A 244,109-nucleotide genomic window follows, 5' to 3' on the forward strand; every position below is an offset into this window, starting at 1 on the left:
CCCCATAGTCCTAAGACATGCCGAGGCTACTTGGAGTTGCTAAATTGCCCGTAGGAGTGCCTGTGAGAGTGAATGGTATGCGAGTGTGCCCTGCGATGGGCTGGCCCCCCATCCTGGGTTGTTCCCTGCCTCGTGCCCATAGTTTCCGGGATAGGCTCTGGGCCCCCCGCGACCCAGTAGGATAAGCGGTTTGGAAAATGGATGGAGTATATATATATATAAGCGCATAGGTGCTGATCCAGTACAGAGTTGCAGTGAACATGGGGCTTATCCCTTATATATAATTTCCCGTAGTATTATGGCCTTGTGTAAAAAGGATGTGGAATATTTTCAGTTCACCTCACTAGAACAAATGTTGTATTGGTTACATTAGTCCAAATGCAAAATACCTGGGTGGTTCCAGACTTTTGAGTCACCTGGTAAAATTTCACAATTTTTATTTTTACTTTTTTAATTTTAGAAAGACATTTCTGATGTCAACATTCCTGCCCTTTGCACCAAAATACAGCCTAGAAAGTAACTTCCAAAACACAGACCAAGATCAATTTTTTTTTAATTCCATAGTAAAAAATAATTCCATTAATTCTGTAAACCATTTTATAAGTGCTATAATATGTAAATTGTAACATGTTAATTTAAAACACAGTAAAAGTACTGATTATGCATCATAAATACCATATCTGAAGAATGCCATTTGTGTTTAAATATTAGACACACAGCAATGCAAAGGTTTCCATAAATTTCCATATGTAATTAGATGTAAAATATAAAATGTACTAACAGTAATATTTCTAAGAATTTAACATCTTCAGACACTTAAAACACTACAACATGGCTGTGATATTTTTAACGCAATACATACCAAAAAACATAAGTGATAAGTTTGCTGTCGGGATGCTTGCGCTATCATAAAATATCTAGCCTAATAATATTCTTAGCAAAAATTGTAATAAACTGAACCTTTTGTGTAAGAACAAAATTCATTCTTTATTCTACTTTTAAACCCTGAGAAATTACTTTACTTCCTTACTTTATTGTCCTTTCTGGCTTTAGATTAACAAATATGCAATCTTTAAAAACTGCCAAATGCATAAACAAGGAAATCTTAAACATTCACACTTGATTTGGAACCCGTAATCTGATAACATTATTTGAAGCCATATCACATGTCGTCTCATTCTCCAACATTTTCCTGCCATAAGAATGAAATTTAGGTTAGCGCATTTAATATCAGGGTTTCCACAGTAAATGAATAATACACTTGCATAAACATCATCAGAGCCAACGGTTACAACATAATTACAAAAAACCAACACATTTCACTTTGATGCAAAAATATTGTTCACACCAAAATATCATCATCATCATCATCATCATCTTTGCCATCATAATTATCATCAAAACTAGCTAATCAGTGCTTTTTTTTAAGCTGCAGCTGCCCTTTTCCCCGGACTAATCCCTGTCACTGAATCTTTCATAAACACGACAAAATGTACAAAAACAAGAAGAGAAGAAATGATGCTAAAATTCTGGCTGATACAGACAGGTGATAGCGGTGCACATGTGTTTGACTCAAAAGCTGCATTTTCACAACCATTTTACAGAACTATGGGACAGTAAAAGTTCCAGTTCAGTTAATAAAAAAAAAAAACAATACAACAAGGACAATGAGTTAACCTTGAAAAGAAACTGCTAGCCTATAGTCAGACACAAATTAAATTAAGTGAAATTTAAACGCTACCTGGGTGTTATGGGAAAAACATCAGAAAAATAACTGCCAACACCTGCTTCATTGTTATACACCTGCCTTTATGGCAGCTATAAGATTTAGATTCAATAAAAATTAATCTAATTTTAAATATTACATTTTATCATATTGTACACTGAAACGCTATCAAATGCAACAGCAATACTCAAAACAGTTAAATAATCTTTTAGCAATTCAGGTAAACATAAAGTATTTTTCTTGACAGTTATAGCCTGACCTATTTCTGTGCCAGTGGACCTCAAATACGTTTCAAATGGCACAATAAACTTATAGTCTGACCATAAAAAGAGAGTTAGGCTGAAGAGCAGGTTCTACACGCCATAGGTGGACACTAATACTTTATCAGCCACAGATGAGATACAGATAAGGTGCACACAACTACTGGATATCTTGCAGTACCATTGCTAGAATAGTAGCATCCATTTCACAGGTACAGTAGAGAGACAAGCCAATCAGGTGGGTAGCTGTAATAAGGCCCGAGAGACAAGCCAATCAGGTGAGTAGCTGGAATAAGGCCCGACCAATGGGAGCTGCCATCAAGAGAGTGAATGATTGAATTATCACACCTGCCTGTATCAACCAATGTGAAGGACACTGTATCAACACACAAGCTGTACATGGTCTCGGTAAAATGCTGATGATTAGATGGGGGAAGAGGAAGCACAAGAGAGTTTGAACATACATGACCATGACAAACTGTAGTGTACAATCATTACTACATGTAATGAGAATGCAGTCCACCAGAAAGGCATTTATACATTGTAAACACCAAATACAAGTGTCATTCACCTTCTGCAGCATTTTACTATGAACGGTTCAAATTGTAGAGTGACGTTCAACATTCATATAGAAAACACTTAAAAAAAAAAAAAAAAAATGACATCATTCCAATTTGTCTAGGATTTTTTATTTGGTCATTAGATCTGAATGTCAGAAATAAAGTATTTTTAAATGTAATATATCAAAAAATATTGTTAAATAGTTAATGTCTTTGGCAGAGCACAGAAGATGGCAAAAACCATTATTCTTGTATGCAAATGCAGAGTGAATCACACCCTCTGCTGATTAAAGTTAAAACTGCACGGTAATTTTTACATTCCTCCATTATTTCAACTGAAATTACAGCACTATCATTATTAAATCATCTTAATCATACTCTGTTATTAAGTTTAACATACAATTGGGTTACATTGTGCCCTATATGTGAATGATTTTGGAAACACTTGAATGTCAGCATTTATGGGGAAAAAAATACTACAGAAGAAAACAGTCTAAAATTCGAATTATTCTATGTAGCAAAAATTAATTAAGCTCCTAAGAGAACATAAAGATGTGGTGAATTACTTTGCTAATTAAACACAAGGACTACATGTGGTAGTGCACTTTACAGGAAAAACTGTGCAACCTAATATTGAATTAAACAAGTTGGAGTGCTATCTTTTCACTCCTTTAAACTAAATATGCTTCATTCATGCCCTCAATGAACTTTTCAAATTGCACAAGGAGGTACGAAGCTCCTTAACAACTACATGGCTGTCACCGTTTTACTCTCATAAGTAATTAAGGAAGTGAGTGTTAAAACACAACAGGCACCGACAGGGAGATGATGAGAGTCTCGACACAGTTGGAGGTCATTTCAATCAGTTTACGCTTTACGGGCCGTGACATTTGGGAAAATGCATACAAACTTGTAAAACCACGTCTCAAATGTACACTTTAAAAAAAGGAAATACTTGTTTCTGCAATGAAAATATAACAGCAGTAGTTTTTCGGGACTACTGGTTAATCTTGCAAATGGCACAGTTTAAGTGATTTTAAACCAATTAGAAACCAATCAGGGAATCCAAACCATTGTCAGCAGTTTGTGCTGGACACAAAGCAATGCTAGAGTGCACCACCCATTCCTACACATACATGTCAGTTTAATATATTTTATAAAATTGAGCCAATATGTAACTAGTATCAGTTCTTGAAATTTATCAGGAGATTTTAAAATGATTAATTAAGCTTTTCTCTGCCGGTAGAGACAAGGCACTCCTATAGTGCAGTTGTAGCCTAAACAGCCATGTTGCTTGGCTACAACAAAAATACCTACAGCAGCCAATTAAATCGATTAAAGACAAGAAATGAGTCCAACAGCTTAGTGTACAAAAACATCAGAAAAATAACAACCGACCCATTACATGCTAGCTAGTGGCTCTATTGTACTGCTGGTTATGTTTCCATTTTTAAATCAGAAAATTTTACACTAGTTATAGTAACTGTAACACTTAATACATTCTTGAATTTAATACATATTGATTCTGAAATATCTTCTATTAAAAACTACAAACGAGTTCAACTATAGCAAGTTGTGAAAAACATAATCTAAAAGCAGCCTAAGGCAATTCTGTAAATCTAAAAAAAACTTTTAACAAAGTGCTTTTATATTAAACATATAATCTTCACATATTTGGTAACAATAACAGTGCAAGGCTGATACTTTTAAAGTCGTTACTTAGAATTAAGGGCATCGTCGGACATTGAACTCAGAGCCATCTGAAAATCGCACTGGGTTTTTCATGTTAAACATCTCCCATCTGAAAAAACCGTCAATGTATCAGTCAAACACTGTTACCTTTATATGTACTACATGAAATTCTAAATAACACAGAAAATCTAAATCCAGACTGTTAGCATCACTGATTAATACATAATCTTTCGAAGGTATAGATCTACAACCTTGGATAGATCAGCATCACCAGCTCAGTATCTTAGTCTCGCAATAAGGACATTCCATTTTGCTTGGTGCGCAGCTCTCACAGAGTACATAATGCTGGCAGGGCTGAAGAACTATAGAACGGTCACGTTTTTGGCAAACCATGCATTTCTTTGACTGAAGCTGATATATTACCTGTGTATTGGGGGGGGAAAAATTATGATGCAATTAGTACATCGTCGCAAAGTAAATAAATCCAGAATCTTAGCTAAGCTTTAGCTGCAAATACTGCACTTGATATCTTAGCAGGTTTCCCTGTCTGGTTCTGCTTACCGTGTCTATAACGTCAAGGTCTGTGCAGAGCTGGTTTTGGATGGAGAGAAGTTTGGGGAGGGTGAGCTGCTCCAACTCGCCATAGCCGCGGAGCAGCAGCGTGTTCGACGAGCGGCACACCATGTCGAAGCTCTCCTGCAGTTCCCTCAGCTTGCGCTCGGCGCCCTCGCGCTTCTGCGCCGCCCGCTGCCGCTTGCCCTCGGCGACCTTCGCCCGCTCTTTGGCTTCCTGGGCGTCCTTCTGGCAAGCTTTGCAAGCCTGAAATGGGCGCAGCCGTCAGGCAGTGCCAGGTCGTATGCCCGAGTATCCCAGTGGTGACCAAAATGCCTGAGCACACGTCAAAGCGGAGGCCCCTGACCTGCTTAGCCTGCTGCCATGCCATCTCCCACTGCGTGATCTTCCCTCTGGCCTCCTCCAGCTCCCTCCGCAGGCGGCACAGGTCCACACCGGTACTGCTGGCCACTGGAGACGAGCTGGGAGGGTAGATTCCACTCACAAAGTCCCACCCGCCACCTCCTGCAGCCCCATTTAACCCTATGGAAAGGAGCACATGTCCCTCAACTCCCAATCACAGCATAGTATTATTTACAAGTTCTTCAGAGTGGCTTCCTTGAGGCCACCTGATCAAATGATCTTAAGGATGATGCTTTATTTGCTATTTGTATGAGTCCTGCTACACTGGAAACGTTCTGTTTTCATATCACCCCCCCCCCCATCTTGCTATCCTATACACATATACAGGCGAGAATAAAGCTCCAGATCGACTGTTTATCCAGCTCCCCAGGATAGATTTTCAGGGGTTAAGGACCCAGTGGTGATACTATTATTATTATTATTATTCTGCTGAGTACGAGATTAGAACCAGCAACATTCTGGTCACATGCACCTACCGAGGGTGCTGGGGGAGCTGACGGAGGTCCCCATGAGTATGTGCTCTGCGCCAGCATGAGCGGTCTGGCGCTGGCCCTGAGGGGCCGTCATGCCGGAGAGCAGCGACTGGGACAAGGGGTCGAGAGGGGAAGCCGGCAGCGAGGAGCATCGCAGGGAGGCAGGGCGGTTCAGCGAGCCGGGAATGCTGACAGGGGCCGAGCCACACAGGAGCTGCTCACCTGGTGGGGGGGAGATGGGGGCCGGACATGCTAGCGGGCCTCACAAACAACACAAACATGTCTGACTGAGGACACAAGAATTTCATATGAAAGACAAACAAAAACAACCAAAACACTAACTTGTTAAATTAAGGTCGCCATTTTCATGTTGTTCCAGTTCCTTATCCAGCAAGACGACTTCAATGTCGTTGAAATTCAGGTCAAGAGCGGAGCCTAGAGGACAAAAACGTAACTTTACAAAGACGTTTAAATGGCATCTATGGGGTTTCACTATCATTTCTATGGTTTCCTTTTAAATAAACAAATCACCAAACCGAAATGTCTATTATGCCATACTCACTGTGGATCATTTATTAATAAGAACACAAGCCATCCAAGTTCAGACTATTATTTGATTGGCAAACTGATGGCATTAATTGCGCAATTTTTTTTCTGGATGCTATTATTTTATTTCAAGTATCCTGCAGTCTTACCACATCAAGCATGAGGTTTCTCTTTTGAAAACTACAATACTGAAAAATTTAGGAAACATGCATCACAGGCAAGTCCCTGCCTCCATGATAAATACATACCCCCAGATATTTGTTCATTTAAAAAATTTAATTCTGAGATTAATTTTAGAACACGCAGACCCCTTAAAATTACCCAGTTCTTCAGGGGCCCATAATATTCTGAATCATAAATCAACTGAAGTAACAAAGACTGATTAATTTTAAATGAAAAGGAAAAAATTAAATATTAGCATGAATTTGCATTCAAAACTGAAAACACCGGCGAGACCACAATTAGTCAGCTTAGAGCTTAGTGTGATTAATCCACAGGGGGGCATGGGCAGCTCTAATGGTGGGGAGCCGGCGTTGAATAACAAACAGACTATTAACAGTGTGCTACGAGGAGGGCCAAACACCTATCATCTCGGAGGAACAGCTCGATCAGACCCCAGTCAGCCGTGACAAAGCCCAGGAGACTCCGGGGTCTCCTGGCACTGCGTTAACAAACCACCAGACAGGAAGGACATCTGTGTATCCGGAAGTGACATCAGAGACCCTGCTGAACCATGGGCTACTTTCAAATACATTGTATCATTACTTTAATATACGGGAGTAGTTTCAATAGTTGTATCACCTATTTACTGCTTATTCATGGTTCACTAATTCTATATTGCAGGGTTATTCAAATCACAGTTCTACCTGGGAGAACTGAAAACGCGGCCTGGATTTGGAATCGAGAGCAAAATTTGAGGAGCCCTGAACTATGGTCTCTGATTGCATGGCTGCTGTCCTGCCCCCGTCCTGCACCTGTTCCCTCCCCCTGCAACCAACCACGGCACAAGAATTTCACTGTTCATTTGAACAAGTGACAATAAAAAACGTGAAACAAGTTTGTAAGTCCTAATGAACATTCCTTGCAGCTGTTGTTTGCTGATGGCCAAACACTCTGTGATGCTGAACTACTTAACCAGGTTAGACTCTGACATACCCACAACTGACTCTACGGTGTTGCTGGCTGGGTAGAACGGCAGCGCTTTGGCATTCATGGTGGACAAGGCGGTGGGCGAGCAGCCGTTGGAGCCGACGCTGGAGGCCAGACTGGACGTGATGCTGGACGTGATGCCGCTCGCCAGTGGGTTGAACAGGTTCACAAGGTTCTGCGGGTGAGAGCTCGCTTTAGGCACTCATTATGTGCTCAAAAAAGCTGAAGCCGCTTCAACGGAAAGATCCTGATTCAGAAACACAATGCTACAGGACACAGGGGAGGTCGTTAGAGTTCATGAGGGACACGGCAGTATATATGAACACTGAAAATAATAGATTATTAGCTAAAATCACAACTGATACTCAGCCAAAGACACAAGGAACAAAATAATGTCAAATCAACTTTAACTTTTGACTGTGTCAACAAAAACCGTTTTATTCAACAATAAATGCTTCAGATTTCTGCAACAAAGGGAATCCGTAACAAGTTCAGTGTTGCCGACTGCCGCTAAAATGGGCTGCATCAGGATGCAGACTCTGAGAGATGAGATGAGACTAATGGAGTCTTTAGTGTAGTCCCCTTGGCCTCGTTAAAAGGCTAACGTAGGCTCTCGCCACCCACACCCCCGCCCCCCCAGGGCAAACGCAGGGTGGCAAGTCTATCCTCACCTGCTTGTCTGGGTTCAGCTTGTGATCGCAGTCTATGGTGGAACTCTTGAGGATTTTTCCCTGAAACACAGACTGAAATATAATTAAAATGTTGTACAACAAGAAGACAATTTATCAAACGAATATCAGTTTCGTACCTCCTGTTACTGGTACACTTCTACAATTGATTTAAAGACTGCATCCAGACCCAGTTTTCAAAAGGAATTAGAAGCAGATGTGTCCATATTAAACAAACACAGAATGGTCATTTCAGCGCTACATGTGCATCTGTGCCTAGGGCTGAAAGGGTATTAAAGCCTACAATGAACAGTGCAGCTACAATGCAGCTACAATGCAGCTACAATGCAGCTACAGTGCAGCTACAGTGCAGCCTCATACACCTCAACAGGGGGCTTCAGAATGCGGAATGATTCCTATGCATTTGTGCTCATTCACACATGCCTGATGCAATAAATTTCTGGAAACATTTGGACATTAAGAGGCAATACTCAGAGGCAAATGTAAATTTAAGGAATAAATGGGATCACAGCAACATAAAAGCAAACACACAGACCAAACACACCGCACCACAGAACGTTCACGGAAGTTCCAGATCTCACTCCAGCTCACTGAGAGAAGGCATCTGTGGTTCCACACCACACGGAATAAATAATAATGCTGAACTGCATGCAAATCGAATGCGCCAGGGCCTCATTAAATTGTCAGCATAGAAACATCCAAAAAACATTTAAAAATAAGAGAGCTGAAACAAAACAAAAAAAAAACAAAATTGGATACGAATTTATGGTAAAGAAAGGAAAATAATGCTTAGAATTTTTGTAATTTTCTCTGGTCTGCGAATGACCTCCGATCGGGCAAAGGGAACATTCATCGGTACCTGGTCTTCACGCTCAAAACCAGGCGCTTTGCGGTAATCAGATGTCGGGGACAAGAGGGTAGACAGGCTGGGCCTGCGATTGGAGCCCCCGTTAGCGGGGCACCAGGGCCGGCCGATGGGTCCGACCGCAGATGGGGGGCTGTCGCTTCCACAGCTTGAAGCTACAGGGCTATCAGAGCAGGAGACCTGGGGGGGGGGATAGAATACCTAAATGAGGCTACATTATCCAGCCAATGCTGAGACTCTTATGGCTTCTAATGGATCACAGATAAACACGGCTAACAGCATGGGAGCAGGACGAATCCCATACAGTGAGCTGTGCACAACTGGAAGCCAACAGTGCCAAGCAGTACACTCCTGCTATTACTTCAGGCTGCCAATCAACACCTCACATTCGAGGAAAAACTACACCACCGACCAATGAATGCCATCTTCAAAACCACACTGAGCTACATGCAATGACTTCATTAACTGCACAATAGCGAAATTATGGTGAGGAGATCCTCATTTTCTCCTTTTGATATCAGCGCGCACACCAAGGGACATTCAGAACAGCCTGGAGGGGTCACTTACAACATCGTGGCCCCCAGGGCCAGCTGCGGTGGTGCCTCCCCAGTCGCTGACCAAAGCTTCAGAAAACTGGGAACAGGACTTCAACTGGGAGCCGGCGTTTATCGAAGAGAGAAGTGAATTCAGTGTCTCTTCCGTGGAGGGGATTCCTAGATAAAGGAAGGCAGAGAATGTTCTGGGGCCTTTGTTCAAAAGAGAAATACAATGGAAAGGCAGAGGCTTGCAGAACGTACGCTCCACATGTGCAAAGGCGCAGAAGGGTCCCCTGGGGCAGTAAGCGGTCTGTCGCATGTCATTGCATTTTGTGGATTTATAGATCTGTGTATAAAGGGGATACAACACAAAGGTTACAACACAAGCAAACTGCAATACCAAAACTAAAACAGAGACCCATTACAAACCACAAGTACAGACGCTCCTCTACTTACGAACTTTCAACTTACGAACTTTCAGACATAGGAACAAAGAGGACTGTAAGTCCAAATTGTGTTCCTTGGGCGTCCGTTTCCTGTCCGCAACATCAATTTTTTTTTTCTGCATGCCAATTCCGACTTCTGGCCGCTACTCCTGCTGCAGATTAGCGTAGCATGCGTACTCCCAGCATCATAGTTCTTTGTACTTGCGTATACCCTTAAAATGATGTTGAATAACGACTTGTGAATATTTCAAGTTGTGAACGGCCGTTCGGAACGTATCTCGTTCGTAAGTAGAAGAGCATCTGTACATGCACAAAACCTTATTAATCTTTCTCCAAACAGTTTCTTACAGTAAAAATTCACGACAGGCTAATGATGAATGTTACTGCCTTGGTATGTCTGTCACTGCAGTTTATTCTCTGGCAAATGCTTTATAAAGTGTATTTTTCATTATATTTGCCATTTCATAGTTTCGAAAAGGCGGCATGAAACTTCTATACTCAAACCATACTTGCATGTTCTTGGGGTGATGTCTGGCTCTGAGGAATAGGAATGCCTGTGATCGGAAGGTCACCAGTTCAAGTCCCAGTATTGGCACTGTTCAGCCCTCGATCAAGGCCCTTAACCCTTTAACTTCCAATTGCTCCATGGACAGTCTGACCCTGCTCTCTCAAATGTATGTCGCTTTGGATAAAAGCATCCGCTAAATAAAATATGTAACCGTCTGACTTATGCCTAGTGCTGCCTGCAATCCTAGCATATATCAACTATCTAAAAGTACAGAAAGAAACAGAGAAAATCCAAAAACAATGCCCCGCTAGCTCTGACTCCATGTGGGAGAGAGCAGCGCTGACCCACCCACCTCCGGATGGAACTGCTGCTCAGTGCGTGAATGACAGTACTGGCAACTTTCCCCACTGTCACACTTCGTGGGCTCTCCCCACTCATCCCCATGCTTCACGTTGGGGCACGGGGTTGACCTGCCATCGCAATCGAGCTGGGGGTTAGACATCACCATGGCAATCCTTGACTGTGACATCATAGTTGGGCCAGGCTCCGCCACATACCTGTACTTGAATTTCCGCGGGTTTCTCCTTCGGTCTCGGCTGTTGTGGTAATGTGGGCACGCATAGCCCTGCCGACACAGTCGCGGTGGTTTGGTGCATTGCTCCGTTTTGTAGTTCGCCGAGACGAAGGTCGAATCTGAACCAGGGTACAGAGAAACATTGAACCCTCGTATACGTTGCCACTGACAAAACCATCGGAAAACAGTAATAGCGCTTAATGCTTGTACACCCTGCTGTTCCTTACCTTGCCAACGGGGGTCCTCAGTGAGGATCTTCTCAATCATAGCCTGACTAGCGAGTACTCCAGGTTGAAGATCAAGGATTCCCTCACCTGTGCCCAGCTGTCCATTCTGGAGGGCCTCCTGTGCTTGCATCTCTCTACAAAAACAAAACATTCACTTTTCAGGTAATTTGTACGCATGTCACTTTAAACTGGTCCAATACTGACAGCAAGATTGTGCGAGATAAAATGGCAGAAAAAGACCCCAGCCAGGAGTGAGCAGCGATAAGTTACTATGTCTTAAACTGAAACCTGGATTTTCAGGACCCCAAGCAAACCTTTCGCTTTCATTTTCTGAAACAGAACACATGCACAATCGAACGTTAAATGTCAGCTAATATTTGAAAATATTTCCCATTATAAGTAATAAGTGCTGGAACGTCGCTAAACAAGATTAGCTGTTACTATTATCATTGTCCTCAGCATTTCTAAATTCTTTATTATCTATATACAAATATGTAAATCCTCAAACAGAGACTACTTATTTGCAATGCATATTTATACAAAATTGCAACCGTTACTTGTACGTCCTTCAGCTGCGATTCTACAGATGTTTTGCTCAATCACCTTATTTTCATTATTGTTTATTATTACATCAATCACAGTGAAGTACTTTGAGCCTAATCTCCCTTACACAATATAATATATAATTTATCTTTATTTGAAAACCCATATTCACCAAATTCCTCTCAGGCAAAAGTTAAAGACGGCAGATAATTTTAAAACAATACCCAAGAAAGATGCTGATACCTACGGAAATTACAGATTGATTCCTTCATCACAAAGAAAAGCGTCACACTAATTCCTCGAGGGCCAGAGTGTGGGTGCCTGGCGGAATGGCAAATATTCGGAGAACAACAACGCAGCTGATTCTTAGCCACAACTACGTACAAGCCTGCTATCACAATGGGATGATGCACGGTTAGCATTTGCGTTAGCGCTGTGCGTTAGCCCCCTGAAGCATTTTCATGTCACCTCAGGCAAGAAAGTGAAGTAGAGAAATGGACCACCAGGAGCAGAACAGCACCTCCTGCTGTGCCCACTGCTTAATACTCTTCTGCAGATACAAATACGTACGGTTCTGGAATTATGAGGGCTGTGAATTTCAATCATCATTTAACAGTAGCTAATTTGCTTACAATAAAATGCTCTTGTTTAGCATTGTAACACCTGTTCACGCATTCCCTTGGGTTTCATTCATACCTATAGTATACACTGCATAGTTTCACCCGGAGTGAAATCCGAAGCACATAGGCAACAGGTCAATGGCTGCTCCATTGTAATCAATACGAACATTTTCAATGCATTACATAATGTGCCAGATAATGTTACAGTACATTATTTTGTAAACATATAATGTAATTACAGTTGCTTTATGACTCACTGATAAAATATTCACTGGCTCCTAGGCAGGCATGATAACATACAGCTGTCATTTTCTTCCTGACATATTATGTAGATTAAGACATAAACATATTGTGTCTCTAGCTGGCTTAATGAGAACCATGGGAGAACTAACCGATTTACATTTCAAAATACTACCTGGTACCTTAGAAAGGTATGGTTTTGAACAGGTTTTCGGCTATCTAAAATTAAATTATGATAGAATTACTTATGTTATGTCTTACATGGGGCTTACAAGCTAGTTTTACTTCTACAGATGTGAGACTCTAGAACACTGCAGATTAGTTTATGTACAATGCAGACTTAGCTGGGGCATTTTTTAAATCCCCAAACTAATAAAAGGCAGGGTGACTATGAACAACTTTGGGGAAAACCGGTGCACAAACAATTGTTACAGTTGATTTAAACTCTACATAAGGGTCACTTACGTCCCAGCATAAACCCTGCATGACAATGGTGAGCACTGATTGTACATCAGGTGTAAAGACAAATCAGGGTCTGCTGCTCTAGGCGTTATAAAAAGCAGAATTCTGTCTTGATAAATCTGTAGACTTACCCTCCAGTACAAGGTAAGAATCATCAGATTAACCCTTACTCAGCTGTTACATTACACCAGGATCTGTAGTATTCACACCTGATGTCACAGACGGGGGGGCGCACGTCATGCGGCCCATGTGCGAAGGCACAGTGCTGCCCATTCTTCACGCAGTGGCCTCGTGCGTCCGTCTCGTGAATACAGGAGCCAGTCTTATAATAGCGCAAGTGGTATTTTCTCTCCGTGTCACCAGTGGTCCGGTGCAGGTAAGGGCACCTAGATATAAACGGAAACAAATAAAGCGTATATAATGAAATATGGGGGGTTGTATTTAATTACACATTCACACATTTATACAGCCATGTCCTTAAAGCTGCAATCTAATCACCAACTCAGTTTATAGAATTGCAAATATGAAAATCTGTGTACTCAACAGCCTAAACTGAGAATCAGATTAGTCATTTTACTTCTGACATGGTCAAACTACAAAACTATTAACTTTTTTCTTTCTTGAGATGCAAGTTCCCCAATCTTATTATCAAAGTGATAACCTATAGATTATTTAAAAAAATTATTTTAGGGTTTATATTATAGGGTTTAGGGTCGATAGCAACACATTTTCAAAACTAGTTTTTATGAAGATCGTTTAACTTTCTAAACACAAACGTCGTTTAGCGGCATACTCTCCTTTTCATCTTAAAACACACAATAAAAAGAACAGAAATAACAATAAAGGCTTTTAGAACCAGTAAACCAAACAATGAGGACAGCCCTGCTTGAGGCGAGGAGGGGGTGTGTACTTCTGCGCTTAAATAATCCGCTGACATTACTTTACTTTCCTACTATACATAGGTTTTAATCAACTCTCACACTAACAAGCTCTGCTTGAATCATTACATAGCATTTTACCTAAACGTAATCCTGAAAAGTAAGACGAAAAAAACAGCTTCGTTAACACGATTTCACAGAAAACAAATAAATAAAATGAAACTGACAAGCGACACCCTAAACTTCCGTATTACGAAGCGGCGTAAAAGCCATTGTGTTTACACAGCGCAGGGGGAATGAATTGTGTCGTTAAAAAGAAATGATCGTAAAGGCAGATAGCACAGATATTTTAACTACTCGTGTTAGCATAGGAGCCATTTGGAAATGTATGAAATGAGTAAACTATATAACTATTTAACACTTCGATAAAAACAAAATCTACCAATAAAAACTATTACGTTTAAAGTGCTCAGATAAATACCCTTATATTTTAATAAATTAGCATGCATTAGGACGTAATACTTACTCGTCTCCATCTGGGCACAAGCCCGTAGTTTCGTCATATTTTGTACAATAAACATCGGGACTGTAGTTAAATGTCCCATCTCTTCTCCTAATGGGGCGTCTTCTACGCTGGTTTAGGAAATGCCAGTGAAAACATGTGAAGGGTCGATGCTGGGTGCACTTATGTTGCAAGAAGAGTGGACACTGCTCGGTCCTAAACTCCTTTAAATAGCTGCAAAGTATTGAATGCGATTATTAGAACTTGGTCTTGAAATAACACCGTCCTTCTTATCTATGTCAGTGCAAATAATGCAGATTTGACACAATGCAGCCGTCGGAGCGCAGCTACGTTTGTCGTCTAGCTGAATCCTTCAGACAAAAGCTACCTAGTAACATATTTCTGAGTATGCAAGCAAAGATAAGCGCGCAAATAAACAATCTGACGACGTAAACGGCATGATTGCATCCACTTCCCCAGACTAATGGAAATGATCACATACCGATTTCTTATTTAATAGTAAACATGCATTAAATTTCACACGTACTTCACGATCGATGCGTCCCTAACAGCCGAGTAGTATTATTGTGCACAGGAAAGTTGCGTCCACACTTCAAATCAGGCCGAGACGTTTCATGGAAAATAAACGAAAGTGGTACTTCGCTGCCTTGGGCGCAAACAAATTATATCGTTTTCTGCTCTGCAGCGCATTAAACAACAGGACAATGAAAAGCAGCCGATTTTTTAAAAATGCGCAACTAAATGCATTTGTTTATCAATCTTTTACTTGTCTTGCCACTATCGTTATGTACATTAAGAGCAGCTATCTTCCTCCATATGGGAAAAGCACCTATTCTAAATTACATTTCGCAGTTACAGGCCATGCGTATATAAGACTGCAGAGGACATGTAGTATATATTTATGTTCTCCTTTTACTTTCTCGCTTTACTTACGTATAGTGGGTTGGTTTCTCTGTTTGAGGAGAGGCGCTCACTGCAGTTTTCGAAACCGACGGCATTTTCAGTCAAAACAATGAAAAGCGCATGCGCGCGGTCTGCTTCCACTCCTGTACGTCGGGCGCCGCTGCGGAGCAATATGGACAACAGGCGGGTGGGGGGCGGACGGGCGAACAAAACGGGCTGCATGTAAATGCAAAAAAGGAAAGAAAAACAACAAACCTGGAAGAATGGGTGCCCTGAGCATTTAGGAAGCGGCGAAAGTTCCTTTAGAATATCCCTATGAAGTAGGCTACTTAGCAAAATATAAAGTACATGACGCATAAGTTTAACGTCAACTTTTAAAACATGGAGCAAACAAAACGTCATAATATTTATGGAACCTGGATTAAAACGCATTTATGAATCGTACCAGGTACTTGCACATATGTAATGCATTTTAACTGCAATTTTAACATTAGACTTCCATTCGTTACAAATTGAAATTCATATTTGAAATATAAATCATTTTTACAGAAGTTTTTCAAAACACGGAAAATTAACGAGAACCTATGGTGATACATGTGACATGTTACATGTAACGTAAAAGCAATGGCGTAAGCCTACGCAAAATACGCAGTTAGTCCATATTAAATTTTCTTGAGCGACACGGGCGTAGTAAAACAGGAAATGTGATCACCTTACCGCTGCGTGGCGGTGTTCAATGTTTACCCTCCAAAACGCCTATTTGAGTGTGGAGTATACGCATGGCACTGAGTTTTTTTTTAGGATGATGGTTACTTAATTCGTTAAAATCTTGCGCACGATCCAGCTTAAACGATAACTATTTTTCTCAAACAAAATTAATGTAAATTAGGATAGAATGGCCTTTAACGTGTATGGTAATTGGAATGATACCGCACATGAATTTCAGAATTGGAGGGCTGAACGTATGCATTTATTGCACACATGTTGATGACGTGTTTACACATTTCGTTATAATATATCCGTAGTATAATGGAGGCAGATTGTCAAAAGTATTGCGACCTACTCAGCATTGGATCGGTGTGCGCCTGAAGCTTATTCCGGGTATCAAACGGAATGAGGTACACGACACTATAAACGCAATACCAGTTCATTATTAAAGACACACTTACACACCAGTTCACCCAAACCACAGCACTTTGAACTCAGGAATCCCGCGCCCACACATACAAACGCCACGCACACGCGAAGCCGGGGGCGGGATTCAAACCCACAACCCCGGAGGTGTGCTGCCACTGCTATACCCACTGAGAAAATAAACCACATAGGATTACGTAAGGTATTTATTATATCTTAAAAAATGAAAAGAAATATAACAAGTATATGTCAGTATATGTTTTTTTCTGGTACTTTTATGGGAAAAAAAACAAATTGCTGTGACTTTCACGACAGGCCTTTTCAATTTAACTGCATGGTTGGTAAATTAAAAAGAAAATCAATCATAGTGGCTGATTGACATAGTTAGATTAGTATAGAGCTCGAAACATACACAGGTCGCATATATAACATAAATCTATCATATTTATGCTTGCAAAATAACAAATGCGTACAGTTTCTATAATATTTATATGTTCCGGTTTAAAGCGACGGGTCCCCACGGCGGTTCCTTTTCTGGGGGCGGTACCCTGTCCTCTGTGACGTATTAAGCAACGTCATAAAGGCTATAAAGAAGGCCACGCGCCTCCTATTTGGTTGCTTCGGAGTGTTGTGTTGAAGTTTGCGAAGAAATAGAGAGGAAGTGGAAGCTTACGAATATTAGGTACGTATTTAATATTCTTTGTGATTATTTTCCCCGCTTGTCGAATGACATCGGAACCCTATGATAAATTATCTGTGCCTGTTACGGTTGCTGGGTGTCATTTTTACTTCGGATGCTCCACCGTATTTGAAATGAAGCATAGGGAGTGATGCGGAAAATTGTTTTTCCCCTTGTTGGCTACCCGATGCTAGTGTCCTAGCGAGTTGTCTTCGATTTAATTGTTGGGACTTCTCATCGATCTTGTTTTTGCCGGAATTGTGACTGAAGTGTAGTGTGTGGTCCGCTCTTTCGGCAGCGTGTCGTACCGGGTCGCATCTCGCAGCCCGGCTGCTTCATGGATCGTAGAAGGCGACTCAGACAAAGCATCTGCGCTCGTTGATTTTTGTTCACTTGAAAGAGACGCCATGTTGTAGCAGATTTTGCACAGAAGAAAGGAACGAAACGTGTCTGGCCGACATCGTGTAATGGTGGCTAGAAAGAAGGAGAAAAAAAAAACACTTTAACGCGGTTTCTTCAAAAAAAAAAAGGAAATGTTTAACTGGGCAATCCGTTTTCCTTGTCTTTGATATTAACCTCGTCAAATAAGTTTAACATATATCATTTTGATCTCCCGCCTAAGCAGTTTAAATTTGCTGGCTGGCATAGTTACAATGGTCGACTGCAAAACTCTACAGTCAGTGTAATTTTATGTGAAAGATGCTTGGCAGTAATAAAACCTCTTTTGAATGATTTTAAAAGCAATGTTATTAATATAATATCGCGATTTTTTAAAAAAAACGTATTACATAGAATTGTGCATTTTCCCCCTTAATTCGTAGTTTTCTATGAGCTATGGAGGCTTTCCGCTTAAGCGAGTTGCGGATATTAGATCCAAAAAATGACAAATGGAACCATATTTCATGTCACGCATGGGTCTCTCTGCCATCTGCCCGTCGTTCGCTGCCCACGCCGATACGCGTACAAAGACACTGTCGACACTTGGCGGGTAAGATTTGGCATTTATTAGCTAGATTCTTTTTATTTAAACGTAAGTGTTCGAACTCTTACAATTGGTGACCCACTGACTACCAAGCCTTATTTTTTGTTCTAGGAAACAACTGCAACTATATAGTTTGAGATGGGGTTGCGAAGCTCTTGGGTATTGAAATCCGTGTCGTGATTCGGCGTATTTAGTAGGTCTGGTATTTTTAAGGAGGTAGTTAAGAATTGCTATGGTTATGTGCCCCCGCGCTGATTGTGTGTCGATTGTGTGTTTAATGTAGGGAAAGTGAGATTTAAGACGTCATGGCACGTACAAAGCAGACTGCCCGTAAATCCACTGGTGGGAAGGCACCGAGGAAGCAGCTGGCCACGAAAGCGGCCCGGAAAAGTGCCCCTTCCACCGGCGGCGTGAAAAAGCCCCACCGATACAGGTATGAGCGGCACAGTAGGTCAACACGGAGCCCTTCGCTATGAGCTGTCTCTCGGGGGATCTTTAAGTACATTAATCGTTGATCTGGGGAATGCATAGGTACGGCCGGTGTTCTGTGGTTAGGCTACCACAGTGCTAATCCATAACTTTAACCCCCCTAAGACCCTAACCCCTAAAACCTACCCCTAATCCCAGAACTGTGAAACTGCACATGCGCAGAAGGGCTTGATAGCCCGTCTAGATGGGTAGCTCAGCTCGACAGAACTCCGGCTCATTTGACTGTTTGGCGTACTTTGTCTTGGTAATGTTTCGCAAGTGCAAGACTGCAAGATTTGAGATTTTTTATTTTATACAAGTTAAGCAGTTTGTCTTGCAGATTGGTATAGTGGCATATATTTTAATGTATGGTACTTGTCCGCATTTTGTGCATTGCGTAGTCTTTACTTGCTTTTTTTTAGTTGCTATGGAGTTTGCATAATAGTTGATCTCATGTAATATTTGGAGTTGTGCCATATTCTGCAATACTTCAAGCACACCCAGTTTTCTCTGCTCACCTACATTTTTTTCCATGTACAGGCTTCTCCTTGAAAAGTGCCGTGAGGAATTAACTACTGTATTGTCTGCCTCCCTATGTGCTGACAAACCCTAAATGATTCCTGGTTTGTAATGCTGGCGACTCGTTTGTTGGCGCAGACCAGGAACCGTGGCTCTGAGGGAGATCCGTCGGTACCAGAAGTCTACCGAGCTGCTGATACGCAAGCTGCCCTTTCAGCGCCTGGTTCGAGAGATTGCGCAGGACTTCAAGACCGACCTGCGATTCCAGAGTGCAGCCATCGGTGCCCTGCAGGTACGACGCGTCACTGTTGCCTGTGGAATGCTTTTCATAGAAATCACATTTGGATGTCACCAGAGTTTCATTTTGATGCAGTTCAGTCTCACCCATTCAAGGGGCAGCAAGGTTACTAGGATCAAATCTGGGTCTGTTCAAAAGTAATCTGTTTATTTCTGTATGTTGGCCAAGTACTGTATAGTATGACTGCTGTTTAAGACCTGATAATGTTTCCTTTAAGACCCAGTAACTTAAAACTGGGTTATGATCAAAATCAGGTGTAAGGTTATCTTATGGAATCTTGGTTTGACGGTGCTTGGCTTTGATGGTGTGACTTTCCCCACCTTGCGAACAGGAGGCCAGTGAGGCGTACCTCGTGGGTCTCTTTGAGGACACCAACCTCTGTGCCATCCATGCCAAACGTGTAACCATCATGCCCAAGGACATACAGCTGGCGCGGCGAATCCGTGGCGAACGGGCTTAATTCCGCTGCCCGCTTTTTAAACTTTTTGGGAATACGCATTTTTTTTGATTATCGAACTGCATATATCTACATGTGGAGGTTGAGGTTAATTTTGTATTTTTGTTAGATATTGGTAGAAAAAAAGCTAGTGGTTTACAGTACAGAAGTAGCAAGCGTTTTGGTAAAACATTCCCTCAAACTCCCTCTCAGGTTTTTACCAAGTAAATTTGTATCAGGCATTGTTATACCTCTAGCTTGTTGTGCGGTAGGTTGTTGTATGCATGCTTCATAATGGGTAAATTATTTGTAGACTCGTAACCTCCATTTCTTTGCTTTTTTTTGCATTGTGATTATTGGGTTGTAAATAAAATTTCCACTACCTCACCTTGCTTCCAGTGTTGCAGTTCTGTCCATAATCTTCCAGTACAGTTTAAGGGGAACTGTTGAGATGGGGATGATAAAGGGTAATGGCCGCTAGTTGTTGAAGCAACAATGAATTTCCTTGTTGGTATGCACAGCTGCTTAGACTGGCTTCACTCCAGAGTGCCTTAGGAGGAAAGGCATGTGCACTGATGCAGAAAATGCGGCGTTTTTTATATATTTTTTTTTTTTGTGTGGATGATTCTGTGACAGTGCTGTTCCACTTCATCGACTCAAGCCCTATGTCTGCTGGCTTGTCTGCTAAATGGTTTTCAAACATGCTCAGAAATTGAAGTCAATGGTTTGATATGGGGCACCCCATTCCTGACATTTTTTATTTTTGTGTGTGTGTGTGTGTGTGTATGTGTATATATGTGTGTGTATATATATACACACACACACTGCTGCTAAAGGACACATACCTTAACTGCATTTATAGCATAAGCTACCCATCACCCTGCACTGGACACTCAACTGGAGTGGTTGACTTCCTATACAGGCAGTCCTCCGGTTGTGCATGAAAGCTATTCCTGAAGTTTGTCAACTCGAATTTGTAGGTACGGGGCAGTACAAAGTTGTAGTGTAGCTGAAGGTGTGCAATGTTTTTATTACTGTCAAAGTATTGTGTGTATTTGTTATTCTAGATTTTGACATGCACTTTATGGCAGTCCAAACACTCTTAACCTGGGCCCTGTACTGTGAACCTTTGGTTACCTTTGAAGGACAACCCTACATGATACTCGTTCCCCTACATGCAGTTGCCCCCAGGGGTGAATCAACCTTTTTGAAAGTGGGGGAGTTCTACAAGAGGAAGCCGAGTAATTTCCCCTTAGGTGTGTATGATCGACAAAAAATGGGGTGACAGAATTGTGTTTCAGCAAAGGTGGTGGTAGTGGTGGGGGGGGGGGGGTTTACAACAATCCCCCCCAACACCCCTTGGTTGCCATGATTTTCACAAAACACTGCAGGTGGAAATAAGATGAGGTTTAGGGTGGATTTCAAGTTCACCGTTGTAAAGTTAAAGTTCTGGGCAAGACATAAATACAAGTGTATGTAATTATGTAGAGAAAAGCAGACATGGTATTCTGAATTATTATAGTATACAGGAGTGACTCTTGGAATAAATAACATTTGCACCTACAGATGGTTTATGATGGGAAAAACGAGCCTTTAAACCCCGACGAGGACCTGATTTAACAGAAGTGGAACCAATACATGCTGTGAAATCTGAAGGCTCAACACCTTTGCTCTAGCCTAGACTACATCACATAACTATTCAAGCCATTCCTATGAACATTCTCTTTTTTGTAATATATAATCAACCCATACACAGTATTTCACTCCCCTTGTTCTCAACATTGTATTATAAACTGGAGAGAGTATATTAATCTAGACTGTAACAGTTAAGGCTGCTGACTTTTATACACTAAGTGGCCACTTCAGTAGGTACACCTAACTAGTACCGGGAAGGACCCATTTTTTCCTCCCTGTACTGAGCTGTTATTTTTGTCTGCTCATTTTCCGTTCTTCCCCCCCACTTTTTTTCTGACCTGGATGTCGATTAGGGTGATCCCTACAGTCAGAGTTCACAGTGTTCAGCAGCCAGCTGTTTACATTAGTGAGTAGCTATACCTAATAAACTGAACATATGTGTGTGTGCTGACATTTCTAGAGCTGTACTTAACTAGAACCAATTCCCTTTCTCTAAATCCTCTGGCTAGATTATCTAATTGAAATATGCTAGTTTACGGAATAAAAGACACCTCACCCATAATATGTGACCTACTACGCCCACTTTCCCTCACTGGCTGACCCAGCAAATGAAATAGCCAAACTCCCTCCTCTCCACCCATCCATGTGCACACATGACTCAATTGACTTTCATATAAGCAGAAGGCTCTGTACTCCCTCTATGTAACGTACATCAGGCTAGCTCCGTGGAAGCACTGTTGCATAACATCTCCAGGGTAGAGAGCTGGAATCATGCCTCTGTGGTGTACAGGTAGAGTTTGCACACTTTCTCTGTGTTACATACTGCCTATAGTGTATGATATGATCTGCAACAGACTGGGCTCTCACCCTGGCTGTACAGCAAGCCTTGTACCCTGAGCCAGGTCCCAGCTCTCTCTGTAATCCTGACAGGGATGTGTGACACTAAGCTGATAGATCATGTTCAATAAAGAACTGTCTTAAATGGTTGTCATACAAACATAGATTAGCAATAGTAATGGTCAATAATCTCGAGCAAAGGAAATAAATGGAAATAAAATTCAAATAGAAATTGAGAGGCATTTCAAAACAGGTTTAACTTTTCGTTATAAGTTTTAAGTGATTCAGAACCATGTTTCCAGGAGCAGATTATTGTTGGGCTCTGATTTAAGCATGGTCAAATACTTTTTTCACAAAAGGGTGGTCGGTGATTACAATATACTCACAAGTAGTGAATCAAGAGCAGCTTGTAGAGTCACTAAAAACTGAATGTGATTAAATCAATCACAGCACAATTCAATCACCTTGAACAGTACAAAAAAACTGGGCCGTCTACTGCCATATGCTATATTTGATTCCCTAACGTAGAGTATTTCATCAGTATAAATTTTCCAGAAACAAAACGGTCATAAAAATGTAACAATATCATTCGTAATTAAAGTTAAAAAATATGTGTAAAGGGCTTCTGTTTACTAGGTGTTAATGATAAAGCACCTTTTATCTGCCTCCGAATTGTCTGCTTGTGTAAACCTGAATGGTGCTTCTTCCAACCATTCCTAGATGGCATCTTTTTAGGGAATCAATTCCAAAGACAAATGGTCAGATTCCATTTATAAACCAGACTCAGTGTCTGTACTGTAAGCTTAACATGCATATAGCTCGTCATTTATGCTTCACTTTTTGGCAACAGGACAGACAACCACAAAAACTTCTTCCCTATTCGGTATTCCCTCTAACTTCCAAGTCAGACTGAATTAAAATGACCAAAGAATCTTCCAAAGGATAACCTTCAGTTTCAGCAACATGCATTGTCCTATAATATCCTTTCACACCAATGCAGTTAGCTCAAGTGTTTCCATTTCCAACTATGAATCTCTTTTATTTGTGTCATCTTCTTTGTCTTCGTCTAGCGACAACCCAGACAGGTGTTCATAAAGTTGCTTTTCAAGTTTTTGGTCTATTTCAGATTCTTCTCGGAAAGCACACCACAGCAAGAAGCAAACTATAGCCAGGCTGACCGGAAGAACTTTCCACCACGGCCGCTGGTGTTGGCTCCCAAGGGAACGGTCCACCCTCCACGTGCGGTGGCTGGCTTTGCTGGTGGAGAATTTAATAGGCTTCCCCATGTCCTCTGTGTTTTCAGGGCTCTGTGACTTGCTGCATCTCTCACAAGTGAGGAACATACTCCGCCACAGGCCATGACTCCTGATGGAAAGACGGCAAATGGCAATCAGAAAACAATTTTTTTTTTCTTTTGCATTAAAAACAAGGATACCTTAATACTTTAAGGTTAAGGTTTAGTTTTTGTAATCATAACAAAAAGATTCATAATTTAGAATGTTATCCTCAACTGATATAGAATACTTTCTAAAATTCTGATGAAAAAAAAAAACTAAATTATTTTTTTCTGCATTCAGCAAATAACGTTTTTCCTGCCGTTAGATGATGAACACCAGATCCGGTGATACTGGCCGTACCCAAGGTCACGGGTTTTACCTCCATCTTTGCCTCCATTTGTGGAGTGTACCGAAATAAAGGACACACTGCCCTAGCTGCACAGAAACAGTCACAATAATGACAGAAACTCAGGTAGAAGGAACCCTAACCGGGTTGGGTAAGTTACCGACTTAGAGACAGTTTCTACATCTCGTCATGACTCTTCCTCCGCAACGGGTATACGAACTATAAAACCAGAATATTCAGATATACACTTGAATTCAGCACACACTTACATTAGCTTTGTTTTCGATCCACCAAACAGTGCTTCATAACAGAATCCCGCAGGTTTAAAGACGTGTATTCCCTTCAGACTCAATGTCGACATCATGAAAAACGCTGTCACACATGTAACACTGCCCAATGCGACCCTTAACATCAACCGGCGGAAACTGAGGCACTATGTGCGGTCATTCCGACAGGACGATTTTAACCAGAATGCAACACCATCTTATGTAACAACAGCCATATACGGTAGTCCTATTTATTCATTAAATGTACTTCACCATTTATTTTCAATATTGTTCATTTGAACAAACAAAATTGGTTTGGGCATGTCAAACACGGAATGATTTGTTCCGAACACACGTGGCAACCGTACTACATACCCCATAATGCAGTACGAGAGACCGACAGCCTATCAGTGATGAGAATGAGTTAGCGCCTCGTGCGTACCTATCCATGCTGCGCGGCACGCGGGGAAATTGATAACTTTAAATTGAGATTTTCCCGAGTAACCCACGTTGCGTGAGACACACGTCTAACCAGCTAGTTCTTTATGCTTTTTCGTGCTTCGTCGTGAAACGTGGTAATATGCCGCTGATACAATATGTATTTGAAAACATTTCAGTTGACGTTCTTTGGCTAACAGTATTAGCAGGCTATCGACTTATTCGGTCTCTGGATTAGAAGTAGATGGTATTTGAAACAATATAACGTTAACTAATCCTCTTCAAGCTAGATGGAAATGAAGAGTGAGTTGAATTGCACAGCACGTTGCTGCTGTCGTGACAAGGTTTAGTCGATACTGACATGGGTTAAGTCTATGTGCAAAATTGCTAACATTTTACTTTTTTCCCTCTGTTTTTGCACTTTGTTTCCATTCTATTTTAGGTGTCACCAAACCCCAGACTATGGGAAAACGTAAACAGTACGAGGCTGGCACAAAAACAGACGTGAGTATATATGTTCGTAACATTTCGTGCATCCATGTATGAAGTGTTTATGTGGCAAATAACCCGGTGTCTGCTGGCCCAATTAAGCTGTTATTTATATAGGCAATGTTTATGTGCCCCGTTGTGATTTCCCAAAGGCGAGCCCAGTACCAAAAAGGCTAAAAGAATCCAAAACGTCCAAAAAGAAACCAGTGAAGGGCAAGAAGGAACCAGTACGGCGTAAAGAGAAAGATGCAAAGCCGGAAAGCGAGAAGAAGCCCCAGAAAAAAATCAAGTCAAAAGTAAGTGAAATGTCTTTTTTCCGGTAGGACATATTACATTTTTACGATTGAATTGTAATAAACTTAATTATTGCATTTCGGGATACCAAGCCTTTACCCTCGGGTACATAGTATTCTTATGAACATCAAATAACATACATGCTTTTTTTAAAAACTGACTTTTGTTATGGAAGCCGTTTTTATTGGGTATTCAGACTATCATGTGAAATGTTGACATGTGTAATACAAGTTCGTTTAGTACTTGAGGACTTGAGGAAGAACATATTTTAATTTCGATAATTTTTCAGCTCTGACTTTATTGGGCCCACTAGGGGGAGCTGTACATTATGCAGTTCATGAATTATACTGCAGTTAAATATTATTAGTTTAGAATAACGATATGGATGTTTACTTGATGCAGCGTTTCTGTCCTGAATTTTTTTTCATTTGTCTTAAAAATTTGTAAATGGGCCAGAAGGCTTTACCAGGAACATAACCAGTACACAGATAAGATGCTTACTTTACTTTGGCTAACATATGGGTACCAGGAGTCACTGTTGATGCAGTATTAATGGATTCATGGCAATTAATCATGTCTAAATGCAAATTATCTAAGTGTATTTTGTGTTATGTAAGCAAATTAAATTCCAGACCTGTCATGTTGTAGTTGGTGCAGTTCCAATCATTTTTTCAGTTTTTAAATGAATTTTCTGCTGATTCCAGGAGAAAGATGTGTGTAGTGGTCTCCAAGTTGTGTGTCATTTATATGCTAAATCTGACCAAAGGGAATCAGTTTAACATTAGAACTGCCAGGACTCTCTTTAACTGCCAGCAGCACGTACTTCGACATAAGACACGTTTAGTTTTTGATGATGGGCCATGGCATTAGCATACAGTTCGCCCCTCAAGAAAACAATGGGACAGTCCATAATTCTCATAGCAGCAGAATCACTGTCAAGTATTGGTTTCGATAATCCTACATTGGTGTTAAAATAAAAGCACAATCACTTTATGATGTTACACTTGGGTAAGGTGGGGTCTAATTATTTCGAAAAGTGATAAAACGTGACATGTAATGTTTTTCTCTATTTGTTGTATGTTTGTTGGAGTAACAATGCAGACCGAGTGACAAGCCGCTAAAACCAGTTCATTTTACTTTTCATTTTAACTAAAATGCAGGGTTGTCAACTTTGATCTGCTGGCTAGAGTGAGATTTTCAGACAAGTCTATACGCACATGCACACGCATTTGCATATATGTAACATTTTTATTACCTTACAAATAGCTTGCAAACTGTTCAGACTATCCCAGTGCTTTTGACATAGCTAATTTTTGGTTTATAATGGAATAATATAGATTTGCCGTAGCACTGGGTGATATCATATCGATATTATGTTGCGCATGTGCAGTCGTCAGGGTTTCAGAAGGCTGGTGAAACATTTGGCCGGACGCCAGTTTTATGGTATGTGTATGGACATTTTTTACACCTACAGTTTAAGCCTTCTTGATCCACAAGATCTCTCCTCTTTTAAAAGACCATAGTATAACAGAACAGCATTATGTGGTAATGACTGGGGCTGCACACGTGGTTAATAAGGGGGCCTTTCGCACAAGAGGATCCTACAGGCAGGTCATGACAATTACACTACTATTACGCAATATATTAGCCAAAATAAGACACATTAGACGTTACAAATATTATGTTATTATTATTGTATATTTAATTACGAAGAGCAAAGATGCTTCCAATGTGTAGCGATGTATCATTTTCACTGTCTCAATCAACTTTTTAATGGATATACAAAAAAACCGCGCTAGAGTGAAGCCACGAAAGTTGAAGTGTGAAGTGGCAAGGGACAACTGTACTATGGTTTGGTATACTTCAGTACCACATGCACTGTAGCGGGGCACAGCACATAATGCTGTTCTGGTATACTATGGTTTGGTACACTTCAGCACCATATGCACTGTAGCGGGGCACAGCACATAATGCTGTTCTGTTATACTACGGTCTTTTAAAAGAGGAGAGATCTTGTGGATCAAGAAGGCTTAAACTGTAGGTGTAAAAAATGTCCATACACATACCAATATCGATAAGATATCGCCCAACCCTAATTTGCCGTAAGATGATGATAATAAAATGTATATGGCGTAACTTCTCAGCTTTACGGTATCAGGAGAGAGCAGCTGCTCTGTTAGGAACATTACAGCTTTTTGGTTGAGGGTGTTATGCTGCGTTCCGTTTGAACTTGTAACTCGGAAATTCCATGTTCCTAGTCGGAAATTTCAACTGGAGTGTCCCCTGAAGTCGGAGGAATCCCCGAGCTCAGAATTAAAGATGGCTGCACCCTTTATCAGCAGAAGTGAAAGCTGTAGTTTTATATTGTTTATTAGCACTTGTGTTTTATTTGTGGCTCATTAAAATCGGTGGTGCACACTGTACTGTCCAAACGCTATCTGTGGACATGTCGCTACAGTGTTTTTATGTGCAAAATACAGTGTAATGTGTCGTTATTAGCTGATTTTGCTAAGTGGGGCCCATTTCAGAAAGCAGGATTTCCTGCTTAGCCAGGTAACTTGTCAGATTTAAGTTAACCTGGGCATGTACGTTAATGAAGGTAAAGGCCATTTAAACTGGAGTAAATCAAATCCGAGCAGTTGCCCTGCTAAGCAAGACATCCAGATTTTTTTTATTTTTTTTTTTAAAAACGTTTTTTTTCTGACTTGCTATATTGGAATGTGCTTAAACCACGGTTCTAGTGATAAGCTTCTTTGGTTTCTAAAATAATTCATTAGACATATTTCCTGTATTTCTAATTTTACTGAAATACTTTGGTGTATGATGGTTTAACAGGACATAGTGATGACACAGTTTAGTAGTTTCAGCTTTGAGATAAGTAGGATGGTTTGGATGTAGCACATGGTTGTGGGTTCAGTTTCTGTCCCAGGCTCAGTGTGACCCTGTACTGGATTGGTAGTTATACATGGGTTAATGGATTGATGGATATGTAAACAATGAAACGTAAAATGGCTTGCTCTGGATGAATTGCATACTAATGTATCATTGGATAGCAAACAGGTCCAAAATCATTTGAGAACAGCTTCAACATACATTATTGAATTTGTGAAGCCTAGTCAGGGATCATGGAATTTTGAAACAATAATATTTCATTTCAGTATCTAAAGTAACCTTCAAAGTAATTAACTTTACTCGTTAATGATTCAATAAAGAAACCAAATCTCTCCATTCATGATAAAAATTGTCTAATAAGGCTGTGTTCTGCCCCAGCCCTACCTTTTCTTCTTGAAATGTTACCATTTACTAGTGATGGAGATCAGAATGTCTATCAAGGCTGATTCAAGACCAAGACCTTAAACTGTTGATTCTGGGTCAAGATCACGACCTTTGGAGTGGTCAAGACTGTGTCAAGATCAAGATCAGAAACTATAAAGTCCGTTTTCGAGTTAGGAAATTTCCTATCTACTATTTTCATCATCACCCGTGATATTTTAAATCAGACTTGTATTTTTTATGACAATCATTAGATCTCAGACATTAGTAATTAATCACAAACATCCGACACTATGCCACTGCTGTACTGATCAGATTTTCATGTGAGCCAATCACCCGGATGAGTGTGATGTACCCGGATGATGTGTAAAAAGTTGTAAGAGTTCTAGACAAAAGCAAATTTTCGTTGGTTATGCTGACTGTTTATGGAAAATGTAAAACAACATACCTAGCACACGCTAATTAGGGTGCCATGCACACACCCTGTCCTTTTGCTTGACATGAAATATTTGAAACAAAATTGAAGCCTATTACAATCTGCTAAACGAGGAATGGGTGGGTTCAATCGCGCGGTTCTAAAGGGTGGGGTGGATCATGTCCAATGTTGGTTCAAGGTGGGACACAGCATTTTATTTTTCACCCTAATATAGGTGCGTGGCAACTAAACTAGAGATTAGTTGATGTAATCGATGACGTCGATGCTGAAAACATGGCAACATCAGAATTTTAAATCGACGCATCGTTTTTTTTCCAAATTATTTTAATGAAATTACCTTTGTGATTTCTAAAATGCTTCAGTTCATTATAACTGATGTTTTTTCTTAAATATCACTGTAATTATGGAAGTAGTTCAAATTATCACAAAACATAAAGATGGTTTGTACCCTGTGCAAAGTTTAATGGCATACCACAGTAGCACTAGCATCGTGCACGAGCACCTGAAAAGAAAACACAGGTGCAGACTGCCAGGGTAGCAAAGCCACCATAAGCGCTATCTGTTTGTTTATTACATTTCCATTTCTATGTAGAGCATTTTTATATCTTTTGTTCTTTTATGTACAAAAAAACATGTCTAACTAATCTGCAAAAAGTACATTTCTACCTAGTTTAACAACAACATCTCCTTTTTTAAGTGATGATGTGACTACTGAGCGACTTCAGTGCTCATCGCTTTCATGACTTACCCACACAGTCGCATGTGCTGTGCTCCACTAACCGAATTTACTAAGCATAAGGATACACCGAATTTATACAGATTACTAACTTTTGGGCATCACAATACGCATCCATTAATATTTTAGCCAAGCTACTAGTTTACTTATCAAATTGTGGGTGAAAATAAATGTCCGTATAATTTTTTATTTTATTAATTGTATTTTATTGATGTGTGTTATTTAAAGAAGAGGAGGAGAAATGAGAGTTTATCCCTGTGGTAGGGCTGGGCAATATGGCAAAATATTTCTATTGCAATCATTTATGCATATCAATTGATAATTATCATGATATGATCGAAGAACTCATTATTTTTCTCCTTCAGAGCACCATTGTTGCTTTAAATTCCCTTGACATTCCCCAAATTCAGAACATGAAAACAATGACATTCAGTGCACTGCTAACTGAAATCTAATTTTAATAAGTAAATCCTACATGTCATAGGGTGTAAAGAGCTAGTGATACACTAACCGGGTGGTTTATTTCAGGGTTTTTTTCTGACTGCCTCTCTGCTTGTTCCAAGGGGTGGGTTTGACATTACTGGTACAGTTGGCACCTATCTGGTATTGAAGGTTTAGGTACTGCATTCCATTTTCAACCAGTGTGGGACAGTGTTTGTCCCATATTTTTTTAGGTTGAAAGTGGAAGCACTATTTTTTGGTATCTGTGATTGCATTCTCTATATTCTACTTGACGGCAATGCTTTGAGTGGTAAAATAAATTCATACTATTTCCAGTTTTAGTTGGCACAAATTTTCAATGGAATTGATCGCACACAGCACCAATCGGTTGCATGCCATTCGGTGATGTGGCAGTATCTTGTTTATCCACGATATCTCCTTTTAAAAAATGTTATTGCTGCTGACCTGTTGTTTGCTTCACCAAAAACATCATTGTGTGACATACTTTGCCAGTTCAATCAACTGTGATTATGTATGTTGTCCATTCTTAAAAGATTATGGAAGTCAATGCAATTCCAAGCAATGTTCCTTGTTGCAGGTTCATCAAAGTTTCTCTTTTTTTTATAGCTTAAATTTTAGACGGCCTTACATGTTGTGGAAACGATCGGTCATGTATCTCCCTGTACGGGCGTCTTCACACAAATAATTTGTTTGTTTGCTCTGGTCCAAATCAGTGTGATCCAAGTGAACCTAAATTTAGCACCACTACAAACCACGTGAAAACATTCACTCTGCTAATTAGTCAGATGTCTGTGATGGGAGCAAGAAAGTGAATATGGGAAGAAGGTCCTATGTTCCAGACTACTGCATATTTCTATGCAGTTTTATATGTGCATGTCTCATTATAAATAGCTGTCTGTGTTTAGTATAAATACGTGTGCTTCTGATTGTTGCATTTGTTCATAGTTGGCAATTATCTGGACAATATACCAGGCTACACTACTGTTCTGCATCCCAGAATGCAAAGCACAGCTGGCTGTGGGAGCAGTTTAGTTCAGACTCATGGAATACACCTGGTAGTTGGGGCAGATCATGGTCTGACAGGAAACAAACCATTCCAGAGTTAGTTTGGGACTGGACTGAGACCACAACCTCTCTAGGGTCTTACCGTGGTGATGTTGGTGCACACCTAAGTGCAATGCTCACACCTGCTCGAAGGAATCACACCAAGGGGGAAAATGAGTCAGATTTAACCAGACTAAGAAGTGCAGGTGTGAAAACAGCCTAAAATGACGAGTCTGAACCATAAACACTATAGAGACTGATTCAAGACTCTGTAGAAATGCCTCCAATTCTGGGACAAGACCTAGTAAGCGGAGAAGTGGTCTCAAGATCACGACCGGACTCAAGTTACTTTACATTTACTGCAGTTTATGGTTTCAGAATGTAAATCCGTCAAAGTCATATGACTTTCCCAGTCATTTCATGAGCATATTCAAATGCACCATAAAGTTAATATTGCACAGGGTCAGGATTAGAAATGCTATGAAAGTGACTTGAACGTTTTTGAACAGCAGGGAAGTTTTCAATTAGAACAGGTGCGAGTGTGTTCCTCCCGATTTATTTCTTTATTACCAAGTGCTGCTTTATGTCAATTAACCGTTGCTTGGAGACGCATGGTGGGCTTCCACACACTGTGTTCCATGTAACCTCCCATTATGGTCCATCAGGGAAGGTATTCTGTAGGAAGTCACTTTTCACTGTGAACTCACTGCCGCCTTTACCCCCTTTGCAATGACATCTGTCTTGAATGACTCTTGTTTATGTAACTGTATAGGAAGAAAGTCTCCCTGCATTACAGTGGCAGGAGCTTAATTAATGACTACAGGAAGGGCATGTGTGTGCGTTTGAGGACCATTCCGGGGAAGATAACTATACTGATGTCCAGCTGAACTCCATGTCTGTGTTGTTCCTTAAAACATATCTCTATGGTTTCTACACCAACCTAGAAAGGTTTTATATCATAGTTTTTTCTGTATTTCAATATTGTATTAGAAGGATGATTATCCTTTTATTTTATATATGCACTGCAATGATATTTTATCAACGGGCCATTTATTCACATATTTCCAAATATCTGCCAGGGGCCGGGTCAACCTAAAGCTGCTTCTGCAGGCTGTTTGAGCCATCCATTAACAGGGAGGTGACTCTCTCCCTCAGGATTTTAATTTGCAGATGCAATCATGCTTTCATTGCATTATTCAGCACTGCTCCCAAGCTTGCCATCACTCCCCCTGCCTTTCATTACTGTCAGCAGTGGAAAATGAATGTGGATCATCTGCTGTTTACTCCGTGAAAAATACGCCCCCCCCTCCTTCTCTGATGGTGGGGATGTGCATTATTTTGGATGTGTGTGATTTTTTGTATTTTATTTTTTTTAATGTTGTCTTCTCACCCAGCATTTAATAAGCGCAATGTGTGAAATTTCGTAGCATGATGACAAAGTAGCATTTCTTTCTTTCTTTCTTTCTTGATTTATGCAATGAAATCACACAGGGTAAAGTGTCTATGATATTTATCCTGGGCATTGATTGGTCCTCTCTCTTTCTTGTCATGTTTGCACTAGTAGAGTGTTGTGAAATACTGATGGGTGCAATCGGCCAAGGAAAGCAAAAAAAATTAAAAATCATGGGGGGGGGGCGACGACATATGGGTCTGTTTGGCGGCGTGTTTGGATTGTACTGTTGATACTGCTTGCCCACACTTCTTTGTCACCTGTCAAGTTGTGCACTAATTGGTAAAGGTAGCCATGTGCCCTGTGGCTAATGGAGACCAGTTGTTCTCTGCCACCGGCCTTTCTGTTTCGCATCACCAAGCTGTCTTGCATTTTCCCATTATTTTTCAATTCTGATCCTATCAGTGTGTCTTTACATAGCATTGTTTGCCTATTAATATCCTTCAAAGGCGTACTTATAATTTACAGCCGCTGATGCACCTTCTAATGGTTTATTATTATTATTATTATTATTATTGTTATTATTTATTATCATTTATTGATTAGAAACCGTCATAATGCAATAAAAGCTTATTTGTTAACTGTATCTAAAATTAGACTTACCATGCAGCTTGGAGCCCTGAAACTGTCCTCAGCTGACCTGCTGTCATTAAGCTGTATCTTTTTCATAGCCAGTTATCTTCCACTTTAAGCTGTGCAACACACCTATGCAGTTCAATAAAAATAATAGTCATTAGTTTAATTTTTTCTGGATGCACTGCTGTTGAACATGTGTTTAACTGCACGTCACCGTTAATGTGCATGGAACCGAACTGTCAGAAATAATAAATAGGCTTCTGAACGGTAACAGAACATAAAGCTCTAATGGGTTTGGCTGGATTAAAAAAAAAGAGAAATCAAAGTGGTGAAGAGCTTAAGGCTGCTTTTTGTCCACTTTGTATCCGGGGGTGGGGAGGGGGACCTCTGTTGGCAGTTTGACACTCCGGCCACTCATGCTGAATCATGCTACGTGACATCTCATGCAAGAGCAGTGAGGTGCGAGGCCCGGGGCCTAATGTGTTGTCAAGTACCGTGATCATCGTCTAGGCACCTCCGAGACTGCAGGTTTCACAACAGCCAGAACCCCCATGTATAGCTGTGCATGTAACAGATGTATTTCTTGAATCTTGTGGGAACCCAGGCTCAGCCTGTTCACTAATTTGATCACTTAGTTATAACAGCCAGAGAGAGAGTCGCTGCCTTTAATGTACTCATGCTGTAAGGTAAAGACCTGGCAAGTAGGTGTCCTTTTATTTCATGTACTGTTTTCAAAAACGTTGGCAAGCTTTCCAAGTTCAAAAAATATATGTTCACGGTAGTTGCATAGGCCGATGCCTGCCGACCTGTATGGTTAGCTTTTCTTCCCGCCCATCACGGCCTTCCCACCAGGGTCAGCCAGATCCTTTCTGCGCCATTTCCATAGGCCTACAGAAGGTTTTTTCTTATCCCAGGAGGGCCTCCTACCTCTGAAACCACAGTCTTTTCTGTTTTAAGAAGCTTTCATTTTTTCGGAAAGTCTCCATGCATGTGTAGGTGATGGAACATTTCGACAACAAATACGTTGGTTCATTATTTTCATTAAAGGCCACGGTGTGCTTAGACTTCCTAAGAGAGTGTTATGTAGGTGGATGCAAGGTGGAGATTTGTTAATTGTTATTGAACCTCTTCCACTTAGATGTTCATGAGGTTATACTTAAGAATGACCTCTTGCATCAGCCAGGTTGTAAAAATTGTTGCTCTCTTAAACAAAGGTTTAGTGCCACTTATCCAAAAGCTTTCTAAGATTCTGTCATTACCCTTTTTTATGCACAAGCTGCCTCTGGGGGCTTATTTTCAGGAAAATGCAGCGATTGAGGTTGGCAGAATGTGCTATTACGAGTTTGACATTTTCACCGGTTCCCCTCTGCCAGTTATTTAAATAATGCTTTTGCTTATTTCCCAGGCTGGGACATCACAGCTGGAAAAACAGTCGTGGGTTTTTGCTTGCGGTTTTCCCAGACTGCACAGGCCCTGTGGTCTACTGCTGTGTCCACTACTGTCACCGGCATTTACTGTCACAGCAGTGCATCTCTGAAGTCTGTCTGCAGGGGTGTGTGTGTGTGTGTGTGACAGAGAGAGTGATGGTTTGCATAGATCACATTTGGGGACTACAATGTCCCCAAAGTGCGGTAAAACCTGAAACTTCCTTACTTTTAGGGGACACTTCTTCAGGTCCCCATCTGGATAACATCAATTTAATAAAAATCTATGAATGCAATCAAAAAAGTAAAAGTAACAAAAGTCTTGTATTTTGGTTGGTTGGTTACAGTTAAGGTTAGGGCTGGGTAGGGGTTAAGGGTGTCGTGATTGGGATTAGGGTTTGTCCCATAGAAATGAATGGATGGTCTCTATTTACATAGAAAAACCAACTTTGGAGCATATAACTATAAGCATATAACTATAAGCATTGGAAAGGCGAGGGAATAAGTCAAATAAAACAAGTTTCCATTATAACAGGGAAAGATTATGTAATAGTGTATGTTTGACATCCTATTAAATGGTTGTGTGGTAACAGCTTAGTCAAATTCTAAGCTGTCCTTTTAACTCCAAATGCAGTAGTTAACGGTTTCTTCCCATGAGACAGTATTTAATGTCCCTTGTAGTTTTCTCTGCTGTTATAACTGCTAGAGGAGGTTACTTTGATGAATCGAAGATATGACATTTTCTTGCTAGTGAAGGTACACAAATGGCAAACATATTGTAAATTTATTTGTTGGCAAAGAATATTGAGTGTATTTTTAGTTAATGCTAAGAAAAATGACACTAGAAAATCTGTGTGTGCAAAACTTTTGACTGGTAGTGTACACACACACACACACACACACACACACACACACCCCTAATATAAAAACTCTATATTGTATATTAGTATGTGACTGACACCACTTTGCAGCATTTTTGCAAATAAGATGAACGTGTTGCATAAAATTGGTAACACGTTATGATAATTAAATGCATATTATAGAAATATAGATTTAATGTAATCTCCAAGGAATCAAACCAGTGTGTGCTGTGCTGCAGATTACGCCAATGTAGTGCCTCCAATTCATTGCTTTTGAAGCAACATATGAATTAATTAAAAAGCTAAATGCTTGTAGACAGCTGGGAAAGAAGCAGATATCCCAGAACTAGGTTTGACAAGATATGAATATTGTTAAGAGCACTTGACACTTATCAAATAAGTCTGTGCTTCATCCATTTTTATTATCATTCAGAATGTTTAATGTTTACTTTTGTTTCAGTTCATATGCTGAGGGTTGCCAGAAGACAGTCCTGTGTCCCCCATTCTGGTGGCTTATACCCTTTACTCATGTTGTCCCTTATTTTCTGTTGCCATGGTGATAAGCAGTTACCATCTTCTCTTTAGAGAATGGAGCAAAGGAACGTCCATCTTAGCATGTAACTGCTTTTCTTATCGTTCTCAGGAGAGAAAGAACAAGGTGGCCAAAATGCTGTTTTGTTACGGTTTTCTGCAAGTATAAATTTAAAACGTACAAGTAAAAAGAATGTCTTTAAACACAACAATGGAAATATTTTTGTATGTGTGTGTGTGTATATGTGTGTGTGTTTATATTAAAAATATATGCATAGAATATGGATTTATAAATCCATCTTTAGTGCTTTAACAGCTGAATAAATGCTTAAGTCCTGAACTCAAGGAAGTGAAATGATCGCAGTTTGTTTGAGAAATGGAGTGGAACATTGTCTTTACAGCAAGACTAAGGTACATGTACTGATGTATGTACTTTGCCAAATGACAATGATCCTTCTGAGAACAGAATCTTAACATAAACGTTCTTATCGCATAGAATTTTTAACAGAATGTAACAATCAGCAGGTTAATGTTCAACTTCTTTACATAATCTATAAATGCTGAGTTCTGTTCGTGATGTACTAGTCTTACACTGTTACTCTGTGGGTATGAATTTTATTTATATATATATATATATATATATATATATATATATATATATATATATATATAATCTTAGATTTGCCCATAAAAGTTTGGAATCAATATTATGTTTTGGATTCAAAATGCTTAGTGTTAGATTTTGCTCAAACAGATTGAAATGCTTTGGGAACGTTAAGAAGGAATGGAGACTATTTGGCTTCTCCTGTTTCACAGGAAGGAGGGGAAACAGTCAGGGAACGCAGAACTGATTTTAGACTCGTGGAAGGTGTTGAATTTTGTTTCAGCCTTAAGCAGTGAACCAGACCAGAGACACTCCCTTTGGGAGGAAGGAGTTTATTTCTAGGTGGTGTTTTCTGGTGCAGTAGATGTTACGCACAACCTTCTTCTCCTAACTTGTGTGTGATACCAGCTGTTTTGCAGAGTCTAAGACAATGGACCATGTTTGATCACAGCCAGGCAGGAACCAGAAGATCGTGATGAACGGCTCAGTTCCTCGATCATCCTACCTTGTGGCAGCCTGATTGCTCAGCCTTTGCAAGTTGATTTGCATTGCATAGCACCTTGCATTTTGGTCCCAATAGGGAGTGAGGGCAGGGTGGTGTTCTAATTACTATTATTATTACTATTAAAGGAGGCCACACAAGCTAGGATTTCTGTGTTACAAACCAAGAGAACAACCAGTAATATATCAAAGTAATAGCAAAATCTTACAATTTCTCCCCCGTGATCATTTATAATCATAATATAAAGGGACTTTAAGAAGTTTAGAAATACACATAATACATAAAAGAAAATAAAAGTTTGGGTTAATAATAATAATTGATATTTTATTCTTCCCTGTGGGGAAATTGATTTCACGCTTCCCCCAACTTGGTCCATGTAGAGTGAGCTGGCCGCGAAGGGCAGCCACCTGTTGCGGTGCCCAGGGAGCTGGAGGTTAAGGGCCTTGCATAAGGACCAGCAGATGTGCCGAGGCTGAGTTCGAGGTCTGTTATACTGAGCTACTTGGGCCTGCCCGTGATCTCTTCATAGGGGTTCTGTCCAATTTCCTTATGTGTTGCATGGATGCTACTGAACACAATAGGCAGATCCTCTGGCCAGGGGAGTCCCTCCTGATGTAATTTTGATAAGCATTCCTTGATCACTTAATTCATGCTTTCTATTTGTCCTAATGCTTGTGGTCTGTAGGCATAGTGTAGTGACCATTGTTTAATTTGCACACACACAGCGTCCATCTGCTTTTTGAGGTACCACCTCTAGCAGATGCTAATTTCCCTGTGGCTCAGCAACATTGAGCAGTGCTTCTTTCTTCTCTGTGCTGAGCTGTTAATCTGTTGTCCAAGTCATCATCACTGCTTTGATCTGAGTTTTTGCCTGCACTCGTGAACCCATTGTCCGGGTTTATGGCAATACCGACACTTTCCCACGCATGGTTTATATCGGGCATGTTTCCAACTTTCATCCCTGGAATTTTTAATTTCTTTTGGAAATTTCTGAGTATACAAAACTCCGAGTTTTGCATCTTGATTACATTCATGTAAGAGGTAATTTTGGCCCAGTTTACTTCTGCAGGTTTTACTCCATACAGAAATGCCCTCATATCATCCCATCCTGCTTCAGTCTCAATGCTGTTAGTGAGTTTCCATTGGTCTGTGTGCTGAAAAAGCTGTGTGCAGCAACATCTATTGCATCACAGAATATTGTCTGGAAACCAAGTCCTTCCTCCCAAAGAGAGTGCCTCTGGTCTGGTTCATTGCTTAAGGGTGAGACCACGGAATCTAACCAAGGGTAAAAATATTCGCGGTGGTGGGACATAAACACCGAATATGGGGTCAGGGTCTGGTGAGTGAGCTTATCTACAATTTACAGAATGATTTGGTCCAAAGTTTTGTATTTTGAAAGATCACTCATGATACGATATCAAAGCCAGGCAAAAAGGCTCAGAGAGCCACTTCTGGAGTGTCTGCATTCTCTGTATAGGGAAGAACTGTATAAAATCTTTGAGGCATGCTTCTCTTTCCAATGGCCGTTGGGATGGACCACTTGCACGCTACTCATCTTCCATTGTATCATCACGGGCCAGGCAGGATTTCCCATGCATTTTGTAATTGAGTGAGACTCCCTCAGTGTGACATGCACACCATTTGCAGGCACATCCTTCCCTGTGATTTAACCCGTACCCCTGGCATGTCTACCTGCACACTCCAGACAGAATCTGTTGACTGTCCTTTAACACGGGGAAGATGAGGACAAAACATGCGGCTAGGACAGTGAGGACTACTATGACCTCTAAATTTCCCCAAAAAGTAGCTATTATACCTATTCAGTGGAATAATATTGGTCAGTTTTACTGTCTTTCCCTCACTATTCTAATTGCAATGATCAGTCTGCAGTCGATGCCTGTTTTTAAAGGCAAATTATGTATCCTCACCACTTCAAATGAAGTCCTCTATAACCTTGGCATCTAGCAGTTAAGGTCTTGCTGCATTTAATGTCCTTCATCACAGAAAGCGTTCCCTTTTGTCTGCAGCTCTGAAGTCTGTATCACCAACACAGTGTGCGGTTACACTCTACAGTCTAGCCATGCGTGGACTTTGCGTAAAATGTGACCTTTTATTGAAATGTTAAATAGGCAGCCTAACGTTTGGATTATTTGTGGTTTTATGGAAATAAGCTGAATCCTTTTCCCATCTTAATCTCAATGGGGTTGACCTCTGCCACAGCCCACATACTTTGGGGTCTGGGATTTTTTTAAACATAAAAGCAGCAACAAACCATTTTAATTTTTGATTGAGCAGCTGTTTAAATAAAAGTATAGTTACTTAAATAAAAGGAAGTAACTGTGGCTGAATTATTAATACCTATGATGGACTTGCATCCTTTCCAGGAGGTTCCCCAGCCTTGTGCCCTGTGGTACCTGGGTTAGACTCCAGGCTTCAAACGCCTTGACCTAGATCAGCGATTAGAAGATGGGTGAATGGTTGTTGGAGATCTGTGTTATGTTACCTTACATTTTAAAATGTGTCCTCTTCATTTTACCTTACAATGTGTGTGAATTGTTTATTGTGGACTCGAAAAGGGGAAAAAAAAAACTCTATTGTGATGGTGACTCTGTAGCCCTGCTCTCCTGAGCACTTCTGTATGTCCGTGCGAATCGTGAGTCCTGTCCTTTGTGACAGTGTTTTTTTGTTGCTAAGTGACCTCCAGTCGAGCAGGTGAGCTATTGGGATTTTCTGCATGCTGTGAATAAGTCTTGACATTTCTGTAAACCCAGAGTGCTGAAAAAAAAGTAAAGCTTTTTCACTCTCTCCTTGTCTAAGTTAAATATTGGATGCCCATCCATCTTTCCAGTTGGCACCGATATTTTATTATTTCTTTCTTTTTTGTCAAATTGTGCTGATTTTGCTCCCCATTCCTCCTCTTTGTGTTTATATGGACGTGAAGCGGGGCTTCACAAAAGACTGATTGCTCGGCCGCAGTCTTGTGTTAGATTGGACATCGCTGTGTAGTACATTTTAAAAGCTTGCGCTCAAAGCAAAGTGCCAGGTGTGTATGATGTTTATGCTCTGTTTGAAGTGTGCTGTACTTTTAGTAATTCTTAGAGCTGTGAAAAATATGGTTTGCTAACTGTTAAATTTCTGACCCTTTTTAAGCTCTGGCAGTTTTTGACAAAAAAAGGCGGAGGGTTAAAGATGTTTAATAGTTTTTGAAAGTTGAGGGCCACTTACACATTTTTCTCCCCAAAAAACTCCAGTCTCCACCTCTGGTGCAAACATATGTGGTCATTTAATTGTCAGGCTCTGTATATAGTTATGTTATTTGGGAACAGGTTAAAAAAGATTTAATTTTCTTTTTAATTTGCATCATAGGTACAAACTATTAGACCACTCAAAGAAGCGCTGATCATCATTTTAGAAGTATCATCATTATTTTTTTAAATTTTACTGACTACATAGAGTACAGTATGAGTCTTAAAAATATAAAAGGGATGCCTGTCTAAGACAGGAGCTTTGAACACTCATGTTTCATATTTTTAAACCAGAATATTGGCGTTTAGTTCCATTATACACAAAAACTGTTCATGTTTATGGCTTCATTAAAGGTAACGTCTGTGATAAATGTATAGTTTCTCTCCCTCATTTTTATTGCCTTTGACTTTTTGTTAATTAACGCTTTCATCGCAGCAAGAATTTGGGACACTAATGAATAGAAATCTGGAAGTGACTGGGGGTTCCCGCTTTTATTGTAAATGTCACAAATGTAGGAAGGTTGTCTCAATAAGTTAAGCATATGAATTTACAGGAAACGACAGGTATTCATACTGACATCATAAAAATACTGACAGTTTGCAGAGCGCGTACATTCCACTTTTCATAGACGTCTAAAACGAACTGAAGACATCTTAAACTGTACACATTTTATTTGGGACACAAAGTGTGGAGTTCTTTGTTCAAAGTGCATTTCTGTTAAATGTGTTTTAATTTTCCTAATGATGAATACAACAAACATGACGCTGTTTTTGGGTGTAATTCCCCTACAATTATTACCCTCTGTCCACACAGAATCTGCATGTGTTAATTTAACACATCTGAAGTTCAGACGATTGTCCGGTACTCATGCTAACCTACATGATTCGTTTCCATGGCGACTGTGATCGGCATGCTTCTCGGCAAAGATGCTTTCCACACTGGCTGCTCAAGTTAAACCTCCGAGGCCCCGCTCCGGATGGGAAGCTGCAGGTCTTGGGTGTGGTCGCAGAGCCGGTAGAGAATTGACCAGCTGGCCTTCCGCTTGACAAACAGCCGCAGCTTGTCCCTGAAGGTCTCCCCCAGAAAGCTGTAGATGATGGGGTTTAGGCAGCTGTTGGAGAAAGCGGCCAGGTTGACAATGTGGCCCGTCAGCGGGTAGTCATGCCACAGCGTGGTGCCGCTGCGTTGAAGGGGGTTTGCTGTGCCCTGCAGCAGCTGGATACTGATGAAGACATTCTCAGGTAACCAGCAGATGAAGAACACCAAGACCACCACCACGATCATGCGCAGAGCCTTTTGTCTCCGGGGCCAGAGGCCTCGGTGCTTCTGTGCACGCATGAGGATGCGGACGATAAGTGAGTAGCATAGGCCAATGACAGAGAACGGCACCAGGAAGCCGATGGTGACCTCCAGCCACTGGATCTCAAAGACGTTCGCGAAGCAGAAATTCACCTCGCCCCGGTGCTGGGTCTGCACGATGGTGAAAGGCAAGAGTGTGGCCAGAATGGAGGCCCCCCAGATGAGGCTGCAGCTGAGCTTCGCATGCTCCATGGTCCGTAGCGGGCTGCTGCTCACTGTGCTAGCCAGGGCCACGTAGCGGTCAAAGCTCATCCACGTAAGGAAGAAGATGCTGCTGTACATGTTGACCTGCAGGAAGAGGGACATGAAAGTGCAAAGGATGGCGATGTCGTAGTAGCTCTCATTCAGGTTGAAGACCTCGATCAGGGAGTCGGCCACCAGGATGAGGTCCGCTATAGCCAGGTTGACGAAATACAGATCTGGAATGGTCATCTTGTCTCGGTGGTTGAGATTGACTACCAGGATGAGGATGTTCCCAATGAAGCCGATGGGGAACAGGAAGATGGTGTAGAGGCAGGACAGAAAGAGGCTTATGATATAGAACTGGTAGGTGTCTTTGTCACCTGTCAAGATTGCTGTGCTGCAGTTGGATGAAATGTTTAGCTGCTTGGTGTCATTTTCATAAAATATCATTAAAGGTGGTGTGCGTGTTTCCATATTGGGTTTTTTTTTTCTTGACAACATAGGTCATTTAGTCGGAAGCTTCCATGATTATTTCTTGAATTTTTATAAATCCTCAGTTGTTTTTGTCGATGGGCCCCTCATGCCGGTAACGCTGGCATATTGGCCGCAGTCTTTCATTTCATGTACTGCATAGGTCCCATTTGAATAATATGGCTTAACTGTTAGTACTTGGACAGGCCACTTTGTAGAGAAGCAGTTCCATAGTTCGATCACTCTTGGTTATTCTTGCTATCGCTTAAGACCCTCTCAGCCTGCTGGACTGACTTGATCCATGGTGCAAAGCTTCAGGTGGTGTCCTCAGAGCTTGTGCTGTACATTTGCATCCTGGGTGTGAGGTAGCCAAATTCCAAACGTTGCTTAATCCCTCGAGTACATTTCTCTGTTGGTGCATCACATGAGGGCCTTTTGACCAAAATACAACACTTGATCTGGTGAAAAGGGGAGAAAATACGGGTAGATTTATTGGACCATTTCCTGCCTGTTCACCTTCATTTATTTATTTTGAGCTGAACGATCATGAACTGAAGTCTGACCAGCAATGAATGTGTTTTTGTTTTTGTTTTTAATGGCTCATCATTCCAAATCTTTATAGCACATTAGAAAAGAGCATCCCTCAGACTACTGGATGATCGATAACCAACTGATGTTGAGCTTGTCTTAAATTATAATTGCAATATACGCTACATAAAACAGCGGTTATATGATTGCAGTGGCTTTTGCCCTAGATTCTGTGCCAAGCTCTAATTATTAGTGAACATTTACTGTGGTGAAGTTAATCGCGTTTTTAAGGGTAGATCCATTTTTACGTTGGCTTTGATTTAGCCTCCCAGTCAGACACCTTTTAAAATTCAAGCTAGACGCATTAAGTAGATGCATTGAAGCAGCTTAAACAATTCTAATGTGCCTCTTGTGTAAGATGTTCTGGTGTAAGTATTGTTGTTAATGATAATGGAAATAATTAGAAAACATTGACTGTCTAATGGGCAAAATTTTCCTTCATGGGCAGCATAAACAGACCCAAAAACTTTCGATTGGACCCGGCTGTTTTTTTTATTTACAAGCACCAATATCCTCTTACAATATCTGACTAACATAAACATGTCAAGTAGTATTGAAAATCCTCTTTGGATATAGTTTTTGCTAGTTGCATTTCATTTGATTCAATTAAACCAGATATTTGCTATCGATATTTGCAGATATTTGCTATTTGTATGTGGTAATACATTTCAGCTGATATATGAAAGTTTTTTTTTTCGTATCAAACCATTTCTTTGGCTATTTTTTGGTGAAGAAAATTGAAACTCCTAGGCTGTATTAATGTTTTTGCCAAGATCCTTTTGGGGACTTTTTGGGGGTTCTGAAATATTGCGTGGTATTCCATTAAAATCATTAGTACCACATGAAGTGATCGACCTATAATTAATACAGAATTATCACCATGAAATTTAAAGATCAAAATTTTACTAAAAGAATTATTGATTGAAAGACTGATGTCTTTTCATAGCATGAAAATATGGTATGTTACTTATGGAATAGGGTTAGGGTTTTTGATGAATGTTTTTTTGCTTTATCGGGCATCATTAACTACTTGCATACTTGCATTAATACGAACATGTCGTCGCAGTGGTAATCTCAGTCTTGGATTGCTTTGATCCGGCTGCACATTTCAACCTCCAATGATGTTTTTCAAGAGCACTAATTAGGTAAATATATAAACAATTACCATGTATTGTATAATAATTCCAAAGAGTCTAAATAAGAAGGAGAATCAAGTATGAGCAAACGAACCACAATAATTTCCCACGAATGTAGAATTTCACTTTATCCAAATATACGGAGGGTGCTGGCTGGGACCAGGCCATGAGATTTCATTTATTATACATATTTCTATAAAGTTATACATAGTTCTATACTCTGGCCCTGATTGCTTTAAGGATATAGACAACTTTGCTTCTCCCGAATCTGATGGAACAGATGTTTATACACCTGACATTTCGGTTTACACAGACTCATTTTATCAGCATTAATCTTCTTTGATAGTTTCCCCCTGTTGCACTCTTACTCTCCTTGAACTGTCAGATCTTGGAGCTCCGATATAGTGCTATGAGTATGATTTCCCCCGTGAATAAGAGAATAAAGTATAGTCTTACTCTTAACTTCATCGTGAAAATGCGAAGGGAAGCCTTACTTTTCTGTCACGAAGCTCAGGTTGATCCGGTCAGGTTCTCTGGTACGGGAGTTGGGGAAGAGCTACGGGTTTTGCGCTTCCCATGGTCAGAGTGCTGTTACCGAGCCACTGGAGCTGGTCATGGCCCTGCACTGTCTGCCACCTGCTGCTCCGCCCAGCCCAGCCCAGCCCAGCCCTGCCCGGCCCAGAGAGGAGGGACATGTATCCAGCCACTCCCAGCCACAGAGCCTCACTGCCTCCCAAGGGCTGCTGGTTGTTTTGACCCACAGACGCAGCCCCCGGCTCCCTCCTGCCCCTCCTCTCCTCATCCCTTCCTCTCTCTGTGTTCCCAAGAACTTAAAAGGAACAGGGCTGGACACGGATCCTGAATAAGGAACACGCGCATGCTGGGGAGCTTATTGGGAGTGTCGGTACACCTTGGCTGATGGCAGGGTGCCGACCACTGACAGTCTGCTGCGGCAAAGTGTGAAAATGAGTGCTGCGCGTTGACCTCTGTTAATTCAATTCAGGCAAAAAAAAAACTATTAACAATTCAGCATGGCCTAATGCTTTCTAGTTTTTAATTACAAGTTTCTCACTCTGGCCTGGGTTAAACTTAGGGGTTGCATCATTAGCATTAGCAAAATGTACTATCAGCACAATTATTGCATTATTATCTGTTTAGCAGACACTTTTCTCCAAAGCAACAGAATCTAGCAGATATCCCCTGGAGCAGTTGGGGATTAAGGGCCCAACACTAAGGGCCTTGCTCACTCTGCCAACCCTGGGGTTTAAACCAGCGACTTTCCTAATAACAGCCTACTATATTTGACAAAGCTGCACAAAAAAACAAGAAAATAATACTTCTGCACACTGTTTTTTTTATTATTTTTTTTATTTTTTTAAAAAGTCACGAAGTAATTGATTTAGTGTACATAGGTGGTTGTCCCACGAAGATTCCCTGGACTTAAACAAAATTAATGATTAATTTGATTAATTTGATTTCTTGTGTGTCCTGAATATAATTTACCACCATCCCCATGTCTGTTGGACTAGTGATTTAACAATGGATGGTTGAATGTTCAGGTGGGATTTTATTTGAATAAATTAAGTACACAAAGGCTTTGTGTTATTCATTAGCCTGGCAGGTTCTGTAAGCACATTAGTAATATGTCTATTAAAGCAATTTGCATCACATTAATTATCTATCCATACTTTGAGCTCCGTTGTATACTCTGTTAATACTGCACAGCTTTAAAAGCTGAACAGAACCTTTCAATATTGTGGTTGCAGTTTCTTGCAGTCTTATGCTTTCTGACATCTTTCTCCACATTACTTAATTGCCCATTGCTTAACAATATTAAGCTATATCTCCGAATAATTTAGATGAATACTCCCCTTTATGTCTACTTCCTTTCCCAAAGATAAACAGTTAATGTTGTCTTAATTGGGTTACAGTGAGGTCTCGCAGAAATTTTCGCTCATTATGTTTTTTTCCTGCCTGCTAAATTAAAAGCTAAGCAAGTTAATCTGCTTGTGCCCTGAAGAGGATTCTGCTCCCATAGTGTGTAATGGTCAGATGATGCAAAGGACCTGAACACAAACCAAACTGTTTCAGTCCACCTGCATGGACGCTCTTTAGCTGGCCAGCGTGTTTTTTAAAATTTTTTTTTTTTTTAAAAAGACTCATATTTATACATGTTTTTTTTTTTGGGAGGAGGGGGGATAGTCATCAGTGTTTGTAGGCTTCTCTCTTTTATGGACTTAAACCATAGTTCTGTTGGACTGTTGTCTACATTCTTGTGTGCGTTGATGAAAATCCTAGGTAGGGCAGCGGGGATTGGGGGGGGGGGTTATTCTTTTTCTGCTGTAAAATCCGAATGTTATGCAAATACCCCTGACTCATTAAAACAGGAGTGGGTGGTTCACTCAGTCACCTCAGTAAAGTAAAATAAAAATTCTCAGGGGTTATTTATAATCACCCCCCAGACAGATAAACAAGGACATCGATGGGGTGGGGGACAACAATATGTTATTCATGCTGACGGCCCGTCGATCGCGCATGCTGGCTTTGCACTGCGTGACTGTGCACAGAGCAGCTTGCACTTGGAGTTCATGCTGTCCTCACTGGAGTGTTTCGTAGGAATGGTCCATCTGACGGTACCTCATCAGCCTCCAGACTGTTGCCCTTTGCTGGACCACCTGCTTTACATCTTTCCCTCAGCACTGCCCATTTCCAGCATGCATCAGGACGCCGGCCCCAGATTCACAGAGGGAATGTCTGCTGATTTATGGCCGTTGTGGTATTCAAGGCTGGATTCTGAAAGCAGGAGAAATCTGGTTGCACTGAACTTGGATCTACTGGGATTTGTCTCATTTGCTTAGATTTTACTTGAAACTGTAATGTACACTAATTTTTATGTACTTTAACTCATATTTCATGAATACATTCATCGGCCATGCACAACATTTGTGTACCAGAAAATGCTCACAACTGCCTTACTCTCCTGCATATTGATTTGTGTAGCTTTGTACGCTTGTAGTGTGAATATGGTGATGTGTCCTTTGCAGGTTGTCAAGGTTGCCCTTGAAACAGAGTATTCTGCGTATTCATTCTGAATTGGTATTCTCCTGGTTTGGTGACTGATTTGACTTACAGATGGAAATCACTTTCTCAGTTGTTGGGTCTTTCTAAAGCCTGTAACACAACAAGCGGATTTTGGGCCGTTCAGAGGCTGTGCATGAGAGTTGGTGACTGCCTTTCACACTGGTGTGTGCAGCACAGTCAGACTGCGATGATCCCCGTCAATGCTATTTTGGCCAGCTTTGCATGTTGAATCAGTGTTGAAGCTTGTTGGTGACACTGAGTTCTCTGCCACCCCTAGTTGTGCCAGTCAGTACGTTCACAGGCACGGTTAATTCGGACTACTGTTATGACTCGATTAGGCCATTTAATCGGACCACTGCCACTGTCCTAGTATACATGCATGAGAGGGGAATCAATTTATTGACCGAAACATGTTTGACTCCGCTACAATAGGTAGTGATATGGCTCCTTTCAGCTTGTTAGTATTGGGCTTTTTCCGGTTGATTGGTTCACAGATGTAAAAAGGAATAAGAATAATAATGGATGCGTGGACAAATGAAGCGAAACAAGCTTTAATTGGAAGAACAGATACTACAAGATCAGGACAGCCTAACAAGAAGCAAAGTCCCAAAATGTCCCAACTTGCATTGTGATGTCATTCGGAGCCTGTACCAGTTTTTACGCCAGTGGAAAACCAGCACCTTTAAGTACTGTAACAAAAGTACGTACCTGGTGCAGTGGGAAAGTGCCCTTCAGTTGAGCAGTGAATTGAACAGTTTTACAGCGCAGTACTTTTTGTACATGCTGTATGTTGAACTTTTTCTTTTTAAATAAATGAGGTGTATGCTATTCCTTGTGGCTGTGGTGTTATCTGAAGGCAGACCCCACCCCCCGGGCACCTGGCCTGCTGACAGAGGACACACGCTCTCAGGTCCCTCCTGCAGCCAGATGCCTTTTGCTTATTCTGTTACTTCCGGGTCAAAGCCCATTGGAAAACTGTAGAACATGTGTAAAGTGCCTAGGCAAGGTTGAGTCTGATTGGACGTGTACATGCAGGAGTACATCGACTCTCAATTGCATTATCTGAGTGTCTTAGTCTGACTTCAAGAAATTCAATTTAGCATGATTTCAGACGGACTAACGTGTACATGTACTTTTAAAGTACGTTTTTAGTTGGACTAACACTATAATTTTGGTTTTCTAATGTCATGTAAATGTACTAACTGTGGTGCAGTTTTCACAATTGGTGGGTGGGAGGTAATCATTTGTCAGCCCTGTCTTGCTGTTGGCTTGGATCTCTTATGACCTTTTTAAGGTAGTTTTTCATTAGCATATACTGTATGCTGATTGTGATGGCCAGCTAAGGGCTCGTTCCCACTATGTGCATTGCAATTTTCATCAACGTGCGCATTCTGCAATTCACTAGAATGCAGCTAGATGTTCCCACTAGTGCTCTGCGTTGCAGTGCATTTTGAATATGTACTGCTACACGCATTTCTCTGTGCTGTGCACTCCCATTGACGATAATGAAAAACAAATACAAACGCATTCCAAAGTGCAGAGGTGGGTGGAGTAGCCAAAAATTGTACTCAAGAGTATAGTTACTTTAGAATAATGACTCAAGTAAAAGTACTCATCCAAATAATTACTTGAGTAAGAGTAATAAAGTACTTAGTGAAAAAACTACTTAAGTATTGAGTAACTTGAGTAACTTTTGATTTATTGTTTCAGAACATGAATGTAGTCAAATAGACAAAAACAAAATAGCAATGCAAATTCTTTAACTAAAACAATAACGTTTTCACAAAATGACAAAATATTAACAAACAGAAATTAAAGCAAATTCAACCACAGGAAATGCTAATAACATCGTAACAATAACAATAGGATTATACGGAGGAACAGGCTGTGCATTGTGTGTGTGTGTGTGTGTGTGTGTGTATGTGTGTCTGTCTGTGAGGCTGCAGTGTGATAAATTACTCAAAAGCAATGTACATTTGACAGTTATTTATGACGTTATTACGTTATAAAATCCACAGCCAAAACACATATACTACAACATACCGCAACGTGCTTCCTCAAGTTCGAAGTCGAGTTCTTGTAGGTTGAAATGTCGACACGCTTAGGCAGACACATAAGACAGTGTATGACATAGCTGTTCTGTCTTATAATCTGCAATGAAAACATTGATCGAATGTGAGGCCAGGGGTGTTCTGCTTCTTCTGGTTCAAAATCACACACCGTTGTTTGCGCGATTGTTTTCTCCTTTCAGTCACTGCTCTGTGCGGCGCCGCGTAAATTTTGTGTGGTCATGTGACTGTATGGCTCCATTTGATTGGTGAAACTGAGTGACGCGTTATTAGCTACATTTGATTGGCGAAAAAGAATCATGTGACAGAACCCTTGGACTAGTATGACAAAAAAGCACCTGTGTAGCAAATAACAGATTATTAAAATGAAAGTAGCGAGTAGCGAGCAACATATGTCTTAAAATAACGGAGTAAAAGTACCGTTTCTTCTTGAAATTTCTTACTCAAGTAAGAGTAAAAGTATCATGCATTAAAACTACTCTTACAAGTACAATTTTCCCAAAAAGTTACTTAAGTAAATGTAACGGAGTAAATGTAACGCGTTACTACCCACCTCTGCCAAAGTATACACAAATGTCATAATATTTATTGATATCTCAGATTGGCTGCTGAAACCTTGAATGCCTTTCTGTGGATTTCAGGTGCGTTTGGAGTGGGTGTCACCTGCAGATAATTCTTGCGTAGTTTTCCCCAGGAGCCGACGCTAGCCTCATTCTGTAACCTTGGTTTTCTTCCCTTGTCCCTTGTCCTTGCTTGAGCTGTGACTTGGAAGCCATCCGCTTGATGTGAGGTCACAGAAAGGGTACGGGTCTTTGGATGAGTGTTGGGGCCTGGCTGAATGCGACTGGCACAGTGGGCTCTCAGCTGCTCTTACGTAATCGTGGCGGGAAGTGCGTGCTCAGCACCCCAGTGGCGGCCATCTGCGGGAACGCTCAGTGCCGCCTTTGCATGCCGGGGACCTTCATCCTTCGCCTTTCCCAGGAGTCGAATAGTCCGCAGGCAAATTTGGAAAACAAACATAAGGCAGGAAGAAAACATTGGAAGAGGAATTCCATCTGCGGTCTTGATATAAACAGACCTTGGTCCAGCTCCGATGGTTAATTTTATGATTGGCTTTTTATTTTAAATATTATCAAAAGTAATTCACTAGCTTTGAAGAGTTTAAAGTACATCATGAGCTGAAATTAGCTGTGTATATAGAAAGCAAAAATCCTCATTCTAATTGTTTGGGATTAGCATGTTTAAGTGGTTGGGGAAAGTTATTAACCTTAGCCTCCCTGCGGTTGATTTTGTTTAATTTCTTCTGTGTGTTTTTCCATAAATTGCATTACGGTCCATCACATATACTAGCACTGTTACAAAAAAGAGAATAAAGATTAAATATGTCTGTTACTTTGACTGCCAATTTCATTTATGTATATGATTTGATTGATCTTTTCAAGCCTGATTTTGACATCAGGGAGAACCATATGTGAATGCGAAATATATAGAAATAACTTGAATTATGAATGAAGGAATCGCTCTGGCCATGGAAACCCAATATTATTAAAAATGATGTCCATCCTTTAACCCATAAAGACTCCACCCTTAAACCCATACATTTTGGGAATGAGAATCTCTTGCACTTTCTAGTATGTATTTGAATCGGGCGTCCTCATAGCTTATACAAAAGCACATTATTAGTACTGTAGGTTAATTAAATGGAAAGCATTTTCACTCATTCCTAACTTCCACTCTTACTCTCCTGTTTTTCATGTTTTGCAGCGTGATTTTTGCATGCAGACAAGGTTGTTTTAAACTGAACTTAGATTTTGTTTGTTGCATTTGAGGAAAAATCGGGAAACATTTTACTATAGTTATGTATTTTGCACTTGTACGTACATATATGCTTGTATTGTTTTTGGTCTGGTTTTATTATAGTATGTGCCAAATTACAATACATGACAGTTTATGTTCATCAAGCGTATGAATCTCAGATAAAATTGCATTGTTTCTTATACTATGTATGAAAACAAATGTGATTTTGCTTTTTGTTAGCTGTTAAAGAAAATGACATTGAGCATCATAACAAACATAAACGTTAATGGTGTTTTGTCTTGGTCTTTTTTAAGCATAGCTTCTGACTTTTTTGGAGTTTTTAATTATTACACAAAATGTAGCTGTCAGCTGAATTTTAGCGGCCTGTTTTTATTCAAGTAAGGAACTTCTGTATTTACATTTTATTTTTTAGCAGACTCTTTTATCCAAGACCATGTATATTGTTTGAGGATGCAGGGTCAGACAATCCCTGGAGCAGTTGTGGATTGTGGGCCTTTGCTTAGGGGTCCAATGGTGACATCACTCTGCTGAGCCTGGGTGCAGAGTCCTTACCTGCGGAGCCACCCCCTATATATCTTCTATATATGTTTAAACATAAAAGTTTCTATGTCTCTGCTAGGCAGTATGCAAGCATATGTCTCCTTGTGTTTGCCTTCAAACGTCAGTCTAATTTGAGTTCAGTCATATCTAACATTAGAATTCTGTATAAAGGTCAGTCTGATCATCAGGAATCTGTACAGTAGTAAGCATATTGGCAATTATAACAGATGATCCAGTTTTTGTTTTTGTTTTTTTGCTTGATCAGTTCATGCTGCAGGATGTTGTTTTACAGTAAAAACTCTGCACATCTGACCAGATGTGCACAGTTAACACATTAGTTGCTCAGTAATACTCAAAGAAAAATACAAACTTTTATTGCTCTGAAGTCAAGATTTGGGATTGTTTTGGGACAAAAAAACTTAGACTTACAAAGGCTTAAGATTTATTACTGGAGTCCCTGAAGCTCAATGTTCTCCGGTGTCTCTGAAATCACTACGCGAGGGGTCATGTCCTGGCTTCTGGCTTCTCGTCCAGTGATGCAATCACGCAGGTCATCCACAGTGTGCTGTAGGGTCTTCCGGCATGGCTCATGAAGCCAGAGCACCAGCACCAGGTTGACGCAACTACCGCCGAAGAGCACATACTCTGCCACACTCATCATGGCCGCCTGATAGGGCAAGTCAAGTGTGCTTTCTGTTTTCAATAGGAAGACATGGTAGTAAAGCCTGGTGAAGAAGGTGACCAGGATGACCGTGGGGAAAATGGCCTTTTTCTTGAGACTTTGCAGGAAGTTTTTGTTTGACCACTTCCCAATGACCAAGAGGATCACTGTGATGATATTGGGCAAGACGAAACTTATAATGAACTTGGCAACTCTGTAAGTGGCTGAGGGGCTAGCATCTAGTTGGCATTCTGCGATGTTATCCAGGTGCCCATGTGGACCTCGCAGCACCGCCAGGATTATGGACAATATGAGCGAGACAATGGACATCCCCACTGCACATGAAGCAGGGTTGTCCAGGACTTTAAGAAGACGGTCAGGTATAGACGAGTCCTGGCGAAACGCGAGGAAGAACAGCATTAACGTCTGATGGAGTGCCCCGATGAGGCAAGCCACATTGAAGGAAAAGGACAGGAAGGCACAGCCGAGGTTCGTGGTCATCATGTACTTGGGCCGGTGTGCCAGAGAAGAGATGGAGATGAGAATCACATAGAATTCGCAAATGGAGTAGGTGCAAAGGATGCTGTCCATCCAAGTCCATTTCTTCCTGGTCTTCCGGTAGGATTTCTCGAAGCTGAAGTAGAGGAAGAGCGCAGACGCGAAGCCGAGTGCGGCAAAAAGTGCGTAGCAGTAGTTGGCACTGGAAGCTAGGTCATTTGCCCTAATTATCTCCATGAAATCCTCCATAGTAGTGAATGTGCTCGTGCTCATGATGTGCTCATGGGCTGTGGGCTTAGTAGGTCTCTTCAAGGTTGTCAATGTTGTTGGAGGTGTAGGAGTCTGAGGGGGGAGTAAGGGATTAACATTAAGGCAGAATGTTAAGACTTTGAAAATCCAATAGTGAAAAATAAAACATTACTTGCTGCATCATTAGCTTTTGCAACACTGCCACCTAGTGTTTAAAATGTGTTGTATGTTATGGGAGAAATTCAGCTGCATGTATAAATTGTAAGGAATCTAATCACTTCCCAAGCATCTCTGGCCATTGTTGCAATATATGGGTCTCTCTTTGTAATATCCGATTTCGGGAGCGGCTGTCAAGGTTGTGACTAAGTGCAGCGTGCATGTTCTTCCTGCATTTTCGAGGATCTCCTCCAGGTGTCAGTACTTTTACATACACATCACGAAAACTGAATCATTGTGGTAATCTGAGAAAAAATGGATTTTTGAAGCACATGTAAATGTGTTAGTCCGACTGGAATTGTACTATTTCGAAATTCTCAAAGTCGGACTGAGACACCCGGTATGCGTTTGCACGTATACGTTCATTCGGACTCAAACTGCTCTACAATCCGCCAGGCTTTGACCTGGAAGTCACTGAAGCAGCCGGTACACAGCAGAAGCTTCAAGAAGGTACCAAAAATACAGCTGGTTCTGGTTTTCCACTGGCGTAAAAACGGGTACCGGGGCAGAATGACATTACAACGCGAGGTGCCGTGCGATATTAATACCTACATTGCATGCTATGCACATCCAATTCTCACATCAATAGTCAGGTAGATTAAGATCAGGCTTGTTCTTACCTTTGGTACAAATATTATAGCACTGGAAATGTGTCTCACTAAAACATTTGATCTCTGTCATAGGAAAAAATAACCTATCAATTTTTTTTTGTTTTTTGCTTCATAAATACCCTAATATTTATAAAAAAATCACATTGCAATATCTGAAAAATTTCCAATACCATGCTGCCGTACCATATTTTACAATTCTTATGTTGTCCTGATTTTGTTGCATCTACTCTTCCAACCATATCACAATTAAAGCTTCTGTCATTTAATTTGTCCATGCATCCATTATTAATTTTTTTTTATGTGGCGTAATAAGTCAACCGGAAAAAGCCGATACTAACAAGCTGAAAGGAGCCATATCGCTACCTACTTAGGTCAATTAATCGATTTCCCTCCCATGCCTGTATATTGGGACAAGGACAGTAGTCCGATTTAAATGGCATAGTGCCGTAGACTTAGCCGTGCATGTAAATGTACTGAGTGTCTTTAGGTAAGACCAGTGTCATCTTTTGTTATCTGTGTGGCCTATGAAGAACTGGTGTTCTCTTCCTGGCTTCCTGCCCTGTGCTTCCTGGGATAGGCTTTAGGCTTATGTACTGGATAAGTAGTTATGGAAGATAAGTGGGTGGATGAATGTAATGGCGTGTTTGCAGTGTTTCAAAGGCACATGATGTTCATTACGCAGTAGCCAAACTAAATCATTGCTGTTTTAAATTTTAATCTTGATATAGTACATTTTTTTGCATGCCCATTTTTAAAACCAGCAGACAGAGCCTGGGACATGTGGTAATCATAGGTATAAGCGAGTGTGTCTCTGTGTGTCAGTTCTGCACCTGTCCTCTATGGTGACTGAGTGATACCTGAGTGGTTTGATGAGCCCGGAAGTAACATAAACCAAATGCTGGGCCAGTAACTAGATCATACCTCAAATAAACACTAATGGGTCTCTCCCTCCCGTCTAAAGAAAAAAGCATCTAAATGGTTCATTTTTAAGCATAATGCGTGGCTCGGTGGGCTAAGCCTCTTCCTTTGATCGGAAGGTTGCTGGTTCAAGCCCTTGTCTCGGCAGAGTTGTCACATGTCCATGGGTCCCTGAGCAGAGCCCTTATCCCCCAGGTGCCAGGGGGCTGCACACTGTCTGACCCTGCACCATAACCCTCAGGCTTGCGCTTATCTGTCTGTGTGTCTCACGGAAACCAAGATGGAGTTGGTGATAACACAATTTCCACAGGGATTATTGAAGTACCATTATTCTATTCTAATGGACTAATGATAGTGCTGGGATTTTTGCCCGATACCAATAGATTTTTGTCTCAAATCGCTAACATCGATAATTTAGAAAATTGCCAGGTGGCTGGCAGAAATTAGCAGAAAGATATTTTGTATTCTATCGATAAATGACAGCCCAATTCCTGAATCAAATTTAATAATGAATTTAAAATATTTTGCCGGTTGCCAATCCTTGCAGGCCGGTACTTTTGAAAGCTAGTGAATGAGCTGAGGAAATCCCTTGTACTTCTCTGTGAAAATAGCTAATCCTCCAATGCAGTCGTCCCGATTATTTAAGTACTTGCGTATTTAGCTCTGGTGCTGCTAACTTTGAATATTTGATGTTTAAATATGAGCCAGCAATACCAGCCAAAACCGACACGTGGGACCAATGCCGATATTTGGATCTGTAACAAAACCTGATGTTAACCGATTCTTGCTGTACTGAAGCCATTCTGGAGGGTCTTGGTGATGCCCTGTTAACACCATTTGTAATGGAATTCTCTTTAGTTTGGAAGGACCCTAATGAAATTCTCTGGTCATTCTCTTTCATGGACACTGTTATGGAAAATGCTTGAGTCCCTCCCTGGAGCAGCTTGTGCTGCTCCTTTGTGTCCACCTGACTCTTATTACTTGAAATAGTTATTAATTAATGTGTCCCTTTCATTTCTCTCCAGTAGGGTGGCTCCTGACCCCCCCCCCCAGAACTAGATGTGATGATTTGTCTCTGAGATGCCCTTCCATGTTTCTTTTCCCTTTTCTCATCTGCAGAAAGAGCTTCTCTTTCGGTTCCGCTGACCCTAAAAATTGGCATTTCGTTTCTGTGCGCAGGCTGGGGTCACGCGGTTCTGTTTGCAAGTGGGGTTCGAGTACGTCTCAGACGGCATGTCTTTCCTGCAGTAAAACAGTCACTCTACACATCTTTGCATTGTCAAGACCTAATTCAAGACCTGTTCATCACACACAGTTTTATTTATACTGACCATGGGCAGAATGAACAAAGCTACTTTAAAAATAAAACTAAAATTTGCAAAAACAAACCGCTGCTGAAATCGGTGTTTTGTCTTCTGCCAAGTAGAGAGAACAGACATGGCAGCTAGCAGTTTCCTGCTACTCTGAGCTAATGGTCTCTGGTGCCACTAGGAAATGTATAGCAGCCCATTTTTAACCCCATACTTTTGCAAACGCATAAATCAACTGCTTCACTCAACATACAAGATGGGTGGTCCTGGTGTTCAGGCAAATCCACACCACTATCTGGTCTAACAGGGGTTTTTTTTTTTTGATCTGTAAGAATCTCGTCACACACAGATCTTTTTCTAGGCTCCAAGACGAGAGGTTTAACATGCACTGTTGTTTATCAGCCTCTGAACCAAGGATGATGCAGGGTTGGGCTGTGTTTTTATCAGAATTATCATGTATCTACTTCCTTTTTTCCGCCTCTTTACCAGTTCAGGGAACACGTTTGCACTTACCATTGTTGTGTTCTTTTCGTGGTCTGCTTGCTACGAAGTTCATGTGCAGCCGAATAAGCTGCGTCCCCTGTGATACTCGCACCACAAACAACATAAAGGTTAGCAAGCCTTGACTAGGCGTTCTGAGGCGGCTGTATTTTGAGAGCGGGAGCATACTTTTACTTTTGCTTTACTTGACCAGCCTCTTCCTTTTTTCTTTCTCACATTCATGTCCTGTGGGCATCATCATGAAATTACCTTCAGAAAATATGGGACGAAACACTTCCGATTCATTCCCATTTTTTTTTATATAAAGTGTCAATTTCTATGAGCATTTACAATTTGACTCGATTACTCTGTGTAGCAGTAAAATGTCAATTCAGAATCTGAGTGCAGTGTTTGCCTTTTATTTAAGCGGTGCTCTGCAAATATACCTTTGTGTCTCAATTAACAAAAACTCTATATTAATTATTTATTTGGCCATTTGTCTTTGGTTTGCAGAAATGGTTACGGCTTTTTTCCCCCAAATTACTGAAGAGGGCAGAGTTTTGTATTAACACAGAGAATATGTGGGTGGATGTCTTTCCGGAATGTGGTGCGTCTTTTTATACTTCAACCACGATTTGGGCCTTCAGAGAATAGAGAAGTGCAGCTCTGGCCAGTGGTGGTGGTGTGAGGAATAGTGCCTCAGAGGAGAGCATTTGGGAAAGCTCTGGAGGCAGACGCCCAGGCTAAGCAGTGCAAGCGACCAAGCTGAGAGAACCAACCAAAATGAAGGATGCAACTCAAACATTTGGCCACTAGATGGAACATTTATTCATTCTGCAGTTGGGTAAAGACTAGATGTAGTCTATGATCTCTGGAAGGAGATTTTCAATAAGACTGCCTTGCGTTTTACTTAACCCCCTGATATTCCAAATGCTGTCTCTCCCTGCAGAAATCCCTTAAGTTGAATCACCTGCGCTGAGTTATTCACTCATATGATTGCCTTAATGAAGCTTTTCCAGACACATATACTAGAAAAAATATAATTACAGCAAGACAGGGAGCACAAGGACTCAAGACTTGGACCTTCATCCTCTTACAGGGATATTCGGATTACCAAACACTTTTCAGCAACCTCAAGACCCCCCATGCTCTCCCAGTCCATCTACTGACTTGATCGAAACTGCCAAGGTAAGTGAACCTCTCATCACAGCATCGTTGGGAAAGCCAAGATTGGTAAATCATTCTTCACCAACAGACAACTCATAGCCGCTTGACCCCATGATTCGGCCCAACACCCAGTCCATGCAAGCATTGAACAGAGTAGGAGCTTCCACTCTGCACAGCACCTACAGTACTGGTACACAGGCCAAACATGACATCTAGCAGCTTTGAGGAGAGGCCGCAAAGTCTCAGGGTGTCCTACAGGGCTTCTCGATCAACTGAGTGGAACGCTTCAAGAAAAGTGTCAAAGGCTGCAAAAAACACTCTGCCGATATTTGTGTTTGCTTAATGATAATCCTCAATGCCAGGATGTGGTCAAGTATAGACTCAGACATGAAACCAGACTTCTCTGTTTGCTGGTAGGTGAGCAAGTGATCACAAATTCTGTTGAGGATGACATTAACAAGGACCTTGAGTCTTATTTTATTTTATGAATACATTTGCCAATTTATGAAAAATACTCAACTTAGGCTTGGATATTGTTGATCTGAGATTTGACATATCTGCTCCACGATTGTGTTTGACTGCTCTTAATAGTAGCTCAAAAATGATGCCTGTGACCCATAAACGACAGAAGCCACAACACGCCCACAAGACATGCAACACGAGTGATTTGTTGGTGAACGCAGTTCAGTGTGCTAGCATGATGTAATCATGGCGACATTGATACCAAAAATTATTGACTGGTTTGAAGTTAAAATAAAAAAAAGATTGCAGTCCACAGACCTTGAAGGAAATATGACACACTTAAGGCAACTTCAAATTTCATTCAGCATTTCAATACTCATGAAGACAAGTTGGTAAACTAGTAACTTATTGAATGTACAATTTAGCAGTTTAACACGAAATGTCTGTGCTCTTGCTGACATTATATTAGTGATATCTCATTTTCTTAAGATTTCCTGACACTCTGAGAGGAGGATAGGGTTAGAGCTAGGAAGCTCTGTAGTGCTGGTTTAAAGCCTTTTGCCATTGCAAAATAATGCTCAAGCCTTTTATTCATGTGTTTATATAGTTTTCCTTTAAAGGTCCTGCTTGTTGATTTGTCTGGTCTTTGATACATTACTGTTGTGGAAGACCTGCACTTATAACATTGTATTAAACATCTTATCCTGTTATGATTGTCTAATTTTTGCCTGGCTAGTGTTGTACAGTAATTGTGATGACTGCAGATACTTATTCATGGTAACACCTGTTGCATGGGGTTTATCAATACATGACTTATTTACAGATACGAAAAGTTCTTAAGATTTTATATTAAGCTACAGCTACAGTATTGGTCAATATAGTGTGTGTGACAGATTTTTGAATTTTTTCTGCAAGTCAAAGTCTGCAATAGAATTGTAGATGTGAATTGCTGAACATTTATTATGCAAATGCCTGTTTCAGTTAAATATAAAATTTTATTTCTATTTTTGAATTGTTTACTATTTGATCTCTTAGGGAGATGCAAATATTAATACACTGAAATAATTATTAGTTGACACTTTAAAGTAATCACTATTACATGTGTTAAGTTAGTGTAAAATCACTATTACATTTATCATGGTTACTGATGGTGAATTGACTTAAGGATTCACGATGACTTGCTTGACGAAGGTCTCCGAATTGACTTGTTTAATTCACAGAAACATGACTTAAGACTTGATTTAAAACGTGATGTCAGGACTTGACACTGTGTGTGTGTGTGTGTGTGTGTGTGTGTGTGTGTGTGTGTGTGTGTGTGTGTGTGTGTGTGTGATTTAGTCCCAGGTCTGCTGAAAGGCCCCCTGCCGCACGACAGAAGGGGAAAGCACTGAGCAGATCTGAGCACTGGAGTCTCAGGTGCTCCTTTTGAAATGCAGTGGGAGTGAGCGATAGTAGTGTAATGTCAGTGTGTGTAGGCAGGAGTTTAATGATCATCCTTATTCCCTACTGTTTATCGGGCACGGCTGGAAGCGTGGGGCAGGGGAAGGAATGCCAGTCCAATACAGGGCAATGCCATTTCACCTTAAACCGGAATACCTTGAGCAAATCTATGGAAACGTGGCAGACATTAAGCATTGATCATTGTTGGCTAATACATGACCATTTAGTATATACGTGGCCACCCATCCTACAACAAAATAATTAATAAACTGATTATTAATAATTGGGCGGCATGGCGGTGCAATGGTTAGCACTGTTGCCTCACACCTCTGGGACCCGGGTTCGAGTCTCCGCCTGGGTCACATGTGTGCGGAGTTTGCATGTTCTCCCCATGTTCTCCCCATGTCGTCGTGGGGTTTCCTCCAGGTACTCCGGTTTCCCCCCAGAGTCCAAAAACATGCTGAGGCTAATTGGAGTCGCTAAATTGCCCATAGGTGTGCATTTGTGAGTGAATGGTGTGTGTGTGCCCTGCGATGGGCTGGCCCCCCATCCTCGGTTGTTCCCTGCCTCATGCCCATTGCTACCGGGATAGGCTCCGGACCCCCCGCGACCCAATAGGATAAGCGGTTTGGAAAATGGATGGATTATTAATAATTCATGTTTCGGAGAGACATGATGTGGCACAGCCGCCCCTATAACCAGCCCCTGTTGCCACCCCACTCAAAATTTAATGCAGCCACCACTGGTTTTAGGAGGATGTCAAACAAGTTGGAGCAACGGGTTGTCATCCTTACCTACTGCTTTGTCAGACACAGCTGTCCCACAACTGCTTGCTGAGGTTCAACAGCTAGTAGCTGAATCCCTAAGCTGTCATTTTATTTCACATCATTGGAAGTTGGCTACACACATTTTGCAGATGAGTTTGATATGAGAGTCTCACTGGCGGTACTGATTTGCTGAAGTGTGTAAAAGTGGAATGGAGTATTGCAGGGAAAGAGACCGTCCCAAGAGCAGAGAGAGCAAATGTGGTAGTTGCTGGTAGGTGGTATTGTGTTTTGCAAATGCTTTGATTCTGGCCTCTCGACACGTACTGACACGTGTTGCCGAGAGATATTGTGACCTCACAAAGGACTGCACTCGCACAAAGGTGTGTCTGCCAGTTACTGTTTAAAAACAAGTTCAACACAATTAGTTGAACATCATGGATGCTTTGTGTTTATACAAAATGATTTTAATACAATTCGTTAGGTATATACTATGTCATGACAGAAAATATCCAGGATATTTGGGTCACTTTTTTTTTTAAACACAGATGAAATAAGTTCACTCTCTCAACATTTGTGGATTACAATAGCAAATATGAATTTGTTAAATATAGAAGTACGTATGTTTTGAAGTTGCTGGTTCTTGTGTTTTTATTATGTGGTATCAGTGGGCATGTAATTAAATATGTCCTTTTTAATAGTATTGTTCTCTCAGAATTGCTTGCAGATTTTGTTAATGAATTTTGGGCATATTGCGTTCCAATTGTGATACCCTGATGCAATGTGATATGTTGAATCATATGCATCGTAAAGTGAATCATGCTGTGTCGTAATGTTTGCTTTTGCTGGACTAAGTTTCTTTTCTGTTGTAACATGTTATAGTACCCCCTAATTATAGCTGCACTTTAGAGACTGTTTAAGAAACAGGATGTATAATGAACTGAGCTAAATTCTCTGCCTCTGTGTACACGAGTGCAAAATCAACTGGAACTGGTATGAACTACTCCGGTGGCCTGTTATCACTTAGATCAAATGACTCGGTAAAAGCTCTGTAATTTGGTACCTTATAGCATCCACATGTAGAAAACCACTGTGTTGTAAATTATTTGTTCAGACGCTAACTGACGATTAGCAATTTGAGCCTTTAAACGAACCGGTTTTGTGAAGTCTAATTTGTGTCAGATGTTGTCAGTATGGGTGTTCAGTTGCCTATAGCAGTAATAAAATATGGTTTTTCATAGTTTTGTCTTCTTACTAAGAGAGGAAGCTGTTAATTGTTATTCTTGTACAGGAAGATTAGCTAGCTGAGTAGATTTAGAGAATAGATTGCAGTTCACGGTGAAGCTACATGGGCAAGTTACAACTGGTTGGCTTCCACGGTTCGTATTTGTACCGTCTGACGAGCAATCAACATATAGCCTCTCACCCTTTGATCTTGTTCGGAGGAAGGTACATGTAATTTCATTATTAAATGGATATTCCGTCAGTCTTGCTGAGTTGACACTGGAAACGCCTGTTTTTCACACCTACTGAAAGCACATTGCACGACCTGTCCCCTTTATGAGATAAATGTCAGTACTGCTCAAAGTTCAGACTAAATCATAAGTCATTAGCCTTGACACTAAGCCCCCTTTGGCTGTGTCCGGGAGAATTTATCCGTGTACTATTGCTGATTTAACGTGGTTAAAATCACCCATTTTGAGCTCATTAACGTTGCTATGAGAATCACTTTACCTCGGATTATTCTCACCATTGAACATTTAAAAAACCAGTTAGCATTTATTTATTTTTAATCAGTATAGGTTTGGCTATTGACAGCCTGGGATTATCACAGATGCATGACAGAAGCTGTTTGCAGTAAATCATTTACATCGAAATGGAGACATTAAGCTGCTGTGCTCTTGGTTATTCCTTCAATGTAATAATGCTGTGGAAGACAGCAGCGTTAGTCTAATGGGTGTTTACTGCCGATTTAAGCGGTTTGGCGTGGGGCCAAACTACTGGAACTACTGGAAAAAAAATGTAGACCATTGTTTTACGTTTTATTATTATTGTTTAGTGGTAGCATGTTCCAGGGCAGTTTCTAGCTATTGAAAAGATCAGGGGCTAAGTCAAGTTTACCTGGGGCTTCACTTTTTTTATCTTTAAGAGGATCATTTGCCCTGGGGCTGAAATACTCTCTGTCTACGGAGGGAAACATACATTTAATAATTACATGAATTCATATTGGCTAGTGATTTTTCAGTGAGAGATATAACTACGTTTTTTAGCCGTTGCAAAATTAAACCTTCAACAGTTTGCCCATTGTACTCATGTAACAACAGACTAGCTGTACTGGGCACAGCCCAACTGTGGATTATTAGTCAGCGGGTTTTCACATTCGAAACCCGTTAATGTATCAGGTAAAATCCTGGGATATATACATTTTAATCCCACTTGTCTTCCGTAACGGTAAAGTAACGGGTGTCGTGTACTTCCAGCTGAATAAAAGGGGAAGAATCCCCTTGTTCCATTTTTGAACACAGCGCTGTTCCAGTTTCATATTCATACTGGGACTGCGTGAGGAAGTGACCGCCAATGTGACCGCCAATGCCAGGGCATAGATTAACGGGGATACTTAGCCGTTTTGCTCCAAGTCCCACAGGACACCAGCGGTGGTGGCGGGAATCGGACTTCCTGAGTGAGTCGCCAAGGCATTGGACTATATGATTTATTAGTTGGATAGATGGTTTTTGAAGTGGCGGGCTGCCACAGAGAAACGTTAGCAGAAACACTGGTTTAATTCCAGTGCAATTAAGAGTTTTGGATAATGAACTTTAAATGTGAACCATTCTAACTCCAGGGTTGTGAGATCAAACCCCAACTCCCAGTTTTGTGTGTGGAAGTCGCTTGTTAATTTCTCAGTGAATTCTGTACTATCCCTGTTGAGTCTAAGAAAATGAAAATTAACCTCCATCACTTAAGTGATTTACAATCAGACTACAGTAAAATCCAATTATAACGGACTTGAAGGGACCTGGCAAAACTGTCCGTTATATCCAAAGTTCGTTATATCCAGAGTTGCTGTATGCCCAGAACACAACTACAGGACACCATTTACTCATGCCACACCCCAGCAGACACACTTGTACAATATAATAATGTATACCACATGTAGTAATCCAACTTTACCAGATGCGTGACTATTAATAATCCCGACTACGTATCTGCGCTGGATATCACCATTATACCCGAACAAAACTAGAGTTAAAAGCGGCCCAAGGGACCAAATTGTTTGTCCATTATAAGCGAAATTCTGTTATATGCGAGTCTGCTATATCCGGCGCTTTTTCTGCATGTTCGTAAAGGCGCACGGCCGGGACCAGCGGGCCTCGTCTGTTATACACGATATTTCATTCTAATAAAGTCCGCTATAACAGGATTTTACTATATTAGTCATTACAAAATAGTTCTCTCGGAACTGTGGACTCACTGAGAGGACCTTTTTTTTTTTAAAGTAGTAGTAGCATATTGCATTAGTGGGCTGTTATTCAATTTTTATGTATTTCTGACATTCAAAACACTAAAAGCAGAAACAAAGTGTTTTTCTTAGTTTTGCTCAAATATCAATTACTAATTGTATAATCACACGTTTCGACACTGATAATGAACCTTTAACAAGATCCCTGAAGGCAGACAGGACATCCTTGATGTACCCGGAAAAAATATGTTCAAAACTGTACTGCCACTTTTTCCAAAACTGCCACCCTGCTTATTGCGAGGTCACTGCAGCAAGTGATAGCTGCTGTTCTACTTCCGAGTGCTGCGGAAACCACCCGACGCTGGGTTTCGGTCTGGGAGGGGTGTGACGAGTCACTGCGTGTTTGTAGTGCCTCGGGGGGGGACATGAACAGGAAGAATGTAGTCCGTTTTCTGCAGGGCACCGGAAGACCAACCCTGCACTTGAACCTTTGAAGCTGCAGTGTATGCAACTTCAGAGGTTCTCATGGACACTAACTATTAACTTCATGTATAAATATGAGGAATTGTAGTGACTTTATTTCATAATTTTAGCATAACAGATAGGTTTTTTTAAATGTTTAGTAACATTCAACATAGCATAGTATGTCTTTCACATGTTTTCACACCTATTGCGCTTCATGAATTTGCAATATTTAAAACACCGTCGAACCTGCTCAGTGGAAGCGAGGGGAGGGACCTGTGATTGTACAAGACAAAACACACTCTGTGTCACACAGTGAACCAGAGTGCTGCAACCCACCTGTCTCAGAGTCTCCATTATCAAGCTCCAGCAAATTGGCTTCAGCAGCTGCTTGTGAAACAATGTTTGCATAACATGTCTTTTAAAAACCATTTTAAGACATGAAATCCAAGATCTATAGACATTTGGCTTCCACCCATTTTGACTGAATATGGAAGCATTATGTTTTTTTGTTTCTTTTTAATGGCAGATAAGAATCGAGACGCTGGAGTCCACGTGCATTTGTTTTTATTTCACTGATCGAGTGGAACACATGGACAAAGCAAATCTACTCCATGCTCCCTTTCACTGCCTGCTTTCTAAGGGTAAAGCAGGGTTTTGGATGTTCCCTTCTACTGTTTGGGAGGCATTACATTAAGAGTCATTCTCACAGAGCCCACTGGTCCTTTTCCCGGGAACATTAAAGCGAACATTTCAAAGGGAGTTGGCTTTGACCAGGGAGGGGCTTGCTCCCACCTACTGTCCGCAGATGGTTCAGGTGTTCTTCACCCCGTCGCAAAATAGGAGAATATGACCAAACATGAAATCTATGGTGCTGCTTGTTATGTGATACAAGATACTGGGACAGAATGCATTCTGAACTATCTTGAGTTGAAAGCGATGTGTTACTTGCAGGAATGCCTGTGCACACTGGCAGTGTTAATTTACAAGCCGGCCGATTGGCTTGTTTTTGAGGATAGAAGGAAACATCACCCTCCTTTGACTTGGGTATTTTGAGTTACCGGACAGCAGTGTTCAATAATTATAAGATTCAGTGGGGGGGGGGGGTACTTCCACACATCGTTGGGATGTGCAGTAGTATACAGATGGTCCAGGGAGGGTGGGAACAGGGAGCAGTGGGAGGGGCAACTGAAAGACTTTTCACTGTGGCTGATGTTCCTGCAGGATCATTTCATTTTACAGTCCAGAACTCAGCCAAGCGCAACAGGGCTGGAAGACACCAATGTGTCTGGGTACCACTGTGAGAGAATACTGCGGATCCGCTCGTGTTTCTGCATGAAGTCTCTGTAATACTGAACAATATATACAGACATCTTTATATTTATATATACATACACACAAGTGTTACACCGTAATTACATTTCTTCTAGGCCCTGTAACGTATATGCTCATCTTTATAAAAATTAAATACATTTTCTTACATATGTGGGACCAAAGCGTTTTTTTTCCTTCCATACACATACGGTAATTTTTCGCCTACAAAAATATAGTTATTTTGATACACATGTAAGTTTGGCTCATAAATATATAAATGTGAATAAATGTGACGATAAGGGATAAGTGAATGAAAAGACCGGATGGGTGCCTTTGTGAAATCATACAGATGACTCCCCCCCCCACCCCCAAAAGCCTTTAACAGTTGTGTCGTTTTCCTTTTTTATATATACTTAGAATTATCACAGAGAAACTGCATGTTAATCTATCATCAGATGCACATCAGACAGTATTGTGTGTGTATTTTTTGCAATATTTTACTTATGTGTGTTTCGTCAAAGTTGAGAAAGTTGTACGATGTAATCAATGGAGCTTGGAAACCCATAGTGTCCAGTCCATGGATCACCAAATATATATATTACATATGATAAGAAACGAAGTGGTGACATGTAGGAGCCAGGTTGCAGATGTGGATGCAAGGTGCACAGAGTTGTTAATCTTAGTCAGGAAGCAGCTATGCGGCCTTCAGTTACACTTCCTCTGCTCTGTAGCAGCAAAAGCGATGCGGTACCGTGCTTGCATGGGGGGAGCAACACCCTCAACCAGATAAGGGGACTGTGGGTGCCCCCTGGTGGCCGGAGTGCCTGCTGGGAAAGCTGTGGGGCTTGAGGTGTCGCAGGCTGTCAGTCTCACTTTAATGCCCTTTGTGGAGAAGCTGAGGTATGTGTCTTGTACGTCCTTGTGATGATGCTATGACAAAGCTCATCCTGTGATGTAATGATCGGAGTGGGGGGTCAACCCGGCATCAGGAGATGTTAGAAGCGACGGACGATAGCTTATGTGAACTCAGAAGCAGGACTTAGTGGTTACTAATTAGCCTTGAACTCGTGACATGAGTGGCTGGATAATGCAATGATATCCTTCATGTTTTTGGCACGAGTGAGAAGCTCCTGAGGGCCGGAGCTGCTTAAGGGTGATACCGGGATAGCCGCTCCTCACGTGAACACCTGCTGCACTTCGGAATGCTCGTGGGTGCAGCCCCGGCCCCCACAGTGCAGCCTCTTGAGGAGGCGCTGCACTTTGTGGGCGAAGTTCTCGTTCATGCGCCGGTACATAAGCGGCGTGATGAAGGTGCTGGAGAAGGCGAGCAGCTCGCTGAGGCAGCGCAGGAACTCGTAGGCCACCGCCTGCGGCCACTGCAGGTAGATGCCACGCTCGCCCAGCAGCGTGTGCACCAGCAGCACCGCGTAGCATGGCGTCCAGAGCGCAAACTGTACGCAGACGCACACCAGCAGCATCCGGTGGATGGAAGGGTCCAACCTCCCCAAATCCTGCTCCAAAGGCGTGGCCTCCTTTCTGATACGCAGGATGAGCGTAAAAGCGTAGAGCACGGCGACAGCAGGCACCACGTAGCCGATGAGGATCATGATGGCATCCGCCGCCTCCTTGTTCTGCATCTTAGAGCACTCAATGATCTTTGTGGACACGTGGTTGCACACGTAGAAAAGCAGGGAGGAAAAGCTGGTGAGCACAGCGCCACCCCAGATGAAGCCACACACGTGCTTGGTGTTGTAGACGCTAGACATGTAGGTGCGTGGCAGGGCGCATTCAATGTAGTAATCCAGGCTCAGAAGAGTGGTGGAGTACATGATCACCAGCGAGGAAATGTTGAAGAGGATCAGCAGGGTGATGTAGACCTCGTTATTGTAGTCCCACATGGGCCACATGGTGAAGCTGGGCCCCAGCAGCTCCACCGGGGCTACCACGTTGAGCACCAGGCCGGCGATGGCGATGTTAACGAAGTAGACATCTGGCATGGTCATGGAGCCCTTGTTGGAGAGGTTGACCACCACCAGGAGCGCATTGTAGCAGAGGCCCACAGGGAAGCAGATGATGAGGTAGATGAGGGAGAGCACAGACAGGATGAGCTCAAAGTCCCGACAGAGCTGCTGATCCAAACCGTCATCCGTCTCGTTGTAGGCGATGCAGCTCCACATCGCGATGGTTCTGCTGGCTGTGCCTCCGGTTCACTGGTTCTGCTGGGCAGAGAGGAAAATGACATCGTTTAAGGGCTCTATTCTTATATGGGTGTATTTTACGGTGTCTACTGGGTTTGTTCATTTTTGTAAGCATAAAAACTTATATCGAAAAACATTGTTTATCTGGAATCCTTGCTTGCTTACTTTTGTGTATGAATGTATCTGTGTGACTTTAGTAGATAATCTTGTACTAGGGGTGGGCGGTATACTGGTGTCAATCGTTACTGGTGTGATTGTGCGGCACAATTTGCACTATACTGGTAACACTGTGAGAAGTCTACAGCCTAATTATACAACAGCCTATTTGTAAAAAAGAGAGCATTTAATTTTCTTCGAAGCTTCAGTTGAATTACGAGTACTTATCCTTATATATTCCATGTAACAGGTTTATTTGCGTTGTTTTTATTTTTTTTTTATTATGCACTCTGACAGGGAGTCGCGATAGCAAATGAACAAATTCCAAAATAAATAGATTTCGTGTAATTGTGCACATTAGTACCCTATAGACTTCAACAGGGGTTCATGCTGAACAGGCCATTTGTTGCCTCTTCGGGATAATTACTTCATAACTTGTATATAAAGATGTAAAAGTCAGAGACACATACTTGATACCTAAAATCAGAGCTGACCCCATTACAACTAATTTCAGTTTAGTTGAATAACTGAAATTAATAACCTGTGTATAATTTATGAACAGGCGAGGGAAAAAAAACCATTGAAAAAATACAAAAATCTGTTTTGGTATTTTGTAAGTATTTCATAAACTACATGATGGATTAGGTCTAATTTTAAATATGTGGTTCTCAAACTTGTTTTCTACATGTGCACCCAATCCAGACAGACTCCAACAGGTTTTACTGAGGAAAGAGCAAATGAGACAACTACGTGCCAAACCTATCCAAAAGTGCAACCTATCCAAAAGTGCGACTAGTGGTGCTTGTTGGAATAACCTTTTTTTCCTAAATGCATTACCACTTATGGCTCAAATGTTTTCTAACACATGATCATGCAGTCTGAGAAAAACCTACATTTTATTCATACGACTTGTCAGACCTATCCAAAACCTATCCAAAATGGCTACAGTGTAACTAGTAGTGTTTTTTAGGGTAGCCTTTTTTTCCTAAATGCATTACCACTTATGGCTCATAAGAAACATTTTCTCACATAACATGACCACACAATCTGAGAAAAACCTGTATTTTATTCACACACAAAACATTTCAAATTGCACAGCCCCTCCCTCTGTCTTTCTTCAACTGCCACGCTGTGAAACAGATTCGGTCCACAACTATGCAGAGTGGCACGTCGTACGCTAGACAGTTGTATGTTGTCTTATTGCTTAGCTTCTTGGAGTGGCAGTACACACAGTACTTCCTGCCCTAAGTGGCCTTCAGCCTAGAGTCCACAGCTGAAGTGTCTGTGATGGCCACTGGGATGCACATCTGCTTCTCTGGCTGGGGCAATGGCTCTGGCACCACTGCTGTTGTGGCCTGCTGGGTCCCCTCCTGCTCACATAGGATCTGCCAAAAGCCTTCGTGTGAGAGGCCTCTGTTTCTCCTCCCTGGCGATTAGCCGTATGCATGATGAGGCTGTTCACCACCGCAATATCCACAAAGTGGTAGATGAGCTTCTTGTACCATTTTGTAGTTTTCGTTGACGCCGTGTAGTGCTTTATGAAGACATCAGATAAGTTCACACCCCCCATGCATTTATTATAGTCCAGCACTGCATCAGGTACTGGCACACACTGTTGTCTCCACCCATTAGCTACCTTCATATGGTGAGAAACCCAATGTCTGCTGAAACCCTTGTGGATGGAAGAACACATGGTAACTTCCCTTGTGTCCTCCTATTTCATATACAAGTGAGGACCTTCTCTAATCCACCTGATGTCCCCTCACGGAGCCGCCTTTGGTAAACCATTTACCCTGGTTTTAGGGAAGCCAGTCCTATTTTCCCTGATCGTGCCACAGGCCGCAGTGTTCTGAAAGTAGACATGGGTATGGATAGCCATGATGGTAGAAATTGTCAACACAGAGTCTATATTCAGTTCCCAGAAAGGACACAGGAACGAAATTGACCACAGCATCAAAACTCAGGCCTTTCCCACTAGGTGCGAGTACATTCCCCTGGTACAAGCTGATGTAGAATGTGTACCCTGTCAGGCTGTCTGCCAGGACAAACAACTTGAAGCCCCATTTTGTTGGCTTGTCCTTCATGTACTGCTTCACCCTGTGTCTACCTTTGGCAGCAACCATGCCCTCATCAGTGGTGATGTTCTGATGTGGGTGGTAGCATGCTTTACATGATGTGATGATGTCACCATGCAGGGGCTTCAATCTGAACAGGGGGTCATAGCCAGGAGTCCCATTCAGGCTGTCGCTGGCGATATCAGCTTCTGGATAGCTCATCTGCAATAAAGAAAAAGAAAAATATACACATTTTTGTTTATTTACTTGGGCACTGCGCAACTATACTGCCAAAGCAAAAGCTCAACAAGGGCACTGCGCACTTTGTCCAGTGTACTACGATACAACTGTTACCAAAGCAAATGTTCATTATGAATTGCTGAATTACTGAATTGTAAAAATCTATAGAAAACACAAAGGAGAAAAGAATGTGACCTGTAAACAAAAGCACTTACATGTCGAGGGTTGCATCCTCTGTGCAAAAAAGTGTCGTCCTCCATCAAATCAAAGGAGTCTGCGATGGATGCCTTGCTTTCCTTCCCGAAATCACTCTCCAGAATCATCCTCTGTGCTTCCTCAACACTGAATGTCTTCCAAGCCAATATTCTTCACTCAAAAAAGTTGTCCAAAAATAACTCGGGAAAACTCACGAGACTCACTGACTGAGCAATGCATTTATGTCTCCAGTGTGAAAATCAATGTCCAATCAACACATTCCATACCATTTTGCAAACCTTAGACACACCTTTATTGGACGAAACAGTTGACACTGAAATTTGGTGAAAACGTTAATTACGTTGAAACATAACCATAGGCAAAGGTTCCGTGATATGTTAGCAAGGAAGCAGAGCATATATGAAGACAATGAAGAATGACTGATTCATGTACATAAGAGATCAAGCTTTCAAACGAGGGTAACTTTGACATTTTATTCAATGGTTTTATTAAAAAAAAAAAAACTGGAGATGGAAAAACACAGCACGTGTTTACAGAATGCCGACTGACATTTTTCTGCGATGAGTGAGCAAGCTGTTTGAGAGCATGACAGTGATTTTTATAGGGAAATGTGTGGTTTTGTCTTAATACTGAGACGGTTTATGAACTGTTCGTGGTGAAAGAGAGAGCTTGAAGTGCTTAGTTTTTAATTTTAACAACATTTAGTTCACTTACGGACACTCAACCCATTTAAATATGGCCACCGTGGTCATTTTATTTTTACTTACTAAAAGAAACTGTGGCACGAAATTGTGCAACTTCGTACATGTTTTGTTTTGAAAGTTTTTTTTTTTTGGTGTGACAAGCGGTATTTGGTTGATTTGATACATTTGTTTCAGTTATTGAATGTCGTTTTTCTGTCTTGGACACATGCATCCGAACCACTAGGGGGCAAAATCCAAAGAGAAATTAACCTGGTTACATATATACAGTAGCAAATGAAAAAGTAAAACATGTTTGCTAAATCAGCATATATTAGGCACCACTGCCTTCACACAAGGTGCCTGGTAAAAGGCAGAACTACCCAACTAACTCTGGCACCACACATTTCCCACACCAATGGACATCAAACTCCTTTAACCTCCAAACAAAACATACTTTGGTTTATGCAGTATTTTGTTTGTGCTACAGTGCCATTAGTGTTAGCAGCAGCGAATCAAACACTACCAAAAAGCTGTAATGTTCCTAATGTTTGTAAGGCTTAAAAGTTTTCAAACAGTATATATTTTATAAAATGTTGGATAAACAGACAGTTTATTGGTGACTTCATGTTCGCCAAAGTTTACGTTTAACAACCGCATAAAGTAATCTTTTATACAAATCAGCTCAGGTGAAGCAATTTTTAAAAAAATATATACATTTAAAGGGTTGCCAACTCGCGCATCTGGCGTGATGCTTTCAGACTGTCACACTCACGCAAGAAATCTTACAGCAAATCTATGTTATCCTATTATAAACCTAAAATTAGCTACATCAAAAGCATTGGGGTAGTTTGCAAACCCTACAGACCATTTACAAGGTAAGAAAAAAAACTCACTCCAGACAGCTGACCAAAGTTTGCAACCCTGCGTTTTATTTGAAATGAAAAGTAAAATGCACTTTTTTTTCGGCTGAAACAGCTTGTCATTCCCTTTGCGCTGTTACTCCGACAATTAAATTAAATTAAAATGACACACTAAAACAATAGACACAATTAAACAATTAAAACAAATGACACATCACCTGTCACTTTTTGAAATAAAACCATGCATACCCAACTGTAATTAGTGTAAATCAGCAATTAAAGTGTACTTAATATATTATAAAATAAACTAATACCGTGAGAAATACCATAATAATAGTCAATCTACCACCCCTAGTTACAACCCAAATAATAACTATTAACATACCGCCCAGAATATTACATTGTCCTTGTTTCAAAGTTAATTTGAAGCCTGCCTGGAAAACCCAGTACCAGTTACCTACAGCTACATTTTGCGAGACCCTCACTCAGCTCCTCACCCAGCTGTGCTTCCCCAGCTTTGCACTGTAGGTGTTTCATGCGTTTTGTGTGGTTACTGCCTTTTAAAAACCTCATGCGGTTGGGTGCACTTGCCCTTCCTTTAACCCCAAGGGCAGCAAACCTTAGTTACCCCCTCCCCCCTCCATTTTCTGTAACAGCAGGACAGGGATGGGGTGGCTGGCTGACTGTGATGTGTAGATTTATAACAGGGGAGCAAAGCTGAGCACCCTGGGGGACGGCAGAGGGGGCGGCGTGGGGCACACACCCCCTTCCCCAGATAAACCGTCTGATTTAGCTCATTAGGAGACAGTTATGTAACGCAGGCTCAGACCCCATTATGTTCATTCAGACAGCTGGCCCAGACTCGTACCCCATTATCCATGATGTTTGGTTTATCAAAAGCCAGGTCAGTGGAACTAAGGCATTTGCAGAAGTGTTTAATGGCCAGGAATCACCCAGGCAGCCGCAGACAAATTCTCAACTGCTCTGTGTGGCGTCAGATGCCTGGTACTGTTTCGCCAGATCCGACCTGGTCGGTATATAAACAGGCGGAGGCCAGTTGTGTTTTTGAGGTGAGTTGCTTAGTCTCTGTGGATGGGCTTATGCAAGTTACCATTACAGGCAAGAGTCTTGGTCCATGGGTTTGCTATTGGGGTCAGTGGAGAGAGAGAAAGAGACAGACACACACACACACACCCTAAGGAAGGGGTTAAGTTAGCTTCTCCTCATTTCTGCATTCTGTGTGAGGGTATTCCTATGTTCACTGACACATGTCCTTTTCTTATTCAAATCTCAGACTAACAATCACACTTTCCATTATTCCATTTTCTATCCATCCATCCATTTTCTGAAACCGCTTGTCCTGTGTAACTACAAGTTTCTGCAGAATGATGAATCCTAGGAAGCATTAGATGATGACTTGCGTTCATGGACTCAGAGGACCCGCGCCACAGCGGCCCTTTGCCGTCACTGCTGGGGAGCCTCACAGACATGGGGCTTATCTGTGCAAAGCCTCTGCCTCAGTTCTGTCCCCAAAGGCCTTTGTTGCTGTTGGCATAGTCATGCAGAAAACTGTCAGTAGGCTGTATTCCCTCTGCTTTTCATCAGCCACTTCTGCACACAGTCACTCGATATTATAGTGCTGCCGTCAGGTGGAATATTCCCAGGATTTCATTTGAAATTTTGGGATAAATATTGGAACACTGGAATTTTGATGAAAAAATTTAAGCCTGAACTTAAGAGCACATTTCCACTGCACCAGGTACCATACATACAAGCAACAAAAGTACATACTTCAAGGGGTTGGTTTTCCACTGGCGTAAAAACTGGTACCAGCACCAAATGACATTAACACGAGGCGGGTATTTTATACTGAATCCTAAAAATGGCTGTGCTGTATTATAGGGCTGGACGATGTGCGATTTTAATACCAACACTGCTTGTTCAGCATGTGCAATTCTTATATTGCTAGTAAGCCAGATTAAGATTAGGCATTTTCTAACTTTAAATTCTGTACATACATTACAGTGCCGTTTTTTTTCTCACTTAAACATTTTTTACTGTCATAGAAAAAAAACTTTAGCTAGCTTTGTAGTTTTAACCCTCACCCTACCAACTGGGGTCCGCAGTGATTTTTTTGGTCATCTCAGGTGTTTTTTTTAATCATTCTAATTAATGAATTTATCACTCAACTTGTTCCTAATCATGTCGCATTTTTACTTTCTATTTCTGCTTTGATTGGTGCTTTTTTTAAAAAAAAAAAAATGTTTTGGGGTCCCCGGGCACTCCAGTCAAAAGCACCCAATTCTGCTGTTTTAATAAAGGAAGTATTTACTCAGTTAATGTTTGAAATGGATCCCAATTTAATGTACCACACAGTGTCAGGGGGGGTACAGGCACTGTCAGTCATCTTGAAGACTGACACAGATGCATCAGCCACAAACATCCACACATGCTCTGTCAATAACCTGAGATGCTGCTCTTCAGTGAAGGCCAAGCAGTCGGGGCATGATCAGGGTAGTGAGGGTGCAGGTCCAAGATGTGTTTGGCTATAATAAATCTAGAACATAACTATATAATGTAGATTTTGATAACATGTGTTTTTTTAGGCAAAAATGGCAAGCAGATCAAAACTGACCAGATTTGGTGTTGATGAAGTTACTGCATTGCAAGGCCAAATCCAAGAAGCAGTGACCCCCCTGGGAGAGAGGCAAAGTAAACCTGCCACACACTCCTCTCGCAAAAGGTGCTACTTTTGTTCCCGAAACAAAGACAGGAAGGTATCGACTTTTTGCGACTCCTGTCACAAGCCAACATGCCCTGAGCATAGCATGATTGAAATTACATGCCACAACTGCCTGTAGTGTGTGTTTGGTTTTAGTTGTTTTTAGTCACACATTTTTTTTCACATCAAAAGACAAAATAAAATTAAGTAGTGTTGAAGATTTAATGACTTCAGGTTTAGTTGCTCCTGTACTAAAAGACAAAATAAGGCAACATGTGAAATGTTAATGTAGAAGTTTGAATGACTTCAAGTACTTTTCTTTTGAAAGATTAAAAAGGCAATGGGAGTCTAAATGACTGTGGGTTGAGTTGCTTTTGTATTGAAAGACAAAACAAAATTAAAAAGTGCTGAGGTTTGAGTGTGTGTTTATTTCAATTATTTTATACTGGGGTCAAAATGACCCTGGGTAGTTTCAACATATAAACCAGGAGGGGGGAACCTGTTCCATGGAGGGCCGGTGTGGGTGCGGGTTTTTGGGGTGACCCAGTAACAGTAACCCAGTAATCCCAGTAACAAAGCAGTGGTTCTCAAGTCCAGTCCTGGGGACCCACTGTTATGGCTGATCGAGAGGCCATCCCAAAAAGCCGCACCCACACCGGCCCTAAAGGAACAGGTTCCCCATCCTTGATATAAACACTAATCTTAACTGAAAATGATTGCAGAATCAAAGGGTGATAAATAAGCTTTTAAGTGATAATGTGGATTGTACTTGGGTACAGTAAATTATTCAAGTTGGTAGTCCATCTGTGTTAAATATTGGTTGGATAAGGGTTAAGCATCCATTCTTGTTTTTAATCCCCAGTAACAACTAAAGCAGGGGTTTTTGAACTGGGGTCTTTAACCCGAATGTGCAGAAACATTGCGTAAACTGACAATGTTGGCATTATTACGCTCCCCTGATCAGCAACAAAAAAATAATATCGAAAAAGAGGTATTAGTGGTAGGAGGTCTGCAGCTCTGGCCTGTGTGCATCTAGAGATCCCAGGTGAAAGTAAGATGGACCTCTCCCCTGCTCTGAGAGAAATGCAAGCTCTGTACATTCACAGATGCCTATTCTGAGGTTCAACAGGAAGATCTAACGAGGATGACACAAGGGCCTTGAGTCACTGAACCTTCAACACGGCGCTGTAGTTCTCCCACTTTCCCCTACTGACACAGATTCTTTGTAGAACAGGCAGGCAGTGTAAGGCGGAGGAGCAAGTGCTCCTGGCACATTATCTGTTACTGGCAGGTGTTTTGTCTGGCTCCTGAGCAAACTCCATTCCACTCCACTTCACTCGGGCAGCAAGCCACACGCTCACACACACCGTATGCAGTGCAGCTTCGCGTCTAACCATGTCTCTCAATCAGAAACCAGTAAACCCGCCCTACCACCCCCCTAAGAACGTGTAACAAATTGACAGACTAAGCAGCGACGCACTGCATGTGAAGCAACGAATTTTGAGCCGGGCTTGTGTGTAATTGTTTGCCTTGGACATAATTATCTGTTCTTCAAACAAGGAACTTCCTGCACTCTTAAATGCACAGAGGTTCAGAGCATTGGCAGAACCATCTGGAAAATTTCTCCATTAATACATTTGTTGCTTGTGTTGCATTAATTTATCCAGTCTGCTGTAAATGACTAAAGACTGCAGGACATGTGAAAATGTACATTTTGTGATTCAGTGCACAATGTAAAATGTGCAAGCTTCTTTGCATATTCGATATAGACCATGCCCTAAAAAATGTTTATTAAATGGCTCCTGCATATAGTGCCTTTCAGACACGGAGGGGTCCCTTGTGAGTGATGATGAATGATGAGAGGAAACCATACAATGAAAATTATAGACTGTGGCTAAATGACTATAATTTGTAAACTAAAATGGATGTTTTGTGAGGCCTTATCAAGCTTTTTTTGCACTGTGTGTATTCCGCAAAAAATATACTTTCTAAGGATGATTTTAGAATAACAGTCCTGGAAACGCTAATTAGCCTTATTATATTGTGATAACAATGCTACATTTAACTAAACAATACAGGCTGGTAAAATGTGTGCCAGTGTTTCTGCAGACTGGCCTTGGAGGGTTGGATTGCATTTAGGTCTTTGAGCGCACACTAGTCTGACTGCTTAAGCACTCAGCTAACGTGATTATTACTCTAATTACACTAACTGCTCTGTCGGTGCTAATGCGGTCAATGAATCAAAGATGCCCTTTGCTTGTAATATTATTAGTAATTTAGAGGCATTGCATTAGATTTCTGATAAATCAAAGAACAATGTGTGACAAAAAAGCATTAAATGCCGTGTATGAAAGTGTTTGTTTTAAAAACTCAAAATATTAAAACAGGAAAACCCCTGAGTTGTGTCATTTGTTACTTCTGAAAAGGCCAGCTTAATATATTACAGCTTTGCTTCTAGAGTTCCCTTTTAGGGTTCCTCCAGAATCTAGAGTTTCTCTTGACATCCCCACAAAAAAACGATTGAATCCAAACAGTATATAAGCAAAAGGCTGCAGGGTCAAGTTCCAGCCCGGTCCCCGCTGCTATACCCTTAAGCCAAGGTACTTGACTTGGACCGCTTCAGTAAACAGCTGTGTAAACAGATGCATGAAAAAAATGCATGCTGTGCAAGTCACTTGTGATAAAAGCATCTATTAAGCAACAAGCAAAAAGCTTTTAACTCGGTGTTGGCATAAAACAGTACATTTCTCTGACGTTTCAGGCTCATAAAATTTGTTTCAGATGCAAAGTAACGGAGTTTATCGATAAAAGTAAAATATTTCTCCTTTGTATATATTAAGTTGATGTTATAATTAATTTTAGTAATTATATAATTAGGTTATTTTAACTCACCCGTGATTGATCAAAGTTTGAAGGGAGCACGAGTGCAAACAAAGGTACGTCAAACAAAAAGGTTTTATTACGAGAACTGCACCTGTAAACCTCGCTAAAGGATATTTAAGCAGCACAAAACTAACTCCACGCATCCGCCAACAACGATGCAGTGTCACATCCAACTTAGAAAGTCACTTGGAATATCGAGAGCCCGTCTGCCTCATGAAACATAATACGCCTGTATAGCTACTGTTGCAGTACACGGCGCCCATCCATGTTTTGATCCGCTGTCCAAATGCACCCACAGCACGGGTAACTACAAGTCGATTATAACCACAAAAAACTGCACGCAACCCTTCCACACATTGATTAATTTCTATAGCCCAGTCACGTATAAGAAGGCGACTCCGATGTACTTAAACTGCTTATTTCTTCAGGCTTGGAGTTTCGGTAACTGATTACATTTTGGTTGAACAGTCTAGTCTAGTGTTACAAGTTCTTAAAAACGATGCAACTCTGTCCCATCTGAACATAACGTTTTTCGTGCAGTAAAACTCATGGGATAACATAGTATAAAGTGCACAGTTCCATCTTAAGTCTTGATTTTTGAAGGAACACAAGTGCAAAAGAATTAGTAAAGTTAATAACCTACCTGGTAAACAACGATCCGTATCCTCAGTATGTTCAGAGCGACGCTGGATTCCTAAAACTTCCAATGACATTTCCCTAGAATTGTTGCACGTTGCTCACCCTATCGCATTTCCTGTTAGCGTCCAGCAAACGGCGAGATGCCGGTCAGCCCGAACCCTGGCCGAGATGGAACATACTTTTGGGACTTTTCGGCGTTCCAGTAAAACGGCGTTCGCGGTTCCTGTAAAACCAGACGCAAGGCTGCGTTACAATAAGCTCCTGGGCGGAACTCCGCAGCCCCACTATGTGTGTACACACGTGACCCTCCCCCACACGGACAGCCGAGGCCCGCTTTCCGCACGGCGCTGTTCCATTGGCTGACAGCGGCGCGGGGGGCGTCGCCGGTTCTAGCGGGGGAGGGGAGGTGGAGGTGGCTGAGAAAGAGGGGGGTGGGCGCACAGTGACAGGGACGCAAACAACACGCGCGCTCGAAAAAACAGTGCAGCGCTGTTAAGTGGCTTTGACAGCTGGGTTAGGGGTCAATAATCCGCACAGTTCACAGTCACCGCCGGCTGGCAATACTGACAGAAAACGCGGCTTTAACACATCGGACTTTGTGCGATGTATCTGCACATACTGCATGCTCTGCGAACTGCGGCGCTCCATCAGGTATCTGCTGTAGGGGATTTAATACGCTTTGCATACGAGTGTTGCGAGATGTTTGAATTAAGTGTTATATTATATTGGATATTATATTTATTAAATCGTTTTGATAATTAGTATTTTGTTTAATAGTTTGTTTTTTCTTCCATGTAACTACACAGACACACACACACCAATTCTTTGATTTGAGCTTGTCCACCCGAGTCTGAAGTGTGAGTCTAAAATATCCGCCAGTGGCCGGTATGCGTGTCTGTGATGTGCCATTTCGGGATGAGTGCAGCTGTTTCGCTGATTTCCTCCTAGACATGACAGTATGCGTCTCCTGACTGTCGCATGGGAGATCCCGCAGCTAAGGGCAGATCCTTCCTGTCCGTGCAGATGGGTATGGAGGGACTTAAATTAAAGGAAATAAATCTGCAGAGGTTTAATAAAATGACTCTGCAGTTTTCCGCGAAAATTTGGGATTATAGGAAGCCTGGGACCATTGTAAACCCATAACTCCCTCCCTGGGCATGACCGATATCTGCCGATCGCGTTTTCTTTTTTTTTTGAAAGTTCAGGTGGTTACTGAGACATTTTTAACTTCTTCTTCTTACATTGCATCTTCTTCATCCTGTGATAAATAAGGAGAAAGAAGCAAAGCCATGCCAGTCATGTTTGAAATGAACTTTGCAGATGAGCATTCATTAGTCATACAGGAAACGGCGTGATAAAAATCCACCCACCTATTGTGATTATGTTTAGCACATAGACTATTTACAATTTATAGTAACGAGAAGCATGTATTTCAGTAAGCTGTCTTCTCCCAAAGTAAGGACGTTGTTCTGTGTGCTTCATCTTCTATCACTATACTGGGCAACAAATGATCTGCATATATTACAGCAATTTAGGGTCTGTTGTATTTTTTTGTTATTTTTGATTATGACGATGTGGTAAATGTTATAGGAATAGTGGAGAATCACAAACTGTACAACCAAATAACTTGCATAAAAACAAAACAGTTGTAAATAAGCCTATTATTAGTTTCTGGGTAGAGATGCCAAACCAGTACTGATTCAGTTCAGCTCTGGTAATCATGTGAAATGTATAAATGCCAAATGCTATTGTTTCTTCAAAATGAAATAAACTTTTACATAAGCAGTTCAGTCAAAGCTATGGACATAATCGGCTAGTATAGATTTTTTCTTTTTTGTTTGTTTTTTTACTTGATTGTGAAATATTTTCACATTTGCAAATTGTCTTTCTGCCTTGGATATTAGCGTGTTACATTGTACAATTTGTTACATTTATCCTGTTTGCTAAAAGACACTTCACCTTTATTGTTACATAGCAGATACCGTAAATTTCACTTTGGCTGGTGTTTTTTCCACCTTTGTTACAATGATGTGTACCAATGAAATAATCTAAAAGCAATTTCATCCTGATGGAGTAAAAATGAAATTCACTTGAAGGGAAATTCGTAGTTTTTTTTTTTATCCCTTATTTTTTTAAACTTGTGTGGTGCAGCATCATCGGGTTCCAGCTACTGCTGACAACGCAGATCCGTGTTTACGGCGCTGCACTGGGGGGGGGGGGGGGGGGGGGTAGGCTGTGGAATTTCATTTCCTGCTCTGGCCATGAACAGCGTAACTGGTAGGGAGTGTCACCCCCGGTGTCCCGCACACATCTGCCGACAGCTGGGGGGGCCATACCTCCCTTTTGATCTTTTTTGCTTCTTTTTTGGACTGCTGTTGTAGTAAAACTGACTTGTAAACATGGTAATGCCATTCTGACCACAGTATGCCCAGAATGTATCGAGGGTACAGCGATATGGAGCCTTCTGGACCATCATGGTTTACCCTGTTTTACAAGGCTGTAATCGGCGTAAAAGTTTGAAGAATGGGGGCACCGGCGGCTTTTTTTTATTTTGCAAAAAGAGAGAAAAAAAAACAACCCGACTCTGATCCTTATCCGCAATATGGGTGAAAATAAGATTTGCTTTTGTTCTGTTTTTTTTTCATTTCCAGAATCCTTTTCTTTCTGTTCCACATAAGCACAGCACTATTTTACGAAGGCTAAGCCTGATGCAGACACGGGGGATCGACGCGGAAGACGGGCGAGAGGCGTTACGCCTTTCCGCTCCGTAAGCAGGATCCGGCCTGTTAATGGCTCAGTGGTGTCCCCACTGAGCGGTCGGGGCCGGGTGAGAGGCCAGTGGGCGGGGCTCCTGACGCCGGCCCTTTCAGACGCTGTATCACCAGGACAGTGGCTGCGGTGTTCACTCCAGTGGCTGCGGTGTTCACTCCAGTGGCTGCGGTGTTCACTCCAGTGGCTGCGGTGTTCACTCCAGTGGCTGCTGTGTTCACTCCAGTGGCTGCAGTGTTCACTCCAGTGGCTACTGTGTTCACTCCAGTGGCTGCGGTGTTCACTCCAGTGGCTGCTGTGTTCACTCCAGTGGCTGCTGTGTTCATTCCAGTGGCTGCACCCGCCTTACCCTGCAGTTGGCCTTTCACTGCCTCTGTCCTGTTGTTCCTATACACTTTTATTTGAATGCCGCAGTTTGCTGGAAGGAGTTTATGTAACAAATATGAAGTGTTGTGTAATTTCGGAGCTTCCACGGAACTTGGGGGGGAGGGGGGGGCTGTGCTCAGAGGGGAAGGATTGCAGAATCCGAGGCAGTGTGGGGAGGGTTTATAGGAGGTTGCATAGAAAGAATATGTTTTTTTTTCTCTTACTGCAACCCTTTCATGGTCTCTGCTGCTTCCCAGGGGGGTTGATCTGTTTGGTCAAAATGCCCCCGTCCAGGCTGCAGCCCATTCCGGTTTCTGGTGCTGTGTTTTCGCCACGTTCCTGTGGGATCTCAGCAGGTTTAGATTCATTTTTGAGGCTTGGTCCTTTAACATATACATGACATTATGAAAGCTAATTGTATGTTTGATATCTCTGAGAGATCATCTTAAAGTAGTAAAATTCTTTCATTGATGTATTGATCAGAAAACAAAAAATATATATTTTTTTTTCCGAAAGCTGCATTAAGTCAAGCAATTAAACTAAATTCTGATAAATGGACCTCATGAGCTACATACAGAAGATACAGTTAACCAGAAATGTTTTCTGAAGACATGGTATGATACCCCCTGAAATGTTTACCACATGTAACGTGGATCTCAAATCACCACAGACTCAGGATTTGTGTTTTCATTTCAAGCTACGCCCACTGATTTACACAAGCAAGAGAATCCCCAGAGATCCCTGAAGAGCAGGCGGTGACCTTTGGTTTGCAAATGAGTACGCAGGACAGTCCGGACAAGTTTAAAGATTTATGCCTACTGTGCTGCTGCAGTAAATGGCCGGTCTTCATGGTGGGTTGGTGGACGGCAGCGTGCGTTTATATGAGGGGGGGGGCAGGTGATTTGCTGACTTGACCTTTCCAGAGAAAAGTTGAATCATGTCACATTTATCTCCATGGCTGTTACGTGGGGGAGGGGGGGGGCAGTGATTTCCTCATTACCCATGGGGCAGCTTATTTCAAACCCCCGACCTTGTTCCAGATGAACCTTGAGAGCAATTAAAATAGCATGATGTCACAAAGTGAATATACTGGCTTGTTAGATTTTTTATTTTTTTTGTTCTACCTTATGTGTGTGCTCATGGCACACTGCGATCCGGGTGGCACACTGCAATCCGGGTGGCACACTGCAATCCGGGTGGCACACTGCGATCCGGGTGGCACACTGCGATCCAGGTGCCTCAGATGGCCTGTTGCTTCAGGATGAAGGCTGGCTGCGCATGGCACATGCGGCGATGTTGCCGCTGGCGTGAGAGTCTGTAGGACATGATCCTGCGCCTCGCTACTGCTGAAATAGGAACAGAAATGGGCCCTTGATGATCATGAGGCAGCCGTGCCACAGATGTTCTGGGACAGCATGCGTTTGAGGATGCAGCAGAGCTGTCAAAATGTCGCTGCTGATCAATAAACACTGATCAGGCTGCCTCAGATATAGAGGAATTTGAGTAGCCTCAGTGACTGACAAAAAACCTGTAAAAAAGTTGCACCAGTCCTATAGGTGAGAATGAAATTTGTGGTTTCTGGTCTGGGAAAATGGTTTCTGTAAGACAATGAGGGGAAATGTCTTTCTAGCATATCTTTCTCATAATAAAGATGATTAAATCAAGAACAAGCTTCCATCTATCTTGCATAATCATCTCTCCAGTACAGGGTAACAGTGGGCCTGGAGAATGTCCCAGTAAGCAGATATGACAAGGCAGGGGACACCCTGGATGGAATGTCCGTCCATTGCAGGAACCAGACACACACACACACACACACGTACACACACACGTCGGGTAAACATAGCCTTATGGGGACCGCTCATTCATTTCTATGGGAAAAATGCTAACGCTAACTGGAACCCCTCCCCACAGAAATGATGATGCATTATTTAACATGTTCTGCTGCAGAGCGACAGTGCAAGAAATCGTGAACATAAACAGAGACATGATGCACTCATTACATAAGGACTGCCCCCCCGCGCACACGCTAACTTCATACTGGCCTCACAGCCCCCTTCAGTGGGGAGGGGTCTGGACGAGGTTCATCGCACGCCTCCCCCCCCCCCCCAACTGCAGGAGGCCCCAAATACCGATCCTGCACTGTTTCTTCTTGGTTATGGGTGGAGGGGGGTGTGTGCAGCACATATGCTATCAATTAGGACCCTGTGCGTGTGTGTCTGCACGTGCGTGAGTGTGTGTGCGTGAGTGTGTGTGCGTGAGCGTGCGTGTCTGAGTGTGTGTGCGTGAGCGTGCGTGTCTGAGTGTGCGTGTGTGAGCGTGCGTGAGGGTGCCCCTCCCCAGCAGATCAGAAATACGGGTGTTACTGCCTGTCCTGAGAGCAGCAATGGTGTGGCTGAGCCCTGTGTAGTTTAGTGCTCCTCCATGTCTGTGTCCCACAATGCTTTGCATGTGCACCTGGCACCCCTAGCTGCCACACCCAGGGGCTTACAGAATGACACCCGTCGCCTCCAGTGTGCCGTGTGTGACGCGCCCCCATTGTTCTCCATATTGCGACTCCTGTCACAAAACATTAAGCCTTTGGGAAAGATCCGGCCCCCTCTGAGTCTACAGTCTCTCACTGGTTTCCAGCACTCTTCCGGGGGGATGGGGGGGGCGGGGGTGATATTGTGCTAAAACTGCAGAGCTTGAGGAGCCCTGCAGCATGCAGATGAGACCATCGGGCTGGGAGCATGGTGGACATGTGAAAGCGGGTGAGGATCTATGGCCCTCACTGCAATCGGCATCTTTCTCCCATAATACACTTCTTCCAGTGGACTTTGCTACTTTTAGGTCCAGCATGCACTCTGGACCGGACTCTATATATAATTCTTTCATCCTCCATTTGATTTTTAAAGCTTTTCTTTTACTTTTTTTAAAATCAGAGATGACTATCACCTGGGCGCACGCGGTTTCCCTTCGTTAAGTCAATTGGCAATGATTTCCAGAGGAAGGAAGCTGGGGAGACCACTTAGTTTCCCCCGTAAGACTCTGTTACATAAACCCTCATTGTTGCTGGTGGAAAAATGGTGCCTCCTGGGATTAAACTCTGTCAGTGAAAGTCAACCCTGAGATTTAAAAAAAGAAACACCCACAGTACAGGTCCTATAACTGTGTTGCCATGACAATCCGTCATTTCTGTTTCTCTTCAGACTGGCTTTTATGTCTCCTGGATTTTTAATACAGTTTACGATGATCTGACACCCCCCCCCCCCCCCCCCAGTAAGAGTCTTTGAAAGTGAAACTGTCCGGTGCCCATATCAAAACAACAAAAGCGGCTAATGGAAAACCCAGCGTGAAAGTGATTTGTGGCGGATAACTCATTGTAACTAAGCTTCCTTTTTTGCTCTGCCCTCAGTGGCTCTGTGAGGACCCCAGGGTGCGTTCATGTTTGGCCAGCAATGGCCTTGCTTCTGCCGGTTAGCGCTGAGCGTGCAGCTCTGTGCCCGATCTCCCATTTGAGGAGTCTAATGTAATCCGCCTGCCCCTAATCCTTTTCAGAATGCATTAAAACTTTTTCATTTCTTTCTTTAATTCTGTTAATTTATTTCACGTTCTTTGAAATGTTAGCGATTTCAGCACTGTACGCTGACACTGAACGCACGCAGATGATAGAGCTCATTTTTGCCAGATGTAGGATTGGTAAGAGAGCACCGTCACCTGTCAGTTCAACCTCGACCTGATCAATAATAACAATTTATGGAGAATACCTTGATCCTGTAGCTGGGCTGATAAAGGGGTTTTAGTTCTGTGCTTTCCAGAGAAAGGCTGAGGAACTTGCTTCGCTGACATTAATTGCCGATACAGATCTCTTTTATGTAATTCCTTATTGCTTAAGGGGACAGGAATGAATATAGTAGGGTCGACTGTGAAACGTCATCCCAGTGCAATGGTGAGACACACAAAGTAACTGGAATACAAAATCCATTTGAAAAAAGTACATTGTGCCTGATCAGGTGTGTGTAATTATGTCATGTCGCTATAATCTTCTTTTCTTTCAGAAGATCTGTGGTTTTAGTGGGGAATTCATTAAGGTATTAAGGGGGTGACTAGCTTACCGGCAGAGCATGTATGAACCTCGTCCGCATCTTTAAACTACAGGAAGTTGCCGATTGGCTACATGAGGGTACACTTTCGCGTCTTAGGCATGTGTCATAGCGAATCACAGATGTTGTGTACTGAGCTTTTAACAGCAACGTCCCGTGTTCTGCTGCGGTCAAAGACCTAGTGTTATTCGCGCATTTCCCAGAAACACGCTACCTGTCACATGGTGAGTGCATGATGAAACGCATGATGAGGATTGGCAAGTGAGGTCAAAGGGGCTTCCCAGACAAAGAACAAGGGGCTTACGCTGACAGTGTGTGCCAGTGGCTTTCGGGGGGTTTAGGGGTCTGGATAGGAGAGGGCATGAAGCCACAGGACAAAGTACAAGCAGAGTGGGCGGCCCTGCGGATCAGGACTCTGAGCCTGTAATCGGAAGGTCGCCTTTGGACCCTTGAGTATGACCCTTATCCCCATTTACTCCTGGGACTGCCTGGCTCTGCTTCCTCAATTGTAAATCTGTTTGGGTAAAATCATCTGCTACATAAAAACAAGAAATAAACTCAATGCAGAAGGCACAGAGCGGCCTGATTCAGGTGGTCTCGCTGCCGCGGCGGGTTCACGCTCCAGCATAAACAATGGTTTGGTGTGGAGATGCTCCAAAGCAAACACAGGGCTACGGTGGTGGAGAGCAACCTGGGAGGCATCAGGAAGCGCCAGCAGATGTAAAGCGCAGCCTCCATGCACAGGGCCGCTGGAGGGCAAGGCACAGCAGTCATTGTTTTTAGTTCCAGACTCCCATGTGTTTCCGAGGCTTTGTGGACCCATTATGGCGGCATCCCGCCTTACAGGCAGCCCACCCACCCCAGACTAAGGGAATATTCCCATACAATTTTTTTTAACTATGGTGATTATATCAAAAATAATATATTTCAAGTGTGCATATTTGATGCCGAGGCGTCATGACCTGGATGCAAGTTTGTAGGATGTATGCTTTGGACTCGGGCGCAGGATGCCAGCTGCGACTCTGCACGATGGGTGGGCATTCATGTTCCGCTCTGTGACCATGCGCCTGGAAGTTTACACTGGCTGTCAGCCAGGGAGAGGTGGATGTGTGAGACGGAGGGACACCCTCACGTCTCCAGCGCCCCTCGACGCCGGGCATCCTAGCAGGGAGATGTGAGCATGATGGACTGATCCTGGGGGCGGGTAGCTGGCGGCGGCGGCGGCGGCATCTCGGGAGCAAGCGGGAGTCGTGTCGGGGTCAGGCTACCCGGTGGGCGGCCGACCTGTAGCTGGCAGGACTTGCAGACCCCGTCTGCCAAACCTTCGGCCAAACGAGTAACATTCACGGTGCTTCAGTGACAGTGGGAATTCAGGGAGACACCCCCCCCACCTACTTACATAATGCTTTTCACAGCAGGCACCAAGATGCCTTTCTCCCAGCACAGCCTGCATTTTGCATCCATCACTAACCAATAAAACAACACACTGATGGAAAACATAATTTAAATAAACTGCTTTCCCTCCAAAACCATGAAATATTGCCCATCAGCCACAGTGACTGGGTAACCCGTCCGCTTTGCCAGTGCACCTCCATCCCCACTGTGGCGTCTCAAGTCTCCATCTGCTTCCCTCTGTCTAGCCGCTGGAAACAAAACCTTCTGAACTTTTCGCTCGTTCCTAACCCTGGGGGGAGGGGAGGGGGGTGTATGTCGCCACTGCTGGCCGAACGCCAATGAAAGTTAGGCCACCGAGCGAGTTTGAACATCAAGAGCCAACAGGAGAAGGTCAGTCAAACACACTCGGCGCACGTAGCCGTACCAAACAAATACACAGCACAGAAGAAACATCACAAACAGGCGGCATCCGGCAGTAAACAGCAGTCACCTGACCTGTAAACAGTTAACAATTCTGATGTCATAATGAGCAGAGCTGCAGTGATGACTTACTGGGACAGAAGCTCTTCTTGCTGTAGGCGACAGTGTGTGTGTGTGTGTGTGTGTGTGTGTGTCCTCCAGCTCTCAGACAGAATGAAAGCAGCTTCCAGATTCCCGTGTAATAGAGCCAGGCTGTGGCACTGTGTCCGGCGTCATAACTAGACGGCTGTCTTGCCAGAGCTCATCCATGACTGCTTCTTCTGCTGCTGCTTCCCCCTCAGCGATGCCCCCGAGAATAAGTCCCCCCCCCAACATGCTGTGTGTCTCTGGGGTCTGTATCTCCCACGGATGCGGCATGCAGCCTCCGGATCCGTCGTCTGTGTGTCTTTCACATTTCGGAGGAAACGTCCCTCTTTTCAAACTTCCTGCTTCTCTGAAGGGAAAAAATGAAAAGAAAGAAAAATGGTTGTTTATTTATGTTCCTGCATGTTCTCCATGAGTCCTGCTCCCTCTCTCCCTGTGATTCTGGCCATTGAATCAATAGCTTTTATTGACTGTGACTTTTCTAGACCGACTCTGACTCTGGGGACCTCTGCTAGAAAGCGCCTGTGCGTGAGTGGATTATGTTTATATTACATTGTGGGGACCATTTTTCAGGTTCCCACAAAGATCTGTAAATGCAATCAAAAAAGTAAAGTCTCATATGTTGTTTGGTTACTTATGGTTAAGGTTAGGGCTGGATAGGGGTTAAGGTCGTCATGTTGGGTTTAGCGTTTTCCCCATAGAAATGAATGGAGATTCCCCAGAAAGATATAATTACAAACCTGTGGGTGTGTGTGTGTGTATGTGTGTGTGTGTGTGTGTGTGTGTGTGTGTGTATGTGTGCGCGCACATCTGTGTGCGTGTGACGTGTTCTGGCCTGGCTTCCATTAAGAGAGTTCAGCACAGTTCGGCCTCACATTGTTTCAGCTCCCTGGCTTTTTGCCCACTCGCTGCGGCCCCCCTGCAGCAAGCAGGGAGCCAACATACCCAGCGCATCTGTGCGTCTCTCTCTCCTGCATATTTAGAGAACAAGAAGAAAAAACACATTCGACACTTGTTTGCCTAAAGTAAGTGTCTTTGGTGCGTTTCCCTCAAAGTGATTATACATCTATTACCCCCACTGCCCTCAGTGCTGTCACATTGGTTAGTTAGTTCTTGGAAGGTGGGAATTTTTTGCCCTGTGAGTCATTTGAAATGTTCTTGTTAATCAGTAGATTTGGTGGGGATAGCACCACCGTGTTGGGGTTATGATGAGGGATAGCACCACCGTGTTGGGGTTATGATGAGGGATAGCACCACCGTGTTGGGGTTATGATGAGGGATAGCACCACCGTGTTGGGGTTATGATGAGGGATAGCACCACCGTGTTGGGGTTATGATGAGGGATAGCACCACCGTGTTGGGGTTATGATGAGGGATAGCACCACCGTGTTGGGGTTATGATGAGGGATAGCACCACCGTGTTGGGGTTATGATGAGGGATAGCACCACCGTGTTGGGGTTATGATGAGGGATAGCACCACCGTGTTGGGGTTATGATGAGGGATAGCACCACCGTGTTGGGGTTATGATGAGGGATAGCACCACCGTGTTGGGGTTATGATGAGGGATAGCACCACCGTGTTGGGGTTATGATGAGGGATAGCACCACCGTGTTGGGGTTATGATGAGGGATAGCACCACCGTGTTGGGGTTATGATGAGGGATAGCACCACCGTGTTGGGGTTATGATGAGGGATAGCACCACCGTGTTGGGGTTATGATGAGGGATAGCACCACCGTGTTGGGGTTATGATGAGGGATAGCACCACCGTGTTGGGGTTATGATGAGGGATAGCACCACCGTGTTGGGGTTATGATGAGGGATAGCACCACCGTGTTGGGGTTATGATGAGGGATAGCACCACCGTGTTGGGGTTATGATGAGGGATAGCACCACCGTGTTGGGGTTATGATGAGGGATAGCACCACCGTGTTGGGGTTATGATGAGGGATAGCACCACCGTGTTGGGGTTATGATGAGGGATAGCACCACCGTGTTGGGGTTATGATGAGGGATAGCACCACCGTGTTGGGGTTATGATGAGGGATAGCACCACCGTGTTGGGGTTATGATGAGGGCGCCAGGGTTTCCAAACGCGTCTCAGTCTCCCTAACAATGGCTCTTATGGGGATCCCCACACTTGCACTGTCATCCTGTTTCTGAGCAGTCCTATGTGGGGGCTCTGGCAGCAAGTAAGAGAGTGAGGCACAGACCCCCCGCTCCTGTGTGAGAGAATGAGGCACAGACACTCACTCCTGTGTGAGAGACCAAGGCACAGACCCCTGCTCCTGTGTAAGAGAGTGAGACACAGACCCCTCTCCTGTGTGAGAGACCGAGGCACAGACCCCCCGCTCCTGTGTGAGAGAGTGAGACACAGACCCCTCACCTGTGTGAGAGACCGAGGCACAGACCCCCCGCTCCTGTGTGAGAGAATGAGGCACAGACACTCACTCCTGTGTGAGAGACGAAGGCACAGACCCCTGCTCCTGTGTAAGAGAGTGAGACACAGACCCCTCTCCTGTGTGACAGAGTGAGGCACAGACCCCTCTCCTGTGTGACAGAGTGAGTCACAGACCCCCCGCTCCTGTGTGAGAGAATGAGGCACAGACACTCACTCCTGTGTGAGAGACCAAGGCACAGACCCCTGCTCCTGTGTAAGAGAGTGAGACACAGACCCCTCTCCTGTGTGAGAGACCGAGGCACAGACCCCCCGCTCCTGTGTGAGAGAGTGAGACACAGACCCCTCACCTGTGTGAGAGACCGAGGCACAGACCCCCCGCTCCTGTGTGAGAGAATGAGGCACAGACACTCACTCCTGTGTGAGAGACGAAGGCACAGACCCCTGCTCCTGTGTAAGAGAGTGAGACACAGACCCCTCTCCTGTGTGACAGAGTGAGGCACAGACCCCTCTCCTGTGTGACAGAGTGAGTCACAGACCCCCCGCTCCTGTGTGAGAGAATGAGGCACAGACACTCACTCCTGTGTAAGCGACTGACCCCCTGCTGCTGTGTGAGAGACTGAGGTACAGACCCCTGCTCCTGTGTGAGAGAATGAGGCACAGACATTCACTCCTGTGTAAGCGACTGAAGCACAGACCCCCTGCTGCTGTGTGAGAGACTGAGGTACAGACCCCTGCTCCTGTGCAAGAAAGTGAGGCACAGACCCCTACCCAGTCTGAGAGAACGAGGCACAGACCCCCCACTCCTGTGTGGAGCGAACTGTCAGCACCACGTCCCCTCATCCTCCCACAGGCTTCTTTCAAATGCTTCATCCAGCACCAAATTCGTCCTGTTACCACTGGCTCCCCCCTCATCATCCATGAATTCTGAATTGATCTCTAAATACACGTGGTTCCAATGAGTTCACTTGATTTCTGTGCCAATGAAATGGCAGAACTGTTTCGTGTTTAAAAATCCATCCATCTTTCAACTGCTTATTCGGTACAGGGTCATGGAGAGCCTGGAGCCTATCCCAGGAAGTACAGGCAGGGGAATCGCTGTCTGATGTGCCAGTCTGCCACAGGGCATAAACATAATGACACAATCAGTCACATTATGGGCAATTCAGAGTCACTGATTCACCAAAACTGCAGGTCTTTGCACTTCTGGATGAAACAGGAGTACTCAGAGGAACCATGGAGGAGTGAGTCCGCAGTGCTGCCATGTTTTCTACCACATGTGTTTTTTAAAATGTGAATTTATCATCAGATATTTGTGGAATAAGATCCAGAAATGCTTGTCTCCCAGGTCTGCTGGAAATTCATTTCAGCAACGTGAAGAGCATTATGTCTGTAACATCTGCTCAGTTGGCCTAAATCCTACCTGCCTTCCAGGTTGGTCGTATTGTGTGCTCACAACAGAGTTTGACGTGTTTACTTCATTGGTCTTTTCCATTCTTCATTTATTACCTAGTATAGAGTATCCTGTGATATTTATTTTGAGGTGTCTCTTTCCTTTTTGGAAGTAGAATGGAGCTGTTAGTTTGGGGTTTTCTAGATAGCAACAGCAAAATCAGTTACCGCCAACTACACCTGGGATGCTGAAAGAATGGGCCATGAGATGTCACATGACCGATTGGTAGATCAGATTGTGGTAATGAACTGTACCAGGACAGCTTCACATAGAGTCTGGGTCTTGGGTGAAAGGCTGGAGCATCGCCAGTTGATTGTAGAATCAAATTCTGAAAGTAAAAGCAGGCCGAGGTGTTTTCAAGTGGGTCATCCCAGCTTAAGATGCTTCTTGGCACGAAAACACGAGATGCGTCAGTTTCAGAGGTCGGCTCGGGGTCGGTTCCAGTTCGCCAAAAAGCACGTAGCGTTCAGTCTGCACCAGCCTTAACCGCGTTCGCACGGGCGGCCGATTCCACAAGCAGATCCCCTGACCTGCGCCAGGAGGTTTGGACGGGAATATCCAGTTGGACAGGATGGATTCTCTGGAAGCCAAGTGTGGTTTTCCACATGGGTCAGGAGGGTGGAAAAATCCCAACATGAGTAAGAGCTCACCGCTTGTCAGCCAGTAGCTTCTCGTGCTGCCTGGACACACTGGGATGCGCACACACCCGGACACACACATACACACACACACACACACACGCACGCAGGCCCGGACTGGATTGTCTTGCCAGGAATGCCTGGCTCGTTATTCTTCGGAGATGTTTTTGTCATCAGTGTAGACGGCCTGTAATGTGGTGCTGTTCTGTGCAAATGACTCTGGCTTCTTGGAAAGCCGGCTGTGCAGACTGTCTTTTATGCTTCTGGTAGAGTATTACTTGAAGGTGCTTTTAATGCACAGTGATCTACAATACTTTTACTGTATAATTACTGTCCCCCCCAGGCAGCAGTCAGAAGCCTCATTGAGAAATATGAACCCCAGTCTCTCATCTCCCATTCGCAGTTACGCATAGTAATTAGGGAAGATGAGCCCGTCGCCCCTGCTGGGCAGCTCAATGGTTACCATGACTACAGAAGCTCATCTTCTGTGAGGTCATTGTACTGGTTCTGACCACATAGGCCGTGATTCCCGCAGGTAGCACTCTGCAGCTACTGAGAGGCACCACTTCCAGGAGAGTGAACGTAAACGCCCGCCTCGCTGTTTCGGAAGTTTTCTTCTATGATTAAAAGTCAGATAAATGTCAGTGCTTTGCTCTCGAAGAGAGTTTATAATTTCTTTGCGGCATCTTTACATTACAGGGCTAGATGAGCATTCGCTTCTTTGGGCTGTGCAAAACAGCAAATAAATTGAGGGATGAAAGCCAGTGAGGAAAGCATGCGGGAGGCGCCTGGCTCATTTGACACGCTTCGCTTCCTTCTGTTTGGTCTGCCCTCATTTAGCAAGACAAAGGCCCCCTCCGCCTTTCATGGTGTATTTTTGTGAAGGTGGCTCTCCGCTTTTTCTGTCCATTCCCTGAATGTATTAATCTGCATCAGGCCAGGCTTTGCCACCGCTGCTTGTCTCGAGGCCTGGAATAAATGTCACACAGCGGTGGTGGGAGTGCAGGCAGGATAACGACTCGTGGACCCCCAGAAAACCTCACAGGGAATCGGAACAGCTACAGATAAGCTGCTCTTACGGACCAGCGTGCCTCTAACTGGGGAGTGTTGGCTACAATCATTTGTTAGGTTGCTCACTTAACCTACATCAAATATTTGCCTTTGTTTTTCACCATCAGAGGGGAAAAGGGGGAGTGGGAAGCCCTCAGTGGGGGGCGCAGCCTAAGGGGGCCGTTGGTTTATTTGTGAAAGAGTTCCATCTAAGCGTGACACATTATCTACAAGACGGTCCCTGCTGAGTCGTCACCCCCCCCCCCCCCCCCCCAAAAAAGCTTGGCCCCTGCCGGCCCCTGCCGGCCCCTGCCGGCCCCTCCCCCACATAGCTCACAGCAAGTTTCAGCCCTGCTCAAGATGGTGCTGCTGATATTTACATATTTTATTTCCCCACTTGATTCACCTGATCCGTGCTGTTTGGAAAGTAATTTTTTTTTGTTGCACGACTCAAACAAAAACTCTTGGGGACAGCAAAGTAGGGGGGCAGGGAACCACAGAAACCCCCCCTCAAAGCAAGCAGCAATATAGGGTCTCCTGTTAGAGTTAAATGGAGCAGAAATCAGCTCTAGCCTACTCCCTTTCCCCGCCTCCCCAGGCCTCGTGATGCCATGCCCCCCTTCATCAGATGAACAGCAGCGTTAAAATCACATTTCTGGCTGCCACATCCCGCGCACTAATCGGCCGGCCCCAGGGCAGAGTGCCCCGCGCTCCAGGATTCAGAGCGGGGCCTGCGCTCGCTAACGTCTGACGCGTGGGGGGTGGCATAGGAGAAGCTCTCACGGCTCATGCTCTATAGCTTTCTACCCACGCTGCCCTTTTTTAAGCACAGAATGTGAATCCGAGAGTATGATGTGTGTGTGTGTGTGTGTGTGTGTGTGTGTGTGTGTGTGTGTGTGTGTGTGACTGGCTGCCTGAGCTGTGTCCCCGGGGGAAGGGGGGGGCCCTGTTGTTCCAGTGAGCCGTGTCCCCCCAGCAGGAGATGTCAGGAGCTGTTCCTGTGGGCCGTGCTGATGTCTAACTCCTCTGGCCCCCCCTCTAATGAAGCCTGCCCCACCCGGCTAGGCACCGCACGCCTGTGTTTGTTTAATGGGGCTCAGGGGACTTTGGGGGGGGTGTTGCTCCCACGGCCTCTGAGGTGTGCGCTCTGTTATCATGAACATGCACTTAGTTCCCTAATTACATACTTTCAGCTGTTAAAGCATTAAGTGTGCACCCACTTCCTGGTGAAACCTGGCCTCAAAGACAAGAGTCTGGGAAACAATATGCCTTTGGACATGGATTATGTTCAGATTCCTGCTTATAACGCACTTACACATTTTGTACAGTGTCGTAAAATACTCTCCCCAGTCACATGACTCTTTGTTTTTTTTTCCTGACTGATGTGTACACAGGTATCAGTGTAAAAGATGGCCACATCTTGTGATGAATTTTCACCAGGCTGATATCTTTAAGCTATTATTTTGGAAAAAAGAAATCTATATATAATTTATGGGGTTATTATGAAATTATGATCCTTGTAAAGTGAGTTCTGCTGATATTAAGGTGCGAGCCGCTAAATAATCTGAGTAATGAGCTGTAAATATTGCGTAAATAAGCTGTCAGAGATATTTTTGTGTTTTGATGTTGTATCTGTACTTTAATGAATAAGGGCAGCCTGGACCTGAGTCGTGACCCTGGGAGACAAAGGTTTTTAGGGATACGATGAAAAGCTGCATCATTAGTGTGCATGTTCTCCCCGACTGGACGTTTGGAATGAATCTGCAGCTCTGTTACTGCCCTGCCTTGAGATGTGTTATAACCGGCGTGACCATCAAGGTGTGACCTTGAAGGCGGAGGCTGAAGGTGTCCCGTATGCAGAGAGTCACGCCGGACGCTCGTTTCCGGGCACGATCTGACGGGTCCTGCCTGGAAGCTGAATGACTCTTGGTAGGGGTTCCCAGCACATGGTGGTGTCATTTTTTTTCTTCTTGTAATTCATGTTTATTCCTTGTAATATTACTTTATGTGCATGTATTTTATACCCACCTAAATCTGGAAGTGTAGTAAGTTATAGAATATGTTAGTCACTGCTCTAAAAAAACATACTTGAGAAATGGGCCTTTCCTGTGGAATAAGGAGTTAATTTGAGAAATTCCTGGAAATAGAAATCTGTAATTCCTTATTAGGAATGCAATTTGTGTTCCAAAAATAGTTTGAAATTTGTATTTTTTTCCACTTTTACTTTAAGGAGTTCACTCTCAGGTTTTGTGTAATTTATTCTATTTGTGTGTGTGTGTGTGTGTGTGTGTGTGAGAGAGAAAGAGAGAGAGGGTATACCTATCCTTATGGGGGATACAATGTCCCCATAGCGTGATAAATATCCATTTTTTCCCCATAAGGGAAAACTGTATTTTATGAAAATCAGTGACTGCTATGAAAAAGCTAAAAATGCAAAAACTCTTGTATTTTGCTGGGTTATTTATGCTTGCGGTTAGGGCAGGGTTGGGGTTAAGGCTGTCATAGTTAGTGTTATAGCATTTTTCCCATAGAAGTGAATGAGCGGTCCCCATAAGGATAGGTATACCCTACGTGTGTGTGTGTGTGTGTGTGTGTGTGTGTGTATGTGTGTGCGCGTGTGTACAGTTTACAGTACCAGTCAGAAGCTTGTTGGCCCTTGGAATCATAATAATCTTTATTTTAACAGGAGTAAAAATCAGCCTTATAGATTAATAAGTGAAAATTTGAAGTATTTGGGTTCATTTCCCTTGCATTTGTAAGACTCAGAGCAGATGAGCACATAAGTTCTGCTTGTGTTGCTAGGTGACCCTTAGCAAATCAGCAGTGGCTATCAAAGCACACTTCAAAGGCATACCACCACGTTAGGGTTTCAGATGCTGGGGCAGTCCTGCATTCTTCAACAAGATAGCAACCAAGAACACGTCTCCAGATCGTGCAAGAATTATCTGAAAATGATAGGAAGTTATGGGCCAATAACCTGGCCTGTGCTGCTTCCAGTCCCACAGAATTGGTGTGGCAGGAACTGAGCGACCTAGAAGCCCCCTCTCTCAGAAGTGCTGGAAGGCACGTCAGGTGACCCCCTGCCTATTGTGTTCGCGAAGCTGTCATCAAGAAAAATAACGGCTCATGCGAAATGCAGTTTTCACTTTCTATGAACACAGTTTTTTGTGCTGCTTTGATTATTTATATGTGTTTTTATTTTCAAGTATTTAACAGAAAATGTATTATGGAAGAAAAGCTGCGTGGGTACTGCATATGAGCTGCTGGTATAAGGCTAATATGTGTGCTGTCTCTGTGAGAAAGGGAACAATGATTAATGAGTGTAAAGCGGGAGAGGTGAGCAGAGTCCCGGCAGAGTGAGAGGAAACTCGAGCCGTGCGGTCAGGACAGAATGTCCTGCCACCTGCCGTCTGTCCTCAGGGCATCCCTGTCACACTCTCTCCCCTCCTGCCCACCCCATGGCACGGAAATGCTGCTCCACTGATGTTTCAGTGTCAAGCTGCTTTCCATCGGAACGTGTCACCGGTAGGGCGGCGGCCTGGCGGGGAACCGGCGGTACGGCAGACTGGCGATGTGAGCTGGTCGGTTGCCACGGAGAGGGAGGAGCCAAGGGCATGGAGCTGGGAGGGTCGCAATACGCCTGTCCTTCTAATTTCCTAGTTACTTTGATCAGAGGCACTCCAGCCCCCCCCCCCCCCACTTCAGAAACAGATACTTTTTCTCTCACGACAGACCCAATGAATAAACACAAACTGTTAGGATTCTTAGACAGAAAATAGAAATTAGAAAATGCAAAAAACTGTTAGTTGAACACTGGCACAGTGGTGTGAGGGTTAGCACTGTGGTCTCACACCTCTGGGACCAGGGTTCGAGTCTCTGCCACGACTCTATGTGTGTGGAGTTTGCATGTTCTTCCTGTGTCATTGTTGGGTTTCCTCCAGCTTGCTCTCACAGTCCAAAATCATGCTAAAGTGAGCTGTTTCCAAACAGCCTGTAGGTATGAGTGTGTGTGTCACCGGTGTGTATGCCACCCCATCCTGGGTTATTCCGTGTCGTGCACACGTAACTTCTGGGATAGGGTCCGGACCCCTGCAACACTGCATAGGACAAGCAGGTAAAAAAAAAATAAATAGATGGATACAAGTTTGGGCCTATAGCGACAAATTAGTTTTGTAGGGGGTTCCATCTAGGGCTTTTGCAGATCGGAGGGGGCTAAAGCAAATTTCATGATGGGTTCAGATTACTTGTTCACTATCTGACTGCATGTCTGACCAGTAATAAAAAAAATTTCGGAGGGGGGGAGGTTCAAACCCACTAATTTACTATGTGGCTACAAGCCTGCAGTATCATACTGTATGTATTCCTCTCCTCTGCGTTGACCTTGGCTGTGAGAAAGTAGGTTTCTAGCACTCATGCACTGTCACAGGTGCGGTGAATATTGTGCTAGCATGTGACGTGGAGCCGTATATTTGAAATGTATTACATTTGTGTTGATTGATATTATTAGGCATATTTCCTGTTAGAGTTTTGTGCGATTTCTCCTGTACACCTGTCTAAGGATAGCTCTGTTCCCACAGCAAGCAATAACGATCAGGTGGCACCGCTTTCAGATTGGCACGGGCCCTCGAGCTCCAAACCCTGACAAATGCACCAGGTAACCCGGAGCAAGGCTGACCCTTCGCTCTGACTCTCTCCTGCATGAGTGCCACATTCAGACATGAAATAATTTCTATGTAGCTGCACTTACATACAAATGGCAAATACAGTATTTCTTTTAATTTATATCCCAGTAAGACTTTTGAAATGTCGAAGAAAAAAAAAAAAACACGAAATGCTTTGGCGTGTAGGAGCTGCCCGCTTAAGGTCACACAGCAGTGCCTTTTTGTCCTGCGGGCCCGTGGGCTGCTATGGGTCAGACCATGGCTAAACTCTTCAAAGGACACTTAGGCCCCCAGAATCTGGAATCATCCAGCTATATTGGCCCCCCACAGAGGTCATCGCCCCCACAAATGCCTGTCTGCTTTCCCAGCAGGAAAAATAACTGCATCATTGTATTACGGTGGCTGCTGGACTTGCGGTGCCGCTCACGCTGAGGACGATTCAGGACGGACCTGTCGTGATATGAATTTCAGCTTTTACCGTAAAATGTACGGAGATTATCTTATGTAGGGGTGAACTGGAAGCTGCAGGGGAGTTATGTACTCATAAAAACCTTGTGATGTTCTGTAATTTTATGACCTATTGAAAACGTTGTTTGAATCCATTCTATCTACCTATTACCTTTTATGTGGCGATGTTAAGTTGTAACACTCACTGTTAGTCATTAGCATTGTTTGCAACTTAGCAAACTTAATTTGTGTAACAGCTTCAGTATTTTAATCGCATGCTTTAAATTATGTTCCCAGTGCTTTCTGGAATACTGACTTTCTAGTTTAAGGTAAACTACAGTGGGTGTCGTCAGATTACTAGTCTTTACTACTTTTGTGGACTCCATCATAACAAGACTAGTTAGGGTTAAATTACCAACAATTGTTTTTACAATATTCTTATAGAAATGTACAGAAGTTATTTTAAAACTCAGATGTAATATACATTAATCAGAGAAGGTTACCGGGAATTGACTTGCGAAATCAGGATGACGCCTTTCAGATAATCACAGAAATGCTGCCTCATGCACAATAGACAGCCATAATGAAATTTCCAATGAAACTGGCAGTCTTTTCTCCTGGTTTCCCCAGCAAACCCTCTCTGTGCAGCCTGCTTAGCCCCCCCCCCCCCCCCCCCCCCCCGAGTCACTCAGGCTGGCAGGGGGCAGCTGCCTATCACTATAGATTATATTACCTGCTGGCCCAGAGCCGCTTCTCACTCGTCATGGCAACCCTATGTCGGAGCCGTTCTCTTGCCTCCTACTTCTCTGCTTCAGCATTACAAAGTTTGCTGTTTACTTTATAGTTGTTCTATCTACGTAGAACTTATAGGAATCGTCAGACTGACTGTGCTTTGGAAGAACTCAAAAAAATTCAACCAAAAAAAAGATTTGTGAAATGAGTTGTGTTGCCGATGTATCCATAGTTACCACCGGAACAGAATGCAAGCGATTGGTATTTGAACTGATAAGGAAAACGCAGATGATCTTGCATATTAAAGATCCTTTGATCTGTAGAGTGAACAAAATGGCTGTAATTTAGGCTTCTCATTGTCAAGATTCCGGCTTTGTCCGGAACATGTGTCACATGTTGCGTGTGACAGAATCAGTCAGTCCATTGATCGCCTTTGCTGATGTCTGAGAGTGGACCCCCCCATAAGAACATAAGAAATTTACAAGAGAGAGAAGGTCATTCGGCCCATCAAGCTCGTTTGGGGAGAACTTAACTAATGGCTCAGAGTTGTTAAAATCTTATCTGGCTCTGATTTAAAGGAACCCAGGGTTTTAGCTTGTGCTACACTAGCAGGAAGACTATTCCATACTCTAACTACACGCTGTGTAAAGAAGTGCTTCCTCAAATTCATTTTAAAATGTTCTTTTGCTAATTTCCACATATGCCCACGAGTTCTAGTATTTAAATTAATACTGAATTAGCCATTTGGCTGAACAGCATCCAGACCTGTTAGAATCTTATATGCCTATCATGTCCCCCCCTTAGTCTTATTTGCTCTTGGATAAACAGATTCTACTCAGCTAACCTCTCCTCATAAGACATTCCTCTCAGACCGGAAATCATTCTCATAGCTCTACATTGCACCTTTTCCAAGGCAGCAATGTCCTTCTTAAGGTATGATGACCAAACCTGCACACAATATTCTAGGTGGGGTCTTACCAAGGACTAATTGTAGTATCACCTCCCTTGACTTAAACTCCACACACATAGAGATGTAAGCCAACATCCTATTGGCTTTTTTTATTGCTTCCCATGTGAAACTGTGTAACATGCTTTCCACCCATGGGTGATGCTAACACTGCTCCCACTCCCGCTGGTTGCTGATGTCTGAAGAACTGCCTGGGGGTGGAGTTAGCTTTCTCAGCCGTGTTTCCACGGAGACACTCCTCATCATCAAAACCCATTCATCAAAACAGTATGATTATTTGGGGGGTATTGTATTTCCTGGTTAGGGTTATTGTAATAATTTGCGCCCATGCCTTATACACATCTTTATAAATGCTGGTAATGTCTTAGTTCTTGACTAATTCATATTGCTTTTCCAAGCATCTATTTATGCATTTTAAATATGTGTCCATCTAATGCCATCCTGTATAGGATCTGTCCTGCCTTCTGTTTCTTGTGGCCTAAACTTAATTTGGATTGTTGGATGGGTAACAGAAAGAATAGATTTGTATGCATGTTTCTTTGGTGGATATCAACATTGTTTTTAGACGTTTTTGTCCTAAGCAAGGAGTGAGGAAAGCTGGAGGTCAGTGAGCACCCGGAACCCCTAGAGGACCTGGGGTATTGGTCTTGCTGAAGGGCTCAGTGATGATTTGATTACTCTACCAGCTAAGGGATTCGAACACACATCCTTGTGGAGCACCTGCAGATGGGTACTGATCCCTAACTGACAGAGATAAACCCCTCCCATAGTATTACTGTGTAGTTGGTTTCCACATGGATAAAACACCTTGACTATGTGTGTTACATAACAGGATAACATAACATGCAGGGATACTGGGCAACTGAAGCAGCTGCCTTCTACTGAGAGAAACGCTTCAGAACTACTGGTTGAAATCCCCTGTGCTTGTGCGGCGTTATAATTTCAGGTATAACGAATGTGGAAACGTAGACAACATGGGTGACATGTGAGTGAGTTGGTTTGTAATTCAGATATTGTTTTCCAAAACCATTTTGTTAATTGAATCCAAGCAGTTCGGTTTGCTGTTCTAGACAGAATGTTCCGGCAGATGGGCGACATTTTTAATTCTTCTTCAGCTCTGCGGTGAATGATGTGGGGCCGGCGCGGTTTCACCACATCCTGCCTTTGCCTGGGTCACATTATCCAGTATAGTGGCTCATCTCACCCCAGTTGGATCCCCTGCAGCTTCTCTGCAGGTCAATTTTGTCGCATCCTTGAGAGCCACAGTGTAATTGGTTCTGGTTTTACTGGGCGGAAATATTATCCAAGATTTACAGTAATAATGGTGAGGCCTGTAAGCAGCATCCCTATAGCTGCACGAGTGCCTGGGGATCCCAGCATCAAGGCAGGACGCTCTCCGGTTGTGGGTTTCAGGTTGTTGAACGAAAGTTTGGTAAGGAGGTGAGAAGAGAAACCTGCAGGGCATCTGTCAGCCAGGACTGAATCGGACCCAGCGGGTGTGTATGTGGGGGGGGGGGGGGGGGGGGGGCTAATAGCAGGCGGGGAAGGAGCAGAAGGGTGGTCATCTGGAGGAGAGAGGGGGAAAGCAGCGAGGAAGGGGGCTTGTCTGACGCACATTCAGTCCCGCGATCATATACGTCTGTCTGGGTTCGGTTCCTGCTCGATTCTTTGAATGGGCAAAACCCCAAATCCCCCTAAAACTCCACAAATATTTACATTACATCTATTTAACAGATGATTTTATTCAATGCGATGTACATTTTTGAGAAAGCAGGCTGAGTCAGTTAAGGGGCCCAATGGTGAAATCACCCTGCTAACTATGGGATTTGAACCAGTGACCTTCCGATGACAGCATCCTAACCCACTGAGACACAAGCTGCCCACATGTATTCCTTCAAACGATCTAGTAAGATTTTATCACATTTTTTTTGGTCATTAAATGTCTCAATTTTTTTCAGTTAGTGAATGAATTTGAGTTTGTGAATGTCTGAATAAAGACAGTGGGTGTTTCTGTGGTTTCATGAGAAGTATGCAGAATAAAGTCCTTTTATTTCTCGTTCGGCCAATTATATTTTAAACAAAGGGATGCCTTACATACTCATTCTGAAGTTTGGCTGATAGTTTTACTGGCTTGATTTTCTGCTATTCAGAGCCAGACTGACTGTGTGCAGGAGATACAGTGTGTGGATGGAGAAAGATATGAGAAATGGGAGCCAGATGGGTGGGGGCGGGAAGAGCGTTTATAGCCACCTGTTGGATAGTGGGCTGCGTCACCCTGCATACTAAATGGGCTTTTCTCATGTGACAGCCTAAAATTATGGCTTCCGTCACTGTTCACATTCCACTGTCAGTTTTAGACTTATTAACGTATTTCTCTGTTCAGATTGCTTTATCTGAAGTAAGAGCAGCCCTCAGCTCGCTGTCCTCCTCATACCATCACTCTGCTCCCTGTCAAACTCACACGTTGCTCTGTTCGCTGTCCTCCTCACACGTCACTCTGCTCGCTGTCCTCCTCGCACGTCACTCTGCTCGCTGTCCTCCTCACACTGTCACTACTCTTTGTCCTCCTCACACCATCACTCTGCTCACTGTCCTCCTCACACCGTCACTCTGCTCGCTGTCCTCCTCGCACATCACTCTGCTCGCTGTCCTCCTCGCACCGTCACTCTGCTCGCTGTCCTCCTCACACGTCACTCTGCTCGCTGCCCTCCTCACACTGTCACTACTCTTTGTCCTCCTCACACCGTCACTCTGCTCGCTGTCCTCCTCGCACATCACTCTGCTCGCTGTCCTCCTCACACGTCACTCTGCTCGCTGTCCTCCTCACACTGTCACTACTCTTTGTCCTCCTCACACCGTCACTCTGCTCGTTGTCCTCCTCACACCATCACTCTGCTCACTGTCCTCCTCACACCGTCACTCTGCTCGCTGTCCTCCTCGCACATCACTCTGCTCGCTGTCCTCCTCGCACCGTCACTCTGCTCGCTGTCCTCCTCACACGTCACTCTGCTCGCTGTCCTCCTCACACCGTCACTCTGGCAATCAGAGCAGCCTTTTTGACACTACACAGACAGGCTTTGTTCCTCCACATATCCGCCTGTGGTGATTTACTTGCCACTGGCTGTGGCCTTTGGAGGAAGCATTTTACCCCCCAGAGCTCACTGGATCATGCTGGGAGGGGGGCTTGTGATTAAGCCCCACATCCTCTCTAAATAACACAACACTGTTTGTCTGTCATGGTCTAGGAGAATGTGTGTTCTCTAGAGATTTAACAGGCCCTGTGAAATGCCCTGTAACCTTAATGGTCTGCCAATGTGCTCTCAGAATTGGGGGTCACATGTCTGTTTCAAGCACCCTCAGCATATTAAAAGAAGGGGAGTGTGAAGTCCTCTAGATTTTCTCGTCTTGCAATAAGGAGGATGGGGAAACGAGCTGGGGGGGGGGGGGGGGGGAGAGATCTACAGATTGGGAAACCTTACGTATGTGTATCTCTGCTTTGGAGGATTTGCAGCTCAAAGTTCCACTGATTTTTCCTGTTTGTTTTTCCCTAGTTAAGTCTTAGAATCATTAGATTAGTTTATTTTCCAGAAAAGCCACAGCAGTCTTGGACAGCAGCTCAAATGAAAGGATGAAAACTGCAACACCAGCCTTGGTCTAAGCAGTGGCTTAACATAGTGGTGTCTTTGTGGTACTTAAGTCATTCATGTAAAGCTTCTGATTATGTAAGTGGAAGGGGACTGTGAGCAGCTTTGTATAAAAATGTCACGTTTGGAATTAAATGGCAGATAGGTGCTGCAGACACTGTCTCTGATGACATGGGAAAACTCCATGTATGAATAATGTATTGCGTACTTAATGCCCTGCTTTTAGGAAACAGGGTGAAACTGAAGCCTGTAGCAGAGATGTGCGGGATAGTGCCCATCTGACAGATCTGTCTGGTTGAAGGTCTCGGAGCACAGGGCGTCTACGGTGACAGAAGAAGAGGTGGAGGAAGGGCAGCCGGAAGGCGGGGAGGATGACCTGAGTCCAGAGGAGAGGCGCGTTTTGGAGAGAAAGATGAAGAAGCTACGCAATAAGGAGGAGAAGAAGAGGCTGAAAACAGAGGGGAAGACGGTGAAGAAGCATGAGATGGAGAAGGCCTCAGCCACCCAGCTGGCCCTGGAGTATCTCACATGGTGAGAGATGAACTGTCCTCCCTGTACAACTGGGAGATTATCCCAATGGGGGATTGTCACGATGGGATATTGTCATAATAGGGGATTGTTATGATGGGGGATTGTAATGATGGGAGATTATCATGATGGCGGTTTGTTATGATGGGAGATTATCCTAATGGGGGATTATCACGATGGGATATTGTCATAATAGGGGATTGTTATGATGGGGGATTGTAATGATGGGAGATTATCATGATGGCGGATTGTTATGATGGGAGATTATCCCAATGGGGGATTATCACGATGGGATATTGTCATAATAGAGGATTGTTATGATGGGGGATTGTAATGATGGGAGATTATCATGATGGCGGATTGTTATGATGGGAGATTATCCCAATGGGGGATTGTCACGATGGGATATTGTCATAATAGGGGATTGTTATGATGGGGGATTGTAATGATGGGAGATTATCATGATGGCGGATTGTTATGATGGGAGATTATCACGATGGGGGATTGTTACGATGGGAGATTATCCCAATGGGGGATTGTCACGATGGGATATTGTCATAATAGGGGATTGTTATGATGGGGGATTGTAATGATGGGAGATTATCATGATGGCGGATTGTTATGATGGGAGATTATCACGATGGGGGATTGTTACGATGGGAGATTATCATGATGGGGGATTGTTACGATGGGATATTGTCATAATAGGGGATTGTTATGATGGGGGATTGTAATGATGGGAGATTATCATGATGGCGGATTGTTATGATGGGAGATTATCACAATGGGGGATTGTTACGATGGGAGATTATCATGATGGGGGATTGTTACGATGGGATATTGTCATAATAGGGGATTATTATGATGGGGGATTGTAATGATAGGAGATTATCACGATGGGGGATTGTTACGATGGGGCATTATCATGATGGGGGATTGTCATGATGGGAGATTATCATGATGGGGGATTGTAACAATGGAAGATTATCTTGATGGGAGATTATCACCATGGGGGATTGTTACGATGGGAGATTATCACAATGGAGAATTGTTACGATGGGAGATTATCCCCATGGGGGGTTGTCATGATGGGAGATTATCACGATGGGGGATTAATGATGGGTGATTATCATGATGGGAGACTATCACGATTGAGGATTGTTACGATGAGAGATTATAATTATGGGAGATTATCACAATGGAGGATTGTTACAATGGGAGATTATCAGGATGGGGGATTGTTACGATGGGAGATTATCAAGATGGAGGATTGTTACGATGGGAGATTATCTTGATGGGGGATTGTCACAATGAGAAATGATTGTCACAATGGGAGAATATCCCAATGGTGGATTATCCTAGTGATAATCCCTCTGATTTTCATGCTGCCCGGATGCTACTTACTGTAATTATGTCAAGTATTCCTGAAGACAAAGCCCTCGCATTCATCGCCTGGAGCTTTGCCAGAATGCCTTGCTCTGCGGCTTCTTTTTTCCATCTTGAAGGAATTCATAAACAAGTTTGTCCCCCCTTTGTTATGCCTAACCTCAGGATTCATAACAGCTCTGTTTTTGATATGCAGTCAGACAGAAATGAAAAGACATATTTTTCTTATTTGCTTGGCACGGGACATCCTGCCATTGTGAGAGCCCCGGCTGGGGACATTCTACTGGGTTTGGTAAAAACAGAATGGCATAAATAATAGGCTGGATATTGCATTACCAGCAGACCATCGTAAGTAATATGGATGATGCCATGTGACCTGCTTTCTCTCAGCCCTGCTGCGTGTTCCTACTTCTACAAAAAAGAAGTCAGTCCAGCACATCTGAAAGCAAAAGGAGAGCATTTTGTGTAGTATTTGTAGATGTGGTCAAAATACACACGTATATATTGGTCTTGTCCATCACTTTGACCAAAAAATGCTCTTCAGACAATTTCTGCTCCAGGCAGGACATTCTGTTTTCAGCACTGGAAAAACGGAAGAGTGGAGTCTGGTTTGCGTACGACTTGCTTCGTGCTGCCAATCGCTGTCTGTCCTGCGGGGGTAACAGGCATTAAACAGGAAGTCCACTTTAGGAAGTGCTCAGAGTATGAGGGATGGGCGGCATGTACCAGGGATCCTCTGGGATGTGCAGTGTTGCATATTAAGTCCGCCCTCACTGGAAAATACACACACACACCCACACACACACAGAGGAGGTAAAACGCTAAAAGCTGCTCTCTCCCCAGACAGCCAAACATAACCTTCCAAACCTTCAGCAAAACGCATATATCTCAGTTAAATTTCTTAGATGGGGAACTTTCAAATTTAAAAATCAGTATCTGGCAGGAATACCACTTTGAATACTTGAGTATTGAATCTCAAAGGTTCAAATCCTCAGTGCTAAGTGACTCAGTAAGTCCTTTAAATCAAGTATATCAAGTGTCTAGTATTTTGAACTTTATCAGCGATTGACAGTATGTACAAACTATATTTATATATGTATGAGTGGGAGAGAATCCAGCAGGAAAAAAGACTTTACAATTTATTCCAAAGCCTCTTAAGAGAGCCTGAGCTTTTCTGCCATGGAGACCAAACTCATGCAGGCTGGGTAGACCCTTCCAGAGAAAGACACTGAGCATCATCGCAGCAAGGGAAGCATCTTCAAGCTTTTGTGAGACCCAGGAAACTGTTTGACATGTGGGGGTGCAGGGCTGAGTGTGGGGGTGTACATGTCCCCATACCGCAGGCCTGTCTTTGCCTCCCTTTATGGTAGAGCTGGGGTGTTGGGGGTGGGGGGGGGGGGGGGGCGAGGTTTGCTGATGTTACCAATTAGCCGTCATCTGGTTTCAGTTGTTCTGCGCGGCTGGGTTTCGTCCTGTTCTGGTGTTCGCCAAACAAACATCGCTCTGATTAGAAGCAGAACACCTTGTCCCTGTCCGCCCATGACACTCCTCCAGAAGGAAAGATACTACTAATACTCTTGCAGCCAGCTGCGTTAACTTTTGTTTGTTATAGTGTGGTTATGCTGGAACTGGCCTGTGCTAAGGCATGCTAGGCTAACCTTGAATTTATTTTAAAAATATATTGAATGAAACAGGAAAGCATGGCGGACTAAGTACGGCACTAAACCTCAAGGTTGGATCTGCTTACTTTTGGGTCCAGATTTGGTCGAAATCTTGATTATTCACAGGAGTAAGGAACTACTATAGAGTTACTGGAAATAAAGTGCACGCGCTAGAAGTGAAGAAGATTTTTTATTTTTTTTTTTGCGTGTGTTCTGAAGATATTGTACATGGCACCCGATGGGCTGAGAAATATCTGTAGCTTTTCCAAAAAACAGGGTTAGTGTTTATGTTTGGTCAGAGAGGCAGAAGGCAGCGGCTCGCCGGGGAGAGCAGGAGGTGTGTTTAGCCTAAATGAGCCGTGAGCAAGAGAAACTGAGATGATGGGATGAGCAGTCAAAGTCATTAAGCTGTGCTGGAAGGAGGCAGCCCGTGCAGACCGGGGGGGGTCCAGCTCAGCTTCACTGCTTCCGGCCCAATGTGCTGTTTGTGATTTTTTTTCATGCGGTGAAAGAAAATAATGTATGTGACAAGATTCGGTTGCTAGGAAACTTGGTTATAAGTGTGGTAGAATCCGAATGAATCATAAAGACATTTATCGTAAGGGGTGTCAGCAGATTAGCTGATTTATAAGGTTTATAAGGTGTAAATCTAGATATGTCTGCTGCGCGCCCTGAATCTGGTGACTCAGGGGGCTGGGGTTTCGCTGAGCTGCCCCGGTGTCCTGATGGCAAGGTGCCCCCCAGCTACCTGTCAGGGCGATGAGGTCAGCAAAAGTATGGGGCCAAAGTGTAATGACATATGCGGGTCTGGTTGGGGGCGCAGGATGACCTCGCTTTATTAGAGATGGGATCCCGAGGTAAATCTCCTTCATGCCCCTTGCACGTGTCCCTCTCTCCCGCAGAGCTGTTTCGGGGCATGTCTCACCCATGGCAGCCGTCATGCATATGCGAGAAGCAGCGAAAGAGGCGAGTGTCGAATGGGCCACTTTGCTTGGAGCCTGGCCGGTCCCACGCCATATGGATGAGGCAGTAAGCTGTGGTAACACTTTAACAGCCAGCAGCTGAATTGTTCCACTCACAGAGGCTCAGAGATGCCTGGCCAGGCAGGGGACGTGGCTCAGTTTAGCGAGAATTAGGACTTGAAAGAATCGTTGACTTAAAAATGGCCCGTATGATCCTCCACACCTCCTCCGACCTCGCTGCCTTCATACAGAGCTCTTGACTCCTCCAATGGGAACACTGCTTACATGCATTCCCACAGTCGCTCACTGATGGCTTTATAAGGAGAACATCATCTCTGTTTCTGCCCTTTAATTAAGCTGCGTCAGTCTGATTTTTTAGAGTCTATTTTGTGTCTTAATAATAGGCTGTGATATTTTACTTGAAGTGTCAAGCTAAAATGGAGCACTGGGTGTACTGGTCAGGTATTCTGGTTCTTCATCCAAACAGGAATATTTTTACTCTTATCACACTAATAACTGGATGAATTCTGCGAATAACTTGTTTTTAAGATGTGAAAACTGTGTTATGTATGAGTTGAGATGTATTGATAGTATAGTATAATATAATAAATAAATATATATATATATATATATATATATATATATATATATATATATATATATATATATATATATAATATAGTATAAGAAGCTTCTAATTGATTGCCTAACTACTTATTGTCTAATTAGACCATGTATTATTGATTAATCAGAGTTACGTATCAATTGATTAAGTTTCATGCAGTAATTGCAGTTGACCCTGAACCGCATTGTTCTGTTTGGCATGATTTAAATAATGCTGTACCTTCAGTCAACAGAGTAGCGAGGGTTAATTAGTCAGGAGCCCAGCATGTGAGGACCTGGAATCTGGCACCAAAAGGTCAAGGCATGTCACAAGACTTATGTGACATTTCGTGGCGTCAGTCATTGCGGAGCTAGCTGTCCCACTTTGGTATACAGAGGCATTATTCTGTAGAATGTATGTGTGCCCCTCCCCTGGCTTGCTCTCCCTCTCCCCCTCTTCATTATGGTGCCATATTTAAACAACAGTAAACACATTTCCTGCATTGCTTAACAGAGCCCCATTAGCGTTATCCGAGTTCCCACAGAGGAGCACAAGCGCTCTGGGGAGGGTGGGAGTGACTGCGTAAGGCTGGAGGAGTCGGGTTTCTGAACGCACAGGGCCAGCCACACGTTGGGCGCCGTGCATCACTCTGCTTCTTCTCCACCTGTCTTTTCCAATGACGTCCTATTATATTGCCATTGACTGATGCTTACAGGGCTTATTAAGCTTGTGAGAATTGTACTCACGCAAAAATGTTCTGAGGGCAGAAGGAAAATTATTGGTTCAAAGAGACAACCAATCAGATTGTAGAAGATTTGGGTTAAAGCGACTAGAGGTGGCAGGACTTAGACTTGCTTTAACCCACCTCCTCTACAATCTGGTTATCTCTCTGAACCAATCATTTTTCCTTCTGCTGTCAGAACCTTTTTGTGTAAGTAAAACGCCCTTGAGCTCTTACCCATGTTTTAGTTTTAACGCTTGCTGGGGCTGCGTCACCAGAAATATTTGCTTCAGGTTTTGCATGCTAAAGCCATGGTAAATTGGTCTTCTGAGATCTAGAAAGCATGTAGAGAAAAACAGAATAGCAGAACTGGCCTCCCCCGCCCCCCAATTTAATTAAATTAAATATGAGCCCAAAATGTTACTCCTGCTGTTTAATTCTGGAATTTGAGGAAGTTGTATGGTGACCGTTGACTGACCCGAGACATGACAGCCCTAATGTCAAGTGATGCGATCGTTCCTTCATCACGGGCCATCGGTGATCTGCAGTGTGTGACTCAGTCGCTGTACTGAACAGAAAAGCAGGAGACACCTCAGCCTGGAAGCCTGGGATCTGCCTTCACTCTGTATACATTGCCATAGTGACCAATGATGTTTACCATCACAGCAGCCAAGTTCAAATCAATACTCACTAAGCGTATTTCCTTCATATAAAAATAACATGGCAGGAACATTGAAAGTCTAAAGTGGGGCCATTGGAGGTAAAGGTTCTGGGTTAAGAGAAGCAGGGGCCTTTCAGGGTATGAATATATGAATATATGATGTATACAGTTGTGCGTGTGAGTATGTGTGCACACGCGTGTGGGTTGGTGGTCATGAGTATATAAAGACACTGTACTGATATGCGTGCATGTCAGCTTAACTGGCGATAAAACCATGGTTTCCTTCTACAAAACTCTGGGTGGAGAAACATGTTGAGGTCTGGCCTCATTGCGGTGAGGGTTTTCCGAGGCTCCTACCACCCTTGTAGAATCGCATCGTCTAGTCAGGCTCCTTGTCAACGTGTCAAAGTCAGATGAGCCTGGCTTTAAAGCAGACGAAGTGGTCGACTTACAGAACGACGCTGCTAAGGCTCAGTTCAAAGCCTCTTGGATGGTTTTATCCCGACAGGCAAAGCTAGATAAACACCGTCCATCTCCCAGCCGCTTATCCTGCTACTCAGGGTCTTCAGGTAAAGGAGAAACCTTTCATTGAGATAAAAGCGCTGCAGCTTACCTTGATTGATGCAGTGTCCCTAAATTGCCGTTAGTAGTAATCAGCTCTTTCAATCCATCGAAGATCAATTAGATTTCATGAACACCAAAACACATGGGCTGTCCAACAGAGCCCCCCCAGATGTGCTACACATGTGATTGCTCATGTGCCTCCTCTTAACTGCCCCTATTGTTGGAGGGGTTTCAAAAATGGCTTCCTTCAGGCGGGGGGGGGGGGGTGTTTGGGCGCATCTGTTATCAGGCATTTCACCAGCGGCATATTAAAAACAGACCTGTGGATGATTTCATTTTCATACCATCCCTGTGTGCTTCGCTGCCTTATTACTACAATATTGTGATTCATACTTGTTTCTTGGATAAAATCTGTTAGTGTAAACCTAGCTGTATAAAAGGGTTAGCAGATGGATGGAGGGATGGAGCAGTGATTTCAAACTTATCTGTCTATCAGTTACTTCTGTGTGTGGTGTGTTAGTCTGCAGGTTAGCCCTTTGGGCCTGTGCTCAGAAGGTTGTTTGTTCAAATCCCGAATTTCTTTGCTGATGGTTGCCTCACAGTTAACTAGTTGTGGATACAGTTATGGATCTTAATCTAAAACCCAATGTGATGGTTAAGTTAATATTATTTTTCCTCAGTTGCTTCCTTTATAGTTTCTGTTACTTTTCACTAATATTCATGTGACGAACAAGGACAGTGCTTAGCTCAGGCAGTTAGCGTCCTTTAGGCAGTTTGGCATGTGCCTATGTCCAGGAGGTTGTGAATTCAACTCCTGTGGCTGGCAGAGTGAGGTTCTGAGCAAGGCCCTTATCCCCAGTTGGCCCTGCTCTCCATATGTCGCTGGACACAGAAGCATCTGCTAAATAAATATAAATGTAGATGCTGTAAATCACTTCTCAGTTCGTTTGCATGCAGTGTGTAAATCCCTGTACTGTGAAAATACTGCCTCTGCATTATATGCAAGCAGATCCCTGTCGCTATTGTCCCCTCTCTTAGTTATGAGATAGCTGGTGTGCTCCCAGTTCGAGGCCTTCTTCTAAGGCAGTGCCGACTATGCAGGGAATGTCTGAGCAGCTGCATAGCTTTGCGTGTGAAACTCCGCTGGCGGAGGCCCGGCGCTGTGCATAGCGCCGCCTCAGCGCCACCCTTGGAATGACCCGGGTCAACAAGATTCTCTCAAGTGCCTCATCATGCAGGCCCTCATCCCTCTGCAGTCCCCTCCCCCAGCCCAGAATAAAGTCGCACTTCATCAGGTGCTAAAGGTCATGTCTGTCTTCAGCTTGCAGAGTGCGGTTATTTTTATGAAGGCATTTTGTTGGATTTTAAAGAGGAGTGAGGCGCGTTCTCCCAGCACTCTGCTTATCATTCATTTTAATAAGTGATTTAATTAGTGAACTGGTACTTAAAAATCATAGTAAGTGCCACCTTTAATCTTAATAAAGATTGCTTGCACTTAGGTATAACTGTTCCCAAAACACAACTAACATTGAAATTACTCTCCATTTCGTCAGCACCATTTGTCAGATCGCGCACAGAATATTAGAACCTCGTGTTGCCGTCCATGTTTAATTTGTCTCATTCTAATGGGTTTGCTGTACCAGCTCCTGCCAGTAACAGATTCATCCAGCCGGCTTGTTTCGCTGGTCACCCTCGGTTTAACGGGCTGGCTCTGCGTCCGCGAGGCATCCTGATCAGCTCTCCTTTCTTGGCAGCTGGTCTGAGAAGCGCGCGGAATGGAAGTTCCAGAAAACGAGGCAGACGTGGCTGCTGCAGCACATGTTCGACACGGAGAAGGTAACGGCCCAAAGGCCTTGGCCGTGCAGAGGGTCCCCTAATGCCCACCCCCCAGAAACGGCACTCTATTCTATGTACTTGCCCTATTTACTTATTTATGCAACACCTTTCAAGAACAAGTGTCACAGGTAATAAAACAAAGATGATCAACATCACTAAAAGGCCTGTCTGTAAAAACAATTTTATGTTATGTTGTTTAAAGGTGTCTACACTGCTGGCTGATCTAATGTCTAACTGTTGCACTTGGCATTTCAAGAATGGACTTCAGACCATTGAAGTACTTCATTCAACCAGTGAAGGGCTTAATGACCTGAAACCTTGGTATCTGACACGTTGGCGATCACAGATCTTCATGTTTTGGTCACTCCACTCAAACCTGGAGGCTGTGACAAAGAAGCTGTTACTTTAAGCCATCTTGCTCAGTTTTGAGGTCACCATTTAGTGAGGCCCTCTGCTTCGTTCACCGCGGGCATTTGGCTCTAGGGGGCGTATGTGAGCCCGTTTCACACCTCCAGCCCTCCTCCACAGATCCCGGAGGAACACTTTGCGGTGCTGCTGACCTACCTGGAGGGGCTGAGAGGGAGTGCACGGGACACCACAGTGCAGAAGGCAGAGGCCCTGGTGCGGGAGCTGGAGGGGGAGGGGGCGCAGCAGAGCGGCGGCCAGCAGAGGGCGCAGAGGGCCAGGGAGGTCGTCCAGCTGCTGTCCTGATGCAGCCCAGTATAACCTTCACACCCTGGGGTTCTGTTGGCCAGCTAACAGGAGTGCCTGGATCACATCTCCAGCTGGCCTTTGGGTGGCTTTCAGTGCTACATGTAGAGAGCAGCTCAGTCCAGTATAACTTGCAGCATATGATAGTCAGTCTTTCACTGTGCACCTGAACCTTTGTGAGGTATACACGATTATGTTCAGTAGCCAATACAAGAGGAACGGTGGTTCCACCCATTTGTCAAATTCAGTCAACAGACGTGAACCAGAATCCCTTATTTAAGTTGATGGAAACCTAAAGCAACCAACCAGTAGCAGATATCAACTTGCAGCATGTAGTGACACCTGTCAGCTTTATGCTAGGGTTTTCTGGGGTAAAAACAAGGCCTGTCAAAAGATCATTCATTTTTTAGCTTAGTTAAAATTAGTTAGAAGTTCTGCATCTCTTGTGTGTTATATATTTATATATGAATTAATCTCACATAGAAGATTTTGTGAAATGCAGCAGTCATTTCCTCCACCTGACGCGTCCCCCAAATGAGACTGGTGCGATTGCCTGTCCAAAAGTTCTCTGTGACTGCACTGACCATCACAATGCTCTCCAGTTAACAAAAGGGGAAAGATCGTTATTACCAACTATATACATCATGTTGTCTCAATTTTCCTTTCTATGTGGCTAAAGGGTTTTGAAAAGACATCTATTGTACATGAAATAAAAGCTTTGAAGAACAACAGTGTATATTTGGTAGTATCTGATTAAATTTTAAAAGTGTTTAAATAATGGAAGTTGAGCGTGTGGGCGACTGTCTCTTTAATTCCAGGTATGTGTGCCTGGTGCTAAAGTGGCGCCAGCCAAGGCTGGCATGCATGTGTGACCCTGCTGAAGACCCCACTTTGCTGCCCGGCGCTGTGCCTGACGGTCACGCATCAGCAGTGTAAGCAGCGGTGTGGAAGGCGACGGGGGGGCGCCTTCAGCCAGGGTCAGAGTACGGACACTCCATTCTGCCAACCCTGCGTCTCTAGTACTACTATTATATCAATGAAGTAATAAGCACTAAAATACTAAAATGTTTATTGTGAGTCTGGTTTTGACAGTGAAGGGGTTTGAAAAGCATAGTTTGGTCACTTTCTACTGGAGAAATAAGATTGTGATAGAGGATATCTTTGTGTTGACTAGCACACTGTGGCCCTTAAAGAGGTCCCGTGAAGGAAGCTGTCTGTATAAAAATATATTTAATGGCCAGTGGGATTTCTGCATCTGGGAATGAAATGCTTTCATTTTATCTATGTATTTCCACCCAGTCAAGGTTTAAGGTTTGTGGAGACAGAGAGTGCCATGCTGTCTGAGGATGTTATGAGTTTGAAATGTCAGTATTTGTCGTATCACTGTTGGCCACCCGCTTTTCTGCTTGCTGTGACTGGATGGACATTGGTTATGGGGAGTGTGTTACATTTATTTATTCTAGCAGATGTGTTTGTCTAAAGTAAAATTACGTAGAGCTTGGGGGCAGAGAGCAGGGTCAGCCGGTGCCCTGCAGCCTTGGGGTGAAGGGCCTTGCTGAAGGGCTCAGGGGTGGTACGATTACGCTTTCCAGCCACGGGATTCAAACCCACAACCTTGGGAACACTGGGAATGGATCCATGCATAAGTCTGCTGGAGGTGAAGTGCTGAATTCTGGGAAGGTGGCGTGGGTTTATTTGTCTTGGAGGGGGGGGCAGAGTGAGGGCGTCTGTTGGAATTAGTGCGGCCCCAGTTGGCTGGTGTCCGTGCGCAGCGTGAGGGAGCCTATTTGAGCACTGCATTAGCCCCCCCCCTCGCGGGGGCTCTTCACACCCTCTGCACGCTCCCTCTGTTTCCCATTAACGTGCTCAGAGTCAAGTCAGCACTTTGCAGCCCGTCTGTAAAAGCTTTTTACGCAATAGGGAACCACATACAGCCATCGCCTCATAAATGCGCAGCCTCCCCAGCGAGAAAATAGCATAATTATCAGGAAAACTTTTTAAAAACTCCATGCAGTGGTGGGTCTAATGTCATAAATGGACCATTACAGCCCATAATACGTTTGCAGCAATCGGGGGGGCAGCTGATCTCAGGCTGGTTTCTGAAACAGGTGACTTACATTTGCGACAGTAAACACCCAGTCGGTTTGTTTTGCAGCCTGTGGGCAGCATTAGTCGCTATGCAGTGCACAGGCCCTGATGCCGAAATAACAGGATGCAGCTCCGGCGTGGCCTGCAGCCTCCCGCCTGCTTTCACAGCATCTGCCAGGGTTTGCTTTACAGCTCGGTAACCTCGCTGCTCCCTGCTTCCCTCGCACAGTCGCTTGGGGCGTAATCATTACCAGTAGCTTACCACCAGAAGCCCTCTCCCTGTGCACTGCAGAAGGTTACAAGGTGGAGTGTGACTAGGTGGCACTGGTACAGGGTGGGTGGATCGCAGGGCATGCGGATCAGGGAATAATGCGACGGGCAGGTCATGTGCATACGGCTGTGGGTGATCCTCGACTGTAGAATAGGCAGGGAAGACTGGAAGTAATTACTACTACTGAGTATCTAACGTACTAAAAGCTGTTATTCAGTATAATGATAACCTGGTATACATGCCAAGCTTAGCCCGATGTGCTCACAGAAAGCATGAACTTCACAGTGTCTGTGGGAGTCTGAAAGTGACATTAATTGTGTGTAATTTAGTTTTTGTGCTTTTCGCACCAGCTAACGGCTACATTTCAACATCTTTTCTGACCTACATCAGCTCTGAGGTGGATGCTTGTGACTTATCAACAAATTTTGATTTTGCAAAAGCAAACATGTGCCAGTGGTACATCGGAGTGTTACAGGCACAGCAATAGTTAGTGTTGTTAAATATATCCGTATGCCCACCTTCCAACCACTTATCCAGTACAGGGCCTGGAGCCTTTTCCATGCAGCACAGGGCACAGGCTGGGGTACATGCTGGATGGGATGTTAGTCCATCACAGGGTACAAATTCTCACATTCAGTGAGGGCTTTAGGGACTACAAATCACCACCCACCCGTTTCTGGGCTGCTGGAGAAGAATTGCAGAACACGGGAAGGACACACAAACTCCATACTCAGAATGGGGGTGGGATTTAAACCCACAACCCTACCATCTACTCAGGGGCTTCTGAAATGGATATTCACAGTGTTATTGGGTTTGCATCACGCGATTAAACAGCCTAATGCTAGCAGCCTACTTTTTAATACATATTTACTAGTGTGAGTCAGAAGTCTCTAAAGGACCAATGGAATTCACTCAAATGGACATTTAATTTGCAGCTGCATCATCTAAAATATCTGATATTGGATTTATGTGAATATCGCGGTCACCTCTCATTACGGTGTGTCAATTGAATGATTATTCAACATTTCTGTCACATGAGAGATTGTTAAACATGTGGCCTGAAATCCATGTTTTATCAATTCCTTGGTGGCAGAGCACAGAAATGAAACATTTAAAAAGAATCACAATATCTGGTTCTCACCAGGAGTCCTTGATTCCTTACTACAAAATGTAGTAGAAAGGCTGAATGTGAAATGCATTTACTTTATAGTCATGCAATCATATTTTGCTGTCCTGCTCTACTCAGTTGCCATGGTATCTTCTTGACCTCTGTGCTTCCTCAGTTTGCCTAAATTGGCGAGATTGGAATGCACAACCGCAAACATCATTCTGCATGAGCCAGGAAAAGAAGAATTAAGTCTGTGGGGACACACAGTGGTGGCTCCAATGTACTGCATCTCTGAATCTGTTTTTCCACTTTTATGAATCCCTGTAAGCCAGCATACATTTCTGTATTTTTATAAATCCACTTAAAGACAAGCTGATGGCAGGCAACATGAAACATGTTTCCATAAACTGTAAAATGCAAATGAACACTAATTTCACATTTCAGACATTCTTCACACTGCACATTCAGTTGTTTAATATATTGCTCAAAAAAATTAAAGGAACACTTTGAAATCACATCAGATATCAATGGGGAAAAAAATCATGCTGGATATCTATACAGATGCAGACTGGGTAATGTGTTAGGAATGAAAGGATGCCACATCGTTTGATGGAAATTAAATTATCAACCTACAGAGGGCTGAATTCAAAGACACCCCGAATATCAAAGTGAAACAATTATGCAGCAGGCCATTTTGCCAAAATTTCAATTCAGCAATTCAGAATCATACTCAGTAGCTTTTATGGCTCCCACGTGCTTGTATGCATGCCTGACAATGTTGGGGCATGGTCCTAATGAGATGATGGATGGTGTCCTGAGGGATCTCCTCACAGATCTGGACCAGGGCATCACTGAGCTGAAAAGCACAGGGGGCCAGTGGCAGATCTTCCAATTCTGCTATTCTATGGCAAATGCCAATTGAGCTCCACAGTGCCAGGCAATGAGTACAGGGCCCGCTAGAGGACGTCGGACCACCCTCATGAACCACTTCAGACCTGTTGCCCTGACTTCACACCTGATGAAGACCATGGAGAGGATTGTACTTCACCACCTTCGCCCGCTAGTCAGGAGGGATCTGGACCCGCTGCAATTTGCCTACCAGCCGAACATCGGGGTGGATGACGCTGTCATCTACCTGCTGCATCGGGCCTTCTCTCACCTAGAGACGGCTAGGAGCACTGTGAGAGTCATGTTCTTTGACTTCTCAAGTGCCTTCAATACAATCCGGCCCTCAGTGCTGAGGGGGAAGTTAGAGGGAGCGGGAGTGGACCATCAGTTGTCTGCGTGGATTACGGACTACCTCACCAGGAGACCCCAGTATGTGAGACTCCGGGACTGTGTGTCTGAGGTGGTAGTCTGTAGCACGGGGGCCCCACAAGGAACAGTACTTGCCCCTTTTCTCTTCACCCTATACACTGCGGACTTCAATTACAACACGGACACTTGCCATCTACAGAAGTTTTCAGACGACACTGCCATTGTTGGTCGGGTGTCAGAGGGGAACGAGCTGGAATACAGGGGGGTCATCGATCGCTTTGTCAGCTGGTGTGAACTGAACCATCTTCATATTAATGCCAGCAAGACGAAGGAACTGGTGATTGACTTCAGCAAGAAGTCTTCTCCTACTACACCGGTGAACATCCAGGGTCTGGACATTGAAACGGTGAAGGAGTACAAATTCCTGGGTGTTCACCTAAACAACAAACTGGACTGGTCTACAAACACTGAGGCAGTTTACAAAAAGGGTCTAAGTCGTCTTCACCTGCTTAGGCGGCTAAGATCCTTTGGGGTGAACAGGACTCTCTTAAGGTCCTTCTATGACACTGTGGTAGCATCTGCTATCTTTTATGCTGTGGTCTGCTGGTGTGGTGGAATTGCAGAGAGGAACAGGGGGAAATTGGACAAACTGGTGAAGAGGGCCAGCTCTGTCCTGGGCTGCCCACTGAAATCCATCGAGCAGGTTGGGGATGAGAGGATGCGGTCTAAGCTAACATCCATTATGGACAACACCTCCCACCCCCTGCATGAGACTGTACGAGCTCTGAGCAGCTCATTCAGCAATAGACTTCTACACCCACAGTGTAGGAAGGAGCGCTACCGCAGGTCATTCTTACCAGCGGCTGTCAGACATTATAACAGTTTAGCGTGAGTATTTTTTACTCATATATGTTTAACTGACATATCACATGCTGTAACCAGGATCATTCACACCCCACCCCACCCCCGCACTTGTGTACATATCTCTGTACATTTTGTACATATCTCTGTACATCTTTATTTATTTCCAAAACTTTTGTACATTTGTATTTATATCTTTGTGTATCTACCTGCTCCTATTGTTCTATATTACGTTTTTGTGCAAGAGCTCTGTAACACCTAAATTTCTCATTCGTGGGATAATAAAGGTTTATTCTATGAAGTCTGTTTCTGATCATTTGGTCAAATACCGGTCCTGCTGATGGATTAAGGACCTTCTACAGCCCTGTCCAGCTCTCCTTGAATAACTGCCTGTCTCCTGGAATCTTCTCCATGCCCCTGAGACTGTGCTGGGAGACACAGCAAACCTTCTGGCAATGGCATGTATTGATGCGCCATCCTGGAGGAGTTGGACTACCTGTGCAACCTTGTAGGGTCCAGGTAACGCCTCATGCTAGCAGTAGTGACACTGACCATCTCCAAATGCAAAACTAGGAAGGAAAAATGTCAGTTTCCTCCACCTGTTAAACCATTCCTGTTCTGGAGGTCGTCTCATTGTTACCTCTCCAGTGTGCCTGTTATTAATTTCATTAACACTAACACAACTGAAACTGATTAACAACCCCCCTGCTACTTAACTGACCAGATTAATATCCCTCGATGCTATACTTCGATTAAAAAGTGTTCCTTTAATTTTTTTTGAGCACTGTACTTTGCTTTCCAGCCAATAAAAGCATTCTTTCTGAATGCGCTGATATTTATCATTTACCCTCTCCAAACATGGATGGATGGATGGACAGACATCATATTGAGAGGCAGATATCATGAACATACAGCCACACAGTGTTTCCCACCCCAGCCCTCAGGGACACCCAGCAGTCCACATTGTTGCTCCGTCCCAGCTCCCAACACATCTATACCAAGTATTCTGTGTTCTTGATTGGTTGAGAGAAAAAATGTGGACTGGCTTGGGGACCCTAATGACTGGGTTTGGAAACAGCGGTGGAGCAGATTATCACATCTGGCGTGCTTCATCCCCTGTGATGGATCTGCATCCCATCCAGGGCAAAGTCCAGCCTTGGGCGCTCCCACACCCCTGCCCAATGACGGTAAGGGTAAGTCTGAAGCTTGGCAGGCAGAGGATGCAAGTCCATCGCAGCACATGCACTCACAAGCACCATGACAAATTACTCATAACCACACCACACAGGTCTGCAGGCGGAAGGCCACAGCGCCAGCCGGAAATATACAGCAATAATAATAATTTTAAAAACTATTTACACTTTACTTTTACAGCATCTAGAAAAAAATTAAAAAATAAATTTGGATACAACATAAGATACTGACTCACTGATACTTTTTGTAAAAGGTGAGAACCATTGAAAATGTGACATATTTACAGGAAAAAAGAAACCCAAATGGGCATAAAATAAAGGGATCTTTACTCTGAAAACTTTCAGAGTAACTATGTTACATGTCAGTGGTATTTGGTTTGGTAATAAAGGTTGGCTTGGGGCCTGGGCAGTACTGGCCTTGTTAGGACACATATCCTGGAGGAGAACAATCCGGAAAGGCCATGTACAGGCAAATCTTAAGAATGAGCAGCTCAGACACGGATCACTGACACTTTGGGAAAAAAGCCATTCCTAGTTCCCTCCAGCCACCAGCAGGCATTCGAGGACAAACGCACAGGATTCCCAGGCTCCAACGGCACGAGATGGATGACAGACATCGTCACAGCAGACCAGGGAGCACTCCAGGGTCACCACGAAGGTGTCCATCCTGAGAAAGCACAGCTGGGGTCACACCACCAGCTGCCCGAGACTTTTCTCCTGAGTCGGGTGAAATTAACAGCATTACAATGGTAAATGAAGTCACCCGAGTATTTCAGACGTTGCTCCGTGTGTCTGCAGTGTGGTGCCACTTACTCACCTGGCTGTTTATTACTGGAAATGTTGTGATGAGTCAGAAGGGCCTGAAGTCTCTTGACCTCCTCACTCAGTTTCTGAGCTTCCTGTTGACAAAACACAGCCAAACTATGGAAAGCATCTACTGTCACTTTCAATGGAAACATCCGGAATAACTCAGGATGTTTCTGAAATGCTGAAAATACTCCGAAACGCAGTTACCTCATTGCACTTCTCCAGGGATTCAAAGTTTTTGGGGTTTTTCTGGACATTTGGGACATTCTTCACCTTTTGAGTTTTCAGGTATCCTGCCTCCTCAAAGATGTCTTTCAGAAGTTTATTGTATCCCTTTAAAATACGAAAGAAAACCCGTGACACCAGAAGCATTCAGAACAACACAGCTACAACAAAGACTGAGCTGTCCAGTCCCTCACCTGCTCCGTGACGAACTCTTCGTACAGAGCCTGCTCTGCCTCGTCCCACTCCTTCTGCAGTTTGTCACTAAGCAAGGGATAAACTGCATACACAGAAAAGCTTCGTGATAAGCTTTTTCCTTGATGACATGGGGTACAAATGTCCCAATATTCTACAAAGCTATTGGCATAATACCATCAAGATTCGGTTATTCTTTGGTATTCTTGCCTTCCATTAACTACACGCAACACTGAACAATTCTGATGTAACTTACAGAGGGTCAACATCTTCGCTTACACAGCACTAATGCTACAAATGTTCAGCATCCTTTGTTTTTCTGAAATATGTTCTGATCAGCCAGCTTACCCAGAAGCGAGTGCGGGTGACACACCAAAGGCGTCTCGAAGGTCAGAGAGTACATGCAGGTGCTGGGCTCCGAGACCCGCGCCAGCTTGCTGCTGCCCCCACAGACCAGGAGGACCTGAAGAAAAAAAAGAAAAAAAAAAAAATATATATATATATATATATTGCACGGCACGTGGACAAACCAAAGACGTAATGCACACAGCTGAGTAATGCAGGCTACCCCCACCTAAGCTTTCGCTTTTGATACCAACAGAATAATCTGCCGAACGATCCCCCAATAAGGCCGTACCTTCGTCTGCCGGTTTTTATTTCCACAGGAGTCTCCTTCTCTCATCCACATGGCCGTGAAGGTGTTATTCGCGATCTCCCACTCCTGCCATATCCTGGAGGGACAAAGCTGGGTGAGGGTGGTGCTTCCACGGGCAAACATGAGGAATTGTTTCGTGTGGTGCCAGAAGGCAGCACTGAACTCTCACCCGAGTATCCCACTGTAGGCATTCCAGCGAAACGTCTGCTCGTGCTGAGTCACGTTGTGGAACGGACAGAACTCATATTTATACCTGTAACAGTAACAAAAAAAACAACAGCAGGGTGGCTCTGTGTTACAAAGAGGCAGAAAATTTGTGATAAATCTCTGGAAACTTTCCATGGGAAGTTAAACTGGAGAATTTTGGAAATGTTAAACTCCATGGAACTCTGTATGTGCTCTGATATATGGCAAAGAAAGCAAACTGTATACAGTGTAGAATATGACTAAGCATCTGCCAGTCTTTTGACTGATTACGGGCCAGGCAGTAGTCCCACTCTCGCCTTTCCCATCCTCACATACATGGTATGGTACTTACGTGGATTCTGTGTAACTGAAACACTTCCCAGCCAGGGCGTGAAGATGAGGAGGTCCTGGAGCAAATGAGCAGAACATAAAAATGCAGACACAGATCTCCCTTAGCACCCATGAAAATAAACTCCCAATATTAAAACAAACACTAAACAAATGTTTTCCATTAGATTGTCATCCTTAAGCAAGAAAATGTAAGTAAATGTTTGCAGATGACTATAGAAATGCAGTCAGTTGGAAAAGCACCAGCTGACATAGGGGACTGTCACAGTCCAACCAGGTTTCTTATTCATTTTTACCTGAAAATGGTGATGGAGACACTTTGGGCTGAAGTCTGTTGCCTTGGGCTAAAAGAGGATTGTTGAGTCTGAAAGAACACGGCGCCGTCAAACCGTTCAGTTTGAAGTATAAACTTGACAGTTTGATATAAAATACAATGCACAATAAAACAAGTAGGCTACACTGTTTTTTACATACCCAAATGTGTTTGGTTCTTCCACAATCTTCATCTTCCCAGCAGATGATAATGTTACTAGATACAAATTAAAGCAACGTCACACAGGCACACGAATCTGTTTACATAGGGTGACCAGATAATCCACGTCAGAGAGGACACATGTGAGCTAAAACAGGATTTTCAAAATACCATTTTAATTAAAAGAACCTGGATTTCAGTTAAGCACCGAGTTCTTGCTGTGAGCTGATTGGTCAGTCTCCTATAATCAGACATATGCCACTAATGTTAATGTGTGACCGCTGGATGGGTTTTTCAATCAAAGCAGTCAAAGCACAAGAAGAAGTGAGCTATTTAACCAAGTACAGGTGCCTTTCGCTTTTAAAGTAGTTTGTAAAACCTGGAGTAGCTTGAAGTGTCATCCCTGACATGGATTATCCTGTCACCCTAACAGTTTACATTGAATGTAAAGTACAAATAACATATATAGGATAAATTCGAGTATCTTCGTACCAGGCAGTTAGGCAACACAGCACTTAAATATATGTAATAAATGTGGAAACATTTCAACGTCATAGACAAAAGGTACTTACGCTGTAGGCTAAGAACCAGTAGATTCAACCGACCTAAACTGCTTGTTTTTGAAATAAAATGCATGCTTGCTGTCATATAAAACAGAAACGTATACAACACTAACAAGCTAAACTGCGGCGTCCATAACTAACCCAGCGTGGGTAACGTGACGAATGACGTCAGCGAAAAATGTTACGTTTCGCGTTCTCAAACCTCAAAAAATAAATGGTGGCCAATGCGGATATACCTGCATTGCGATCCTGAATATAAGGTTCCTTACATACAAAATGTATGAATGACAACCGTAACAAATGCGGTGTAAATTATTCGCGCTGATAATTTTGAAATTTGGTTACAGTGGCAGTTTCGGGTTTTACGGTAAACGCGGGCGGCTACAGCAACCTAAAAAATAAAGCCGCCGCCAGTCATGGCTGCGGAAACGTGGTGGATTATCGGCGTGTTGGTCGATATTTCACAAAAACAAAGTTCATTGTTACAGTACAGTATTTTTTACGCACTTGAGTAAAGTTTATTGTTATTTATGTAGGTATAGTTGCTTTTTATTTGCGCTAAGATCGTAAACAGCTGTTTCTGTAACGTAGTTTTCGTGTCGATTATGTTGACAGTTCATTGGAAAAGCAGGGACATTAGTTAATGATCTAGAGCAGGATAAAAACAATAAGTGACTTGCGATGGGGCGGAAGAAGCAACAAGGAAAAGCCGAGCGATCGTCAGCTCGTGGGAAAGACACCCGTCACAGGATGAAGGGGAAATCGCTGGAGAGCTTCACTGAAGAAATGCACGCCGCCCTGCAAGGTGAACTGCACTGCCTGCATTTAACAGCTCAGTAGCTATGCACAGTGCTGAATTATGCTATAATATAGTCCTCACAGTGGCATTCATACCAGCACGTTTCTGTGCTTTGTATAATTTGAGTGAAAAACAGTTACATAACTAATTTTGTGGAAAGATTCAGTACAGTGACAGAAAGTTCTTAAAGAGATGGTTGTATTTTTTTTGTCATGTGTTGCTTGCAGCGAATGTAGAGGCAGTGGGTGATGAAGCAGCCCTGGTGAAGTTACCCTGCCCCCTGGCCATGTGGGACCTGGGGCACTGTGACCCCAATAAATGCACGGGCAGGAAGCTGGTGCGCAAGGGCCTAGTGCGCAATCTGAGGCTCAACCAAAGATTTAATGGTCTCATCCTCAGCCCTATGGGAACTAAATATGTCTCTCCTCTGGACAGGTGAGTGACAAGACCATGATCCCAGCCCCTCACTCTCCCACTGCATACGTGGATGAATGTCATCTTTCTACTTGCAGAGACATTGTGGCTAACAGTGGGGTGGCTGTCATCGATTGCTCCTGGGCCAAACTGGAGGAGACACCCTTCGGCAAAATGAGAGGGAGCCATCCTCGCTTGCTGCCATACCTGGTGGCAGCGAACCCAGTAAACTATGGCAAGCCGTGCAAGCTCTCATGCGTGGAGGCCTTTGCTGCCACCTTCTGCATTGTGGGTAAGGATAAAGTGCCAGAAATGGGTGACAGAGATAGATAGAAGTTCCAACACATGCCTGAGGAATTAGAAAAGGATGATGGGAAAGTTATAGTCACCCTGGAAGAGCGAAGTGATGATTTGTGGATGATGCAGGATTCCGAGACCTGGCTGTGATCCTGCTGAGGAAGTTTAAATGGGGGAAGGTGTTTCTGGACCTGAACTGCACCCTGCTGGAGAAGTACGCAGCCTGTCAGTCTGAGGAGGAGCTGCTGGCTGTGGAGAAGGACTTCCTCACCAGCAAACCGGAGGAGGAGGAGATAGGTAGTGCAGTGTGACATGCTGGCTGTAGGCTAACACCTCAGATCAGTGCTTACCAATCAGCTCCTTACATTTTCTGATTGACAGAGCATTCAAAGACATGACTAAAGTTCTGTGATATTTTTTGTCTCATCAGATCCATTTGATGTTGAATCTGGGAGACAGTGTTCGAATCTCAACAGACCCAGTTGGTGAGATGAGTGCATGTTTGACGTTCTCTACAGAAAGATTTCCTCAAAAAAGTGTGAAAGCATGAAAAAAACACTGTTCGCAATTGGCTTGTGTTCAGGGGTACTCAGGAAGAAGAAGAAAATGAAAGTGACAGCGAGGAAGAAGAAGAAGAGGAAGAGAAGGAGGAAGAGGAGGACACCGAAGAGAGTGAGGATGAGGAAAAGGGGGACGCCGAAGAGAGTGAGGAAGAGGACAGGGGCAAGATGTGTGCCAGTGCATCTGCTCCCAGTGCAAATGACATTTGGAAGGGGGCAAAGAAAAGAATTCGGAACTAAGGGCTTCTGCCCTGCATTTATTGTTTGGATATATATGAGACTTGACCTTGGGTTACATTGTGGTTCATTTCTGCTAAGGGTTATCTGAGACCCTGCTTGTACAATATTTCATTTAATAATTTAATAAAGTTTATTCTCCATTTGTAGTTTTAATAATGGAGTGTTTGTCTACATGTGGTTTGAGTATTTGAGCACAGGGAAGCAGAGCGATAACTGCTGATATGATCAGTATGCATTTTAAATAGACCTCATTTTCAGGAGTGATTTAATATCCTTGGCACATGTCCAGTAACAGGAAATTTATACAACTTGCTACAATATAAGACGGTCAGCCAATGACACGATAAACATCTGTGTAACAAATTCACTATGCTACAATTAATTTCAAAACATGAAAAACCTTCAGACAGCACATGTTAGACTTCAGCAGGTTACAACAGTGTCCAAAAATATGGAAACACTTCCAGTTTTTTAGAGAATGCAGAACTGTTTAAAATGCTGCTCCAGTTACTTATTTAATTGTCCAATGTTTGACATTTGTAACATTCTTTGATTGTTTATAAACATCACCGGCAATATTTGTGTAGTAATTTTTAAAGCACAATGCCAAAAATGCTAGGTGTTTATACAATTTTGGCCACTAGTGTATGTTTAGAGATTTTCTTTTGTTCGGAAATGTATATGTCATTGAATTATCTTTCTTCAGTTAATATAAAGCATAGACCACAGGAATGATGCAACACAGAGAAGTCTGAAAACTAGTTAGCAACGACAAGAGGTAGGAAAACAGCTACTTATCTCTGACCGCGTTTTAAAATAGGACTCATTTTATTTAAAAGCCCTCCCTTGCCGCCCGTTAACCTCTCTGTCTCCTTCAGTTTTCTCACAAACTCCCGTGCCTCTTTATCTCTTGTTCGTCTCTCCAGCATCTTCATGATGGGCTTCGCTGTATCCAGGAGGATAAAACATGGATTAGAAGTTACTAAATCCCATTTAATTACAGATGCTCCTCACTTTAGGATAGTTTGGTTTTAGATATTTAGACTACGATTGTGTGATAGTGGTGCATGTCCATGTTGAATTCCCGATCTGTTTCTGGGCTAGTTATATGCCGTACGATACTTTCTACCGATCGCAGACGATGGCAAAATCCACGAAGCCTAACTTTCAGTCTCTGTAGCAATCCTGAGTACAAAACGCCTAATCCAGCATTTACCAACATATTGTATTGTTTTTGTTCCTGTATTTAACCAAATAAACTTAATTTATTTACTTTTCATTTACTGTAATTTACTCAGAGTAATTATTTACTTATTCAGTGACTATTTTCCAGTTAAATTGGGTTCATCAGAACGTAACCCCATCGTAAGTCAAAGAGCACTTTTACTTACACAATTACCCATCTAGTACAAACTTTTAAGCAAGGTAAAATTCATTATCATTGCTTATTCATATCTAGCATATGTTAACAGGGGTCTATCTAATCATTAATACTGGTGAGCCAATAATGGTGCCCATCAATCGTGACGGATAAGAAAGCCTTACCACTGGGTTTGGGCCGGGTCAGGAGGAGTACGATCGGCTGCATGGTTCTGGATGCACCAGGCTTGTCCAACCCATAAAAGTCACTGAGTGGGACTGTGCCTTCCCCAGCAAAGTCATTGGCAGACAGCCAGTCATAGTCCATCACGGTGAAGACCACACATGCAGACCTGTGTCTGCACTGCTGAAGATTCACATGACTGCAGGGAAAATAACATTAAACACGGGAAGAGGGAACAGTGGCTACCTGGCCAATCGGCCTTCACCACAACACCGAAAATTCAAGGGCAACACTATCAGTCACCACTCACAAGTAAAAGACCTCATCAAAAACTGGATGCAAAGTCTTGGGCTTCACTTGAGTGCGCCGGCTTTTGCTTGTGGGGAACAGATGCTGAGGACAAAGCTCCACAATGACAAAGGGGTCGCTCAGCCCTACAAGTGACCGGAGAGAGCGGAGCTGGTGAGGCTGGCGGGCACACGATCGCTAAGGCTCTGCTGCACATACACACCCACCATTGGCATCAAGAGCTACGAGATCAGAGGCGTGCAGAACCTCTACAGCCAGCCGCTCTTCTTGGGATTCATAATAACACTTCACACTGATTCGTCCATACGGACTGTGTCGCAGTGTCCTCTGAGAAGAGAGCAGCCAAAGATGCATGAAATTACTTTCAACTTCAATCAACAGTGATTCAAGATAGTGTCACATTCCACAGACCACCATTACAAAGATAGCCCATAATCGTACTAGCTTCCACGAAGACGGCACCCCTAGTCAAAAAGTTCAACCTACCTGCTGTGCAGTTTTCTCCAAAAAATACTGCTCGATGAGCTCACTAGACGAACACTTCATTAACCACAACTCCTTCTCCAGAGCCTGGAGCAAAACAGAGAGTGTAATTATGTAAATCCCAATGCCCCAGACCAGCGTTTCTTGACCCAGTTCTCGTGGACCTCCAGTCAGTCCACGTTTTTGCTCTCTCCCAATTGCCAGGGAATTGTGGGTGTCCGCGAGGGCTGGGTTGGGAAACACTGTCCCAGACATGGTTGTTATGTGGTTAATAAAGGGGTTTACATATGCATGTCTGAGAACAAATATAGGTAGACCTGTTCTACAGGTACTTCCACAGCATGTTTGTCTGAGGTCATCACTGGAAGTACAGCCAAGAAATCCACTATTAGCCAACTACACCTGAGGCAGTGGGAATGTCTGATGCCTGGTGCTGGTGCCCACCTTGTAGTCTTCATTCTTGAGGTCCTCAAGAGGAAGCCCCTCTCCCTCAGCATGGAAGAAATCCACCAAGGCCTTAAAGGAACACACGTGTGCTATATTACAGACCCATAGAAGCCTGTGCTTTCCACAACTACATCAGCTCCTGCCCTGGAACATCATTGTAGGTTGTTTGCAAAATGGAGAAGTCACAGTATAATAAAAAAAAAATAAAAATCTGTTACTGTAATCAAAAAACTAAAAATGGACTTTTTTTTATTTTGTTTGATTACTTCTGGATAAGGTTACAGCTGGGTAGGGGTTAAGGGTTAAGATTATCATTGTTGAAATAAAGATGCTGCCCATAGAAATGAATGGATAGTCCCCATAAAGATATGAATATCCATCGCTGTGTGCATGTGTGTGTGTGTGTAGAATGCAAAATCACTATCAAAATGGTTATCTGCTTTGAATGAATTCCTTCTTTAAAAGAGTTCTAAATGTAATTATTATTTGATTATTCCGCTTTATTAAGTACATCTAGCTAATACTGGGTAGGACTCCATGTTTCCACCAGAACTAAGAGTAAAGAAGTTCAGCCTTCCTGCACACTGTTGCTGTATTCAAGTACTTCTTGTTAATTTTAATGGGTCTGGCCATTCTACTCTGACCTTTCATGAAGGCCACTCACTAGATGCTTTTTGTTCATCACATCATTTCCTGTAAACTCTAGATACAATATTGGGCAATAATCCTTGGAAGATGGCTGTTTCTGAGATGGTGGAACCACCACATCTGGCAACAATGACCAGTACGGCACATTCACAATCGCTTAGATCACACACCGTAGCCATTCTAATCATTAGCTAAGCAGTAATGGAGCTTATTGCTTTTCTCTGCATGCTGTATTTTTTCACTTGCAGCCACATGATTTGCTGTTCGGCGTAGCAGGCTCTTTGTGTTAACAAACAGGTGCACCTAATATACTAGACAATTAGTGAAGAACTAACCTCCAAAGTGAAGTGAAACCTTCCATAAAACTCCAGTGAAACACCACTGTTCTCTGCCACGGTGTCAAATACCAATTTGAAGAGAAGCCACCACAGGCCATTCAGCACCCTGGAGTAGCAGAGGACCCATAATGCAATTGTGCCCATGGAAACACTGCCTGGTCCAATCAATAATGCTGTATTACAGACATATGGAATATAAGGCTGAAACTGCAGAACCCAATATTTGGAAATGGCAGCATCCAGCAACATTACTTATTTTGTTTATTTATCAGATAATTATCAGTTAGGCGGGATTATTGTTTGAAAAAACAATTCATGTTAAAAGACAAAAGAAAAATCACCTCCTCAAATTCTTCTTGACAAGAGATGCACTGAGTATCACTAAAGTGTCGTCTAGATATTTCATTAACGGAGAGACAGCCTAGAGAGGAAAGAACATTCCAGAATCACATTGAATGTTTGTGGTTATCTATTGGCAGGAACAACTGTCAGTAAGAAAAAGGCCAAAGCAGAGGGAGCGCAATCAGGAGGCTCACCTCAGCACTGCTGATCGAGTCTGGGGACAGGCTGATGTGCAGTATGCATTTTTTCAAATCTAACAGCATCTGCACATAGCAGAACAGTTACCCCAATCACACACCATACAGCTCATGTTCTTTATCATTTACCTCATTTTCTTTATCGTTGACACTTGTTCAATTATTAAATGTAAACATACATTCAGAAAAAAAGGACTTGCATATCTTTCGACTTCTATTTCTAAAATTCATTAAAATTTCTTCACTGAAACTTCAACCTCTGAATAAGCTAGTTAGGGCAATTCTAAGGTAAGGATCTTAATCAGAAACCAACACGGTGGTAAAATCAATATTTTTATGCTGCGCTCGCTTGTTTTATGACTTTTGATTTGTTTCACAAGTGTCTTTGTCAGGAAGTGCTGTTTCTCCCTCCTGCCCACCTTATCAGTGAGGTGTGCGATCATGCACTTGACCTCCCTCTGCAGGTCAGCAGCAGTATTGCAGAAGTGGTCACAGTGGGCCTGGTTGACCTGCTGCTGCTTGTCTGTTTGCTGGGCTCCTGCTGTGGCTTCCTGTCCCTTCTGCCAGCCCAGGACATAGGACATGTTCTCCAGGAACACGCACACATGCTCAATGTTGTTCAGTGCGATGCACAGCTAGAGGAGACAATCATTAAAAAAAACATGGACTAGGTGACAGGAACCAATACAGAAACACATCATAATTAGGACCCATTCCATACATGCTGAGAATCAGTGTCATATTAATAGTTCCTGGATTTGAGGACTAGAAACAGGAAATGAGGTGTGAGGGGGTCATCTTTTAGTATTAATGGGGATGTCTGGAATGAAGCAATGTCTTAATTTTTCTTTTTGTAATTAATCATATCAGAACTAGCTGCAGATCTAGTACCTGTGTGGAGAGACTGTTGCCCTCTTCCTGAATGCTGATCTCTATTTTTCTTTTGATCAGCTCACAGTAAAGCATGCTCACACTACATACATCCTGCAAAAAATGGAAATATCTAAGGTCACACCACTCTTCAAAGATTCTTAGTTTCTTTCATAAAGATTTTCTTTCTATTCTCATTATTGATTCTTTTACTGTTTTTGTCTGTTAATGTTGACCAGTGTCCACAGAAAAAAAGGTTCCAGAGGTCATAGTTCATAGGTCCTGAACATTCAAGTTTTCTCCTCTAAATCCACCCCCTTTTTAATCAGTTATGGGTAATAATTTAGAGTCAGTAAGAGTCTCTCACTTCCGCCAGGCGGACCCTGAAGATGAATTCTCCTGACGAATCAGGCCAAGCCAGCTGTAGCCAGAGGTGCTGGACCTGGCTGAAGCAGAAGGTCACATGGTCTGCTGAGGCACTGTGCTTGGAGAGACTGCAGCCTGAATCAAACTGCCGTGATCACAACCATGCACGATTACACAAACACAGAGTACAGAGATTACTTCCCCGCAGAATGGGCATATAAAAATAATGCACTGGAAGAAGAAAACATTTGCGGAAAAAAAGAATGAAGAATAATTAATATATAACATATGTTTGGAGCGTTGCAGTGGGTACATCTGTGGTGTCACACGTCCAGGGCTGTGGGATTAAATTCCTCCTCCGGTTCTGTGTGTCTCATCTGCCTGCTCTTGTAGTACTTATGTAGGCTTCCTCTGGGTTCTCCAGTTTCCACCCACATTTCAAAGATATGGTGAAGTGAGGTTTCAGATTTGCCCAAAGCAAACATAGCAGGAGACTGCGTGCCCTGTGATGGACTGGCATTCTGTCTAAGGTCTGCCACATGCCCTCAGAAAACTGTTCAGGAATAAGCACTTATGGCTGGAAATTCATAGACATTGTGGCTGTCAATACCTGCTCTGCTTCCACAGCTTTGTGGATCCTCTCGCAAGATTTCTCGTAAACTATTTGAAGCCACTTGTGAATAGTGGTCTTAAACAACTCTTGGAATCCCGTCAAAGCCAATGTCTTCATGTCCCTGGAAAAAAATCATTGTGCTTCTTTAAAATAAAATTATTAACTAAAAGAAGATATCACCTGGTGCCTTATTCATGACTTCAGGACTTAAAGGTCCCACTCAGAGGAATCCATAGACCCACCAGTACTCACTTCAGGGGCAGAAATTCTCTGAAAGTCTGCAGTGTCTTCAAGGACATGTAGAGCTCAAAGAGTGTCTCCCACATGGGCTGGGTTATGTGACTGCTGTCCTTCTTCAAGGTCACACACACCTTTTCCATCAAGGCTTGCATGTCACTGGCCACCTGAGGAGACACAATAAAAACAACGATCAGGTTAGTTGCAGCCTGCAGACATCTGATCTAATATTGGGACAAGACATTAATATCAGATTTCTTTATATCAATGTTTCCCAATGTGGTCCATGGGGACCCAGGACCGGTCCATGTTTTTGCTCCCCCCAAGCTCCCTGCCAGACAGTCCACATTTTTGCAAACGTGAACTGTCTGTGAATTTCTGAGGACTGGATTGGCAAACACTAGCCCATATGATACAACCATTTTTTAAAAAATATTTCAACAAAAGCCCTTGTGGAGCTTAATGGTTGTGTATTAAAAGATGAAACTTTAACTCAGGTCAACTGAACAATGAAACAACAGATGTGAAATTTTAGCTGTACCAGTTTTTCCAGCTGTTGATAAGAAATGCTGAAGAAATCCAATTTCAATGAACTGCAAAAAAGGTAAAAACAAGAACATTGCATATGAATATGAATCTCAATAAGATTCTTTTATTTTATTTTATTTTTCTGTGTGGAGACCCGCCAGGAGGGGCACACCTGCTGAACAGTCCATGGTAGACACTGTGAGCTCTCTGCACATGGGCACACGCTGCATCCACCACCAGCACCAGGTCCCTCAGCTGTTCCTTCAGAGTCTGAAACCCCATGAAGAGCAATGCCATCTCAGAAAGGACAAAGTAAAGCCAGATCATGCTAATTCCCTGGTAGGAAATGTATCAATGGCAAGCGCTATGTGCCGATATAACTGAAACAGAAGGAATAATACCCCTTGATGTAGTTTATAAAGTGACATCATGCTTCTATACCACTCCACTATACTTTTCTATTAAAAAAAAAAGTAAAATTAGTTTTATGAAGTATGAAAGCAATGCAGAAATGAGCAATTTCATTGGCACAACATTGGGTGGTACTATATCTGGTTTTTGCCCTGTACCTTTATTACTGAAGCTGTCTCTCTATTCCACTCCTGGTGGTGAGGGCAGGCTTCCTTAAAGGCCTGCATGGTCAGAATATGTCCCAGTCCCCTAGGAGACCGACACAATGCAACAAAAACATTAGGGTAACACTTTACTGGAGGGGACACAAATATATCAAATATATATGGTACATCCATCCATTTTCCAAACCGCTTATCCTACTGGGTCGCGGGGGGGTTTGGAGCCTATCCCGGAAGCAATGGGCACGAGGCCGGGAACAACCCAGTATGGGGGGCCAGCCCATCGCAGGGCACACTAACACACCATTCACTCTCACACGCTCATCTACGGGCAATTTAGCAACTCCAATTAGCCTCAGCATGTTTTTGGACTGTGGGGGGAAGCCAGAGTACCCGGAGGAAACCTCACGACGACATGGAGAGAACATGCAAACTCCACACACATGTAACCCAGGCAGAGACTCGAACTCGGGTCCCAGAGGTGTGAGGCAACAGTGCTAACCACTGCACCACCATCGCTGACTAGTAAGTGAGTTACTAATTACTTGTGCTTCCTCAAGTAAATGTTACCAACATTAATTTATGGATTTTTTTGGCAAGGACACTTATTTATGCAGCACTAATAGAAATGCAAGGCGGATCTACACATCTAACAGCTTGGGATTTCTGCTGTGAAGCCTTAACACCACAAAATGAATGCATACAATAGTTCACAGCTTTCATTTGAAGGTACTTGTTAAGTGTCAAAGTAGCAAAAGTATGAAGACAACAGCTTTCTGTGAACTGACAGGCTCAGAGAGAGGCTTTCACTCTCCCTTCTTAGATAAGTTCAGGCTGCCACTGGAAAAAGGTCAGTTCCAGGTGTTTCATATCAGCTAAGTCCCTATTGCTTGTGAAAGTGACATTTCTCATAAGTAAAAATTTGATTTTTCATCTCAGGGACAGAGATCTGACTGTGCAAGCAGATGTATTTCTAAAGAGGTCTGGTGGCTGTTTACCTCAGCATGAGCTCACAGCGTGTGATGGAGGTGGGGTTGGAGCACGGAAACACCTGGTGCAGCCTCTTTATCAGGGACAGGCAATGCTGTACATGGAGATCGAAGCTCTCTGCCACATGTGTCTCCTACAAAAAAAGCCAAAAAGGTGTATTATTACAGAAACACAGCCATACATGGATTATCTCATCTCTCTCTCTTGAGATTGGTATTTCAAGCCAGTAAAAAGTGCATGACCTATGTGCGTTTATTCTAAAATGAGCAGATGGATAAACAACTCAAATTGACACACCATCTCTCCTTCTACATTGGACACCTCCCATTCTGCCTCCAAGGTCTTCATGAGGTCAAGCAGGAAGGAGTAACATAGTGGCTGGGCTCGGTGGTGCATACTGTAGCACCTCCATCTTCTGCAAGGCACACACCCAGAAAACATGAGACACAACGAGAGCAACTTTGGGAACTTCCATCCATCCATCCATCCATCCATCCATCCATCCAGCCCCTTCTTCATTATGGAGTCAGAAGGGTGTCTAGGAACCTATCCCACCAGTAGAGGGAACAACACATGGGTACACCCTGGACAGGATGCCAGTCCATCACATGCGCACACACACACAGACACACACACACACAAACACAAGTTGGTCTTCCTATCTAAATGAGGACTGTCCATTCATTTCTATGGGAAAAATCCTAATCCCAATCATGACACCCTTAAGCCCTACCCAGCTCTAACCTTAACCATAAGTAACCAACCCAAATACAAGACTTTTGAAATTTTTACTTTTTTGATTGCATTCACAGGCTTTTAAAAAATTGAGGTTATCCAAATGGGGACCTGAAGAAGTGTCCCCTAAAAGTAAGGAAGTTTCAGGTTTTACCGCACTTTGGGAACATTGTGGTCCCCAAATGTGATCTATGCAAACCCACACACACACTCTAATCTCCAGGTATCAATGATATAATATAAATGATGATATTCTATAACTCCGCGACCCAGCAGGATAAGCGGTTTGGAAAATGGATGGATGGATGGATGATTAGTGGGCCCCTGTTACAGCTTTATTATCCCATTTCGTGGCTTACATGACGGCCAGCTGGAGGGCCGACAGATTGGTTTGCACAGCATGGTAGCACAGCACTGCCCCCGCTGGTTCACTCAGCCCACCATCCCAGCTGTAGTCTTCTCTTTTCTGAGCAGGAAGTTACACAACGCACATTCATCATTCTACATCCCCTTTTCATCCTTTAGGCAAAGTCAAAACCTCAACTGAGTTTGTACCTGCAGATGCTCATGCTGAAGAATTTGCCTCAGCAATTTTTCATAAAGGGTCACTTGTGAGTCTCTCTTACTTAACGTTGTGTCCCTCTGATGAAACAAAACATTTTTTTGTAATTTTTTTTCTTACCATACAGAGCTACAGCCATAGGCTGAAGACCAAATGTTGTTATGGAACATAGAAGAGAATTTGGTAACACTTTGCTTGAAGCTGTCATCTATAACACATCTTAGATACCTTCATAATGCATTATGATGGCTGGTATAAGAATTAATAAAGCATTACAGCATTCTCTGTTGGCATTCATAAGACATTTTTGCAGGGATGGGAACAAGTCATTCCTTAGCAAGTCTGAGTCAATTCTCGAGTCAAAACATTGCAGTCTGAGTCAAATCTCGAGTCATTTGCCCTCAAATCCAAGTCTAAGTCTTTCCATTATTTTTGCTGTCAAGTCACAAGTTATTAAATTTGTGACTCGAGTCCAGGCCGAGTTGTGAGTCATATAACTTGAGTCCCTACTTACGTCATTTTTTTACCTTAGTGATTATAACTTACCGCAGCAAACCCCAGTCACAGCAAGTCATAGGATACCTTCTTTATAGGCAGATAGGTTGAAAAGAGAGTGTCCACTCACAGTTTTTACGTCCGTTTATATTCATAGAGCATTGCATTTTTCCAATATACTATTGCATTCAGCCAACTGAAAATGCATATAGCAGAGAATTAATATACACTGAAATTATAAAATTAATGTTATGGTATCCAGAGAGGGACTATAATCTCAAGTCTTCTAAAGTCACAGGGTCCAAGTTGAGTCCCAGTCTTTCCCTTAGTTTTTCTGGGTCACATGTCATCAAATATGTGACTTCGAAGTCGAGTCAGAAGTCGGTGACTTGAGTCCCCACCTCTGCATTTTACTGCTGACTGTAATACTTCATTAGCTCCAGTGAAGTTCTTATCTATAATGCACTATAGACACCTTCACAATGTAATATAATGATCAGTATAGGAATTAATGATGCCTTAATGTATTCCGCATTATGAAGGCAGCTATGAGAGCTTCATGGAGCATTTATAATTCTTAATAAACATGGCTTATGAGTTATGCTTTTTTATAAATATTTATAACAATGTTTACAACGCTTTATGAATGCATTATAATGTCTTACGTATATGTTCATAGATTCTTATAGACATGGCATTCATAGAAAGTGTTACCGAGAATTTTCACTGGGTCATGATTTTCATTCTCTCCTATGTCTGACTACCTCACATACTTGGGTGCAAAAAAGCTTCAGTATCAGGTGACATTCCCCTTTAACTTTGGAGGCGCTGGATCGTGGCTGAAGTTTAAACCACCTGTCATATCCACCGAATGGAATCTCCTGATTGAAGGAACATGAGATGGCAGAGTAAAGTCATTGGACAACACTGTCCAGTTGGAAAAAAGGAACTGAGCTTCAGGGATAGGTTGACAGGCTGCAAACCAACTCACATTAATGGGAATGTTGATACAGCCAAGGAAATCATCAACGTCTTCATCTGCCGCTGAAGCAGAGGTGCTATTATTTCGGACAGACTTGGCAATCTGCTTGAAATATCTGAAGTAGCAAACCAACACTGTATTAGCAATATTTTGATCTGATTATCCAAAGGATCTTACTCTTAGTGAATTGTATCTATTGGTGTATTCTCTTTTGATTTGTCACCCATAATACATTGACCACACTCTCAAGAACCACATCTGCAACTTTTCTGTTTGGTTTGCGTCTTTTGTCCCTGGACATACATTTCTCTACACGTGAAATACCTGCCCATCCCTTTCAATCCATTGACTTCCTTAAGTTTCTTACAGGCTTCTGCTACAGAAACATCATCATCATGATCCCTGGAGAACCACATAAGGAGACATTATGTGTTAATACAGAACTGTAGAACATTTCTCGGGCTTTTGTTTCTGAATGGTCTCTCACCATATGTCTAGATGGAGCAGATCACAATGGACGTCGTCAACCTCACTAGAAGAACAAAGAGGTGCTTAATTCAAACTCACAAACTTCATGTTTCCAGACCACCTGCTCAATGATGTTCAACAGTGGGTCATTAGATGCTGTGCATCCTAAATAGTGAGAGAAGCCAGATGCTGTTGCTGCTATTAGAATATAAACAGCAGCAAATGGTAACAAAGCTATTGAATGATTTCCCACTGTTATACTCTCAGCTAAAGAAATAACAAAGAGAGCTAAAAGAAACAGAAGAAAGTGTGGTTCCGTTTTACTCACAAGACAAAGTGCTCGTTCCATACTGGGTAGAGTGTCTCATGTTTCACCTTTGTGACCTGGATGCACTTTTCTGAGAGCCTGTCCTTGACGCTGGGAAGCCTGTCCATTTTTTCTTTCTGCTTGCGGATGCTGAACCAGCGTTCCTTCCTTCCCTCAAGTTCGTGACGGTTCCGACCCAGTAGAATTCCCAGCATGCAGTAGGGGTCGCTGTACCCTATGAGCAATGACAGTATTATATGGGCATATTTTATAGCAATACATCAAAGTTTACTAATGTATGGCTCAGTGGGCTAAGCCTCTGTGCCTATAACCAGATGGTTGTTGGTTCAATCCCAGCCTTGGTGCATCTGTGGGTCCTTAAGCAAGGCCCTTAACCTCTAGCTCCGTAGGTACTACAACAGTTGGCTGTCCTTGGTGGTCAGCTTGCTCTTTCATACAGAGAACAAGTTGGGGGAGGCATAAAGAGAATTTCCCCCCGGGGATCAATAAAACATCTATTATTATTAACTGATCATGCTGATCATCTACTGCCTGTGGATCAGGACCACTCCCCCAGCTGCTGTCTTCTAAGACTACTGTTCAAAAGTTCTGTGATGTTGGCCACCTGGACAGAACTCCAAAGAAAAAGCCATATCTAAGAATGACCAATAAAAAGAAAAGACTGAGATGGGCAAATGAACACAGACACTGGACAGAGGAAAATTGGGAACAAAAGTGCTATGGATAGACAAATCCAAGTCTGAGGTGTTTGGATCACAAAGGAGAAATTTTGTGAGATGCAGATCAAATGAAAAGATGCTGGAGAAGTGCTTGCCAACACCTTTCAAGGATGGTGAAAGCAATGCGATGGTCTGGAGATGCTTTGGTGATGGTAAAGTAAGAGATTTGTACAAGGTAAAAGGTTTCTTGAAGAAGGAAGGCTATCACTCCATTTTGCTATGCCATGCACTTAATTGGAGCCAATTTTATCCTACATCAGGGCAATGACCCAAAACAGCTTCAAACTATGCAAGAAGTATTTAGGGAAGAAGCAGTCGGCTGGTATTCTGTGTACAATGGAGTGGCCAGCACAGTCATTGGATCAAGGATTCTTTTCTCTCCTACTGTCCAGAAAATGGTATCGAAGCCTCTACCAGGCTGTGCAACAGCTTCATTCCACAAGCCATCAGAACTCTGAACACACACTAATATCTGGAGTGTCTCTCTTCAAATTCCTCTAAGCTGCATATACAAACTACCTCTAAATTGCAACTGCACTTTACCTACTTATGAAGTTTACATCTCTGCACTATTCATTATCGCTGCACTATTCATTTACTGCCTGTCTGCACCTTACACCCCCTCTTACTGTAATGTTCATGTATGTTTTCACAGAAAACAAGGACATTTCTGAGTCACCCCAAACTTTTGAATGGCAGTGTTTAAAACTGCATTTATTATTTGTACTTTTTTTAAGAATAATTGATTGATGACATTCCTGCGTTTTGAAATTATTTGGAATATCCCATGTTTTTTCCCTGTTTTTCAATTCCTGGAATAATTACTGCAAATTACCGTAAAGCAAAATTACCGTAGTGACAAACTTACTAATAAACTGTGCTAATAAATATCACTTAATTGATGTATTGATTGGAAAACCTATTGTTGATCTCTGAATTCTCACAATAGCATGATCTGTGTATACAAGTCACATGTTAAACTTTTTTACTTTTATTAATTTCCTATAAAGAATGCTGTCACTTATCAGGATATTCAATCATTGTTCATTCAGATATGCAGACAAAACTGTATAAGTTATATCAATTTTTGGGAAAGTTTACCATTAGCATCTTTAGCCAGAAGGTCTTTTCCTTTCATCACAGATACCTTCAGGGAGAATCTTGCCCTCTGAAATAGGATGTTGATATACACATAACAGTTAAATGCAAGTCAAGTTAATTTTATAAGTTTTTTAAAGTTATTGCCCATAGGTGTGCATGTGTGAGTGAATGGTGTGTTAGCGTGCCCTGCGATCGGCGGACCCCCGTCCTGGGTTGTTCCCTGCCTCGTGCCCATTGCTTCCGGGATAGGCTCCGGACCCCCCCCCCCCCGCGACCCAGTAGGATGAGCGGTTTGGAAAATGGATGGATGAAGAAAATGTCAAACAACCATTGCTTCTTTAGCTCATTCTTATTCTTTGCAAGCGTAAATGAGACTCACCTTTAAATTCTGAACACTCTGCAGAATAATGTCATGTTCTTCTGCCTTAACTTTAAACACCTGGAAGAGGAGCAAACATTCATTTCATACAGAGGAAAATGCGGTATTCTATTACAGTGGATAATGTCAAAATGTGGTAGACAAGTTGTGCTATATAAAATGAAACTGATTCCTGAATGAAAACGTCATCCATCCATTCATCCATCCATCCATCCATCCATCCATCCATCCATCCATCCATTTAAAATAATGAATCAAATATCACTCTACATCTTTTTTTATTTGTTTCTTCTGAGACACCTATATATTTATTAAGCTTGACAAATACTCACAGAAGAACAAGACTGAGAACAAAAAATTTCTGTGCAATCCCATCCTAGCTAGATAAAATCCCGAAGCAACAAAGCTCTTCAGATTAGCAGGGCAACATGACCTAAATATCACATGCCCAGAACACAGTCTACATTTCATTGGACTGGACAGTATGTCTTTCAAATAAGATGGGTCATTTTGTAATTTAATCATACTTATCCTCCACACACTCAATATAAAACATCTTATTAGATTTCACAGTAGAGGTAATCAAGAGTGAGGAAAGATAATTATTTATACTGACATTTTGCAAGGTGGCATATTGGCTCTGTGGAAAGGTTGCTGGTTCAAATCCCATGAATGCCCAGAGTGATTCTACTCTGTTGGGCCTTAGAGCAAGGCCCTTATCCTGTAATTGCTTTGTCCTGGGTATGACATTAATCTACATCCAGCTCTGTAAGGAGGTCCTCCAACTTACAGGGAAATTGGGGGGTTGGTGGCAGGATTGGCACTCCAGCCACTGGAAAAATCGCACATTGGTCCATTCGGACTAGTGTGGTGCTGAGGTATCGTCTGTCACATGGCTGCACTCAGGTTCTCATCCCTGAGGTGGTTTGTCATGTGGTGGGTGCAGCTGTATCAGTGCATGCTCCTTACTTACCTTTTGCAAATACCTGAAGAGCTCATCTTCATTGGTCTTGAATGGCACTCCAACCTTATTCACCACCGTGTAGATTGCCTCCTCATACAGGAGGTCCAACTAAGGACATTAAAACCAGACATTAGATGCCAGTAAAATGGACACTTTACAATAGTAGCATACTATTCAATTATGATGATACCATAAAACATGCAATATTCAAGTGTCTCATGTCTTCATTTTATTGGTTTACATCAACACAAGAGACAGAGAGGCCTATTTCGCATCCGGCACAAAGCAGCACCAGACTCAACGCAAGTGTCTTTGCTATCATGAGTCCAATGCAGTTTTAATTTTCCTGTTCAATACCCACGTGGTTTAAATAGCAAATGTACTTTTAGCGAATAGCACTCATCTGAGCATCCCTGGGCATGTCGGTCTTAAAATGAGGTGGAGTCATGTTTATTGTTTGCAGACTGCTATCTTGAGGCAGTGAAAATCGATTGTGCTTTTGACCAGTAAAATGCTGAGCTATGATGAAATCTGGGGGGTCACTTCTATCGGGTGGGTCCTCTGCGACTTGGCTAAAGGAGGACGCGTTATATACCACAGGAAGGGCCCTTCCAAATGGCACAGGCTTGTCACACTGCTGTGACACGTTTGGCCGTCAAATGCAGCTTTAGAAGGGTGCAGCCCCTGAATTCAGACACAGCCCTGGCCAAGACACAATGGCACAGTATTTCACTGTTATTTAAAGGGTGCATTATCAAGATATGGTGCCTACATAGGCGTGTACACAGCCTGTGTACACTGTTTGTTACACACAGACAGGGACATGGAGAACAAAACATGCAAAGATTAAAAATAAAAAAGATTATAATGTGAAAGATCATTAACGTATACATCAAGATATTTTTAAGAAATATAATAGTCATAATTATTGATGCACCAATAAGGAAATTTCTAGTCGATACCGATTGCCGATTGTTTTCGAAAACTGACACTGATTCCAATACTAATTGTTTCGGAGGTTCTGCTTAAATACATTTAAATAAGGGGCACTCCACCCAAATAAATCTAAAAGTAAATTAATTACATTACAAAAAGCCTTCTTTTCTGGAATGAATTTGTTTTTCAGAAACTCTTCATACGCTTCACTAACTAATGTTTCTGCTAACGTTAAAATAATAGGCGGATTGTTGCTGCATTGGTCAATACCAGTAGTTGGCTGATGCAATCACTGCATCTCTAGTCGTAATCCTTATCAGAATTGGCTAATTGGTGTAATGATGAATGAAACTGACTAATTATTACAGTGTATCTGTGGTCTAAAAAGTTTTTGGAGATGATTCATAATTTTCAAATCACGCCAAGTGAGTAAGGGTTGTAAGCCAGTGAGTACCCACAATAGACTGATATATTTAAACAAATAATTGTTTCTTATAACAGATTCTATATAGGTACATGATGCATTATTTTCAGTTGCAAAATTTGTAACAGTATGTCTTTTCATTGTACATTCATTACTGTATTTAATGTTGGTAATGTCTTACTTTGCATAATTTATCAAACTTTACCATATGTATGTACACGAAAATCATGTTATATATGAGATCCAAGGATGGTTTGCTGTTATCCATGGTAATATGCATGAGGAGATCTGTGTCTTCTGTAGTGAAGCATTCTTTTATGTTACCTGGTAAATCTGCCGTTATAATTGCAAGTCACCAATGTACAAGCGCACTTTTAAAGCGCATTAGTGGGATTATAGGATATATCCCCCAAACACTCCCATAACATTTTGAACCAGTTTTTCACTGTTAAGCTAGCAAAAGTGGGCTGGCCAAACCCTACAAGGACATGCGCCATCCGCTTCACACTGTGTGCTTTTGAACGTTAAAATAGGGCCCAGAGTTTCACAGACTTAAATAACAAAACACATAGAACTCCAACTTCTCTTCTGAAATCTAGTTTTTAGACTTATACTTTTCTATTGCAAAATTAATATTCTGTGCAAATTGGTTCTGTATACTTCAAATGGCTGCTATAATGGTCCATTTACCTCTTTCCTGTTGGGTTTTCCTGGAATACAAATTGCATCTGTAGTCTCTGGGGGCAGAGTGATGTCAATTGGTCCTTGAAGCTACATAAAAACAAAAAAAAAACCGCAGAACAAAACAAAATCACAGATTCAGATTCGCTTAGCATTAACCAAGCAAACTGACGTGGAATACTGTTAAGGTGATTTTGGATGGCATAGTCACTCTCAGACTGCTTACTTCGGCCCATTGCACAGAAAATAGAGTAAAACTAATAGGTCCTATAAGCAGAAATAACAGCTTGCACTTGTGCATCTTTCTTACCTCGCAATGAACGGCATGCAAAATGCTCTCCTGTTTCAGCAGGATGCTTCTCATGCGGTCAAAAAAGTCTGCCCCATCTATACTGTGATACATAAAAGGTACATAAATTACTGTGTACATATTGCAGATGGGAGTTTGCATGTTCTCCCCATGTCGTCGTGGAGTTTCCTCCGGGTACTCCGGTTTCCTCCCACAGTCCAAAAACATGCTGAGGCTAATTTGAGTTGCTAAATTGCCTGTAGGTGTGCCTGTGTGAGTGAATGGTGTGTGAGTGTGCCCTGCGATGGGCTGGCCCCCCATCCTGGGTTGTTCCCTGCCTCGTGCCCATTGCTTCCGGGATAGGCTCCGGACCCCCCGCGACCCAGTAGGATAAGCAGTTTGGAAAATGGATGGATGGATATTGCAGATGCAGTCTTGGTTATGTCACTATGTTTCATGTTGTACCACTCAGGGAAGGTCTAAACCTATTTGTTTGAGTACAATTGCAAATACTGTTTGATTTGGTCCTTTACATTACTGCTTGATTGCATTTTACATTTATTATTATCAAAATACAGTAACGGAATGATCTATAGCTTTTCTCAAAGGCCCAGTTTACATGTGGTTTTAACATGCATCTTGGCCAATTGGATCACAAGTAGACAGCTGAGACGCATCGCTGTTTACGCCTGTATCTATCAAGCGTCTCCATGGGGTCCAGCTGACCCCTGGTGCTCAGACTTCACTACTGCCTGGCACACAGTTCTTGTGACGTCCTTGTCAGGGACACATCAGGACGCATTAGCATTTACATTACAAACGATATGTGGTCAAATGTGTCCCAGACCACCTCGGCAAGCGGTTTGAGGGATCGGATCACAATGTGTCTTGGTGGTCATTTGCACTTGTACTTAGGGCATTCCACTTGTAATCCAATCACCCAGATGAATTTTAAAACAAGTGTAAACAGAGTCGTAGTGACACTGTTGCTCACAGCCTGGTTATATGAGAAAGCAGAGCCCATAATAGATTTATTGGTCCTGTCTCTGACCCACATTAGCATAAATGGCACAAAGCGTGCTGAGTACCACTCAATGCGACCCTAGCCGACTGGCCGAGTGACAGTCCCTCCCCCACTGACAAGTGTCTGGATGTGTGTTTTGATGGCACTGAATGCAATCTTTTCAGTCCAGTGCTTAAAAGGATTTCAGCCATTTACAATGCAATGCAAAAGCTAAATTAATAAAGATACATGAGCCCAGCTAGTTGTATAATTAAGGGACAGTTATAATTGTGAAAAGAAAGAGGTAAAGTTGAGAACCATAGTAGTGTTGGAACCAGGCCGTAGAGGTAAACCATGGAGAGCAGAGAGCGGTGTGCTGCTTGGGCAGTGGTGGCTTAATGGTTAGGGACGTGCACTTGTAATTGAAAGACTGCTGGTTCGAATCCCTGACCAACAAAGCACCTCTGAGGTACCCTGAGCAAGGTACCGTTCCCTGGGGGCTGAATTAGCTGCGCCCTGTTATGTCACGATATCACATATGGGTTAAATACAGACAACACGTTTTGTTGTAGTGCACTGTGTGCTGGGTGTGTCAACAATGATCACTGATCACCAAATTTGAAAGATATTTATGCCATGTTTGGTTTGCTGTGTGGGGGGGGAGTCCTTTATATATTCTGTTTTGGGGGATCATCCCAAAAGTGGTGCTCAGCTAAGCAAGCTAAGCCTCGGCGGTTGGTATCAGAAGGTTGCTGGTTTGAGTCCCAACCTAGGCAGAATAGTCACGTCTGTGGAATGACCTAATGCCCAAGCTTGCTGTAAGAACCAGATAAGGTAGCTGAAAAGAGTGTTTCGTAATGGGGAATAATAAACTGTCGCTGTTCTATTGCATCATTCTTTTATACCATTTTAAAGATGTTTTAAATGCAATCAGATTGAGCTGCTAGGCTGGAGAAAAGGGATATGTATTAGCATTCCTTCTTGATAATGTTTTCATTTTGAACATTTAAATGATGTTTAATTGTTTAAATGATTATTAATATTAACAGGAAAATGTAAAACCTGGACCGGAGAGGCTTTATTAAAATGCTTATGCATCTGCACAATTCCCAACCATGTCTTGCAGTCTCCTCTATATGAATCTTATATGTGAACAGTTTGGCAGTACATGCATTGTCCTCAGTTACTGCATGTTGAAATGCAACTGTGAGAAGTTGCAGAATCTTCAATGTTTCCATGATTTCCAGTAGCAATCAAAATCTCTGTTTTTTTATGCAGCAAAACAGCCTTTTATAGACCTGTGTATTCTCATAGAACATCTATTCACTTGCGAATCGTAAAGAGACCAGCAGAGCCATTAGTGCTGTCTGAAAGGAAACATCCTACTAATTAAATGAACAAACGGCTTCCGGGACCTTAAAGAGGCACTCAGCATGAAAGAGGGATGCGAGGGAAACATATGCAGGGCCTGTTTCCTCTTTTCCCAGCTAATACTGAAAATCGGACATTGCCTGATCATGGTCCTTCATAAGATTCCACATAATCTAAACATTCACATGCTTTTTATGCAGCTGCAGGGACATTCACCTGAAAGATATTTTATGAAAATTAACATTTTCGTGTTTCGTGTCCTGATACAATGTAACTAGTTAATTGCTTTATCCATCCATCTTCTACACCACTTACGCTTAGTTTTGGTGTCATGCCCCAAGTCAGTAGATGATCAGCTGGAAAATCACTGTTTATCCACCAAGACTCCATGGCAGTCAGTTGAGACTCACCTGTCAGCAGGTCCCTCAAAGTGGTATGTGGTTGATGGCCCCCTGTGCCTCATAACACCACCCCCTATCTCCGAGGCCATGTTAGAGGACTACCTGTAGCGGGGTTTGGGGATGGAAGCATGCATTGACCATGTGAGCTCTGCCCTCATCAAGGCAGCACAAAATCAGTCTGATTAAGCAGATGTCACCGAACTCCAGAGGGAGAGCTAACTTCCCTCACAAGGCTTCAGTCTGACCAGTCCAGGGTGCCTGTTCACACACCAGTACCTAGCAGAACCTCATCCTCTCAGTAACACCCAACAGAACAATTGCTGTGTACTCATTCCCATGAGGACATATGATAGTTTCCAAATATCACATCTTGTTCTCTATAGAGAGTATTATTGGAGGGACTATTCTACCTGGAAGAAATGTAGCTATATTCCATACTTTAGCTACTATAATGGATGAAGGGGTCAAGATGAAAGATTTAATTTCTGCTCAAAATTTGCATAAACTTTTAAGCACCAGTACACTGCTTATCACTCAGTAGCTGAACTAAAATGTCTTCCCTTGCATAGTCCATATTTCTGTTGAAACACCACAACATGCATCATTTCCTTTCAATTAGGTCTTTGATTCATTGAGTAACATCATTTAGAGTAACATTCTATTGGTATTATTATTAAAAACTACTACTTAAAACCAACAATACTCTTAAGAAAAAAAAGTCAGAGTTAATATACATCCTAGATCAGAATTCCACAATTCCAGTCCTGAAGGGCCACAACCCAACACAGTTTGCAGATTTCCCTGCTCAAATAGACCAGGGGTGGCTTTCCAGAAAAGTCCGTGACGTCAGTTCATTATCTCGTACTTAAGATAAATCGTTAACTCGCACACGTTTCCAGAAAACCTCCATAATTAAAGTAGTTCGTTATCTCGTTCGTGGATTTTTCGACAAATAGGTTGATTTATTATAGTCTTGATTATGGTTGCTTTGGTGTGTTTTCATTGATTTTCTTTTTAGCTAATGTTTTTTATTTGCATATATCTGGTGTGACAGTCATAACGTATTTCACCATTAAAATACATTAAATCCATGTTCCTGTTATCGACGGTCTGTACTTTTCTCAGGCTGGGTAGGAGCCAACAAAGTACTGCTTAAAGTTCGTTCGATAAATCTGGAATAACAAAAGGTTTATGGAAACACATGTAGACCTCAGTTGTTCTTTACTTACGTCGTTCACTATCTTGTTCTTTATTCACTAAAATCGATCGCTTTCTGAAAAGTCACCCCAACTAAGGTTCAGAAGGTATGTCTGAGCAGGGAAATCTGTAAACTGTCTTGGATTCTGGCAGTCCAGGACGGGAATTGGGGAATCCAGACCTACATGAAGGCGCCAGATTTCTTCACCAACTGGTAAACAGTTGGTAATATGTATCAACCAAAGGATATAAACCCCTCACACAGGAATGGAATCTCATTTTGGCCAAGATCCATGTTTCATGATAGCTAAACTCTCTACAGGTACGGTTAGCAGGAGACATTTTAATTGGGTGTCATATTAGCCAGTGTTTGAGATCTGTTCAGCATATAAAAAAAATGAATTCAAATGTACATGAATGAATGCATAGTTCTTTGTGCAACATAACCATTCTAGTAATTGTTTTTTTGGAAAGATTGACAAGTGGTTAAATGATTAGAAGACGTTTGGGTAGACAATATTACACTATATTTTTTTTCAAGCAAATCCATTTTGTTCTTAAATGCCACTGCCAAAATTCTTAGCATTTCTGCATAAAATAAATTATGTTTTATTTTTCAGTTTGCTCTAAATGTTCGGAATTTTGAAGCTTAAATAAAAAAAAGGTTAACTATCCTGAATTCAGCATTCTACGAATATCTAGCACCAGAACACGAGCTATAGCTTATACCGTATTCTGGAATTTAATAACAATCTGTTATCTATTACTTAAATAGTTTGATTATGTTAACAGTAAGAACAGTTGAAAGTAGACAGAAAATAATTTATTTTCCAATGCATATTTTTTTTGTATTATTATGCATTATTTAAATAATGCACAATAGTGCAAAACATGTGTATAAATATTCAGAAAACCTAAGCGTAAATAGCAAGCACACACATCCCACAACACTATCATTCATTTAGAGAGTTACGAGTTCTCACGCATCTGGCGTGATACGTTTTCAGACTCTCACGCTCACGGAATAAATCTATATTATTCCATTAAAAACCTAAAATTAGCTACATCAAAATTTTGGGGTAGTTTGCAAACCCAACGGGGTATTTACAAGGTAATAAAACTGTGTGCATATGTGTGCAGACATATGTCAAATAAAATCTCACTCAAGCCAGCTGACAAAAGTTGGCAACCTTGCATTTAGACATATACCAATATAATACATTTAATTCTTACTTCGATCTACCTAATTATCATGTAAAGCTTGCAAATGAAATCACATACCTGTTAATAAGCAATTATTCACTTGCACAAATTGCTTTTTGGGTGCGTTTCCTTGCTTGTGTAGTTGATTTTGTTGTTGCCCGCTCGTTTTATTTCATTACAGGCTGACGGACAATCATGCAGTTTTTTTTTATCCTTAGACAAAAAGAATGATTCAGAAAAACGCCATATACGGTAATGGGGGCCAGCAGGACAATTATGTTTCCTACTGCAGGTGACGCGCGACAATCTGCATAAACCAATACCACAAGGCATTTACTGTATTTTACTTTACATTATATCATTCAGCATTACAATTGCACGAGATTCGTTAAAGACAAAAATAAAAAGTCTATGATTAAAAAAAAAAATCTATATAACAAGTTGTGTTTTTACCCAGAGCAGAGATGTGTGTACACCGGATAGGCAAGACGGGAGGTGGTGTTGCAGTACAATATATGTAAAAGAAAGCCTGCAGGCAAGGGAGCTCAATGATAAAAAATAAAAGTAGCGAAGCTGTATGGATAAAAACGCAATTGGCCTAATTATCAGTGTTTGTTATAGAGCACCTAATGTAGCTGCAGAGGAAAGCAGAAAGTTTTATGACAATATCAGGATTATGAATAATAAAAATGATGTGGTGGTTATGGGTGATTTTAATTTACCTGGGATACAGTGGGACACAGTGTCTGGCTCTTCTGTAAATGAACTTGAGATGGTGGAATTAGTACAGGATTGTTTTTTTAAACCGTTTGTTAATAGCCCTACCAGGGGTGGAGCAAATTAATATTCTTTCCCGGGACACGAACTGTCACGTTTTTTTGTGTGTGAAAATTAATAATCCTCTAGTTTAGAATATCGACGTTTATTCTACGATTATACTTTCTGGTTAAGTTTATATATCCAAATCTGTGTCCGTAAATGGTTAAAAACGGGTAAAAATGGGACGATTGTCCCTGTCTATACTTTTATTTCATCGGTTGCAGAAAAACAAAGCTTACCTTATTGCCTAGCAACTGCGCGGGCTGTTGGTCTGCCGCGCGCATCCACAACCATGTCAAAGAAAAGGCGATTGTCAACGTACAACTGAGAGGGGGCGAAAAGAAAACTTTTCTGAATGGATAAGGCACAACCAAAGACTTGGGGGATACTGTAAGAAGCAGAATTTTCCCGGTTAGCGGATAACTTAAGCCAAATGTGAAAACTGACCAATAGGAGGTTAGATAAGCGACCTTCTTATTGGACAGTCCTTATATTTGGCTTAAGTTATCTGACTAATGAAAAAAAAGACTGCCTTGTGTTCTCTGGCACTCGTGTTTTGTGTCCATCCAAGATTTCAGTTAAACATGAAGGAAAAGCAGGTTAAATGATCATGCTTGCAGTTTAAAACATTCATTGAGGGAAAGTAGGAACAAAAAGGGGTGAGAAATACACATGCACGGAAAGATGTGAGAAATGTCAGCGTTAGGATGTCCACATTCATTAGATTTAAAGGTTGTTTCTAATTTATTATAATATGTATAATAACGTTTTCATTGCTAAAGGGAGTACACCTCTGGACATATTAGGGTTAGGTTTTAGAATAGATTATAATTAGACAACATAAATTTATTCATTAAAGCAAAAAAAAATAAAAAATCTGTACTTCAGATTTAGAAAGGAACAGCAGCAGACAAAGGAGTCCAGAGAGAGTGCAACTGCGTTTGCGTTAGGACAGGTATAGGTAAGAGCAGGCAGCATTCCCCAGGTAATCTGACCAATGAGAGAGCTTCCTCCACCAGATCGCATCTCTTAATCCCGCCCCCCTCCCTCACCATTCACATCTTCTATCGATAATGCTACACATCCTGAACAGGCTGTCACAACGAGATATTCACGACTCACACATCAGTTTGACATTTGTGCAATAGTCACCTAAAGTTTCAAGAACATTAATATCTGCATATGTGTAATTTTTATGTTTGTGTGTGGTTTTGAAATGGTGCCTACCCACAAATTTGGTTTGCAAAACACCCAGAGAGGTGAAGAGAACAGAATTAAAACAAACATAAGCAAAAATTCAAGGCTAAGCCTTAGCCTCAGTCAGAATAATGCATAGGCTTTGTTGGAGGGCCGGAGCCTTGTGCAGGACTGGATTTGGGCACCCCTGACCTAGGGTCACGGCAAAAAAAAGTTATTAAATTTGGCCAATCGATCTGCCAGTGCGAATTATACCAGCAGTACTCCTACCCCGCCCTCATCTGTAAATTTAACCGTTGGCACCCCACGCTCTGATTAGCAGATTATTCATGTTCCATCATTTTTAATTCCTTCTCATTTCTCTTTTGGCTACAAAAAAAAATAGCTTAAATGGCTGGCTTAGCCCCCCCCACCCATCAGCCTAGGGTCCCCGAGAAGTTATAGTCCGCCCTCTCTCTAAATTAAGAATGTACAGTTAATACCATGGTAAACAAAATAAATGTATTAAAAGTACAGCAATTAAGTCTTTGGAGATAACACAATGAAAATATTTTGTTTGCCAAAAGATGTTTAATAAACCCATTCATCCATCTTCTGTAACTGCTCACCCTATTCAGGGTCACAGAGGTTTAATAAACCTCCTAAAAGAAAAATCACGTAAAATATTATACTTACATATGCCTATAGTTGCACTCCGACTAGGCGTCCATTATGATGCATTTGACAATACCTACACACTCCCTATCAGGTTTACACTGTGCCAACGTTAAGTTACCTTGTGGTAAAACCAGGAAATGCATAGGAAAGGACTTTCTAGAGGCACAAGGGGATTCATGGAATCCCAGCAGAAAATCCACAATTGACGCATCATTGTTCAGCTGTGCTTTGCCTTTTAAACATATAACTTCCCAAGTACTAACTAAAGCGCTACAAAAGCAGAATACAACATAAAAAAATTGTCAGCTAAAATGATCAAAACTACAACTTCAAATCCAAACCAGGGATGTCGAAGGGGCATGGATACCTGGGAAGATTCAGGAGGCCCAACAATGTACAGTGGTTCTAAAATCTACCCTGGAGGACCCCCCCCATCTGTAAAATCTCTAAGGGGGCCCATCTGTCCCAAGTCACACCTCCTAGTCTATAGAGCATGTGTATTCGATACTTTCCTTTAACCAGTTATACCAAAAATATCTGCAGAAATGGTACGTTTGCTGTCACATGTCTGTTGCTCTGTAAATTCCATTGATTTTCTCTAAGTCTTTATTAAAGCTTCCAAAGATCACAGGTTTTAACACTGAAACAGGAGGAGGCTACACACAAGTCAATGTTTGAACAGACCTGCTCTAAACCGGGCATTTCATACCACATAAGGTGTTTTCCCAGATCACTCAAGGCTGAACATATTTTACACAGAGAATTGAAGCCAAAGCCCATACTTTTTATACTGGTCAGTGAATAAATGGACGTCCTTTGAGACAATGCAGATTCCTAAACATATTATAATGTCTGGATGACAGCCATCCAAACCCAAAACCACTTTAACCAGAATATTGCACTAAGCAGTATATAGGTACAAAAGTAAATGCCAAAAAAACAACTACATATCTTCTACATAGCCATTTCATGGATGTAGTTAAAGTCTCCCAACTTCCACAATGCTTAAAAGAACTAATAATTTTAGCCACATATTTGGCTCCTCATTCCATCTAGTAATGACATTACCTTAGGCTTGGTTTAAAAAAAAATAATAATAATTCAGAGGGTCAGATTAACAAGGTTCAACATGTATCCAGGTGTAAGAGGGAAAATAGGAATTTCAAAAAATGAGCCTGTCCTAGGATGGATACAAATTCAACTAGGATTCAGCGCAGAACTCATTAGGCAACAAATAAGGAAAATCTGGTGATGTTCCCATTCATCCCAAAAGATTACCGGGATGCAAGAGAAACTGGGGGACAGACACTCAGAGAATAAGACTGGACTTCGCGGCCTTGGGTAACTGGGTTCCTCCCAGTACTGCCTAAGAGAACAGGAAAGAAAAGCTGAAAGAACGGTAGGAACAATAAGCTGCTCCAGAGTTAAACAGAACGACATTTGAATGCACCCATCCACTATTATTTTTATTGACATCAACCCCCCCCCCCCCATTTAAAAAACAAAAAACAAAAAGAAAACAAAAACACAAAAGGAGTGCTTATGGGCTAGCAGAGAAAAAAAAACCTCCTCAGTAGAATATTCAGCAAAGTTTATTGAAAACTAACTGATAAAACAAAGTACTAAGGTTGTTTAAACATAAAAGGAAGAGCATACGATAAGTAAAACAATTAGGAGGAAGTGATGCCCAAAGCACATATTCAAAAACACTGACAATCCACAGAACCATTACATATTCCGTAAATGTGAAAAAAAGTATAATTTCTTTGAAAACTGAAAAAGGAAAAAAAAAGAAAAAATAATCCCACCATTGCCAACCACACAAAAACATTTATGCTTGCTCATTGTACAGATACCCAAGGCCAAAACACCCAGGCTCACACAGGTAGATAGAGGGGATATTTAAGGAAAATGGGGAGGGAGAAGAAACGATAATGCAAAAGTACTTGTTTGGTGCCAAACTGTTAAACTTAAAGTTGCTACTGCTACCAGGATTCCTGTAACTGAAACCACAAGTACATTCAGGTACGCAGTAAGTTTTTCTATCACCCGGCTTCAAGGATACAATTAAGGTTTTGCTAAGTGCGAACCCACTGGCCCAAGTCCTCCAACGGCGACAGAGAGCAAGAAGGCAACATGCCCACCCCTCAGCCCAGCGTCCTCATCAAATGTGTCTATATCAATCTGACTTTCAATGTTCATTAAATGAACCTACCATAGATGGTAAAACTCTACAACTACATGAGGTGGATATTATTTTGAGAGAACCCGCAATTGAAAAGCGGTGAGCCCCAGTCAAGAAGACACCCTTCACAACTTCTTTCAGGGTATGTGACCCCGTAAAGAACAGGGTAAGGGTCGGGGGGGGGGTACCTTTTAATTTCTTAATTTTAATTTTACATTTCAATCAGCAAGACAGAACATGGAGAGTGATGCAGAGAGGAAAAGGGTTATATTAAAACAAACAAACAAAAGAATAGCAGTAGCCGGCTACAGATTCTGCGTAGCTGATTATTTAGACTGAAATGGGCGAAGCGGCAGCATCTTACAGGACATGCTGGCAGGGACCTGCATCGGAGCACGAGATCTACAGTCATAGAAAGTATAAAAAGGTTCCTTTTTTTCCTTTTTTTTGCAGCAGTCAAAATACTGACATTTCAAAGTAATAGTGAGTTTTACATCATAAAAACCATGGAAGGTAGAGACGTCATGGACCCGGTGGGAAAACAAAAGTCGTCTCGCTACAAAAAAAAAAAAAGAAGTGAGAGTCTATTTTGGGAGACACTCTTCATTTGATGCAGAATTTGACATTTGCCTTCAACTCTGACAGTTGCAGTGATGTATTGTGCCAAGTCTCTCACACCTAAAGGGAACTTTAAAATATAAATAAAAGGGGGATAAAAGCAAGCTTGGGTACCCACAGCATGATTTTACAGGTTTTATGGAGTATTAAAGTTCAGCTCGTAATTTGGGCACAGGCCACCTACAATCAGATCCTTCCTCCCTATATCACAATGTAGCCAATAAAATAAAAAACCAAGACACCTGGAATATAGGAGAATCAGGACAGTAAATGGCACAATATCATATATATTTATAATATACTCAGCTTCAAATAAGTCCTTCAGTATGTCTTTTTGTATGGAGCACTTTTGAAGAATTTGTAGAGGAAAAAAAAAATCCAAATGCCTTCAGTTATGCAGACATCTTGACGCTTAAGATGGAGAGAATTTTTTGGCCTGCGCACGAACCCTTTTCTCATATTCTACTCTGTTTTGGCTGAAATGGACAAAAACAGGAGTTAGATCACTTATCGGAGAACAAGACGCTGCAAGACTTCCACACAAGGTTTAGTTTTTACCCATCTGCACTGCACTGACACCTACTGTCCAAAGGTCAGAGGAACAGTTACAACAAAACAGGACTGGTGATAATGGTCATCTATCAGTGATTACTTACAGATGTACTTTATTAAGCCAAAACGCAACAAACTGCTGGAACAGCTGAAGCAATTTACGCAGGAGACACACTCACCAGTAAATTGTATATGCCTCTGCTTGAGCGGGGTCCTGGATGTTCGGCTCGTTCAGAAGTTCCTGTATCCCTAACAGAATCTTGAGAGGGAAGGAAAAAGAGATTTAAAAGATTACTAGTAGACACACATCCAAAGGAGAAGTTTCTTGTTGGACTTATACTGATGGCAGCAAAGAATTTCTAGTCAACCTCCTCTACCTTCAAGCAACACCTTTACTTCTCTTTCAGGAATTCCTCTACTAGCCAGATACCTCTGTTTGCTGGATGTTGATAATGTTGCACTTCGGGTCACTTAATTCTCATTAGGGCCTTACTTTATTGAAGATGTTATGCAACTCGTGCTCCTATTCCACTTCACTCGTAACTGGCCATTCGTTGGAAGCACAGCCTAGTGCCACCAACGCCTAGTCAACTCGGACTACACGTGTTTGTAATGTGTCGTCTGCCCCATTTACACGTCTCTTTCTATAAGAGTCTATTAAATAAAATAAACAAATGCAACTCCCCACAGGGATTTAGACAAACAATCTTACGGTTTCAGGTCTGTTCTGACCCCCATGCAATTCACTGCACAGAATGGTTTCCCCCCACAGATCCATCAACGTTCAAAATATTAGCTAAGCCATGCTTACAGCGATAAGACAACATTAACAATAACATGCGCTATGTAAGCCACAATGAACGGTTGTCTATTTGCAGCCATGGATAGCAGATGACTGTGCTGCAGAAATCCACAGAGGGAAATGACCGAGTGCACCACTGGGAAACCCCATCGGACCTTTTCAATTACGTCAGACATAAGAGAAAAACGTATTGAAGCCATCAGCCCCCAGCCACAGCATTTGCAAGGGCAGAAATCGACCAAGGTTACAATGACGACAACCTGGGCCCTGACCACCACACCTGCTTTATTGTGATGGCAGGCCTCCAGTCTTTGTCTTCCTCCAAGATGGACAGGCAGACTGTGCCGGATGGATACACATTGGGATGGAACAGCGGAGGTTCAAATTTACCTAGGAGGATGAAAATGGCCAACACAGTTTAGAACATCCAAGAGAAACATACAGGGCATGGATATGGAGGAAGGAGGGCAGGACGTACACTTCGGAGGAGATGAGGGATAGTCGTCCTTAAACAGCATCCGGAGTTTAAACAACCCTCCTTCCCAAGGGGTCTGGAGAAACAGAAGCTCATGAAACAATCTCAGATGTACAGAAGTTCAAGCTCTTCAATCCTGGCACTAATCACTTGCTTTCATGCCCCAATACGGGATACCCAGCAATGCAAATTAACAAACACTTCTTTAGCGACAAACCAAGTATCATACATTTGCAGTGCATCACACATTCTGCCTGTTTACTACCAGGTAAAACGTTACAGTTATTAAACTGATGAAAATGCATGACTATCTGCAGCAAGTGAGCATCACATCCAAATGTAATTTGAGCAAGTAAAAACTGGATATTACTCCTGTGTCAGTTAAAAGCCAATTTCAAACAGTGGAATGCAACATCGACACTACATGCTAAATGCTAGTATGAAAACTGAACTCCGAAAGCTACCTGTGCTGTAACTCCTTCAATCAGAAAAAGGACACTCCTCCAGGGTCAGTCATACTGCGTGACGTAATACTGGATGCAGAGTCATGTTGCCCTGCTGTACCTTTATACATGCTGTATACTCGCCTCTATTCAGGTCACAAAGGCTGATATGTGATCCTGTTGCTTACCCCTTTCTTCCCAGGAATAGCACACTCCCAGTTCATCAGGTTCATGGTTCCATCAGGATTCTTTGTTGGTACTGCCACAAAACCCTGTGAAAGGGATGCCACTTTAGACGCTAAATCCAACTACTCATCTAGTACAGGTTCACTGGGAGGCTGCTGGAGACTATCCGACACAACAGAGAAAAAGGCAGAAGACACCCTGAACACATATAGACACCCCCCACACACACACAGCAGGCTATTCAGGGAGGCCAATTCACATAAATACATGTCAGTGGGCCCCAAATAAATAGCTGAACCCCCTGCAACATTGGCAAATTGACATGTTCTTCCCATCGCAGACATGTACACTATACAGACACAATGAGGGACTTCAAAGTGGCTTTGTTAGGGGGCATTGTGATGAATGAACTTGACAGTTCAGTTCAAGCACAAAAAAATATCCAAATCAAGCATCTTCCAAATGAAAGCTCCTCATCATTGGCTACTTACAAAAGGGTGGTCCTTTCGCCAGGCCTTCCTCTCCTGGGCAAGTCTGCTCAAAGCTATACCAGACATGATGTGCAGTTCACCTGGAAGCAGGAAGACCTCATTAAAGCCAGACACAAAAATGTGCAGAAACTCAAATCACTTGGAAAACAAGTGCACATCTAAAAAAATAAATACATCAAGAGGATATGAAAACAGAAGGTGACAATTACAGAAAATAACCAAGGACAGGAGGGGAAAAAAAACTCAGTTAATTGAAGCTTAGTTTAATATTTCAAGAACATTAATATAATTCATAAAGTCATGTTGCTTGCTAGTTTCCACAGAAGTGAATTTAGAGAAACCTACAAAGGCATCGGGAAAGACTTGCATAAAATTTCCTGTAGAGGTCTTGCAAATGCATTTAGAACACTGTACGATGATACAACAGAATAACCAATCGACTCAAAACTGCATTAAACTTCGACTCCAATCAAGGACTAAAATATTAGTATTAAAACCTACATACAGAAATGGGAAGTGAGCATAACACCAAAACAAACCCATAATCAACTTTAAAGGAATCAAGTTCATACAGTGAATATTCTGTATCAATTAAAATTAGTATTAGTATTCACCTTCCCCTGCTATATCATGACGTCACATTTGGATTAAATGCAGAGGACACATTTCTTTGTTGTGCACTGTTTGCTGTGGTGTGTTAACAATGACCACTGATCACTAAATTCTAATACAATACTACATGTCATAGTGGGTAAGATCAAGATAGTCATCATATGCTCAGTTTTCAAGTAGCAGTCAGCCCACTCCCTTTACAACATTCTGCCCATGGAAAACCCCTCCATACCCCATTCTATTTAAGCTTGATACTTTATGTTAACTGACTTGGTTCAGCAATAATCACTAAAGTCAGACATGGCAGTTCAAAGTCAACCTTACCGGAACATTGTATACTACTGGAAACACGACCATTTACAACGCATTACAAAGACAAGCAGAAATTACAACAATTCATAATTATAGATTTTAAAAAGACGTCAATTTTTTTTAAACACATGAATACCTTTTAGTACCACAATTATATCTATTTAGAGCTGGTCTACTCAACTGGGACAATCACATTTAAACTTTTGTGCTAACGATTTCAATGAAGACTGCTAAAAATTACTGCCACAATGTTTTATTTTTTTAACATACAAAAATCATTTAACTAGAAAGTATTGGGGATTGTCATCCATAAACTAAATGCCAGATTGAAAGGAAAGGCTGTCTTTATACACTTCATGATATGTTTTAGTATACAAACACCCAACATCTGTACACTCAACCCATATAGATCTCTAAAGAGCCATTTATTATACTTTGGTTATACAATTAAATCCCCGTAGTGCAAACATTAGACAGTGTAAAACTAGACATATCCCTTACCTTCATTCAAAGTAAATGCTACGAGAGGTATGTGTAACAGACGTGGAAATTAATCAGGTAAAGATTATGACGGAACAGAATTCCTAACAGGTAGTTGAAGGACCAAAGAAACTTCGTCTGTTACAACAAGCTATACTGTTAGATCTGAAAAGGACCATTTTAAAATTTAAAACGCAGAAAGTACTGTTTGTATCAAAAACACTTAACCATGCATTAATATTCCTTAGATTTGGATGAGTGATGGGAAGCCACCGGTTATTTTACAGAATCGCTTATTTGCGGGCAGTCTGCTCCTACCAGCAGATGGCTGACTGCCTTAATAAGACTGGTGAGGAGATCATAAGCCGTTCCTGGGGAAAAATGTTTCGGGAATGTTTGAAAACACAAGCCCGACCCTGCGAAGAGGGGGCGGACGGCGCCGGTAATGGCTACAGCACACAGTCCGGCCAGGCCCGCCATCGGTAAGGCACTGAAAACACGGTATTTTGTTATATAAATCCCGGCAAGGTCTCTTGTTTCACCAATGCAGTTTCGAAAAATACATCCTCGTCGTCTTCTTCCATAAATAAAGGAATTCCTTAAATTTTTCACATGTAAACATCAGTGATGATAAAGTCGGGTAAACGCATCAGAGTAAATGGCTTCAAGTGTGTCGGACACCAAAACAATCACCGGTTCGATTTACTTCCTCCTTTAGTCAATCAAACCAGCCGCAAAGTACTGGTCGGAGCATGTTAATGTGGAGAAATACAACTCCTACCAGCGCCAGATGAGGCGATATAAACAGCAGCCAGTCTGCAGGGACCAAGTCTCACCTGCAGCCCAGCGAGTGTGATAGCGTGCGTCTCAGCCAGCCGATCTTACCATGGAGGCTACAGTCACACATTTCGAACTGCGCCCGCTCCCTAATCAACACACCCCGGGATCGCCGAGCCGTTGTAGTTAAAGTAAGTTCTCGTGCCGTGGCTTTAAACGGATATTGAGACGGAGAACGATGCTTCCCCCATAACGGCCCAGGACAAAGAAGCAGGCTCTTCTTCGCCCCAGTCAGCCGTAGCTAGCTACTAGCTAGCTAGCTAAGATTCATTCACACAGCACCCAAACAAAACAACACTAACTCACACAATGTAAACACTAACGGGGCCGCAGTTACACTAAATCTTCACGTAGCTAACGATTTCTTACCTTGTGTAATAATAACGTCTACTGTATACAAAATGTTATGGATTTTTTTGTTTCAAAACTGTTAGCCTTTATAGTAACCGTATCTAACTCGGGACAAAACCCTGCCAAGTTTCCCTCCTGAAAAGGCACCGAATTTTTCCCAGGCTAAATAGGACCTATTGCGAAGCCCAAGACCGCCTGAATACAATTGTGGATAGATTTAGCTACGTTTATGTTTCTGTGTATGATTTTATCATAATTAATACTTTTCGATATAAAGAACCGAAGATTTTCATATAATTAATATTTTTCTATAGAATATAAAAACGGAGTTCTTTTGAATACATGTTTACAATCTACTGTGTCATATAATTATTTGCATGGCCAATTAACGGTTCCATAAGCTTGGCGTTTTAATCTATTTTTAAATAAACAATTTGTGGTTTTGTTTTCGCGTTATTTTTGTAACGGGCACTAGCTTGGACACCTATTAATTTAAAGGGGCCTTTTTTTTAATGTTTTAGTGTAGTCGTAAATTAGGAAAATAAATATACAAAATAATAATAGAGATGTATTACTTTTTGTATTTCTAATATAACGATCGTTACATTATCTGCGTATGTATACATATCGATTATTATTAACACATAGGAGTTTCTCGACCAGATTCATTGCAGAACTTTTCTCATTTTTGATTAATAATCTCTTAATATTATGAAAATAGTTATGATTTAATTACAGTTTCATCATCTTTAGAGAGAATCATTTGCTGATGACGTCTGTATTACTATCTGTTTTCATTTATATGTTTGGTTAGCGAATGAGAAGTAGGTGGCTACAATACCTCAGTATTTCAACGACATATTGACAGTATGCTTTCCTGCTGGATAAACTGAAGATGTAGTAGAATATTTCATGCCCATGTCCATATGTTGGTATGTAGGTTTATAAAATAATTTTAGTCTCTAAATGCATTTATGTGACATTGTAGCTTTCTAGGCTAATGCGCGAGTTGCAAAATGAAGTCCGTTTTTATAGTGGAACCAATACATTCATTCCGTACTGATCGCAAGAAGTGTATTTATCAGTAAATTAAAATATAGTGAAGAAATCCTTTACGGTGCACATTTAGATAACCAATCTCCACTGCAGCCATTTTTTTCTCATTAAAATATTTTTATATATGTATGAATGCTATCTACAACAGGCAATTTGTTTTCTTTATAGGCTTATCGTATATGTTATGTTTAAGTTTAGGGCAACCGAATCCTTGAGATAAATATGTATGATAGACATAAAATGTTATAGCACCACGCAGCACTGTGATACATCTGCTGAACAATATTGATTAGTAGAGATTAAAAAGAACTCCAGGGGGAGCCAAAATATAAGTATTGCAGATGAAGTTTTGAAATTTAGTTTCCCTGACAAGTGGTGGGAATGCAAACCAACTCCATGCCAGTGATACATACGAACACATCACATGATGTATTGTGTGCAGAGGTGCTTATCAGTATGATTTAATTTGCCATGCACTACTTATTAGAATACTAGCTGCAGAACTGCTCAGCAACATTGCCATTTTGAATAGCCTAATTACAGGCCTATTTCCAGTTTCCTCTTTTCGCAAAGGTAATCGAAATACTCTTTCGATTCAAATGCAGATTTATACTGAGAAAACAAGCTACACGTGACTTTTCCATCATGGCTTTGACCAAGAGATAATGGCTTGCAGTGTAGCAATTTTATCATTCTGCTAGAGCACCTTTAATCACTGAGCTTATCCTACTGTAGTTTAATTATGGGTAAAGATTCAACCAAGCAACTACTATATGTATATGCAAAGCCATAGATTACTGTGAGAGACGTTATGGCCTCTAGTTCTAGGATTACCTTGTTTCCTCATGATGTTCTTCAGGGATCTGTAATTAACAACCTACTATTTTGTGTACACATCCACGTGTGCTCCTTCAAGGACAGAATACCAAATAATTGCATTGTCACCTTTGAGCAGTTAATCTGGGCATGGATGTGCACTAATATCTACAGCCTGCATAGCAGGCAGCACAGGCTAGGCTGCATATATGGAGCTCCCGGCCATTGCCGAGCATCCACACATTATACATTTCAGGGGTAGGCAATCCTGATCCTGGAGTGATGGTATCCAGCTGGTTTTCCATCCTACCTGGTCTCGGATGAGCTACACCTGGTCTCAGGCAAATAGTAACTCATCAGGTACGACAGAAAACCTGCTAGATGGCAGCATTGCAGGATCACGGTTGCCTACCCCTGATACGTTTCATAACATCCCTTTCAATCCACTCCACTCTCATATGTAATGACATATACACAGGGGTTAAGTAAACTCTTTATTTGGCCTATAAAAACCCAAACAAAACCTATCAAACTACACATGTAAATCAAACAGAAATGTAAAAATGAGCTGTGAATTTTCAGCTGTGTTGGTGAAATGGAAAGAGGACTACAGTCATAGCCAGACCTGACACAGGGCCTCCTGGTTCAGGAAATGTCACCAAAGGACTACAAGACACCAATTACAACCCTGTAGTTTTCATGAAGGCAGAATGGACCTGATGGGTGTGTCCCATTACAGACATCATCCAACTGGTTCTGCAGTCGCTTCAATCTAGGAAGTTCATGTCAACAAGAAGAGATGACTCATACTTCTCTCTATTTTAAATCAGTGTTTATATAGCATATACCAAACTAGAAAATTAATGAGATGCAAAGCAAATGAACACAACACATTATTTAAATGCATCTTTAATTCAGCTGACCTGTGGAGCAGTTAGATCTCCATACACAGAACAAGCTATTGTGTAAGGAATTGTGTGCAAGATTACTGGAAGGCTTCAAAACACTATAGCATATGTAAACATTGCCTAGCCGTGGCAATAGAGAATCTGCTCCACTGTTATTGAACTCTAAAGATTGTACAACTTCATAATTAAAAGCCCTTGTGTGTATGTGTGTATTATATATATATATATATATATATATATATATATATATATATATATATTTATTTATATTTTTATCTAAGAAGGTGGGGAGGATGCCCCATTTGTACATACTGTTCTACAGTAATCCAAAGCCACACAGATGTGGCTAGTGGTGGTTTCATCATCCCTGACTGACAACATGTACATTTAAGATGCACTTCCCACACTGGAATTAATCAAAGAAAAAGGCAACTCTGTTAAATACTTTCTAATAAGAATTCTCAAATTAGACTAGCATAAGCGTCAGTTGGTAAGGCTGGAGCAGTTACGGTATTGGCTATTAAAATATCCAGACTTAGTGTTTTATCTTGCATGATTGTAAACTGCATTAATGGAGTTAACCTTAAAAAAATACATAAAAAAAAAACCACACACCACGAGTTGAGGCTTTCAAAGTCTACACATCTCAGTGTTTAACACAAGTGTATAAAATCTAAACAAGCATACCTTGCTTGAGAGCATGTGCAATCACACAAGGCAAAAAAAAGGGGTCCACTTTCAAACAGATTTAAGGAAACCGGGCAATAAAGGGGAAAAAATGCACACACAAAAACTTCAGGCAGAAAGGCCTGGTGTTACTTGTAAATCTTAATATACCAAGAATTATGTACAAAAAAAAATGGCTGAGGTGGTCCAAAATATAAATATGCATATGTCCATGAGACTCATTTCAACAGATCCAGTACTGCAACTTCAGTTTTACATAGTTTACTCTACAGTATACAAAACTTGCAGTCCAACAACAAACCCATTTTGTTCTTTGTAATTAAGTATAAATGGGGAAAAAAAAACTACCAAAAATGTACTTAAGTTCCCCCCCCCCAAACTTACTGCAAATATAGAATTCATTATCCTAAAACTAAACGCAGTCTTGCAGTGGACAAGAATACATCTTAATGCACCTATAAATACATAGATTTTATCATCAAAGGCTTTAGAGAGAGGAAAAAAAACAGGGAATATAATAGCAAAGAGTTTTTCAGCCCTTTGTATACCAAACTGTAGGCCAGACCCCACCCCTGAAAATCCCAGCCTTTTAAAGAGACTGACCGTTGACATACAAATATGACTTAAATCCCTCAAAATAATTCAAGTTTAGAGAAGGGAAAAAAATGAATTAGATACCCTGAGTAAATCACTGGCCAAAAAAAATGACCGTCTTCGCTCAGCTAATAAGTTACATGCATATTTAACTTTTTTTAGTTGCAAAAGTTCAATCAACATTGAGGGAAAAAAAAAGTCCAGTTTTATACAGGCACAAGAAAGTCACTAAACTGACCTGTTATATACACACACAAAATAAAAAAAAAAAAATAAAACAAATGGGCAAGGAGGGGTGGAAGCGTAGGATCCAAGTTCTTTCTTTCTCATCTTGAAGGATCAAACGCAGCGTGTACATTTCTATACCTGGAGCTCAGAGCAAAATAAAAAATTCTTAGGATTTAATACTGTCTCTTCACATCCGAGATCCACGTTCTTGAAGAATCTGCAACACAAGGCAAATAAATTGTGAAATTTCAGTCTTTACACACAGCCTAGTTTCAGACCCTACAAATATACCATTATACCCCCCACCTAAGAAAATACTCAGTAGTAAAGGGTGAATAAGGGAAGGGGTCAGTAGCAGATGCTACCCTACAGACCACAGACACACAGGCTACTAGAGCTGAGCCTAACTCGAGTGTCTATGTAGCCCATCTCAGGCCTATGTACAAAATTCAAGCGCACCATGAAAGAAGTGGGTGGATCCAGGAGGCAGACAGGAGATACAAATATGAATCCATTAAATATTAAAAGCTAGTGTCCATTACCAGGGCAGCATATCTAACAACGCATGTATCCGTCGAATCGATGGATGGAAAAGTGCTTTTTAAGGAAGCTCTTCATCCCCTTACTGACACTACTGGCTGAAGGCTGATGAGCTCTCACTGCGGTGAAAAAGGTCAGCAAACCCTGGGATTGTGTGCCGGGATTGGGGTGGATATGGCTTAAACTGCTCTAAACCCATTTGAAATGCGTAACATTTTCTCCCTTTTCGTCTTACCATCCATACATCCTGAACTTAGATGTCAGCCAAAATGTAACATTTGGCTCAAACTAACATTTATGATTTGTAAACACAACAAAAATTAAATTGAAGAGATGTGGCAATTATTACAGAACATCTGTGGTACCAAGTATGGGGAAAAAATCAACAGCTAACCCTCTCTTCTGATAACTAAATATAGATAATAAATGCAACCTGCCAGCATAAATTATAAACTGCCACTCATCTTGTCAAAAATTTATCATTTTAAATGGGGGAAAAGGGAAATAGGTGCAACTAATGCATTTCAGATGATATTAAAGACCTCAAACATGAATGATTCTTATACATGAAATGGAAAACGTACCTGTTTTGACACCTATATGTGGTAGAACCTTAGAATTAAAAGGAATGGAAAAACAGAGGTACAGGGATGGCGGGTGCGAAAATCACAACCCTAAAAACCACTGGCTTTTTGTTCATGTCAAGTGAAGCCGGCCGTGGCCTATAGGATGGGATTTGGGCACCAGTGTGATGCAGGTCGCTACATCTGAGCAAGTGCCGACCGAGCGAATGTCTTAGCAGGGGCTCGGCAGGCCAGCTTAGTGCTCACCGTAGGCCAAACCTAATCAGAGTCATTCATTTCGTAATCTGTCTCTTCGTCCTCACTCTGAACCGCATGCAGCATGCAGAGGGTACAGAAAAGGGGGAGAAGGAAAAAGACAAGTTTAAAGGTTAAATAAAAGAGAGAGAGAGGAGAATGGGAAGTTCTGGAAGGTGAATCCGATACGAGGGACAAGAAGCTTGCCTGGTTTCTCAATGGTTTTCTGAAATATTTGAATACCGACTTAAGAAGCCTTACAGAATGCAAACTACACACACACACACAAATAAATAATTTTAAATCAACTCAAAATTTGTAGCCTGGCAGGGGCATCGTTTGCTGTATGCAAGTGTCAAACACGGAGTGACTGACTATACAATTCACATTTGTTTTAATAAGTGATCAAAGTAGCATATAAAAGATATAATATGCTGTCAAATAGTAATAAATTTTCAAAAAGGCTTTAAAATGTATATTGGTGGTCTGTCCATATTCCAGCTGGGCCTAGAGGTACAGCTGCCCTGATGTATGACCGGAGTAGCCTAACCACCGGAAGGGGACCCCGGGCCAAACTCCAGTTAACATTAGATTTTGCTACAGCTTTCATAGTTTGGACCACTAATGTGAGGCTGACAAACCAGACAGGACTATTAAACTGGTGGCACTTAGCAGCAGAAATTGTAGCTCGACGAACTGGCAATACAGGGAAATAAACTGGTTCTGTAGTGCAAAAAAAAAAAAAGGTGAAACAGGTGTTTCAACATCTAGTTGGGGGACAAAAAAAAAAAATATTCCAGAGCAATTATAAACACACCCTTGGAAACATGTTAAAAACAACCTATTAAATGTAGTGTTTTGTAATACCCGTCGCTAGAAAGGAGAGAGAGAAAAAAGAAAAACAAACTTCAAAATTGGTAATCTGGAATTTAAGGCACAATAAAATAAAAATTATACATTACATATAAAAATTATTCTGTGATTAAATCAATGAAATCATGGGGTGCAACAGGAATCTCACCTTTGCCTTTTCGCTCGGCTCACTACTGGTGCCGTATGATTGGTTGTGCAGCTCCTTGGAGACGACGCAAAGGAACTCTGCTTGGTCTTCGTTTCCATAGTTATAGGATGAGCCAATGCTGACCAGCTGGAGGGAGGAAGATACCAAGAACAACAAGGAGGTGAAGTCAATTTGGGAATATGCATTTTCCTGACGGCGGGGACTGGATGGTACCAAAATGGGAGGGGGGGGGGGGTTGGGAGATGACTCAGTCACTGTACAAAACACAACATACGGTTTTCCGACAAAAGGTAATGACATTCTAGATGTTGAGGCTAGTATTCTTGATACCTGAATATCTCCATAAATGTCAAAATAAAAATTAGTCCCTAATAAATAAGTTCTCTCACGCCAAATTAAGAAGAAACTCAAAATGACCTGTCAGTGGCCTCTGAATCACAAACAATGTATCCGGACCTTCATTACTACCGGACGATTCAGTTTTGCTTATGATATCCTTTTACAAAACACTATTCCCGGAAGCTATTGTAACCAGAACCAGGAGTTAATCACCTAGTATTCTTGAGGTGTTTGAATTATTAATTTTGCATTGGTGGGGCGGAGTATGGCAAGTACTTGCAAGTATTTCCAAAGCATCCATCTTGCCTCCTTACCTAGAACCATACCACCTGAAATTTAAGAACATTGATCCCCTTGATGACAAATGGGAAAACAAAAAACACAGACGTGCAAGTGCTGTAAGCCAGCCTACACTCCCCAGAATCAAAAAGGTGCGGTAAAGCAAGTAGTGTGTCAGGTGAAATACAGAAGCGGGTAGCATGATGCAGAGAGCTGCGAGGGAATCGAAGACGCGAGAGCGGCGGCGTGGTCAGAGCTGTCCGTGATAATGGTGTGGCTACTCAGCGGAGGAAGAGCGGCTCAATGGTGCCATGTCACCCGACTGTGCTGCAGTAATCCACCATAACACAAGGTGGGTCAACCGTCCTGGGTGGGAGTAATTAGAGAGGAACTTCGTAAACAAGGAGACAAAAGTGACTGCAAGGGCGGAAAAGTATTTACTGAAATGCCTGTCCTGTGACAGTACAGGAAGCCTGTTCCCAAGAATCAAGGTACTAAACACGTAGGGAAGAGTTTGGCCACAGAGGGCAGGTGGTGCCAGTCTTACTCAGTAAGAGGATTAACGAGGCTCGCACTGAAGGGGAGGGGCCAGGGCCTCTTCAGACTCGATGGCGCACCTGTGATCTAAAAGGCTGCGGAAGGACGGACACCCTACCAGCCATTATGCATCACTGCCCAAATCTGAGACCAAGTTCAGAGTGCAATTATGCTTTGGCAGGGAACAAATGTACAAGTTCCTGCTTGTACAAGGACCAACGGGCGCGGGGGCAAGGTGGGGGTTTAAACTATGGAGAAAAAAAAAGGAGGGAAAAACAACTTAGGGCTTTCTGAAATGAAGGAATATATTTCACTTTTGTATCCCCAAACAAAAACACAGAAAAGTTCACTTCTACTTGATGCATTTCTAAAAAAGGTGCTACACTGGAAAGTGAAAATTACTGAGAAGTACAATTTCTGCTAAAATAACAGCACAAATCCCCGACACCCTAATTCAGACTAAGACGGTGAGCCAAGACCTTCCTCCCTGATCATCTAAGAAGCACAGACAGGAGTTCAGCTTGGTCGTTATGAGATAATGGCGAGGAATTCCAACCCAGAGGGAAAATAAAAATAGCAATCTAGACCGTTTCATGTCCTCATTGTCATTTTCGCGGTCTGCATTCCTCCTGCGGCCACACATTGCAGGGAGATGGGCAGATATCATCAACAGATATGCAGGAGACTGAGGTGCTTATCGCTCCAGGGAACTCCAAACCTCCGTGGAATGGAAACAGCACATCCCTGTGACACGGCCAGTGGTGCCCGGTATGCAGAGGGGCCGCCCCATGGGCCCCACCTTTCGCATGAAACGTCATAAGGCGGCATCAGCCAGAACCTACAGCTCAGGGGCACTTCAGTGGCAGGCCAACACGCGTGTTCACATCAAGACGTTTGTCTGTGTCACTGACCCACAAAAGTGGCACATGATGTTCCTTTTGTTTTTAAGTATACATCTTAAGATGTGAAATTTTAGTGCTAATTTTTTTATTTTTTTTGCAGGAGTGTGTTTGTGGGGGGGGGGGTGATCACAAGAGAATGGGCAAACTAGTAGCAGGAGGGATCAACACAACAGTACTGCCGGTTTTGAGACATTCGCCGTTGCATATCGGATCCCTTCAACAGTGAACTCCACATTGTATACTTCCTCTGAAAGTGCCGTTGCATTCAAGAAAAAACAATTCAAGGCCTATGCCCATGTTTGAAAGGATGTCCACCTAACTAGAATATTTACCAAGCAAGCTTTAGAAACACATTTGTCATATTTCTCCTGCAAGTTCTTTAATACAGTATGCAATGAGAAGTCCGATCACACAGAAATCTGACCTGTTCTTGGCCCAAACAAGGCCTGCATACGAGTGGCTGTTCCCACGATCACGCTTCACTTTGTCTGTTCGTGTATAAACAGTGGCCTCTGTTACCGATGGAAACCCACCAGCATCTGAGGTCTGTGCCCAGTTCCTTACATCACTGGTTTCAGGAGTAATAATCATGACTATTCACATGTGTGCATTTCTGCCTGGGCTGTAATGGTCAGTTTTACACAGCGACCAGAGAGCTTTCCTCTTCATATCTACACTTCACGCACAAAAAAAAAAAAGAAGCACCTTTTAAAACATGGTACACGTTAAGAATTTTAAGAGGGGATAAGTAAAGAATATTGTAGCTATTAAAGGAGAAAAATAATATTACAGTTTCTCTGCTCCAAGGATTCAGTATAACATGGAAACAAATGCCTCAATGAAGGCCTTTTTCCTAAAAACAGAAACAAGTCCCCATTCTCTGCTGAACCTCAAATCAGTTTTGTGTTTTTCATCATCTGAAAAGAGTATTTTTCCACCTTCCTCCGTGCCGAGATAAACACCTCGCGCACATTTAAAAGAACCTGGTGAGAAAGCAGCTTCATTCACTCATGCCTTAGCAAATGGGAACACAAACACCACAACTGAAATCTGGGATGGAAAATGGACACGGCAAAGAAAACGGGATTCTGGCATCTGTCAGGCTCTTTCGATGGACGAAGACATGGTCAAAACAGAAGCCAGGGAAATCATTATAAAACATGAATATCTCCTTCAACGAGGAACGGGTCCCAGCAGAGGCCCAGCGGAATGGCGGCAGGAGGGGAAATGGGGCGGGGGGGGGGGGCGGCATGCAGTGATGTACCCGAGAGGGGGAGGGAGAGAATGCTGGGACACACCTCGCCGCTGCTGCTGCCGCCACGGATGGGGAAACCGGTCTCCTCTCCCCTCACCTCCCTGGACACAATCAGCAGAAACTCTGACTGGTGGTCCCGCCCGTAGCCTATACTGACAAGCTGCAACAACCAATCAGAGCACAGAAGGGAGGGATCATTCTGCAGGTACACAAGGCCACAGTCATCAGGCTCAGATCACATCAGGCTTCGACGAGTCTGCGTGAGGTCGTGTCTGGAGGGGTGTGGGGAGCAGAGCGTGTCGTGTGCGTGGCATACGGACACCGTGTGCACGCAGGCGTGCGGCTGCTGTAACTCTCACACACACACACACACAAACACTTTACCTTCCTCAAAAAGGTAACAGGGAACACACAACACTGGCAAAGCAACATGGACGAGGGAGTGGAATGGAGGGAGACACACGAGGGGCAGCATGCCTTCCCAGAATGCTTTGCAAGCCTAACAGTAATAACTACATGTATTTTTATATCCAGATGGAAACAATGAATGGATGAGATACACACCAACATAATATGAACCACCTGCATAAGAGCAGAGATGAAGTGGATGTTTACCTTAAGGGGACAGCATGTTATTGAAATTCTGACATATGTCACAAGCACATACTGACCTGGCAACTAAAAGACAGGCAATTCCTATCATAAATATGAAGTCATGAGTGTCAATGCATGGGCAGCTATGCATTACCCAGCTAGTCACAAAAATGTATTTAAAAAAAAAAAAAAAAAAAAAGTTTGAAATATTGCCAAATGCAAAGCTTAAAATCCAAATATATTAGCCTATACACAAGCCAAATATTCAGGTAGGGCCCTATCTAAAAAAAATTATGTATAATTAACTTACTTTGAAACTGTTCCATGAGTCATCCAAGGACTATTTTAAGCCTTTAACATTTCTGTATGCTTCCTACAGTTACTGCCCTTAAGCACAGCATACCCTTATTTTAACTATGTACCAAGTTTGTATTTACACTTTATTAAAGAACTTTTAATAGAAGGCGACCAAACCAGCCAAACACAGACGATTGCTGTGCTCACACAAAGTGTGCCTAGTGTTCCCCATTACCTGAGGATATTTATAGAACAGCAAGGGAAATGCGAGAGGGGTGGGCAAGGGGGGGGGGGGTCCGGAAGGAGCTTCCTTAAAACCAAAGCACGAGGAAACCGCTAGGCGTATCACATGTTTGTTACCATCTGATAGCTCCAGTCCCTTTACAGAGTATAAATAGATTCGTGAACAGATCCCGTAAGATGGGTAAACAAGTCGCTGACAAATATGAGAGTTTACACCAATAAAAATGTAGGCTACAGCCAAGATAAAATACAAAGGTTCTTTCACTGGAAAGTACAATTGTGACACACACATTAACATCCAGAGAAATACTGGGGTACCTGTATAGCAGTATGAAATCACATGTATAAAACGGACAGTTTAACCCATCTGACAATAACATACCATTCACACTCATTTCAGCTGCCTTGTGAGAGATGTCACGTCTCTGCTATAAAGTAACATTGTTTAAAGAAGAAGAAAAACCCGTCATCATGGATGAAAGCGAAAGCAGAAGTTTCACAAAACATCACAATGTGTGATGACTGTTTGTAGGAGGTGAAAATCACCACAACCTTCTAGGTCAAAAAGCTGAGTGCCAAGAAAGAGATGCGCTTCCTTAGTCGTAAAATTCATAACTAGTAGTAATGGTAACTGCTGGCCTACAGGAATGCCTACAGGCCCAACAGAACACGGTCAACCAGTTAGCACAGGCGGCATCCAACTTGGGCGTGAACAGCAGGAAAACAAAATATTTAACCAAATTAGTTACGAGGCTGGAAACTTCAGTGTGACGTTGCCTTGAACAGGTATTAATAACAGCTGCATTAAAACCAAACTGAACACACTGGAAAAGTTCGTCACGTAAGTTGCATCATTTACTGGACTCATTTACTCCTTTTAGCCCAAGATGCTGAAAGGTAGATCATGCACCTACATTACATTAGACGTATTCAAAAAGAATGACGACATTAACAGAAATCATATTTACAGAACAAAAGAGATAAGGACAATGGCTGCAGGACGCTGTGATGCTTAAACATGCTCCGAGGACACGAGACATGGACAGACATCACGGCGTGAGCATGCAACGTATGGGGGTGACTCCACGGTTATGGACATTTAATGCTATTTCAAAATGTGGATAAAGTTCACCCAAACTCTCACAGTCTGAAGAACATTACTTCAGGTATTTGTAATGTGAGGTACAGCGGCCGTCATGGTTTACCGTTGTGAAAAGTGAGGATCGCCCGTTTCATTAGACTACCGTTTAAATAGTTGTACGGAATTATCCGAGATGGTCCAATAACTACGACTAATCTCAACACTTCTGAGTAATACTATTTTGGATCAGATTATGTTCAGACTTTGCCAGGATCCATAAACATTTAAATCATACATACTACATTATGGGATGTTTCCTTGAGATACGATATGGTAAGATCCCATTCTATTTGAAGACTCTTAGAATGGATGGAAAAATGGGAGAACCCAAATACCGACAATGACAGAATATCAGACCCGGTTTGTGATACTGAAACCGAAATAACGTCACCGCAGATTTCATTTAACAGATAAGCTGTAGGCATCCCGCACCTTGATGCTTGTCTCAAGTAATTTATAGTCTTGATTTAATCTGAAGTCGACTTAGTCGCTTACAACATTCCTGTGAAAATGCAGCTCTAACTCCAGAATACAAGTAACTTCAGAGGGTGTCCTTTTCGGATAAGTTTTGGTTCCAAATGTTCCAGAATAGTCCATCAAGTTAAGTAAATGATACATCTGCGTACTACTCAGAACAAAAACAAAATGCACAAATTGTATCTTCATAAGCTGTATTTAACCAATCAAAAGGGTTTCTAAAGAATCTTAGTGTAACTTTCCTGACTATAGAATCATAATCCACATAAATTATGATTAATCCTAAAACCACAAATCAAGTCAATACTATACGATGGGTACTTGTTGAAAAAGAAAAGACACTGATATTTAGATGAATTATTGTAGTACTCTATACAAATCACACTGAGCACTACCACGAATGGGATTAGTTCTATTTATACATTGTTCCAATGCATAAACTAAGCTTAGTAGCACTGCAGTTCAATAGAAAATGTAGTTTGACCTTTCTGGACAATGTTTAAAGCATGACAATAGTTCTAGAGAGAGAGACTTGAGGATGCGATGCAAAAAAAAGGTTCAGAAATTTCCAAAGCTCTCAGGTTTCCTCTTTAGACAGTGGGGTTACCTGCTCAAACTTCCAGCCGTCGGACATGGTGGAGACCATCTGCGTAAGCTCCTCTTCCTGGCACTGCAGGACTCTGTACACGTGCTTAACAGGCACCTGGGGGGGTTAGGGGGTGGCAGGAAAGTACGTCACTGCTGGGAACATTCAGAGGAAACAAGCCCTGCGTTTAATAAAGTCACGGATATTCAATTCCGGCCCCAAGGGACCATATACAGTCTCTTATTACATCCCTAAAAACTTTTAATAGGTTCCGCAAAAGATGATTCTTTGAATCTATTGAATCAGTGTCTGGGTGGAACAAAACCTTCCCAACTATATGTCTCTTGGACCAGATGAAAAGAGGGGCCAGCTTAAAAGCCTACAGTCTGTACAGACCCAAGTTCTGGCCCCCACCTCAGCAAGGACTGGCCATAAGATTGCTTGTTTTCCTACTAAATAACCTGGTAGACAATTCCGATGAGTGAGGAGGAGGAAGTCAAGTACCCACAGATAGATAATACATATAGATAAGACAAACAGCACATGGTCACTAGTCCTATTCACACAGATGACCCCATCTGGCCACATCCACTGAGGACAGAGGTCTGGACTGGGGCCAGCACCTTTAACAAGGTTTGAAAACCCCAGGGGCTTTTCACAGAACTAATGAAGGAAGCCGCTGCGGGACTACCCAGAAAAACAGTGGTGGTCTGCAGGGGATCACAGCAATCGCTCTCTGGCTCTGTGTACAGCCTGGTGGTGAAGGCATTATCACCCGTTCTGCACACCATTCCCAGTTAATGCCATTTCCTCTGATTTCCCAGCACGTTTCTAGCAGTTTGGTGAAAACCCGGGTTTCCCTGAACTGCACTGCTGTGTCGGCCACAAGGGAGTCACCGGCACACATGGACCCGGACCGACACTCCAGCTACAAAGCGGGCTGCCAGCTCCGCTGAAGAGCTAATTAGCACTGACACCTCAAATCACTCGCACAAATACCAGACAGACCAGATGTTACCAGACAACAGATACAGCAGAATTTAAAGCTATTTATTAAAACTACAGGCAGCTCTTTCAGCCTTGGTGACTTTCTATAGAGTACTTGCTGAAGAAGCTCTTAAAGATCAGTGGCAGGCAAGCAAGTTGGAATCCTGCTCTCTGCCCATGTTACACATATCAGATGAAGCTGACCCCAGGGCCCCTATGGGCGAAAAGAATTTCTGACCGTTTCCTAAGGAATCCCTCCTTGATAAGGGAACTACACTCTCTGCATAACTGAGGATAAGTTTGGCGAGGCTTTGACCTTGGGAAGCACCACGGATTCTACAGTGGTTCCTCTTTTCTCCATACAACACAACCACTTGTGACTGGGTTAAAGCTTCTGACATTACATTCATCTAGCTGCTCACCTTAAAAGTAAAAGCAGGCTGCTTGAAATTCTAAGTAAACAGTTATAAACAGGGAAAACTTAAAGGAAGATTATGGACCCTCCATCCCCAAAGTATTATGCATTTCTCTCTGTAGGGGAGAGCAATGGGCGGCCATGCATAGCGGCACCCAGAGAGTTGGGGGTTAAGGTCCTTGCTCATGAACCCACAGACATACTGAGGCCAGGATCAAAACAGCGACCTTCTGATCACAGGCTGAGGCTTAGTCTACTGAGCCAAACACTGTAGCCAATGATAGCCAGTGCAGCTCTAAAGTAAGTTTGGGGAATGCACCCTTAACTAGCTATGCCTCAAAACTAAAACATACACTCAGCTGCTGAGGTGATCTAAGCAAAGTCAATACCATTGCGTTTCCCAATCTGATCCTTGGGGACCCCCAGATAGCCTTTTTTTGCTCCTTCCTAGCTCCCTGCCAACATTTTTGCTTCCTCAAAATGTGGACTGTCTGGGAGGTCCTGAGGACCAGGTTAAGAAACACTGGTCTAAAAGTACTGGAATATCCCCAGAAACCTATTAAAAAAGGTTCATGCAAGAGGAGGCCAGGTTACCTGTGATGTTTTGCAGTCCCTCTCCCTGATCCTGTCTTTGATGAGCTTTATCAGTGATGTGATGTTGTAGAACTCGGCTTCTTCCAGTACACCTTGAACAAAAGGTGGGGGGGGGCGGGGGGGATCCCATCAGCCACACAACAAATGCACTTAATTAGTAAACACTGTGCAGTGCAGGTTATGACAGACTGCTGCTGCGCAACGGTCAATCAGGCCCATACCTTCCTCAGCCAGATCTTTGTTGAGGACCAGCTTGCCGTGCCTCAGATAGTTGAGCACTGGGCCAAAGTATGTTGGGTCTCTGTCTATTAAATAGGCTCCTGTATCATCCTAGAGAGGAAAAAAAAAAAAAAGACATTAGCGAGAACTCAGTGGGTCAGAGACGACTGCTTAGAGAGTGTTAACGGATCACAGAATCATCCAGAACAGAAACTTCTGTCAGAACCATTAGCCTCCCATCCTAATGACGAGGAACAAATGTTTCCACAGACGTTCTGTGAAAGAAATCTGGAGAGATCATGTTAAAAGTTAACAGCACTAAGGACAAGGAGGCTAGAATCCCTCTTCCATGCTTTCAGAGAGCTGCTCATGTGGCGGGAAAATGCATCTTAAGGCTGACTTACACATCTGTAGAATCTACGCCATAGGTAGCTGCGTAGCCTATAGCATAGCCTGATGCCTGTAGTTACATTCCTGGGAGGTGTGCGTATGATATAGGTTACATGGCTTCCTACAGCACAGATTCTGCGCAGAAGCAAAAACCAGCCTTTACTCACATGGCTTGGAAATCATGATCCTATCTAACAATGAAAGGAACAAGTTCCACTTGTATTCCTGGTCTGTGGAGTGGAAAAACAGATGCAATGCAAATATGTACTATACTGATCTAAAAGGTGACTGCATTTACTCCTGAACTGTAGATTAACTATCACCTTTCACCTGAACGTTAGGATGACAAGAAGCTCACCGTAAAACGAAAGCTGTGATCCAGATACGTGGATCACCCAACATGTTACAAAAAGAAACACTTTCATGAGCATTAAGCAAATAATTCCCACTCAATAAATCAGCAAAGAGAAGCCTTAAGTCGTTACAAATATGCATCTAGGAGTTAATGCCGGAAAAAGCTTTACAGAAATTCATTAAACCACAGTAAGTGGCCACAGCGCTCCATTTACTTGCACTTCCAGGTCTTAAAATCAGATGCGTTCAGCGTCTCCAGAAAGAGACAAAAGGAAACTGCAACTACAGTCCATTTCAGAAAGAGGAAGAGTGATGGGGAAAGGCTTGTTAATGATATATGATGACTTCCTGGGAGCTCGAGAGCAGCCTGGCTTGGAGTTTCAGTAAATAAGCAAATCACAGAAAAAAAAAAACGCACAGAGCCGACCCAAGGCAAGAATGCTGGTAAGAAAGCCTAGCACGCGGGTGCTGAAGACAGACACGACCTCGTTCGGGAGGGAGAGGGAGGCAGTTCACGTGGAAAAAGGCACAGAAGACACAAAGGATACAGTGTTTTTAATTAAAAGCGAGAAGCCCTCTCTGGAGTCTGTGGCCATGGGACACTAATGAACGGATGATGAGATTTGGGGGCAGAAAAGGAGGCCCAGTGGAGAAGGTCGACGTGGTAAACAGTGCTGCAGGAGGCTCCTCCCAACCTCACACAGACAAGCACATTCGCACATCGAATGCTTTTAGAAACACAAACATTCATTTTGCAAATCACACAGCAACTAATTCATACACACAACTGGGATTGTTTCATAATTACAACCGTTCCATAGTTTCCTAAAAATAGGAAATACTTCACACAGAACTGAAACACAAACAAAAAAGTAACGCCTTTCTCCACCGCAACACTACAGTGAAACTGAACTGCATCTGAACCATTTCCATGACGACTAAATAACCTCATGCTTACTGAAGAAGTGCTTTCTTTTGGGTCATCTGGTCACTGGCCATGGCATCAGAGCTACTGCCAAAATTCTCCTCTCCTCGTTTGGAGAGCAGTACAAACAGAGCAAAGAGCATTCTTAAGACTTCCCATATATGGGGGAAGGAGAGAGCTGGAACATGTGATACTTAATGTTTCAGCAGCTGTTAGGAATCATTTTACAGGATTAGGACTGTTCTCTGTGACAACATGCTTCTGTTCTATGGAGTCAAGTACCAAGGGTTGATAAGTTACTGTTTATGAAAACGCAAACTGACCACACCTCAATTGATATAAATTGAAAGTGATGGCTACTATTGTTACCACACAGTACCGTTTTGTGTAGTTAGTCCTACAGTTTGGATTAAAGTGATGTTTGATGTGTGTAGGAGGACTGATTAGCCAGAATGAAATTTCAATCAGGCAATTTCAAAAGAACATTTTACTTTATAGGCTGAGATCAAGAGGGCAGATCATCATCACCACGCGTTTGAGTCATGTGAGGTTACCGCAAAATGCCTTTTAATGACGTCTAATGGAAAAATACTTTCCACGCAAACAAATTAACTCAATAACAAGTGATATAAAAACTACTGAATGTGCTTGATTGTCTATCGGCTTAATTCAATCTTCATGACTAAATTTAACAGTTATTAGAACTGCCATAATTGGAACACAAAACAGTGGATGCGTCAAACATGTGTCCGTGTAGATGTCTGTGCCAGGTACGTGTAATTCCCCACACAGGAACCGGTACCAGGTCCTTGACATGTAAAACCCCAGAAACACTCTCTAATCCAAGAATGATGATACAGGGCAACTTTTTGAGCAATGTTGCTGGGCAATGTTGGTGAGGGACCTTCCCATTGATACCAAGCAACAAATTTCTATTTGAAAAAACTCTGATCGGCAGTGAGGAGCTTTTTGCGATCATCCAGTCTCAGAGGAGTTGCCTTTTGCCTCATCTGGTTGGCAACTGCCTGGCCACACTGCTCGCAAAGTTGTATCATCACCTTAAGAGAAAGGATGAGCACTGAGAAGAGGAAGAGAGAGACAGAGAGAGTCACTCTTGAGGCAGCTGCCCGACTGCCTCCACCTGAGGCAGTGACCTTCACCAGATCTGATTATCCTCCCCGTACTCTCAGCATGGGGGCCCCTGCCGAACTCACAGTGCTGCCGAAAGGCTCCGACACCTCAAGGACGCAGAGACAGAACCACTATATAAAGAGCCATGTGTTCCACTCACTGTGGACAGAGGCATACCCATTCAGTCAGGACACACGCCATCTTAGAAGAGGAACAGACATCACCAGCTCCTACTGGAATACCCAGATATAGAGCGATGCATTACCCAGCAGCACACCGTACAGAAACCTCTGAGGAACACTGCTGGTTATAGTCACTGTACTGGTTACCCCCAATCCAGTTTCTAGGTTTCGTCATTCATTTAGACCCACATATGATACAAAATGTCACCTTAAAGCAATGGTGCGTTTAATGACTTAACAGGAGTACAGACAGTTTTTTCCATAAGCAGAAGGCCCAGAGGAGAACTGAGAGGAAAGCGATAGTCTAGATCAGGAACCCGACAGCCCAAGGGACTCACAAGATCCTGTACTTTCGGGCAATGGTGTTAAATTGCTGTGGGCAGAGAAGTTTAAGAGAACTTAAATGAAAAATAAAAATCATAAAAATTGTCCAAACTGACCTTCTAACCTCAGGCAGGTTTTCACATTACTGAACAACCAGAGGGATCGAGCTTCAGCGTGTTAGGCGACATTGAGGAGCAGGTCTATAACACGCTGAATGAAGCACAAGGCAGGTGGGACCCAAGGGCATCAAATAAGCTTCAGTTTCTGTGTTGAAATAGCTTCAAAACTAGGTTTACTGTTGCATAAAAATAGCTTTAATTCCAATTTAAGAGGATGCTAAGGTAGCCAGCACTGTCGCCTCACACCTCTAGTGTTAAGGGATGAAAGCCCAATCGTAATTTCACACGCTCTCTGTGTTACACAAGATTTCTCCTGCAGTCCAAAGACTTGCAGTTATGTGAATCCCAGTCTCTAAATGGTCCAGAGTGTAATTGTATGTGTAAGCATGCATGTGCCCTGAGATGAGCCCCAGTTGCCCACGACCCTGCTTCAGATAAGCAGTAGGCAGATGGATGAGGTGACATTTCAAGGGCACATTAACTGTCTGAGGTCACCCTCCAACCATCACAGAAGCTGTACATGCACCGTGCCGCACCCACCTTTTCCACACAAGTGTATCAAGCTAACCTGTTAAGAATTATTAGGAATGCAGCTCTGCTTTTACCAGCGATTAAGGGGAAAAAACACCCATCATAATGACAAATATTTCACGACCATTTTTAGCAAAGTAACGTAATGCCATCCCGTATATAAATATGGCACATTTTGATAACCCATCCCCATAAAATCGACAGACACTTTCTTATTAGCATACATCTCAAAACAGTCCTTAGCCTATTAAGTCACTGTATAGCGTCCCCCAGCTGCACTCCTCCCCCCCAGTATAGCTACACCTTTGCTGCATGAGCTCACAACAGCTAATTCCTAATAGCTACATTCCTACCTAAAGCTCCACCTGATGAATAATGCAGAACGCTTCCAAAAGTACCAGTCACTTGAAACAAAGCTATCGATTCCCAGTGCGGGGAAATACAATATGGCCTTCATGAAAAAAATAAAAGCTAGGAGACACAGATAGCAGGGAAAACGGAGGATGAGGTGTGAAAGCAAGGAGCCTTCAAGATTTCATCAGCTACACCTACCTAAGTGCAAGTATCCATCATACCATAGGGCGATACCAACATGGCATCTATACAGTAAACCTGACCAAGTCATATGCCCAACCTGCTCGATGTAACATCAACAGCAGGCTACCAGATTCCTGCTCGCCCACCCCACACCTTCAGCTCAGCATTTCTCTTTAAAGAGGCACCATAACTGAATGAATGAACGCTTTGACAAGCCAGAATGCCACCTGGGGGCACCGGGAGAGGTAATTCAGAATGCTGTCAGCAGGGGGTGGGCAGCTGTTCAGAAGGGGGGCTGTCACGACCAAGCACCCAGCCAACCAGACTCTCTGCCTAAGCAATACGATACTTAAATTAGAAGGGGGGGGGGGGGGGGGGTAGAAGACATCACATGGCAGAGCACTGACTGACGCACTGTTAAGTTGGACCCTGAACAAACTGCTTTGCATGAATGTAGAAGGTCTCATGTAGACATAAAACACTGAAATACGAGTCCCCCTCTTTGCCCCGTGTCGTTAAACTTTTATTTCTATGGGACAGGTTTAGCTTGAAGGACAGGCTAATCCAAAAACCAAGGCATGATGTACCTTCCTGACATTGTTTAATAAATTGGCTTGTCTGATTAGACAGGTCCACCCAAGACCCTTGATGTGAATGAGCAATATTAAGGTTGCACCACAAGATATGGAACATAAAACAGACAGTAAATTGGTCTGGGCAGGGGAATTACGCTGTGGCAAATCTAAGCATCGGGGTCGCAAATATGGTAGATGCAGGTCTAACTTCTAGAAGTAGGTGTGTGGAACTTGAAAAGAAAAAGCCTCCTTTGCTACCCGGAGAGTGTGGGCAGGGCTTTAAAAGTGAACAGCCAGTTCTTAAAAAGAAAGTTGTTGGAAAAATACAGGAAAAACAGTGCCCATCAATACGACTATTCTGCATAAGTGATTCGCAAGTGTTGACAAACAAATGGAATCATGCATTCCCATGCAGATGTGTGGCAGGGATTGTCTCATCAATAGCAGGAAGTCTAGACAATGACCTATGCTGCTAGCTCAATGACTGGAGATGGCGCCGGTGCCCAAACAGGCCAGGCGTGCAGGTGTGTGCCCCATTCCAGTGTATCTGGCCCGGAAGGGAATGACAAAACAGCCAGGCAGTTAGACTGAAGCATCAGCATTACATGTAACCAGAGCAAGCCTTTCTGACTTTGTACCACCATTTTAAGATGCGTAGAAACAACACATAAATATTATTATATTTTGCATTTCAAACCATTAGTTTACTGTGGTGTTAATCACTTGTGCAGAGTCTGCTATACAACTAAATAACGCAACTTAAATGAAAATACATCATTTAGGTCTACGAAAGTGCTGTACGCAACACTTGATGTATGAAAATGTAAACTGATGTAACAAAACATTTGCACTCATGGATTTTCACCAATATCTTGTGGAATGTCAACCAGGAAGGATTTAGCCTAAGCTTTAACAAAATCAAAACAGGACATACTCCAATAAGCTCCAAGCTAACGCTTACCTACCTACCTTTTGTTTGCATAAATTTCAGTGCCCTATAATCCTGACCAAAACATTTAGTTATGGGCAGAACATGCAACATAATGTGCTACGTATAAATTCAAACACCAGCGTCACACAGCCAAATGAACTCAGACATTTGGGATCAGATTAGAAAGGACAAATGTAGTCAGCTTTCATGAAACAATGAGGGGGGGAGATTATGGATATGATGTGGTTTCTTTCTCCCCCAGAACCTGGACCTTTTCAGGAGGGAGTAGAGGACCATCACCCACAGGGTTGTAGACTGGAAGGAGAAGACTTATCCTCCCAATGGCAGACGGCATGGCGGTGGGAGGGGAAGAGATCAGCTCAGTCGGACAGCAGCAATCCACCCTCAGAAGAGGCTGCAAATAGAACCATTTGCCAATCCAACACTTAAGTCCTGGCAAAGTCCAAAACACTGATGATTCAGCAATTGGGAACTTAAGCTACTCACTTACTGAGCAAAATAAAAGGTCCAGGAATTGGAATTAACAGGAGAATGAGCAAAAAGTATTGTCTGGGCAAAACTCCAATCCATAAGGCAACAATGTAATCTATCCTGGCTGACTTTCCCCCCTTTGAAATCACTTAGGCTGTTTAGTACAGACTAGTAGCAGAGAATGACCAAAGTAACTAGCCACCACCACTGTACAGGTGGATCACTGAATGTTTCATCAATACCAAGAATGTAAAGGATGTACTTTCTATTTTGGCAAGGGAGTTATTGCTACTTTGCCTCCAAAAACAAATTTGGGATACAATGAGTCATGGGATTGTTCTCACTGGTGAGGATGCAACCGATGCATCCTTGATATTTGAGGGGGGCAAAACAACATCCAGGGGTTGATACAAGTCCTTCAAATTTCTGTTCTTGAGTACTGGAACTCTACTTCAGCAATGGAAAATGATGTCAAAACGAATACAAGAGAAAAATACAGTCAAGCATGCATATCGATAAACCCCCATTACCTGGCCTAGCCAACTCGGCTCTTGATTTAGCGCAAACCATCCCAGCTCCAGTACTTGGAGCTCATGACCATTGCAACCAAACCTTAATTGGCAGATGTATAAAGGTTATTCCGAGGAACCTGCCAGGATCCGAAACATAACCAAGACATGATTACTTAAGGTTTGTTCATCTCAAAATAGTAGTATGGAGCCCCAGGCTAAAAAAGTAAACTCCATCAAGAGGAATGCTAAAGAATTAGCCTGACTGCTAGCTTGCAGCTAACAGACTGAAGATGGAGGCTGCTGATATCACAGCATTTCCTTGTGGGCTACACACTTTCCCTGCATTGTATAAAAGTTGTCCCAACATCCTGCAAGCTCATATCTCTTCCTCCATAGCAAGTGCCCCTTCCTCTCCCATCCAAGATTGAAAGAAGGTACATGAGGCTAATGAGGAAAAAACAAGACAAGGTGATATTTTGGGAACAATTCAGCCATTAAAGAGATTACTGGAGCAAGATAAACTGTAACTCATACAACTGTCAATGAAAGTTACTGACAGGCCTATACCCCCCCCCCCCTCCCCATTTACAGCCTGTGAAGCCTAGAAAAACTGAACACGAGACACAATGTGGCATCTCAGAATGAAACTGTTACACTGAAAAATTCCTTTAATGTAGCATCGCCACAATGTAAGCAAATGAAAGGCTCACATCTGGTCAAAGTGGAGTTATGACAAATTAAGATGTACAACTGAAAAAAAAATTAAAAACCAGGATTTATATGGTGCAAGTCGTATGAGTGGTGCAAACAAAAGATACTTAGTTTTATTAGACCTATATTTATATTAAAGCAGCACTCAAATTAGGAAATTTAAAGGACTTCGGCAGTTTCAAAAAAAGCCCCAACAATAAAAACTGAAGCCCAAAAATCTAGTCCAACATCTAATCATCAACCGATCTGACAGCAAAGAAACTTAGAGACGCACTTAAAAAATGCAAAATGCGGTAGAGCAGGAAAGTGATCCACGAATTCATAATTTTGTTTGTCCTGGGGGTGAGAGAGACTTCAGTCTCTAGCCAGGGCATCACAAGTGGACACCTCAGATTCCCAGAAGATGACTTTGGGGAGAGGCCCCTTCCCAGTTACTGTTATAATACACTCAAAAATCAATATAAGCACATACAAAGAAGCTTTGATACTTCCTATGGCTTTCATCTGCCCATATCATACACAGCTGGGTAATATTTTTAACAGGGTGCCAACAGACCACAAGCACATACCATCATTAAAAAGTAATTTGGCCTTCGACCTTATACTTAAGGCACCCTAATAAAAGGCTTATTTATGCTTAGCAGCAAAAAGAACAGCTGATGTTTTGGGATGATTTTAATACTCTAGTTGTATCTCAGCAACAGACCCTCCTCCCCCAAGCACCTCACACCTGCAACACTGCAAGAACGATGATTTAAGCTGAAATGCAGTTTGTGGGATTCAAAGTCCGCTTTCCGGCAAATCGCTAAGTTTACCAGTAGGTTTTTTTCAGGTCTTATCAATTAGGTGGTCAGCTTTAGACAAACAGGGAATGCAAGAAGTTCTGAACTATATACGAGAAGGTAAAAGGGACAAAAGGAAGTGCTTAACATTTCAGGCTCTTAGATCATTCATCAGCAGTTAAGCGACTTATGAGCATTTTGCCGTTTATAATTTGGTAGGCAAATCACACCACAGCTGGGGGATCCAGACCAAAGCCTGCGCAATGGTTTCAACCACAAGTCAAACAGGAACAGAGTCTAAGAGCGGATATAGAGGGTAACCATAGTGCGTCTGTCCCAGCACCATCAGCATTAAATTTACTTTAATACTGAAGTGAAGCTCTCCAGTTAACTTATCTACATTAAGACAGAATAGCCACCATTCTCTCTTCTAGTAAAAACAAACTATAGGTAGGTATGGTTTCTAAAACAATGTCCTCAAGAACAGAATAGTTGTCACATGCTTACAACCAATATGCATTGGTTGTTAATATAGGCGTTTGCACCAGAAAACCAACAGGATAGCAAACAGGTCCAACCATTTTAAAAGGCCCAACCAGCAAGTAAATTATTCAGCAATGTACTTACACACCTATCATTAAAACCCATGCAGGAAGAATACAGCCCTTAAAGCTCCGAGTGGTTTCTGATCATTAATATGCACGCGAGGCTACACCAGACAGGCCATGTTTTTCATACTCCCCCCACACACACACACACCAACTGCTGCATCTTGAATTACAGTGAAAGCAATAACAATAAATAATTCACACTTTAGTACGACTAAGATATTTCAGCTAATAGCACAGCAATGAAGACTGCACTGACACACTGGACTACTGTCTCAGCAGAGAAAATACCACAACCGTAACCAGCTGCCAAACACTGCCTTTCCTATAACAGCCCCTTACACTAGCCTGGTAACATACGTTTTGGAAATATGACTTTATGAATAAACAAGCAGTTAAACTATTCCAAGTAAGAAAATTAACTATTTCATTTAATGGGATAAGTGTTGAAAGTTGTACACAATTTCAGGTACATTACTATAGTTCTTTAGGCGTCAAATTATATATACACGCCCATACAGATACACACTATACACAGTACATGCATACTTTAATATACCAAGTACTAAGATTTATAGTCAAAACGACTGCATGCTTCATCCACTTCAATGCAGCCATTTGCTAGCTAATTTCTTTGCAAATGAGTTAAATATAACTACGTGTCAATGCACTAACGCAGCTTTGGAGAAAATGACATCATCTACAGTCTTGACGGTGCGCTTCTGCACTTCTGTCATTGCGGTGCTTTGTCGTTTATTTGTGGATGTTATTTCTGTGCCTTAACGCTGCGTATCTGTGCCCGACCCGATCTAAAGAAGTGAAGTTTCCTTCGGAGGGGGAGGCACAGCGAGCCGCTAGCCAAGTGAGCGTAAATTCAATGCAATTAATGTAACTACAATATTGTAGCGCTACAAAATCAAATAATAAAGTAACGCAAAGTCTTATTGATTCTTAAGAATGTGTCTATATTAATAAAAAAAGCCTGCTAGCTAGCGAGGGAGCCACAGTACTTCTACACACATTTATTCACGGTTGCGGTTAATTAGCTGCAGACTGGAAGCCCCGCGCCTGAAATGCGGGCTTTTCGAGCCGTAAACCGGGTCAGCCGCAGCGCCGAACCGCCTAACGGCTACCCGGCCGCATGCCTCCCCGAACCGAGCCCCAATACCTTGTCGGAGTCGAGGTCGGGGTCGGCCTGGCACAGCCGGTACAGGAACGACTTGGGGTCCCGGCACAGCGTCTGCCGTGTGGTTAGGAAGTACGTGCCGCCTACATTCAGGCGGACCCACTTGGAAGCCTCGCCGCCGCGGCTCGGCACCTTCTCCCCCGCGGCGTGAACGGAGCACCGCCGGCAGCCAGAGCCGCTGCTGTCGGAGATATTCTCCGCCATCCCTGCGTCCTGCCTTCCGTTACAGGAACTGCGCTCGTAAGCAGGAAGTGTCCCTTATTTAAGGGTGCTCCCTCCTCCGAGCCGACGCGGCGCCACTCCTTTCCTCCCTCCCTCCGTACCTCACAGGGCTTTCCCAGCGCCAGCCAGCATAGCGTCCCCGCAGCCGGCCGAAAGACGTACCTGCGAACTACTTAAGGATATATAGTGGTCGATTTAGCCCAACTTTTAAAGTAAAGGCGGATTTACTCTTCCTACTGCTGGCTGTATAATATCCTGAAATAATTGCTGTCGTTATTCCAAAAAATTATGAATAATTTTATCAGAATTGGGTCTTCAATGTTTTCTTGGACAGCAATTGACATGTGGAAAAAGTCAAGGAAATGTAGTATAACGTCAAACGTAACGAGGCGACGCTAATTCCAGATAGCACACTAACTAAAATCAGATTCAAATCAATGTTAAGTTTGTAATCAGCCAGTTTTATGCATTTTATCACTAAATCAACGATGGATTTTCAGGCTCAGTGTTCTGGGAATAATGTGCCAAGATGTGCACATATACCTTAAAAACTTGTATTGCATCGGTCATAAATGAGTAATAGCCATTTTCACATTTCTCATGTGGATGCAGATTTTCGACCCCAACTGATCCGATCCGTGCTCATTGGAGCAGGCTGCTGGTTTCAGGGTGGTAATCGTGCTGGAGACTGTGAAGACATCTCAGGTTGGTGTGGGTCAATATGGCCCCGTCGGTGCTCAACGATCTAGCTCAGAGGTCCGTGAGACTCTCAGATTCACTAAGCTCTATGGACAAAAGTATTGGGACACCTGGGCATTACACCTACAGGAACTTTTATAATATTCCCTTACAAATACATAGGCATTAATGTGTAGTTGGTTCCCCCTTTGCAGGTATAACAGCTGCAACCCTTCTGGGAAGGCTTTCCACAAGATGTGTGTCTATGGGAATTTTTGCTCATTCATCCAGAACAACATTTGTTGAGGTCAGGCACTGATGTTGGGCATATAGGTCAGGCTCATAATCTCCATTCTAGTTCATCCCAAAGGTGTTTGATGGGGTTGAGGTCAGGGCTTTGTGCAGGCCAGTCAAGTTCTTCCACACCAAACTCACTCAACAATGTCTTTATGGACCTTGCTTTGTGCACTGGAGCACAGTCATGCTGGAACAGAAAAGGCCTTCCCCAAACTATTCCTACAGAGTTGTAAGCAGGGAATTGTCCAAAATGTCTTAGTATGTTCAAGCATTAAGAGTTCCCTTCTCTGGAATTAAGGGGCCTGGCCCAGCCCCTTAAAAACTACCCCATAAAAGTTATCCCTCCTCCACCAAACTTTACATTTGGTGCAATGCAGTCAGGCAGGTGATGTTATTTTGGCATCCACCAAACTTGTCCATCAGACTGCCAGACAGTGAAGCGTGATTAATCACTCCACAGAACACATTCCCACTGCTCCAGAGTCCAGTGGCTGTGTGCGTTACACCACTCCACCCAAAGCTTGGCATTGCACTTGGTGATGTGAGACTTTCATGCATGGAGGCCCATTCCGTGAAGCACCTGATGCACAGTTTCGGTGCTGGGATTAATGCCAGAGGAAATTTGGAACTCTGCAGTTATTGAGTCAATAGGCCACTAGCGACTTTTACACACTATGCACCTCTTGGTGTGACCCTAGTCTGTTACTTTACGTGGTCTACCACTTTGTGGCTGAGTTTCTGTTCCTAAAAGCTTCCACTTTCAGTTGACCATGGCATTTCTATTAGGGAAGAAAATTCATGACTTTACTTCTTGCATAAGTGGCATTCTGTGACAGTACCACTCCTGAATCCATTGAGTTCTTCAGAACAACCCATTTGTTCAAAGATGTTTGTAAACCTAACTGCATGCCTAGGCACCTGAATTAATTGATGAAGAAGTGTGTCCCAAATACTTTGTCCATGTTTTGTATCTCTGGGGCATTGCAAAATGTATAATAGATATGCATTTCAGATCAGTTGGAAGTAGACTGCCAGAGATGGGAAGTAATAAACTTAACAACCTTTACTCATTTTGCCAGCATGTGTGTCAGTAAATATTTATCAGTCTATATTGATGGTAACGTAAGCATGATGATCTGGCGAACTATATTCCTGTTCAGCAGCCACAACTATAGGCAATCTTACGCTGTATTATGCATTTATATGTGACAAAAGCACTTAAAACAAGAGCAGTTGCCTTCAAATTTGTTATTTTGATGTAATTCAGGTGTCCATTACTTTCTGCTAATAACCATCACAGAGATTCAAACTTCTGTTATGAGAAGACACTATAAGTATGGTTTCTGTGTAGGATACCAAAGTTGCATGTTATCTTAAACATGTAACTTAAATAATGACTTTGCCTCTATCAACTGGGTGTTATTGACAGTGGTGCACTGTCAGAAAAAAGAGCTCAGTCACAGTACAGTTCTATTCCCCATGGTACAAACATCCATTCCTCAGAGTCAATTTCTGTACCTTAAATTAGACTGAAACATACATTTTTCTACAGCCAGGGTACAAATTGGTATTTGTTTTCTGATAGTATACTGCACTTGTTGTATAGACCATTTAAGAGCTTGTAGTTCTTAGTGTGTTAATGCAGACATATAATTTTTATTGAATATAGAATAGGATCCCGGACATATATCTGCCTTTACTCATTAATGAACATGAAATAGAAATGTTGTAAAAATTGTGTAAGAAAGCCTCACATACTTAACGACAGCATGCTGGTCCACGGCTAAAAAGCTTATGTGGATCATATTAAAATTTTTGCAATTAATATTCAGAGGACATTTTCTAGCAAAGATATCAGCTTTAACCAGATCAGCCTGACGACAACCATACCAAAGGAAATAGTGGTGTAATGATATTGCTGCAAAAGACCAGATTCCAGCATTTCACTTTAGTACCAAACACACTGCAAATAAATGTGAAAATTCTGGTAAACTGAACTTAATCTGTTATTGTGCGATTGATGACAGATATTCATACAAATGTCTTCAGAAGACACCTTTTAATTTGGAAAGTGAAATATTGTGCAGAGAGATACATCACACACCTGTCACCTCTCTGGGTAATCTCAGATCAAGCAATAAATCATATTTAAGTGCTATTTTAATGTATTAATGCAGACCCTTCTCCTGCATTACTGGTTTATTGTGACTGTCATTAGTCAGAAATATGGTCAAATAAAGGGCTCGGTGTAATGAAGGTGATCGTTTATGGTCCGGTACGTGTTTAAGACTTGCCTAGAGGGCTTCTGGAATTTGTGGAGAATTGTCAAGACATTACCTGAAGTATACTAGCATTGACACAAGTGTTTAGTATAGATTTGTAATAAAAATTGTAAGCTATTTTATATAGCGCATTAGTGATACAAATGGCTTCTAACCAGGGTCTAAGGGCAAAAGGTCAATCTAATTACAGAAAATCCTGTCATAATTACACCAATACATTATGTACATGTGTGAATAAAGTGCATTTGCTATATACATACAATTTCTCATAATGGTTGTTTTTCCATTTCACTTTTAGATGGGGGAGAAAAAAAAATGAACAGAATAGAAAGTGTGCAGTTCCCAACATGTACATTAGGGGGTAGTGTAACATTTTTTATGGGAGCCAGAAGAAAGCGTCATACATAATCAACATGTAGGCAAATATACAAACGACAGGAGACCATATAATTCTGCCTAAAACTCTACATGCTTTTATTACAGGACTACCAAGCAGTACGTGGGAAATTCATCATTCAACAACTATACCTAGAGCACAAATATAATGGGCGAATGAACAGATTCATTAAATTATGAGAAATATGATTAAATCACTGACCAAATAGAAAATGTATATAATATAGTAAGAAAAAAAGCTGTAAAATATCATAGTTTACAATAATTATTCACATTCAAAGGCTTTACATCTCAATACATACACAACATGGCCCCTGAACATGACTTAAATCCAAATATGATTCATATATTAGAATTTAAATAACACAGAATGAACTAGAGGCTAAACAATAGCCAGCAAATAACCTTATACAAGAATAAAAATACAAAGTGTGTATCCTAATATCATTGCATTACTTCAGATTTCAATAATACATCTTCTGTACATCACAGTTCTGGTCGGTTACAAACCAGGTAGAGTATTAAATACATAATGTAACCGACTCCCGCCAACTTGATAAAAAAAAAAAAAAAAAAAGGTTCTAGCAAGAGAAAAATACACTTCCTGTAGTACTTGCTTATTTCATATAGATACAGCACTTAAAACTGCTATTTGGATCGAACGTCTTTTGCTGACATCCAAATACATGGATTTACGCAATAGTCTCGAAGCTGCCCCCCTCCCCCCATACCCCCCTCCCCCCATACAGAGTCCACACAGTCACCTGTGGCAGATCAGCTCAACTGTGAAAACACAACCAGCGACTGGTCCATCCTGAGGGCCTCTCACCCTGTACCATAGAAATCAAAACACATCCTTCCACGCCAAAATGCAGACACACCAGACATATCTGTGAACATCATGCTCTCAGTAAACCTCGCGTGGACTGTACAGGTCAAGATGGAGAAGCTGTGATTGCTGCTGTGATTGTTTCCTTACATTAGAAGAAATAGACTCTTCCTACACCTGGCTGGCACATTGTTCTACATCCGGTGAACAGACAGCGTTTTGATTCAGTTTTCAGTGGACAGACATTTAAACATTGTGCCGTGACCAGACAGACATTTATGATTATTATTTGCAAAGAGAAATGCCATCTACTGGCACAGTACAGTCAAATAATACAATTACATCAGCTATTCTCGTCATTTTAGTGAAAATCTTATTTACTCAGCTACTCTCTATGACAGACCTGCAATTCTCCAAGGTGACTATTTATTTTTTTTTTTATAAAAGCCAGCGAAGGCAAAAACTACTGAATTTGCAATTTACAACTGGCCATGCAGGGAGAGTAAGCAAATATTTCATTGAGAGACTTGAATGTTGAATAAATTGTTTAATACAATTTGGATTTAGTTTTACTGATCGTAATCTGTCAGTCATCCAGAAATCAACTGATGCAGAGATAATGAAATTTAAAGTACCACTGTAATTCTGCAGGAAAGAAAAATAAAAAAAAAAAAAGGGAAAAGAGTGACCGTCACCCACAGGCTGATACTGAGAAAGCCAGCATTAACATTAGACGAGCATTTCTCCACTTAAGGCTCCTTGTCTAACTTATTACTAAATAAGGTGCCACAGATTTAGCCTGGAACTGTAACCACAGCTACACAGTATATACTGCTTGTCTATAAGCCCATGTGGATTGCTACATTAACCCCAGTAAAGCTCTCCACACACGCAAAGCTGTTTCTTATTGTGTCTCCTGTGCTCGTCGGTAGCAGGACAGCTGGCGGGTGGAAAAAACTGGATATTCATGCGCGACGACGATATGCAATGAAGTCTCAACTACAGCACAGAGAACAAGCAAAGCAACCCTGAATTCCACGTCGTTTTCCCATTTTTCACCCCTCCCTTACTGCTTTTAGGGATGGAGAACGAAACTTAGAGGCCAGCGTTTCTAGAAGAGGTGTTAAAACAGTTCAGATAAAGACACAAGGGAAGGTGTTTCTTTGATCCATGACTGGCGTCATGGCACGAGGGTCCGACTGCATGGTCAGCTGGTGCCCCCACTCACGGCCAATGGACCTAACTGCCAGTGTTTTGGTGCTTATGGTAAACCTTCCTCCACACTTCCTGAATCTTCTTGCACCATTTGTCTGCATTCCCACTAGGGTCCATCAGATAATATGTTCTGTTAGGCTGCAGATAAAAGAAAAAAGAAAAAAACCAATTACTTAAACTAATATTTGCATGACTTTCACATTGATATTAGCACTCACTAAACAACGAGCATTCTGCCTGTTATAGACTGTTGATATATATAAAAAAAAAATTAATTACCGTATGAACAAAGAACGTCTTGAAGTTCTTGGCCTCTGGCCGCAGCTCTGGGGACCAAGGAATCTCTCCTTTCAGGACTTTGTTGACTGGGTCCACATAGTAAAGGTGAGGACCTTCAGTCAGTAGCAACTGGCGTCGACGAGCGAACAGCCCCTATGAAAGGAGCCCAATGCTTTAAGCCCAAAGCAATGTGTTTTTTTTCCCCACCCAGAATGCATTAGCGGCTAAACCATCAACACTTCGGAATCTACTCAATAACACATGATCTGTCCTTTATAAAAGGCCCTCACACTGCCCAAAGAAACATGTTCTTATTTTTACAGACTGCAAATCATAAGGACTACTAAGGGTCCAGTAATATGATGAATACACTCAATAGCACATGCTTTAAAATTTACATTTTAATGGTTTTAATTTTCTTGTACAAACCACATGCATGCAAAATGTTTCAAACAAGTATTTCCATCTTAATGGGATTTTCCTTCATTTGGGCTTGTACTCACCTTCCGTTTGTCCACTGGCCCCATCTTAAGTATTAAGTTGTTTTCTACAAATTGGTGCCTGAAAAATAAAAAAAAATACAAAAAAAAAAAATTACAAAAAAAAAAAAATCAGTGTCAAGTCAGACAAAAACCATAGCGTGACATGACATTTCTGTGGGCAACTCTTGCATCCTGGTGCGGTGTGGAACAGGAATCAACACAAGGTTCTGAAACCCTAGGTAGCAGACGGTTTATCTTAGCTCAAAATCCTGCAAAAGGCAAGCAGGTTTTAAAAATTCCATGTCACCTAAATCAAGTAAGAGTTGTCCCTAAATATTCTGTCAACTCATCTGAAGAGAGGCTGAATACATGCTTTATCTGGGGTACTATTTGCAAAATGAACATCCATTGTAACAAATGCAAATCTAACCCTGGAAATGAATACTACTACTACTACTATACCAACATTAGAATCTACAAGTTTACACAGTATACAATAAAAGTGCCCATCTATGCAAACTTGGTGCACCAGATCGTACAAAGGCGTGGCAATTCTCTTGTATTTTGAAACATCAGAGTCACGTTAGCGTGTGGTAGCCAGTTCCTATTTTTAAATCAATAACGATATTTTGGAAAGAGGAGTTCACATGCAAATACAGAGACTCAACTGACTTACCACTTTGCCTTAAGAACAAAAACTAAAAGGGATTCTTTGGAACCGGTTTACAAGTCATTTCTTATTATTTAACTGGGTGTAATGTAAGTGTATCAGCGTGGATAAAGTACATCAGTGCACAAATTCCTTCTAATAAGCTAAGGTCACCAGATGATGCGGTTCACCGAAACTAGCCCCACTACAGCTGAGTTAGGCTCCGCCCTCCACCTCCCCACTGTCATTCTCAGTATAAAGCCAGTTTTATTCGGAGGAGGTAGATAGTCGCACCAGGGATTGCCGCTGGTCTGTTTCTCCAGCAGCAGCTGCTTCTCCTCATCTGAGAACTGCAGGTCCAGCTCGAATGAGTTGTTATCCAGGTCATGGATGTACTGCTCGATGTTGCTGTTGGACCTCTGTGGTGGGGCGGACTCGGGCACGGCCAGCGTGTGCGACGAGGTCGACTGGGACACCTGCAAGTTGCTGAATTGGCTCAGGAGGTCGTCGTACTGTGGGAGCAGAAGAAACAGCTGTAGGAGAATAACCCTCCAAGGGAAGCTTTCGAGAAGCCATGTTAGAGCAACGGACTAGACGGATTAGATCACCGTCTGCCTAGAAGGTTAGACAAATGCACGCTAATTCAGGCTATTATGTATGTATTATGCAGTGTGTGCTTGTGAAGATCCATGTCTGGTCAACAGAGGTGGAAATTTCAGGTCCAGAAAGCAACAATCCAGACCAAGATTTTGTTTCAACCAACTAGTTGAGTACTCTTTGAAGATGACTCTTTATACTCAACTAGTTGGTTGAAACAAAATCTTGATCTGGATTTGCAGTTTCTCAACCTGAACTTTCCACCTCTGCTGGCCATCCTGAGAGAGGGTAGACAGGCTTACGTTTCCATAGCAGTCCTCGTCATCCTCTGACATTGCGGGGAGGTAGGGGGTGAGCTTAGGTGGAGTCTGAAGGTGAAGGTTCTCCCACGTGATGGTCTCAAAGAATGGATGAGCTTTCAGGGGGTCATACCCACCCATCTCCTCACAGCCTAAACGTTTGGAAGGGTCCAAAGACTGGAAAGACGGGGGGAGCAGTTGAAAGACGGTTGCATCCATAAATCTTAAATTACAAAAGCTCATGTCTACAAAACTGAAACTGCTTCACGCAATCTTAAAAAGATCAGTAATTGCAATTGTAACTAACATTAGCTAAATAAAAGGCAACATTATATCATTATTGCAATAATGTATAAATCTGGTCAAGTCTGCAGTCATCAAAATGATAACATCGCAAACCATTGTTTGTCAATGTCAGACAACTCTTGCTTGACCGTGGAAAAACTTTTAGGTAAAATACCAAATGCTGTAATTGTTGTTTGGTACATGAAGCCATACTGATAATTAACCAGGAACACAGAGCCTTACCAGAAGCTGTTCAACAAGGTCCTTTGCTTTAGGAAAGAATTTCTCTGGAAATTCATACTCCAGCTTTATTATTTTCTGGAATATTAGGTACTCATTCCTGATGGACATAAGACACAGGGTGCCAAGTCAATGTCCTGAATATTCAAAATGTTCTACTAGATGTCAAGTGCTAAGAGAAATGCAGCTAAATACAAACATGCTACAGAAAAAGTACATCACTGCAATGCACAAGCATGCACATGCACACACACTTTATTTATGGAGTCCATAAAAAGAATTAGTGTTAAAATAAATATTGGGGTTAAATTCCTTTTTTTGCCATTTATTACTACAAGAAGGTACCATTAAAAGTATGTCACATTTAGTAACAACCCTTTAACCAGACAACAATATTCACAGCTGTCGAAACCCACCCCATTCAAATCTGTACAATCTAGGCTGTACCAGACAATTCTGTGTTATACTAACATCTTAGAACCAAGTGTAAGTGTTTGCCACAGTTGTGCCGTTTTGATGAGATTTAATCGAGTATCACGGTTGTGTGACCACATGATTGAGGTTTCTTCAGCTCTCCAGGTACTCTTTTTGTAAACAAACTCATTACTTCCTGTTATTTAACACTGGGCTTCATTTGGTCTCGTTTTCCATCTGATATTGTATAATTCGGCGGTGGCGGGGGGTGGGGGTCATTTCCCTTTCAGCGAATTTCAAGATGTACTTATCAGGCATTTGAGCTCATGTCACAATGGCTGAGCATTAGCAGTTCATAAAAACACAAACACTCGAAGGTTCGCAATGGACTCACCCGGCTCTAAATGGGGGCAAGCCTGCCACCAACTGGTAGATTATACAACCTAGAGCCCAGAGATCGGAGCTAAAAAGAGGAGAAGACCATCGTATTACTTTCTGGCCGATTTACGAACTCATCACGCACTAAGAGGAAACCTAGCGAAACGGCAAAAAGGGACCGGAGGTCCGGCTTTCAAAATGCATTACCTTTTGCAAGCAGACTTCTCAGTCAGCAGTTCTGGGGAAACATACTGTGCAGTTCCTACAAAAGAGTTTGCCCTGGCTGCAAACAGTCAGAGAACAACCATTATCAGATGAGTGAAGCAAGAGCTCCAAATAGGCATCAAATTCACTAATATACTGCATACGTTTGCGCACATTTGTATTAATTCCCATTAGTGTTTATACCTCAGTTACTGGAGTAGAAGTCTAGAATGTGTTGAGGGGGGAAATTTACAGCATTAAGTAGCAATTTGCATTGTTTTTGACATGCATTACAGTACCTTGTTTGCTGTCGGAGGATAACTGTTTTGCTGTTCCAAAATCTGTTATTTGAATGTGCATATCCTCACTCAAAAGAATATTCTCTGGTTTAAGGTCCCTGCAGAAAAATTAAAATATATGTGGGAGGTGGAATCAGATAAATTATATTACTAAACTAAACATAAATGTTAAATACACAATTCGTTTATTTTGATCCTAAAGAACTCAGGTATTCTTACCTGTGAATAATCCCCTTTGCATGCAGGTATTCTAGTGCACAGACTATTTCAGCAGAGTAAAATCTAGTACATGTCTCATCAAAAGAACCAATTTTGCGAATGTATTTAAGCAGCTCTCCATTTTTAGCATAGCTAAGCCCAAAATCTGAGAGGGAAAGTTAAGGACAACAGATTATGAAGCAGTGCATAGCAGAAACACTGAACACTGTAGTGAATCTAAGATACACCCATACGCTCACTCTGATTGCAGCCGTTTACGTATAAAAGGATACACAGCTTCTCGTCATCTTGAAACGTGAAGTACAGCTTGACGAAGAACGGGTGGTCTAGATTTGACATCACGTCTCTCTCCCGCTTTACATACTGTGCTTTGTTCTCCTTCATTATGTGCCGCTTTTCCAGAATTTTAACTGAAAAGAAGAGAATTGAGTGCTCCAAGATATCAGAACTCACGTACTATGCCTGTGACTGGTTTCAAGCTAATTCTTTAATCCTTAAATCGGAGACACACCTGAATTCAAACTTCTTCAGAAGTACTAATTAAACTTGAGGAAAGAGGGGAAAAAAATATTCTTAACGAAAGAGACTTACTTGCATATTCTTTTCCTGTTGACTGTTCTCTTGCCAGCACAACCTATCAGAAACAAAACAGTCCCCTGTCAAAACAAACTCGAATGTTCTGCTAAATATATCGAAGCATGCAACTAGAAGACAGCTAAATATGATTAAGAGATTGCAAGATCTGTTATCTTCATATCTTGGTACAGAGGGATGCAGCATCCCATCCTATTCCATCCCGGATACATACTGTGGAGAATGAGCCTTCCCCGAGAATCTTCCCGAACTTGAAGTCCTCGGGCCTCTTCTTGCGAGGCTGCGCTGGGAGAGATCTCGGCTCGGCGCCTGCGTCGGCCGGCTTCTCGGGGCCCCTGCGCTCCGCCGTGGGTGCCTCCATGCCGTGGCACGGGCTGCTAGTGGCGCCCGGGGTGGACAGCGGCGTGCTGCAGTCAGCGTGGCTTCTTACCATCGACGGATGCTGACAGGAGCGGATGACGAAGCTGGACTGCACAGGAACGGCATCGTACTGTGGAGAGAGCCGGAGAGCGGCATGCTGGGAAGATGCGTTAACACGCGGACAGCGGGAACGAAAGTCAAGAGGATCTCACAACGAATCAGATCTACCGCATCCCACAGACGACAGCACCGCTGCTGAAACTCACTACTCTGGATGATATCAAGATTAATTATTCTTTGTAGAGCACAAAAAAAAAAAATCTGAATCCCCTACAAAAATCGCTGAAAGCCTTAAATACAAGAAGCATGCTTGGCTCAACTTACATGTATTATAGGTCGAAATTCAGCTGTTTGACAGCAAAAACAAGAGCAGATTAATTTGGGGAAACGCACTGTCTGGACGGGTACTTTCCAGACACCTGTCACGGCAGGCACTGCACCATGAAGAGCCCAGCAACGCGCTGCCAACCACAGAAACCGTGCAGGGTCGGCCTCTTTGCAAACAAACTCATCCGTGTCAAACAGCCCTTAGGAAAGACAACAAAACATTGTCTGCCTGTTTACTTTGAAAGGCGCTGACTCCTGACAATGTCCTAACAGCATCAGTCAAGTCACTTTGGTTGACTGGAAATGGCTACAGCAATTTATCCGGCTGCCCCCCCCCCCCCCATCACAGAAGGCATTGACTTTGAGCCATACGCTCAGACACAATCAGCAGAAATCAGAGTGATTCCTAGCTGCTTAATACATAGTGTTTGGGGAAGTTAAAAACTGTCAACCAAGAAATGTAACAGTTCTCTCTGGCCTTAATTATCCCTTCCACAAAAGCAGTAAAAATGCTCCAGTTTTTTCAGCTTGCGGAACTGGGCAAGCACAGGCACCCAAGGTCTCCCCACACACCTTCAAAGACTACAAGGAAAATTAGGACAGATTTTTAAAAAATGAAAAGGTTTGCTTTGCATTACATCGTTTCTGAACAAATATACTATTTCCACAAAGGTGTCTACATCAAAATGTAACCCTCACATCAGGGGGGAATCGTCTGCTAAATATAACGCAAACTATTTTTCAGAAAAGCCAGGACACAGACTTGCCACAATTTTTTGTACTAATCCTCCAACAGCGCTACCATGGCAACAGTCAAAGTAAAGAAACGCTTACATTCTTTACTAATAATTTCCAGTACACATTGTATTGAATAAAAGGCAAATTCCCAGAGTCAACACTCAGACACCTAAGTTTTATTTGATAGATCAGATTTTTCAGAATGACATTCAGTGCTGTGTTCAGTACAAATTCATATTTTTTAGAGAGATGTTAAGTTTTATGTTCACTTCTGCATTTTCAGTAGGACATTACATGACATAAGAGCATCTCACCCTGATTAGAGATCTTTAGTATACTCACCTTAACCAAAAATACTGAATACTGAAATTAGGTATGTATTTTCCATTGAAATAGCATTTAGACATCTAACCATCTCAGAGGCATTGCATTATTTAAATTACACATCAAGCTACACAGAAGTGTGACATTATAAGCTCTGGTCCTTTAGATGAGAACAGCTACTGAATAAAATAGAAAACACAAGTAGCGGTGGATGAGTCTGCTCATTATGGCAAAAGAAATCATTTAATTTAATTCTGCCTTCATTAGAAGCCAAGTGACAAAAATACCATGAAAGAACTGATTTTTCTGTTTTAATTCTTATGAAAACGTTCATTAATTTAATGTTTGAAATGTCTTAGGCTTTTCTACGATGCAAGAAAATCTTGTTTTGTGGCTCCAACATATTAACAAGCTGTCCTGTACTTGCTTTTAGAAGAAAAACTGAAGTGTTTTATGAATGGATTAGGTCATTGTGGTTTGCCGTTGTGACTTGCCTTGCTGCAAAAAGTCCCTCGCTAGTCAGCTCCAGCGCACTATGAATAAGTGTTTATTCCAGAACATTCTCGGGAACTGAATTAACGGACAGTTTTGTGTATGACATGCAAAACGTTTGAACAAAACCAGCAGAAAAACAAAGCGGGTGAACTTTTGACGTCAGTTTTGTTAACTACCTTCCTACCCCTTCCTGTGCAATGTCATAATGTTTCGCCTAAACCTCTAGCCAGTTTAACCGTGTTGAGGAGCTAATTACGGCAAAGGTCAAAGGCAAACTCTCTCTGTCAATTAACAGCCATCTTGGAGACTGAACATGAGCCCAGCCAGGTAAGATAACAACAATGCTAGGAAAAACCTTACTCTTTCACTCTGCAAGACACCAACTTAGCTTGAGCATAAATATTAGCTCCTCAACTCTTACTGATATTCAGTCTGATTTAAAATACACAATTACAATTTAATACATTTTAAAAACACTTCTGGCCATATACAAGTATAATTACCTACAACACACTTTTACACCACAAAAGTACTACAACATTTTTCTAAAACGGTAGTGAACTGGATACAACATGAATGAGCGCAGAGAGACTAATCAAACACAAACCTTAAATATGGTCTGTGAACTGAAATGTTTATGAAATGCTTACAATGTTCCATTAATAGCCGTTAAAACAGGTCAGCTACCAGGTACTTTTTACCATCCCCCTCCAACCAATGCAATCACTTAACAACAAAGACTGATGGATATCATGCTGCCCCCATGCCCCATCGGCCAACCAATTCAACGAATGAAAGATCACTGGCCTAAAAAAAAAAGGAAAGAAAGGACAGAAAACCTACAAAACTCATATATCTATAACAACAAACTGTACACTTCACCAAAAAAACAATGTAGTAATGTTGATAATTGTTTGAAGCACCTCCCCCAACTCATCCACAACCATATGAATATCAATGCGCCTCATTCTCCCTATAAGCATGCATTCCAGGAAGGGAAATTCACAGACCTGGAGACACACACACACAGATGAGGTAGCTCTCCAGTACCACTCCCCTCCCGTTGAACACGGGGGTGATTCACAAACTCGCTGGCACCCTGCATCCCCACACAGTGGCAGCTGCGAGGCAGACACGCCACCTCTCCTTGACCCAAATTCATCCCCAGGAATACTGCGGTCACTCCGGCTGTAACGGAAGCGAGGGCAGTCGGGTGCTGAGCCAGCAGAGCCTACATCAAAGCGGAGGGGGCACCAGGAGCTACACGGCTGGGAGCTGAGCGGCCTGCACCCCAGCAGCTCCATCCCACGCAAACAGCAGCCTTTCCCTGCTTTCGAGAGCAGGGCACCGACTATGCACTTCAGCAGCCGGTCCTAGTGAATCATTCACTTCAGCCACTACCAAAAAGTGGTACAGAAACTTAAGCGCTACTCGGGGAAAGCCATAAAAACATCCAACACTATTAAAACAAAGTGAGGGTCAGACAGACACCAAGAAAACGCAACTTGGGATAGCATAATTATTTGCGTTTGTCAGTACAGTCCCAGTAACAGTTTTTATTTATAAACGGCAATTCATACCAGCAGAAGGGAGCCTGGCACAAACAGGAAGTTAGGTAATCTAAAAGGGACTGCAATTTCATCATCGATCATAAGCTTTCCAATGAAAAACAAAAACAAAGGAATATCAATCATACCTGTTTACTAGGGATATATGATACATCTGAGTAACCATAAGGAAGTAACTCATTTCATATTTACAGTTAATGAATAGCTAAAAAAACTGCGGTCAATGCTGAATATCTTATAACCAGATTCATTACCAACCTTTTTCCCTCATCACAAGCAAAATGTTATTTATGGGAAGAAGATGGGAAGGTATTTTTTTTCTCTCAATAATAGCAAACAGATTAACCTTTGCCGTCAAGCAGGTTAGACATGTTTGGAAAGCTAGGTAACTAGCTGTCGGTACACCAAGAGAAAGGCAGGGGACCAATTACTCTGAGCACACAAACACAAACATACTTACAGTAAATTATTTGTTTAAAAATCCCATGACAATTTCGAAATAATATAAAACTCACGGTGCAACTGTCAGCTACATTTAACATTGTAAGACAGCAAAGTGAATTTGAGGAAACGGATATAAAAACTGGAATTCAGGCAACCGAGCCAGAAATGTACACCTAAATATCAATTACATGCCAGTTTAGATAACTTCACATAGGTCATTTGATTTCCTATGCAATTTCTAGAATTCATTAAGGAAACACCATTTAACATAAATGCTACTGCTGCTAAAAAAATGAGACCTTGAAGCGGAAAGCACGTCAAATACAGCCATGGAAATTTGGTAGCCACCTGCCGGCCTAGAGAATATCTAATTACCAAGAGCCTGATGGAGCACGTCCATACATTCAAGAAAAATGGCTTTGGGTTAGGGTACATTCCAGGGTACGGTGATTCAGATAGAGCCCTTTTCAAATGTACTGCTCCAATAATCTTCATGTATCCATCACATACAGGAAACAAAAAAAATCATTTAATTTAAAACAAATATCCCCACAAAAACCGAATACCAAGCAAGGGAACACCTATAATACTATGTGTGCCTGAAACCAAAAGCAGGCCCTTTGTTTTTCCAAAAATGACTCCCAATGACATCATGAATTGCTGTTGCGACCTGTACCGTGAGCCTGGAGAGTTGAATACATTTTTTTGAAAACCAAATCAACATAAACAGCTGTTGCCTATACTCTCAGCTGTCTTATGTAAACAAATATCTGGCATTTAAAAACACAGCTAGAATGTCAGAGTTTCCAGTGAACCCATTTTCCTATTCAAAGATCTCACATATGAACCCAAGTTACATTGGCATTCAAAAAAGAATGTACCAAACTACTGAGTCTCAAACAAAACCCAGAGACACATTTCAGAATAGTAAAATGATATAATGCACCAATACAGGTCTATAAACATTGTAATTAAAGTAATTACAGTAAAAAAATTATGTAAAGCATTAAAAACAAAACAAAAATATCAGCGTGATATCAGTGGCCAGTATAACAAGACTTGCCTCATCTTGAGAGATTTAAAAAAATTGCAAGTATTCAGGTTACATTAAGGAAGACATACAACTTTAGTCAACACTCAGTGGGTAGATGCATTTAATTGAGATTTTAAAAACGGGGAAGAATTTATTATCAGGCATCTGTATTCATTAGTTTAAGAATAATGCCACTTTGCTGGTCTGATATACAGTTTAATAAAATTCCTTTTCTGGTTTTTTATATATACACCCACTGCACTAAAACAACGTCGACGACAAGGTAGCTTCTTGACATATGGCGCTAGGAAGTTAATCATTAACATTTTATACATTTCGGTGGACAGGAATAGTTATGAGCTTAAGTCATTTAAAGGTTAGAAAGGTGCATTCCGGATTCGGAGAGGCCGATGAGAAGATCTAGCGCAGTTTATTTATAGGAAAACCCTAAATAATCCACTCTAGGCTCACAACTGCAAGACACGTTTAGAAAATGCTCTATTTAGACTTCAGACGGAGCTCGGATACATTAGTGCGGGGGGGGGGGGACAGAGGGGGAGACGACGGCCGGCCGGTGCCGCCGCCCTGCTTACTGACAGCGCCGCTTCCGAGAAGGCCCACCGGCACCACGGATAAATCAACCATTTGTATGAGGATCAATGGCTTTACCCCCCTACCCGAGTCTCTCCACCCATCCTATACTATCACTTATGTAACTATCAGTCTAAAATAATTATGCGCATTTACAAACATACAGGTGTGAGTGATATATATACGAATGAAATATATATATACATATATACGAATGAAAACTTCTGTGACCTCGACTGTGGAGCTGTCCCTTCACGACAAACCACCATGAAGAACAAATTTAATAAACGCCGAAACAGCAGCTGCCTTAAAGTGATTTAAATAAAGAGAAACGCCTGGTCAGTTCCTGGGAAGTTTCAGCTCAGGGTTGAGATGAAGTGCCGCTAAAATGAGGAGAGAGAAGAGCGGCCCGGCAGCCGGCCCACCCGGTTCCGCCGCCGGCGCGGCGCAGTAGCCAGTCAGTCCCAGAGCAGTGACACCGGGACATGAAACAGTCAGATGAAATAAATAAAAACGATAATAAACGAAGACGAACAGCCTCCGAAACCGCCGAGCGACTAAACGACATCAGCTAGGAAGCCACCCAGCTCCGGACTAACCTACAGATATCTTGGCGCCGCTTTAACCATAAACGGATCAGCCTCGTCCTTCCAAACCGGTACCAGAATAAATAGGTCCGTGGCGGACACCCAGAGCGGCTAATCTGTTAGCTACCCCGCAGCCCCCTAACACCACCACAGCCGCCGCCGCCGCCGCTTAGAAAAAAAGAGGGCCCAGTAAACATTTATCCCAACAACTTCCACAATATTCCACCAGCCCGACACCGGCTTCGAACCCGACATCCACTGACGCTCACAATACTTACAACTTGACTAGTGGTTCTTGCCATGGAAGTTTTCCCACCAATATTTATTTGGATTTAATAATTGCGGAGCCTCCACTAATGGCTACCTCTGCGCCTTCATTTTCTGCCCGTGACGTCACTCAACAACAATGTTACCGCAACAGACGGGAGTGGACGCTTCCTTAACCACGCCCACTGCGAGCGCACGTCGGCCCTGCAGTGGTGGTTACGCCTGTCAATTAAGATGAGTGACATCCGTTTCATGGTCGGTAGTTTGATGAAGGGAATGTTGCAGAGACTTTGGACATCCTTCGCTGTCAGCTAATGTTATCCAATGCCTAAGCAGACTGTCATAATTGGGGGGGAGCATGACGCTGCACATTTTTTAGTGCTCTTTTTTCTCACTCTGTCACTTAACCGTATTATTTAGCACCATACTACTCGGTATGTATTTTGTTGTGCATGTTCATAAGCACAAATGACAGCAATGCGGTTTGCCTTTTACTACAAGATACAAACAGCAGAACTATTATGTTGTTGATCTAGTTTTTATAACTGATAATGAACTGTGATTTGTAACAGTTAAAATAAATGACATGTTACATACCTACACATTTATTATTGTAATTTTAGAGCTGCGTAGTATGTGTTTGCTTTGTGCAAGAATAAACTATAATGGTACAATATTTAGGGCCCTGTATCACAAAGCAGGATTTCTTGCTTAGCCGGATAACTTGTAGGATTTAAGGTAGTCTGGGCTTAACGTAAGTGAGCGAAGATAAAGCCCATTTAAACTGGAGTACCTTAAAGTTATCAGGCTAAGAAATCCTGCTTCTTGATACAAGCGCCAGGTCTCGGTAATTCAGATTGTAGAATGTTAGGGTCTGTGGTGTTTGTTTTCATTTAGCGTCATGGTACGAATCCTTGTCATTTAACAACTGCCGTTGCAGTTGATGTTTTCTAAAATTACGTCGGATTCGTTCCTCTTATTGATTGGATTTCACTCTCTATTTAGTTTTTAGGGGGGTACTGTCTTTACAACTTCAAAATAATTCATACGTTTAATACACAAAGATTTATATGCAGTCTTTTTTACAACGTCACTTAGCAGCTCAGGTGTTGGTATGTCATAGGTTCTGGAAGCATTTTTCAGGGATTCTATGTTTTCTCCTTTACCTGGACATTAACACACCTCTAGGGCTGGGGGTTCGTATTCTGCCTGTTTCTTTTCTTGTATGTACTTCAAAAATATTGCATTAGAAAAATTGGCCTTTTTAAATTGCCAAGTGTGTGTGTGTGTGTGTGTGTGTGTGTGTGTGTGTGTGTGTTTTCCTGCGTCCTACGATTAACTGCCATCCCGTCCAGGTTTATTTCCATTGCTTTGTGATTTCTGGGTTATGCGCCAGACACATCATGGTCCTGTCCACAATAAGCCGTTGAAGGATGTTAAAAGTCAAGTCAACGTTGTAAATATATCTAAAACAAAAGTCAGTATTATTATTTTTTTTATAAATTAGACATTTTTTAAAAGGAGCTAATTTTTAAATGTTATGTTGCACATTCCTCCACTAGAGGGCATTAGATCATAAACTGTAAGTAAACGAACGGAGACCCCATTTACTTATTTGTGCGTGCGTGCGTGCGCGCGCGCTGTACTGCTTTTGTGAATTTAAATAGTTTAGATTTAGTAAGACATGTCTATAAGCACTTCAGAAGCTAGAAAAAAAATTCCACAAAGAATCGTTTGGGTTTTTGTGTGAAAAGAGAAAGTTCGTAAATCCTTGGGCGGTAATTTTCTTAATGCAATTAAGGTATTTCGATTCTTTCTTGTAGTCTTTCTCTATCAATAGCTGCCCTTTTCTTAACACTTTGGCATTCCTTTTTTAAAACATGATTTTAAAAAGGAAGCTGTATATTTTATTATGCTCTGAAATGAGAAATTAGAAAGGGCTATATTTAAGTCTTGATGGTGTTAATTAGCCATATACTGTTTTCATTTTTCCATAATACTTCAAGATCAGTGCTTGCATTTTGCAATTTTACAGTGAATATTTTGTTATTTACACACATCTGACCTTAACCTGTGTACTATTCAAGTTTAATTTTAGTGAATTATGGTTACCGCGGTGGCACTTGCTTTTGGTTGCAACCTTATTTTGGATGCCGTACTAGTTGAACCAGAAACTATGGTTTCGGTTTAGCGTCAGCTACAGCATATGCACAATGAACAAAAGCGTTGTGCACTTGGATAGCAGGAGGCTTTTACGATTTTAGAAATCTTCTGAAATTCTGAAATTAGGGAACAGTAACAACACACACAGTTTTCAACACTAGGAGATTTCATGGGAAACAAGTAAAATAGAACAGATATGGGCCGGGTAACCAAAAACAAGATATAACATAACCATACAGATAAAATAAGTTATAAAATAAAGCCAAAATGTAACATTAAGGTGAGACAGGCTTCAGGGCAGCCTGAAACTCATGACAAGAGGAAAGTCAGCCTCTGAGTGACACACTCAGCCCATTGATATATGTGGTGGCCTGGAAAGCAGGGAAACACACTGTGGGAACACCAAACAGGATGGGCAGTGGAAACCTCTGGCCAAACAGGGAAAAGGACACACAGGACAAGGCTAGACGGACACCAACCCTGACAGCTGCAGTGTGGGGGGTTTATGTAAATGAATCTGTTCTTCCGTTGTTTTTTTTATCTATCATCCATCATTCTTCTGTACCTGCATCCCCTATTCAGGGTCATGACGGCAGAAAACAATCCAGGATGGGGCGCTAAACCTTCACAGGGCACACACACACCATTCACACCTGCAGGCAATTTGGTACAGTAATTCCAATTCGCCCTTTTTGGACTGAAGGTCGGAAAATGGAGGAAACCCCATTACAACCCCCCCCCCCCATGAATTATGGCCATGTGTAGCGTAATTGGTACACAGATCAACTTTACATGCAAGATGTTTAAGGGGGTTACTTTATTTTCACATGGTGCGATTAGGCGAGGCCAAGTGATCTTCACTAAATACACAATTTAACAGCTTCTATCCTACTTAATACTCAATTATCAGTTCTCATCAGTGGAGATTTCTTTAAGACTGCAAGGGAAGCTCAGCTTCCCCTATAATGTCACAAAATTAATGGTCAAATTATGTACTATTGTATTAACATTTTATTGACTAAAAATGGGATGAAAACGTTCATCTCAAAGACGAGTTCGTTCAGAATCAGTTAGATATAGCAGGTCGGCTGACTTAATTTTCTTCTCATACATTCCCGTAGCGTCACAGTGTATTTCCCCGTTGAAGCCCAGCGTCCATTGACTTCAATGCGGCTGCTTTAAACGTTTTTTTTCCAGTGCTTTGAAACTAGACGGTCATTGGATAAACGCTGCGATTATGTCCCGCCCACGGACGCTCAGTGTCTCTGGGGGTGAATGAGGAGAACATGAGGAGTGGGCTGGCCTGGACTCCGAGCTTCTGCGTGATGATTGGAGGGTCTGTCGAAAGATTGCATCTCCTTTTGACTGACAGCGAGTTTGTACTATAAGGAATCGCTGAAGCTATTCGCGCTCAGTCCCATCGCGGATTTCTCAAGTTCAGTCAAAATAAAAACTGCTGCAACCTATTTCTTTATATTTGCTTGGCGAAATTGCTTGATTTTCATCATACATTTCACACAATTATACACCACATTCCTTGTTTCACTTTTACAGAGTTCAATATTTTTTTTAGATCGTTCATTCATTCATTCATATAGTAGGCTTAGGCTAGGCTAGCGTCATGGGTGAATCTGCACACGATGGCAGACAGTGCTAATATTGTCGACCTGATTTTGGCGAAGCGATTTGAAAGTGTTCCTTACGAGGAAAAACTTAGAATTAAACAGCAGGGCAGATCAACACCTAAGATTGATTTAGTGCAAAAGATAGGGAAAAATAACAGGTCTTTTCAGCTCTCCTGGTATGACAAAGTTAGCTGGCTGACTGGAAGTGCTGTGACAAATAAAATGTACTGCTGGCCATGCCTCTTGATGAAACCATCTCACGGATGTGTTGTTTGGTCAAAGGTGGGGTTTGGAGATCTGTCTAACTTTGACAGGGCATATAAAAGACATGAAAAGAGCAATGAACATGTGCATGTGCAAGATTAAGTTGCATGGGAAGGATCAGGGTTGAGCATGCAATAAATGAAGGTGCTCGCATTTAAGTGGCTAAACATAATGAAACAGTCAAACAAAACAGGGCCTTCCTAAACCGCCTTATTGATGTGACATCCTTGCTAGGCTGACAGGAGCTGTCATTTAGGGGATATTGATGAGAGTAGTGAATCATCCAACAAGGGGAATTACAGGGAGTTCACAGAAGCATTAGCTAAATATGACTCTGTCCTGTCCACACAATTCGAGTCCTCAGCTGTGTTTTCTGGTATGTCCCATACTATTCAAAATGACTTGATCTCTGCTCTTGCAGCCACCATTTCTGATCAGATCAGAGATGAAATTCAGGATGCTCCCTTTTTTGGATGGCAGGTGGATGAAACAACTGATATATCCTGCCGTGTCCAACTCTCTGTCATTGTTCGCTATGTGGATAGTGCAGGTAAAATTCAGGAGCGCTTTATTGGATTTTTTGATGTTTCTGGGGGGCGAGATGCCAAGTCCGTTTTTGAAATATTAAATGAGAACATGCAGGGCTACAATTTTAAGGATAAGCTTGTGGCACAGACCTATGATGGGGCTGCTGCTGGCCATTGAGAGGACACTGGTCAAGTCACTGGAAAAGACGCCTAGTTGGTACGACAGGGTCACAGACCAGTTTCTTGAAAATGAGCTTCCCCTATTTGACAGACCAGTAGCCGCCGCTGGTTCTCTTGGAAGATTTGGCAGTATAAAACATGTTAATTGTTAAACATTCAGAACATACAGGTAAATACAAATACAGAATCTTATTATTGTGTGCCTGTGATCAAAAGGTTGTCATTTTAAATCCCCTGGTCAGCCGATTGACGTCAACATTGGTCTCTTAACCCCAATTTCTCCAAGGACCACTGATCTTACTTTCTCAATTTTATGTCACTTTTGCTAAGAGCATCTGCTAAAGAAAAGCTGATGGAACTTTCATGCTTAGTGTGTTACGTGTATGAGGTGTCTGGCCCAAGAATGATCAGACCCGGGCAGCTTTAAGGTTTATATGGCAAACATTTTTGGGATACCTGCCTTTACACAGACATGAACTTTAATGGCATCCCATTCTTAATACATAGGCTTTAATATGGAGTTGGCCCACCCTTTGCAGCTACAACAGCTTCAACTCTCCTGGGAAGGCTGTCCACAAAGTTTAGGAGTGTGTTTATGGGAATTCTTGACCATTCTTCCAGGAGAACATTTGTGAGGTCAGGTACTGATGTTGGATGAGAAGGCCTGATTTGCAGTCTCTGCTCTAATTCATCCCAAAGGTGCTGTATCGGGTTGAGGTCAGGGCTATGTGCAGGCCAGTCAAGTTCCTCTACACCAGACTCGCTCATCCATGTCCTTATGCTTTGTGCACTGGTGCGCAGTCATGTTGGAACAGGAAGGGGCCATCACCAAACTATTCCCACAAAGTTGGGAGCATGAAATTGTCCAAAATGGCATAGAAAGCTACAACATTAAGAGTTCCTTTCACTAGAACTTAGGGGCCAAGCCCAACCCCTGAAAAACAACCCCACACCATAATCCCCCCTCCACCAAACTTTACACTTGGCCCAATGCAGTCAGGCAAGGAGTGCCACAAGGTTCAATTTTAGGTCCCTTACAATTTTTGCTATACATGCTATTTTTAGGCTCAGTTATTCGTAAGCATGGAATTAGCTTTCATTGCCTTGCAGATGATACACAATTATATATGTCAGCTAAACCAGAAGAGAAACAGAGTCTTCAGAGAATGGAAGAATGTTTAATTAACATTAAAAAGTGGATGTCCGACAACTTCCTCCAGTTAAATCTAGACAAGACTGAGGTTCTTCTTGGTGTTACTCTATATTCCGATCTTTGGTTTGATGTACATGCTTCTGACATTAGTTGTACTGCCTTCTTTCACCTGCGTAATATTGCCAAATTAAGAAACACGCTCTCCTTTCAAGATGCAGAGAAATTGGTTCATGCATTTATTACCTCCAGGCTCGATTACTGTAACGCGTTTATTCTCCGGTTGTCCAAATAGGTCATTAAAGAAACTTCAACTAGTCCAGAATGCAGCAGCCAGAGTCCTCACCAAAGCTTAAAAAATATGATCATATCACTCCAACTTTATCTTCACTCTACTGGCTGCCAGTTAAATTTCGTGTCAACTACAAAATGCTACTCTTAACTTACAAAGCTCAAAATAGTCTATCACCGCAGTATGTGAGTAACCTCATCTGCAACTACATTCTGACTCGTACGCTTAGATCACAAGATGCAGGTCTTCTATCCATACCCAGAATAAAGAATGTTACCTTTGGGGGAAGAGCATTTGCTCATAAAGCACCACAGCTATGGAATAAACTTCCTATTAGTGTTCGGAACTCAGACACAATCTCTGCTTTTAGGTCATATCTTAAGACTTACCTCTTTAGTCAGTCTTTTGAATAGTTAAATCCCTTTTTCTTAAGGTGAATGTGAAATCTGGGAGTTCATGGTCATTTGAGATTAAAAGTGAAAGGGGGGGTTGGTGCTGTCATCCTGCCATTCTCGCCGATCACTTAAACTGTTGACGGTAGTTTGACTTGACGCCAAAACCCCTGGAAACCCTCATGCCTGTGGTTCCTTCCAGGTCTCTCTTTTAGCCAGGCTGCCATAGTTACTTTAGTACTGCCGGAGGTTAGGTGTAGCGCACTAACTTTTCTTTTTCTTTTCTTTTCTTTTCCGAGCTGAACACCGAGCTGACATTTCACTGCTTGAAGCCCCATCCGGCTCCTTGGAGTCCATTATCTGAAACCAACTAGGACTTTTTAATTATATGGACTCGAACTGAATTCCAATTTAACACTGAACCAACTTTAGCTTAATGTTAATGAGTGGGCCTTAGCATGCGGCTGCAGCAACGATACTTACAGACTATTTTTGTATCTTCATTTCTTTAAAATGATAATCATTAATCTTTAATTTATGTTAATGTGAATACATTTTCATGCACCCTGGTCACCCAGAGGAGGATGGGGTCCCCTCAAACCCCCCTGAGGTTCCTCTCAAAGTTTCTTCCTACTAGAGGGAGTTTTTCCTTGCCACTGTCGCCTCAGGCTTGCTTGGTGGGGGGTGCGGGCTGGCTATATCTGAAGTACTTTGTGACATTGACTATTGAATTGAATTGAAATTTAATGAAGGGACACAGGTGGCATCTTATCACAGTACCACGCTTGAATTCACTGAGCTTCTGAGAGCGACTCATTCATTCGCAAATGTTTGTAGAAGCAGTCTGCGTGCCTACGTGCTTGATTTGATACACCTGTGGCTATGGAAGTGACTGGAACACCTGAATTCAAGGATTTGGAGGGGTGTTCCAATACTTCTGGGAATATTGTGTATACTGAGGTTTTTTTAATGCAGATGATCATTTTGCATGAACTTAAAAAAAATGTTTCAATACAAAAAACTAAACACCTTGTGTGCGCACATCTTCACGTTTATTTTTTAACAGCAAGCTGATACATCCAGTCTCTTTGTCAGTGTCTTCAGTGTGATCAACAGGCCCAAGCTCTGGCCCACGGATATCTTGTAATTCTAATGTGCTGCGTGGTAGGGTTTCCTGCCATGTTATTTTTAACGCCATTTATGTGTGCTTTTTTCATACAGAAGTGCACAAAGCACTTTTCTTTTAACACCCATGGGGCAGATTCACTTTCTGTTCCAGTCTGCTACCATTTTATAGTGCGTCTTCTGTTTCAAGCCACAGAGGAGGAGCACATGACTTTTGGTTCAAAGAAATGTCGACATTTCTTAAGATGGCAAAATTATAGGACGCTAATGTTTCAAAGAGACAGAGATTTATGGCCTCACAAAACCAGCGATGTCTAAGACCTCTCTTTAATTCATTCAAAAGATTTGTCTATAAAACATTTTCTGGGAAGAAAAACTCTAGTTGCAGAATACAATAGGAGAAATTTAGTGATAGTTACTGTTGGACATAATCATGCATGGGGTGTCACATGAAACGAATATGTAAGCAGTGATACATTCATTTACAGTTTAAAATAGCAGCATATTGAGGGGCAGAGTTTTGGTGAGCAGCCCCCCCCCCCCCAGTCACCTAAGTCCAAATTGCAATTAATTGGTAAGACCGCCATTGGACTATGTTTTATTCTGGCACTTTGCACCTTTGCGTGAACAGTTTGCTGGAACTCTACAGGTAGACAAAATACAGTCATACCTCTGCTCACTAACTTAATTAGTTCGAGGACTCGGTTCGCCACCCGAAAAGTTCGCCACCTGAATCAATTTTGCCCATTTAAAATAATGTAAATACAAATAATTCATTCAAACCTCAGAAACAAAAATATGTTTTAATGTACAGTATGTGTAAGTACATTAGAACACAGAATTAACATTCATGAACACAGCACTCGAACAAACACGGTTTATGCTAGGTGTGGCGATAAAAAATGTGTAATTACATTAGATCAAAAAAGGAAAAAAGGTAAGAGAACATACGGTTATGGAAGGTGGACCAATACACAAGTGAGCATACGCTTGTTAGCGGGCTGGTCGCTCAAAAGACGCCAAAAACATGGAAAAGATCCACAAAACACCCCCCCAAATAAACTAAACAATTAACATTAAAAGACAGTAACAGTTAAAAACAATACAGTAATTTTGAAAATGTGATTTTTTTTTATTATACTGTACATTATTTTCATATGCGTAAAATGTTCATGTACATTTCATGATGCCATGCGTTGTATGGCGATGAACTTCTTTGTTTGTACTGTAAACAAACAATACGCAGTTGCCACTGTGTGTGAATGGAGAATATAACACTTAAATAGAAGTTACTTAATAATTCATGTTATTAATGAAGTACTATAATTTTATGTATAGATATGTGACTGTTAAAAACCATCACAAACATGTTTATCAGTCACTGAAAGGTACCGCTATAACAGAACGTTCTCACTCTCTCTATTTTTTTTTCTTTTTTCAGATATTCGACCTCTGAAGAGATATAGTAAAGACATACATCTACAACAAGTTTATTATACATTTCCACAACCGTTCTTGGCCATAATTCCAACACTTCTTCGTGTTTCGGGTGCTTCTTTGGGGCACTTTTGGGGGATGTTCCTGTGTTCGCAGCCTGAAACATGGTTCGTGAACCGGTACAAAACTTTTTTCGAACATCTGGTTCGTAACCCGATTTGTTCATGACCAGGACTGAACAGAACTGTTTGTGGGTCGAGGCACCACTGTAGTAGGTTGTGTGCATCAGATATGTGCGTAAGATGCGTTTTATTGGCTCCCCAGTGTAATCATCAAACTCGGTCTATGAATATACCTGTTCTTCCCCCAGTTCTTACTTTGCATGCTTTCATATAATACAATTTACATATATTACCATTTTATTCATAGAAAAATAGCTAAATATTTACAGCAGTTACAAAGTCAGTAAGGACACCAGCTGACACATTTACACCATAGCAACAAAAAACACACTTCTCATCCTATTCATGGGAAATTAGAATGCTTGGAAATTCCCCAGAAAAGTAAAGCATATTAAGGACATACACTGTGTAAATTCAGCAGTAATTCTGCTTCTTTCATATAGTGGAATTGCAAAAGCTTCTGATCCTGCAATTGATAGATGGATGGATTGTATTTTATCAAAGGCTAATGTGTATCCACCTTTTTATGTCCAGATTTCCACAAACTGCAAGTCCTCATCTGAAATATGTATTAAATCTTTGTGAGCCACAATGTGTTATCGCAATCTTCCTCTGGTTCTTTGCTGCGGATAAGCTCATTGCCAACAGCAGTGAGTGTGCAGTAATTGTTACTGTAGCCTGTGCTACACTGCAGGTCCCCGAATCTCGAGTCACCTACGTCGGGGCCTGGGTGCTTCAGAAGGACAGAACCCACCATGACACTGAGCTCAGGCACCATGAAGGGGATGGAGAGCAGGGTGTCCTGCGGCTCTACGCCATAGGTGTTGTCCCATGGATTGACATACGTGGTGTAAGTCTGTGCGTGTTGGAGAGGGGGGAGAATATAGCTTTCTTTGTGGTCTATGGGAGGGGCCACAACCAAGGTGTCAAGTTTCAAGGGCTCCTCTATATTTAATGGTCTTCCCAGATTTCCTTGAGACACGACCCAGCTCTACAGTGACAAACACACATATTAAAGGTCAAGTTCCAAAATACAGAAACATGTGAGGAAAAATTAAATAGAAACAACCTTACCTTGAAATCTCCCTTACATTTATGGTAGAGGGATTGAAAGAAAGGTTCTGGTGTTGGAACACTGAAGTACTTTTTTAGGTTTAGCCTACAATACAGGACAGGTTAGAATAGAATAGAATAGAATAGAATAGAATATATTTTATAGTCATTGCACACAACTTGTACTACAAAATGCAATAAGAAATTCTATGAGTGAAACTTCCAGTAAAAAATGTTGTGGATCAACAATATTGTATTGGTATTGGTTACCTTTCTTTCAGACTGAAGCATAAAAGCAGCATTATGCCAATTGCAACACATGCAGCGAGTCCAACTAACAGCAGTGTGCCTGGAAACAGGGAAACCATCTGCAGATATATCATTTTGTATATAGCATTCATGAAGCGTAACTGTGATCAGGCTTCGGCGGTGCTTACCGTCACCCTGATGTTTGTTCGTCCTCCACTTTACAGCTGGGCTCCAATCACTCCATTGCCCATAGTAATGTCTCGCTATAGGACTAGAGGACACTTGTGCTATGTACTCTGTGTCTGGTTCCAACCTCAAGTCTTCAACCTGAACTAGTTTCTCAGATAACTCTATCTTTGTCACCTATGAGCAGAAAAAGCGCAATAAGAAAAAAATAATCGATGGGTCACAAATGTCAAGTGAAAACCCAGTTCTTGCTGTACAATCAAAGTGGTTTTGGAAAGCTTACATCATCTGAATCTCCACTTCTGTAGTACCAAAGTCTGTATTTCAGATACTTTATCAAGAAAACCCGAGGCTGAATTTTTTCATAACTGTTCTGCCAAGTGAAATTATAACCACCAGGAAACCAGTGGATGCTTAGGTTGCAGGGTGCTACTGGTTTTACTAGAAAAAGAAACCAGCTGTCAGACAAACATAATGGAGAGGAAATGACAGGACATTTCAAAACTTTTATGAATGAAGGTTAAACATAATCTCTAATAAAGGTCAGACACAGGTTATAGTTCAGTTTGACACATCAGTAAGTTTTACTTCAGCTGTCTTGAGTTCAATTCAATACCTTTCATAACAGACTCACCTCAAGGCACTGACATAGATGCAATACATGTTGGCATCAAGAAAGAAAGAAAGAAAGAAAGAAAGAAAGAAAGAAAAAGACACCAAAATAGAAACTTACTGTGTTTTACTGGCTTGTACATATTTTCTAACATGGCAGTCCACAAATTATCCCGGAGCTTTATGACAAAATGCTCCGTATCTATAAATCTTTCTGGAGACTGGAATGTACATTGGTAATTATCCAGTATTTTTGCAAGTGAACAGTTGAATGTTTTTCTGTTTATAAAAGAGAGTATATGACACATTATCGTAAAAATAACTCTTAAATGACTGTTATATTGCAACTAACAAAGACACCATCCTCAAATCCACCTTCAATAGCTTTAACTTCAAAATTGCAATTTTATTCACATGTGTTTAACCATCAAATTCAGGTATAATTATACAGGAAGTATGCCTTACCCATTCTGCTGAAATTCCAGCCAGTATGAGATACTTCTGATATGATTTGAGCCTTTGGAGATTCTTACTGTGCAGATTATTGTAAACAAATAATCATTTACACAAGAGATCTCATCCATAGTGCCTGTGGAAGTTGGAAACAAAGGGAATATGATTGTATGAGTCAACTGCCAATTACTTAACTTCCACAGTATGGAAAAATATAATATTAAGATATTTAAAATACAACTAATCACAAACTGTTGAATAGTATAGCCTCTTTCTTTCAGATCTTGCCAAAAGGAAACAATCTCAGAGTTTGCATTAAAAAGTAATAAGTGGGCATGACCATAAATAATTCGCAATAAACTCAATTGCGACTAATTTGGCATATGCTACCTGATTGGCTGCTATAAATGTATAGGCGTATCCATGACTGGATTTTCCTATGCATGGACAGCCACATGAGGCATGAGGTGAAGTGGAAACCGGCGGATGGGACAATCCCACATGACGGTGATCACCGGGTGCCGGCCTCGGGAGGCACAGCACGGGAATCTGTGTTACGTGTTACGACCATTACAGAAAACGGGTGCCCAGTCACTGGCCTGTTTGGAAGCAACTTATTAATGATGTCTTTCCATTTGGGGGTTTGATCAGCAAAGCAGGGTTAGGCTCTTCATTTTATTTTTGGTTCAACCCCTATGAGTCTGCAATCCTTAGAACTTCAAAATAATGCAAGCACTTCAAAACAGTCCTGTGTAGTGAATTCTTAGACTGTCAGAATTGTCAGGGCACAGGTGTTTTTATTTTGAAGATTTATTTGTTTTCCTGCCGGAGTGTAAGCGGGCCACTTTTGTCTTAGAAGTAGCTGGAATTTGTTTTCCTGTCTTTTATAATAATAAAGATTCTACTTTTTCTAGGATGAAGAAACCATCTCCTGGCCCTTTCTCCTCTCACTACATTATGTTAACGAAGGACATTCCTGTTCCCATTCACCGCAGTACTTTTACTCATCTGTACCTTATCTCTCCGAGTGTGTTTTCGTTGTTTGAGCAGAGAGCCAGAAGCCAATTGCCAGGAAGCACAGACAAAGTAAGGCTAATCGTTCCATCTCACTCTCCCTCTCGTTATGAATTAGCTATAATGATATTTTTCAATTCTGCTTTGTCCACCCTTTTTGCCCCGTGTGTCACTTTCTGTTTCCTGTGATGGGAACAATCGATGTCTTGCCGCATCACATTATTTTGTGAAGCTGAAAACTTTCAAAAGCTGGATCTACTTTCAGTCTTTTCCACATGTCCTGCGTATCTCCTGCTTTTACTGATATCTGATCACTGGTGACAAGGTTCAATTAAGAAGATGTAGCTATTAGATCTTGATCTGCCCCCCTTCTATGCATTATCATTACAGTAATCCATCCATTTTCTGATACTGCTTCTCCTATTCAGGGTTGTAGGGGGTACAGAGCCTATGGGCACATGGCAGGGAACAACCAAGGATGGGGCAGCAACATATTGCAGGGCACATTCAGGGCACTCAACTTGCACACTGACGGGCAATTGGGCAACTCCAATTAGCCTCAGCATGGAAACCAGGTCACCCAGAGGAAACCTGACTACGACACAGGGAGAACATGCAAGCTCCACACACATGGAACCCTGGTGGAAACTCGAACCCGGGTCCCAGAGGTGCGAAGTGACAATGCTAACCACTTCACTACCATGCTGTCCCACTTTGCAGTAATATAATCTGCAAATTTTTACATTTTTATTAATAAAAACGCTTTATCTGATAACAAATTCTATATCTCTTACAGACATACATTGCTTTAGAAATTTTAACCATAGTGAGTCCTTTCTAATTGGGGGGAATTGTTAACTTTGCATCCTGAACAACCATTCAGGTTTAGAGGTTAGGGTTATGGGTATGAGGCATAGATTTTACCAACATCCAAGGAAAAGATGAAAGGACAGTTACCTTTTGTTACAGTGGCTCCAGACAGAAGGCTGCTGTTGTAAAATACCCAAAGAAAGGCAAAAAGTCGACTCATAATCAGATCTTTTCTGTGAAAGGAAAGATGATTCTGCAATATTAAAGTTATTGGTACAGTATAAGCTCGGCAATATTTTTAGCAAAGAGGAAGTATACTGAGTGACTGAAAACTACTGATCTCAGACCATATCAGATTTTTATTCTGAACAACAGTACTACACAGGCCTGGGTCTGGCTGTGGTTATTAAGGGGGTCGGCGAGGGGGTTGCTGAACACACTGTCATGCTCAGCAGAGGGTGGCTATTCCTGCTCTGTCAGATCACATGGAAATCAGCTTGCATGAGCTTTGGTAGCATTTCATCGTCTGCACAAAAGGTTCAGTGACTAGGCTTTTTAACAGTCACCAAAAGGGTATTAAAACTCTCCAAATACCATCCATCCATCCATCCATCCATTTTCCAAACCGCTTATCCTACTGGGTCGCGGGGGGTCTATCGCGGAAGCAATGGGCACGAGGCAGGGAACAACCCAGGATGGGGGGCCAGCCCATCGCAGGGCACACTCACACACCATTCACTCACACATGCACACCTACGGGCAATTTAGCAACTCCAATTAGCCTCAGCATGTTTTTGAACTGTGGGGGGGAAACCGGAGTACCCGGAGGAAACCCCACGACGACATGGGGAGAAAATGCAGACTCCACACACATGTGACCCAGGCAGAGACTCGAACCTGGGTCCCAGAGGTGTGAGGCGACAGTGCTAACCACTGCACCACCATGCCGCCCCTCTCCAAATACCAATTTTCAGAAATTTGATTAGCCATGTGTTTCATCCCAGAGTGGGTCAAGCATATGATCTGTTGGGGGAGGCTTTGAATACAGGGTAGGGGGAAGATGCCCAAAATTACAGCTGACAAACCTTTCAGACAAAAAAATTATTTTGTTTGAGTTGTAAAGCGTGGTGGTGGGTGGGGGGCGGGGGGGGGGGGGGGGGGTGGTGGTGGTTAGTATGGATCCAAGGGTTCCTAAGATCGCCACAGCCATAAAATCCATATTATCAACAATACTTTCTCCACTTTTCTCAGCATTGCTTCACCATAAAAGTAGGATTGGTTACAAAGTAATAGTCTGAATTTGTTTCATTAACATGAGAAGTCCCACAGTGTTGCCTTTGTGGTTTTAAAGAGAGTTGCTCTGGGTTATTAATAAATAAAAAAATGACACTATTTTTTTCACAGTTTTTCAGACCAGCCATCCCTGTTAAACCACCTCGCACATAACAGGGACAAATGTTTATTATTATTATTATTATTATTATTATTATTATTATTATATAATTTTTATATTGTGCTTGTTAATTTTATCCAAACTAACCTAAACATAAACATGTTTAACCACCAAACGGTAAATGATGTCACAGACGTGAAAAGACATACAAACCAGAGGTCAGTTTCAAATACTTCATACTGTACGTTAAGGTTGCCTTCCCATTATTAACACGGACTATGACACATAACACTGTCGTGATGGACCTTAACGTATTGAAACAAATGGCATGAATAAATCGACAGACATTTTGCACAGTCTAATCTGCCGAGACACGTGAAAACAATCCACAAGTGAAAGATAGAATGACATGCAAAAGCTGACGAATAGCAAGCACCTCTCTGGTTTTAATGTTTCATAAAAGAGCAATTTGGTAATAAACTTGCAGACACGCACAATACATGTTTCCCCAGCACATCATAAATGTCCCTACACTTAACATGGGCTTATCTACTAAGTGATCCGCAGTAGCTGGTAAGAGAGAACTTTACAATAGAGTATCTTTGGCGGCGATACGTAAATGAAATGATACTGATAACAGCATTACTGATAAGTCGTAATACTTTATACGCATATATGAGTGAAAATATAATTAAATATTTACTGATGTCTAACACAGAAACTACGCTTACGTTTGTGATGTTAAAATTTGCCATCAGAGCCGCATAGTCATGCATTTGTCTTATGATGTCTAATTGCAGGTATATGTAAAATTATTGAAGAAGCAATGGAATGAAATTATTCTGAAATCAAGCAGTGGATAATTAGTTTCTACAAAACAGAAGTGACTGTCATGGCAGATTACCTTGCTTTGCTACCTTTAATTTGTTGGTGCTCCGGGACACGCCGCAAAATGATCTTCACTTCTGATGAGCTGTGGATTTAACTGCTTATAAAACGGAAGCCGGAGTTGACGTCAAACCCATCCGTCCCGTGAGCTTTGCATTGCCATATCTTATGTAGTACTCGGTTTTGTTAAACGAATATTGTTTTATAACTGGAATTGAATTGAGATAAAACTTTGATCAATCGAAAGGAGCAGAGTTAATTCTTGCATTTCAGACCCCAGCAGGGTCGCCACTTTTCAGTCCTAAGAAATACAGGACACTACCTCCCGGGTCCCCCACGGTTACATAGCGGGGGGAGGAATATTTTTTGAGGGGAGATGAGAAAAAAAATATCGTGAATCACCCTTGGAAGGGAATATGCGTGTCGAATTGTTGCCAACTCAATGTTTGTGTGAGCATCTTTATGGGGTTTTAATCTATTTTTAAATGCCCTTCCATCTTTTTGTAGCATTCCTTAAAAGCGTACACTCTGGTCACTTTAAGTACAACTTGGTAATACCGGGTTGAACACAATTTTGCCTTCATAACTCAAATTAGCTACGCACACACCACTTTAGTTGAAAAACTGAGTTGAGTCAAATGAAATCTCCATCCACACTGGCGTTTTCACATCGTTAAAAGTATTTACATCCATCCTGAAACTTCTACCCTACACTGGGCATGCGCACATCGACATATTGCTCGGTGAATTAGTTTCTTTTTGTGCAACTGTGCAGCAGTCCCACTGTGTAACAGGCTATTTAGCGGCATACTAGGGTGTCTCTTATTTTTCAAGTTGTCCCTTTTGTTGGTCTGACCCCCCAGAAATTGTCTGTTTGGTGAGAAAGCACAGATTGGAAAGTTTCATTAAAATATTTTAATATCAAGGGGTCGCTAAATCAGTCCAAAGTTAAGTACAAGGAGCGACGAACAAAGTGCAGAGCTACACACTTCGTACCATATCTATGACAGCCAAGCAGATGCTTGATTTGTACTTATTTACTGTGTTTAATTGAAGAACTTGATCAAGATGATGCTGTTTGCTGTTTAATGTTTAAATTGGCAGCAGACAAAAGAAAAGATCTTTAATTATCATGCTTGCTTCTTTGATCTCTTGTCCCGACGTATGTTTTGTTTTGTTGCTGTTTTGGTACAAAAAGCAGTGAAAATATATGCTGATCAAATAGACAATATTGATGGTTTTTCTGACTTTTCAAGCTCAGAATATCCATCCATCCATTTTCCAAACCACGTATCCTACTGGGTCACAGGGGGTCCGGAGCCTATCCCAGAAGCAATGGGCACAAGGCAGGGAACAACCCTGGATGGGGGGCCAGCCCATCGCAAAACACACTCACACACCATTCACTTGCACATGCACACCTATGGGCAATTTAGCAACTCCAGTTAGCCTCAGCATGTTTTTGGACTGTGGGGGGAAACCGGAGTACCTGGAGGAAACCCCACGACGACATGGGGAGAACATGCAAACTCTGCACACATGTGACCCAGGCAGAGACTTGAACCTGGGTCCCAGAGGTGTGAGGCAACAGTGCTAACCACTGCACCACCATGCCGCCCCCAAGCTCAGAATATTTTAAATTAAATAGCTCAGTTTGCACAGTGACAGTGTGTTGAACCGGTTCATAAACATGTGCAACTGAATGAAATTTCTTTTGCTGCACTGCAGAACAACTCTTTGGCTGACTACACAACGAAAAACACAAAAGCACTGTTCACAAAGCTCAGGCTGCCACAAGGATTCCTACAGCTGCCAGCGTCGCAGTGGCCAGAGAATCACGATTGTCAAGTTGCTTCAGCCATTTCCCGCTCTTTTGTGGTAATCAATGATCATGCAGAAAGAGAAGTAGCAATGATACAGCAGTTTTCAGGAAGCCTGGCCAAGTGTGAGGAGCAACTGGCAGTTTCTACTACAAGTAATCGCTGAGAACCGCAAACGATATCCAAAAGCTGTCACACGTTTACTGACTGATTCAGCTGAAGCCGCAGCAACATCATCAACTGATCCCGGTGTTGACAGCCCTCAGTAGTACCACGGAAATACTGGTTGCTGATAAACACAAGACATTTAGCACAAACACTTGAACAGTATCGTTACAGTTGTAAAATTTCATAATTGCTTTATATGCAACTGAAGCACTGCAACAGTGTACTAGCGTTTTAATGCCGATGTTTGTGTTTGTGTTCAAAACACCTGTAATTGATAGTTGTGTATCAGTGAAACTGTTTTGTGTTGCATCAGATTATTATCAGTATTGATTTAGCTTTATTAAAACATATGTGTTAACCTTTTATTTTACAGTTGAAGCTTTTGGAATCGTAATCTAGTCAAAATACCATAATTATGAAGTTTGGGGCACTTGAGCAACCCCTAAATATCAAAATATCTTCATGAAAATTTACACATCCTTTTTTTTTTACACTTGATGGATGCTTTTGGTCAGAGGTAGATTTTAGGAAATTTAAATTTTTGCCTGCAAATAAGGGACACCTTACTGCATACATACAGGTCAGACACAGGGAAAGTGCGTTTGAATGCAGCCGTCACTACAGGGTCCGAGTCAACCGTGGAATTGAGTCACACATGCCTTGCTGACTGGAGTCATACTATTAAAGTAATAAAGGATTTTAAACCATCTGCCAAACCGGCACCCTTACCAATTATAGAAAGTTATAGCCCATCTCATGTATTTGCATGAAATGGCTGATTACCTTTAACTGTCTGACACTGGGAGAAGATTCGTCCCACGCAGCCCTAATTTAACACACTTGATAGAGATAATCAGGCCCTTCAGTAGCTTCTCAGCATTAGAGTCAGCTATATTGAACCATAAGTTGGCTCTAATACTGCGATATTACTGAAGGGCCTGATTATCTGTATCAGGTGTGTTAAATTAGGGCGACACCTAAGCTCTGCAGGGTGGTAGGTCTCCAGGAGCATGGTTTGGCAGACCTGATGTAGCGTGACCAGGTGACCAATCAGTTGAGAGGGTGTAACTAGAGGGATCAAATCAGGGATGAACCATGAGATGAGTAGGGACCAATTAGGGCACTGTAGAGTCTCTGTTTTCATTCATCCACACTGCGACTCTAAAACAGAGGGAGTTCCGCAATACCGAGAACGGAAATATCATACATGTGGTCTTGTCAGGACTATTCTTGCTAACTTGCCTCCCATGAACAAACTTGGGGCGCAGTGAATCATGGGATTGGTCTCGTTTGGCTAGGATGCCACCGGCGTATCCTTGAAAGGGCAAGAAAGAGTAAAAAAGAGATTTTTACCATTCTCTGTATTTCTGTTCTTAGTATCAGAAGCGGTCTTTGGCAATGGAAGGTGACGTAAAATGGGTAAATGAGAACACAGGTAAGGCCAACTATGCATATTGAGAAACACCCAGACTTTTCAGAAGTGTTTGGCTATGAGAGCTTTTACATAAGCCTCTGTTTTGGGAGACTGAATAACCAGGGTAGTATGGATGAAGAAAACTTTCTGTTTTAACACCAAAATGTCCAGTGTGAACATAGCCTTATAATAGTAGAGGGATCAGTAGTGCAGCTACAGGGAGACCAAAGGAGAAGAGTCCTTGTAGGGGATTCCTGACAGCCATCGCCAGTGATCGCAACCCTCACACCCATGCTAGCTCCGCCTCACTGTAGGAGATCTCAGATGGCAGTGAGCTAAGTTGCAGTGGCCTCTCTGGGTTCAACACTTTGGTGCAAAAGTGTGGTTTCAGTTGACTTTCACGCGAAATATTTAGTTCTGTCCTGCCTGCACTTGTGTTGTTTCTATTTTTGTTTTGTGTTGCACCATGGTCCATGGTCCAAGATTTGTTTCACTCTGTACTCTGTATTGTGTACATGGCTGAAATGACAATAAACCTACTCCACTTGACTTGGTTTTCGAGCGCGACCTAATGTCGCTCTAGCTAAGCTAGCTGAAATGCTAGCCAAAGCGGCAGCTATCATACTGGTAGCTGGCAAGACACGCAAGTTGTACGTAAAACAGCTTCTATGCTTGGTAATATTTGATGAGCTCAGACATGTTGTTTTGAAATTACCTACCCCTGCCGGAAAAAAGCAACTTATTTTACTTGGGCTTCCTTTCTGTAGCTAGTTAGTTCCACGATTGCAAGTTAATTTGTATGCATGAACCCACTGAAGTGAGGGTATGAGAACTGAAAAGGAAATGTTGAATATGGGGGCAGGGTCATAGTGTGACATTACTTTCTCAGTTGATGGCATTAGCTGGAAGGAATGCCTGGCTGCAGCACACAAAATAAAAATCTCTTTTGATATTAGGTACGAATCAGATTTATTTATGTATTAAATGAAGATGCCGGAACACCATTCTGGATCGTTCCAGAATACTTTAACCTCTGCCTGTCAGTAGTCAGCAGGTACTGGCTTGGTTTTTTGAGTGACTTGGGTTTCATGGTTCTTGTTGACTCGCATTTTCCCTTTGGGTTTCTACTTAGCTGGTTTCTGTGTTGGGGAATTATGATCCTGGACCAGTATTCCACAGTGTGTGTCTGTCTCGTACTGCGGGTGTCCTGTCTTTGAGGGATTTTTGTGTGTTTTGGGTTTTGGGGTCTGGCCCCTTTTAAGTTTCCAGGTTCCTGGTTTGGGTTCTCCAGTCCTCTCCATCAGAAAGTCTGGCATGCCCAGCTAGTCCATGACGGTTAATGTTTTATTTTGAATGCTTAGTCTGAGTTGTGAAAAAAAAGTGCCTTAATTCTTCATGCTATAGATTCATCAAGGTGCTTGAAACATTCCTGAGACTTTGATCCATGTTGACATGACAGCATAAAGCAGCTGCTGCAGATTTGTCACCTACAAATCTCCCGTTCCACCACATACCATAGGTGCTGTATTGGATTAAGATCTGGTGACAGTGAAGGCCATTTGAGTACAGTGAATTCATTGTCATGTTCAAGAAACCGGTCTGAGATTGTATGAGCTTTGTGACACAACGTGTTATCCTGCTGGAAGTAGGCACTAGAAGCTGGGTACTCTGTGGTCATAAAGGGATGGACATGGTGAACAACAATACTCATGTAGGCATTCAAACAATGTTAAATTGGTACTAAGGGGCCCAAAGTGTGCCTAGATAATATCCCCACACCATTACACCACCACCATCCTGAACTCATACAAGGTAGGATGGATCCATCCTTTCACGTTTATGCCACATTCTGACCCTACCATCTGTTTGCGCTTTTCCACTGCCACCAGGAACCAAGTCAAACCCAAAGAGATGGTTTTCCTTTGTAAATTGGGAGCCGTATCCGACTTGGCCCTGCTAACTAGCAGGGCTGAAAGTGTGACTGTACCAAGCTGGTTGCATCACCACCATCTGACGGGTTGAAATGGAAGAGACAAGAGAACTGGTGATCTGTGTCGATATGCGTGCATTCGTAGTTTAGCACAACGTGATGTAGGTGATGCACTCCCGATAACTGTGTTTGTATTATTTATTTATGTGTCTTTATATCTTTTACCCCTTTGTCCTCAAAAGGTTCTTTTGCCTTTTGCCAGGCTGTCATTGTAAATAAGAAATCATTCTTAGTGACTTGCCTGGGAAAATAAAGGTCAAATAAAATAAAATAAAATAAATGAATGAACGAACGAACGAACGAATAAAACCCAGAACTTGAAAGTTTCCAGCCTCCGGCATGGAAGAGAGCTACAGAATGGCTGAATGGAATGAATTTGTAAATATAGTAATAGCATATAGTAAACCAAGATGTACACCATGTGAACATTAAACAAGTGTATCTTCGGTATGACGTCAGTCACTCTCCAAACCCAGAGACGCCTTTACTGAGCTAAATCTTCTGCTGTGGACAACCGAAGTGAGCTGGGACTGCTTGGTTACCAGCTATCACGCATCTAGCATGATACTCACGCTTTCAGACTCTCATGCTCATGCAAGAAATCTTATGACAGATCTACATTATTCTAAAATTAGCTACATCAAATGCATTTGGGGGGGGGCATGGTGGTGCAGTGGTTAGCACTGTTGCCTCACACCTCTGGGACCCAGGTTGGAGTCTCCGCCTGTGTGGAGTTTGCATGTTCTCCCCATGTCGTCGTGGGGTTTCCTCCGGGTACTCCGGTTTCCCCCCCACAGTCCAAAAACATGCTGAGGCTAATTGGATTTGCTAAATTGCCCGTAGGTGTGCATGTGTGAGTGAATGGTGTGTGAGTGTGCCCTGCGATGGGCTGGCCCCCCATCCTGGGTTGTTCCCTGCCTCGTGGCCATTGATTCCAGGATAGGCTCCGGACCCCCCCGCGACCCAGTAGGATAAGCGGTTTGGAAACTGGATGGATGGAAATACATTGGGGTAGTTTGCATACCCTACAGTCTATTTACAAAGTAATTAAACTGATACATACATGTAAACGCGTGTTCATGTGTGTGCAGACTTGTTTCGAATCAAAAATTTCACTCCAGCCGTCTGACCAGAGCTGTCAACGTTGGTGCTGTAAAGGCTGATTTGCACTTCGGCATTACATCGACACCTTAAGTACGACATCACTGTGTACACTGTAGCCTGACATGCACTTCCCCAGAAAGGTAACTACATGTTGTGGCGATGCAGACTACAGGGACTGTGATTGGTCTGCATGGTAGCATTTTTTTATTTTTTATGGGAGTGAAGAAAGTGTACATCCCCAGTGTACTTAAATCGCTGATTGAAAGTGAAGCGCTATTTTTACATAACATTAAATAACCAAGCCTAGAGACAGGTCTGCAAAACACTCAGGATGACAGCCAATTTCGCATACCTCCATTAAGTATATTAAGTAAAAAAAAAAAGAAAAAAAAATAGTATTACTACTATTTTAATAATATTAATTTCAGAATGGAAAAATGCATAAAAAGTGACTGTAGAGGCTTGACTTTTTTCCATATTTACAAATCTAACAAGGACCCCAAAAAGGGATACTTTGTTGTTCTGTTTTCAATTGCTGAGCGACACAGACATACTGACATGCAAGTATAAATACTCACAACAGTGCAGGTAAGACAGAGACGTATAAATCAGCCATAACTAATGTCTCTGCGGTACGGCTCGGGTATCACCTAGTTCCTATACGTCTGTCAAAAAGCGCCATGAATGCTGCGGTAGGTATTGAGACTCTCCTGACCAGCTAACGTTTCTCCTATCTTCCATTGTCCAGTTTAGGTGAGCCTGTGCCCACTGTACAATGCATTCGGAAAGTATTCACTTTTTCCACATTTTGTTATGTTAAAACCTTATTTCAAAATTAATTAAGTTCATTTTTACCTCAAAATTCTACACACAACACCCCGTAATGACAAAATGAAGAGTTTGCTTGAATTTTTTATTTTTTTTTGTAAATTTATTTAAAATGAACAATGTACATAAGTATTCACAACCTTTGCCATGACTCTCGAAATTGAGCTCAGGTGCATCCTGTTTCCATTCATCATCCTTCGGCGGATTGCAGTCCACCTGTGGTAAATTCAGGTGATTGGACATGATTAGGAAAGGCACACACAAGGTCCCACAGTTGACCGCGCCTGTCAGAGCCCAATCCAAGCCATGAAGTCCAAGCAATTGTCTGTAGACCTCCGAGACAGAATTGTATCGAGACACAGATCTCGGGACGGGTACAGAATAATTTCATGTCCGTCACTCAGACGTCGGCCTGAGTATCTGGGGCTGAGTTGGCATTCACCCACTGCTTGACGTAGTTGGTGCGTGAATGCTGTGGCACATTAATGACAACTTCCTCAATTTCTTCCTTGTTGCTGAAGTCAGACTGTACAGGGCTACTGCATTCCGACTCCAGGAATCCACTGTCAATAGTGTCAAGGTCCAGAACAACGTTGGGGTAGCCATCCTCTGAACGCTCAGTGGAGCTGAAGGAGTCTAGTGAGAGCTGCTCAACCTCACTGCCTCTGGAGGCCAGATTCCACGGCAAACTGAAGAGCCTCAGCTGGCCAGACAATTCTGTGGAGATCCTACCGCCACCTGATGTGTGACCACTGGAGATTGCTGCTCCTCGTGTGGCCTCCACGGTCAGCTGGTCTTCATCTTCCTTGTTGGGGTTTTCCCCCAGTCTGAAGGCTGGGTAGGGGCAGCTGTCACGATAGGTGTCCCAGCCGGTTTCCTCTCCGATCACCGTGACCGTGTTGATGGAGATTAGCCCGCTGGAGATTAGCGTGTCCTGGCTGCTGTTGGTTCCCGCTAGGAGGCTCTGCTTGGCGGAGCTCTGGGCTGGAGCATTGGTGGCAAAGCCGCCGCTGGAGCACTTCCCTCCCTTGCCGTACCTGCCACCGCTCTCCTCGGTCTCCTTCTCACACTTCAGCGTGGAGCTCAGCTGCTTCCCGCTCACCACCTCCATGTTCTTCTCCATGAAGTCGAACTCACCGAAGACAAATGTGGGGCCTACCCATTTCTGCAATCACAATCACATAGACATCATCATGAGTAAGAAGGATCGGGCATCAGTCAAGTCCAATGCACAAGCTGTTACAGTACAGTAAATACACACCTCACTCCACATTTCCTTGGGACAAAATTTTGCACTTTCTGCTCACTCATTGGAAGCTGAGCCTAAGTGCATTGATACCTAAGTTGGCTCCTTGACAGCTGTATGCATTATCTGCCTCATTTGTGCATCACTTTGGACTACAGTGTCCATAAATGTAATGCATTTTAACAGGGTTACTTTGTACTACATCTTCTTAACTATGGTCAGACACTATAGCATCAGACAGGATTCCCCAGTTCCGGTCCTGGGAAGAATCCAACACAGTTTGTAGATTTCCCTGCTCAACAGACACAAAAATCAGCTAATTACCAGGTTTAGTAGTGTGGAAGAATGGTACTAGGGTGGGGTAGAGAAATTATGGCCCAAATTGTGCCAAGATAATATCCTTAACTTAATGTTTAGTCTTAGGCCTTAGGCAAGAAGATGCTGTTGCATTCTGGGATTGTTGTTAGGCCTTAGGCAAGAAGATGCTGTTGCATTCTGGGATTGATGTTAAGCCTTAGGCAAGAAGATGCTGTTGCATTCTGGGATTGTTGTTAGGCCTTAGGCAAGAAGATGCTGTTGCATTCTGGGATTGCTGTTAAGCCTTAGGCAAGAAGATGCTGTTGCATTCTGGGATTGTTGCTAGGCCACAGGCAAGAAGATGTCATTACATTTCTCCTGTTTGGAGTGAAGGCAAGAGGGTTGTTTGGAGTAAAAAAAAAATTCTGCAAACTCTGTTGCAAACAGCCCTACCAGGACCGGAACTGGGGAACCCTGGCATAGCAGCTAACGTCCACATATTAAGTTGCTAACTTGAACTGCTAAATAACAAAAATGAAACTGGCATTTGATATGGCACGCAGTTTTGGTCCTGTATGTGGGGAGTTGTATTTCCGATCAGAAGGTTGAAATTTCCTGGTTTGCAGAATGCTTTCACCATTGAACCCTTGGGTAAGACTCTTAACCTGAATTACTTCACCTTAAATTCCCTACTTTGATCTTCAGTGTAAGTGAGTTATATCTTCATAGTATAGACTGAGCACGTTTGTATTCTGGCTCTAGAGTAAAACTTCCATTGCTGAAGCAGCAGAACCATGATATGATGAAAACAGCGTCTGATACCATCATATCTTAAAACATGAGGTTTCCTGTTTTATCCTGTCAATCTAGCTGTTCTTAAGTGTCAACTTAGGGTGCCAGTTCTGTCAAATTTATTGAAAACTGAGACTGCACTGCAGCAAAGTACCACTTGCATTCTCATTTAAATGCTTTTACGTGGATTGTAAGCAAAATCAGTCTGCAGGGAAGCTCACGATTCACAGTAACCCTTTCACACTGCATTGTCCAATGCTGTTCTTAAAGCACAAAAGCTGAACCTACAAATACACCATTTTCTTTCTAAAGACCCCATACCCTAGTCTATTTAGGCAGGTTATTTCAGACCTTACAGACGGATCACTTCTGCAGGAGGCAATAACGACACAAATGTGAGTCATGCAAGGTAATTTTAGATATAGGTCAGCCTCACAGACAAACCTGATATAACATGGACAGCTTTTAGATAGGAAATTGGTTAACAGAGCCTATATGAAGAAGAGGCTTGTTTTAATTTAAACAAGCATAGAAGGCACTTACTTTATGTTGCTAGTCTTAGGTGAATGACTCAACACAAGCATCTTTGCTTCAGTTGCAAAACAATTGCATAACAATTCTTCACATTGGCTAAAAGGTGAAGACATCTGGTTGAACACATTTGTTCACACTTTGGTTTATTATTACAATATTATCATCATCATCACTACTACAGCTGTGTTTATTATGGATTTTCAGAATACAGGTCCCAAGTACGCTAAATAGAGCAACAGCCTGTCGAACAGGAACTGAATGACATGGAAAAGGACCCTTGAAAGACCTTTTAAACAACTTCACGCGGTCTTTAAGCATACACTCCCTGTGCAATACCTGGCTCCTTTAAATTTTTTGATGTAAAAAAAGGTATTTCCGTAAACATGAACTGATAAAAAGGAGCAGAAGCCTCCATATAGATACTAATCATGCAAACAGGAAAAAGATATTTTGTAGATGAAAGATAGTCCTTTTCCTTGCCTGCTTTAGAGCTTTCACGTTTCACTACAAGTTTAGCGACAAGTTTGGTTTGCGTGAAACAGCTTGGTTTCACCATGAGTAGATTGATATTCACAACAAATAGCGACCTAAAGTGAAAATAAACTACAAAAAAAAGAATGAGTACTGTTGCATTGTAAGATATGTGTAAGAGCCACTAAAAATAAGGCAATCGAGCACCAATCCTCTTACGCTACTTTGCACGGTGTATGCCATACATATTACATCTTGCTGAAGTGTCAGTTTTCACATTAACACTTAGCTCTTGGATAAGAAAAACTTAACACATGATGGGGTTATTGTAGCTCCTTTGTTTAGTTGGCTGATTCAACCAATGGCCGATACACCAGTAAAATGTTTCACCTACGTGACATACGAACAAACGGGATGTGGTGGTAACACAGTTAACTAACCATGCTTATCTTAGACACAGTCAGCATTATCTGATACACATTTACTTTGATAACTACTGTTTTTAAATCCCATTCTGTATGTTACTGTTAACAGGATAAACCAGTAAACTGTTAACAGAAGTAGAAGTATTTACTGTGACTTGCGAATAGAAAGGTTACAAGCAGTGAATACAGGAATTTAAGAATGATGTAGAGATCCCAAGCCTTTACTTGTGGGAATACTTTGGGGAATTAATGGATGAGCACGTAAATTTTATAGAGACGCTTTTCTAAAGCTCTAAGCTTTTCAAAAGTTCACATCATTTTCTTTTCTGTAAGAAATGTGCTTGTGTAATAGGCCTGTCTAGAAACTATGCTAGGGACAGAGGTAACAGCAAAAACAGTGTCATAAACAAAACAAATCACAGCAACAAAATAAACTCGATTTTGACTTTAGGAGTTTGTCTTTTAGGTTTAATAAGCCGCGTCTTTCTGCTCAGTTTTGAACCTTCACAGGAACTACCTCATGTTACACATGTGTACTATTCTCTCACACCTCTTTATATGTTTCTTACATGTGCTACAAACCAATAATCTATTTTAAATTTTAAATGTTTGTACGTGCTACACTTGTATACAGACACTACTCAATGAGCGAGTTCCGTTCCTACGACTAGGTCGTTAAGCGAATCAGGCGATAAGCAAGGAGCCGCCCCTGACTGATATTTTAAGCGTATTGTACTGGTAGTGGGTTTGTGTCAACCATCTTTAGATATTGTTTTAATGTCACCTTTGTACCATTTCTAACGTTTTTAGTTCATTCATTCATGTTTACACAGTAGTGTACTATATACTGTAATAAACAGTTCACTGTCCCCGCTATGTGTTTTCTCCGTATGTAACAAGTGAAAACCTATGAGTGAAACTGCATTAAACAAAACACAGAAAATACTTCGGGTATCTCATATCTAACACAGAAAAGTTTCAACAAGCTGGTGCTAAAGTTAATCATCATCGGAATTACAAACCAATGATACGCTACCACATATAGGCATGTATCGTAAATGAGCACGGCTCATATTTTCCATATGTCAGTGTTTTGCCTCCATCTAGTGGTCACTCTTATGAAGTGACAGTATTTGGTAAATTTGCTCCATACATTTCATCCAAAAATAAACCCCTGTACTGCGCGACCGGCGGGAAGACGTAAAGACCAGGAAACTTTAGATGCCGTGTCTCCCCAGCGCATAAACAAACCCACCACAAGCGAGTTTTGTTTATAGTGAAAGCAATGAATTACAGATTGAGATAAAAGTAAAGTGAAACCACTTTTGGATGTACTGTATATTTAGTGCATACCGGTGGAACTTTCAAAATTACTTACAATAAACTTTCTTTGGAACATATTTCATTATTCTTTTCTGAATAAATCTGGAGAAATATTAAATAACTTGGGAACCCTCACCAGAATAAGAAATTATACAAAGGATGGATGGATGGATGGATGGAAAATGTAATCTGAAATCCAAATGTTACTAGGCATCATCCAGTATGATACCAGGGATGGGAACAAGTCATTGTTTGGCGAGTCAGAGTCTTAAGCCAAAACATTGTAGTCTGAGTCAAGTCTTGAGTCATTTGCCCTCAGGTACAAGTAAAGTCTAAGTCTTTCCATCATTTTTGCCGTCATTTCACAAGTCATCAAATTTTCGACTTGAGTCCAAGTTGAGTTGTGAGTCATGTAACTAGAGTCCCTACGTATGAGAGTTTTTTTTACATTTAGTGATTAAAACTTGTTGCAGTAAAAACCCAAAGTAAGTCGAAGCATATGTTATTTATAGGAAGAGAGTTGAAAAGAGACACGTTTGTCCTCGCATAGTTTTGACATCTGTGTATATGCATTGGGTGATGCATTCTTTCTAACAAACAATGTCAGGAGACCTATCTCAGCTAAGTGAAAATGCAGACTGAGGAGAATTAATATATACTCAAATTATAAAGTTAACGTTAAGGTATCCAGAGGGGGACTATAATCTCAAGTCTTCTTAAGTCACAGGGTCCAAATCGGGTCCAAGTCTTGGGTCATTTGCCCTTACATGTAAACTGAGTCTGAGCTTTTCCATCAGTTTTGCCAGGTTGAGTCACAAGTCATCAAATTTTGTGACTTGAGTCTGAATTGAGTTGTGAGTTAGGGACTCTGTGTGATATAACACATAGCACTGCAAATTTTATCATTTTATATCCAAAAATTCTATGGTGTTACACTCTGTATGAAATTTGACCATATATTTCCATCCATCCATTTTCTATACTCTTATGGAGAGTCCAGGGCCTCTCTGGGAAGCTAGGGGGCAAGGTAGGGAATAACCCAGAACAGGGCACAAACTTATTGCAGGGCTCTGGCCCTGAATGTTTTCTCAAAGGCCCGAATCTTTTAGGCTTTTTAAAATAACTTCAATATTGTGTCAATTTTCATCAATCTTTCTGACTGAATTGGCAAATCAATGTAGCAAAAGTTCTACTACTGGGGAAATATCGCCATTTATAGGTCCACCCTAACATTGCCATGGGTGTTTGTGTATGGTGTTTCATTCAGTCATATCGCCTCAGTGTGCAAGCTTGCTAGCTAGCTAGCTAACTAAGTTTTTTAAGAGCAGTCATCCTTAGCCGCCATTTACAAAAAGGGGATCAGCTGCGATTGCGTTAGCTAATTTTACTTTGTTTAAGCATAGACATATACAGCACATGCTGCAACTATCATGTTTATTCCAAAAAGATGTACAGATTTTTGGGAATTATATTATCTCAACTGATTTGAAACACATTGCATATAGCTGCCTGAAGATGGAGAAAAGATCTCCCCAGGGGACCATAACCGCAGACACCGGAGGTTTGGGCTAAGCACCAAATGTTTGCAATGTCCAGCTCTGCTCTTGGTTCAGATCATCAAGGGCCCCTGAGTGACAGGGGGCCTTGGGTGGCAGCCCAATACGGTATGCTTTCATGGGGCCAAAATCTGTGGAGGCATTCATATAAAAAGAAATGAAAGCATGTACCTAATGCATATATAATTTTTCTCAACATATTTTATGTTATAAATGTTGCATATATTTAAATTTAATATACCGTATATTATTTATATGCCTGTTTGCTATAAGATCAATTTATATCTCCAGAGGTGGAGATTTCAGGTCCAGAGAGTACAAATCCAGACGAAGGCTTTATTTCAACCAACCACTTGAGTCCTCTGTGACTGTGACTCTTTATGCTCAACTGGTTGGTTGAAACTAAATCTTGGTCTGGATTTGTACTCCCTGGATCTCCACAGTTCATTCATTACTTGATATAAGCTAGTTTATGCAAAATTTAATGGCTGTCATGGGTATTAGACATATTAAACTGAATTTAAAAACTGGCGATCAAATAAAAAAAACAACAAAAAAACAGTATTAAAATAAAAAGCGGGCAAGCCCCTATTTCCCCCCATCCTCTTACCCTTTGGAATATTTCTGAAATAATCCCCCAAAATCATAAACATCTAAAAATAGTTGCCATGTACTGACGTTTAAACATCTGCACTCATGGTATTTTCCGTTTAGGTGTGAAGTGTTGTCACACTGTGGCATCAGGGTCCTGCCCACAATTTCCCCTCCGCTTCGCTTAGTGTGTGTATGCGTGTGAAATCCCTACAGCACAGCGAGTGCGGCGCTTACCGTGAAATCCCCGCCGTGCATGCGGTAGAGGGGCTTGAAGAAATCCTCGGGGCTCGGGATGTAGCTGCACACACACACCTTCATCAGCCACACTCTTCTGGGGAGAGAGGAAGGGGCGGTAAATCGAGTTCGCCTTTTCATTCTTAAGTGACACTCCCGCGGGGAGGGGGGTAAATAAGCGCTGGTTAGGCTATCCGGTAGAAAAATAAGTAGAACCTGTCACTAAAGTAGAAAAATACACAAATCAAAGGCTTTAGCTGAGTGCAGGGGCTGTCCCTTCCCCTGCTCCACTGCACACCTACTCGCAAAGTACATCTCATAGGTAACTTACGTCGTTTTAAACATGTGAAGTCCCGTTATCTGTAGGCTATATTTATATTAGTTTTGCAGGTAGTCGAGAATAGACTGAGACAGATCTGGGTCAGTACAGGTACCTTGAGATAAAACATGAGCCGGCTGCCCTAAGTCAGCGGTAGGATTTTGGTGTTTTTTAGAATTATAGCGATGCAGATGAGGAACGATGTACTGATGTGGCGTTAAATTATATTTTTGTGTTACGCAATAGCACGTGATTTGATCAATATATATGATGTCCTCCAGGTACTTTTTGTCATCATATTGACTCTCCTGATTCATCCCTCACTGAAGAAAAGCACCATGTGAAATTTCGGGTTTTATCGTTCACGTGTTTGTAGAAGGCCAGAGAAATTCGCATGCCATGGTTGCAGGGGAGTGTACAGGTGCACTGGCTATTGTACAAATAGTAATACAAAGATATATCTAACTGGAATCTCTGCACAGAACCCTTTAAAATCCAGGCTAATCCAAAGATATACATAAGCACGCAAATGGATCTCTCTCTATTTCTGTAGCTAGCCCGAGAGGAAAATGAGCGTGCAGCACACCTGCTGCAATGAGGTTGAAGCCTTCAAGTTTCAGACATAACAAGTCCCGACAGCGGATAGCTTCCTGCACTTCTTGTGTTTTGGGTGCCCGTTGCACGTCGGATTTTTGCTGTGGCACCGCGAGAAACGATCCGCAGTGCTAGTGGTTGCGGATGTAGGAGGTAAAGCAAGAGAGGATTAAAAAAACCAGACGCGCTGATCTAGTTTACAGTCATAAAGATATAGAAACTTGTCTGCCTGTCATTTAAAAATTACACAATTTGTTTTCTAAAGTGTGTTCATTTAAAGGTTTTAAAGTGTCAATAAAGATTGAAAATGGGCAATGCTTGTGTTATTGTAACAGGATCAGCAGGTTGGGCGTGAGATTTTCTGGAGTATGGAGTCTGAACTTTACATCGGCCTACATGTAACAGTCTTACCACCTTGTAAATAGTCCACAGGGTTTGCTAACTGCCCCAAAGCCTTTGATGTAGCTAATTTTAGGTTTATTATGGAATAATATAGATTTGCCGTAAGAGGTGAAAGTATGAAAACGTGAGTGTCACACCAGTTGCACGAGAGCTGGCAGTCCTGCTGTAAGGCTCGAAATCCAGGACTAACATGTTCCATTATTTATAGTCCCCAGTAGAGACACTATTACTGGTAACGTCCTACCGCTCTTTATGGGTTTGGGTTCTACTGGAATTATATCAAACGCTGATGCTTACTTTCGTCCTAAGTAGCAGATGCAGGCGCAGGCCACCAAAAGCAATAGCGTGAAAAGGTACATCCAGTTCTGGTATATTGTCTTCTCTGCTTCATTACCTGGAAGCACACAGACACACACAAGCATTGCATTACACCATCCCAGGTATACATATAACTGAAAGATCTGTTTTTATACAATAATCATTATTGTTAGTCTGAGCAATCTTTATGAACTATATATATATATATATATATATATATATATATATATATATATATATATATATATATATATATATATATTATACATATATAAAAATATTATTTTATGTGTATGTGTGTATATACAGATGGATACATTGAAGTCATTGAGTAGAATTTGGTATGAACAAAACTTACAGTGTAGTTCAAGTGTTTGACTGAATTCACTCCAGTAAGATGTTTCCTGAAAAAGTTGGCTTGGCTTGGCCTGAACGTCCACCATAAACTTTTTGCCTCCTTGTAAGTTATTGCAGGAGATCTCCATGTACCGCTGGTCTTCATTTAAAGTGTAATATGTAGGAACCTAAGGAGAAAACCAATGTAAGAATCTTTTGATTGTAAATATAGTTATAACTGGTTAGATTTATGTTAGTATTAATGAAGTTAATTACACTTTGAGGAAGTAGCAGTAGTTTTCATGGTCTACTTGATTAAATGTTTATTATTAAAAAGTGGATAGTGGACACAGTACGTAGTTTTCATTACCTTGCTAGAACCATCTCCTGGCCTTAGCCTGACTCTGTACATCAGCATATCATGCAAGTAAAAGTTCTTGTCCTCTGTGTAGACCATTTCCCATGAGATGTTGAAGTTACTGTCATTTTCCCGCAGCAGCACATTGAAAGGTGACTGCGGCTTCACTGCGAAGGCCAGATTGGGAAGGCAGAAGATCACACATGTGTTTCCAACTGGGAAGCTACTGCACTACAGGCAAATGTACATGTTTGGCAGAACTAATGCCAGTTACACACTGAACTAATGGAACACAGATAATCGTGCACTTTTTTACAACTACGGAATTACTTGAGAAAGATGGGAAAAAGTCAATCACTTTCAAATCACAAGAACAATAATAATAGTAAGATCATCATCATCATCATCATCATCATCACCACCATCATCATCATCATCATCATCATCATCATCATCATCATCATCAACACAATTCATATATAGATTAGAGTTCAATTTGTCATAAAACCTCTTTGTGTTTTATATTTGCAATAGCGACATCGTGTCATTAAAGGTTTGCACTCACCATGCCTGGCGATTTCAAGGTATACTGAGCTATTCGGGCTTGTTGTCCACTCGTCGTCTGCAGGTGTTCCCCACACTTTGCATACTGTGTCCAATCCGATGCTGAATTCATAGTCCAGTTCTAGTACGCACCAGGGTGTGGGGGATGTGATCTCACAGCTCGCGTTCACGTTAGCGTTCACGTTCGCGTTCATGGTGTCCGAATCATCCCTTTTGAAAGCGGGAGAAGAACAACAATGCCTTGAACGTGTATTATGAGTTGTCTCGTTACGAGAACCATTTTCCTTACCACTTCTCTTTTTTTAGTAGCCTGATAAGCGACCGCAATCATCCTGAGGTCATGTTTATCGCATGGTGGGTGATTGTGCATTTTTACTGATATGTTAAAAAGGCATGCTAGAAAAATGGAACGTCTGCAGATGCGATCGTGTTGCTAGACAGGCTGCCTGAGTCACTGTCACAGCCCGCTCTCCACACTTCTGCAAAACGTTTTTTTAAGCCATAGAATGAAAGCCTGTCTTTATGAATCACATGGGCCATGATGAGGAACAGGAAACATGGCCTCCAATTAAAAACACTGTGCCGAAATTGCAGTTTCACTGTTAAAAGTGTTTGCTGAAGTGGCATCTCGGCGCATTAATATCGAAATATTGCAAGCGGAATTATGAGACAAAAAATACTGCGATAATTAAATGTGATGCAATAAATGAGCAACCAGCATAAACGTCTGTGTATTTTGATTGAATGTTCTCCTCTCATCTTTTGAGAAGCTTTTGTAAAGACAACTGGGAAGTCTTTGAACACACTTCACTTTTCTGAAAGGTCAAAGTGGCCTAAGACAATACAAATCATTCTTTCGGTTCCATGGCAGACAGGTGACCCTTTTAGAGGAATGTTTGCCTCTTTGGACCTTTGGAAACAAAGGAGCCCAAACAGAAAAAATACTTACCAGCAATGAGCCACGATGTAGTATGAGAAGTCAGAGGGCAAATGTTCTGTGCAGGAACAGTTGAGTGAGGAGATGTAGTCAGTGCTGCAGGAGGGCTGACAACCCCATGTAGCTGCAAAACAACAGTCCGGGGTTATAGAAATATCTGTTGCTTTGGCAGTTCCTTGAGTATTTGGGATGATGTCATGGTTGCTCAATGAGTAGCAATGTAGCCTCTCTTCTCCATGTCGTTAATGTGTTTCCTACAGGTACTCTGGTTTCCTCCCACAGTGCAAAGACATGCAGTTAGGATAATTTGCATCTGATAAATTGGCCAATATATGTGTACGTGATTACATGGGTGTAGATAGAAATGCTGGCACTCCTGACAAAATGTCACCTTGGACCCCCTGGCCAGGGTTGCCAGTTTCAATCTGAAGAAAAATAGGTCTCTCAGGGTAGAATTTGCCAAGTTGGGGGCAGTAAATTTTGCAGAGTGGAGAAATAATGTTCCCTGTGTTTGTATATATATCCATTCATTTTCTGAAACCATTTGTCCTATTCAGGGTTGCAGGAGATCCAGAGCCTATGGACACAAGGCAGGGAACAACCCAGTATGGGGTACCAACCCATCACTGCATCACAGGGCACACTCACAGACCAGTCACTCATACATCCAACTCCAGTTAGCCTCAGCATATTTTTGCACTGTGGGGCGGGGGAACCAGAGTACCTCATGAAAGTCCAGGATGACACGGGGAGAACATGCAAACTCCACACACGTGGAACTCTTGCAGAGACTCAAGCCCTGGTCCGAGAGGTGTGAAGCAACAGTGCTAACCACTGCCCAACTGTGCCATTTTTCAGGTGCTGAGCCTCCTCAATCTGCCAGGGTATCCACGCCCCGCGTACACCTCTGCATGTATGTATATACCCACATGCCCTGTGATGTGTGAGTGTCATCCCAGCCAGGATGTCCTCTATGTTGTACCCTACATGGAACTGATATGTTCCAATCTTACCCCAACCCTGCAGTAGATAGGCAGCTGGAAGGTTCATCAAGTAACTGGGATTGCTATTGCTGTTGGCTAAAAATAAATCTGTGAACATTCCATTTGAAATATATGCTAAGAATGAATTAACTTCAGAATGTATGTATCATGTATTGATGATACAGATTACCAAAACAAAATACTGACATTGGCCTAGTAACAAAGCTAATATGTGCCCAACCAGTATGATTAGCAATGAAAAAAACGGTAACTGGAAAACTTACTGAGCAGAATTGAGCCCCAGAGTGTAAGAAAAATCATCCAAACTCGCGTTGCCATTGTGATGCACGTGCCGCACGAACAAGGAGGACCATTCAATATTTCCTTGTGGTCACCATTGACAGCACCAGCAACCCTTTTGACAATAAATGAAAAAGGAAATAAATGTAACATATAATGAACTGTCTTGTTTGTTCATATTCACTTTTGGCAGCTTCCTTTCTCGTTTTATTTTTAATTTTTAAAAGCATCGTTGTATTATTGTAACCTACACCTGGTGAAATCGGCTTTTTAACTCTCATTGCACGAAAACAAAAATAATTCAGTTTTTTTCCCTCGTTCACATAAATAACTAACCTGCCAACCTTACACTTGCTTTTCTTCTGTTTTTAAACCCGCAAAACAAACCAAAACCCGACAGAAAAAGAGGAAATCATAATTCTATCATCTTTACTGTTCATAGTTCAGAGAACAAATAAAAATAGCATAGTTCCGAGAAGTAAGAAAAGTCATAGTCAAAGATATATATATATATATATATATATATATATATATATATATATATATATATATATATATATAATAAAACGCAATATTCATTTATGTTCATTCGTATGCCTTTGATAGACAGCAGCAATGCAGTTAAGACAGGCTATAATCCATGAATATTAACGGATCGCTAGCAGTTTTATATCCATTAAAAGCCTCCTAAGGTTTGCAAGTTTGTCCGATTTTAACATGCTTATATAACTTCATGTCATGCAATACGCCTACTACTGCTTACTAGTACTATTTTGTTATATTGGATTAAAAGCTTTAAGTTGTGTGTAAACAGACTTAACTTGAGTTTCTGAATTCAGTATTAATGTTAGTTTCATTATTAACGCTACAATGATTCAGAGGCAGATTCATATAGGAATAGATAGGACTTATGTGCTCTCTGTGGTATATAGGAAGCACGTCTTGAAATTTAACAAAAAATTCCTCTGAGTCAACACTGAACTAATTGTCGCTTTCATGATACCCGGTTCAGCGAGCGTGATTGACATGCTTCACAAAAAGTCTTATTAACATGCTTTTAACAATCTCAGTGATGTTCACTCAATTTCTATCCAGATAGAAAAGATATATATTTTTCCACAACTGGGGAATTCCCCATGGGGAATTGAACATTCCATTTATTAATGAGGATTAAAACGGAGAGATTTTCAAGCATTATTTCTAAAACAATTTCTAAAATTACTCAACATAATTGTTATTACAGGACAAAGCGCAAAAAAATAAGAAAACACCAAGAAAGACTTGTTGAGTTCAGCCTGGAAGCTTAACAGACATGCAATTCGAATTCACATGAAAACAAGTAACAATTACCTCTACGATAAAACAGTGTAGCGTACTTACCTGCTCTACAGCGGATATAACTCAGAAAAGAAATTGCTTTCATCGGTATTAATTCGGAGTTTCCTACAGAAGATAGGCGTAATTGAGATACCAGGTCATTTTTCGACAGTTCTTTGGTGTTTCTAGACTGAACCTGGGCGCGTTCCGTTATTGGTGTCAATATGCTTCAGCGCAGCGTCATCGGTGAGGATGTGGTTACGTCTTATCACACATGACCAGAGCAGCGCAAACTCTGCCCTGCCTTCTGCTTCTCTGAAAGAAGCCACCTTTCAAATCTGCGAAATCGGGGGATGGGGTAGGTGGAGACACTTCTTGCTTCGAAAGGTCAAGTGAACTAAAGTAAAGGGCAATGCTTTCAGAGGCAAGTTTCTAGTTCAATAAATTCAATTACTGTGAAAAGGCATTTTGGGTGGCCAACTTAAGTACAACAATTGTTGGTGCCTGTTCCTGGGAATCTACTTAACAAATAACCATCAAGTTCAATAGTATTCACAGTATCTCAGATAGATTCAAAGAAATCTCCAATTAAAAGTACAGTAATAAGACACCTTGGACAAGAATGAGTTTTAATGGGCTGACGTATCATTTTAAGGTGGGAACTGTTAGGCTGCTTATTTTAGCCACAGTTTGCTAGTTTTGCTAGTGTTTCAGCAAAAACATTTTCTGTGTTTGAACTGGGTTACTGAAGATGATAGATAACTACTAATAGGTCTGATGTGGAAAGCATTTCAATAACATCCACCAAGAGATGCTGAGGCCTTGATGTCAAGAGACTCAGTGAGTAGCTGGTGGTTGTTTGACCTAATTTATTTAAAGTGTTTGCATAAGATTCTAAGGTACAGCAGTTCTGCCACATCTGAGGCCAGAGTGTTTGGGTTCAGTGTTCAGCTTGTTAGCCATTCTCCTGCAGTCCTTCCCGAACAATCTGGGATAGAGTCTACAGTGCACAAATATACAGTTATTTAGCGTACCCTTTTATCCAGAGCAACATGAAATTAAGAAAACAGGGTCAGCTAGTTACTGGAGAAATTAGGATTAAGGGCTTTGCACAAAGGTCAAATGGTGAAATCACTCCATCAATACCAGGATTTGAACCAATGATCTTCTGATCATAAGCACTTAGTCATAACTCACACACCACCCAGATTTTTTAAGGACAGCTGCATACCCATAGATTAAAAAGCATGAAAAACTACACAAAAGAAGGATGAAAGTTGATCTTTAAAAATGGGCTTAAGTGGTATTATAATGACTTAAATCCATCTCTTAAGGACCTTAAAATTGACACAAAAATGGAAAATAACGATTTAAGTCTTCATAAATGGGACGATGTTGATATTATTTTATTTGTCTCCATCACACAGAATGCAATGAACGGAACCAACAGGAATAATTTATGTTTGTCGGGGAGGGAAGGACACTAGCTTCAGGTAACTAACACATTGCCCTTAGCTAACCTGTAAGTGACATTTTCTATCACTGTTCGATAGAGGAAAGTGCAAATTGAACAGAAACTGGTTAAAGGACCCCAGTGTTGGTTGAATCCTGTTAACCAGAATGAATATGAGGCTCATTGTACACTGGGCAAGAAGTTCTTCAAACTCTGTACAAGAGGAATCAAAGCTGTGGAATCTCACTTTGCATATGGGAAACACTGTGAAGTCAACAATCTAAAGGAAGTGGTCTCACTGCATGCTACTTTTGATATTGTGAAGCTGGCCTTAAATTCAGTCTGCAGTGGCATTTAGAAGTCTTATGTCTTTTTGCCTGAACGTGCAGATACCCTGGTTAGACTCGTAACTTTCTGTTAACATGTGCATAGCAGCTTATCTGTGATATACCGGGCAGGCATGGGAGTGGGGAGACCAGGATGCAAAGGTCAGTCCATGGGGTTTATTGGCCGATACACAAGGTTGATAGAGCATATACACAGCTGTCAGCAACAACACTAATATGACACTACATTCCATCCATCCATCCATCCCCTACATCAGCAACTGCACAATTTACCACTACCACAAGTGGTTAAGACTTGCCACTCAGGCCAGGGCCTACACCTTCACATATAAAGTGCAAGACACAGGCAAGGCACATGAGGGCGATCAGGGCAGGATAACTGGTGGACAACTACTTATCACGGCCAGGGTTATGGGGAGGCCAGACAGTACAGGGCTCATCCTGGATGGGATGCTATTCTATAATAGGGCACATATGCACAGTGGGTAATTTAGAGACACCAGTTAGGCCAACAATATATCTTTGATTTGTGGGAGGAAACTAGAGAATCCAGAGGAAGCCTGTGTGACATAGGGAGAACATGCATAGTGATGAACACAGAGCAGAGACAAGATTCAAACGCTCATGGAATTTTACTTACACAAAAATGTTCTGAGGGCATAATGAAATGATTGGTTCAGAGAGATAACCAATCAGGTTATAGAGGAGGTGGCTCCAAGCAATGACAGGAGGTATAACCATTAACATCTGAGTGGTTGGTCCTGCCTCCTCTTAATTGCTTGAACCCACCTCTTCTACAATTTGATTTCTGCTGTGTTCAATGAAATATACCAGATAATTTTAGGTCATATGAATAGAAATACAGCTGTGATGTTTTCATGAGATCAAAAGAATTTATTGTCATCTGTGCAGTAAACTGTCAGTTACACTAAGCAATGAAAATGTTAGTCCTTCTGGCAATGGTAAACACAAATTGAACACAAAACAAATACAAATTGCAATAAGACAATAAATATGAGTGCAAATATGAGGAAAAAAAGATGCAAACACTGGGCAATGTAATTATACGAATAAATAAACAAATCAAATGAAAGTTTATTTCTGAAATGCAAAAGAGTACAGCATGCAACAGTAAATGCAGACATTGAAATGAACTTAAACAATGGTTGTCACCACAAAGAGAGTGCAATGCTGAAAACCCTGTAAGCAGTCCTATGTGGCAGATATAGTGCAACAGACAGAAGGGTGTGCAAATGACCCAGTTGTTCTGCACTATTGTCCATTGTGTGCGTGTGTATGTGTGTGTGTGTGTGTGTGTGTGTGTGGGGGGGGGGGGGGGGGGGGGGGGGGGGGGGGGGGGCGATTATGCAGGCCACATTGGTTGGAGGTTGATTGTGTCAAGAGAACAGTGGTATTGGGGCAGGGGCTGCGGGTGAGAGTCATTCACAAGCCTGATGGCTTATGGGTAGACACTTTTCTGCAGGCTAGGGTTCTTTTATTAAACACTCCTGTATTGTACCATCACTCTTGCCTGATAGAAGGAGTATGTGTAGACTGTATGTTTCTGTTCAAAGAATATCTATTTATTATATGCGGTACTTTTCTACCTTGCCCTGCCTTACATTTTGTTCTCCTGATCCATACAGTCTTATGCAATCACAAAGCTGGCCTTGATCGTCTTCAAGCATTCTAGTGAAAGTTGTGAAACTTGTGTCAATTGAGTGACAAATTTTGTTTGGCTAACATGTAACTCCTGGGAGGTGGTGCTGTGCAATTGTTGGTTAAAGTAACTGCCTAGTAAACGGGAGATCCAGGGTTTAAATCCAAACTTGGTGTCTACAAATTCCATTGTACGCTTGCTGTGGTATTCCAAATTGACAGTAAATTTGATTTCATTTTGCCAAATTAGATGCAATGGCTCCATAAATAGCTAGTCTGCCTGGCAATGTGTAGGAAATTCCCTTTATACCTGGGTGCTACCTGAGCCAATTC

The 244,109-nt window shown here is 42.2% G+C and overlaps 15 protein-coding genes, 1 long non-coding RNA gene and 1 pseudogene across 31 annotated transcripts; 4 read left to right on the plus strand and 13 right to left on the minus strand.

Annotated features, from left to right (window-relative positions):
* Window positions 1–536: 536 nt before the first annotated feature.
* On the minus strand, window positions 537–15,532 carry LOC125742258 (putative E3 ubiquitin-protein ligase UNKL). Of its 2 annotated transcripts, none has more exons than XM_049014105.1 (16): window positions 15,426–15,532; window positions 14,496–14,705; window positions 13,301–13,477; window positions 11,227–11,360; window positions 10,983–11,118; window positions 10,778–10,895; window positions 9,733–9,817; window positions 9,503–9,648; window positions 8,930–9,115; window positions 8,053–8,124; window positions 7,388–7,556; window positions 6,029–6,121; window positions 5,690–5,908; window positions 5,158–5,333; window positions 4,800–5,057; window positions 537–4,661 (listed from the first exon to the last, which is right to left on the minus strand). In XM_049014105.1, the coding sequence occupies exons 1-16, from the start codon at window positions 15,488–15,490 to the stop codon at window positions 4,506–4,508; spliced, it is 2,400 nt and encodes a 799-aa protein (XP_048870062.1). In that variant the 5' UTR covers window positions 15,491–15,532; the 3' UTR covers window positions 537–4,505. The 2 variants fall into 2 exon arrangements, with proteins under 2 accessions (XP_048870062.1, XP_048870063.1); XM_049014106.1 differs by having other exon boundaries at window positions 8,053–8,112; window positions 15,426–15,526.
* A 1,527-nt stretch (window positions 15,533–17,059) lies between these two features.
* LOC125741960 (histone H3.3A) lies at window positions 17,060–20,298 on the plus strand. The gene is made up of 4 exons (XM_049013538.1): window positions 17,060–17,211; window positions 18,474–18,623; window positions 19,316–19,469; window positions 19,807–20,298. The coding sequence occupies exons 2-4, from the start codon at window positions 18,496–18,498 to the stop codon at window positions 19,933–19,935; spliced, it is 411 nt and encodes a 136-aa protein (XP_048869495.1). The 5' UTR covers window positions 17,060–17,211; window positions 18,474–18,495; the 3' UTR covers window positions 19,936–20,298.
* A 2,323-nt stretch (window positions 20,299–22,621) lies between these two features.
* Window positions 22,622–24,489, minus strand: c5h16orf91 (chromosome 5 C16orf91 homolog). The gene is made up of 2 exons (XM_049013535.1): window positions 24,276–24,489; window positions 22,622–23,748 (listed from the first exon to the last, which is right to left on the minus strand). Exons 1-2 carry the CDS (start codon window positions 24,416–24,418, stop codon window positions 23,409–23,411), a joined length of 483 nt encoding a protein of 160 aa, XP_048869492.1. The 5' UTR covers window positions 24,419–24,489; the 3' UTR covers window positions 22,622–23,408.
* On the plus strand, window positions 23,841–114,078 carry LOC125741957 (uncharacterized protein C7orf50 homolog). 4 transcript variants are annotated; one of them, XM_049013531.1, is made up of 6 exons: window positions 23,841–24,157; window positions 25,153–25,214; window positions 25,352–25,495; window positions 104,017–104,246; window positions 112,557–112,638; window positions 113,167–114,078. In XM_049013531.1, exons 1-6 carry the CDS (start codon window positions 24,118–24,120, stop codon window positions 113,347–113,349), a joined length of 741 nt encoding a protein of 246 aa, XP_048869488.1. In that variant the 5' UTR covers window positions 23,841–24,117; the 3' UTR covers window positions 113,350–114,078. The 4 variants fall into 4 exon arrangements, with proteins under 4 accessions (XP_048869488.1, XP_048869490.1, XP_048869491.1 ...); XM_049013533.1 differs by lacking the exon at window positions 23,841–24,157 and adding an exon at window positions 24,696–24,847; XM_049013534.1 differs by lacking the exon at window positions 23,841–24,157 and adding an exon at window positions 24,696–24,844.
* Window positions 40,797–45,804, minus strand: LOC125741951 (G-protein coupled estrogen receptor 1-like). 2 transcript variants are annotated; one of them, XM_049013517.1, is made up of 2 exons: window positions 44,869–45,804; window positions 40,797–43,108 (listed from the first exon to the last, which is right to left on the minus strand). In XM_049013517.1, exon 2 carries the CDS (start codon window positions 42,678–42,680, stop codon window positions 41,589–41,591), a length of 1,092 nt encoding a protein of 363 aa, XP_048869474.1. In that variant the 5' UTR covers window positions 42,681–43,108; window positions 44,869–45,804; the 3' UTR covers window positions 40,797–41,588. The 2 variants fall into 2 exon arrangements, with proteins under 2 accessions (XP_048869474.1, XP_048869475.1); XM_049013518.1 differs by having other exon boundaries at window positions 44,831–45,804.
* Window positions 49,134–57,036, minus strand: LOC125741952 (uncharacterized). Of its 3 annotated transcripts, none has more exons than XR_007397944.1 (4): window positions 56,859–57,036; window positions 52,312–53,383; window positions 50,188–50,496; window positions 49,134–49,606 (listed from the first exon to the last, which is right to left on the minus strand). XR_007397944.1 is itself a non-coding variant. In XM_049013520.1 (3 exons), exons 1-2 carry the CDS (start codon window positions 56,859–56,861, stop codon window positions 52,328–52,330), a joined length of 1,059 nt encoding a protein of 352 aa, XP_048869477.1. In that variant the 5' UTR covers window positions 56,862–57,036; the 3' UTR covers window positions 49,134–50,496; window positions 52,312–52,327. The 3 variants fall into 3 exon arrangements, 1 of the variants encoding a protein (XP_048869477.1); XR_007397943.1 differs by having other exon boundaries at window positions 50,078–50,496; XM_049013520.1 differs by having other exon boundaries at window positions 49,134–50,496.
* Window positions 65,131–78,863, minus strand: LOC125741953 (probable G-protein coupled receptor 146). 4 transcript variants are annotated; one of them, XM_049013523.1, is made up of 3 exons: window positions 78,550–78,863; window positions 70,419–73,846; window positions 65,131–68,110 (listed from the first exon to the last, which is right to left on the minus strand). In XM_049013523.1, exon 3 carries the CDS (start codon window positions 68,069–68,071, stop codon window positions 67,070–67,072), a length of 1,002 nt encoding a protein of 333 aa, XP_048869480.1. In that variant the 5' UTR covers window positions 68,072–68,110; window positions 70,419–73,846; window positions 78,550–78,863; the 3' UTR covers window positions 65,131–67,069. The 4 variants fall into 4 exon arrangements, with proteins under 4 accessions (XP_048869480.1, XP_048869481.1, XP_048869479.1 ...); XM_049013524.1 differs by lacking the exon at window positions 78,550–78,863 and having other exon boundaries at window positions 70,419–70,524; window positions 70,758–78,536; XM_049013522.1 differs by lacking the exon at window positions 70,419–73,846 and having other exon boundaries at window positions 78,550–78,862.
* LOC125741961 (uncharacterized) lies at window positions 82,219–88,111 on the minus strand. The gene is made up of 3 exons (XR_007397945.1): window positions 87,713–88,111; window positions 82,805–83,026; window positions 82,219–82,726 (listed from the first exon to the last, which is right to left on the minus strand). It is a non-coding gene; the product is annotated as an uncharacterized LOC125741961 (long non-coding RNA).
* A 6,198-nt stretch (window positions 114,079–120,276) lies between the features above and the next one.
* On the minus strand, window positions 120,277–123,743 carry gnptg (N-acetylglucosamine-1-phosphate transferase subunit gamma). Its single transcript, XM_049013527.1, has 11 exons — window positions 123,585–123,743; window positions 123,015–123,069; window positions 122,837–122,904; window positions 122,545–122,599; window positions 122,176–122,259; window positions 121,989–122,082; window positions 121,700–121,814; window positions 121,354–121,436; window positions 121,142–121,267; window positions 120,945–121,026; window positions 120,277–120,844 (listed from the first exon to the last, which is right to left on the minus strand). Exons 1-11 carry the CDS (start codon window positions 123,658–123,660, stop codon window positions 120,747–120,749), a joined length of 936 nt encoding a protein of 311 aa, XP_048869484.1. The 5' UTR covers window positions 123,661–123,743; the 3' UTR covers window positions 120,277–120,746.
* Window positions 123,744–123,757: 14 nt separating this feature from the next.
* Window positions 123,758–126,025, plus strand: tsr3 (TSR3 ribosome maturation factor). 2 transcript variants are annotated; one of them, XM_049013526.1, is made up of 7 exons: window positions 123,758–123,853; window positions 124,191–124,380; window positions 124,602–124,809; window positions 124,887–125,080; window positions 125,215–125,382; window positions 125,516–125,570; window positions 125,669–126,025. In XM_049013526.1, exons 2-7 carry the CDS (start codon window positions 124,257–124,259, stop codon window positions 125,883–125,885), a joined length of 966 nt encoding a protein of 321 aa, XP_048869483.1. In that variant the 5' UTR covers window positions 123,758–123,853; window positions 124,191–124,256; the 3' UTR covers window positions 125,886–126,025. The 2 variants fall into 2 exon arrangements, with proteins under 2 accessions (XP_048869483.1, XP_048869482.1); XM_049013525.1 differs by lacking the exon at window positions 123,758–123,853 and having other exon boundaries at window positions 123,954–124,380.
* A 654-nt stretch (window positions 126,026–126,679) lies between these two features.
* On the minus strand, window positions 126,680–148,724 carry LOC125742355 (BAI1-associated protein 3-like). Its single transcript, XM_049014274.1, has 34 exons — window positions 148,685–148,724; window positions 146,216–146,308; window positions 143,453–143,534; window positions 143,152–143,232; window positions 141,111–141,209; window positions 140,138–140,197; window positions 139,759–139,825; window positions 137,939–138,152; window positions 137,630–137,674; window positions 137,467–137,544; window positions 137,152–137,257; window positions 136,925–137,041; window positions 135,659–135,745; window positions 135,463–135,569; window positions 134,666–134,783; window positions 134,377–134,501; window positions 133,376–133,466; window positions 133,208–133,264; window positions 132,979–133,076; window positions 132,820–132,871; window positions 132,294–132,445; window positions 132,039–132,162; window positions 131,430–131,573; window positions 131,084–131,176; window positions 130,612–130,827; window positions 130,190–130,258; window positions 129,995–130,074; window positions 129,651–129,759; window positions 128,665–128,736; window positions 128,224–128,307; window positions 127,944–128,064; window positions 127,739–127,862; window positions 127,431–127,627; window positions 126,680–126,831 (listed from the first exon to the last, which is right to left on the minus strand). Exons 2-34 carry the CDS (start codon window positions 146,293–146,295, stop codon window positions 126,680–126,682), a joined length of 3,501 nt encoding a protein of 1,166 aa, XP_048870231.1. The 5' UTR covers window positions 146,296–146,308; window positions 148,685–148,724.
* Window positions 148,725–152,853: 4,129 nt separating this feature from the next.
* On the minus strand, window positions 152,854–159,799 carry LOC125741959 (SUMO-conjugating enzyme UBC9-B-like). The gene is made up of 7 exons (XM_049013536.1): window positions 159,642–159,799; window positions 157,032–157,111; window positions 156,543–156,626; window positions 155,915–155,987; window positions 155,717–155,826; window positions 154,814–154,893; window positions 152,854–154,558 (listed from the first exon to the last, which is right to left on the minus strand). The coding sequence occupies exons 2-7, from the start codon at window positions 157,095–157,097 to the stop codon at window positions 154,495–154,497; spliced, it is 477 nt and encodes a 158-aa protein (XP_048869493.1). The 5' UTR covers window positions 157,098–157,111; window positions 159,642–159,799; the 3' UTR covers window positions 152,854–154,494.
* A 2,177-nt stretch (window positions 159,800–161,976) lies between these two features.
* Window positions 161,977–185,699, minus strand: LOC125741956 (BTB/POZ domain-containing protein KCTD5-like). 2 transcript variants are annotated; one of them, XM_049013529.1, is made up of 7 exons: window positions 185,429–185,699; window positions 175,159–175,267; window positions 174,938–175,029; window positions 172,963–173,058; window positions 169,647–169,763; window positions 166,292–166,417; window positions 161,977–164,129 (listed from the first exon to the last, which is right to left on the minus strand). In XM_049013529.1, exons 1-7 carry the CDS (start codon window positions 185,648–185,650, stop codon window positions 164,100–164,102), a joined length of 792 nt encoding a protein of 263 aa, XP_048869486.1. In that variant the 5' UTR covers window positions 185,651–185,699; the 3' UTR covers window positions 161,977–164,099. The 2 variants fall into 2 exon arrangements, with proteins under 2 accessions (XP_048869486.1, XP_048869487.1); XM_049013530.1 differs by lacking the exon at window positions 169,647–169,763 and having other exon boundaries at window positions 185,429–185,698.
* Window positions 185,700–190,575: 4,876 nt separating this feature from the next.
* Window positions 190,576–203,249, minus strand: LOC125741946 (3-phosphoinositide-dependent protein kinase 1-like). Its single transcript, XM_049013508.1, has 14 exons — window positions 203,110–203,249; window positions 196,519–196,794; window positions 196,302–196,344; window positions 195,983–196,120; window positions 195,711–195,855; window positions 195,492–195,589; window positions 195,196–195,271; window positions 195,005–195,073; window positions 194,200–194,296; window positions 193,675–193,848; window positions 193,070–193,287; window positions 192,148–192,205; window positions 191,645–191,797; window positions 190,576–191,503 (listed from the first exon to the last, which is right to left on the minus strand). Exons 1-14 carry the CDS (start codon window positions 203,131–203,133, stop codon window positions 191,390–191,392), a joined length of 1,683 nt encoding a protein of 560 aa, XP_048869465.1. The 5' UTR covers window positions 203,134–203,249; the 3' UTR covers window positions 190,576–191,389.
* A 4,583-nt stretch (window positions 203,250–207,832) lies between these two features.
* Window positions 207,833–209,712, plus strand: LOC125742356 (uncharacterized; annotated as a pseudogene).
* Window positions 209,713–211,600: 1,888 nt separating this feature from the next.
* On the minus strand, window positions 211,601–220,632 carry LOC125741948 (interleukin-21 receptor). 4 transcript variants are annotated; one of them, XM_049013513.1, is made up of 9 exons: window positions 220,515–220,632; window positions 216,960–217,565; window positions 215,001–215,124; window positions 214,657–214,814; window positions 214,207–214,364; window positions 213,926–214,100; window positions 213,759–213,837; window positions 213,510–213,594; window positions 211,601–213,426 (listed from the first exon to the last, which is right to left on the minus strand). In XM_049013513.1, exons 2-9 carry the CDS (start codon window positions 217,030–217,032, stop codon window positions 213,007–213,009), a joined length of 1,272 nt encoding a protein of 423 aa, XP_048869470.1. In that variant the 5' UTR covers window positions 217,033–217,565; window positions 220,515–220,632; the 3' UTR covers window positions 211,601–213,006. The 4 variants fall into 4 exon arrangements, with proteins under 4 accessions (XP_048869470.1, XP_048869471.1, XP_048869468.1 ...); XM_049013514.1 differs by lacking the exon at window positions 220,515–220,632 and adding an exon at window positions 219,123–219,502 and having other exon boundaries at window positions 216,960–217,045; XM_049013511.1 differs by lacking the exon at window positions 220,515–220,632 and adding an exon at window positions 219,110–219,502 and having other exon boundaries at window positions 216,960–217,045.
* Window positions 220,633–226,485: 5,853 nt separating this feature from the next.
* Window positions 226,486–240,579, minus strand: LOC125741947 (interleukin-21 receptor-like). Its single transcript, XM_049013509.1, has 9 exons — window positions 240,381–240,579; window positions 238,985–239,115; window positions 237,730–237,841; window positions 236,782–236,990; window positions 236,229–236,383; window positions 235,881–236,046; window positions 235,502–235,598; window positions 233,890–233,986; window positions 226,486–227,582 (listed from the first exon to the last, which is right to left on the minus strand). The coding sequence occupies exons 2-9, from the start codon at window positions 239,037–239,039 to the stop codon at window positions 226,818–226,820; spliced, it is 1,656 nt and encodes a 551-aa protein (XP_048869466.1). The 5' UTR covers window positions 239,040–239,115; window positions 240,381–240,579; the 3' UTR covers window positions 226,486–226,817.
* Window positions 240,580–244,109: the final 3,530 nt, after the last annotated feature.

The sequence above is a fragment of the Brienomyrus brachyistius genome, chromosome 5 (assembly GCF_023856365.1).
Source record: "Brienomyrus brachyistius isolate T26 chromosome 5, BBRACH_0.4, whole genome shotgun sequence".
Taxonomy (NCBI): domain Eukaryota; kingdom Metazoa; phylum Chordata; class Actinopteri; order Osteoglossiformes; family Mormyridae; genus Brienomyrus; species Brienomyrus brachyistius.

Excerpts from the sequence above, each read along its gene's own strand:
- LOC125742258 (XM_049014105.1), bottom strand. The coding sequence starts at position 15,490 with ATGCCGTCGGTTTCGAAAACTGCAGTGAGCGCCTCTCCTCAAACAGAG. Across the intron at positions 9,649-9,732 it reads CGCCTTTGCACATGTGGAGC|GAATCCCCTCCACGGAAGAG; the intron begins GTACGTTCTGCA and ends TCCTTTATCTAG. Across the intron at positions 8,125-8,929 it reads GTTTTGAGCGTGAAGACCAG|TCTGTGTTTCAGGGAAAAAT; the intron begins GTACCGATGAAT and ends ATTATATTTCAG.
- LOC125741960 (XM_049013538.1), top strand. The coding sequence starts at position 18,496 with ATGGCACGTACAAAGCAGACTGCCCGTAAATCCACTGGTGGGAAGGCA. Across the intron at positions 18,624-19,315 it reads AAAAAGCCCCACCGATACAG|ACCAGGAACCGTGGCTCTGA; the intron begins GTATGAGCGGCA and ends TTGTTGGCGCAG. Across the intron at positions 19,470-19,806 it reads CAGCCATCGGTGCCCTGCAG|GAGGCCAGTGAGGCGTACCT; the intron begins GTACGACGCGTC and ends CCTTGCGAACAG.
- LOC125741957 (XM_049013531.1), top strand. The coding sequence starts at position 24,118 with ATGACAGAAACTCAGGTAGAAGGAACCCTAACCGGGTTGG. Across the intron at positions 24,158-25,152 it reads AGGAACCCTAACCGGGTTGG|GTGTCACCAAACCCCAGACT; the intron begins GTAAGTTACCGA and ends ATTCTATTTTAG. Across the intron at positions 112,639-113,166 it reads ACATGTTCGACACGGAGAAG|ATCCCGGAGGAACACTTTGC; the intron begins GTAACGGCCCAA and ends CCTCCTCCACAG.
- c5h16orf91 (XM_049013535.1), bottom strand. The coding sequence starts at position 24,418 with ATGTTAAGGGTCGCATTGGGCAGTGTTACATGTGTGACAGCGTTTTTC. Across the intron at positions 23,749-24,275 it reads GGATCGAAAACAAAGCTAAT|GAGTCATGGCCTGTGGCGGA; the intron begins GTAAGTGTGTGC and ends TCTTTCCATCAG.
- LOC125741951 (XM_049013517.1), bottom strand. The coding sequence starts at position 42,680 with ATGTTGTCAAGAAAAAAAAAACCCAATATGGAAACACGCACACCACCT.
- LOC125741953 (XM_049013523.1), bottom strand. The coding sequence starts at position 68,071 with ATGTGGAGCTGCATCGCCTACAACGAGACGGATGACGGTTTGGATCAG.
- gnptg (XM_049013527.1), bottom strand. The coding sequence starts at position 123,660 with ATGACAGCAAGCATGCATTTTATTTCAAAAACAAGCAGTTTAGGTCGG. Across the intron at positions 122,905-123,014 it reads GAAGAACCAAACACATTTGG|ACTCAACAATCCTCTTTTAG; the intron begins GTATGTAAAAAA and ends GTGTTCTTTCAG. Across the intron at positions 121,027-121,141 it reads CCCTGGAGAAGTGCAATGAG|GAAGCTCAGAAACTGAGTGA; the intron begins GTAACTGCGTTT and ends TTTTGTCAACAG.
- tsr3 (XM_049013526.1), top strand. The coding sequence starts at position 124,257 with ATGGGGCGGAAGAAGCAACAAGGAAAAGCCGAGCGATCGTCAGCTCGT. Across the intron at positions 124,381-124,601 it reads AATGCACGCCGCCCTGCAAG|CGAATGTAGAGGCAGTGGGT; the intron begins GTGAACTGCACT and ends TGTTGCTTGCAG. Across the intron at positions 124,810-124,886 it reads TATGTCTCTCCTCTGGACAG|AGACATTGTGGCTAACAGTG; the intron begins GTGAGTGACAAG and ends TTCTACTTGCAG.
- LOC125742355 (XM_049014274.1), bottom strand. The coding sequence starts at position 146,295 with ATGGCCTCGGAGATAGGGGGTGGTGTTATGAGGCACAGGGGGCCATCA. Across the intron at positions 139,826-140,137 it reads AGAGTGTTCAGAATTTAAAG|AGGGCAAGATTCTCCCTGAA; the intron begins GTGAGTCTCATT and ends ATCCTATTTCAG. Across the intron at positions 133,265-133,375 it reads AGACAGCTTCAGTAATAAAG|AAAAGTATAGTGGAGTGGTA; the intron begins GTACAGGGCAAA and ends TTTTTTTAATAG.
- LOC125741959 (XM_049013536.1), bottom strand. The coding sequence starts at position 157,097 with ATGTCTGGTATAGCTTTGAGCAGACTTGCCCAGGAGAGGAAGGCCTGG. Across the intron at positions 156,627-157,031 it reads GGCGAAAGGACCACCCTTTT|GGTTTTGTGGCAGTACCAAC; the intron begins GTAAGTAGCCAA and ends TCCCTTTCACAG. Across the intron at positions 154,559-154,813 it reads GAGGCATATACAATTTACTG|CCAAAACAGAGTAGAATATG; the intron begins GTGAGTGTGTCT and ends TGTCCATTTCAG.
- LOC125741956 (XM_049013529.1), bottom strand. The coding sequence starts at position 185,650 with ATGGCGGAGAATATCTCCGACAGCAGCGGCTCTGGCTGCCGGCGGTGC. Across the intron at positions 175,268-185,428 it reads CCGACCTCGACTCCGACAAG|GATGATACAGGAGCCTATTT; the intron begins GTATTGGGGCTC and ends TTTCCTCTCTAG. Across the intron at positions 164,130-166,291 it reads AGCCGAGCGAAAAGGCAAAG|ATTCTTCAAGAACGTGGATC; the intron begins GTGAGATTCCTG and ends CTTGTGTTGCAG.
- LOC125741946 (XM_049013508.1), bottom strand. The coding sequence starts at position 203,133 with ATGGCAAGAACCACTAGTCAAGTT. Across the intron at positions 192,206-193,069 it reads CAGACCAGCGGCAATCCCTG|GCACCAATTTGTAGAAAACA; the intron begins GTGCGACTATCT and ends TTTATTTTTCAG. Across the intron at positions 191,798-192,147 it reads GGCCAGTGGACAAACGGAAG|GGGCTGTTCGCTCGTCGACG; the intron begins GTGAGTACAAGC and ends CTCCTTTCATAG.
- LOC125741948 (XM_049013513.1), bottom strand. The coding sequence starts at position 217,032 with ATGAGTCGACTTTTTGCCTTTCTTTGGGTATTTTACAACAGCAGCCTT. Across the intron at positions 213,595-213,758 it reads TGCTTCAGTCTGAAAGAAAG|GCTAAACCTAAAAAAGTACT; the intron begins GTAACCAATACC and ends CCTGTATTGTAG. Across the intron at positions 213,427-213,509 it reads AATGTAAGGGAGATTTCAAG|AGCTGGGTCGTGTCTCAAGG; the intron begins GTAAGGTTGTTT and ends TTGTCACTGTAG.
- LOC125741947 (XM_049013509.1), bottom strand. The coding sequence starts at position 239,039 with ATGGCAACGCGAGTTTGGATGATTTTTCTTACACTCTGGGGCTCAATT. Across the intron at positions 236,384-236,781 it reads CCTTGAAATCGCCAGGCATG|TGAAGCCGCAGTCACCTTTC; the intron begins GTGAGTGCAAAC and ends TGGCCTTCGCAG. Across the intron at positions 227,583-233,889 it reads TGCACGGCGGGGATTTCACG|AAATGGGTAGGCCCCACATT; the intron begins GTAAGCGCCGCA and ends TTGTGATTGCAG.